Source organism: Periplaneta americana, chromosome 13 (genome assembly GCF_040183065.1).
Source record: "Periplaneta americana isolate PAMFEO1 chromosome 13, P.americana_PAMFEO1_priV1, whole genome shotgun sequence".
In the NCBI taxonomy this organism is placed as follows: domain Eukaryota; kingdom Metazoa; phylum Arthropoda; class Insecta; order Blattodea; family Blattidae; genus Periplaneta; species Periplaneta americana.
The window spans coordinates 121011595-121296007 of record NC_091129.1 but is presented as its reverse complement, the minus strand read 5'-3'; the positions used below and the strand labels follow the sequence as shown (position 1 = coordinate 121296007).

The following is a 284413-nucleotide window of genomic DNA, read 5'->3' as shown; positions in this document are numbered from 1 at the left end:
TGAATTCCAAAAAGCGTCTTAACAAAGGGCAGTCCTGTCTTAAGTCTTTGATTTAGTAGTCTCATGTCTGGAATATGGTTGACCATAATCTACCCAAATTGAAGTTCCTTTGTATAAATTGTTATACATCTTGAATACACAACTTTTAACACTATATCACTTCAGAATATATAATTTATTGCTTTCACGTCTTAAATACTACGTTACTGTAACCTAGTATTTAACACATTAAAGCAATAAACTATAAATTCTTAATTGTAAGGATCAGATATTGAGGATAGTTTTTATTGTGCATAATTTTCCACAGTTCTTGTTTGGAGATCATATTGAATGCTTTGTTATAATTTACAAATATGATATATATGGTTAGACTGTACTGTCGTCTCTTCTAAATTAATTATTTTTATAAGAATACACAGTAGTGGCGAAGCTCAGGTGTAATTACTGGGTAGGCAGAAAAACTCTGCTTGTATTTTTTTATACAGCAGAAAATGTTCTCAGCTTTTCTATAAAAAATTTTCTGACACAGACCTCACAAGAAGCTGATGACCACACATACAGAATACAGGTATAACAATATAACTTGTTTGTCTCAGAGCCAGTGACGGTTCCTCGGGGGAGGGAAGGGAGGAACGTCCTCCTCATATTTTTCTTCTTTTGAAAGTAAATGTCAAATAAAATATGTGTCCTGAAATTCGAGGAAGACTGGACAATTTTTAAGTTTACAGCTATAAGTAAACCTCGGTTGATCGAGTTTTAAACGACGTGCGCTCTTATGCTGCTAGAAAACTATGAGAAAGTTGCGAGATTGTTTGTGTGGAGGAAAGCCAATCCTTTCCTCCTTTACTGCAGCTAACAAACATAGACAACAGCGCACTAGTGGCTAGAGAAAGAAGCAGAGTTTTAAAGCAAGTAAATGAACGGATAGGGAGGAGATCCTCCTCTGAATCAGTTATGAGCGGGAAATAGAAAGCGACTGGTCGTGCAGCAAGCTCACTACCGCTGCCATCTAACTATGTTGCATTCAAGCAGGCTATAACACATCTAGGAGGAGGCACAATAAAAACAGTTTTAACGCAACGCTATGAAGACACCGTATAAACTATGTTTTAATTATAAATCAAAAATATTATTCATTGCATTTTATATAGGCTGCTATTCATGGTTTGAAACTTTCGAGGATATTTGAAAGTTAAAGTCGGGTTTATATAAAACAAAGAGGAAGTAGATTAGATTAGATTAGATCTTTATTAGCCGAATAGAATTACAAGCATTCATGGCGTCGTCAGTACACAAGAAAAATGACATAACATACAATATAATACAAAATAGACTTAATTCTAAATAAATTTAACAGTTTAATATTACGTGACATGCAAAAAAAGAAAAAAAAAATATATATATATATATATATATATATATATGACAAGCTTGATCTTCAGTCTCCACTGTTCTACCTAGTATCTTCTCTTTTTGCTTTTCCCTGTCTTTTCTTCAACTCTGAGTTACCTGAAACATAAATGGTCAAGGGCAGTATCAAGAAACGTTAAATACTAAAATTTTAAATTTAGATATTCATTTGTGCAAAATGGCATATGTGTTAATAAAATGTTCTTTACCTCTTTTTTTAATTTTCTTATGTTAAGTTCTTTGATTTTCTGTGGAAGTTTATTATATAAATTGCTGCCTCTATGTGATATGCTGTTAAGACTTCTGGTAAGCCTGTGGTAATTCAGATGTATGTTTTGGGATGTTCTGGTGTTATACTCATGATAGGTTGAATTTATTTTAAAGGAATCTATGTTTTGATGAATATAGCACACTGTTTCTAAAATATATATGCAGGGTACAGGTAAGATTTTTAGTTCTCTGAAAATTTTTATACTTTCAGTCCGAATAGGAACTTTTTTGATGATTTTGAGTATTCTTTTCTGCAATTTGAGGACTTGTGTCACTTTTGGAGAAGATCCCCAAGTAATAATGCCATAGTTCTATGTTAGTATCGTAGATCTTTTTGGCCCCCCGAAATTCGCTTCCATTCATTGTGTACTAGACAGGGCAACAGCCAAGTTGTCAGTTTTGTACAAATATATTTGAAATTGAAAGTTGGTACTCCAAACTGCATTATTTTTAACATAAAAAATTAATTGGCCACCGGCAGCTTTGAACAAGAATGGTAGTATGAATTTACAAGAACTGACATTCTTCAAAAGCATGTGATATTGAACTTGTAAAATGTACATGTGGCAACATAAACCACGTGGGTGGGTGCAGTATTCTCGCTTTCCTAACAGATTATTTCCCATTTCCGTAAAACGGTTCTGGTTACGTGTTAATAGCTAGTCTCTTCCAACACGTGTGATGCTGTAGTGTACTCGAAAAATGCTGCTTGTAATTGTTATTTGTGCAATTATTCAACAATGAATGGAAGTGAAAACGTAATATATTTTGGAAAATTTAGGAAACTCAGTTTACAAGAATAGAAGGGAAGGCCAACCCCAACACAACCTGGTCCTACATGTATGCATGTAGGCTAATTTGTAACATGTTTCATTCAAGAAGGTGTCATTTCGTGCTGTTAACTTCTTTCCTCCTCTTAAGAAATACGCAGGAGCCGCCACTGCTCAGAGCACCCTGTTAGCCAATGATTTCTTACTATGAAAATTGAAACTTCTATTTTGTCTTCCATCCACTATTTTAATATGTACATGTATTGTCGATCTTCTATCTTCGTAAGCTAATTTTGTTTCATATGGCCAACTTGAAAATGGTTTATCTTTTAATTCTGCAAATAATGACTTCAATGTTCTCTCAATATGAGTCATTTTACACAGAATTAGTATGTAACACACACACGTGTGCACATGCACTGTTGATTAAACCAATACTCAGTAATGCAGCACACTCACAGAAAATCAACATAGCATGGTGTATTATATCCTCGTTGAGTCCAGCCCCACATTCTGTTACTGAGTCGTAGATTCGAACCCATGTATTTTCGTCTGACATTCCATAATTGTTCTGCGGTGGAGACAACTACTATCGAAATCACAGAGCCAGGGCACTTCTTTGTTTAGAAATACACCACTGATAATACCCATATCCAGGAGAAGAAAATAATAAGCAGCAGATAGTAGTGATACTAGTTTTTTTTGTTCTGCGGTGGAGACAACTACTACCGAAATCACAGAGCCAGGGCACTTCTTTGTTTAGAAATACACCACTGATAATACCCATATCCAGGAGAAGAAAATAATAAGCAGCAGATAGTAGTGATACTAGTTTTTTAAGTAACTAAGTCAGTAAAATTTAAATCTGTTCAACAATGTCAACAATAAGTAACAGTGATGAAAAAATTAACAGTGTTAACAAAATATAGCCCATTCGCATATAAATCGCTTCTAAAAATAAAATTACTGTTTGAAACTGTAGATTAAATCTAAAATAACATGTCTGTTAAGTCTGTTCAGGTGAAGAGTACTGTTGTCCAACAAATTCACTGCTAATAAATTTGGATGGTTGTTTAAACGTTTCTGATTGGCGAGACTATAAGTGTAATTTGCTATTTTTTTTTTTTTTTTGTTTGACTGTTGGGATGTGAAAGTCATGGTAAATGTATCTGTTGTGGATGTACCATGTAATGTTGCCAATTTTTATTTATTTATTTATTTATTTATTTATTTATTTATTTATTTATTTATTTAATCAATCTTTGTTCACGTCATGGCGGATTAGATGTATTCCAGTTCTTAATCCGCCATCACTCTCAATACAAATATAACAAAAACTAATACACATTGAACCTATAAGTATCCTCTGTTTACAATAATAATAATAATAATAATAATAATACACAACTAATAATACACAACTAATAATACACAACTAATAATAAGTATAGCTCTTGTATTTAAAACTCCTACCTTAGCAAATGTTGCCAATTATTCATAGTGTTTTTGATTAGAATCACTTTAGTATCTCGATGATAGAGTTGCTTGCAGTATCCCAAAGCTGATTTTCATATGTTCAAATAGGTTTTATAGAATGGCTTTGTAGAGGGTTAGTCCTATGGCGTGACGTCGCGGTCTAAGGCATCCTGCCTAGGACTTGCATTACAGAATGCACGCTGGTTCGAGTCCTCATGGGGGAAGAAATTTTCTCATGAAATTTCGGCCAGTGTATGGGACCGGTGCCCACCCAGCATCGTGATGCACTTGGGGAGCTACGATAGGTAGCGGAAATCCGGTTTTGCAAACCAGCTATAATGGCTGAGAGGATCATCGTGTTAATCACATGATACCTCCACACTGGTTGGATGATCGTCCACCTCTGCTTCGGCATGTGGGCGTGAGGCTAGCAGCTGGCTGGTAGGTTTTGGCCCTTCAGGGCTGTAGCGGCATGGATTTACTTTTACTTTTGTAGAGGGTTAATTTACTTGCTGCTGATAGTTATAATTTACCGGTATGTCCTAATAACCAGTATAATTTGCTGAATTTAAGATTAGTTATTTTAGTTTAGTCTGGATATATTTCTTCCAAGTTAGCCGGCGAAGTAGATGCATTCCTAAATATTTCACTTCTTCATTTTGGGGTATAATTTATTAGTTAGTGATAATAGTGATCCGACATTTTTCAAAACTGCCGCCGTAAAAACTTGACTGGTAGCCGTGATCAGGGCTGGAAGCAACTCAACTTCGCAGAGAAATTTATACCAAATATCCTAAGGTTGGCGAGTGATGTAAGCAGCACTGTGTGCTGTATTCTTTTTGTACTATGATGATAATGTCTACGGATAATTATAAATTATCTTTTAGTGTCATACACATTGTGTTAAATCAATCTTATAAATTTATTATGTATTAACATTTAACAGAAAATGTATCTTCTTAATGTTGGCTTAATTGGTGTTTCATTAATCGAATTTCTGATCACGTATCGTTGTTATTCGTTACAGGTATCGATACAACTATACTTGGCGGGAGTGTGTTGAATGTGTCCCTTAGTACTCTCTACTTTAGAATGTGTCGAACAAGTAGCGAAGGAAGTTTTATATAAACATTACAGATTCAATATCATTAATATGTCAGTGGTCTGATTGTTTTAGTAGTGTGAACTGTGTTATTTCTCATCCTTGGTATCTATCACGTTATCAGTTACGAAAATGAAGATTCGGCGTACTTCTATGAAATTTGTGTCTTCCATGGAAGTTTGATTGTGTACTTTATTTGGTATTTCAACCTTGTGAAATAAATTATTGGCACTGAAAAGTGCCTTTGCATAAATGTGATGGTGCGCATTCGACAAACACAGACAAATCTGCTCTTTTTAGTATTTTAAGATAATTGTTGTCCAATGTGCAGAGTTTGAAGGGAGGGGGAAAATTTCAGTACCGGTATACGCATTCCTCACTGACAGTTACATCATAAAATACTAAAAAGAGCATATTTGTCTGTGTTTATCGAATGCGCATCATCATGCTTACGAAAAGACACTTTTCAGTGTCAGTAATTTATTTTGTGTGCACAAGGTTGGAATTTTGAAGTAATAGGGAGAGGAAGAAATCCGTGTTCTGAAATTTAGCCCCCTAAATTAATGCCACAAAAATGGAAATATAAATTATATATTTACATTTAATCTTGTAATATTTATTATATTTCATTTGGTTTTTGTTCAAGGGTTCATTATGTCTTTGTGGACAAATGTTAGTATTGGCTCCGATTCAGAAGAGGAAACCGTAAATTTTGGAACCACAACATTTCCAGCAAACAATGGATCGCTTTTTCAAAGCTACACACTGGCAAAGATTGAACCAGAGGGAGAGGTATATAGTAATTTTTTAGGCACTAATGTATGATTGAAATGTTTTAAATTATGGATTATGAATGAGAATGTGCACAAGCAAAATATTATAGTAGGCTGTGTAGTAAAATAAAGAGTTCAGTTAGTAGACAGTTCAGGTGTCTGAAATACAGGATTATCAAACTTAGATGTGTTGACTTTTGTGGACTCTAAATGAAACACTATCTAACCTGTTCCACTATAGTGTCAGGAACACATGGACGGGTGATTTTAAATGGTGTACAGTCTGAATAAAATTCTTGTGCTACAGGTAAATTGTAGGCCTACTAGGAAGTTCCTTGTGATACCAATTGTGTTGTATTGTATTGTATTTATTAACATTCCATGGTATTCATACATGCTTACAGCTAGAATATGGAACAAGTCAAAAAACTTAATACTATTATAAAATCTTAATTTATAGTCACAGTCTAGATGAAATATATATAGGCGAGATTTACAATATAGTCTACTAGTACAACACAAAGTTTTTGTATCAATTTCATGAAGTGTTATTGAATGTCATGAATTCACCTACAGAATAGAAGGCGTGAGAAATTAGGTACTTCTTTAATTTGGCCCTAAATAATTTTATGTTTTGAGTTTCATTTTTTATATCAATATGGAGGCTATTAAACATTTTTACTGCCATATAACGCACTCCTTTTTGATAGCACGATAGACTTGCCGATGGAGTATGAAAGTCATTTTTTGACATGTATTTATGCTATGAACTGTTGAATTAGTTACAAAGTTTTCACGATTACATACAAGGAAGATTATTAATGAAGAGATATACTGACAAGCCATGGGCATTATTATACTAATAAAAATAATGTCAATTTGAATACTAGTTAGAACAGAAAATAAATACTGGTAATAGACCTATTTGAACCAAGAGTGTGCTCATGGAATTTGCAAATGACATTTACCACAACAAAAAATATAAGACAGTCAATTTCAGTAGAAATTTCTAGTGAAATGTAAATATCAGAAGATGATGTTAAAAATAAATTGCACATTCTTCGGGTCCAATACAGTAGGCCTAAAGAGTGGCTGGGAGAAAGAAGACCTTGCTAACACTTGCAGAAAGTTCTTATAACATCCCCTTCATTGTAGTTTTCGACGGAAATCTAACTTCATATTGTTCTCAATTTTTATCCACTCTTTGACACAGCACCATCTTTTTTTATAATATAAGAATTGACGATTTCTTAAATGTGATGTTCTAGCGTTAATCTGGATTTGTGATAATATTTCGCTATTAGCCAGTAGACCTTTGAATATTTTATATAATAAAAGTTGCTCAGCAAGTAATCTCCGTCTTCCAAGAAACATTAAATTAAATTCATCAAGTAGATTGGTATGCGGGATTTTGTTACGGAGGGCCGAATAATGATATTTTCTAAAATACAGATATCTTGAAAATCGTTTTTGAATTTTTCAATTTGATTATTATATGATTTGCAAGTGGGCGACCAAATTACATACTCACACTGGCCTCTGGCTAGCTGTACATTATGCACTTGATACACAATGCTGTTCACAGCTGCCAGCTAAATATGCACATTTGCCCTGCTGTGAGATACAGTCTTACTGTATTGTGTTTTCCAGATCAGCGAGGACCCACACATGTTGGCAAGCTCCTTTTCTTCTGGGCAAGTGTGTGTGTCAGCAAACAGTTCTCTGATTGTGTTCACTAATGACACTTGTTCTGAACTGCAGTTCACCCATACATTTGAATCTACCATTAACTGTTTCACTGTATCCAGTGATGGCTTGTTCATCATTGTTGGTGTGGGAAGTGAAATTCACTGTTTACTTCAAGGTCAGCTATTGTTTTCAAGGTAATTGTAAAATGACGATGAACCTCTAATATTTTTTACTTTATCATTGTTCAACGTATAAAAAGAAAGTACCATAACCTTTACCATTACACTGTCAAAAATACAGTAAAATTAATTGTATTTTGAATGTAACTTCATTAGAATGTATATTACGAATGTTTATCATCGTCTTTGAGTAATTTAACTTGGAAAACTAAAGAAACAGTTTCACGATTCACTTCGTTAGTAAAATGTTCACTTTCTGCATTGTTATGCTTTCAGATCGGTTGCTTCTATGGTGGACAGTGACAATTTCATTTTTGTCAAAATATTTATTGAAGTTACTGAGAATGGTGTACCAGATGTGTCACTGGTGGGAAATTCAGGACAAATATTTAGGTAAGGATAATCTTGTCAGAGTCTGTATAGACCAGTTTCTATCTGATGCTTTTCCAATTCACTGTGGGCTAAAGCAGGGAGATGCACTATCACCTTTACTTTTTAACTTCGCTTTAGAATATGCCATTAGGAAAGTTCAGGATAACAGGCAGGGTTTTGAATTGAACGGGTTACATCAGCTTCTTGTCTGTGCGGATGACGTGAATATGTTAGGAGAAAATCCATAAACGATTAGGGAAAACGCGGAAATTCTAGTTGAAGCAAGTAAAGCGATAGGGTTGGAAGTAAATCCCGAAAAGACTAAGTATATGATTATGTCTCGTGACCAGAATATTGTACGAAATGGAACTATAAAAATTGGAGATTTAGCCTTCGAAGAGGTGGAAAAATTCAAATATCTTGGAGCAACAGTAACAAATATAAATGACACTCGGGAGGAAATTAAACGCAGACTAAATATGGGAAATGCCTGTTATTATTCGGTTGAGAAGCTTTTGTCATCTAGTCTTCTGTCAAAAAGTCTGAAAGTTAGAATTTATAAAACTGTTATATTACCGGTTGTTCTGTATGGTTGTGAAACTTGGACTCTCACTTTGAGAGAGGAACAGAGATTAAGGGTGTTTGAGAATAAGGTTCTTAGAAAAATATTTGGGGCTAAGAGGGATAAAGTTACAGGAGAATGGAGAAAGTTACACAACGCAGAGCTGCTCACATTGTATACTTCACCTGACATAATTAGGAACATAAAATCCAGACGTTTGAGATGGGCAGGACATGTAGCATGTATGGGAGAATCCAGAAGTACATATAGACTGTTAGTTGGGAGGCTGGAGGGAAAAAGACCTTAGGGGAGGCCGAGACATAGATGGGAAGATAATATTAAAATGGATTTCGGGGAGGTGGGATATGATGATAGAGACTGGATTAATCTTGCTCAGGATAGGGACCAATGGCGGGCTTATGTGAGGGCGGCAATGAACCTCCGGGTTCCTTAAAAGCCAGTAAGTAAGTAAGGATAATCTTGTATTGCTTATTATCCAACATATTTATTTCATTCATTCGTTTATTTAAATTTCTCGGTACATAAATTTATATTTTTATTTTCCCAGTGTATGTTAAGTATTCTTTAGTTGATATTTTAGAAAGAGTCATCCTCGGTGATGTAGTGTTTTATTGTACTTACCCATTAACCCAATATGCGTGGGATCAATCGCAGCTGAAGGCAATGGATTTTTAGGCGGAAAATTCGTAAGTGCAGTTTCAATCATGCCAGGAAGTAAATTGTTTGTCAGTCAGTACTAAATTTGCTACATGTAAAAGATTTCTTTGTCGATGAAGAGAGGAAAACTTATACATTCGTAAATGCCCCTACCCCGTTTTTAACTTTTCGTAACAGATATTACCATGATAATAAAATGATTACGAAGATCTCTCGTTGACAATAGTAATAATATAATGATTAAAACATCTCATTGATCTACCACAATTCAAGCCACCAGCCTAGCTCAGTCGGCTAAGGCGCTTGCCTGCCAATCCTGGGTTGCACTTGGGTGCAGTTTCATTTCCTGCTTGGTCTGATTATTTGACTGGATTTTTTCAGAGGTTTTCCCCCAACCGTAAGGTGAATGTCAGGTAATCTGTAGCGAATCCTCGGTCTCAACTTGCCAAATACCATCTCACTAGCACCAATCCCATCGATGCTAAATGACCTGATAGTTGATACAGCATCATTAAATAAGCTAATTAAAAGAAAAGAAATCTACCACAATTCAGATGATAAATTTGTGAAATTTTTTCTTGTTGAAGGCTACATCTGTAGAAGCAAATTTGTAGACTTTTTATATTTTTTCCTTCACAATATTATTAAAGGAATCTTGTTTGAGATTCTAAGATTTTTCAAATTTTAAATTCTAGATTTGTCATTATTTTGCTCATGCTAGATCGGAGTCTTGAAAATATTATATATTATAGGGCACACATTAAAGAGCTCTCATTTGTGAACAGTGTTACAAATTTTGTTAATGTTTCATCATGTAATTTGGCAGTTATTTAATTTTACAAAAACATTACATCTCTCTTTACACTAACTAGTCACATATGGTACTTGTGTTCTGGAAAGCATTCTCCATATAATCCTTTGTTGCATTTTGCTAAACATCTACCTCTGTTAGAAAAAGAGACTTCCCTTCATAAATTATGAGATGTACTGACGTCACATGATTGAAACAGAATTTACAAGCACATAAAAATTGCAGCTGATGCATTGGCCAGTGCCAATATTTGCATAACGCCAGCTGGCTGATATATCTGCCTTGTGACATTAAGAGGGTAGAATGGTCTTTTGATTGTGCTCTTGAGTTTAGAGAACTGCATTTGCTTAATTTACTTTCTATATCATTTGCTTTTCTGTAAAAGACATTACATCTGATGTAATTGAATGTGTTCACCTACCATCTTACAGATTTGTAGATACTCTAAGTTTGTATTCCTAATCATACATTTTCTGGATGTGACAAAATTAAATAATAGAAATTGTCTGTGTGGGTTAACTATCTGTCTCATTAATTTTTTTAAACATACTTTGCCATTTTCATATGAAATTAATTTTTTTTCTCCTCAGATTGTCGAATACTAACGCCTTGTCAATGCCTATGAAGGGAGATAGCAATGAGTCACTGAAACAGACTGTAGACTTGATTCAAGTTCAGCTTTTGAAGAAAGATTGCTGCAAAAGTGAGGTAAATATACTATTTTAAGAAATCAGTCTGAAACATAAACCATGCGACAAGAAAAAGTCTTAAACACAATAGGTTTGTTCCAGCATGGTTCAGGATCGATTCTGAACTTCCTGCTCTTGCACAATAGCTCAGTGTGCGTTCTAATAAGACTAGAACTGATACTGAACTCCCAGTTCCCTGTTTCAACATGCTTTAGAACTCGTTCAGAACAAGTGAAATTGGTTCTCGATTAAGAACAGAAATTGGGAATTCTGAATGCTGATGCATGTGCAAATGGTTTAATCTGAAATTACGGTTAAAATGCTTCGAGACTGGGCAGGTTAAAATAAAAAAATAGTCCATCATGAGTGATTTGAAAGGTGATAGCGATATATTTTACGAAAGATTAAGTTCGGAAGATAAATATAATTTTAATATGAGAAGAAACTCTGAAAGAAGAGTTCAAGAAACGTTCCAAAAGCGTAAAATCCCGAACTAGTTCTGACACCGTTCACCATTGGCGCATGCATCAAAGAAGTTCGTTATTAATTCGTAACGTGTTCTGAATTGCTTGCTGGAACAAACCTGTTGTTTCTTGTTGCCACAAGTTCACCTTGCTGGCAGTTTTGTCAAGATCATCACAGTTCCATTTTAATTGGGTCATGCGACATATTTATTCTAAGAATTTAACCATAAAATATGTGAACTTTCTGAATATACTAGTAACCTTAATAGTACATTATGCAGCGAGCCTTTAATGATAGTAATTAAGACGCGAGTATGTTTGTTTCATAATTTTCATACGAGTGTCTTAATTACCATTATAGGCAAGTTTCATATGACTTTTCATGCTCGACCATATTTCTAACTTGAAATTATTCAGAAGTATTCATTTTATTCGTATCTAACTGAAGAGTGGAAGTGACCTTGTGCATCGCTTGTAAATTGTGAGATGTGCGCAGACGCGAAAGTATTGATTTTTTCCGAGGAACAATTGTTATAATCTATAGAATAACATGAACTAATTTTGACATAACCTGGAAATTGATTTAGAATTAAAAACGAGTTGACAAATTGAATTTATTTTAATATTATTTACAATTAACGCTAATTATTATAGTAACAGAACATAACCTTCTGCAACAGTATTGGATTTCCAGCCTCCATGACGTTTCCCTCGACTTTCGATTGCATATCCGAGAATAATCGAAAACCTGAACTTTAATGGATAGGTGTACTTTAATGACATGCATTAAAGGACTCTACCAGGTGTATAATTACTATATTTCGGCATGGTCGAGCATAAAATATATTTTCTGATTGATGTTTACATTGTGGACAGTAAATACCACAAAAAGAAATTATGATTGCCATATTATTCTTAAAAAATACGTGCTGAAGATGGGAATCAAAATGGTAGAAATCCAAAGTGTAGGCTTTGTGAATAGGAGAGACTATCTGGAATGTAATCAATGAAATGTGGTTCATTAAGCTTCAGAAGATAGGAAATGAATTATATGTGTTCATTGTTTGCTTTTATTAGGTGTCTTGTGCAGTGATCTTACATGACTGTAAGAGTGAGAGATTTGTTCTCATGGGAGATGAAATCACAGTCTGGTCAAAAAGCAGAACTGAGTCTTCGTATTTGGAACCTTCAATTACAAGGATTAAAGCTGTTATTCCAATAGAATGTGTCAGGTATGACTTGTTCATTTACAGACACAAACATAAATACCTTGAGTATTTTAAGAATTCCTGGAGTGAGTGCAATGTTAGTATGGGAAATTAGAAATTAGACTAAAGGCATTAATATTCCTTAAAATATAGTTGCACATGTATTTACATTGTTAGTACTATATTCATTTGTTTTTGTATGTGTATGTATTTATTCACACTGCAAATGAGTATATACCCGCTGCCAGTGGTAACTAATTACACTTAATAATGCCAATAATAAACACAATTAATAGTAAATTAATAATAATACTAATAATTAATAATAATAATGATAATAATAATAATAATAATAATAACAGAGAGCATCCTAAATTAAATGAAGCACGATCACTTAAAATAACGTTTAAAGTAAAATATGAATGCCAAAGCCCGGCATTAGATAACAACAACATATTTAAAGTAAATTAATTTGTATCTTAACCCTAAGTTCGAAGTAAAACCCACGAGTATGATATGTTCATATCTGCACAAGTACCTTTCAGCACTACACTTATTTCGCTGTCAACTCACTGCACTGGTACTACGATGCATTTCACTGATTCTATCCTGATTTCACTAACACTTCAAAAACGTTTCACTGTTCAAATACTTTGCACTGCCACTATAAACTATAAAGCTTCACTGACAGAAACTCACTTCACTTACACAACACACTTCACACTTCAAATACACAACACACATCTCCACTGATACAGCACTTCAATAACAAAAATCAATTACACCCTTTAAATAGTGTGTATAATATACTACCGCAGCGTTGTCAAAGCCTAAACGGAGCGGAGCGCTCCACTAGAACTCGTTGCGAGCTCCAGTGCTTCCACAAACATAAGCAAGTTCACGCTCCGACTGGACGTCTCGAGCTCCACAACCGGTTTCGGAGCTTACAACTCTGACACTACTGTACTACCGTCTATTAATGAAGTCCTTAAGCCTATTTTTAAATACATTTTTGGTTATTGGTAAAGCCTTTAGTAAGCCTGTAGGTAAAGCGTTCCAGTCCCTGGTAGTACGATTGAGAAAAGAAAACTTTCCAGTGTCCGTCCTCTGTCTTCTTTCCCTCAATTTATATGAATGGTCATTCCTTGAAGAGTAATTTGGTGGCCGCAACCTATTTTTTATTTCTCTCCAGGCAGGCTCGAGCTATTGCCATTTTAATAAAACCACTCTGGAATTATAGAATAATTAAATATTCCTTCAATGAAACCCTAGTATAGCACAATCGAATACCACTCTTTGTTTGGGAATTGTGATTCAGAAACATTTTATCTCCTTAATCAAGTTTAATGTAAAAACTGTAAAGGTTTGCTGTTTAGGTACTGGATACGAGGGATTTTACTGTATTGTATAATAACGATGTACACATCCTTATGTTTGTACTGTTATGTTTTCTCTTCTGTTGCATGCTGTATTTACTCACAAATAAGACCCCTTTGCATATAAGGTCCTCCCCTCTAATTACCTTGTATAGTGGACGAATCTGTACTCGTGGACAGTAAGTTAAATAATTTTGTGCTATAAAAAGATGCATTTTCTTAAATCTGCTGAAAGCCTGAATGCTGGTCAGTAAAGGTAACTCACCCTTCCCGTTTCTAAGCCTGATTTCTAGTCAATGACCCCTACTATCTCCTTCATTGCTGGTGTGTATTTTTACTACAGTCTATACAAAACTAGAAAGGTATTGACAGTTCAGCGGCTTCTAAGCATCACCATGGCAACCGCTCAAACTAGCCAATCAGATACCATAACAGGCCGATGTTGCCTACTGTTTCGCAGTGAGCACATGCTTTGTTCGAAAGTGTTTATTATTATTATTATTATTATTATTATTATTATTATTATCGTCATCATCATATTAGTCTGGTGAAAGACTACCATATGATACAAATTATGAGTTTATGATTTCAGCTGCTTAGTTCCGACACGGCAGACAGGCGGCGCAAAGAGCCGCACTGCACTACCTCACAACTTCATAACGTCGCTCCCTTTCCACTTGTGCGAGAGAGAACTGTCAATACCTTTCTAGTTTTGTATAGACTGTAGGATAATAAATTAAATGTCCTGCAATATACCATATATAATATATGCAAATATTCCGCGCATATTTTTTCCTGAATTTAGCAAAGAAAAAATGGGGTGCATGCATTATTTGAAACACACATCACAGCCAATTTTTTTTCTTTCTTTCCTAAAATTAGGGTGCATGGATTATTCGATGGCGTGGGATATTCGCGTATATATGATATTTATTATGATGTAGTATGTTTATCGATTATTTTATGTTTTTATTTGCTACTAGTTTTTAGATATGCGTATATAGGACTCTCTTCAATTTTTTTCGGCATTAAGAATCTGGGGAAAGGGGGGGGGGGGTCTTATATGCGAGTAATTACTCCCAACTCCCACTTTAAAAATGGAATTCTTTGCAGTACCAGGTTCGCAAAAGACGTGATTTATGATCTAAGTACAAAATAGCCGAATATTTGTCAATAAAGGAATGTTGTATGCTCAGTGAGGTCTTGCATTGCAGCCTGCTAGTGGCACTCTGTGAAGATGGACAGCTGCTGATGCTGTGCCCTCAGACTCTCCTGCTCCTGTTGCTGTGGAATAAGTTCTCTGTGCAGGACATGGTTCTGTTGGATAGCCCATCTGCTGACGACGAAGGGACATTACTCCTGCTCACTCAGTCCCATGAAGACAAGATAAGCTACATACAAATTGTCACTCTACCTGGTACAGTAATGCAAATTTCTCTTATTTTGTTATGGCAACTGATATCTCATGTCAGGTCACAGTCTCATGTAAATTAAAGTAGGTCGTGCGAGCTCCTCCAAAGCAAAGGTAGCTTTTTCTCTTGGCAATGCAGATCAGTCTAGTTGAAGGCGAGAAGATGCAGTTTTCAGAGCAGTGGTCACTACAAGCTACTGCCTCTCTGTGGGTTGCATATACAGTAAACCTGTATTTACACGTTTTTATGGGGTGTCTGAAAAAAAGCGTGAGAATAACGTGTAACTGAAATGGCATTTAATTACATCTGAAATAGCATTAATAATAATAATAATAATAATAATAATAATATGTGATTATTTTACAAACAAAAAATAAAAAGTCGGTTATAAACACACTTTCTCTGTCTTCCACTCACTGGAATTTAAAAACCAATCAGCAATCTTCTCGTCATATCAGGTTGAGTCTGTCAGTTTGGAGGGGTGTTAGGATAGTTGTATTCAGTGCGGTCACAGCTTTGGACCTGGATTCTCATTGTTTAAAATATTCCATTTCTTACCTCTGCACATACTTCTCTCCCCTCTCTGAATTGATTCTCGTATTTTGTGCACTTTAATTCGTAATCTCTTGTCCATTTTTGACAACTGTTACTAATGAGAGCAATATGTTTAATACTAAAACTGTCCGAAGACAGGTCTGAACCTCATAAGTGATACCAACAAGACACCACTTACGAGGCAACGAGGCCAGGAGATAATGGGGTAGGGTGGCCAGTCCCCTTCCCCCTCCATTGCATACATTGCCGATTAGCTACATGTACACTAATCAAACTCCAGATGTATACAAACAATTGTTCTTCATCTCATACATATCGTCAAGTGAGATGTATTGCTTGATAATAGACGCAATAACCAGAACCTCAAACAGAGGCATAGAATGACTTAATAACATTTTTCTTTTATTGTGAGTGAGATTTTATGAATACAACTCTGAACAATTGCGCGTCTTTAATTAAACCAAAAGAATTTACCAATAAAGAAGAAAGAATAGCATGACGTTAGTCATTGTCAATTAGTGTTCTGATGTCAACCCAAACTTGTTGACCAGAAGTTCCAGTTCTGATACTGCAAGTGAGGATGAATGTGATGTATAGCTAATGGTAAGGGAGTGTCTTTATAATCTGTCTTGATAATATAATTTTAATCTTAAGTGGTTTTTTAGCACAGGTACTACGTATTATATTCGCCAGTTATCTTTTTTTTTGGGGGGGGGGGGGCGGATTTTAGGATACAAAATTGGTGTGTGTATTATATTCAGTGGCGTAAATATGGTATTTTCGCGTTCTTACATTTTCATGGCAAACATAATTTCGAGCAAAATTTAATTAGAATGTATAAATAAAGTTTTGTATCTCTCGGGATTTAAAATAGGATCGTATACATGAGAAAAACATATAAACATAAAATGTATAACTGAAATAAATTAACATGGAAAGTATAGCAGTTTTGCTGGAACTTAAAAAAAAACGTACAAGTGAGAAATGTATAACTGAAGTTTTACTGTATAAGGAATTTGTGGCAATGACAGAGAAGAGACCAACTCTTATCAGTTGAGGGGGACAAACTGAAATTATTATCTATTTGCGCCCAAAATGACGTCATATTACCATGCCAACTGAGGGAGAAAGATGTGAAGTAGTAATATTGCTGTCCCATATGAGAGAGAGAGAGAGAGAGAGAGAGAGATGAAGATATACAAATACAGAGAGGGAGAACGAAATCCATTCCCTTGCTTTGCCACTCAATCATACTCTACAACCTGCATATTTAAAATACAGAGGGAACAGTTTGAGCTAAAAACATGTTCCCCTCCTCCTCCAAGAGTACTTAGAAATTGATTCTGTTTATATCTGGCAAGTTAATGGATTTCAGAACGCCAATTTTCTCCTTTGTTAGTGATACTCCTTGACTAGATATTACTCCTCTCTGATTTGCAGAAGCCGTGAAACCATTGAAGATCGTATGCAGACAGTTTTCTGCAAAGTATAGTAAAGTATTGCCTTATTTTGTTTACAGGGATGGAAATCAAGTATAAGTTCTCTGTGTCTTTTCCAACTTATCTCATGCCGTTATTGTCATCAACACAAGAAGTCCTGTATTTGGAAGGGAATAAAACTTCGAACACAGACTACATAAGCTCTCTTCATATCAAGACCATTGTTGAGAGTCGTCCAATAGACAGGTTTGTTGTATGGACTGTGAAGTCTAGTGTTAGGTTCTTATGAAGACAAGGATTTCATGATAATAAATTGTTGAAATTCTTTAAAATATTATATAATGTTCTTGACTCTGTAGGTACAGGCAATTGTTTGGAGATCTTTCGTGTTTTGTTACTGCAATGTATACATTTTATCTTTCCTCACTAGCAAAAATAGAGTGAAAGTAACAGTGCACAGCTCCTCTGAGCATTCAGCTATAAAGGACAGTTTTTTTTTTTTTTTACAATTTTAAATTGTGAAAGTGCTAAAAGAGTACTTTTTCAAAGATGTTGTAAGTGTTCCGCATTTGCTGCAAGGCAGGTGTTGTAGCCTCTACAGTGAAACCTCTTCTTATGGACACCCCCAAGATATGGACACTCCTCATATACGGACAGATTTTTATGTCCCAAGTGAAATAATGTACAAATAACGATAAATTAAACTCTCGTTTACGGACACTCTCAGACACAGACACGGAAGCTGTTTCACAGTCCTAAAGCTTGCTTTACCACCTGACTGCGGACAGAACTTGGATTTCAAGACCTAATGTGTTACAATAATGGAAAATTTAGTTTTGAGAACTGTACAGAAATTCCTTAACATGAAACATAACATAAGGGTCTCATAGGCTACCACTAGCCCAGCCAGCTATCCCTAGTTAGCTGGAAGCGGAAGGATAAACAAAGTCATAAAATTTAACCTGTCTGATTGGTCCAAGGTTTCCGCGATCGTAAAATTGTATTCGACACATGATAGGGTTAGTTCAATCAGTTGTTCTGTTTCGAGAGACATGAACGTAAAGGTTAAGTTGAAAACTGTAAATTACAGTACTGCATAACTGCAGACCTAGAATAAAATTGCATGGCAGAGTGCTGTATTTTCCTTTTTTGATCTTATCTACTGTAGTTCAAAGTTGCAAAGAATTTACTGTAATACTGTGTACTGTATTTAGAATTAAACTACAGTAATACATTTCATTTAAAGAGTGAAGGGATACATAATGCATATTATAAATTTAATGTTAGATTGGGAAGCCTCCCTCCCAATAAAGGACACCTCCCAGATGCGGACAGATTGTTACATCCCTTCAATGTCCGTAAATGAGAGGTTTCACTGTATATACATTTTCATTCACTCGATATAATCCACTTAATAACATCAAAGTAGACTGCTGCCTTGATCTTGATGAAGTCTTCAACAAAAAAGATATAAATCCAGAAGTAGCAAAAGCCATTGCCCTACACACAATTAATAGAAAATATCCACAAAAGGTCTGGTTGTACATTTACACTGATATTGGAGTGAAAAGATTTATTAAATCTACATACTTAGACTTCAACAAACAAAATTTGATAACACAATCTCAAGGGAAAAAATGGAACTCTCTGCATCATAATCCACAGTTGATTCCCGATTTACCACGCAAATTGTCTGTAGCTGCATTTAGATTGGCAACAGGCCAAGACTGTTTGGCCAAGCATCTGCATAGAATTGGAATATATCAGTCTCCTAACTGTCCATTGTGCAACTCAAATCAAGAAATGGATTCAGAATATCTCAAAATCTGTGCGTCAGTGGCTAACCATGACAATATCTTTGAAAAATATTGGAGTGGAAGAGGTCAAATGACTTTATTGTCAAATGCCTGGCATTAGAAAACAACAACAACATTTACACTGATGGATCTCTCATGGATCAAAATGAAGGAGCTGGAGCAGGAGCTACTTGTCAATACTTTTCTCTTTATAAAAATGTTGGCAAGTACACAACAAATTTTGATGGCGAAGCTGAAGCCATTTATACATCACTTCAAAATGTATTTGTTTGGCTAAACTAGTGCAAAAACATAGTCATCCTGTCTGATTCCAAAGCTGCAATCCAGTCCATCAGCTCAACTACATCCCCTAAAATGGAAAAAGTAAAAGAAATTCATTGCATGGTAAAACAAATTCAAATGCTAAATAAAAAAGTGGTCTTCCAATGGATCCCGGCCTACTGTGGACTGAACGGTAATGAGAAAGCAGATATGTTAGCAAAGAAAGGAACTAAAATCAACTTAAAAACAAATTTCAAGTTCCCATATGAATCAATAAAACGAGTCATAAAAAGAATAAGTAACAGCGAACAGACAAAACATCAAAATTCAAAATGGAAAGAATCACTCAAAGATCCAAAACTAATTCCTGATCTACCTCGAAAATCTGCCGAGGCCATGTTTAGATTGATTATTGGTCATGATTGCCTCAGTAAACACCTCCATCGTATTGGAGTACTGAATTCACCTAAATGCTTACTGTGCACCAGAGAAGAGGACATGGAGATGGAGCACCTGGCTAATTGTGAAACTTTTAGGACATTTGTGGACCTTCCATCAAAATATTGGGAAGCAAGAAGGATGATGACTTCATTGTTAACTCCAGAGCATTAGATACACACACACACACACACACACACACACACATTTTCATTCACATATTGCAGCTCTGCTTTCGAAATGTTGGCTATTTCCTCTCGATGCCTTTGTCTTCTTTTCTTGTCCAATACTGATCCCATAATTCCGAATTTATTCACTATTTTATGAACTATTTCTTTCAGGTGAACCATTCCGAGAAAAACGTCCTTGATATTCTCTATGACAATGAGCAAGTTATTCCCTTCCCTCCCCTTTTAATGACAAATGAAAATTCTTTGTTCTGTATTAAATCTTTGAAACATATCTCAAGCAACAGACACAGACATCAGCGACTATGCGTGTTCTTGAGCGGCAGAGCGCTCAACTACTTATTATCGACTCTGGACTTGAATGTGAGCATGGAAAGATAAAATGTATGCACTGTATAATGTTCCTGACCTGTATAATAATCTTCGCAACTGACATGTGTCATTTTTCCAGTACATATCAACACTCGAGCCCGAATCACACAAGTGAAGTGGGTAGACATTAGATACACACACATATCAACACTCTTCAAATCTCTGATTATAATGCATTCTATTTCCCCTTTTTTGGTAGGTACCAGAAGCTGTTGCGACGATACAAATTTGATGCTGCAGAGTCATTTGCAGTCAGTTTTGGTCTTGATATTGAATTGGTATACAAAGAGAGAGTGAAGTACTGCATGGGACTATTGCAGCCATGGACTGCTAAGGCCGCTACAGACGAATCTGTTAATTTCACCACATTCGTTAGCTACCTGGACAAGATTCAAGACCTCGAGTTCGTGTGTGAAGCTTGTATAAAAACTATAACTGGTGACTTGACTAAAACACAGACACTGCTTGACTATGCCAGTAACAGATTGAAGAACACAAACATGTAGGTAAGAGGATTTTTGTTCAAACTCTGTAAATTACATACAATTACATAAGAGTAGAAAATCACTGTCAGTGGCATCAGTAACTTTGATTTTTATTACGAAAGAAGACCTGACAGTTATGTAGGTAATGGAATAGAGGCAGGATGGGATAGGTATTTTGTGTGTGAATTCAGTAGATGAAAGCCCATACTTGCTGTCAGTTTTTGTTCCATTTCTTTAATTTCCATTTGCTGAAAAATTACAATATACACATACAAGGAAAAGAACTGGCCACACTACTCCATTATCTCCTGGCTTAGTTGTCTCATGAGTGATGTCTTATTGGTGTCACTTATAAAGTTCTAACTGGTCTTCGGACTGCTAACTAAATGTATGTACGTAGACACATACACACAAATATACAAGAATCTGTTCCTTAGAGTAAGTTCGCCATCACTTTTGATAGTGCACTTTCATTATTCTGTTTGCGCATCCTGTCATTTGCCGGTAAACAGCTGTTAATTAATGTACTGTCCTATTTGAAGGCAAGCAGGTATATATAATGTGCATCAACGCAGACAGCTTAAGATATAAACAAAAGAAGGAGCCACGTTGGAAATAATAGCGATGCAGCTATAGTTCTGATCTGTAGAGCAAACAGAAAAAGAAGTCCTATCAGATGATATAGTTATACGAAATAAGATTGTTTTGAAAAATACGAAGTAGAACATTTTTAGATATTTTTCCAAATACATTTTATTGGCACAATTGACTTGATAAACATGCAAATGCATTTACTATTCCCTGTATTACAATAGAATCTCTCTTATCCGGCACCAAAGGGACCAGGCTAGTTCCAGATACGAGATTTTGCCGAATAATTGAATATACAAAAAAAAAAAGTTTGTATTTCATGGTGACAAATGTTGAAACTGCAGTCATGTGAAGTTTATTTCTCTATCACTTGCTCATAACCGAATAAACATAAAAACTGTGTGGATTTTCCTTATTAAAACACATCACACAACATAATACACTAATCCTAAGTTCGAATATTCACTTAAAAACGAAAGTTCATGCGAACCTCCTAATGTGACAACACTGTTGGCCCGAACATAAATAAATAAACAAACAAACATAAAAACTGTGTGGATTTTCTTTATTAAAACACAACACACATAATACACTAATTTTAGGTTCGAATATTCCCTGAAAACGAAAGTTCGTACGAACTTCCTAATTTGGCAAAACTGACAGCCCAGACTGTGGCAATGTGGCAGATTTAAACTTTTTTTTTTTTTTGCCCCAGCCATAAGTGCTGTTGTTTTCGTATTGCCGGTTATTTGGGTGCTGGTTACGAGGGATTTTACTGTACTTCATGTGGACTATATTAGCATTAGTTGTTGCAAATTTCGTTCAGATTTTGTATCTTCCTGATGCTTAACCCAGTCTCCATATTCGATACCGTTGTATTACTGTAAGTGTTGCTGCTATTACTTGATATGCCACTATCAGTGATTAAAATCTGTTCACTGCACTTTCTTATCATTCATAATTCATAAATTAGTTAGATATTTTCGTGTATTTTTTATTAATCTACTAAAGACATTTAGTACGGTGCTGCACATTATTTACAAATTTTTCCACTATTGTACTCTAACTGGTACTCTATTTCTGAAATCTTATTATTTTTGTCAATTTTATGTGTATTATGAACCTTGAATATGATGGTTACAGTGATTAAATGCAACAGGCTCACGTCACTAGATTTAGTGGCATGTAAAAGAACCCCTGGAGGACAAAATTCCAGCACACTGGTGACGCTGATATAATCTCTGCAGTTGCGAGCATCGTTAAATAAAACAATCTAAATGTAATGGTTACAGTTTAACAATCAAAGACGAGGATTAACATAAATGCTAAGTGTTCTGTTTGCAGGGTACGAACACTGCAATGATCTGGAGCATGCAGAAGCATTTGAGTAGCACATCATTACGTCTGGATACGTTCCTGTTGGTCTACCAGTCAGATCCCGAGAATTTAGAGTGGTGTAAATTTTCTGATGTTGATCTTCTCACTATATGCAGGCAGCATTTACAGAAGGTTAGTTAGTTAATTTGTAATATTTAACTAAGAAAGTTTCTTCATAGTGTATTAATAATTTTAATTCTCTAATTTTTTTAAGTATTAACAGAAAGGGAAAAATATTATAATGCTAAGAGAAAATCTTTTTTCGAGATTCTCACAGAAATGCACATTTTTGGTATCCCTGATAACTAGAAAGTAGTATTTGACATATAGTTTGTCTATGTGCAATAATTCTTCAGAGATTGTTGGGCAGATTTTTACTCATATTCATTAATTAAAGCTAAGTCAGTTTATCTGGAAGTGTTGCGTATAGAACATAATCATTTTAATACAAGAACTTGTTGGGTTTTTATTTGAGATGGCAATTTACTTCAAATTAGTTATAACGATTTTTACCTGAATTTATATTGTATAATAGATAACAATGTCTCTGAAAGTCTCTCAGAGGAATGAATTATTTTTATTACGGTAGTACGTCGATAATCCGTATTTTGGACCACGGACTTGTTCAGATTATCGAATATAATATAAAAAAAAAAAAAAATCGCACTACAGCTTAGGAGAAAGTTTGGTTTTTAGCTGAAGAAGAGACACTTTCGTCTTTTCAAAGCATGTTTAAAATCTCACATTTTGTTTCAATTGTGAGGACTTTGTACTTCCTTTTCGAAGATGAAGAGGATGCCATAACTGCAATGTCTTACTTACTTACAAATGAATTTTAAGGAACCCAGAGGTTCATTACCGCCCTCACATAAGCCCACCATCGGTCCCTATCCTGAGCAAGATTAATCCAGTCTCTACCATCATATCCCACCTCCCTCAAATCCATTTTTATATTATTCTCCCATCTACGTCTCGGCCTCCCCAAAGGTCTTTTTCCCTCCGGTCTCCCAACTAACACTCTATATGCATTTCTGGATTTGCCCATACTTACTACATGCCCTGCCCATCTCAAATGTCTGGATTTAATATTCCTAATTATGTCAGGTTCTTTAAAAGTCATTTGTAAGTAAGTAAGTCAGATGAATACAATGCATGCAGTTCTGTGTTGTGTAATTCTCCATTCTCTAGTAACCTCATCCCTCCTAGTCCCAAATATTTTTCTAAGCACCTTATTCTCGAACACCCTTACCTTCTATTTCTCTTTCAAAGTGAGAGTAAAAGTTTCACAACCATACAGAACAACCTGTAATGTAATGTTTTATAAATTCTGACTTTCAGGTTTTTTGAGAGCTGTCTGTATGACAAAAGCTTCTCAACCGAATAATAGTGCTCAGGCATTTCCCATATTTATTCTGCATTTAATTTCCTACCGAATGTATAACTACAATGTCGTATAATAAAATTGATAAAAGCAATTAACATTCGCTCACAACAGCCAAAGCCATCAAAATCGAACTCTTATTTGTCATTTATGCAGACTGAAAACTTTGCTTAAAAATTCAAAGCAACTCGATTGTGAGTTGGTCAGTAAATGACACTGGTAGTACTGTTTGTTTTGTTTACTGTTATTTCCTTGTTGAAAACGTTTTAAAAGAATTATATGCTAAATTCCAACATAAACAAATGTGTTTAAAAACAATGATATTACATTTCTTTAATATCAGTGGGAGAATAAGTAAATTTGATTGTATTTTATCTCCTTGTGACAGGGAGAGTTGAACCACGCTTCGTTAATATGGGCGAGGCACTGGAATGGCTTTAAGTCCCAACTCACAAAGAAGACAGTAAAGGATCTGCTAGGTGTGATTCCTGTTGGAACTCCGATGGCCCAGCTTATCTCATGGATGCGTCATTTCATCCCTTCTGTGCTTCGAGTTACACCCAGCTCAGTGTCAGATATTGTCAGCTGGTCTGTGAAGTCAGTCAAGTATGTACCATGCCATAAAATAATAATTGCTCCATCAGTGTTTCCTTTTCTATCAGCCACTTATGCATACACCTTCTTTCTCTTGTTTTCATAGCTGTTACAAGTATGGTTTCTCATTATCACACTAGCCAATGTGTTTATTCTGTTCATTTTATACTTATTTTACAGCCACCAACTCATCTCGAGATAAACATTTTGATTCTCATTACAGGTTGTTTCATTTCATAAATAAATAAAAGAAATGTGTGTGCGTGCATCATAAAGGAATATTTGTTTAATATATTCTCAGTAAATGAAAATCAAGTTAGTGTACTTCGAGTTTGTCACATGAACTACAGTAATTATTAGTAGGCCTACTGTTTATTTGTGTTTGGGTTTTTACATAATCCTTTTCCATTTATTTCGGGTTAGAGCTGAATTATTCAGCACATAATTGTTTATACACATTTAGTTCCATTATACACGGTGTTCCATTCAAACTGAATTCATTTGTTTGTAAGATGTTAAGAGATCAAACTAGAATGAAACAACAGATGCCATCTGTTGAGAAAACTCGTTGAATTTTGTAATGTTCTCAATTCCTACAAATGGATGGAGTAGCAGTTACATTGGAAGCTTTCTGTCATTTGTGCTATAGCCACAGGAAAGGCGCAGGTGTTTCTATAGTTTGAGTTAAGGTGTTAGATACAGCTTACAGCAGTAAAATTTTGGAAATATTCAACATTTTTTCCTCCATTACTGTATCTTGTACAATAATGAAAATTAGTACTGTCCTGCTATATGAAAAAAATATTTTTACGAATTAAAATTTTTTTAAAATTTTTATTTATTATTATTATTATTATTATTATTATTTCCCCCCCCCCCCTCCCAAAATTCAGTTCACTGTGCAGTGATGAAGCATTTCCCACTTAACTCAAAAACTATCCAACATTCTATGATGAAATTTTTGTGTGTATTTATGCATGTCATATCTACAATATGATGCAAGATCACTTCTCTACCTTTGATAGATTGTCTGATAAAAAATAAATTCTTTTTAAAAAATAGGCAACTATCAGTATTTTCTTCTAACACAAAATAAAACAAAAAAATTATTTATTAAGGAATGTAGTTTAAAGAGCATGATATTGTAATCATGAGTTTCAGCATTAAAATAAAAGAGAGAGAACATGAAAAAGTTAACAGGTTTATGAGTTATGAGGGAAACGCTTCATCACTGCACAGCAAACTGCCATCATTTTGAATTTTGAAAAAGAATGTATAAATAATTTTTTTCATATAGCAGGACAGTGTTTTACACATACCAATTTTCAATATTGTACAAGATACAGTAATTGAGGAAAAAAATGTTGAATATTTCCAAAAAATTTTACTGCTGTAAGCTGTACCTAACCCCTTAAAATCGATTGTAAGGGTGCAACGAAAGTTTAAGCAAGTTTTTAACTGGGATGCATCAACTCATAAAATCATTAAAAAATGGCATGTCAATTGGTAGTGTGTTAACAGAATTGTTGACTTAAACTGCTAAGTTGGTTATGACGATAATGTAATGTATTTATTGAAGTGGTGTGTGCCTGTTTACAGATCTCTGGAAGTGAAAAGAGCTGAATGGCCAGTGTCAGGCTTGGAACTGGCTGAGCAACTGCTGTGTTGCAAGAAGATGCATCAGGTCTCCAGCCTAGACATCTGCTCTGAAACCCCGTTAACTGATGAGCATCTACAAGACCTGATCACTGTTATCCTCATGTTAAGGGAGGTCAAACAGCTCAAAGAACATCACAAAATCAACATCGCATTTGCGGATTATATGCAGGTCTGAAGCCTTATACAGGGTGTTCATAAACTTTGCTCACAAAATGAAGAGTTGACATTGTTTGAATTACCATAATTAAATCTAATTTATTGCTAAGTATTGTTCCCAGTTGCATTTGTTGTTCTGTTACTCAATTGTGTACAGACTGACTTTAAAACGTCTATATAGTAGGACTTAGATTATTTTCGTCTTTGGTATTCGTTGTTTCTACCAACTGTCACTTTTGCTGGATCATGTATTGTCAATGAACAACTCACAGGACTCTTCCCTTTGCAAACCATGGGTAGAACAAAAACTTTCTACATCTCTCACATATATAGCATGAGAGGTGAGACATTGGATGGTCTCTTTCTGATTGGCTGGAACCATTCATCATGACCTCCATTAGTCTACAAAATTATCCAAGATAGTGTTCCTAATTTGCTATTGTAGGTAGAGTCCCAGATGCTTCTACAACAGCCTGTGAAGATTATGATGCGTTTCTTCAAACAAATTTATATTTTATTTAGTTTTGGAGTACATAATTATGTAGGATTAATTTCTTGTCAATAAAACATAAATTACAGCTTTTTTTCCCCCTCTCGTAGAATTAGGGTGTGTGGAGTATTCGCATATATAACGGTACATTTGAAACCATTAATTTGAAGAATTTCACGTTCGTATTTAGTTTTCATTTTATTTGGTTTTACACTGCCATGTAAGAATAAAGAGGTGGAAGATGTGTACCAGGTACTCTTGAGATATTTATATTAAACAGTAGCACCATAACAAATTGGTGAACGATATTTGCGTCAGAAGACAAAAGAAAGTGAGTGCCGAAACATGGATTTTTAGGTAATCGTTAATATATAGGGTTTTATGTTTGTTTTAATGATTGTACTCCTGAGTTGCAGATATGAATAGTTGTGTATTATATTTTTCGATATTTGAAGGAAGTAACAAAATTGATTGAAAAGCAATACACATGTATTTAAACTCATTTGCTCTCATTTAAGTTAAATAATCCAGTACTACATTTCATATCATTTTGGTATGTTGTTTAGAAAGGGGAACATTTAGAAAGAGAGTAATATTAATCTTACCATATCTCTAAATGGATATTTTGGACTGCCTTCTGATTTCTGAGGTGAGAATAGATGATACCATGTATGACCTGTTTTTTTCTTACCTGCATTAAATTCTCGACCGTTGTACAAGAAAACATGTAAGAAAAGCTGTTGGCTAACACTACTGTCTTCTTTGTAATTATTGTTAAGAATTTGTAATTAATTTTGCAGAGTGACAAGAGTGAAGTGGTGAGCATTTTACTGGGTAAGGTGGCACCAATTGATATAAAGTCTCTGATGACGAACTTTCTCAACAACTTCATCATGAATAACGGACTGGAGTGCCACACCGTGTTGTCGCAATATGTTCACAGTGTGCTAAGCCACGCAGGCAGTTGGTGGTACTGTGAGGCAGATGCCCCCTGGGAGGCCACACTTGCTGCCATCATACCATACATCGACAATCTGGAGGTAAACTATATCTAAAGTCTACTAAATAGTGCTAAACTCTACCAAACAAAACTAAAATGGTCGATATCAAACTACTAAGTGAGTAAATTATCTCCCAGCTGGAAAGTGCTAGTTTTGGCTATGTGGGCATGTTCCGACTCACCTGTCACAGAAGTAATGCAATATCAGCGATTCCACAAACTATTAATGTAGAATATTATTGAATATAAGCAGTTAAAGCTTAATACACAAATTAAAAAAGAAGATCCTGAAATTGTCTGTCTTCTTGTTCCAAACATTTTTCTTCTTGTTCCCCCTTGCCCATTGTGCAACTCAAACCAAGAAATGGATTCGGAACACCTCAAAATCTGTGCTTCAGTGGCTGGCCATGATAATATCTTTGAAAAATATTGGAGTGCAAGAGGTCAAATGATTTTATTGTCGAACGCCTGGCATTAGAAAACACAACAACATTTTTGGCACCTAAAATGGAACATTACTTATAATTCCCTTTAATAAATGGAGGTGATTTTCCTGGATATTATTTTTTAGTTCTTCCAGCATATATGACAGCCCTGGGCACAAAGGAGAAGTGAAAGGGGACACAAAAAACCCCTGCCCATGTCCTTTTTTGTTTGTACTGCCTTATAAATAAATTCACACTGAGGCACTATGCTTCAGTGATGGGTAGGAGCTATGATGCCTGCATTATACAGTCAATCACTGAGCAAAGCTTACCTTCCTGTCTACTCGTATCAGGCCAAAACATTACTGTCTCAGCTGGGGAAAATAGAACAGGGAGTGACGAAGGAGTCTGCAGTGACTCAATTGAGATATTAGTTCCCAGGCCTGATATACAGATTATTTTTATACACTTTATCTCTTAAGTTCACTGGGGAAGTGAGATTGGTGGATCGAAGAGGCCCCACATTCCTATTGATAATTCTATCCTCGAACATTGTATGAAGTTCGTCTATAGAATAGTTAACTCTATGTGCTATCACAAAATCCTGTAGGAAAAAGCAGGTCCCGAAAATGTTTAAAACAAAAAACACACTGTTTCAAAATCTCCTTTCTTAATTTGGATGAGTAAAGGCTGGTTCACAATAAACTGGAAACGAGAATCCAAACGAAAACGCTAAAATTGTTAAAATGTGTACAATTAAATGTGAGCATTCACAATTAACGAAAAGCTTGCCAGAGCCCGGGATCAGGAACGGAGAGTTGCCCAAGTTTCAACTTTGGCGTTCATGTTTCCGATCACAGCCCACTAGATTCATTCTGTTGCTATTTTGCTGTCGTATATTTTGTAGTAAGAAGACCGTGACATAACCTATGTATTATTTTGTTCTGTGCTGTGCATCATGGAGCAAGTTTTATTTGATGAGATTCTAATATTGCGTGTTGAGGAAAATCCTCACGTTTACGATAAGCGGCGTGCCTTGTATAAAGATGAGAAAATGAAAGAGAATACATAGCTTTCAATAGCTGCATCTTTGAACACCGATCGTAAGTGAATCATATTTTATTACCGTATTGGTTGTATTACACACTACATATTCATGCTTCAATTCAATAACTACTGTTATGTTCATTTTTGTTCTGTTACAAATGTTTCTTCTCTAATTATTTTACGTTATGGTAGACTTAAAATAGGTTGTGATAATAAAGATGCCTGGGCATATTTATAGTACCACTGCCTTGTACTCATGAGAGAACGCCATTGGTCAATTATACACAAATGACATCAGAATGCGTAATATCGACTTTACATATCGTTATTGACATGCATATCGATATGCATAGTCGCATACGTTCTCGGTTTATTGTGAATCAAAAATGTTCATATTCACGTCCTCTGCTTCTCGTTTTCATTCTGGTTCTCGTTCCCGGTTTATTGTGAACCAGCCTTAAATGTGGCTCTGATTGGTAATATTTAATAATATTTTATACTAGCCGTACCCGTGCACTCTGCTGCACCCGTTAGAAATAAATATAAAGTAATTACATAATTAAAATAGAACATTTGATTCAGTGAACATTCGTGTTTGATAGAAGGATAAATCGTTTAATATGTTACTTAATTTAAATTGCATCCAAATAATTAAAATGCGATCATTTTTGTCCAGAGACCACTCATTTGGTGCAATGACAATTCCTTTAACATGTTTCTTAATTTTTATTACATGCAACCATAGTTTAATGAACATTGACATCATTTAGATTTAATGTGTACACTTTATTTTACTTGTTATATGTTTCCATTTAATTATGGTAATAACTTCATTTTAACCCTTGTTTTCTACGTATTCAGTAATTGGCGCTTGGCCCACTATGGTTCTGAACCCTTCAAATAACTTAAATTATATTATATAATATTACATTACATTATATATTATATTATATTATATCAGAAGTTACTGTAATAACATTATAGCATTATGTCCATCTAGAGAAACTACACTTTCCAATGGTGAAATAATAATTAATTATACAAATCGGTTAATTTAGCTTCCGATATTACTTCATACAAACACAGAAACATTCTCTTTAGGCTATCTTTCATAGCTTTCGATTGTTGCTGTCCAAGGCCCCTTATAGACGAAGTCATTTGTTTTTTAATTCATTACACGGCCTTAGATGGCAGTTATTTTAATTTTAAAACTCATTTATCTCATTAAATATCAGTCCTATCAAAATTTTTCAAGGAATAAAACTTATCGCAAATTATTTTTAAAGAACCTTTTGTTATGTAACATTTTTCACAAAAATCAATAATAAGCGAGATATTTCGATTTATTTAATTCAGGCCCCCTTATAACCCCTCTTTTAAATAATGTATTTTGAATGCCATATAGCCTAAAATCTAAGTTACAACGAAGTTAATTTATATTCCAATTTTCATCGAAATCCGTTCATCCATTATCGCGTGAAAAGGTAACAAACATACAGACAGACAGACATACAAACAAAAATTTCAAAAAAGCGATTTTCGGTTTCAGGGTGGTTAATATATATGTTAGGACCAATTATTTTTGGAAAATCGAAAATTACCAGAAAAATTTCGGCTACAGATTTATTATTAGTATAGATTACTAGTTTGTGATCTGTTAAATCATCATGCTGCATGCCTCTATCATAAGTACAACTTTCTGCATGGGAGATAAATTGTTTACTAGGTATGTCAGACCAAGTAAAACTGAACTAGCTCAAATGCAACATAAGTAATCGAAGTGAAACACAATCTAAAAACCAATTTCTCTGCATACTATAAGGTGGAGGAGGTATCAGTAATTCGCGGGTGCTCGTGTAAAGGGGGTTAATTATGAATTGGATAAACTGGAATAAGTACAGATTTGAACTATCCACAATTACTTTTCTCTGTGTTAAAGGTGTTAAGTAATTCTTCCATCTTTAATGCAGTTACAGTGCTCCATATTTTGTGACAAAGAGGTTTTGTTCAATACCAAAGAAGAGAAGTTTACATACCTTGCAATTTGACTTAACCCCTTTACACGAGCACCCGCGATTGTGAACTGGTGGCTTTATCTTGATTCTGAGTACTGACGTTTGTTTGCACAGACACGGATAAAGTGCATCATATCTGTGCTGACCATGGCTCCAGTTCCATGGAGTTCGACTGTACTCAGCATTGCTAAACAAGGACTGGGTGTGGACCACCCACTGACTGAGCAGATCAGGCACGAGCACAAGATAATGGAAGTGAAGATCGTGCAGAAGAAATATGGCCTAATACGGCTGCCTGTGCAGAACTGCACTGTGAGTAGCTACACATATTGCTGTATTAATAGTAGTGTTGTGGGATCTAATCGATTAATCGATCAATTTCTATTGTAAGATTAGTCAATCAAAAATATTTAATCGAATAACCGAGTCGATTAAAATTAATCGGTTGTACTTGATATTAATTATTATTTTGTTAATGCAAACTCAGAGTAAAAATTTCGACAATTTTGTCTCTCAGAAATTGTTTATTTCAAACACGATAATACCGTTATTTTGTAACTGCAAAGCAGGTAGCAAGTAGCATAGGGTAAATCTTTGCACAAACACTTCAGAAAGAGATTAAGATATGAGGACAGTGACCTGGTCTACCCCTATTGAAAGCTGAAACACAATGCGAAACCCTCATTAAGTTTGTTAGCACGTCTTCCTAGCATATGAAATACATACTTTTCTGGAATTCGCCCCCCTCATCCCTTAGCTATGGCATGGCTACACTGTGTGCAAGTGAGATAGTAACTGTCTTCTTCTCTTTCTAAAATTTTGTAATCCGATTACAATAGGGGCTAGCCTACTGTTCTGTTGCAGTTTCTTTACAGAGTTTCTGGATGAAGCTTGTGTGTTTATTTTGCTAAAGAAAAATTCATATTTCTGTGGTCTGTGAAAAAAGTGAGAACTCCATTATGTCATAGGCCTATGAGAATTTGAGAAGTAAAATTGGTGGATTTAAATTGAACAATTGTGGAGATGTGCTTGACAAAAAAAAAGTTCTTAGAGCAGCACTTAATTTGGAGCATGTGAATGCACTCACTTTATTAATTTTCCGTAGCATAGTTTAAAACAAGAGGGTTGCAACATTGATTACGTGAATATGCTGTTGATTATCATTTAAGTATATAGGCGTTTTTAATAGCTTTATAGTAAAATAATGCCAATTTCTGAATACTAGTTAGGACAGAAAAGCAAATAATAGATAAGTAAGCTATTGCAAGAGTTTCATAATCTGAAACTCTAATGTGAACATAACCACAAAATGTATATTGAAAAGTCAACATGGAGATGGAAAGCTGCATCTAGACTGTGGCTGCAAAAGTACTGCCTTGTATGTGAACAGGCTCACAACCTTCAATTGCAACTTTTGCAGCACATAAAGTAGCGTGCAGCATGCTATTTTTGGCTTACGTGTGAACACGACATGCAACTTTTGCAGCTGCAGTACAAAAATTGCACAGTAAAAGTAGCGACTTGTGGCCATACCTTTAAACATATTTACTTCTTTACCAGTGAAATTTTTGCAAACTTGCTACTTTTTTTTTCGATAAGTAGAGCATAAAATTTAATAAAATATTATCAGAATTCATAAAGTTTCACATTTTATATTTCAAATTAAAACCAGAATGAGATTTCGTATTATAGTATTATAGCATTGTATTCTTCACCTTACATAATTAGGAACATTAAATCCAGACGTTTGAGATGGGCAGGGCATGTAGCACATATGGGCGAATCCAGAAATGCATATAGAGTGTTTGTTGGGAGGTTGGAGGCCAAAAAAGACCTTTGGGGAGGCCGAGACGTAGATGGGAAGATAATATTAAAATGGATTTGAGGGAGGTGGGATACGATGATAGAGACTGGATTAATCTTGCTCAGGATAGGGACCTATGGTGGGCTTATGTGAGGGCAGCAATGAACCTCCGGGTTCCTTAAAAGCCAGTAAGTAAGTAGAATTAACGTTTCTTTCGACTTCTGACAGCTTGCTAGCTGCATGGCTTACAGAATAAGATGGCAACCAAGGTTAACCTTGGAAGTAAGTAATTATTATTATTATTATTATTATTATTATTATTATTATTATTATTATTATTATTATTATTCATCTTCTCTTACTTACATTTTTAACACATCATGATAAAAAGCACTTTATTTCATTTTGTCTTTAAATTCACATAACATCTCAGTAATCACAAATGGAAACTTAGATGTCGAGGACCTTTGAGCAGCAGTTCTTTGATATTTTCTATAGTTACTATAATTTCTGTGTGGATGTTAAGGTGGCCAAAGCATTCTGCCTGTTTTCACACATTGTATTTCTTAGATATGACTTAATTCGACAAGGTATTGAAAAGGAATGTCCTGTGGTGCAACATGTAAAAGATTGTCTACATTGGTAAACGTATGCTATTTACAACAATTTAGGGCTACTGTAGCATTAGTTCGGTTGTGTTTTCCTTTGAAATCATTAATACAAACAACAGTGAGCTCTTCAATAATTATTTTCAAATTCTTATATGAAAGGCTTTAAACTACATTACATCTGTTATTACTGGTTGTACTACAGTGAATATTAACATTTAATTGGAAAAGTAAAATCACTTGCATACAAGGGGCTACTTTAGCCCCATGGTAATGAATCTTATGTCTGAAGTTGAACCTCTCTTCCAGCACTTTGACTTCATCCGTGTGATCCAGCGGATCCTGAAACAAGGCCGGCCAACCATGCTGGAGGATGCTCTCAAGTTCTCTGCAGTAAATGTGAGATTGCCAGAGGAGGCATACATCCTCTGCATTGGGCAGTTTATTACATCTGGTAACCACAAGAAGGCGCTGAACTTGCTCGACAGTCTGAGCCCTGAGTTGACTGTGAATTGCTGCTGCAGACTCATATTTAAGACCAAGGCCTACATGGAGAGTAGGTATTGTGGGGAGGTGTACGACTCATACATGAAGGTCCTGGGCTCGATAGCAGCCCGCCTGGAGACTGCAGCTGCTGCGGTGGGTGACAGGTTCCTCTCAACTGACATGCCAGTCCAGGAGCTCATGAATCTTTATCATCTGCGGATATGGTTTGGAAAAACGTTGTCACTGCAGGAGTACAGCTGTGTGCGATCTCGGCACAGGATACTGGGCAAGTGTGTGGAGGACCTGCTAGAACTAGATGATGCATTCGACGTGTATTGCAAGGTGGAACATGTGGCCCGCCTGCTCCAGTTGTCACATGAAGGAGTGCTAGAGGTGGTAAGACAGGCCATTCGCAAGAAGCGGTTCTCAGTGGTGTATGATGTAATGAGGTGAGTTATCTATTATTTTTGTTATTTTTGCTTTGTATGTAATTTATATTTTTATTGAGTGGTGGATACTAGACTTTATGCCATTCACCCACTTGTCCTCATCTCTGAGCAACATGCCAAAGGTGTAGTTCTTTTTGCCATATAGGGTGAATACCTGAATAGCAAGTATATTTAAAAACCTGGTTTTTATATCCCTAAGTAAAATATAAGGAAATAGTTATGTGAACTAAAGCTTATTTGTCGAAATACAGTAGAACGTCAATCAGGTCTGTCTATTATAATGGATGGGAAGGGATTGATGGTTAACCGAAAATGATGGCTGATCCAATTTACTTAGGAATGCTGCTAGGTATAGTAGTGTACACAGAACTTAAAGTAGCAACAAAAGATATAGGCCTTGAAATTAATAATCAGAAAACACAAGTTATGATACAGAGACGTGTTAAACCAAAGACAGAACAACAACTTAACAGTATTGAAGATGTAGGTTTTAACATTGTGAAAAGTTTTAAGTATCTTGGATCATGTATCACAGAAACAATGATCAACATATAGAAGTACAAAGAGATTGAAACTAGCCAATAAAGCCTACTACTCACTACACAAAATAATGAAGAGCAATAATATACACTCGGCAACTAAAATAAGGTTTTAATAAGAACCGTTTTAAGCTTTGGTAGTGAGACATGGAGCCTCACTAAAAGATCAGAAACAGCCTTAAGTACCTTTGAAAAGAAAATACTTAGGAAAATATACGGACCAATAAAGGTTAATGGCCAGTGGAGGGTACGGTATAATAAGGAAATGCACGACAAATATAATGAATCTGACCATGTTACTTTTATTAAATTAAAGAAACTAGAATGGGCTGGTCATATACAAAGGCTCTCAATAGACCGAGTACCAAAAAAAGTGCTTACAGCAAGTTTTATGGGGAGTAGGCGAATTGGAAGGCCGAAGAAAAGATGGGAGGATGGTATTAAGAAAGATAATGCAAACCTTCTTAGGTGTCGCAACTCGAGGTTTGTTGCGCAAAATAGAAATGACTGGAGGCAGAAAATCAGGGAGGCCAAAGCTCGAACTTGAGCCAGTTAACCATTGGATGGATGGATGGATGGATGGATAGATAATTTAATGTTGAAATTATTCAAATCAGCTTTACAGGGAGCTATACCTGTTTGTTGACAGTAAACCACAATTTAAGTTGCACAGAGATTGTGTGCACTTAATGTTGGATATTTGACAGTTTGTCAGCCCACTTTGAGGATGTGGATATAAAGGGAAAAATTGAGTCGGTGTCTCATAGAGTTCCTGTGTAGATCAGTTGGTAGAGCGTTAGTGTATTTAGCCAAAGGTCCCGGGTTCGATACCTGGTCCCAGAACAATTTTTCCCTTGAAATTATTCAAATCAGCTTCTCAGGGAGCTATATTTGAAAACTAGATTTGCATAATGCATGTCACTGTTTGATAACAGAAAACAACAATTTAAGTCGCACAGAGATTGTGTGCACTCAATGTTGGATGTTTGACTGTTTGTCAGCCCACTTTGAGGTATGTGGATATAAAGGGAAAAACTGAGTCTGTGTCTCATAGAGTTCCTGGGTAGCTCAGTTGGTAGAGCGTTGGTGTGCTTAGCCAAAGATTCTGAGTTCGATACCTGGCCCCAGAACAATTTTTCCCTTGAAATTATTCAAATCAGATACCTGAAAGCTAGATTTGTGTAATTAAGTGGTTTTATTGTTTTCATTCTATGACTTAACATGCCATATATAAGGTATAATTCCTTTATATTACATAATTAACTATTAGTATAAACATTTTCGTCGCTCTTATCACAACATCATCAGATATATTTTTCTATCTTACATTTTCAATATATTAACCTCATTTTTGCGTAACAATGTCAAAGTCAATAAAGTTAAAATTAAGAGTTAAAAGATAAAATTACAAATATTTGGAAATATATTACAAGTCTTCACCTACTTATTTATTTACAATCTTTTAAAATATTTTGTGATTAAAATGCAAATGTAATATATTAATGTACATGAAGACTTGTTTACAAATTATATACATGATACGGTTGTTTTATATCATATAGACTCTGTTGTATATTGTATTTGTTGTTTATGTGAACATTGTGTTATATTATTGTTTTTTGGTTAAGTATGTGTTAGCTCTCATATGTTAGTATTATCAATTTGGTGTTGTTGGCTATAAGTTGATGTTGACGTGCTTACTAAATTGGAAGATTATTATACATTTATTAATCTAAATGACATTTGATTAAATTTATATATTTTGTATTATTTACGTAGTTTTAATGTTGTCTTCTATTTAAGAGCAATGGTGTAGTGTTTATAAGATATCATCAAAGATTTTCAAAGGTAATACTTTATGTATTTGTCTTCGAAGATAGTCTTCTATCTAGAAGAAGAGATGTAGTGTAATAATACATCACCAGAAGTTTTCAATGGTACTACTTTCTATATTTGCCGTTGAAGGTTGTCTTCTGTCATAAAGAAGAGGTGTAGTATATTAATATGTCGCCATTAGTTTTCAACGAGCTTATCTATCAATATGTATGCATGTTTACTGGATGAGAGCTGGGAAGCAACAGTGTGTTCATTTTAAAGAGGTAATTCAGTATGGAATTTTCTATCCCTTTTTCTGTGAACTTTGTAACTTTTTCTGTTATAAAACTAGTTTTCTTTAAAGAGGTATCCATAAAGAGAGATTTCACTGTACCGTGTTTTGTAAGGACATTTTTATTAAGAGTCTGAATATATTACTGTATCATTAGAATGATGAATTGCTGTTTAGCTATGTAGGGATGACAGAGGTCTATTTTTTTAAGGACTGTACAGTCACTTCCTCTAATTTCTTATCGCTTCTACAAGCAGTGGAAGGCACCTGACTAACAGTGCTCTATTTCCCCCCACTCCAGATTTAAAGTTAATAAGGTCAAGTAATACAGAAGATGCTGCATACCTTGTAGGAGACATGTCAACTTTAATATCCTTATATGAAAAACTGAAGCTTTACCTACCACTCATTCCCGAACTCAGATATGAGTGACAGTCTTAAATTTTCTTATCCTCTTCACAGGAATCATGTTGATTGCATTCCAAAACTGATGTGCAAGAAACTGCTTACCGTGATACAAGAGTGTGTGGAGGCGTGCTGTGCAGAAGACACACAGACTAAGGGATTGCCACAACTAGCCTATGAGACTGCCTGTAAGATGTGCACGGAGTGCCCTCTGGGTAAACAAGCCAGATATTCAACATTGCACTTTCATTTCTTACATGATCACTGTGGAAGTCCCATTCTAGTGACTACCATTTATGATTTAAGAGTGTTCTGAAATTCTGCTAGTCTGATATTCTAGGTGACATGAGACTGAATTAGGATTGCCAGGTGTCCTCTATTATATGGGACATCCCATATTTGGGACTGTAAAAGCTTGTCCCTTATTGACCTCATACAAGACGTCCAAAATCCGGTATTTACAGGCTAATAAAAGAATGGATTATTACAGCAGTGTTGTAAATTATTTAGAAAAATCATATAACTACACTGAGAAAATTGTTTTCAAATATCTAAATCCACTTAATTTTAATGTTTAAAATTTGAACAGATTGTGCATTCTTTGAAATTCACACATGTTTGTCCAGATTTCTACATAGACAGTTTTTTATAAGGAATTTAAAAAATTTAAGGAAGGTATACCATGCATATAGAGTGTTAGTTGGGAAGCCGGAGGGCAAAAGACCTTTGGGGAGGCCAAGACGTAGATGGGAAGATAATATTAAAATGGATTTGAGGGAGGTAGGATATGATGGTAGAGACTGGATTAATCTTGCTCAGGATAGGGACCAATGGCGGGCTTATGTGAGGGCGGCAATGAACCTCCGGGTTCCTTAAAAGCCAGTAAGTAAGTATACAGTGTAACCTCGATCCATCATTTTTAGGGGAAGAGAGAATAAAAATTATAAATATGGGAAAACGATAATACCGGAAAACCGTAAAAATTACCGTATTTAGGCATATAATAGACGCAACAGTATTATGAGTGCATCCCACTGTTCCCTAGACAATTTAAGGGAGAAATATCTTAACAACTATCTTAAATAATGTGGTCGTGCCGGAGAATCAGTCCCATGTCTCGTTATCAGAATATTGTACGAAATGGAACTATAAAAGTTGGAGATTTATCCTTCGAAGAGGTGGAAAAATTAAAATATATTGGAGCAATAGTAAATATAAATGACACTCGGGAGGAAATTAAACGCAGAATAAATATGGGAAATGCCTGTTATTATTTGGTTGAGAAGCTTTTGTCATCTAGTCTGCTGCCAAAAATCTGAAAGTTAGAATTTATAAAACAGTTATATTACCGGTTGTTCTGTATGGCTGTGAAACTTGGACTCTCACTTCGAGGGAGGAACAGAGATTGAGGGTTTTTGAGAATAAGGTTCTTAGAAAAATATTTGGGGCTAAGAGGGATGAAGTTACAGGAGAATGGAGAAAGTTACACAACGCAGAACTGCACGCATTGTATCCTTCACCTGACATAATTAGGAACATTAAATCCAGACGTTTGAGATGGGCAGGGCATGTAGAACGTATGGATGGATCCAGAAATGCATATAGAGTGTTAGTTGGGAGCAGTGGCGGCTCGTAGTCAAATGTCCAGGGTAGGCAAAATTTACAGAACATTTTTATGTAATTCCCGCGATTCAATGACATCTCGCTTTCATCATGCCCCCCGAAAACTTAACTCTTGCTTACATAAAAATACTGTTACATCAGTGAGCCGTCTCATAATTTGTCGGTTTTTTCTAGTTTATTGTTATACTGTTGTCTTGCAACCCTTGTTGTTCAGACAACATTTCCGAAATTGGATTCAAATTCTTTTCAAGTCTCTTTAGACTTACCGAGTTACAAATATGATCTGATTCCAAGTACCTTCTTTAGATGACAATAATAAACGTGACCACCTACAGCTTAGCTTTAACTTCACTTCCTGTTAGCCATTTATGTGTTTCATACCATACTTACTTATTTACTTACAAATGGCTTTTAAAGAATCCGCAGGTTCATTGCAGCCCTCACATAAGCCCGCCATCGGTTCCTACCCTGTGTAAGATTAATCCAGTCTCTATCATCATATCCCACCTCCCTAAAATCCATTTTAATATTATCCTCCCATCTACGTCTCGACCTCCCCAAATGTCTTTTTTCCTCCGGCCTCCCAACTAACACACTATATGCATTTCTGGATTCGCCCATACGTGCTACATGCCCTGCCCATTTCAAACGTCTGGATTTAATGTTCCTAATTATGTCAGGTGAAGAATACAATGCGTGCAGTTCTGCGTTATGCAACTTTCTCCATTCTCCTGTAACTTCATCCCTCTTAGCCCCAAATATTTTCCTAAGAACCTTATTCTCAAACACCCTTAACCTATGATCCTCTCTCAAAGTGAGAGTCCAAGTTTCACTACCATACAGAACAACCGGTAATATAACTGTTTTATAAATTCTAACTTTCAGGTTTTTTGACAGCAGACTGGATGATAAAAACTTCTCAACCGAATAATAACAGGCATTTCTCATATTTATTCTGCGTTTAATTTCCTCCCGAGTGTCATTTATATTTGTTACTGTTGCTCCAAGATATTTGAATTTTTCCACCTTTTCGAAAGATAAATCTCCAATTTTTATATTTCCATTTCATAGTGTTTCATACCATGAAGGATTAAATTTTCTTGTACCTTTAGCACCGACTTTATGAACAATAGAGCTTAATGCAGGAGTGGGTCGTCCATTGTCCAAAATACTTCTCTTTTCAATGTCATCACGACGCGAAAACGGACAACGTAACAATTTACTTATTATATCAGTCATAATATAATATTATTGTTATCACTTACATTAACTATAAATCACCAAATATACATAACATTAATATACAGTACGTACTTGCAAAAATCACATTTTCTAAAATACACTGTTAAAAAAAACATCTTTTAAAACACACTGTTTAAAAACTGTTATACTACTCGTAACAATCCACGTTCCAACTCGTGAAACTTTCAAACAGAAATTTCGCAAATCGTAGGTGTTCGATAATGCTCGTGGGTTCTCGTTAGGGCAGGCAGAATTCAAGCGCGCTGGCTTAAGCATAGAACGCATGCGCTAAGAAAGTATTTAGAATAGCGATCTCTTTTAATGCTTACTCCAGGGCCAGCTTTGAAGTTACGTGGAAGGTCGGCTAACTTCGCTTCTGCCTACCTTCTGACGCATCGTGATCTGTCCAGTGTATTCTTGTCGCATAAATCGAACTGCCAGTAGTAAGCAACGTCCAACTAACCCTCAAAAAATGCCATTCATAGTTAATTGAAAAATTTCTAAGAACCTAGACAAGACTATATAATTATATAAGGTTTTGCAAATGTGTTGGGGTAGTTAATAAATATCCACTTTTAGGTTTTTCTAAATGTGTTGAGGTAGGCTTAGCCTACCCTGCCTGCCCTGAGGAGCCGCCTCTGGTTGGGAGGCCAGGAGGGAAAAGACCTTTGGGGAGGCCGAGACGTAGATGGGAGGATAATATTAAAATGGATTTGAGGGAGGTGGATATGATGGTAAAGACTGGATTAATCTTGCTCAGGATAGGGACCAATGGCGGGCTTATGTGAGAGCGGCAATGAACCTCTGGGTTCCTTAAAAGCCAGTAAGTAAGTAAGTATCCTAAATAATGTAAAATGATAAGATAAGATCAACATTAAAGTTTGTATCGTAGTAATATACTGAATTAGATTTGATTAGATTAAATTAAGAGAATTGTGACATTGTTCATTTTCCCCATGTACCTTTCAGTTGTGTGCTATTTTTACTGCATATATTTTTACTACATAATCTGTTTATTACCGAAATCTATATCTTTAAAGCATTATGGTAACTGGCTCATCATTATCATCAAGTCAGTTTGCCTCAGAAGTTAGTGAGATATACTACTTATATCATGTTCAAAATAAATTATATCTTAAAATGAAAGTCCTTTCTGTCAATTGCAGTGCGAAAATGTTGGTAATTGTATCTGTGTTTGTTCAAATTAACATATATGTTTAATTATAAAAGCACAGTATAGTGTAGTGGACTTCATGGTGACACTTACCTTAAATGTCGAATCTGAAGTCATTTTAATTGAAGTGTAGTCATTTTGCTAATGTTACACTCCCTAAAGTTTCTTTGTAACAAATGTTACTATTTTTGTGATTGCAGATGAATTGTCTTCATGTGTGTCTTTCCTTCAATTGGTGTACACTGTGAAATACCTGATGGTGTCATATGAGGGAACTGATGTTTCAAAATTGATGATTTCACAGCCAGAGGGCAATGTTGCAAGGCGATTGTTTCCTTCCCTCTATCGGGATCCTGCACTCTTTAGCAACAAGAAGAATGTTCTAGCTTTCTTGCAAGAAACTTTCCATTTGTGCAATGCTACACATAATGATGCGAACATCGTAAGTTTACAAATACAAAGAAATGTATTGTTATTATTTCCTGTATAGAAAATTATAAGTATTATAACAAAATATTTGTTAAGTTTATGGATTTAGGAATATCCCAGTGAACAGTTCATGAAACTTGATTCTCAAATTTATGAACTGAATGGTAATTTCCTCAGGTCCTAGAAAAGAAACATAGATAGATGTAGAAATTAAAACATGTTCAAAAGATATAATTATATGAAAATTACATTTCGCTGTCAACAATCGAAATAATGTGGAAAAGATAACCTGAAATATTACAATATTTAAAAAATGTAAAAAAGGCACTAAGGCATATGACTCGGTTAAGAGGGAAGTATTATATGATATTCTTATTGAATTTGGTATTCCCAAGAAACTAGTTCGATTAATTAAAATGTAAAATTTACTCTGTCACACGTTAAAAGTGTTAAAATTGTTTAAAAAGGTATTTACCTTCGACAGATGGCCCGTTTCGACGCTATTTGTCGTCGTCTTCAGTGTCTCTTGAACCACTGCTGATTTTGGCTCTGCGATGTGCAGTTGTCGATGGTAGGGGTGGGGGTGTGTTGTTCCTATGGTGGGGGTTGGCTGTCTGTATGCTATGACGTATTATGATGTCAAACAATGTGTGCATATTGAACTGTAGTTGCGTATTAAGTATGTAATGTGGGTGTGCTATTGTATTCTTATATATTTCGTATTGTTCTAGGATATTTAACTGTAAACTTTTTGGTGTGATGTGTAAAATTTCCATATCTGTTTCTATATTATTGTGGTCATGATTATTGTCGATAATGTGATCTGCATAATTTGATGTAATGTAAGGTTTGGTTATAGCTTTAATATGTTCGTTGTATCTTGTATGAAAGGATCTTCCTGTCTGTCCTATGTAAAAATGTGGGCAACTATTGCATTTTAATTTATAAACTCCAGTTGAATTATATATATTTGAATGTTTAGTGTAGTTATTTAAGTATTTCTGTGTTGTATTATTTGTTTTGTATACGAATACCCACAAAATCGCAACTTCATTCAGAAAACTAAAGTACAAAATTGCATACTTTGTGAGCGAGTCCATTTCTATACCTACGGGGATTCCGATGCATACATAACCTACTTGGAAGTACGATGAAAGAGTAGTGGAACGGAGAAAAATTCTCTCCGGCACCGGGATTTGAATCCGGGTTTTCAGCTCTACGTGCTGATGCTTTATCCACTAAGCCACACCGGATTCCCATCCCGGTATCGGTTGAGTTTTTCCGGGGTTTTCCCTCAACCCAATATGAGCAAATGCTGGGTAACTTTCGGTGTTGGATCCCGGACTCATTTCACCGGCATTATCACCTTCATCTCATTCAGACGCTAAATAACCTAAGCTGTTGATAAAGCGTCGTAAAATAACCTACTAAAATAAAAAAAGTCCGAGCATGTATGGGCAATCATCCAATTCAGACATACTTCCCGGAGATAAGTCGGTAGAGACTTACCTCCAAGTAAGTCTGTGCGTGTATGGGGCCCTTTATACGCGTTCGATCAGTCTTGGGACTAGTTGAAGAAAAGATAAGGAAAAGGAATAAAAATACTCAGAGTCAGGTTAAGTTTAAACGTTGTAAAACAAAATATGTTGAAACTGGTAACGATATTCATTCAAATTTCAAGTTTTTATGATTACGCAAAGGTGACCACCAACAACTTGAAAGTTCCCTGCATTTATAGGAATTCTACGAATCCCCTGCCATGCTTTTTTCTAGATTTTTCTTTTTCTTATAACCTGTAGTCATCAAATTTTCTTTATTTAATGCTTCCTTCCTGCTTCCTCCTCTTCATGCTCCTTCTATTCCATTGCCATTTCTCTATGTTCATTATTTCGACTTTTCCTTCTTCAGTCCTGTCTCATTTCATATTTTTTCTTTTCTTTTTCATTCCTTTATATATATACAGAGCGTTCGCCTACGGGTGGGGCCAGGAAAGCGTCATGTATTGATACGCCGCTTTGTGCGCGCAGTTGTTAAGACACGCTCGACAATCAAGGACATCAAGGTCGACAAGTTATCAGTTGTGAGCCAGACGTTGCCGTATTTAACACGTACAATGCAGTTTCTTGACACAGTTGCTTAAATATTCAGCGTTGTGTAAAATTTGTTAACAATGCAAAACGTAAAATTCACGCTTGGACAGAGAGTTTTTATGTATGATGCATATGTGAAAACAGAGTCATGTAGAGAAGTGCATAGGCAAATTGAAGTGAAATATCCGGGTGCTCCAATTCAGGGTAGAGAAACTGTTAGACGTCTTGGTAACAAATTAAGGACAACGGGGTCGATAAATGCTACAATTCCTTAGCGAAAACAAAGAGTATTGACGGGAGAAAAAATTGATGAAATCAGTGCATAATTTACACGCTCTCCTTATAAATCTCTAAGACGTGTTTCACAGGAAGTTATTGTTTCAAAAACATGTCTTTACTGCTGCTAAACTTTTAAAATTAAAACCCTACAGAGTATAGTATAGAAAGCGGAAGCTTACGGATAGACGATTCCCACAAGCGACACTGCAGGCAGGCCGTTTTCCTGGCCCCACCCGTAGGCGAACGCTCTGTATATATATATATATATATATATATACACATTTCATACCTTGTTTCTTAGGACTACCGTTATTTGTCTTTGCATAGGCAAACAATGGCCAGTTTTTCGACTACACATAGTGATAGCAAAATCAAACTCTTAGTTTACAGAAAGGAAAGTTGGATATCTTTGTACACTCCTGATTTGTAAAAGCAAACAGCTAAACAAACCATCCGCCCAGACAGGCGACCGTGATCCTCACTCGGTAGGAATACATAACGCCCTTTGGCAGACGGCTGGCATTTCCGAGAAATGAAGGAGGGCTCTCCTTTATCAGAAGCCAATGAAGAAGACGATTGAACAGAAATACGAATACAAACGCATGTCAACTGACAACGCGTTTCTCATATCACAGATCTGGAGAAAGTAGGCCTAAGAATTGATGAAACTACAAAAATCTCAATATAGCCTATAATATATGTGTGTGTATTATATATCGTTTTAGTTTTCTGCCCAAGGGCAAGTCTTTCACTGCAAACCTCCAGTCTTTCCTATTTTCTGCCTTCCTCTTTCTCTGCATATGATCCATATATAAATTAGTCCACACCTGTGGAGTAACGGTCAGCGCGTCTGGCTGCGAAAACCAGGTGGCCCGGGTTCGATTCCCGGTCGGAGGAAGTTACCTGGTTGAGGTTTTTTTCGGGGTTTTCCCTCAACCCAATATGAGCAAATGCTGGGTAACTTTCGGTGCTGGATCCCGGACTCATTTCACCGGCATTATCACCATCTCATTCAGACGCTAAATAACCTAAGATGTTGATACAGCGTCGCAAAATAACCTACTAATATACATATATATATATATATATATATATATATATATATATATATATATATATATATAAATTATGGTTTATTTAACGACGCTCCCAACTCTGCAGTTTATATCAGCGTCGCCGATGTGCCGGAATTTTGTCCCACAGGAGTTCTTTTACATGCCAGTAAATCTACTGACATGAGCCTGTCGCATTTAAACACATTTAAATGCCATCGACCTGGGCCGGGATCGAACCCGCAACCTCCAGTATAAAGGTCGCGCTATACCAACTACGCTACCGAGGCCGACTTCCATATATACCACCATATGGTAGTACCTGAATGACATGGTTACGTTTCTCTATGCGACATCACAGAAACGTAACCACGTCAATCAGGTACTATCATCGTGTGGTAGATGAAAGAAACTCACTGTCTGATATTACCCGATGTCCGATACTACCCGACTCTCCCCTATATATATATATATATATGTATATGCCCTGAAAATTTATGCTTAATAAATCTGCCTTTATTTTAACCTATGACATGATTAGTAAATGTACACAACGTTTATAAAAAGAATATAATATTGTGAGAGGAGGAAGTATTCTTAAATATAAGGGAAAAAAGTCTAATAAATATGGCTTCTAATATATTTGAAAAAACAAGATCTGTAAAATTGGTATTCTAACAACAGCATATATTTTAATGTGAGCTGTTTGCTCATTTATTTTCGGTTGTGTTATATCTGCCTGTTTACTCTTTTGTTTACAGTACAACAAGAAGAAACGAGCAAGGGTGCACATTAGAAAATAGGCTGCTGTTATAATATCAATTTCACAGGCCTTGTTTCTTCAAACATATTAATTTTAGGACCAATGTTTTTTAGATTTCAAAATATTAAACCCCTTTTTCTTAATTCACATTGGACGATATGCTGTTGTTTTTTTATTTGGTTTATTAACTACGATGGTAGAGTGAAATAAAGGTAATAATACCAGCGAAATGAGTCCAGGGACCAGACCCGAAAATGACCTAGCATTTGCTCTTAATGAGTTTTGGGAACACCCCAGAAAATGTCTCAACCAGATAAGTAATTGATTAACTAGTGGACTTCTTCTTCTTCTTATTTGGTATTACAGCCCAGGTGTGCCTTAACCTCCTCTATGGCTCTCTTCCATCCTTCTCTATCCATCGCCAACTCCCTCCAATTCCTTATTCCTAATCTATTCACATCCACTCGTACACAGTTCCACCATCTTGTTCTCGGTCTTCCTCTTAATCTGGTTCCATCTGGGTTGTTATTGAAGACAATCTTCACTTTCCTTGTTGTTTCCATCCTTGTGACGTGTCCCAACCATCTCAGTCTTTGACATCTTATGTGCGCCTCCAAATCCGATTCCTTGTACAGTTCATATATCTCATTATTATATCTGGCTCTCCATCCATCCACTATTTCAATTGCTCCGAATATCCTTCTTAAGATTTTCCTCTCAAATACTGCTAGTTGTTTGCATGTATTTTTATTCAGAACCCATGTTTCTGTACCATATGTTATAATGGGTCTTATTAGGGTTTTGTAAATCTTGATTTTGATTTCTCTAGATATTATTTTATTTTTAACAATTGGTAAAAGTGAATAATATGCCCTGTTAGCCAGATTTATTCTTCTTTGTACCTCATTCCTTAGGTCATTATTTGCTGTCAATATTGATCTTTTACTTTTTCAAACTTGTATGTTCCCATTTTAACTTCCTTCACTTGATCATTTTGTCTTTTGGTGACTGACATAAATTTAGATTTCTTTGTATTTATTTTAAATCCCAGCTTCTGAGTTTCCTTATCCAATGCTATCAAGGCTTCTTCAACGTCTTGTATCCTTCTTCCGGTGATGATGACATCATCCGCATAGCCTAAAATCTGTTGTGTCTTATTAAAAATAGTTCCATTAATTTGGACATCTAGTGGACTTACTCATGTTAATTATGCAAGTCTGTGCTGCTTATAGCTCTTTCGGTTCGGTGCTTCATCACACCATCCTCAGAGCCTACTAGATCTCGGCGTCATCTCGAACTTCTCTGCCTGTTGTGTGGATGCGTTTGATTGTTGAAAAGTGTTGGAAAGTGGAGTCAAATAGTGTCTGTGTGTACTGAAATTGATCTGTGTGTTGAGAATTTGATCAGGGTGTGTTTTAGTGTGTTTGTATATTTCATATTCTTCTATTGTGTTGAGTTTTTGGTTCTTGGGTTGTATGTGTAGGATTTCCATGTCCGCATTTATGTTATTGTATGTATGGTTAGCATTGGTTATATGATCGGCGTATGTAGATGTATTGTGTCCTCTGGTTATTGCTTTAATGTGTTCTTTGTAGCGTGTTTGGAATGATCTGCCTATCTGTCCAATGTAGAACTTGTCGTAACTATTACATGTGAGTTTGTATACACCTGTGTGGTCGTATTTATTTGTTTGTGTTTTTTGTGTGTTGAGATGTCTTTGTAGTGTGTTTTCTGTTCTGTATGCTATGTTGTATTTCTGCTTTCTGAATGAAGATGCGATCTTATGTGTGCTTTTGTTTTCATATGTTAAGCCCGGTTCAGACGGTGCGTGTTTCTGTGATGGATTCCAAGGTGGCTACGCGGATGGGTCGCCTGCGTGGTCACTCACCGTTAATAATACGCTGTGGTGGCTCCGTGGATGGCTAGCTTGCTGGATTTCGAGGGTAGGTTCCTTGCTATTTTTCCTGCGTGCTTCTGTGCTGGTTCAGTGTTACCAAAATAGTTGTTCTCCAAATAAATCTTTTTTTTTTAATGTATTTCTTAGTTTATAAGGATAGAATAATCAAATATAGAACTTTAGTTGTTTTAAACTTCTTGTTTAATTGCTTTGTTGCAACATCTACTATTGTTAATGTAGAATTTTAGTTGTTTTCCACTTATGGTTAGTTTCTTATTTATCATGAGTGTTATCTAGACTGTTCTGGGACCTTGGGAGAGAGAAAACAACAACAGTGTGTAAGGGTGCAGAAAGTACAATTGTAGCAAGTCGAAAATTTTGATTATGAATTACGGTTGGACGAAAGATCAAGTAAGAACTTTATTTGAGGCGTACAGAGAAGGGCAAAAACGTATTACGGAGAACGCCAGTAGGGGAAGTTATTCCCACCCGCGCCACTCGGCATCTCGCTCGCATGCTCTCTCTCTCTCTCTCTACTGTCTCTCTCTCTACCATAGACAAATAACATTATCTGTCCCGCTTCGATGGATCACTGCCTACCACTATGTAATATGCATTAGACAACTGTCCACAACCACAATGCTATACGCATTAGACAATACGCATTAGACATCTGTCCACAACATGTACTGACACAACACAACACAATGTAATGTGGTTTTCATTAAACAACACTCACCTGTTAACTTTGCACGTCCTCGAAGTAACACAGTAGTCTTTTTTTCCCACAGGTTGGACACTCGTAATGAGTACACGTCTTCAGTACGGATCATTATTACACGTGGTTACGTCTGTACACGAAGTTGGACACGGACACAATGAAGCCACCCCGTAGTCAACCCCTACCAAGCGACATTCACAAGCCCACCAGTTTCTACCCACGCTATTCGGTCATTGTCCCCTTGTACAATACGTTATGGCAGTTCCCTTAAACAAAAATAGATTCATTTTCCCTTCTACCCCCAACTCGCCTCGATAGCCGAGAGGTCTAAAGCGTGAACAAAAAGCGTGCGTTTAGGTTTAGTTACGAACTTTCTCGGATCAAATCTCCCCTCCTGCGAAGTCGTAAGAAAAAAAAAGAGAGAAACATTAAGCAAGGAACAGAGAAGGAGAGGCTGGAGAGAGAGAGGAGGGAGTGTGACAGGACGAAGTTCCTATTTTGCTTCGTAGATGTCGTTATTCTTTTTGTTCCACTTTCCTACACTAGATGTCACCCCACCCTAAATCCCTATTTCCACTCTTTCCCGCTAGGGTGTGTGGTGAGCTTGTAGGGGAAAAGTGGAAAGGGGACGTGGGCGGAGCTTTGCGTTCGCCGTATTACGTTTTTCCCCAGAGAAGAAAGATGTTTATATGCTATACAAAGCCCGAATTACCATAATAGAAGAATTCGAATAGAAGCATTGAAACGTGTTTGTGCTGCAGTGTGCACACAGAGACCGGGAACCACTGAAAAAGATTGTGCAAGCAAATTTCACAATCTGAGAAATCAGTATAATGTTGAAAATAGTAGAGTGTCTGCTTCTATGAAGAGTGGTGTGTGTGCTGGAAATGTAAGTACTAATCACTATCTTCAACATAATAAGCTAACCTCAAAATAGCACGTGGCCATTCAATGCTGAATAGTCCACCAGTGCAAGCGGTTGCTCAAATTAAAAAAAATAATGTAATCATCTTGAAATGTTAGCAGTTCAAAATTATTAGTGGGAAAATTTTAGAACACGGACTGCACCTACCAAATTATGTCTTAAAACACTAAACAGAGCAGATTTGTCTGCGTTTGTCGAATGCGCATCATTATATTTACGAATACGTAACTTTATGCAAGTCACCAGAAACAAAAATTTGAATAGTCTATCGTTTTCTTAAATTAATAAATATGGAGGAATACTAATAAGGATACATTTCAGAACACTGATATCTTTCTTTTCCTCTTACTCCAAAATTTCAGTCTAGTGCACACAAAATATATTATTGGCACAGAAAAGTGTCTTCGTAAGCATGATGATGATGTGTATTCGACAAACACAGACAAATTTGCTCTTCCTAATATTTTAAGATAATTGTCAGTGAGGTATCCGTATACTGAAATTTTTACTTTTAGATCATTTTAAATATAATTTACTCTTCATTTTCTAAGTAAAATTATGTTCATTTCTTTTAAGTCTATGCACCAAGCTTATGGTACTTCCATTTAATGATGTTTTTGGAGGAACACGTCCCAAGAAAAAGTAGAACATCTTTAATTGGACTTACACTGTACGCAGAAGCACAAATGGTAATCCTTGTACATATTTTCTTTAGCTTATATAATCCGGACTTTGATGAAAAAGCGGAGATGGCATAATAGCAAATAGGTACATTCTCCAAGAAACATGTTATATTTATGGGGTTTTTACAGGTACCAGTAGTCAAAATTAATTTTTCCATGTTTACCAGATTAAAATCATTTTTTTTAAATTTAGATGCAGTTGTAGGTTATTTTCTTCACTTTACAGATTTTTATAATCAGTTTCACGTTCTCTATGATTGAATGTTCATTTTTACGTATTTTTAAAATAGTTGAAGTAGTTATCCGTTTAAGTTAGCATTTTTCTTATCCGTTTTTTAAGTTAGCATTTTTCTTATGGATCGTTATTAGGCTAGGTGATATCCCCTGCAGCAGTTTTAACCTTTCTTGGTCCCAACGCATGAAAGAGAGAGAAAAATTATTATATCAACAGCTATGGTGCAGATGAATACCCATTTTATTATTACGTAACATTTGCTCATGCTCAGGGAAGAACTGTGATACGTGGCAGTTTAGATTTATCACATTTCAGTAAGTAATACAGTAATGCCACTAGGAAAGTTTGTCTTACAATACAGGTACTTATAAAGTAATCATTAAAGCATTATTAATTCTATAGTCCAAAATTGATAATTTTCATTAGGGCCTAGGTCATTTTTGTACTGCTTTAGGTAATTTTTTTGGAAATTCTTAGTGGTGTGCAACTTGAAAATGGGTCACAGTTCTGCCATCTATCCATAGTATGCGGAATTCAAATCATGCAAGTGAAGTGAGTAGGCATTAGACACACACACAGGCCATAAACTTCTGATCTCTAGTTATATATGTACTATGACTACTTTGTTTCGAATATAAACATGTATGGCAAACTTAAATATTTGTAATTTATTTTTAGGACTGAAGAAACCCAGATCCATAATGAAAGTGATGTATCGACGGTGTATCATGGTGATGATAATCTAGATGAAACAGCTGAAGTTGGCCACCAATATTCGCAGAGTCTGCTGTCACCAGCAGCAGAGGAATATGCAAATGTACAGGCAACAACTTCGAATGTGAACACTGCTGCTGTGCCAACGAGATCACTGTCATCACCATCGTCATCATCATCAGGATCTGGAGTTTCTTCAGGGAGTGGATCACGTGCAGGACCATCCACAAAGAGAAGGAAAATACATCCTGGACAGGGAGCATATGCTGTGGCTCTGGAATCAATAGCTGACTCACTGAGCCAACCAGTAACTGTAACAGCTCAATCAGCTCCAGCTTGTCCAGTAGATGCCTGTATGGCACTTCTAGGATCAATGCTCAAGGAATTCAGATCCGAACAGCTTAAATTGGATGTCATGAATTCCCTAGTTCAAGCTGTCATTAATGCAAAAAGCATAGATTTAGAGAAATAATTTATAATGTTATTCAGTTATTGTACTCGTCAAAGTTAGGGAACTACAGTCTATACAAAACTAGAAAGGTATTGACAGTTCAGGGGCTTCGAGGTATCACCATGGCAACCGCTCAAACTAGCCAATCGGAGTCTATGGTGACAGGTTGGTGCTGGCGGTTGTTTCACACCGAGCTTTTTTGTTTGGAATAGTTGAAGTTTTATTTCTGTGTCGCAGCTGATATTGGTGTTTGTCGTGGCTATTGTTTTCATAGTTATACTGGCGGCATGTATATTTATGATACCAACTACGTTAAAAAAAGGCTACGAGATGCCGAATCTTGCACAACAATGTTTCTTCTCTGCACACTATCGTGAAGAATTTAGGTTTTAAATGTAAAAAAAAAACAATGGCTGCAAGATGTTAATGGAGAATATATTTGTTGTTTTAATCTTTCTTCAAGGTTCTGTATAAAAAATTGTTAAATTAAATTTGCATATACCTCGGAAAGTCAATAGGCTAATATTGCATACATGAATTTTTGAAATTAATGTCCATATTTTGAGTAATGTAACTTAATTTAATGATACGATTGTAAAGCTATTACTTTCTTATACATGTTGTAGGATTGTCAGAAATAGAATCACTATCACCTTTCGCCCTATTTCAGTGATGAATGAAATAGGCCTAATTGATTCCGCGTCTTTATTGCTGATACTAATATATTATATACTACATGCCTCACTATTTTCTGTACTGTTTGCCACATTATGACACTCAGATTTATGTAGGCCTGACACTTCTCCATGAGACATTATTAGGTGATGTAAGGTAGTCCATGCTGCTAAAATCTCTTTCCTTTATAACTTCAAATTTATAGCATGAAATCTTGATTACGGTTTATACTAAGCTTACATATCGCTTGTACACTATGTACCGGTACCATATTCGCATTCACTTACTCTTTTATTACTTTTATTAATACAATTTATAATATTTGTGTAGTCATACAGTCCATGTGATACAAATTTACGAGTTCGCACCTGCTGTTCAATTCCGACACGTCAGACAGGCGGCTCTATTAGTCGCATCTCATAACTTTACATCGTCGCTCTCTTCCCACGTGTGTGATAGAGGACTGTCAATACCTTTCTAGTTTTGTTAGACTGTAGCGAAAATTTCCGTAATTCATTTCCTGAACATTGACTTGTATTATAACATATAACATTATAAAGAAGTTTTATAATGGTCTAGCCAGTGAAATGATTGCATTGTTCTTGAAATTATTGTTTTGTATTTTCTATAATTTATCAATTGTATCTTGCTGTTATTAATATTTCATCACCATAGGTTATCATGTTGCTAGCCCATTTTTTTCCCTGCCAGGCATTTGAGTATATTGCATTTGTTTTGTGTTTTTATGTGTGTTTCTTTAATGTGTTCCTCCCATGACAAGTTTGTTGTCCAACTGCATTTCTAAATATCAGATGGTCTTCAATTTGCTGTGCATCTATTGTTAGTTGATATTTTTCTTTTGTATGTTTCATATTAAGCTATTTTTATGTGAAACGTTTATGCCCGAGGTACAAATGGAAAAATATTATGGAAGTGTTAAACAGGAAGTAGTGACTACTGTCATTTGAGGTTTCAAACTTCCAGAGCATAAAACTTTTGTAGATGACATGAAATGTTTACATTCCAGCACAACACTAAAATCGTAAAGAAATAGTAGTAATAACATTTATGCCTCTTTTCATGTGACTGCAGCTTTTTGGCCATCCAGAACATAAGGCATCCACGCTAAAGCAAAGTCATAATCACATTCCTCAAAAATTAAATATTATAACACCCAGCCAAGAGTATAAACGTTCCATATATTTAATACACTCAAATGGGAGTAATATAACAGTGGAGATTTTAACTGCTTATCTCATGGATAGATAGACTACAGCAAAAAATTCCAATACATATTAGTCCCAAATGAATACTTTTTTCAGCAAAAATTATTTTCCTCTAAATTGGTGGTTCCCGAACTTCTCCAATTCCCTGCATCCTTAATATGTCAGGATTTTTTCATGGTGCCCAAGTCAGAATGTGGGCCTACCAGCAGTTGCAGTGTGTAGCTAGGTTAGCCAAGTTAAGAAATGAATTAAGCACGTGTTCCAAATTCACAAACAATTTATGTGAAAAGTATGAAATAAGTATATATTATAGAGAGACAATCATATCATTGAATAAATAAATAAATATGTAGTAATTAATAGGATGAGTGAGGATGTTGTTCAGATCTTGGAATCAAACTGGACACAGCTACTCTCATTTCCTGTTCCACATTGAATTTCGTATGATACCTCTTTTGTCTTCAATGTATTGTAGCAAAACAGCTCAATAAGATGTTCGTCTTTTACAGAAGTCAATTCAGACAGACTTTTGGTTCTGAATGGTCTTGAATCCTGTCGATCTTATCTTTTTCGAAGTATTTTTTTCTAACCAGTTGATAAGCTGAGTTACTGCTCTTCAAAAATTATATTTTATGTTGCCAGAGAAGTCAATTTAATTTGAGATCACAAACTGCTGCAACGAGGGCAGTCATTGCCACCATCTTCATTCAGTTTCCGAAAGTTTGTGACCCTATATGCAACCATGTATGATGATAGCAAAGCATTGTTTGGTATGTACACCTAGTAAGAAAAAGTAGACCTACCTTGTTCTTTTAATTTTCTGGTAAAATAGTTGCGATGGATTTATTTCTTTGCAGTCATTTTAAAATGGGTGATTTTCTCGCAAATTAAATAAGATTAAAATGGATTCCTATTTCCTGCTATAATTTATTCATTTATACTGGTGTACAGTATTAGGAAGTCTAGGAAACCTACATCACTAAGGGACTGAATACTGCTATTCAGACCCTGAGTCCGTGTACTCAGCAAGCGATGCAGTGTTGGCGAACTATGCAGACTTTCAGCATGGTTAATGCTCTTAATCACAGGGCACATAATAGTTTTTCATTTATTTTAATGCATTCTATTCTTCCCTTCAATCCACAGTTATATCACTTCCACTTTGTATACTCACATACGAGTACATTCTATTGTTTTCAATATTAAGAAGAAATGATTCATGGATGTTTGTATGTCATAAATGTAATGCAGTTATCACATCAACTTTTGTTATTGTAAAAAAAAAGAATTACATTGCAATAGATTTTGTTTTTCATAATTTAAATGTGTTTTATCTTATCAATCAATGTACTTAGATCAGCGTTCATCAAACTTATTTGAAGTGGGGACTACTTTATAAAGTCAGAACTAGAGCCGGTCAAATACGCATTCAGTCTCGCTCGGATCTCGCTCCCGAAGCTCTCCATTCCCGTTGCTTCCACAACGGCACTGCGGAGGAGTGGGAGGGGAATGCCAAGGACTGCACGGGAGTAGAATGCAAGCGGGAGCGAGCGGGAGTCCCGTAGTCTCGCATTTCACATAAGCAGAGAAGTACAGTACAGTCTTCATAAGTAAAATAATGTGTACAATGGCTGCGGAAGCTAAAGAAAGTGCATTGAATAAACTAGCTGATGGAACTTACATTCTACTATATAAACCGGGTGTAAGTCGGGGTAGCAGTAGCTGGGAGAACTTCAGGGTAAGCATTTTATGAATCCTTTGTGCTTAAATTGTAGCATAGAATTTACGGAAATTAAGTTATGCTGTATTTTACTTTGACTAATTATTTCGAAATAATATTCCTCTTGTAATCATGAAATTTTGTATTATTTTGAACGCTAAAAGCCACGGAGATATTTCACTTATAGAATACATTGTAATTTATATATTTTTTAACGATTTCAGTTGGTAGTTCAAAAGGACACAAATGCTCCTGTTGGCTATGTTCATTGTCAAAGAGAGGGTTGCAACACATTGCTTATTTATAACGGTAGCACTTCGGGAATGTTGAGACATAAATGTAAAGAAAACAGGCATTCAACAAAGAACGAAGTTTCTAAGGCTGCTAGAACGGCGGTTAGAGACAAATGTGTGTCTATGTGTGCAATGGACCTCCGTCCCTTCAATATTGTCAGCGGCGAGGGGTTCATTAATCTGTCTCAAGAATTAATTAATACAGGTGCCAAATATGGACAGATCAGTGCTAAAGATGTTTTGCCTTCCTCGAGGACTGTGTCTCGACATATCCGAGATCTGGCTGACCAAGTCAGAGATGAAATGATTCCTAAAGTAAAGGAAGCTATTAACAGAGATCAATGTGCAATGACATGCGATCTCTGGACTGACAATTATCGGAAGATTCATTACCTGACAATCACATCGTCCTATATAGAGGAGTGTGAGAATAAATGGGAGTTAAGGAACAACGTGCTCCTCACGACAAAATTCCCAGAGGTCACTAAAACTGGTGCAAACATTCTCACGGAAATATATGAGCAAATGGCGGAGCTAGATATTACTCCCACACAGTTACAAAACGTTACCTTTGTGACAGACCAGGGACCCAATATTAAGAAAGCTCTGGAAAATCACAAACGATGTCCCTGTATTATGCATTGCATTAATACAGTATTAAGACACACACTGAATGAGAAGTTCATAAGTGATGAGATTCCTGATGTGTTTAATTCCATCCAGACCGCACGTAAAGTCGTTGGCTTTATGAAACGCTCCGGTTTAGTCACTAGACTAGAAAAATCATTGCTTCCTGACATCGAGACCAGGTGGAATAGTGTTTATATGATGTTAGATTCGTTCCATAACCAGAGAGATCAGATAAAGAATATTTTGAAAGATGTAATGAAGGAGGAAAAGATGACATTTTACCACGGAGAAATAATGGAAAACATAATTAATTTCTTGAAAATTTTCAAAGAGGCCACAGATGACTTGGAAGGCGCAAAAGAACCGACCTTGCCATTTGTTGTACCATGGGTTTTTAAATTGTTAGATTCCTGCGAAATAACTGCTGATGATGATGAGATCATGAGGAAATTAAAGAAACGGACAGAAACGTTCATAAATGTAAAACTTCTGAATGAACTGCATGATAGACATTACTTGGCCACTTTCCTTCATCCATCTTTCAAGGAACTTTTAGTTCTGAGTGAAGATAAAAGAGAGGAAATTCACGAAAATGTCCGAAAGATCTTAAATACAGTAAAAGTAGTGGAAGTGAATGAGGATCCCTTGCCCTCTCCCTCAAAGAAATTTCGAAAATGGCGCTCTGCCACATCAAATCACAGAGACGAGCTGGAAAAGTACATGAGCATGAATACTACAGATGATGATTGCAAAAATCTTCTGTCTTGGTGGAAGTTACATGCAGGCTCTTTCCCGAAACTTGCTAGATTAGGAAAAGAAGTTTTCTGCATTCCCGCAAGCAGTGCTGCAAGTGAAAGGAATTTTAGCAGGGCAGGACTGATCGTATCGGAGAAACGAAGCTCTATTGATCCTGATTGAGTAAATGATATATTAATTATTCATAATAATAAAAGAGCCAACTGAATGGATTTGAACAGTGATTTCGAAGTCTAATTGACTGGTAGCTTCTAAGTTCTCATTAACAAGATTATAATGTAGCAGTAAGTACAAAAGTGAGGAAAGGATACATTTATTTTCAATTTTTATACCCATATGTACAATAATAATATGTATTGAATATTATGCCTACATTTTATTTACTAATTTGCATTGCATTGAATAAACTTTTTTGTTTTATTAGTTTGAATTAGTATTAGTTAATGTGTGAAGTTTTGTTTCAATTGCTGTGACTTGCTATTTATGGATACCTGTAATAATAACATTATTAATATTCATCACAGCCTGTGTAACCATACAACTGTGTGAATGTGATATTGTGCCTTACGTTTTGAATGATATTGTACTGGCCAAACTTAGACGACCCAGCACAGAGGAAGAAGTCACATCATCATGCTTTCGATGTTTATGTTATGCAGTTGGCCGCGTCCGATAACTCAATTGTTTTATAACAGCTTGCCAAAAATAGACGGCCTCAGCAGGAGTAGAGAGGTCAGCTTATCTTGCCGCAAGAGATAACTACTAACTTCTCTGTTAAAAAAAAAACATCTTATTTGCCTCATCCCAGCGGCTGGGCTAATTCAGAGTCATAACGTGACAACGCTGCATAACTAACAGGCATGTACCGTATAATTTATTACGTTTTGGGTAAGGCACGAGTCAGCAGAGTGGTGTGCGTGAGGTCGTCTAAGTTGGCAAGAACAATAAGCCTGTATATTACAAGTAAAAAAATAAATTATGTAGTACTGTAGACCTAAATAAAATCTTGTATTCCGAAAGCACTAAACGTGTGTTTAGAATTTACAGCAATTTATTTATTTAAATGTTTTATACATTTATAATTCAGTAATAATAATAATAATAATAATAATAATAATAATACACAATGTTTATTCGTTAAAGAAGGAATATACTTTCACTATTGAAAAACTTAGTAGTAGTAGTAGTAGTAGTAGTAGTAGTAGTAGTAGTAGTAGTAGTAGTAGTAGTAGTTTTATTTTTAGTTTGCCTGGCAGAGTTAAGGCCATAAGGCCTTCTCTTCCACTCAACCAGGTTTCAATATACATGAAACACAAAATCATGAAATACAAAATTATGTATCGCTGTCACCACACGCTTCAACCTTTCCTATGTGGCACAAACACTGCATAACTTCGTCACCGTATTCGCTGCGGGAATCCCGGGACTTCTCATTGCCGAGCTCTTGTTACCGGTACACGAGACTCCCGTGGCAGCACTCCCTTTCAGCCGCTCTCGCTTGCGAGAGCGAGCACGACGGTGTTTGACCGCCTTTAGTCAGAACCTTACTCTTGTTCCCTTCGAAAGCAAATTTATCATTTTCGTAGCATATTTTGATACCAGTATATTTCTATTTTAACATTGAATTAAGGTTCGGTACTTTGGTCCTCTGTTATGAATTTAGGTGGTCCCTGACTGGGTTACAGGCGTGGCGCCAGATGTCCAGGGAAAAGATTGCAAGAAACACCACTTGTATAGTGCTTTAAATTCCTCTTTTGTTGCTGAGAGTAGAGCAGGACGTCGATAGACAGGTAGGGTAATAAATTTCATAGAATATCAGTACTGGGAGAAAATGTGAAATTTGATTGCCATGTGTCATTTCTAAACTCTGAGATTTTAAGCTATAGTGTGATATGCAATTCGTTTGAATTTTTTTTTTCTATTTATTTTTATTCAATCTTGTTTGAAGGACTACAAGGGCAGACCTCGAGGAGCACAGTGGTCCATTCATATTTGCCCATTTCAGAATATTCACCCATATAATAAATAAAACAATTAAAGCCGTATACAATATGCATCATTGAATATTGTATGCACCAAGAGGAATTATTGGCACACTCACTGGGAAGGGTACAAATTGGAATTACACTGGTTCATCTCTTGCGATGGAAATGATAGCAACAGAAAGACTATGGAGTTCAATAAAACATAGTTTCAGCTATGTAACAATACTTTCAGATGGTCATACTAAAACTTTTAATCATCTGCAACAATTAAGGTGTACAGCAAAGATCTGAGCTGAAAAAGGTAGAGTGGCAAAGCATTTGGGTACTGGACTGAGGCAGGTTGTGAAAGATAGTAGTAAGGAGGCAAAGCATTTGGGTCTCTCACTGTTGGAGCAATAAAAAGGCTCATTATCACAGTACAGCGAAGAATAACTCTTAGGATGTGGTGACAATGAAATCAGCAATCCTTGCTACTTTATATCACTAGTTCAACAGGTGAGAAACTTTATATATAAAGTGCCATGTTGGTTCTGACTCATGGGTTTTTTTTTTTTTTACAGTAATAATGAAAACCTGGCTCACACAAAGTGAAAACTCTCTGTAAAGGTTATCAATGAAATTATTCCTGTCTAGTACTCACCTCACCTAGACTCACTAGACACCCTAATATGAATTTCATTCGTATTTAAGAAAATCTTATTCCTAACCCATCTCCCAAGTTTTATGACATAATCTCAAAAAACCTATGAATAATTAAATTAATGAAATTATTCTTTTCTGACTGTCGAAAATCGCTTGCTATGTGTGGCAATCACAGCGTTCGCGAGACTTCATAACAATGAGTAATCTCAAACATATGTCTCCCTGAACTTGATCGCACAACATTCTGTATGACGGGAGAGCCTATCTGCTGAGCTCCTTTGCTCTGGTGAGTTATTTTTATTAAAAACTGACATGATATTTAAGTCTACATTCTGAAATTTTCACAGTGGAATCAATATACCCTAAAGAATTAAACACATCTTTTTTCGTCTGTAAAAATCATGTGCATTTTGTGTTCTATATTTTTTTTAATTATTTTACGGTGGATAACTATTTAAAAAATTATATATTTTTTTTTTCATTTTAATGGCATTTATAAACAAGGCTCTTCTTTTTCGAAATGCATTGAAATTATTTTTCCATCTTCTTTTACATAGTAAGAATGAAACAATGTTCCTTGTTAAACCAATATTTTAAATGCTGATTGCTGCCAAACTATAAAGAATATAAATATAATATTGCATGAAATTCATATTTAGAACATACAAAATAACCTACTACAATATTTTTAACTTTTGAGACATGGTTCAAAAACATACTTTTTTACATGGAATGACCCAGCACAGTGTTCTCGACTGCAAGAGTTCTTCTCCTTAGCTAAAAATGTTATTGATGCTTTGACCTGTCGAACACAGAATAGCAAAAAAACGTTTCTGAAAAACTTAGTTCAGTGCTTGCAAAAACTTCTGTATACGAATCTATTTGTAATACAGCAAAATTGTTACGTGGTGGGAGGAAACTGCCAAAAGGAATGAGGAAGGTGCAGTTATCAGGCAGAGAGGTTCTAATGAAGATACAAATTCAATATAGCCCATACAAATGGTTATCATATCAGAATGAATATTATATTTCTCAAGTAACTGTACAGCAAATCAATGTTTTTCTTTTTATTAGAAATAAGATATCTCCCTAATGGGTACACCTAGACTAATGAAACTTTCCACACACACACATATTCACAACAGGTCTACATTCACTTATACATATTGATTTTTTTTTTTTACTAGAAATAAGATATCTCCTTAATGGCTACAACTAGACTAATGAAGCTTCGCACACACATTCACAGCAGGCCTGCATTCACTTACACACACAAACACAGATATATATATATATATATATATATATATATATATATATATATATACACAAATGAGGTGCATTGGCCAGGGAAAACTAAGGCACGATTTCATTGTAGGGTATCTTAGCTTCATTTTAAACATTTATGACATTGATTACCTTAATATGCGAGGCCCACATAAATGTTTACAAAAAATAGGAAAAAAATTTTTGATAAACATTTCTTGCTGGGCACATTTTTAAACATAAAAGATTGTAAATTTTCAAGAAGATACAATGAACATTACGAAACTTTATAGCATGTTCCCTTAATAACAGAAATGGGTCATCCTGCACTACTTGCAGATGCCACAAATATCATTAAAAAAAAAAAAAAAGCAATTTTATGAAGTTCAAATATAAAACAAACCAGGACGTATACTCCTTAATAATGAAACTGTAACCAAAGTTTTTTCTGGCTATTTTCGCTTTTAAAAAATAAATGGTGTTGGCATGTACAATTAACTATCTTGAGACCAAAAAACGATTTTTTGTATCTGTCAGCTTTACACACGATAATGGCTGAACCAATTTCTATGAAAATTTGTATATAAATTAGGTTGGGTCCCACTTAGAATTTTAGTTAAATGCTTTCATATCATCTTCATACACAATCCACACTATATTGACATTAGTATGAAACGATTTATTGAAAGATATATTCATATTGTTGCATGGCCTTTGTGCCAGTCTTGTGCTGTCCCGTCGACCAACTTACGTAAGGAAATGCTCAAACACATTTCAGTCATTTTTCCTCAATAACGTCCCTGCTCTACAGAACTGTCTTGCCATGGGACAACACCAACAGTATTGAAATACTCTGAAAATTGATCTCGGATTTCGGATGCTCTGGAAGTGGAACGATTTCCACCCTGCTGAGACACACCCTGCAGTGTGAAAGTTACATTATCGGTACTTGTATTCATGTCTGATGGAATGTACCAGGAAGCATTTTTTTCAAGAAGAAAGTTGTGCAGAACACAGCATGCATATGTAATAAGCTCCACTTTGTCCACTGCCAGCGGTATGACATTCAATAGGACACGGAATCTATTTGCCAAAATGCCAAAGGCATTTTCCACAGTCCTACGGACCCTGCTAAGTCTATAATTAAATATCCTTTTTTGATGGAGAAGATCACGTCCAGGATAAGGCTTCATAATGTTTACCTTTAACGGGAAAGCATCATCTGCCACAAAAACATATGGCACACTAGTATTGGACCCTGGCAAAGGACAAGATTGAGGTAAATTTAATTCTCCGGAAAAGAGTAGTTGAGTTAGAGGGCTCTCTCGAAACACTGATGCATCATGCATACGTCCATTTCTGCCAATGTCCACAAACAAGAATTTATAGTTGGCATCAACAACCCCCAGCAAGATAATGCTGTCTCTACCCTTATAATTCCTATACTTTGAGCCCTCTTTCCGGGATGGCCTGAAGTGCACATGCTTGCCATCTATGGCACCTATGCAATGGGGGTATTGCCACAGGACATGAAATTGTCCTGCTACAGCTTCCCATTCACTCGACTTCGATGGGCAGTGGATCTTCTGCTCAAGAACTGTGACGATGGCCTTCAAAGTGTCAGGCACAAGTATCGACAGAGTATTTTTTGCAATTCTTGTAGAATATGAGAGATCCTGGAATGTATTCCCTGTAGCCAGGTATCGTAAAGTGGCAGCCAATCTTGTACAGGGAGAGATAGCCTGTCTCATATTTGTATCTTTCTTCTCTATTAAAGGAGTAATCAGATGCAGAAGTTCCTCCAGTTCTCGTCTCTGCATTCTAGTATAATTTTTGAAGGATCCTGGGTCTTCAGGACTGTAATGATAATAATAATAATAATAATAATTTATTTTTACTCACAGACTTGTAAAGTACAAGTATTTACCATTGTCAATACATTCTATACAGTAATACCATTTTACATCTCTAATATTGACCACTTATAATCAGGGCCACCGAGAAGGGGGCAGCAAAGGGAACGAGTGCATATGGGCCCGTCAGATTGAGTCTAATTACTTTTTAATACGATGAATTAATTATTCGTCGATACATATGGGTACTATAAAATTTTGTGGGAATATCTGTGACATAAATTTGACATATTAACTCAACAATATTAGAATTAATACAAATTACCACTTCATATGTAAATATTTATATATATATTAGAATATCTGTTTCCCACATTAATGTTCATCGACACAACAACTGAGGGCCCTGGCATTTGCCTGAACTATGTTCCTGTCACTTGTACCGAACACGTTCAATTATTTATTGGCTTGTCCTTTTTAACTACCAATCACCCGCTGAGCCACTGCAATATGCTAGTGGAATCTCCCAAACCGAAGTCGCAGAATACGTTTCCTTTTCAGTACATTGTATGTTTCATGTCAAAACTTTCGTCTTTTCGTTGTCGTTTGTCTAGTATATTCTGTTTATTAGTATTACCGGTTATAGTCAAACTGCACAATTGACAAAATTAGGCATGTCGGGAGCTGAATAGCACAAGGAGAGCCAGAAAAAATTGGAAGATATTAATACGGGTGCTAGACTGCGTGAAAAATATTATGAAGACATTAACAAAGAAGTCAGTGATGAGCCGAAAAATTTAAATTCAATTCATGGCTCTAATTTAGGGCCAACCCCACTGAAACCAATGAATCTCCTAAATACCTGAGAGCTCCTTAGTCTGGAGAGCCATCTTACTAGGTTTTTAAATTTTGATGATATAATTGATGATCTTCCATCAGTGAAGTCAAGGACAGTTGTTAGTTGATGTTGGATTGCAAGTTAGAAATTACAGGTGTTTATGAATAATGTTTTATGAAAATAATATATTGTGCTAATGTAAAGTTTTGCTAAAAGCCAAATTTTAGGATTAACTTAGTGTAAAAGTGGTCTATATGCAACGACGTCTCCAAGTAAATTACCCGTATGTTAAAATTTTGGTTTTTACACGCTGTTTCCATATAAACTCTGAAGATATTTGGGATATTTCATTGAAAGTTGGTATACTTTTGAATAACACAGGCTACACTACTAAAATCTCCATTTTGTTTTAATAATGGCTACATTAGCACACATGGGAAATTCAGGTAATTTTGGAAGTGAAAAGTCTAATTTATAAGGGGATTTTTTGTGAAAATAAATTTAATATTTTCCGAGTCGCGGTTGTATGTTCGTGAAAGACTTGTAGCCTATTTCTCTTGGACCAAAAATACAATAAAATCACCTTCCCGTGCGTTAGCTTCTCCACAATAATTTCGAAAAACTTCTGTTTGCGGTTTCCTTCCTTCCTTTCTACTACAAAATTCCTATAGACCACGTGCACACAAATTTTCGTAAGCGTGACGATGCGTGGTCGACGGACACAGGCAAATCTGCTCTTTTAGAATTTTAGGACAAATGTTGGCAGTGAGGAAACCATACATTGAAGATTTCCCAATAATTTAAACAAAATAATAGTGTAAAACATTTGATATAAAACGCCGAAATAAGCTACATACAGTTCAGTCCTAATATAGGTTATACATACCTCAGTTCTTCAAACAGCATTGTTAAGACATCTTGGCCCGTATTTCTACGCAGTAACCATTTTCGGCTCCACATTCTACTCCTTTTAATTTGATCCGTCTCCTCAGCGTTCAAAGCTAGCAAAACAGCAAAGGCTGCTAAACGTCTTCTTCGTACAACTTCACATACAGCTTCCATATTTGATGTTTACAAATCGTACCGCGCCAGCATCTCCAACTTCCAAACTGGGATCCAGCCAAAGAGTTTATAATACTTGAAACTCTTTGGATCCAGCATGCAAGGCAGCACGCTCCGTGTGAACGAAAACCATCACCGCAGCCACCACGGAACCCAGCACCGTAGCCACCACGGCACCCCAAAGACGTTTTATAGTTTAACCTAGACTCACTACGAGCGCTGTTCCTCGACCAAAAATTAACGGCGATAAATTTATACCATCAATTCACCACAGGCTTTGTTCAGTTCATTTCATAGAATCTTGTTTCTGGAAGACTAATGGTAATAAATTACTGAAACCTGACGCAGTTCCATCAGTTTTTAATTTTCCAGCCCATCTCACAAAGGTAATCACAAAATAAGTTTAAAAGGCCATAGCCTAGTTAGATTTTTGACCTTTAGAATAATGTTTTTTTTATGTTCATTTATTTGTAACTTATATTGAAGTACGGTGCTGAAAGTTACTTATAACATAGATCCATGTCTATATTTTGCAAATCATAATTAAAATGCTCATAAGTTAATGTTTTTTATGTGTTGGAACCCGTATGTCCACATTCAGAATTCTTACCACTTCTAAAATTTATTTCAGATTGAACAAACACCCCGTAGAGTATTAAAGATATCATTAGAATCAGACAAACATGAAACAAATGAAGAAAGTAACAGGTTTCCATTGCAAAAGCCTGAGCTTCTCTGTAAATGGTTATCTGCTGTTAAACGCGATATATTTATACCATCAATTCACCACCAGTATTGCTTTGCATCTCTCTAAATCAATTTTATTTATGAATCAATAAGTGAGTGCAAAATAAATCTGGTTAAGTATTTTCATACTATCTAGATATGGCCTAGTTACAATATTTTGACATTCTTGCACATATTCGATTTAATAATAACAGTTGATGCATTTTCTTGTTTATTGAAATATTTATTATTAGGCCTAAGCAAAATGCACACAGTGTGCAAGATTAAGTTAATGTCCTAACTCTATGAATTAAATATTTCAGGAACTCCATCGGTACAGATTTGATGAATTGTGTAAATATGAATAGGCTCAATCACGAAGACAAGAATTTTAATTGAAAGTTTTAGCAGAACAGCTTAATATTTGTTGTTCACAAAGATGACGATTACTGACTGACAGTTCCAGTTTCTCCAATTATTTGCTGTTGTAGACTACTATAGGTATGCAGGTGATTACGTTTCACTGTTTATATTTGTTTTTATCCTTGTTACTCTTTTAGCTTATATTTGGTTGTATTTTATGGTATAGTAATAAATCTTAGTGTCTTTTGCGTTTGCGTTCTATCAGCATTACTTTTCGTCCGCTATTTTTCACGACTGCAAGATGCACACAATGTGCAAGATTAAGTTAATGCTCTCACTCGGTTATTGAAATACATTTCAGGAAGCCCATCCTACGGATATGATGAATTATGTGAATATAAATACTCCCAAGTCACAAAGACGACGACGATTATTGACTGACAGTTGCAGGATTAATATCTTTGAATATTTGATGTTATACCACAAGAATGCAGGTAATTACGTTTTACTATTTATATTTGTCTTTATCCTTGTTACTCTTAGGCTCATGTTTGGTTGTTTTTATGTTGTATAGCAATAAATCTTAGTTTGTTTTACGATTGCGTTCTATCCATGATCTAGGGTTCTATCAGCATTGCTTTCCGTCCGCTATCGTCACGGCCCCAAGATGGCGGCTAGCGAACGCTTCAATTTGGGTCCAGTCGTATCTTCTGCGCACCCAGCCTGCTAGCCAACTTGGAATCCATCACAGAAACAAGCACCGTCTGAACCAGGCTTTAGTGTGATGTATTTCTTGTGTTCTTGTGTTTGTGTTGTGTTTTTGTGTTTGTTAAGTTTTTGTTTTGTCTTTCTTATGATGATGCCTATTATGTTTGGATTGTAACCGTTTTCTTGTGCTATGTATTTGATTGTGTTCACTTCTTCATTGCAGTGTTCTTGGTTCACGGGTATGTTGAATAATCTGTGTACCATTGTCCTGAATGCAGCATGTTTGTGTTGTATGGGGTGGTTAGATGTGTTGTGTATGTGTGTGGTGGTGATGGTTGGTTTTCTGTATATTTTGAAGTCCGCTAGTTAATCAATTACTTATATTCAAGTGTTAAAAGTAGTGTACGCAAGATTCAAAATGGATCAACCAGATAACTTGTCCTAAACAAGATTTCGAACCAGGGCCCGCTCGTTTCACGGTTAGACATGCTAACCGTTACTTCACAGCGGTGAACTATGCTGTTGTTAGAATACCAATTTCACAGTGCTTGTTTCTTCAAATATATTAATTTTTTACCCATGTTTATTAGACTTTTCTTGTCTTTATGAATACTTCCACCTTTCACAATACAGAGTGCACATAAAATCTCGATCCATTTTAAGAAGGAGGAGGAGGAAAGACCTACTGCACTAAAATCACAGTTCATCATAGGCTAAATGCTTACGAGTCTCTGAAAGAATGTGTGAAATGATTGAACTCTCAGCAGGGCGAATTTGCAGGGCTGGAAGTACCAGACATTTTTCCCAAGTAGCGGAAAAACAAAGATCATCTGGCTTTATAATCCGGCTATGTTTAAATCATCGACACCTGGTTTTGAGTCGAGTAGTAATCTGACTAAATACCGGTACACATAATCGTCATCACCGGCATTCTTACGCCACTCTGTGGAATATATTTTGGAAAATTAATGAAGAGAAACGTACGATGAATTAAGAGTTGGTGGTCTGAAAATTGGAAGGTTGAAAAGGAGTATTATACTAATTAACACTGTCCTCAACTCAATACATCTCGCCAAAAAATTGTAGAAAATTGCAAAATTGTAAAAAGTGTAAAAAAAATTTAAAATTGTAAAAAAATTTGTAAAATTGTAATTGTAATCTTGTAAAATTTTGACTTGTTCCATATCGTAAAGCTTCATTGCTAATGTAAGATTTATGCAATATAATAAATGAAATGAAATGAAAATACCCTTCGCAATTAACAGCAATTTAATCGTAATTAACATTTCAATCATAACAAGCATAACCATAAACAACATGCACATTCGTAATAATCAGTAACATCGGCAGTATCATAATCGTAATCGGCGTCATCACATTCGTAACTAGCGGCATCACATTCGTAATCTGTGGCATTGAATTCTTAATTGGCGTCATCACATTTATAATCTGTCGTCAGATTCGTAATCGGCGGCATCATACTAGTAATCGAAGCCTTTACATTGCTAATCGGGTGAAATTACATTGACAATCGGCGTCATCACACTCATAATCGGAGTCTTCAGCTTCATAATCAGCGTTATCGCAGTCATCATCGGCGTCGTTATTTTCATAATTGACTTCATCACATTTATAATTGGCTTCATAACATTTATAATTGGCTTCATCACATTTATAATTGGCTTCATCACATTTATAATCGACGTCATCACACTCGTAATCGGAGTCATCACATTCGTATTCGGCGTCATCACATTCATAATCGGAGTCATCACATTCATAAACGGAGTCGCCACATTCATAATCGGCGTCATCATGTTCATAATCGGAGTCATCACGTTCAAAATCGGAGTCATCATTTTCATTATCGGGGTCATCACGTTCATAATCTGAGTAATCACGTTCATGATCGGAGTCATCATGTTCATAATCGGAGTCATCACGGTCATAATCGGAGTCATCATTTTCATAATCGTAGTCATCACGTTCATAATCGGGGTAATCACGTTCAAAATAGGAGTCATCACGTTCATAATTGGAGTCATCATGTTCATAATAGGAGTCATCACGTTCATAATCGGCATCATCAGATTCATAATCGACGTCATCATATTCATAATCGGCGTCATCACATTCGTAATCGGTGACATCATATTCATAATCGGCGTCGTCACAGTCGTAATCGGCATCGTCACATTCCATACAGGCGTAGTCACATTAGATATAGGCGACATCATGTTCATAATCGGCGTCATCACGTTCATAATAGGAGTCATCACGTTCATAATCGGAGTCATCATGTTCAAAATCGGAGTCTTCACGTTCATCATCGGAGTCATCACGTTCATAATCGGCGTCATCAGATTCATAAACGGCGTCATCACAATGACAATCGGCTTAATCACATTCGTAATCGCAGTCGTCACATTTGTTATCAGAATCACCACATTCGTGATCGACGTCATTACATTGGTAATCAGCACCATTGTACTGATAATCATCAGCACCTTAACAATGAGCGGAAGTACCATCAGTATCATACTCATAAACGGCGTCATCACAATGATAATCGGCTTCATCACCTTCGTAATCGCAGTCTTCAATTTTTTTATCAGAATCACCACATTCGTGATCGACGTCATCACATTGGTCATCAGCAGCATTCTACTGATATTCATCAGCACCTTTACAATGAGCGGCAGTGCCATCAGTATCATAGTCATAAACGGCGTGATCACAATAATAATCGGCTTCGTCACCTTCGTAATCGCAGTCTTCAATTTTTTTATCATAATCACCACATTCGTGATCGATGTCATCACATTGGTAATCAGCAGCATTCTACTGATATTCATCAGCACCTTTACAATGAGCGGCAGTGCCATCAGTATCATAGTCATAAACGGCTTCATCACCTTCGTAATCGCAGTCTTCAAGTTTTTTATCAGAATCACCACATTCGTGATCGACGTCATCACATTGGTCATCAGCAGCATTCTACTGATATTCATCAGCACCTTTACAATGAGCGGCAGTGCCATCAGTATCATAGTCATAAACGGCGTGATCAGAATAATAATCGGCTTCATCACCTTCGTAATCGCAGCCTTCAAGTTTTTTATCAGAATCACCACATTCGTGATCGACGTCATCACATTGGTCATCAGCAGCATTCTACTGATATTCATCAGCACCTTTACAATGAGCGGCAGTGCCATCAGTATCATAGTCATAAACGGCTTCATCACCTTCGTAATCGCAGTCTTCAAGTTTTTTATCAAAATCACCACATTCGTGACCGACGTCATCACATTGTTCATCAGCAGCATTCTACTGATATTCATCAGCACCTTTACAATGAGCGGCAGTGCCATCAGTATCATAGTCATAAACGGCGTGATCAGAATAATAATCGGCTTCATCACCTTCGTAATCGCAGCCTTCAAGTTTTTTATCAGAATCACCACATTCGTGATCGACGTCATCACATTGGTCATCAGCAGCATTCTACTGATATTCATCAGCACCTTTACAATGAGCGGCAGTGCCATCAGTATCATAGTCATAAACGGCTTCATCACCTTCGTAATCGCAGTCTTCAAGTTTTTTATCAGAATCACCACATTCGTGATCGACGTCATCACATTGGTCATCAGCAGCATTCTACTGATATTCATCAGCACCTTTACAATGAGCGGCAGTGCCATCAGTATCATAGTCATAAACGGCGTGATCAGAATAATAATCGGCTTCATCACCTTCGTAATCGCAGCCTTCAAGTTTTTTATCAGAATCACCACATTCGTGATCGACGTCATCGCATTGGTAATCAGCAGCATTCTACTGATATTCATCAGCACCTTTACAATGAGCGGCAGTGCCATCAGTATCATAGTCATAAACGGCTTCATCACCTTCGTAATCGCAGTCTTCAAGTTTTTTATCAGAATCACCACATTCGTGATCAACGTCATCACATTGGTCATCAGCAGCATTCTACTGATATTCATCAGCACCTTTACAATGAGCGGCAGTGCCATCAGTATCATAGTCATAAACGGCGTGATCAGAATAATAATCGGCTTCATCACCTTCGTAATCGCAGCCTTCAAGTTTTTTATCAGAATCACCACATTCGTGATCGACGTCATCACATTGGTCATCAGCAGCATTCTACTGATATTCATCAGCACCTTTACAATGAGCGGCAGTGCCATCAGTATCATAGTCATAAACGGCTTCATCACCTTCGTAATCGCAGTCTTCAAGTTTTTTATCAGAATCACCACATTCGTGACCGACGTCATCACATTGGTCATCAGCAGCATTCTACTGATATTCATCAGCACCTTTACAATGAGCGGCAGTGCCATCAGTATCATAGTCATAAACGGCGTGATCAGAATAATAATCGGCTTCATCACCTTCGTAATCGCAGCCTTCAAGTTTTTTATCAGAATCACCACATTCGTGATCGACGTCATCACATTGGTCATCAGCAGCATTCTACTGATATTCATCAGCACCTTTACAATGAGCGGCAGTGCCATCAGTATCATAGTCATAAACGGCTTCATCACCTTCGTAATCGCAGTCTTCAAGTTTTTTATCAGAATCACCACATTCGTGACCGACGTCATCACATTGGTCATCAGCAGCATTCTACTGATATTCATCAGCACCTTTACAATGAGCGGCAGTGCCATCAGTATCATAGTCATAAACGGCGTGATCAGAATAATAATCGGCTTCATCACCTTCGTAATCGCAGCCTTCAAGTTTTTTATCAGAATCACCACATTCGTGATCGACGTCATCACATTGGTCATCAGCAGCATTCTACTGATATTCATCAGCACCTTTACAATGAGCGGCAGTGCCATCAGTATCATAGTCATAAACGGCTTCATCACCTTCGTAATCGCAGTCTTCAAGTTTTTTATCAGAATCACCACATTCGTGATCGACGTCATCACATTGGTCATCAGCAGCATTCTACTGATATTCATCAGCACCTTTACAATGAGCGGTAGTGCCATCAGTATCATAGTCATAAACGGCGTGATCAGAATAATAATCGGCTTCATCACCTTCGTAATCGCAGCCTTCAAGTTTTTTATCAGAATCACCACATTCGTGATCGACGTCATCGCATTGGTAATCAGCAGCATTCTACTGATATTCATCAGCACCTTTACAATGAGCGGCAGTGCCATCAGTATCATAGTCATAAACGGCTTCATCACCTTCGTAATCGCAGTCTTGAAGTTTTTTATCAGAATCACCACATTCGTGATCGACGTCATCACATTGGTCATCAGCAGCATTCTACTGATATTCATCAGCACCTTTACAATGAGCGGCAGTGCCATCAGTATCATAGTCATAAACGGCGTGATCAGAATAATAATCGGCTTCATCACCTTCGTAATCGCAGCCTTCAAGTTTTTTATCAGAATCACCACATTCGTGATCGACGTCATCACATTGGTCATCAGCAGCATTCTACTGATATTCATCAGCACCTTTACAATGAGCGGCAGTGCCATCAGTATCATAGTCATAAACGGCTTCATCACCTTCGTAATCGCAGTCTTCAAGTTTTTTATCAGAATCACCACATTCGTGACCGACGTCATCACATTGGTCATCAGCAGCATTCTACTGATATTCATCAGCACCTTTACAATGAGCGGCAGTGCCATCAGTATCATAGTTATAAACGGCGTGATCAGAATAATAATCGGCTTCATCACCTTCGTAATCGCAGCCTTCAAGTTTTTTATCAGAATCACCACATTCGTGATCGACGTCATCACATTGGTCATCAGCAGCATTCTACTGATATTCATCAGCACCTTTACAATGAGCGGCAGTGCCATCAGTATCATAGTCATAAACGGCTTCATCACCTTCGTAATCGCGGTCTTCAAGTTTTTTATCAGAATCACCACATTCGTGACCGACGTCATCACATTGGTCATCAGCAGCATTCTACTGATATTCATCAGCACCTTTACAATGAGCGGCAGTGCCATCAGTATCATAGTCATAAACGGCGTGATCAGAATAATAATCGGCTTCATCACCTTCGTAATCGCAGCCTTCAAGTTTTTTATCAGAATCACCACATTCGTGATCGACGTCATCACATTGGTCATCAGCAGCATTCTACTGATATTCATCAGCACCTTTACAATGAGCGGCAGTGCCATCAGTATCATAGTCATAAACGGCGTGATCACAATAATAATCGGCTTCGTCACCTTCGTAATCGCAGTCTTCAATTTTTTTATCATAATCACCACATTCGTGATCGACGTCATCACATTGGTCATCAGCAGCATTCTACTGATATTCATCAGCACCTTTACAATGAGCGGCAGTGCCATCAGTATCATAGTCATAAACGGCTTCATCACCTTCGTAATCGCAGTCTTCAAGTTTTTTATCAGAATCACCACATTCGTGATCGACGTCATCACATTGGTCATCAGCAGCATTCTACTGATATTCATCAGCACCTTTACAATGAGCGGCAGTGCCATCAGTATCATAGTCATAAACGGCGTGATCAGAATAATAATCGGCTTCATCGCCTTCGTAATCGCAGCCTTCAAGTTTTTTATCAGAATCACCACATTCGTGATCGACGTCATCACATTGGTCATCAGCAGCATTCTACTGATATTCATCAGCACCTTTACAATGAGCGGCAGTGCCATCAGTATCATAGTCATAAACGGCTTCATCACCTTCGTAATCGCGGTCTTCAAGTTTTTTATCAGAATCACCACAATCGTGATCGACGTCATCAGATTGGTAATCAGCAGCATTATACTTATAATCATCAGCATGTTAACAATGAGCGGCACTACCATCAGTATCATATCCATAACTAGCGGTATCGAATTCACACTCTCAATCAACATATTATAATCGCATAATAGATAGTCATAGCACAAACTGACTCTCCATAAAGAACATCGCCATTACCATAGTAATATTCCACATTGTCATTGCCATAGTCACGGTCAACATTGCCGTTGCAGTTACAATTAACCTATTAGTAGAACAATCAGCTCCAGCATCATCTTTAACATAAGAAGCTGCAGCATCATTGTCATGATTATAATAGTCGTGATTATAATCATAGGAATCTATTCAAAATTATCATTAGCATAATCGTAATCATCAGCATCGCCACAGTAGTATTTATTCTCCGTTGTGAGCTGTAATAAAAGTATAATCATTATGATCAATTAATACTGTATGTAGGTGCAACTTGTACTTTCAAATATCGGTCCCTTTGAGCGCATTTAGGCCTACATTCTCATTCCTTTGAGAATAATTGAAGACTTAACATTCTAAAGGTGCTAAGTGCCAAAAACAACTTTGAGATATTGATTAAAATACACTGGAAATGCACCATCTTTTGGGACATGAATGAGTTACAGTTGATCCACGACAAAGACAATTTAGTATGATATGCTCATATGAATGTACTTCCCTTAAATTCAGTGAAATAAAATTTGAAAATTTGGCACTTAACACCTTTAGGAAGTTAGGTCTTCAATTAAGAGCAACATTGCTGTAATAATAAAATTATGGTTTTATGCATCATTTCTTTAAATCTAAATATAAACTTAATGTATATTCTATTCTTTTTATTAAAGTATGACATAAAGTCTTAAGTTAAATTTCAATTGTTTAAGTCCTAAGAGACGGAAAATCTTTCAAATTACTTTTGTCATTCTTTTAAACCGATTATTGTTTTCTAAATTTTTTATATTTTGTATCAGATGTAATAGCGAGCGTGAACTTGTGACTAGGTGATAACATTTTCCGGGCTCTTCCGTGAGTCGGGATTTCAGCCGTGGCTTGGATATCCTCCTGCTAAAGTCAAGACTACATTTATCTTAATGAAATGGAGGAATTTAAAAATCTCGATTAAATTTACGCCCTTAAACGTTGGAATGGAACTAGATTAAAGAGGGATTTCAACTTAAAGGAGACGTGTTGAGTAACAATGAAATAGACGGAACAAATATGTGGGCCTGATCGTATCTTCAGGCCTGAAAAGACCAGTACTCCACTCCGGAGCTCTCTTTTTGAGTCCCATTACAATTTTTCTTCTCTCGTCTCGTAATTAATTCACGACGGCCGCCTTTTCTCTACTTTTCTCTCTTATTCCCATTCTCCTATTCTTTATTTTCCGGTCATTATTACTCTTCTTCCTTAATTTATTCATTTTATATTCCCCCTTATTTTCTCAAGCTTAGTTTTGGCTTCCTCTACCTCGCCTTCAATACAGTACTATCTCTAACCTTTGTTTTTCATGTTCGTATCCCCAGTAGTTTGAAGGCATCGTGTCTGACTTCATCTTCCCATCTCTTCCTGGAGTTTTCAACCTTGAAGTTTCGAGAAAATGGACTTTTACGGTGTGAGGATCTCAACATTCATGCCCAACCCCCCAACCTGGAGGACCAGGTCTCCACACTTATGTCCGCCGGAGACAGTGTGATTCGGTTATACACCCCTGTCACAGGGTACCCATTTTAGTCGCCTTTTACGAAATGAATGGGCTATATTGGGACTGTTCTTCAACCCAGTCACCACACAGAGTATCTCTTTGAGTGGGAAGCCTTAATACTTCGTCAAACTAAAGGCCTTTTGGGATCTCTAATAGAATGAAATTATTATTATTATTATTATTATTATTATTATTATTATTATTATTATTATTATTATTATTATTATACTCTCTATTATTAACTAAGATTTAGTACAGGGACATACTTTTATTTTTACTAACATTTTTAATATTAACCTGGCTATACCGTTGGATCAACGCCGTTTGCTACCCACGACTGGAGTTCGATGATACTGGCGTAATATACAACAAATCACTTTACTAGGTATAGGAGGGAAGAAAAGTAGTTCATCCATTTACGTAAACTAGGAAATATCGCGCTTTTGAGTTTGATCATTTTCATTAAGTTTTTGTTTAATCAAAATGCAGTACAGTATTCACAGTGAGTGTTTTTACTCACGAATTGAGCTGTCCATGTGGACGTATTCATTATGCAGTGTATATTATACTGTCTACAGCACATTAACGTACAATATACAGAATGAAGTTAAATTGAAAAATAATCATAATATGGATATTTAAACACATGTTTGAAAATGGTGGCCGTTCATTTCGATACAGGCTTCAGTTCTAATGTGCATATTATCACACTATAGACTACTGTACCTAATCCCAATTACCAGTTTCGTCCTTCGTACTAGTAACTCATACTGATATAATTCTGTACCTACTCTATAAAAGAGTACCTTACGTACTGTAAATTCAATCTTCACTTCTGTTCGATCCATAAAGATAAAATTACTCAGACATACTATCTACTGTCCGTCCAAGTGGTTATGTCGTAGGGTCGTAGAAAGGGAGAAAATCACGTGACAGTTAAGTTATTTTAAACAGTTGTATAATATTACGTAGACGTCCAATTCCTAACAGAAATTAATGTTCTCAGAAAAGAGCTAAGACGACAGCCCAGCCACTAGCTGGCGAATAAAAGCTGGTGGGGGAAACCGGGATACGACGTAGGCAAATGGACGACAGTACCTGTGCGAAAATGATTCAATATTAAAAGCTCTTTCGTCAGTGGAAAACGCGAATATATTTTTGGAACGTACTGTTTTGCTATGACGGTAAGGCTACTATGATTGTATATGCGGTCTTGGATCTGTGTGGAGGACGGTTGAACTTCGTTAGTAGAAGAGGTGGGAGTGAAGTACATTAAAAAATTCAGGTACAATAAAAATTGAAATAAAAATAAAATGATGTCCCTGTACAACCAGGAGACCACACAGAAGCAACAGAAAATGAATCCTATATAGAAAAGAATTTGAAATTATATACCGGTCTGAATATTTGTAATCAAAAGATGTCATAAAGAATAAAAGTCGTTGATATTCAGACAGGTAAACAGACAGATCCTATTGGCATTGCACCAAATTCTGTTGGATGCACGCAGTCGCCGTTGGAATGTGCATTCCTTTCACCTCTAATCGCAGTTGCATTTCCATTATTGTTTTTCGTGTGTATTTAATGGCCACTAATTCCAAGGCGAGGCTAGATCTCCTGATATTCGCGTTCAAGACATTTGGTATGAGAGGATACCCTTCCCATACAGAACATAAAGAATGTTATTGTGATAATGTATGTATTTATTTACACTGCAAGTGGGCAAGCACCCAGTGGCAGTGGTATATACAATATAAACAATACACAATAAAATGATAAGCAATACACAATAAAATGTACAATACACAATACAATTTTACAACACATATACAATTTTATACACAATACAATAAGAATACACAATACAATTTAACACAATAATAATAAAATATAAATAAAATACCTAATTTTACAATACAACCTACATAATTATGTATAGGCCCTACATAAGTTTCAATAGTCTTTCACTTTACTCTCATCTCATTCCCTGTAGTGGCACTATGACGCATTTCACTGACACTTCAGCACACATTTCACTGACACTGTAACACATTTCACTGACACTATAGAACACATTTCATTGACGCTATAAATTATCACTGATCGGAACTGTTCACTGCACTGTAAAACCATAACTTCACTGACTCACCTTGCTTCACTGATACAACAGTTCAAATAAGTCAAATAATTACATCCTTATGCATACTTATAAACAGAACTACATTTAAAACAGAACTACATTCGTAATAATCGTAGAAACTCTGTCTAATCTATAGCAAGGAGTTGTTTTCTTTCCTTGTGTACGCAGAATCAGATACTGAAAATTGTGCAATTATGTAGGCCTACGCCTACAAAATTTATGAAATAATCACTATGAATATGTAGTTTCAGGGAATAATATAGTCTCCAAAATCAGAGTTTTAATAATCTAAAATGTATTACCGGTAAGAAATTACCTTTGGAATATCAAAATGTAAAAATGGAACTCAGAATTTAATAAACTTGTGTCCTGAAGATGACACATAACGTGTCATTTGTACAGCGCATACATTTTATCTTTCCACGCTCAGCATCGCGTACTTCCGCGAGCATGGAAAAATAAAATGTGTGCTCTGTACTTATTATGCGTTTCGCAACAATTCAGTTCTGTATCATGCAACCAGTGATATAAAATAATGGAACACTTAAAACTATATGATATAAAGAGTGGTACGCATCATAATCCTTAGGCCTACTAATCAAAGAAAGTGGGCCCTTGGCCTGAGCGAAGGTCAAAATTAGCTCATCCAGAAGTCCTCGAAGGCATGCGGATGGCAGGGTACAACTTTTAAATGTTGGAAAATAACTAAACATACAATGGTGGAACAAAGTAGGTCCGTGGCTCATTTCGTTTCGGACTCATCCCGACATAGAGTTTTAGGAAAGCAAATGAAAACCACAAGCAGGATGAGTTGTTTCAATTTAGGAGACCAGTCAAATTACTGAAATCGCCAAAAATGACTATTTTTTATTATTGGTTTAAAAAATTCTACATTTCATTGCGAATAAAAAAATATATAGTTATATATGATTCTGACGTTAGTTACGTCCTTAGTTTGACATTTAAAAATGGTCTGCCACGCCCACTGGATTCGTTTTCGTTTGTATTATTAGATAATTCGTTGAATATCGTGATATAAAAGTGATCTATCAACGTGAGAGAAATTTTACTGGTTAGAGAATATATCAGTTTCTTTGTTGCCAACCCTGTCTTCGATTTATCGAAAGGAAATGGAAAAGAAACTAGTCAACGAGTTCGATCAGTATCGATACAACTATACTTGGCGGGAGTGTGTTGAATGTGTCCCTTAGTACTCTCTACTTTAGAATGTGTCGAAGAACAAGTAGCGAAGGAAGTTTTACATAAACATTACAGATTCAATATCATTAATATGTCAGTGGTCTGATTGTTTTAGTAGTATGAACTGTGTTATTTCTCATCCTTGGTATCTATCACGTTATCAGTTACGAAAATGAAGATACAGCGTACTTCTATGAAATTTGTGTCTTCCATGGAAGTTTGATTGTGTACTTTATTTGGTATTTCAACCTTGTGAAATAAATGATTGGCACTGAAAAGTGCCTTTGCATAAATGTGATGATGCGCATTCGACAAACACAGACAAATCTGCTCTTTTTAGTATTTTAAGATAATTGTTGTTCAATGTGCAGAGTTTGAAGGGAGGGGGAAAATTTCAGTACCGGTATACGCATTCCTCACTGACAGTTATATCATAAAATACTAAAAAGAGCATATTTGTCTGCGTTTATCGAATGCGCATCATCATGCTTACGAAAAGACACTTTTCAGTGTCAGTAATTTATTTTGTGTGCACAAGGTTGGAATTTTGAAGTAATAGGGAAAGGAAGAAATCCGTGTTCTGAAATTTATCCCCCTAAATTAATGCCACAAAAATGGAAATATAAATTATATATTTATATTTAATCATGTAATATTTATTATATTTCATTTGGTCTTTGTTCAAGGGTTCATTATGTCTTTGTGGACAAATGTTAGTATAGGCTTCGATTCAGAAGAGGAAACCGTAAATTTTGGAACCACAACATTTCCAGCAAACAATGGATCGCTTTTTCAAAGCTACACACTGGCGAAGATTGAACCAGAGGGAGAGGTATATAGTAATTTTTTAGGCACTAATGTATGATTGAAATGTTTTAAATTATGGATTATGAATGAGAATGTGCACAAGCAAAATATATTATAGTAGGCTATGTAGTAAAATAAAGAGTTCAGTTAGTAGACAGTTCAGGTGTCTGAAATACAGGATTATCAAACTTAGATGTGTTGACTTTTGTGGATTCTAAATGAAACTCTATCTAACCTGTTCCACTATAGTGTCAGGAACACATGGACGACCAGGTGATTTTAAATTGTATACAGTCTGAATAAAATTCTTGTGCTACAGGTAAATTGTAGGCCTACTAGGAAGTTCCTTGTGGTGCTAATTGTATTGTATTTATTAACATTCCATAGTATTCATACATGCTTACAGCTAGAATATGGAACAAGTCAAAAAATTTAATACTATTATAAAATCTTAATTTATAGTCACAGTCTAGATGAAATATATATAGACGAGATTTACAATATAGTCTACTAGTACAACACAAAGTTTTTGTATCAATTTCATGAAGTGTTATTGAATGTCATGAATTCACCTACAGAATAGAAGGCGTGAGAAATTAGGACTTCTTTAATTTGGCCCTAAATAATTTTATGTTTTGAGTTTCATTTTTTATATCGATAGGGAGGCTTACAAATTTTTTCTGCCATATAACGCACTCCTTTTTGATAGCACAATAGACTTGCCGATGGAGTATGAAAGTCATTTTTTTGACGTGTATTTATGCTGTGAACTGTTGAATTAGTTACAAAGTTTTCACGATTACATACGAGGAAGATTATTAATGAAAAGAAATACTGATAAGCCATGGGCATTATTATACTAATAAAAATAATGTCAATTTGAATACTAGTTAGAACAGAAAATAAATACTGGTAATAGACCTATTTGAACCAAGAGTTTGCTCATGGAATTTGCAAATGGCATTTACCACAACAAAAAATATAAGGCAGTCAATTTTAGTAGAAATTTCTAGTGAAATGTAAATATCAGAAGATGATGTTAAAAATAAATTGCACATTCTTCGGGCCCAATACAGTAGGCCTAAAGAGTGGCTGTGGCTGGGAGAAAGAAGACCTTGCTAACACTTGCAGAAAGTTCTTATAACATCCCCTTCATTGTAGTTTTCGACGGAAATCTAACTTCATATTGTTCTCAATTTTTATCCACTCTTTGACACAGCACCATCTTTTTGTAATTTTCTGTGTTTCGTTCTCCATTATATAATTAAAAGTACTGAGAAATAGAGCTCAAATTTAATTCACCAGAACATTGGAAACAGGTTAGCGTGCTCTCCCTCTTTCTATCCCCCCTTGCTCCCTCCGCGTGCATGCGCACATGTGGGTGTGTGCGTGTGCGTCTTTTTTTTGCAGTATATTCAGGTGGCCCAAATTTTGTTTCTGTGGTACGTGTTACAATTACTGTACACTCATCCCTGTTAAAGGAAGTGTTCAAAATGTCACCTTTGCATCTAGATACAATACTGCCCTCGCCTTCGCATTGAGCTTCAAATACGTTCAAGGGTCCCCAGATCATTTCAGAATTCTTGACAAGACTGTACAGTACTCTGCTCCAGTTCTTCGACTGTATCAACGAGAGTGCTGTACACTTAGAGGTGACTCCCAGATACAAAAATCCAAAGAATTTGTTGTTGTTGTTGTCTAGTGCCTTGCATTTGGCAATGAAGCCATTAGCAGTCGTGCTTTCCAATACTTTTGAACTGTAGTTTCTTCTGATCTTTATGCTTCACAGGTCTTCAAGTGGTCTTCATTCATTTCTGCTGGATCGTTACACAGGACATATATGGGTGAAGCTGAGATACCTATTCTGTAGAGATGACTTGCTAGACAGTCATGATTTGTCAATAGTCTGAAGGCTGCAACTGCTGTTTTCCTTGGTCTCTGGGGGATTATATCTGGGTTGGAAAGTAGTGTAATCCATTTTTTGTCTTTAGCATTTGATTCTATTTCTTGTAGGTATGAATGAGAAAATTTTGTAGTGATCAAGCGTTTTATTGAGGAATATGAGAAATTAAATTTAGGCTTTTGTTTTATTATTGTGCCTTTCTTTGCAAGTGTGTCTGCAGTTTCATTCCCCAGGACTCCACAGTGTGCTGGAATCCATTGGAGATTGACAATCTTATTAACTTTTTGGAGTTGTGTTAACATTTTGTAGCATTCTCTTATTTTTGTTGACTTCTTTGTAGCATTTGAACATAATTTAAATTTTGAAAGAATTTAAATCGGGTGATCTTGGAGATCAAGGTACAGACCTGCCTTGATCTATTCATCTTTGGCCATATAATATGTGTACTGCTCAAAAAAATTAGCGGAATAATGTTTGAAATTAATCTTTTATTGAACAATGAAAACGTAGAATGTTATCCTTAGGACAGCATGAACTTCAGACACTATATTTTATAACAACTTACTCTCCATGGCCATTTACAACCAAGTTGTGATCATCTTACTCGATATTGCACAAAACAAAGTGAAAAATCTTTTACTTTATTCTAAAAAACATGAGTCCTCACGATCTTTATATGAATTTCGTATCTCATGTGGCCTCTAGGAGCATGAATTACTGCTTGGCATCTACAAGATATTCTTCGCACAAGCTCCCGAGTGTTGACTTGCGGCATATTCATCTACTCTTCATTAAATTCCACTGCAAGCTCTTCGAGGTTCTGTGGGCTTTGATGGCGCCTACAGATGCGTCTTTCAAGCATAATCCATACATGTTCAACAGGATTTAAATCTGGACTAATAGCTGGCCAATCCATTACAGGAATTTCATGCTCTTTCAGAAAGTTTATGGGTGGCAATGTGGGCTCTTGCATTGTCATACATCAACACAAATCCAGCACCTATACATTTCATTACTGGCAGAACATGTTGTCGCAATATATTCTCAACATAACCAATTGCATTTAGCCGACCAGGAATGACGACGGTCAGGGCAGTTTTCGTTTCTAAGCTGATGGCGGCTCAGACCATAATTGAGCCCACCCAAACCTGTCAATTTCAAGAATGTTAGGTTCATCGAGACGCTCTCCATGACGTTTCCAGATACGTAATTGTCCATTACAGGAAATCAGGGAGAACATTAGCAACTATCTCACAAACAAGCTGTTTGCGAGCCTATGCTTACTGAGCCTTTTTTGTTTCTATTATCATGTACTTTCAACTGTTTCAGTTTGCAGTATCAATTTTAATATATCCTGTATACAGCTGGTGATGGTTAAATAGAAAACCAATTTCTACATAAGTTATAATAGAAACATTTATTTATATTTATTTATTTATTTATTTATTTATTTATTTAATTAATTAATTAATTAATTAATTTTTTTTCTATAACAGGGTAAAACCCCAATTACAATAGACAGTACAGATATTTGTTTAAAACATAGAATTGCAGATAACATGAAAAAAAAGAGATAAAAATAGATACAAATGCAAGATACAAGTGTAAGTTAAATACAAATTAAAAATGAAAAAAAGAAAACAGACATTAGATACCGTTACTACCTAAATAAAATATACAGATATAGATATAAATGAAAAATACAAAGTAAAATAAATGATACATATATAATATATATCATAGCCAAAAATGTAAAATGTAGCTATAATTGGCAAATTTCAGAGTAACAAATAGATAGCAATTTTATTTAAAATCAACTATCTTCAGTATATTAATAAGAAAATGTTGATATTTCATGTAAGAAATGCTGAATTCTAGATTCCATGTTTTACATACAGTGCCGGAAAAATTAATAGCAACTCGGTTATTTTTACCTTCGGATTAAGTTATATCATGTTTTAATGTGACAGGTGTTTAGAAAATAATACAATCTATATATTTTCTGAAAGCTTGTTTTATTTCCTTTCTAATGGTATGTAACAACTTCATTTTTGTCTGTTTACATGGTAATCTGTGTAGCATTTGTGATTTAAAAGCACAAGACCAAAATTTTGCACTTCATGTATTAGTTTCTTATCTCGGCACTAGTACTTGGTGGGATAACCTTTTGACCTCACAACTTCTTGATACCTTTTTGGCATGCACTCTACTAGTCTTTGGAGAGTTTCCATGGGCATGCATGCTACCAGATGCTCACAATGGTCTCAATCAATTGCACTTTTGTTCAGGGCTTCCTTTCTCTTATTTTATTCTTCAAAATCATCTACTAATATTCAATAGGATTTACATCTGGTGAATTGCCAGGCCAATACAGTGCTGTGACATATTCTTGCTCACGTAGGAACTCTTTAACCATTTTTGCACGATGGCAGGGTGCTGAATCGTCCTGAAAAGTGAATGGTTGACCTGCAAACAAATCCCTTACTGATGGTAACATCTTCTCCAAAATCTTCTTGTACTTCTCTCCATTGACGGTAGATTCCAGGACATCGATATTCCCAACACCATTTTATGAGAAACACTCCCCAAAGCATAACACTAGTAGGAAACTTCACAGTTTTACAGTACATGCTGTGGATTCAGTGTTTCACTTGCCTTCCGAAACACTGTACAACCCCATCACTTCCACCAATGTTGATTTTAGATTCGTCACTGAAGAGAACTGTACGTCATTGCTCAGCTGGCCAGTGCTGATGTTCTTTAGCCCCTGTAAAAGCTTAATACGTTGTTTGGTGAGCATTGGTTTCTTCACTGGCTTCTTGGACACCAAATCAAATTTTCGCAATATTTTCCTTACAGTTCTAGAACAGATATTAACCCCAGAAGTTTCCTTTCAATTTTCCGTAAGCTCTTCCGAGTTAGCAAATCTGTCTTCCAAACATAAACGACGCAAAGCATTGTCGGATCTGGGTGAAGTTTTCAGTTTTCTGCCACATTTTCGCGTTCTACTACTCATAACAGCACCCCTCTCTCGAAACTTAGCCAACTATCTCCCAATTGTACTTTTATTCACCCCTACAATTTGAGCTATCGCACTATTAGTTTTGCCACATTCACTTAATGTCACTATCTGTGTAGCCTTTCTTGGTATTATATCATATTTTTTACGCGTTTTTGAATTAGAATTTGTCAAACAAACTCTTTCAATCGCAAAAACACAACAGGTAATCACGAAAAATTCCTGTGAACATTCATAGGGATTATTAACAGACAAGAAGGAACAGAAGGTAGACATTAGCAACTGTATGCACTACAGAAACATCTGTGGACAATGAATAAAACTAGCAAAAGCATTTCGTGCCATTTACTGCCATCTGGCAGCACAATTCACACTAACCCATAAAATGCAAAATTTTGGTATTTTGCTTTCAATTAACAAACGCTACACAGATTGCCATATAAACAGCCATAAAAGAATTTGTTACATACCATTAGAAAGGAAATAAAACAAGCTTTTAGAAAATATATAGATTGTATTATTTTCTAAACACCTGTTACATTAAAACATGACATAACTTAATCTGGAGGCAAAAATAACGGAGTTGCTATTAATTTTTCCGGCACTGTATTTCATTGAAATTTGAACATATTTTTAACACTAGTGAATTTTTATGTGCTTAAGTGTTTGGTTTTTTGTAATATAATAATTGACGATTTCTTAAATGTGATGTTCTAGCATTAATCTGGATTTGTGATAATATTTCGCTATTAGCCAGTAGACCGTTGAATATTTTATGCAATAAAAGTTGCTCAGCAAGTAATCTACGACTTCCAAGAGACATTAAATTAAATTCATCAAGTAGATTGTTATGCGGAATTTTGTTATGGAGGGCCGAATAATGATATTTTCTAAAATACAGATATCTTGAAAATCGTTTTTGAATTTTTCAGTTTGATTATTATATGATTTGCAAGTGGGTGACCAAATTACATACTCACACTGGCCTCTGGCTAGCTGTACATTATGCACTTGATACACAATGCTGCTCACAGCTGCCAGCTAAATATGCACATTTGCCCTGCTGTGAGATACAGTCTTACTGTATTGTTTTTTCCAGATCAGCGAGGACCCACACGTGTTGGCAAGCTCGTTTTCTTCTGGGCAAGTGTGTGTGTCAGCAAACAGTTCTCTGATTGTGTTCACTAATGACACTTGTTCTGAACTGCAGTTCACCCATACATTTGAATCTACCATTAACTGTTTCACTGTATCCAGTGATGGCTTGTTCATCATTGTTGGTGTGGGAAGTGAAATTCACTGTTTACTTCAAGGTCAGCTATTGTTTTCAAGGTAATTGTAAAATGACGATGAACCTCTAATATTTTTACTTTATCATTGTTCAACGTATAAAAAGAAAGTACCATAACCTTTACCATTACACTGTCAAAAATACAGTAAAATTAATTGTATTTTGAATGTAACTTCATTAGAATGTATATTACGAATGTTTATCATCGTCTTTGAGTAATTTAACTTGGAAAACTAAAGAAACAGTTTCACGATTCACTTCGTTAGTAAAATGTTCACTTTCTGCATTGTTATGCTTTCAGATCGGTTGCTTCTATGGTGGACAGTGACAATTTCATTTTTGTCAAAATATTTATTGAAGTTACTGAGAATGGTGTACCAGACGTGTCACTGGTGGGAAATTCAGGACAAATATTTAGGTAAGGATAATCTTGTCAGAGTCCGTATAGGCCAGTTTCTATCTGATGCTTTTCCAATTCACTGTGGGCTAAAGCAGGGAGATGCACCATCACCTTTACTTTTTAACTTCGCCTTAGAATATGCCATTAGGAAAGTTCAGGATAACAGGCAGGGTTTGGAATTGAACGGGTTACATCAGCTTCTTGTCTATGCGGATGACGTGAATATGTTAGGAGAAAATCCACAAACTATTAGGGAAAACGCGGAAATTCTAGTTGAAGCAAGTAAAGCGATAGGGTTGGAAGTAAATCCCGAAAAGACTTAAGTATATGATTATGTCTCGTGACCAGAATATTGTACGAAATGGAACTATAAAAATTGGAGATTTAGCCTTCGAAGAGGTGGAAAAATTCAAATATCTTGGAGCAACAGTAACAAATATAAATGACACTCAGGAGGAAATTAAGTGCAGACTAAATATGGGAAATGCCTGTTATTATTCGGTTGAGAAGCTTTTGTCATCTAGTCTTCTGTCAAAAAGTCTGAAAGTTAGAATTTATAAAACTGTTATATTACCGGTTGTTCTGTATGGTTGTGAAACTTGGACTCTCACTTTGAGAGGGGAACAGAGATTAAGGGTGTTTGAGAATAAGGTTCTTAGAAAAATATTTGGGGCTAAGAGGGATGAAGTTAAGGGAAAATGGAGAAAGTTACACAACGCAGAGCTGCTCGCATTGTATACTTCACCTGACATAATTAGGAATATAAAATCCAGACGTTTGAGATGGGCAGGACATGTAGCACGTATGGGCGAATCCAGAAATCATATAGAGTGTTAGTTGGGAGGTCAGAGGGAAAAAGACCTTTAGGGAGGCCGAGACGTAGATGGGAAGATAATATTAAAATGGATTTGAGGGAGGTGGGATATGATGGTAGAGACTGGATTAATCTTGTTCAGGATAGGGACCAATGGCGGGCTTATGTGAGGGTGGCAATGAACCTCCGGGTTCCTTAAAAGCCAGTAAGTAAGTAAGGATAATCTTGTATTGCTTATTATCCACCATAATTATTTCATTCATTCGTTTATTTAAATTTCTCGGTACATAAATTTATATTTTTATTTTCCCAGTGTATGTTAAGTATTCTTTAGTTGATATTTTAGAAAGAGTCATCCTCGGTGATGTAGTGTTTTATTGTACTTACCCATTAACCCAATATGCGTGGGATCAATTGCAGCTGAAGGCAATGGATTTTTGGGCGGAAAATTCATAAGTGCAGTTTCAATCATGCCAGGAAGTAAATTGTTTGTCAGTCAGTACTAAATTTGCTACATGTAAAAGATTTCTTTGTCGATGAAGAGAGGAAAACTTATACATTCGTAAATGCCCCTACCTCGTTTTTAACTTTTCGTAACAGATATTACCATGATAATAAAACGATTACGAAGATCTCTCGTAGACAATAGTAATAATATAATGATTAAAACATCTCATTGATCTACCACAATTCAAGCCACCAGCCTAGTTCAGTCGGCTAAGGTGCTTGCCTGCTGATCCTGGGTTGCACTTGGATGCGGTTTCGATTCCTGCTTGGTCTGATTACTTGGTTGGATTTTTTCAGAGGTTTTCCCCCAACTGTAAGGCGAATGTCAGGTAATCTGTAGCGAATCCTCTGCCTCAACTTGCCAAATACCATCTCACTATCACGAATCCCATCTATGCTAAATGACCTAGTAGTTGATACAGCGTCGTTAAATAATTTAATTAAAAGATGAGAAATCTACCACAATTCAGATGATAAATTTGTGAAATTTTTTGTTGTTGAAGGCTATACAGTAGCGTGCAAATTAATCCGAAACGACATATTTTTACATTTTCTGTCATTGTTGGCCACACAGCTTCTCATACCGCTTTAATTGACATCTGTAGTACGTGTAATTCCATTGCTGAAGGTCTGTCATTATTTTTTTTATAATATGTGACATTTTGCCTGTCGTTTTGTACTTATAAGCATTTCAGTTGTGTTGAAGACTTAATACTGCAATCATGTGTACATTCTGTCGTCTTCACAAATGGATACAACTCCACGAAAACGGTCTAAAATTATAACATTAGCAGAGCATTCTTCTATGACACAGAGGCAAATTGCTGCAGAGTGTCACATCGGTTTGGCTACTGTTAATTCGATCATAAAACGATTCAGGAGACTGGATCCATCACACCCCAGAAAAAAGGAAACTGTGGCCGGAAAAGGAAGACTTCACCTGCAGATGATCGTTTAATTGTCAGGAAAAGTAAATTAAATCCTAGACTAACTGCTGTCGACTTAACCCGCGAGTTAATGGCTACCACTGGGGCGAATATTCACGTCACAACAGTGCGGTGTAGGCTTTTGGAAGCTGGACGAAGGGCTCGTAAGCCTATTAAGAAGCAACTGCTAACCCCTGTTATGTGCAAAAAACGCTTAATGTGGGCAAAATTACATCAACACTGGACAGTGAATGACTGGAAGAATGTACTTTTTTCCGATGAGTCTCATTTCGAGGTCCACGGCCACCGTGTTTCTTACGTACGGAAAGGATCTGAAAAAGTAACAGCAGCTCATCTCCAACAAGCATCCAAATACCCCCCCTGAAGTAATGTTTTGGGATTGTTTTACACATGAAGGGCCTGGAGCATTAATACCTATCAAGGGAATGATGAATTCTGACAAATATATTCACTTATTGGAAACCAGAATCATACCCAGCTGCAAAAATCATTTCCGGATGGCAGAGGTGTGTTCCAACAAGACCTGGCATCATGCCATACGTCTCGAAAAACTACAGAATTCTTCAACAAGAAGAATATTCAGGTACTCCCCTGGCCAGGCAACTCACCTGACATCAACCCCATTGAGAACTTGTGGTCAATTTGCAAAAGAAGAATGCAAAAAATGGGTTGTTCTACAAAGGAGAAGATGATTTCTGCCCTCATTGGTGCATGGTTTCGCGATGAAGAAATGAAGAATATTTGTGGGAAATTAGTGGAATCCATGCCAAATCGTCTCGGAGCTGTTATTGGGAACAAGGGAAGCCATATACTCGTAGATTACTGAGGTATGTCTTAGATCCTTTTTTTTTTATCCCGTTTGAGTGTTTTTGCATAAGTAATTACGTTGTTCAGATTAATTTGCACGCTACTGTATCTGTAAAAACAAATTTGTACACTTTTTGTATTTTTCACTTCACAATTATTAAAGGAATCTTGTTTGAGATTCTAAGATTTTTCAAACTTTAAATTTTAGATTTGTCATTATTTTGCTCATGCTAAATCGGAGTCTTGAAAATATTATATATTATAGGGCACACATTAAAGAGCTCTCATTTGTGAACAGTGTTACAAATTTTGTTAATGTTTCATCATGTAATTTGGCAGTTATTTAATTTTACAAAAACATTACATCTCTCTTTACACTAACTAGTCACATATGGTACTTGTGTTCTGGAAAGCATTCTCCATATAATCCTTTGTTGCATTTTGCTAAACATCTACCTCTGTCAGAAAAAGAGACTTCCCTTCATAAATTATGAGATGTACTGACGTCACATGATTGAAACAGAATTTACAAGCACATAAAAATTGCAGCTGATGCATTGGCCAGTGCCAATATTTGCATAACGCCAGCTGGCTGATATATCTGCCTTGTGACATTAAGAGGGTAGAATGGTCTTTTGATTGTGCTCTTGAGTTTAGAGAACTGCATTTGCTTAATTTACTTTCTATATCATTTGCTTTTCTGTAAGAGACATTACATCCGATGTAATTGAATGTGTTCACCTACCATCTTACAGATTTGTAGATACTCTTAAGTTTATATTCCTAATCATTCATTTTCTGGTTGTGACAAAATTAAATAATAGAAATTGTCTGTGTGGGTTAACTATCTGTCTCATTTATTTTTTTAAACATACTCTGTCATTTTCATATGAAATTAAATTTTTTTTCTCCTCAGATTGTCGAATACCAATACCTTGTCAATGCCTATGAAGGGAGATAGCAATGAGTCACTGAAACAGACTGTAGACTTGATTCAAGTTCAGCTTTTAAAGAAAGATTGCTGCAAAAGTGAGGTAAATATACTATTTTAAGAAATCAGTCTGAAACACAAACCATGCGACAAGAAAAAGTCTTAAACACAATAGGTTTGTTCCAGCATGGTTCAGGATCGATTCTGAACGTCCAGCTCTTGCATAATAGCTCAGTGTGCGTTCTAATAAGACTAGAACTGATACTGAACTCCCAGTTCCCTGTTTCAATGTGCTTTAGAACTCGTTCAGAACAAGTGAAATTGGTTCTCGATTAAGAACAGAAATTGGGAATTCTGAATGCTGATGCATGTGCAGATGGTTTAATCTGAAATTACGGTTAAAATGCTTCGAGACTAGGCAGGTTAAAATAAAAAAATAGTCCATCATGAGTGATTTGGAAGGTGATAGTGATATAATACATCAAATATTCATTATGTGAGGTCTCGCCATCCTCATTGAATATTAACACGACTACTATGAAGTAGTCAATGTGTATTATCACCATTAAATCGAAAAAAATTCGTTCTGGCACCGGGAATCGAACCCGGGACCTCTCAGCTCTGCGTGCTGAGCGCTCTTTTCAACTGAGCTATGCCGGGACACGATCCACGAATTTTTCTCGATTTAATGGTGATAATACACATTGACTACTTCATAGTAGTCGTGTTAATGTTCAATGAGGATGGCGAGACCTCATATAATTAATGAATATTTAATGTATTAAAAATGATTACAGTTATCACAAACTGTTGTTGAATATGGCCATAAAAGTCATTTAAATATGCACTCCTGCATATTGACTTACATAGGTTTAAATGCAGGTAGTAGGCCATAAAACAGCACAATGAGGGGAGTTCGACCGGCACCGTGGATTGTGTCCCGGCATAGCTCAGTTGGAAAGAGCCCTCAGCGCGCAGAGCTGAGAGGTCCCGGGTTCGATTCCCGGTGCCGGAACGAATTTTTCTCGATTTAATGGTGATGATAGTGATATATTTTACGAAAGATTAAGTTCGGAAGATAAATATAATTTTAATATGAGAAGAAACTCTGAAAGCTGTGAAAGAAGAGTTCAAGAAATATACCAACAATGTAAAATCCCGAACTATTTCTGACACCATACACCATTGGCGCATGCATCGAAAGAAGTTCGTTATTAATTCGTAACGTGTTTTGAATTGCTTGCTGGAACAAACCTGTTGTTTCTTGTTGCCACAAGTTCACCTTGCTGGCAGTGTTATCAAGATCTCCACATTTTAATTTTAATTGAGTCATGTGACGTTATATTTATTCTAAGAATTTAACCCTAAAATATGTTAACTTTCTGAATATATTAGTATTCTTAAAATATATTATCTGATTGATGTTTACATTGTGGACAGTAAATACCACAAAAAGAAATTATGATTGACATATTATTCTTAAAAAATACGTGCTGAAGATGGGAACCAAAATGGTAGAAATCCAAAGTGTAGGCTTTGTGAATAGGAGAGACTGTCTCAGATGTAATCAATGAAATGTGGTTCATTAAGCTTAAGAAGGTAGGAAATGAATGATATGTGTTCATTGTTTGCTTTTATTAGGTGTCTTGTGCAGTGATCTTACACGACTGTAAGAGTGAGAGGTTTGTTCTCATGGGAGATGAAATCACAGTCTGGTCAGAAAGCAGAACTGAATCTTCGTATTTGGAATCTTCAGTTACAAGGATTAAAGCTGTTATTCCAATAGAACATGTCAGGTATGACTTATTCATTTTCAGACACAAACATAAGTACCCTGAGTATTTTAAGAATTCCTGGAGTGTGTGAAATGTTAGTACGGGAAATTAAAAATTAGGCTAATGGCATTATTGTTCCTGCACATGCAGGGGCGGCCGGTACTTAGGTGCTCATGTGTTACAGCACATAATAAAAATAAGAGAGAAAAATATGTTTTGTTTTAAAAACTTCAAAAATATCTGTTTAATTTAAATACTTACTATATGTTTCTATTCTATATTGTTAATGCATTTGAATCGTCCGCCTTGACACGTTTCATCATTCACCCTCCACTGTAGTGCGAGATGTGCTAAGCATAGGAAAGATGTCGACATTGGAGAAATGCGCGTGCTTCAGTTGCCCTTTTCACTTCCCCGCAAGCACCGATAACCTCATCAAACTGCTGTCCCTTCTGTGCTCATCAAAGAGTAGCCAGAACAGAACAGCCAACTTATGTATTTAGTACCTAAAACTTCATTTATCAAAAATGTATTTAAATGTGAAACATTTATTTTTTCTATTAGAAATGTGGTTTTTAGTCATCGTTTTCAATTCTTCTAGTTCATAAAATTAGACATATATCCAGGTCGATGGCATTTAAGTGCGCTTAAATGCGACAGGCTCATGTTAGTAGATTTACTGGCATGTAAAAGAACTCCTTGCGGGACAAAATTCCGGCACACCTGCGACGCTGATATAACATCGGCAGTTGCGAGCATCGTTAAATGAAACATAAGCTTAACATTTTCAATACTAAGGTGATAGACAAGTTCGCCAACAGGAAGGAGAATGAACTTCAATTTTAGTTATTAGGACGAGTGCTACTACTGCTTCTGCTGCTGCTGCTGCTGCTGCTGCTGCTACTGCTACTGCTACTCCGAACTTGTTTTCTGCCGAACTTAAGAGCATCGACTGTATAGGTAAATTTCTAATCCACCATTTACCTCGGTGACTGAAGGAAACCATTAAAAATCCCAGTCAGATTGGTCAGCCACGAGGTGTGAACCTGGGACCTCCCAAATGCGAGTCTCAAACTCTACCGACTGAGCCAACGCGCTGGATTAAAATGTCTTTTAAGTAAGTTTTCTAAAGGAAAAAATCAAGAAAAATCTATACATAGTGAAATCACATGTAACGAGATGAAGGAAATAAATTTTTCTTAAAGACGTAAAATATATTAGTCACTTCATGACAGACACTCAGGAGGAAATTAAACGCAGAATAAATACGGGAAATGCCTGTTATTATTCGGTTGAGAAGCTTTTATCATCTAGTCTGCTGTCAAAAAATCTGAAAGTTAGAAATTATAAAACAGTTATATTACTGGTTGTTCTGTATGGTTGTGAAACTTGGACTCTCACTCTGAGAGAGGAACATAGGTTAAGGGTGTTTGAGAATTAGGTGCTTAGGAAAATATTTGGGGCTAAGCAGGATGAACTTACAGGAAAATGGAGAAAGTTACACAACGCAGAACTGCACGCATTGTATTCTTCACCTGACATAATTAGGAACATTAAATCCAGACGTTTGAGATGGGCAGGGCATGTAGCACGTATGGGCGAATCCAGAAATGCATATAGAGTGTTAGTAGGGAGACCGGAGGGAAAAAGACCTTTGGGGAGGCCGAGACGTAGATGGGAGGATAATATTAAAATGGATTTGAGGGAGGTGGGATATGATGATAGAGACTGGATTAATCTTGCACAGGATAGGGACCGATGGCGGGCTTATGTGAGGGTGGCAATGAACCTCCGGGTTCCTTAAAAGCCATTTGTAAGTAAGTAAGTATTACTACTACTACTCTTGTTGTTGTTGTTGTAGTAGCACATACGTTTAAAAAGTCACGAGCCGCCACTGTGCACATGTATTTACATTGTTAGTACTGTATTCGTTTGTTTTTCGAGGTATTGCCATTTTAATAAAACCACTCTGGAATTACAGAGTAATTAAATATTCCTTCAATGAAACACTAGCATAGTACAATCGAATACCACTCTTTGTTTGGGAATTGTGATTTAGAAACATTTTATCTCTTTAATCAAGTTTAATGTAAAAACTGTAAAGGTTTGCTGTTTAGGTACTGGATACGAGGGATTTTACTGTATTGTATAATCACCCTGTATACTCCTTATGTTTGTGTACTGTTATGTTTTCTCTTCTGTTGCATGCTGCATTTACTCACAAATAAGACCCCATTGCATATAAGGTCCTCCTCTCTAATTACCTTGTATAGTGGACGAAACTGTACTCCGTGGACAGTAAGTTAAATAATTTTGTGCTATAAAAAGATTTATTTCTTGCATCTGCTGAAAGTCTGAATGTTGGCCAGTAAAGGTAACTCACCCTTCCCGTTTCTAAGCCTGATTTCTAGCCAATGAGCCTTACTATCTCCTTCATTGCTGGTGTGTATTTTTACTACAGTCTATACAAAACTAGAAAGGTATTGACAGTTCAGCGGCTTCTAAGCGTCACCATGGCAACCGCTCAAACTAGCCAATCAGAGACCATGACAACAGGCCGACGTTGCCTGCTGTTTCGCAGTGAGCACGTGCTTTGTTCGGAAGTGTTGATTATTATTATTATTTTCATCATCATCGTCATATTAGTCTGGTGAAAGACTACCGTATGATACAAATTTATGAGTTTACGATTTCAGCTGCTTAGTTCTGACACGGCAGACAGGCGGCGCAAAGAGTCGCACTGCACTACCTCACAACTTCACAATGTCGCTCCCTTTCCGCGTGTGCGAGAGAGAACTTTCAATACCTTTCTAGTTTTGTATAGACTGTAGGATAATAAATTAAATGAGTAGCTTAATATCAAAGACGGACATCTGACTTCAATCGAAATTTAGATAGCTGTGGTTTTTTATACAAATTTTCATGTTGCCAGTTATAGTGAAACCATATGCAAACTCTAACATTATATTTATAAAATAAATTGCCTTAAATATTACAAAGAACACTGCGAATTAAAAAATTGCCTCTAGATCAAAACTATGGGGAAGACAGATGTCCGTCTTTGATATTAAGCTACTCAGATGTCCTGCAATATACCATATATAATATATGCAAATATTCCGCGCATATTTTTTCCTGAATTTAGCAAAGAAAAAATGGGGTGCATGCATTATTTGAAACACATCACAGCTAATTTTTTTTCTTTCTTTCCTAAAATTAGGGTGCGTGGATTATTCGATGGCGTGGAATATTGGCGTATATATATTTTTTATGATGTATGTTTATCGATTATTTTATGTTTTTATTCGCTACTAGTTTTTAGATATGCGTATATATTACTCTCTTCAATTTTTTTCGGCATTAAGAATCTGGGGAAAAGAGGGGGGGGGTGGTATTATATGCGAGTAATTACTCCCAACTCCCACTTTAAAAATGGAATTCTTTGCAGTACCAGGTTCGCAAAAGACGTGATTTATGGTCTTGGTACAAGTATTTGTCAATAAAGGAATGTTGTATGCTCAGTGAGGTCTTGCATTGCAGCCTGCTAGTGGCACTCTGTGAAGATGGACAGCTGCTGGTGCTGTGCTGTCAGACTCTCCTGCTCCTGTTGCTGTGGAATAAGTTTTCTGTGCAGGACATGATCCTGTTGGATAGCCCATCTGCTGACGACGAAGGGACATTCCTCCTGCTCACTCAGTCCCATGAAGACAAGATAAGCTACATACAAATTGTCTCTCTACCTGGTACAGTAATACAAATTTCTCTTATTTTGTTATGGCAACTGATGTCTCATGTCAGGTCACAGTCTCATGTAAATTAAAGTAGGTCGTGCGAGCTCCTCCAAAGCAAAGGTAGCTTTTTCTCTTGGCAATGCAGATCAGTCTAGTTGAAGGCGAGAAGATGCAGTTTTCAGAGCAGTGGTCACTACAAGCTACTGCCTCTCTGTGGGTTGCATATACAGTAAACCTGTATTTACACGTTTTTATGGGGTGTCTGAAAAAAAGCGTGAGAATAACGTGTAACTGAAATGGCATTTAATTACATCTGAAATAGCATTAATAATAATAATAATAATAATAATAATAATAATATGTGATTATTTTACAAACAAAAAATAAAAAGTCGGTTATAAACACACTTTCTCTGTCTTCCACTCACTGGAATTTAAAAACCAATCAGCAATCTTCTCGTCATATCAGGTTGAGTCTGTCAGTTTGGAGGGGTGTTAGGATAGTTGTATTCAGTGCGGTCACAGCTTTGGACCTGGATTCTCATTGTTTAAAATATTCCATTTCTTACCTCTGCACATACTTCTCTCCCCTCTCTGAATTGATTCTCGTATTTTGTGCACTTTAATTCGTAATCTCTTGTCCATTTTTGACAACTGTTACTAATGAGAGCAATATGTTTAATACTAAAACTGTCCGAAGACAGGTCTGAACCTCATAAGTGATACCAACAAGACACCACTTACGAGGCAACGAGGCCAGGAGATAATGGGGTAGGGTGGCCAGTCCCTTTCCCCCTCCATTGCATACATTGCCGATTAGCTACATGTACACTAATCAAACTCCAGATGTATACAAACAATTGTTCTTCATCTCATACATATCGTCAAGTGAGATGTATTGCTTGATAATAGACGCAATAACCAGAACCTCAAACAGAGGCATAGAATGACTTAATAACATTTTTCTTTTATTGTGAGTGAGATTTTATGAATACAACTCTGAACAATTGCGCGTCTTTAATTAAACCAAAAGAATTTACCAATAAAGATGAAAGAATAGCATGACATTAGTCATTGTAATTAGTGTTCTGATGTCAACCCAAACTTGTTGACCAGAAGTTCCAGTTCTGATACTGCAAGTGAGGATGAATGTGATGTATAGCTAGTGGTAAGGGAGTGTCTTTATAATCTGTCTTGATAATATAATTTTAATCATAAGTGGTTTTTTAGCACAGGTACTATGTATTATATTCGCCAGTTTTTTTTGGGGGGGGGGGGGAGCGGATTTTAGGATACAAAATTGGTGTGTGTATTATATTCAGTGGCGTAAATATACTATTTTCGCGTTCTTACATTTTCATGGCAAACATAATTTCGAGCAAAATTTAATTAGAACGTATAAATGAAGTTTTGTATCTCTCGGGATTTAAAATAGGATCGTATACGTGAGAAAAACATATAAACATAAAATGTATAACTGAAATAAATTAACATGGAAAGTATAGCAGTTTTGCTGGAACTTAAAAAAAAACGTACAAGTGAGAAATGTATAAATGAAGTTTTACTGTATAAGGAATTCGTGGCAATGACAGAGAAGAGACCAACTCTATCAGTTGAGGGGGACAAACTGAAATTATTATCTATTTGCGCCCAAAATGACGTCATATTACCATGCCAACTGAGGGAGAAAGAAGATGTGAAGTAGTAATATTGCTGTCCCATATGAGAGAGAGAGAGATGAAGATATACAAATACAGAGAGGGAGAATGAAATCTGTTCCCATGCTTTGCCACTCAAACATGCTCTACAACCTGTATATTTAAAATACAGAGGAAACAGTTTGAGCTAAAAATATGTTCCCTTCCTTCTCCAGGAGTACTTAGAAATTGATTCTGTTTATATCTGGCAAGTTAACGGATTTCAGAATGCCAATTGTCTCCTTTGTTAGTGATACTCCTTGACTAGACATTGCTCTTCTCTGATTTGCAGAAGCCATGAAGCCATTGAAGATCGTATGCAGGCAGTTTTCTGCAAAGTATAGTAGGGTCATTCCATGCCAACTGAGCCTCTGAGTGATTTTTTCATTTATTAATAAAGTGTATGGTACTTTGATATATCAACTGTTAAAAGTATGAATTACACTACCCTTAAAGAAAACTTGGCTTGTATGTAATATTTTTGCAGTTTTGTTTATGTTTGTTGGTAGGTTCTTTGAATAGTAAATATGTTATTTCGCATGCTTAAGTTTAAGATCCTGCTGTTGTCATAAAACAGCATGTTGTTGATCTTGCACTTTTGGAGGGAAATGTATGAAGCTTTCCAAGTTCAAGCATATATTACAATTCAAGGTAAGATCAAATTCAGTAATTAATTACAGCATATTAAAAATTGCTGTAGAATGTAACACCCGTTACACAAAATAATTTTAATTATGATCTTATGAAATATTTGTTCACAATATCCTGCAGTGAAAGTGAGATTATAAGGTTGCTTGTTGAGATCATAACATTTTTTAATTAATATTTAATTTATTTTACCCAGAAACGGTGTAACGGGTGTTACAATTCTTTAAGTAACGGGTGTTACAGTATTGATGTAATACCAGTTACAAAATGTTGTACTTGCCTGCTGTAACCTATTACAATAAAAAATAGCTTGTAACTATCTCTTAAGTAGTTAAAGCTGCAAAGAGTCCATTCTGTATAAATATTTGTTTGCTCTACCACGATCTAATGCACTTGAATGTGCTTATTTCAAGAAATGGCTCCTGTAAACAATCGGATGAAAAAAAACATGTTGCATTTGGGTTCTAATGATACAGTGAAATCCTATGCCATAATAAGTAGTGATTTATCACAGAACAAGTATGCAGTCTGGACTTCCTTTAGCACCATAAGATGATGATTCCACAGGTTTTGGGATTCTGAACATGGGATACTGACAAGTGAAACACAAGTGATTCCCATGCCAGTATACAGCATTGATAGATCTGAAGTTAAGTCTGGCATGTTTGTTTTGGTAGAGTTTTTAAGTGATAACAAGAAACCCGCGTCATCAAAGGGTGAAAAAAAGTTCCGATACATTGGAATATGCCAGAACCAAGCTGACAATGAAGAGGACATTAAAATTATGTTCCTGAAAGTTTCTGGGCAGAGCAAAAAAATCTTCAAATCTGATGAAAATGATATTTATTTTGTAAAATGTAGTCAACTGGTCAGGAAGTTACCAACACCTGATGTCAAGTCTCAAGGAAACAGATTGTATTATGAATTCAGTGACAGTGTAGATGAAAAAAGATGTTTAAAATTAATTACACATGCACTAAAATATCTGTAAAACAACCATAATTTGAATGTTCCTCAATTAATCTATTTGTTCCATTCCAGGCTATTTAATAAATAGACTGTGCTCTGAGAATTTTAAAAAGATAATTTAATTATTTACATAAAATGAAATTGTTGTTATCGTGTAACACCCGTTACAGAAGCTTTTCTTGAAAAAAATTAAATCTTTTAAGCAGAAAGGAAAACTGAGAACATATTTGATTTTGTCAATGTTTAATATATATCCATATAAAAGGATGTTAATTTGTGTGCATTAAACTCACAGAATTTTACATCTTTCAATAACTATGCAAAAGTTCATGTCTAAATTCTGTAACACCCGTTACACCGTGTTTTTTACTTGTTATTCAACTTCGTTAAAATAAACTTAGGATTATATTATATCAAAACGTTCAGAAAATATAGGGGAAATAGTTTTAATAAATAAATTTTGATTCTATTAAGGCTGCATTCAAAGTGTTCAGTTTTTAGCTTTGTGGATGTAACACCCGTTACAATGGAATGACCCAGTAAAATATTGCCTTATTTTGTTTACAGGGATGGAAATCAAGTATAAATTCTCTGTGTCTTTTCCAACTTATCTCATGCCGTTATTGTCATCAACACAAGAAGTCCTGTATTTGGAAGGGAATAAAACTTCGAACACAGACTACATAAGCTCTCTTCATATCAAGACCATTGTTGAGAGTCGTCCAATAGACAGGTTTGTTGTATGGACTGTGAAGTCTAGTGTTAGGTTCTTATGAAGACAAGGATTTCATGATGCTAAATTGTTGAAATTCTGTAAAATATTATATAATGTTCTTGACTCTGTAGGTACAGGCAATTGTTTGGAGATCTTTCGTGTTTTGTTATTGCAGTGTATACATTTTATCTTTCCTCGCTAGCAAAAATAGAGTGAAAGTAACAGTGCACAGCCCCTCTGAGCATTCAGCTATAAAGGACAGTTTTTTTTTTACAATTTTAAATTGTGAAAGTGCTAAAAGAGTACTTTTTCAAAGATGTTGTAAGTGTTCCACATTTGCTGCAAGGCAGGTGTTGTAGCCTCTACAGTGAAACCTCTCCTTATGGACACTCCTCATATATGGACAGATTTTTATGTCCCAAGTGAAATAATGTGGAAATAACGATAAATTAAACTCTCATTTACGGACACTCTCAGACACGGACACGGACAGCTGTTTCACAGTCCTTAAGCTTGCTTTACCTCCTGACTGCGGACAGAACTTGGATTTCAAGACCTAATGTGTTACAATAATGGAAAATTTAGTTTTGAGAACTGTACAGAAATTCCTTAACATGGAACATAACATAAGGGTCTTGTAGGCTACCACTAGCCCAGCCAGCTACCCCTTGTTAACTGGAAGCGGGAGGATAAACAAAGTCATAAAATTTAACGTATCTGATGGGTCCAAGGTTTCTGCGATCGTGAAATCGTATTTGACACATGATAGGATTATTCTCTTCACTTCAATCAGTTCTGTTTCCAGAGACATGGCACCTGAACGTAAAGGTTAAGTTGAAAACTGTAAGTTACAGTACTGCATAACTGTAAACCTAGAATAAAATTGCATGGCAGAGTGCTGTATTTTCCTTTTTTGATCTTTCTACTGTAGTTCAAAGTTGCAAAGAATTTACTGTAATACAGTATACTGTATTTAGAATTAAACTGCAGTAATACATTTCATTTAAAGAGTGAAGGGATACATAATGCATATTATAAATTCGCGGGTGCTCGTGTAAAGGGGGTTAAGTGAAATTGCAAAGTATGTAAACTTCTCTCCTTTGGTACTGAACAAAACCCCTTTGTCACAAAATATGGAGCACTGTAGCTGCATCAAAGATGGAAGAATGACTTAACCCCTTTAACACAAGAGAAAAGTAATTGTGGATAGTTCAAATCTGTACTTATTCCAGTTTAGCCAAATCAACTTAACCCCCTTTACACGAGCACCCGCGAATTTGTTAGATTGGGAAGCCTCCCTTCCGATAAAGGACACCTCCCAGATGCGGACAGATTGTTACGTCCCTTCGATGTCTGTAAATGAGAGGTTTCACTGTATATACATTTCATTCACATATTGCAGCTCTGTTTTCGAAATGTTGGCTATTTCCTCTCGATGCCTTTGTCTTCTTTTCTTGTCCAATACTGATCCCATAGTTCCGAATTTATTCACTATTTTATGAACTATTTCTTTCAGGTGAACCATTCCGAGAAAAACGTCCTTGATATTCTCTATGACAATGAGCAAGTTATTCCCTTCCCTCCCCTTTTAATGACAAATGAAAATTCTTTGTTCTGTATTAAATCTTTGAAACATATCTCAAGCAACAGACACAGACATCAGCGACTATGCGTGTTCTTGAGCGGCAGGGCGCTCAACTACTTATTATCGACTCTGGACTTGAATGTGAGCTTGGAAAGATAAAATGTATGCACTGTATAATGTTCCTGACCTATATAATAATCTTCGCAACTGACATGTGTGAATCTTGTGGTCATTTTTCCAGTACATATCAACACTCGAGCCCGAATCACACAAGTGAAGTGGGTAGACATTAGATACACACATATCAACACTCTTCAAATCTCTGATTATAATGCATTCTATTTCCCCTTTTTCGGTAGGTACCAGAAGCTGTTGCGACGATATAAATTTGATGCTGCAGAGTCATTTGCGCTCAGTTTTGGTCTTGATATTGAATTGGTATACAAAGAGAGAGTGAAGTACTGCATGGGACTGTTGCAGCCATGGACTGCTAAGGCCGCTACAGACGAATCTGTTAATTTCACCACATTCGTTAGCTACCTTGACAAGATTCAAGACCTCGAGTTCGTGTGTGAAGCTTGTATAAAAACTATAACTGGTGACTTGACTAAAACACAGACACTGCTTGACTATGCCAGTAACAGATTGAAGAACACAAACATGGAGGTAAGAGGATTTTTGTTCAAACTCTGTAAATTACATACAATTACATAAGAGTAGAAAATCACTGTCAGTGGCATCAGTAACTTTGATTTTTATTACGAAAGAAGACCTGACAGTTATGTAGGTAATGGAATAGAAGCAGGATGGTACAGGTATTTTGTGTTTGAATTCAGTAGATAAAAGCCCATACTTGGTGTCAGTTTTTGTTCTATTCCTTTAATTTCCTATTTTGCTGAAAAATTACAATATTCACATACAAGGGAAAGAACTGGTCACCCTACCCCATTATCTCCTGGCTTAGTTGTCTCATGTCTTATTGGTGTCACTTATAAAGTTCTAACCAGTCTTTGGACTGCTAACTAAATGTATGTACATAGACGCACATATACAAGAATCTATTCCTTAGAGTAAGTTTGCCAGCACTTGTTGATAGTGCACATTCATTACCCTGTGTGCATGTTTTGTCATTGGCTGCTGATGACGTTATACTCTTCCACTGATGCCACATTTAGTAAACAGCTGTTAATTAATATACTGTCCTGCTCGTTCGCAAGCAGGTAGGCCTATATAGAATGTGCATCAACCCAGCTAGCTTAAGACAAACAAAGAGGAGGAGCCACGCCGGAAATAATAGCTACTTGGCTATAGTTCTAGTCTGCATTAGCAAACAGAAAAAGAAATCATATCAGGTGAGGTGGTTATGCGAAATAAGATTGTTTTAAAAAAAATACGAAGTAGATGGACATTTTTAGATATTTTTCCAAATACATTTTATTGGCACAATTGACTTGACAAACATGCGAATGCATTTATTATTTCCTGTATTACAGTAGAATCCCTCTTATCCGGCACCAAAGGGACCAGGCTAGTTCTGGATATGAGATTTTGCCGGATAATTGAATAAATACCGTTATATACAACAACAAAAAAGTTCGTATTTCATGGTGCCAAATGTTGAAACTGCAGCCATGTGAGGCTAATTTCTCTATCACTTGCTCATAACTGAATAAACATGAAAACTATGTGGATTCTCTTTATTAAAACACATCACACAACACAAATAATACACTAATTTTAGGTTCGAATATTCACTGAAAACGAAAGTTCGTGCGAACTTCCTAATGTGACCGAACATATACTGGGTGTTCAGTTCAAAGTGTGTCATGGCTCGCTGTATGCCGTCATGTGGCTAGCCGATGAGCCTAGAGAATTCAATCTTCCTACACTTCCGCAGAGGTGTATAACCTATGAGGTAGAGAAGTTGCCTAGCAAGTACGGCGTTCATTCTGAAGAGTACCTACCGATACGTACGGTAACGCCATTAGTGTCAGGAATGTGAACTGTTTGGAAATACGTACTGTCGGGATATGTGGAGAGGGTTAAGACGATTACTTATGTATTTGTTGACATTAACTTCAACGGTCAACATGGACACGGAGCATTTGATTTGTGTTGTGGAATGTTACCATACGCAACCAATGATAACAAATACCCTGCGTACGACTTGCCGGCGCAAAACACAGTTCGAAAGAGGTTATGGTAGCACACAGACCGTACAGACCGCCATCTGTTGCTACGACGTTCAAGTTATACCTTACACGTTCTCAAGTTCAGATTGAAGAACGCCTTAAATAATAGGCAACTTCTCTAACATATAAGCTGAAACTCGCTTCAAATCGGTGACCCAACAACAGTGACGTCATGACACACTTTGAAATGAACACCCAGTATAAATAAACATAAAAATTGTGTAGATTTTCTTTATTAAAACACATCACACAACACAAATAATATACTAATTTTAGATTCGAATATTCATTGAAAACGAAAGTTCGTGCGAACTTCCTAATGTGGCAAAACTGACTGCCCAGATTGTGGCAGATTTAAACTTTTTTTTTTTTTTGCCCCAGCCAAAAGTGCTGTTGTTTTTGTATTGCCGGTTATTTGGGTGCCGTTATGAGGGATTTTACTGTACTTCATGTGGACCATATTAGCATTAGTTCTTGTCAATTTCGTTCAGATTTTGTACCTTCCTGATGCTTAGCCCAGTCTCCATATTCGATATCCTTGTATTACTGTAACTGTTGCTGCTATTACTTGATATGCCACTATCGGTGTTTAAAATCTGTTCACTGCACTTTCTTATCATTCATAATTCATAAATTAGTTAGATATTTTCCAGTATTTTTTATTATTGTACTGAAGATATACGGTACTGCACATTATTCACCACATTTAAAAATTTGTCCACTTTTGTACTCTAACTGGTACTCTATTTCTGAAATCTTATTATTTTTGTCACTTTTATGTGTATTGTGAACCTTGAATATGATGTTTAAAGTGCTTAAATGCGACAGGTTCATGTCACTAGATTTAGTGACATGTAAAAGAACTCCTGCAGGACAAAATTCCGGCACACTGGCGACGCTGATATAATCTCTGCAGTTGCGAGCATCGTTAAATAAAACATAATCTAAATGTAATGGTTACAGTTTAACAATCAACGACGAGGATTAAAATAAATGCTAAGTGTCCTGTTTGCAGGGTACGAACACTGCAATGATCTGGAGCATGCAGAAGCATTTGAGTAGCACATCATTACGTCTGGATACGTTCCTGTTGGTCTACCAGTCAGATCCCGAGAATTTAGAGTGGTGTAAATTTTCTGATGTTGATCTTCTCACTATATGCAGGCAGCATTTACAGAAGGTTAGTAATATTTAACTAAGGAAGTTTCGTCATAATGTATTAATAATTTTAATTCTCTAATTTTTTTAAGTATTAACAGAAAGGGAAAATATTATAATGCTAAGAGAAAGTCTTTTTCGAGATTCGCAAAGAAATGCATATTTTTGGTATCCCTGATAACTAGAAAGTAGTATTTGAAATATAGTTTATCTGTGTGCAATAATTCTTCAGAGGTCGTTGGGCAGATTTTTACTCATATTAATTATAGACAAGTCAGTTTATCTGGAAATGTTGCATATAAAACATAATCATTTTAATACAAGAACTTGTTGGGTTTTTATTCGAGATGGCAATTTACTTCAAATTAGCTGTAACGATTTTTACCTGAATTTATATTGTATAATAGATAACAATGTCTCTAAAAATCTCTCAGAGGAATGAATTACTTTTATTATGGTAGTACGTCGATAATCCGTATTTTGGACCATGGACTTGTTCAGATTATCGAATATAATATACAAAAAAAAAAAAATCGCACTACAGCTTAGCTGAAGAAGAGACACTTTCGTCTTTTCAAAGCCTGTTTAAAATCTCACATTTTGTTTGAATTGTCAAGATTTTGTACTTTCTTTTCGAAGACAAAGAGGATGCCATAACTGCAATGTCTTACTTACTTACAAATGAATTTTAAGGAACCCAGAGGTTCATTGCCACTCTCATATAAGCCTGCCATCGATCCCTATCCTGAGCAAGATTAATCCAGTCTCTACCATCATATCCCACCTCCCTCAAATCCATTTTTATATTATCCTCCATCTACGTCTCGACCTCCCCAAAGGTCTTTTTCCCTCTAGTCTCCCAACTAACGCACTATATGCATTTCTGAATTCACCCATATGTACTACATGTCCTTCCCATCTCAAACATCTGGATTTAATGTTCCTAATTATGTCAGGTGAAGAATACAATGTGTGCAGTTCTACATTGTGTAACTTTCTTCATTCTCCTGTAACTTCATCCCTCTTAGCCCCAAATATTTTCCTAAGCACCTTATTCTCGAACACCCATAGACTGTTCCTCTTTCAAAGTGAGAGTACAGGTTTCACAACCATACAGAATCAGTGGTAATGTAACATTTTATAAATTCTAACTTTCAGGTTTTTTGAGAGCAGACTGGATGACAAAAGCTTCTCAACCGAATAATAACAGGCATTTCCCATATTTATTCTGCGTTTAATTTCCTCCTGAGTGTATAACTACAGTGTCATATAATAAAATTGATAAAAACAATTAACATCGAACATTAAAATCGAACTCTTACTTGTCATTTATGCAGACTGAATACTTTGCTTAGAAATTCAAAGCAACTTGACTGTGAATGACACTGGCAGTACTGTTTGTTTTGTTTACTGTTATTTCTTTGTTGAAAACTTTTTAAAAGAATTGTATGCTAAATTCCTACATAAGCAAATGTGTTTACAAACAGTGATATTACATTTCTTAATTATCAATGGGAGAATAAGTAAATTTGATTGTATTTTATCTCCTTGTGACAGGGAGAGTTGAACCACGCTTCGTTAATATGGGCGAGGCACTGGAATGGTTTTAAGTCCCAACTCACAAAGAAGACAGTAAAGGATCTGCTAGGTGTGATTCCTGTTGGAACTCCGATGGCCCAGCTTATCTCATGGATGCGTCATTTCATCCCTTCTGTGCTTCGAGTTACACCCAGCTCAGTGTCAGATATTGTCAGCTGGTCTGTGAAGTCAGTCAAGTATGTACCATGCCGTAAAATAATAATTGCTCCATCAGTGTTTCCTTTTCTATCGGCCACTTATGCGTACACCTTCTTTCTCCTGTTTTCATAGCTATTACAAGTATCGTTTCTCATTATCACTCTAGCCAAGGTTTTTATTCTGTTAATTTTGTACTTGTTTTACAGCCACCATCTCATCTCGAGATAAACATTTTGATTCTCATTACAGGTTGTTTCATTTCATAAATAAATAAAAGAAATGTGTGTGCATGCATCACAAAGGAATATTTTTTTAATATATTCTCAGTAAATGAAAATTAAGTTAGTGTACTTCGAGTTTGTCACATGAACTATAGTAATTATTAGTAGGCCTACTCTTTATTTGTGTTTGGCTTTTTACATAATCCTTTTCCATTTATTTCGGGTTAGAGTTTAATTATTCAGCACATAATTATGTTCATACACATTTAGTTCCATTATACACGGTGTTCCATTCAAACTCAATTCATTTGTTTGTAAGATGTTAAGAGATCAAACTAGAATGAAACAACAGATGCCATCTGTTGAGAAAACTCGTTGAATTTTGTAATGTTCTCAATTTCTACAAATGGATGGAGTAGCAGTTACATTGGAAGCTTTCTGTCATTTGTGCTATAGCCACAGGAAAGGCGCAGGTGTTTCTATAGTTTGAGTTAAGGTGTTAGATACAGCTTACAGCAGTAAAATTTTGGAAATATTCAACATTTTTTCCTCCATTACTGTATCTTGTACAATAATGAAAATTAGTACTGTCCTGCTATAAGAAAAAAATATTTTTACGAATTAAATTTTTTTTTTAATTTTTATTTATTATTATTGTTGTTATTATTATTATTATTATTATTATTATTATTATTATTCCCCCCCCCCCCCTCCCAAAATTCAGTTCACTGTGCAGTGATGAAGCGTTTCCCACTTAACTCAAAAACTATCCAACATTCTATGATGAAATTTTTGTGTGTATTTATGCATGTCATATCTACAATATGATGCAAGATCACTTCTCTACCTTTGATAGATTGTCTGATAAAAAATAAATTTAAAAAAAAATAGGCAAATATCAGTATTTTCTTCTAACACAAAATAAAACAAAAAATTATTTATTAAGGAATGTAGTTTAAAGAGCATGATATTGTAATCATGAGTTTCAGCATTAAAATAAAAGAGAGAGAACATGAAAAAGTTAACAAGTTTATGAGTTATGAGGGAAACGCTTCATCACTGCACAGTAAACTGCCATCATTTTGAATTTTGAAAAAAAAATGTATAAATAATTTTTTTCATATAGCAGAAGGACAGTGTTTTACACATACCAATTTTCAATATTGTACAAGATACAGTAATTGAGGAAGAAAATGTTGAATATTTCCAAAAATTTTTACTGCTGTAAGCTGTACCTAACCCCTTAAAATCGATTGTAAGGGTGCAACGAAAGTTTAAGCAAGTTTTTAACTGGGATGCATCAACTCATAAAATCATAAAAAAAATGGCATGTCAATTGGTAGTGTGTTAACAGAATTGTTGACTTAAACTACTAAGTTGGTTATGACGATAATGTAATTTATTTATTGAGGTGGCGTGTGACTGTTTACAGATCTCTGGAAGTGAAAAGAGCTGAATGGCCAGTGTCAGGCTTGGAGCTGGCTGAGCAACTGCTGTGTTGCATGAAGATGCATCAGGTCTCCAGCCTAGACATCTGCTCTGAAACCCCGTTAACTGATGAGCATCTACAAGACCTGATCACTGTTATCCTCATGTTAAGGGAGGTCAAACAGCTCAAAGAACATCACAAAATCAACATCGCATTTGCGGATTATATGCAGGTCTGAAGCCTTATACAGGGTGTTCATAAACTTTGCTCACAAAATGAAGAGTTGACATTGTTTGAATTACCATAATTAAATCTATGCAAATCAAGATTTCAGGTATAACTCCCTGTAAAGTTGTCGGTTAGAGTTCCCGGGTAGCTCAGTGCTAGAGCGTTGGTACGTTAAACCAAGGGTCCCGGGTTCGATACCCGGCTCCAGAACAATTTTTCTCTCGAAATTATTCAAATCAACTTTACAGGGAGTTATACCTGAAATCTTGATTTGCATAATACACGTCACTGTTCGTTAACAGAAAACCACAATTTAAGTCACACGGAGTTAGTGTGCACTCGAAGTTGGTTGCTTGACGGTTGTCAGCCCACTTTGAGGTCTGTGGATATAGAGGGAAAAATTGGATCGGTGTCGGTTAGAGTTCCCGGGTAGCTCAGTGGTAGAGCGTTGGTACGTTAAACCAAGGGTCCCGGGTTCGATACCCGGCTCCGGAACAATTTTTCTCTCGAAGTTATTCATAATTAAATCTAATTTATTGCTAAGTGTTGTTCCCAGTTGCATTCGTTGTTCTGTTATTCAATTGTGTACAGTCTGACTTTAAAACGTCTATATAGTAGGACTTAGATTATTTTCATCTTTGGTATTCGTTGTTTCTACCAACTCACTTTTGCTGGATCATGTATTGTCAATGAACTCACAGGACCATGGGTAGAACAAAAACTTTCTACATCTTTCACATAGATAGCATGAGAGATGAGACATTGGATGGTCTCTTTCTGATTGGCTGGAACTATTCATCATGACCTCCATTAGTCTACAAAATTATCCAAGATAGTGTTTCCTAATTTTCTATTGTAGGTAGAGTCCTGGATGCTTCTACAACAGCCTGTGAAGATTATGATGCGTTTCTTCAAAAAAATTTATATTTTATTTAGTTTTGGAGTACATAATTATGTAGGATTAATTTCTTGTCAATAAAACATAAATTACAGCTTCCCCCCGCCTCCTAAAATTAGGGTGTGCGGAGTATTCGCATACATAACGGTACATTTGAAACCATTAATTTGAAGAATTTCATGTTCTTATTTATTTTTCACTTTATTTAGTTTTACACTGCCAAGTAATAATAAAGAGGTGGAAGTTGTGTACCAGATACTCTTCAGATATTTTTATAAACAGTAGCACTATAACAAATCGGTGAATGATATTTGTGCTAGAAGACAAAAGAAAGTGAGTGCCAAAACATGGATTTTTAGATAATTGTTAATATATAGGATTTTATGTTTGTTTTGATATTTGTACTCCCTAGTTGCAGAGATGAATAGTTGTGTTGTGTATTATATTTTTCGATATTCGAAGGAAGTGACAAAAACGTTTGAAAAGCAATACACATGTATTTAAACTCATTTGCTGTCATTTAAATTAAATAATACAGTATTACATTTCATATCATTTTGGTATGTTGTTTAGAAAGGGGAACATTTACAAAGAGAGTAATATTAATCTTATCATATCTCAAAATGGAGATTTTGGACTTCCTTCTGGCTTCTGAGGTAAGAATAGGTGATACCTGTTTTTTTCCTTACTTGCATTAAATTCTCGACCACTGTACAAGAAAACATGTAAGAAAAGCTGTTGGCTAACACGACTGTCTTCTTTGTAATTAATTTTGCAGAGTGACAAGAGTGAGGTGGTGAGCATTCTACTGAGTAAGGTGGCTCCAATTGATATTAAGTCTCTGATGACGAACTTTCTCAACATCTTCATCATGAATAACGGGCTGGAGTGCCACACTGTGTTGTCACAATATGTTCACAGTGTGCTAAGCCACGCAGGCAGCTGGTGGTACTGTGAGGCAGATGCCCCCTGGGAGGCCACACTTGCTGCCATCATACCATACATCGACAATCTGGAGGTAAACTAAATCTAAAGTCTGCTAAATAGTGCTAACTCTACCAAACGAAACTAAAATGATCCTCATCAAACTACTAAGTGATCAAATTATCTCCCAGCTGGATAGTGCTAATTTTGGCTATCAGTGGGCATGTTCCCACTCACCTGTTACAGACGTAGTGCAATATCAGCGATTCCACAAACTAGGCCTACTGTATTAATTCTTATTTTATTTTATTTTAAATCCACCACCAACAGAAGCAGGCTTCCAATTACAGGTGGCTTACACAGATATATACACAAAATACATAATAAGAGAAAAAAAACAACAAAACAAACAACACAAACGAAAGAAAGAAAATACGTAATGGTAATAGATGCTAGAATATAATATTACAGTTAATATAGTGCCAAATGTCAATATAATGATGCAAAATTATTTAAAAACTTGAGTAAAAACATTATAATACACTTCTTCATAATTTAAATATCTAAGGAAATACAATGCTTTTTAATATTGTATGAAATGTTTCAATTGTTAAACTGAATTCCAATTGAGAATCACAGTTTAAAGACAGAGAGTTGTAAGTATTACACACAACAAACAATGGAGAGTTCTTGAAGAAAACAGTTCTAGGAATAGGAATAATAAAAGGTTGCCTATGACGTAATTCTGTTCTTTTTACATTGAATTGAAGGAATTAAAGAAAATCACAGTTATAATGTAGAATATTATTGAATATAAGCAGTTAAAACTTAATACACAAACATGTTCCAAACATTTTTGGCACCTAAAATGAAACATTATTTATAGTTCCCTTTGATAAATGGAGGTGATTTTCCTGGATATTATTTTTCAGTTCTCCCAGTGTATGTGGCAGCCCTGGACACAAAGGAGAAGTGAAAGGGGACACAGAAACCCCTGCCCATGTCCTTTTTGCTTATACCGCCTTATAAATAAATTCACACTAAGGCACTGTGCTTCAATGGTGGATTTGAGACTACCAATAGGAACCGAAAGTTCGTAAAAGTTGTGATGCCTACCTTATACAATCAGTCACTGAGCAAAGCTTACCTTCCTGTCTACTCGTATCAGGCCAAAACATTACTGTCTCAGCCGGAGAAAATAGAACAGGGAGTTAAGAAGTAGTCTGCAGTGACTCGATTGAGATATTAGTCCCAGACCTGGTATATGGATTATTTTTATACTCTTTATCTCTTAAGTTCACTGGGGAAGTGAGATTGATGGATCGAAGAGGCCACACATTCCTATTGATAATTCTATCCTCGAACATTGTATCAAGTTCGTCTATAGAATAGTTAACTCTATGTTCTATCACAAAATCCTGTTGAAAAAAGCAGGTCCCGAAAATGTTTAAAACAAAAAACACACTGTTTCAAAATCTCCTTTCTTAATTTGGATGAGTAAAGGCTGGTTCACAATAAAGCGGAAACGAGAATCGAAACGAAAACGGTGAAATTGTTAAAATGTGTACAATTAAATGTGAGCATTTACAATTAACGAAAAGCTTGCCGGAGCCCGGGATCAGGAATGGAGAGTTGGCCAAGTTTCAACTTTGGCGTTCACATTTCCGATCACAGCCCACTAGATTCATTCTATTGCTATTTTGCCGTCATATATTTTGTAGTAAGATGACCGTGACATAACCTATGCATTATTTTGTTCTGTGCTGTGCATCATGGAGCAAGTTTTATCTGATGAGATTCTAATATTGCGTGTTGAGGAAAATCCTCATGTTTACGATAAGCGGCGCGCCTCATATAAAGATGAGAAAATGAAAGAGAATACGTAGCTTTCAATAGCTGCATCTTTGAACACCGATCATAAGTGAATCATATTTTATTACTGTATTGGTTGTATTACACACTACATATTCATGCTTCAATTCAATAACTACTGTTGTGTTCATTTTTGTTCTGTTACAAATGTTTCTTCTCTAATTATTTTACGTTATGGTAGACTTAAAATAGGTTGTGATAATAAAGATGCGTGGGCATATTTATAGTACCGCTGCCTTGTACTCATGAGATAACTCCATTGGTCAATTATACACAAATGACATCAGAATGCGTAATATCGACTTTACATATCATTATTGACATGCATATCGATATGCATAGTCGTCTACGTTCTCTGTTTATTGTGAATCAAAATGTTCATATTCACGTCCTCTGCTTCTCGTTTTCATTCTGGTTCTCGTTCCCGGTTTGTTGTGAACCGGCCTTAAATGTGGCTCTGATTGTAATTTATTTATTATTAGTATAGATTACTAGTTTGTGATCTGTTAAATCATCATGCTGCATGCCTCTATCATAAGTACAACTTTCTGCATGGGAGATAAATTGTTTACTAGGTATGTCAGACCAAGTAAAACTGAACTAGCTCAAATGCAACATAAGTAATCGAAGTGAAACACAATCTGAAAACCAATTTCTCTGCATACTATAAGATGGAGGAGGTATCAGTAATTGTGAACTGGTGGCTTTATCTTGATTCTGAGTACTGATGTTTGTTTGCACAGACACGGATAAAATGCATCATATCTGTGCTGACCATGGCTCCAGTTCCATGGAGCTCGACTGTACTCGGCATTGCTAAACAAGGACTGGGCGTGGACCACCCACTGACTGAGCAGATCAGGCACGAGCACAAGATAATGGAAGTAAAGATCGTGCAGAAGAAATATGGCCTAATACGGCTGCCTGTGCAGAACTGCACTGTGAGTAGCTACACATATTGCTGTATTAATATTAGTGTTGTGGGATCTAATCGATACAATTTCTATTGTAAGATTAATCTATTAAAAATATTTAATCAAATAATCGAGTCGATTAAAATTAATCAGTTGTACTTGATATTAATTATTATTTTGTTAATGCAAACTCAGAGTAAAAATTTCGACAATATTGTCTCTCAGAAATTGCTTACTTCAAACACTATAATACCGTGTATGTCTTGAGGCTTTCCCGGTGTTTGATATAGAATAACTCTTCTTGGGTTCTCAGCCAGGTGAGTTGGAGATTAGCTTTCGACAGCTAGCTCTGCCATCTCCTTCAGGGATGAAGTGATGTGGGACCATGTCTAGCAGGTCTATATGCAAAAGTAGGGCTGCAGGTCAATCAGGAGCTAGTTCCTAGTCCCGACCGCCTGGCGCATTCTGATTGGTGGACGCGGCAGCCAATCAGGAGCTATTTGCTGGTCCCGACTGCCATCAATACGCTTAGACAAGCACCACACGGCAGACAGTCGGGACCAGCAAGTAGCTCCTGATTGGCTGCCGCGTTCACCAACCAGAATGCGCCTGGCGGTTGGGACTAGGAACTAGCTCCTGATTGGCCTGCAGCGGGAAGCCCTACCTTTGCATATATACCGGCTAGACATGGTCCCACATCACTTCATTCCCTGAAGAAGATGGCAGAGCTAGCCGTCGAAAGCTTGGAATCTAATCTCCAACTCACCTGGCTGACAACCCGAGAAGAGTTATTCTACTATAATACCGTTATTTTGTAACTGCAAAGCAGGTAGCAAGTAGCATAGGGTAAATCTTTGCACAAACACTTCAGAAAGAGATTAAGATATGCGGACAGTGACCTGGTCTACCCCTATTGAAAGTTGAAACAAATTCGAAACCCTTATTAAGCTTGTCAGCTCGTCTTCCTAGCATATGAACTACATACTTTTCTGGAATTCGCCCCCCTCATCCCTTAGCCATGGCTGCATTGTATGCAAGTGAGATAGTAACTATCTTTTTCTCTTTATAAAATTATGTAATCCGGTTACAATAGGGACTAGTCTACTGTTCTGTTGCACTTTCTTTACTGTGTTTCTAGATGAAGCTTGTGTGTTTAGTTTACCAAAGAAAAATTCAGATTTCTGTGGTCTGTGAAAAAAGTGAAAACTCCATTATGTCATAGGCCTATGAGAATTTGAGAAGTAAAATTGGTGAAACATTTGGATTTAAATTGAACAATCATGGAGAAGTGCTTGACAAAAAAAAATTCTTAGAGCAGCACTTAATTCGGAGCATGTGAATCCACTCATGTTTAATAGTACATTATGCAACGAGCCTATAATGATAGTAATTAAGACGCGAGGATGTTTATGAAATGAGCGCAAGCGAGTTTCATAATTTTCATACGAGCGTCTTAATTACTATTATAGGCAAGTTTCATACGACTTTTTATGCTCGACCATATTTCTAACTTGAAATTATTCATAAGTATTCATGTTATTCTTATGTGACTGGGGAGCGAACTCACCTTGTGCAATCTCGTAAATTGTGAGATGTGCGCAGACGCGAAAGTATTGATTTTTTCCGGACAACGAATGTTGACGACCTTGGTATAATCTAGAGAGTAAGATAAACGTTAAACTTGATATAACATTGAATTGAATTCGACATTGGAAAACGAGATGACAAATTGAATTTATTTGAATATTATTTACAATTAACGCTAATTATTATAGCAACAGAACATAACCTTCTGCGACAGTATTGGATTTCCAGCCTGCGTGATGTTTTGCTAGTTGTCTTTCGATTGCATATCCGAGAATAATCGAAAACCTGAACTTTAATGAATAGATGTACTTTAATGACGTGCACTGTGCAATGCCAACATTGATTACGTGAATATGCTGTTGATTATCATTTAAGTATAAAGGCGTTTTTAATAGCTTTATAGTAAAATAATGCCAATTTCTGAATACTAGTTAGGACAGAAAAGCAAATAATAGATTAGTAAGCTATTGCATGAGTTTCATAATCTGAAATTCTAATGTGAACATAACCACAAAATGTATATTGAAAAGTCAACATGGAGATGGAAAGCTGCATCTAGACTCTGCCTCCAAAAGTACCGCCTTGTGTGTGAACAGACTCTCAACCTCCAGTTGCAACTTTTGCAGCACGAAAAGTAGCATGCAGCATGCTATTTTTGGCTTATGTGTGAACATGACTTGCAACTTTTGCAGCTGCAGTACAAAAATTGCACAGTAAAAGTAGCGACTTATGACCGTACCTTTAAACATCTTTACTTCTTTACCAGTGAAATTTTTGCAAACTTGCTACTTTTTTTTTTTATAAGTAGAGCATAAAATTTAATAAAATATTATCAGAATTCATTAAGTTTCACATTTTATATTTCAAATTAAAACCAGAATGATATTTCGTATTATAGTAGAATTAACATTTCTTTCGACTTCTGACAGCTCGCTAGCTGCATGGCTTATAGGTTGAGATGGCAACCAAGGTTACCTTGGAAGTAAGTAATCATTATTATTATTATTATTATTATTATTATTATTCATCTTTTCTTATTTACATTTTTAACACATCATGATAAAAAAACACTTTATTTCGTTTTGTCTTTAAATTCACATAACATCTCAGTAATCACAAATGGAAATGTAGATGTCGAGGACCTTTGAGCAGCAGTTTTTTTTATCACTTCTACTGTTACTATAATTTCTGTGTGGATGTTAAGGCGGCCAAAGCATTCCTCCTGTTTTCACACATTGTATTTCTTAGATATGACAATTCGACAAAGTATTGAAAAGGAATGTCCTATGGTGCAACATGTAAAAGATTGTCTACATTGGAAAACGCATGCTATTTACAACAATTTAGGGCTACTATAGCATTATTTGGGTTGTTTTTTTCCTTTGAAATCATTAATACAAACAACAATGAGCTCTTCAATAATAATTTTCAAAATCTTATGTGAAAGTCTTTAAACTACATTGCGTCTGTTATTACTGGTTGTATTACAGTGAATATTAACATTTAATTGGAAAAATAAAATCACTTGCATATAAGGGGCTACTTTAGCCCCATCAGCCCTCCCTTGCCCCATGGCAATGAATCTTATGTCTGACCTCTCTTCCAGCACTTTGACTTCATCCGTGTGATCCAGCGGATCCTGAAACAAGGCCGGGCGACCATGCTGGAGGACGCTCTCAAGTTCTCTGCAGTAAATGTAAGATTGCCAGAGGAGGCATACATCCTCTGCATTGAGCAGTTTATTACATCTGGTAACCACAAGAAGGCGCTGAACTTGCTCGACAGTCTGAGCCCTGAGTTGACTGTGAATTGCTGCTGCAGACTTATATTTAAGACCAAGGCCTACATGGAGAGTAGGTATTGTGGGGAGGTGTACGACTCATACATGAAGGTCCTGGGCTCGATAGCAGCCCGCCTGGAGACTGCAGCTGCTGCGGTGGGTGACAGGTTCCTCTCAACTGACATGCCAATCCAGGAGCTCATGAATCTTTATCATCTGCGGATATGGTTTGGAAAAACGTTGTCACTGCAGGAGTACAGCTGTGTGCGATCTCGGCACAGGATACTGGGCAAGTGTGTGGAGGACCTGCTAGAACTAGACGATGCATTCGACGTGTATTGCAAGGTGGAACATGTGGCCCGACTGCTCCAGTTGTCACATGAAGGAGTGCTAGAGGTGGTAAGACAGGCCATTCGCAAGAAGCGGTTCTCAGTGGCGTATGATGTAATGAGGTGAGTTATCTATTATTATTATTGCTTTATATATATATTAGTCAGTTTACAATGCCTTTTGACATTTTCTGACAGCCAAATATTAATTTACAGTCACTGATAAATGTATCGCATTGCAAGATACCACTCCCCTCTATCTCTCCATAGGTCTTCTCCTAATTGTCTTCTTTCCATAGCTTCCAGAATGCCCATTTTCCATGTTGTCATAGGTCTTCCTCTTTCTCTTCTTCTTGATAGGTTCCAATCATATGCCAATCTTGCTAATCTTCCCGTATTCATTCGCATCATATGTCCATACCATATTAGTTGTTTTGTGAAAATATCCTCTACAATATCATTCTTAACTTGCATTTTCTCTCTGATTATAAGTAGGCTACTTTATGTGTAATTTATATTTTTATTCAGCGGTGGATACTAGACTTTACACCATTCACCCACTTGTCCTCATCTCTGAGCAACATGCCAAAGGTGTAGTTCTTTTTGCCATATAGGGTGAATACCTGAATAGCAAGTATATTTAAAAACCTGGTTTTTATATCCCTAAGTAAAATATAAGGAAATAGTTATGTGAACATAGGGTCACTAAAGCTTATTTGTCAAAATACAGTATTTTTTTAGTAGGTTATTTTACGGCGCTTTATTAACAACTTAAGTTATTTAGCGTCTGAATGAGATGAAAGTGATAATGTCGGTGAAATGAGTCCGGGGTCCAGCACCGAAAGTTACCCAGCATTTGCTCATATTGGGTTGAGGGAAAACCTCAACCAGGTAACTTGCCCTGACTGAGAATCAAACCCAGGCCACCTGGTTTCGCGGCCAGACGCGCTAACCATTATTCCACTCGAAATACAGTAGAATGTCAGTCAGGTCTATCTATTATAATGGACGGGAAGTAATTGATGGTTAACCGAAAATGATGGTTGATCCATTTTACTTAGAAATGCTACTAGGTATAGTTTAATGTTGATTAATTTTAATTTTTTCCTTGAAATTATTCGAATCAGCTTCACGGGGAGCTATATCTGTGAACTAGATTTGCATAATACACGTCACTGTTTAATAACAGAAAACAATTTAAGTCACACAGACATTGTGTACACTCAGTGTCGGATGTTTGACGGTTTGTCAGCCCACTTTGAGGTATGTGGATATAAGGGGAAAAATTGAGTCGGTGTGTCATAGAGTTTCTGGGTAGCTCAGTTGGTAGAGTGTTGGTGCCCTTAGCCAAAGGTTCCGGGTTCGATACCTGGCCCCAGAACAATTTTTCTCTTGAAATTATTCAAATCAGCTTCTCAGGGAGCTATACCTGAAAGCGAGATTTGCGTAATACACGTCACTATTTGTTAACAGAAAACCACAATTTAAGTCGCACAGAGATTGTGCGCATTCAGTGTTGGATGTTTGACAGTTTGTCAGTCCACTTTGAGGTATGTGGATATAAAGGGAAAAATTGAGTCTGTGTCTGGTAGAGTTCCTAGGTAGCTCAGTTGGTAGAGTGTTGGTGCGCTTAGCCAAAGGTCCCGGGTTCGATACCTGGCCCCAGAATAATTTTTCCCTTGAAATTGTTCATATCAGCTACCTGAAAGCTAGATTTGTGTAATTAAGTGGTTTTATTGTTTTCAGTCTGTGACTTAACATACCATATACAAGGTATAATTCCTTTATATTACATAATTAACTATTAGTATAAATATTTTCGTCGCTCTTATCACAATATCATCAGATATATTTTTTATCTTACATTTTCATTATATTAACCTCATTTTTGCGTAACAAACAAATATCAATGTCGATAAAGTTAAAATTAAGAGTTAAAAGATAGAAATACAAATATTTGGAAATATATTACAAGTGTTCATCTTCTTATTTTTGTACAATCTTTTGAAATATTTTGTGATTAAAATGCAAATGTAATATATTAATGTACATGAAGACTTGTTTACAAATCATATACATGATACGGTTGTTTTATATCATATAGAGTCTGTTGTATATTGTATTTGTTGTTTATGTGAATATTGTGTTATATTATTGTTTTTTGGTTAAGTATGTGTTAGCTCTGTATGTTAGCATTATAAATTTGGTGTTATTGGCTAGAAGTTGATGTTGACATGCTTACTAAATTGGAAGATTATTATACATTTATTACTTTAAATGACATTTGATTAAATATATATATATTTTATATTATTTACGTAGTTTTGATGTCTTCTATTTAAGAGCAACAGTGTGTTCATAAGATATTATCAAAAGTTTTCAAAGTAATACTTTATGTATTTGTCTTTGAAGATAGTCTTCTATCTAGAAGAAGAGATGTAGTGTAATAATACGTCACCAGAAGTTGTCAATGGTACTACTTTCTGTATTTGCTGTTGAAGGTTGTCTTCTGTCATAAAGAAGAGGTGTAGTATATTAATATGTCGCCAATAGTTTTAAACGAGCTTATCTATCAATATGTATGCATGTTTACTGGATGAGAGCTGGGAAGCAACAGAGTGTTCATTTTAAAGAGGTAGTTCAGTATGGAACTTTCTATCCCTTTTTCTGGGAACTTTAACTTTTTCTGCTATAAAACGTGTTTTCTTAAAGAGGTATCCATAAAGAGAGGTTTCATTGTACCGTGTTTTGTAAGGACATTTTTATTAATAGTCTGAATATATTACTGTATCATTAGAATGATGAATTGCTATTTAGCTATGTAGGGATGACAGAGTGACTATTTTTTTAAGGACTGTACAGTCACTTACCCTAATTTCTTATCGCTTCTACAAGCAGTGGAAAGCACCTGACTAACAATGCTCTATTTCCCCCCACTCCAGATTTAAAGTTAATAAGGTCAAGTAATACAGAAGATGCTGCGTACCTTGTAGGAGACATATCAACTTTAATACCCTTATATGAAAAACTGAAGCTTTACCACTCATTCCCGAACTCAAATATGAGTGACAGTCTTAAATTTTCTTATTCTCTTCACAGGAATCATATTGATTGCATTCCAAAACTGGTGTGCAAGAAACTGCTTACCGTGATACAAGAGTGTGTGGAGGCGTGCTGTGCAGAAGACACACAGACTAAGGGATTGCCACAACTAGCCTATGAGACTGCCTGTAAGATGTGCACGGAGTGCCCTCTAGGTAAACAAGCCAGATATTCAACATTGCACTTTCATTTCTTACATGATCACTGTGGAAGTCCCATTCTAGTGTCTACCATTTATGATGTAAGAGTGTTCTGAAATTCTGCTAGTCTGATATTCTAGGTGACATGAGGTTGAATTAGGATTGCCAGGGGCCTGTATTATATGGGACATCCCATTTTTGAGATTGTAAAAGCTTGTCCCTTATTGACCTCATATAGGACGTCCAATAAAAGATTGGATTATTACAGCAGTGTTGTAAATTACTTAGAAAAATCATATAACTACACTGAGAAAATTGTTTTCAAACATCTAAAATCCACTTAATTTTAATTTTCAAAATTTGAACAGATTGTGCATTCTTTGAAATTCACTACATGTTTGTCCAGATTTCTACATAGACAGTTTTTATAAAGAATTAAAAAAATTTAAGGAAGGTATACAGTGTATACAAAAGCTGAAGTCCAAGTTACTTTAAAGTGTAATAATAGTTCTCATTCATTTTTTTAAGCAATTAAGATAGCTAATGATAAAAAAGAAACGAAATATCAATAATCATAATACAATTTGCACTGTAATGTGATAAATTCAGTTTCTAAAAATGTGGTACTTTGTTTTTTAAATATAAATTCCAAGTAATAAAATTACAATAAAATAAGCTGCTAATTCACTGTGTGTGTGTTTTCAGAGAGGTACAAAACTGTTGCAATAATATGGCATGGTATGCATATGGGATTCTCTGAAATTATGTGTACTTTCCTTGTGATAAACATTACATCTCAATGCTCGGACCTCATCATGTCTCTTATTGGCAGTCTAAAAACTTGGTAGCTCTAGGTAAAATTAACAACTACTCACTCAAGGTGACAGTTGAATAATAGCAGGTATTGATATGAGAGCAATGTAAATGCTGATAAAAGATTAGTTCTTGTAATCTAAAACCTAACAAAAGGATAAAATGATTTTGATGACTGTACTGTAACCTAATAGACAATTCGTTCAGATGTAAATACAAGAAATTTTGCCATACAGTACTTTGAGAAGATGTTAGTAATTTATTTTTTCTAAAGTTTATAAATAAGATTATAATTAAAGTTTAAGAAAATGTTGTTGTTGTTGTTTTCTAATGCCAGGCGTTTGACAATGAAGTCATTTGACCTCTTGCACTCCAGTGTTTTTCAAAGATATTGTCATGGTTAGCCACTGACGCACATATTTTGAGATTTTCTGAATCCATTTCTTGATTTGAGTTGCACAATGGACAGTTAGGAGACATATATTCCAATTCTATGCAGATGCTTGGCCAAACAGTCATGGCCTGTTGCCAATCTAAATGCAGCTACAGACGATTTGCGTGGTAAATCGGGAATCATCTGTGGATTATGATGCAGAGAGTTCCATTTTTTCCCTTGAGATTGTGTTATCAAATTTGTTTGTTGAAGTCTAAGTACAGTATGTAGATTTAATAAATCTTTTCACAGAGTAATACGTAGATTTAGTAACAGGTCTATAAGTAGCAGTGCTGCCCTTCTTTGCTAGTGCATCCGCATTCTCGTTTCCCAGGATTCCACAATGGGATGTTATCCATTGAAATGTAAAATGTAAATTTTTTATGTATTTATTTATATTGCTAATAATTGTAACATAAAATATACTAAAAACAGATAAAACTTTAGCTCACCCCTGAAAGAGTAGAACGCTTGCTCAGGGGAGGATTCCTGAATTGAAATTAAGAAGTATTTGATACAATTTGTCTTATGTCTACTACTACACAATAAGAATATTTACATTTACAGTTTTTCATTATTTATAAAATCCATACATAACATTTTTAATTTAATACTAGACATAATAGAATTGACAAGATTAAGATATTTAAATATAAATTTGTTATATATTCTTGGGCCTAAATTACTACTGTGATTAAAAATGTGTACTCATTTAATTAAAAAAAAAATTTAATGAATACTTTTCACTTTTCAGTAAAAATGTGAAATTGTAATAATGATGTTTTTGAAGTAAAAAATCTCGTATATAAATTGAAGGATACATGATCTAATTACTGAAAATGAAAGAAAGGATGACTGATAATTCTCCATTACCAGTTTTGATAAAATCAATATTAAAGTTTGTAGTGTAGTAATATACTGAATTTGATAATGACATCACTCTTAAGAGAATAATTGTGACATTGTTCATTTTCCCCGTGTACCTTTCAGTAGTGTGTTATTTTTACTGCATATATTTTTAGTACATAGTCTATTACCGAAGTCTATATCTTTAAAGCATTATATGGTAACTGGGTCATCATTATCATCTAGTCAGTTTGCCTCAGAAGTTAGTGAGATGTATACTTATATCATGTTCAAAATAAATTATATCTTAAAATGAAAGTCCTTTCTGTCAATTGCAGTGCGAAAATTTTGGTAAATGTATCTGTTTGTTCAAATTAACATATATATATATATATATATTTTAATCCAATGCCACCAGGTTGTCTTTTCGACATTTCTGGTCTTCTCTCCTGGCCATGGCTTAGTTGTAACCCACTTCTGAGGTTGGGGCACAGAATTATAAAAGCACAGAGTAGTGTAGTGGACTTCATGGTGACACTTACCTTAAATGTCGAGCCTGAAGTCATTTTAATTTTGAAGTGTAGTCATTTAGCTAAGATTTCTTTGTAACAAATGTTACTATTTTTGTGATTGCAGATGAGTTGTCTTCATGTGTGTCTTTCCTCCAATTGGTGTACACTGTGAAATACCTGATGGTGTCATATGAGGGAACTGATGTTTCAAAATTGATGATTTCACAGCCAGAGGGCAATGTTGCAAGGCGATTGTTTCCTTCCCTCTATCGGGATCCTGCACTCTTTAGCAACAAGAAGAATGTTCTAGCTTTCTTGCAAGAAACTTTCCACTTGTGCAATGCTACATATAATGATGCGAACATCGTAAGTTTACAAATACAAAGAAATGTATTGTTATTATTTCTTGTATAGATAATTATAAGTATTATAACAAAATATTTGTTAAGTTTATGGATTTTGGAATATAATGGAGCCTAGATTGTTTCGGAAATTCTACTAATCGACATTTTTGTTGGACTGCTAATGGCTTCATTGCCAGATGCAAGGCACTAGACAACAACAACATTTTTGTTGGATATTATATTTTTAAATTTCTCCTTGTTGACTAACCATCTCGAGCATCCAGTCACATGCCCATGCATTCACAAATTGAGTGTATGCCAGGGATCAAATCCGAGTTCACACGGTTATGAATCTAGCACTCTAGGCACTGGACTGCCATGACGGCTAAAGTATTGCAATCTATTTCTTTAATTTTCCTTCGATCTTAATATATATACAAAATAATTGATAGCTTCTGAGGCTTAATGGAACACATTCATAAATTTCAGTCTTCCAATTTTCGCCTTCAGTTGTGTAACAATTACAGCGAAATCTCAATATAACGTAAGTGCATCAGAAAATAATGTTAGTTATAGTTTATTTTGAAAAATATACATTATTGTATAATGAAAAGAAGGAAGTTTCATCCACACAAAATTGTTTTCATTCTACAATATTTAGATAATGCAGTTATTCCACAATGTATCTTACATTTCAAATGATGAAATCTGTGCTTCAGTGGCCGACCATGATAATGTCTTTGAAAAATATTGGAGTGCAAGAGGTCAAATGACTTTATTGTCAAATGCCTGGCATTAGAAAACAACATTTCAAATGACTTTGTCAAACGTTGCAGCATATTACATATTTCGGGTTGCCATACGTCCTGAAAAAGCGAGATTTTCCTGAATTTTAGTGCATGAAGAAGTGTCCCGCCCAATTTTCAATAAATCAACAAATGTCCTGAATTTTAAGATTGATTTAAAACTTTCACTGTAGGGTCTTTAGGAAGCCTGCACAAATGAAATTTATTACATTTACTCTGTTAGAAGGCACTGTTAAATACTTATTGAAGCATGGTTACAAAGTTGATGACTTAGTAGCATTCAATCAATCACTGTTTAATAAAGTTTGTGAAAGAAAAACTGAATGAACCTGACTCTGGCAGTAATTTCATGTAAAAACTAGCTAGTGACAAATGGGTGGAATTTTTCAGTTCTTGTAAAAATAGTGAGCAATATTCAGAATTACTAAAGATTGCCCAGTTCTATTTCTGTTTACCTGCCCATAATGCATGTGTGGAAAGAATATTTTCTCTCATGAATGCGCAATGAACAGATGACAGGAATAGGCTAAAAATTGAATCCATTAGAGCAATTCTGATGGTTCAATGAAGAGAATGTCATGCTTGCAATTTCATGAATATGTGTTGCAAAGCAATGTGTTGCTGAAGAAGATTTTACCTTCAGATAAATATGACTGGTTTAAGATTAAGAATGAAGTAATGAACTGAATTATAAATTCAGTTGTATAATTGTGTGGTATTAATGTTATTTGTTGGATATTCTAAAGTTTCTGTGTATTTTTATGATCATACTAAAAAAATTAAGTCGCAATTACAGTTTGTTGCATTGGATGGCTGGAATCCTGAATTCTTGCATCACCCTTTTGCAACCTTATACATACCTGAATTCATTTTCATTGTTTGAAGTTGAATGACTTCGCCTAATTGTACGAGGCGCGTCCATAAAGTAACTTTCCCACTCGTCCCATAGGTAGCAATCCATAATATGTTGTGCGAAGCGACTGCATGTACGTGATAGAGTAGTGTCCTGGCATGGCGCATGCGCTAGCGGAACTTCCCGAGTGCTCTCACTAGCTTCGTTGCATTGGTTGAAGATGGACGTTCCTATTCCAGCTCCCGCTGCGTGTAAAGTGCGATCAGTGATAAAGGTTTTGAATGCACAGGGCATAGCACCGATTGAAATTTATCATCAGCTGTGCCAGGTCTATGGGCCTAACGTCATGAGCAAGCAGATGGTGTGTTGCTGGTGTAGACAATTTTCAGCAGGACGCCAAAATGTGCATGACAAGGAGTGCAGTGGGAGGCCAACTATCATCACAGACAACCTTGTGGAGCAACGCACCATCTGCTTGCCCATAGACCTGGTACATAATAATAATAGTAATAATAATAATAATAATAATAATAATAATAATAATAATCCGTGGCGCTACAGCCCATGAAGGGCCTAGACCGACCAGCCGGCTGCTGGCCTCACGCCCACATGCCGAAGCAGAGGTGGACGATCATCCAACCAGAATGGAGGTATCGTGTGGTTAGCACGATGATCCCCCAGCCGTTATAGCTGGCATTCGCAACCAGATTTCGCTACCAATCGTAGCTCCCCAAGTGCATCACGATGCTGGGTGGGCACTGGTCCCATACACTGGCCGAAATTTCATGAGAAAATTTCTTCCCCCATGAGGAATCGAACCAGCGCGCATTCCGTAACGCGAGCCCTAGGCGGGATGCCTTAGAACGCGACGCCACGGCACGGGACATAGACCTGGCACAGCTGACGATAAATTGCAATCAGCGCTATGCCCTGTGCATTCAAAAACTTTATCACTGATCGCACTTCACATGCCGCGGGAGCTGGAATAGGAGCGTCCACTTTCAACCAATGCAACAAAGCTACTGAGAGCACTTGGGAAGTTCCGCTAGCGCATGCACCATGCCAGGACATTACTGTATCACGTACATGCAGTCACTTTGCGCAGCATATGGTTTGCTAGCTGTGAGACGAGTGGGAAAGTTACTTTATGGACGCGCCTCGTATGAATTTGTATCTGTAAAGGTACGATCACACGTCGCTACTTTTGCAGCGATGCAGTACAAAAAACTGCGCAACTCTTGTACTGCGACGTGTGAACAACAGTGCAACCCGAAAAGTAGCGACTGCCGAACCTGCTGCCCGCTACTTTTCCGTGCTGCGCCCAACTTAAAAGTAGTGACGTGTGAACAGGGTTCTCAGGGTTGCAGCCGCAGCATTTTTGATATCGGTTTTGTTGAAACTTTTGCTGCGGTTGCAACCAGTGTTACCACCCAAATGTGCCAATGATACTTTTATTGCTTGGATATATTTTAATGTTAAATGCGATGAAAATACATTATTTGTAACGGTTATTAAATACACAACACAGTCTGAGCATAATTGGTGACGATATAATTCATTTTTTAAATTTTCCGTAGCGTAGTTCCAAACAGGAGGGTTGCCAACATTGATTACGTGAATATACTGTTGGTTATCATTTAAGTATATAGGCGTTTTAAAAGCTTTATAGTAAAAATAATGTCAATTTCTGCATACTAGATACGACAGAAAAGCAAATAATAGATAAGGAAGCTTTCGCATGAGTTTCTTAATAATGCGAACATAATCACAAAATGCATATTGAGAAGTCAATACGGAGATGGAAACCTGCAGCATGACTGTGGCTGCAAAAGTAGCGCCTTGTGTGTGAACAGACTCGCAACCTCCAGTTGCAACTTTTGCAGCACTCGGGTTGCGCAGCACGAAAAGTAGCATGCAGCGCGCTACTTTTGGCTTACGTGTGAACACGACACACAACTTTTGCAGCTGCAGTATAAAAGTAGCGCTGCAAAAGTAGCGACGTGTGACCGTACCTTAAGATGTTATTTTGTGGTTGGAAGAGCCCAATTGGTATGATGTCCTCATTTTTACGTTTAGAGATGTGATAACCCTATCTTTAGATCATCTTGATCTGAAGTAACTCCACCAGATTAATAAGTAAATAATTTAAAAAAATTATCTTTAAAAATTCTTATGAACAACTGTGGTATATATACGTTAAATTCGGTTTATTTCACAGCAACAGCTGAAAGGAGTCATTAGGCAGCTCCAGGAACACCATCAGGATCTTGGTGCAGTAAGACTGTGGTGCTGTTTGAACGCGCTGGCTCTATCAGGAGCAGGCCATTCACACACTGAAATGAACTCACTGGCTTATGATTCAGTACTCACGTTGCTTTCGAAGGTGGTGACTGCTTCTCACCTAGACGTCAACCTGGGAATTGCATTACTCCTTTTCCTTGGAATCAAGTTTGCTGATCAGTGGTTTAAGGAAGCTATGTCAACATACAGAAACGACTACAAGAAAACGAGCTTCATATCCGAGTTAGGTGTGCTCTTTTGTAATTATTGTAAATTGGACAGTAGCCATCTCATGCCTGTGCGAACCAGATGTGTGTGGGTCAAGAAATTGGCACCTTGTGGCATGTCGTGTGTAGACGTGTTAAAGTTGGAAGCACACGAAATATTACATATGATGATGCTAAAACGAGCAGATGTCTCACTGATATTCGAGTTTTGTACAGATTTCCAACTGGAATCTGAGGACTACATGATCATGTATCTAAGGACAGTTCTCCTTTCTTGGCAGCCAGAGTACGAGATTGAAGAAACAGTAAGTGGGGAAAAGATACTGATCGTCAAAAACAATGAAGCAGAAATTGCTGAAATGTGCAAAAACATAATAGGCATGATTGAAGACAAGGAAACTTTGACTGACGAGTTGAATTCAGTGCTAGCCGACATCAGTTATTACAACTATGAAGTGTATCTTTATATTATAAATCTTTTTGAAAAACTCATACCTGCACATAAACTTACCGACAAGAAAGTCATACTTCTGTTCTTGAAGAAGTATAAGAGAATTCAACATCCTAAGCAAGAAGAGGTGGATGATTGGTTTCAAAAGTTTCACCAATCGACTGCCTTGCCTGTGATTGCAAATTGGCGCCTTCCATTTCTGCCATTTCTCAACCAGAAAACTTGGTCTGTGTTGACTTCCGAGCTAAATCTGAGGACCTACAAACAGTGGTTGGAGCTAAGTGTCACACTTGGTGTAGGTGTAGACAACATCTGCAGTGTTGCGATCAAGGAGACGGTGCTCGGTAGGAAGTCTTCGGACTTGCACAGCAGTTGGAGTGTGTGCTCGCGTGATTCACTGCTCCTGACGCAGCTGGAGGAATGCGTCAACAGGATCAAGAACCTGGAGAGGGCGAGTGCCTGCATGTACTTCGTGATGAACCACATGCCCCCGGGAGCTGACAAACTGCATGCGGCCAGGTTATGTTACGAGCACACACAGAAGTGGGTCGAGCACTCGAAAAGTCAGCGTGCAGAGGAATATCTGACCAAAGTGAGGGCCAACTACATGAGTTTCGCAACTCGTCATGTTCTCTACAAGTTTGGGCTAGGTAGTCCTGAATACCTGCAACTTGTCTCCAAGCCCTTGGAGCTTCTGCCTGCCTTGTACCAAGACGTCAGTATTACTGCCAAGGCTAGAGGAAGCACCATGTATTGTCCAGGTATGCCCTATGGATATGGTGGAATTTTGTGATTCACAGACTTATGTCTTAATAGTGCTTTTCTTTCCATCCCATCTGCCTTTCTCCTCTCTTTTCGTTTCTTTTAGTCTTTACTTCCAGTTTTTCCTTTTCTTCTTTATCCTTTATTTGTAATTTATGTCTTCCTTCCATTCTTTTCTTTTATTTCTTATTTTTTTTAATTTTCGTCGTTTATTCTTTTCTTCCTTCCTTCCTTCCTCACTTCAATTTTCCTTATTCTTTTCTACTTTTTCTTCTTTCGGCTCAAAAAGATATTTGTCGAATACAGGAGGGAGAGCCATTAATCCTTCCCATTGAAGGCTTTAAGAAACCAACCTGGACAAATACCCAATGTCCCATCCCTACCTTCCCGTGGTGCAGCTGTTAGTAAGCATAATTTTACAAGCTGAACTAAAGGGAGGGGCTACTCATCAATTAGCACTGGTCAGCTTGATGAGTTAATGATCGAATTTGGTATAATTTTCCTCTATTCAATATCTAATTCCCTCTTTACCCTTTCCTATCCAGTCTTCTGACTAAACTCTTACTTGCTTCGACCCCGATGGTATTAGAGCATTTAAGGCCTAGGGGTTCATTTCACTTTCCTTTCTACTTTTCTGTTCCTAGTGCTGACCTGTTATGGCACTAAAATCGTCTTCCAGTGGCTTAAGGAGGGAAAGCTGGTGATCAACAAGATCTCCCAACTTGGTCTAGTAGACCAATAGCAGGTGTGGTCCTCCAGACATTCTGGGGGTTGTATGTGGATAAAGTAGCCACCAAAATGTTAAAATATGGTATTCACTTAAATCAGCTACAACTTGCCATTTAACCAGAAATGGATGCGGAACACCTCAAAATCTGTGCTTCAGTGGCTAACCATGACAATATCATTGAAAAATATTGGAGTGCAAGAGGTCAAATGACTTTATTGTCAAACACATGGCATTAGAAAACAACAACTTTTCCTTCTTTCTTCCATTTTCTTCATTTCTTACTTGCTTTCTCCAGTTCTTCCTTTGTTTCTTTAATTCTTTCTTATTTTTTATCTCCCTTCTTTTACTGCTCTTCTTTCTTCCATTCTTTTTTTTTTATTTGGTTATTTAATGACGCTGTATCAACTACGAGGTTATTCAGCGTCGATGGGATTGGTGATGGCAAGATGAGACTGAGAATTTACCATAGATTACCTGACATTTGTCTTACAGTTGGAAAAACCGCGGAAAAAACCAATCCAGGTAATCAGTCCAACCCACACCTGAGCGCAACTCCAGATCGGCAGGCAAGCACCTTAGCCGACTAAGCTATGCCAGTGGCTCCATTCATATTAATCGTTTTTTCTTCTTTTCTCAGTGCCCTTGCTCATGTCTTTCATTTTTCCCCTTTTTATTTCCTCTTTCTGTTCCCTGCTTCTTTCCTTCGTTTCTTACTTTTCCCTTTTTCTCATTCCCATCTGTTGTTTTCTTTCATTAATTTTAACACCATTCCTTCTGTTTGTCTTTTTCTTTTCTTTTTATCTCTTTTTCTTTTTTCCTTCCTTTCATTTTTTCAGACTTGTTTCTTTAATTTACCTCTTCCTCAAAACACAATCTCTACTTCCGTTCTATTTAATTCCTTTAATATCCTACCATCAAACATAGGCTTAATAAACATTGACATCACAATGGAAATGTATATACAGTAAAACCCTGATAAGACGCTGTTCAAGGGGCCGGGTGTAAACCGCGAATTAACCGGGACCACGTATTAGGCAGGTATACTAATTTTGACTTATATACAGTATCTATTACATTTTTCTTTATTGAAATACATGATTCATGAAAAGTAATACAGTATTACTCCATAATGTAATTACTGTACTGTACGTCAAAGATGTTTACATTATGTGCTGTGCTTAATTCTTTCTAAAAAAAAAAAAAAAGTCATTTATAGTTGTTTGCCGTGTGCGTGTTCTCCAAGTCCTCATGTTTACCACACTTCAGTTTCCTGCGATTACATCCTCCCGACATCATAGCTGTAGTGATTGAGCCGCGATTTTTTATCATCATTCTTAATGTCGATGATGGGATTCCTAATGAGTCAGAGAGTTGTTTCTGATTAAGAGTACTGTTCTCATCGTACTTAAGTAAGATTTCCAATTTTTCCGACACGGAAAGGGCTTTTTGTTTAACACTTATTATAAATCACATTCACAGACACTTCAATACACTAAAGACAACAAATTGACCAGCAAAAATTTCCAGAATTTTATTATGGCCAAGTGAGGAATGCTGTTTGAGAGAGAGTGTTAGCAAGAGGGTGAAGTATTGTAACTGTATGTAGGCTTTAAGCACGCAGGTAAAGAGTCGAATAAGAGAGCGTAACAAGAGGGTGGAGTATACTAAGGTATGAAGTATTAAGGTTTAAATTGCAGGTAAAAGTCGAATACCAATACTTTTCTGGTTAATGGCACCAGTGAGTTCAGTGACCAAGGTGTTCCACTGCTGAAAATTACATCGAAAATATTCCACAAAATCAGCGTATTATGCGGGTCTTGAGCGCAACAAATGGGGTATTTTATAAAGGTGTTATATATGAAATGTACAGGGACCGGACAAAAAAAGCATATTACACAGGATAGCGTAATAAGCGGGCGTGTCTTATCGAGGTTTTACTGTAGATGATGCCTGTATGTACAGTAGAAACCCTATTATCCGTCATCCTGTTAATTAGTTGGTGGATAATCTGACTGTCTTTCCTGCCCTCTTTCTTTTTTTCTGCAGAAAAAAAAGTGTAGTCCTGTACATTGTTAGTGCGTATTTTTTCTAGAGAGAGTTATTACAGTCCTTTACCATTACACAGTATGTAGTAGGAATGCTTCGGGTGCCAGCAACAGAAATAGTTACTTGCGGGATGGGGTTTTTTTCCTAATGTGTAAAATAATCACTACCTGCTTTCAAAGAAATGACCCCAAGAACTTCCACACAAGCCGTCCAGTATATTCAGTTGTTCCTACTCCTTACCTCCTATACAAAATGTCTTCTACAAGTGTCAAAAGAAAATGTGCTGTGCTAAGTATGGAAAAAATTAAAACAGTTATTTATTATTTATTTATTTAACCTGGTAGAGATGAGGCCATCAGTCCTTCTCTTCCCCTCTACCAGGGGATTACAACTACAATATTAAGAATACAATTACAATTAATATTAAATTTACAAATACAATAAAAATCAAAGTACTAAAAGATTAACTGATTAATAAAAGCTAGACAGTTTATTGTAAAAGTTAAGAAGAGAGAAGCATTTCTTTTATTGATTAAGTAAAAATTAAACCTACTCTACGCAGCAAGAAAATGCTTAATAAGCTTGCTTTTGAACACTACTAAATTCCGACAGTCTTTGATGTCATTGGGTAGGGTATTCCACAAGCATGAGAGCAAGATTGTGTATGATGATGATGAATACGATGATGTCTTATGTGTTGGTATGGCTAGTATGCGGCTATTTTGTGTGCGGGTAAAAAGATTATGATATAACTGAAACAGGAGGCAAGGTAGGTAGGTGTTTAAGTGTGAAGGACTTGAAAAAGGAGAACAAGAGAATGAAAATTTCTACGTTCATTAAGCCGTAGCCAGTTTAGAGTTTGGAAGGATGGGATAATGTGGTCAGCGCGATGGTTTGGGAAAGAAGAAACTGTTTTTTGCACCATAAGAAAGAAATTTAATTACAAACGTGTATAGGAGGAGAAGAGGAAGAATGAAAACAATATCTCTGCTTGTAGCTGAGGGACACTCCATGTCAAGAAATATAAGTCATCATGACATTGTTTAGTCAACACATAGTGGTTAGTAACGAAACATGTGGAAGAATATGTTTTTAAGATGGAGTGTACCATGGCATGATAAGAAGGAAGTGTTACGACTATGTGGCCTGACCTGTGCGACCCAGCCCGCCAGTAGTGTTGAGTAACTCGCTCGTAGTCTATCTACTTACTTTTTGGAAGGGTCAAAATCCCTGAATCAAGCTGTCAGGGCCAAAATCCCTGAATCAAGCTGTCAGGGCCAAAATCCCTGAATCAAGCTGTCAGAGGTCTGCATCAGACGTTTTCGCTCGAGCGCCAAGTAGTTCATAGCATAATCCAATAGGTAGCGCACATGCATGATGGGTAAAATTGTCGCGAGCGATAAATCCTCGAACGGTATAAGCCGAGCGTTAGGCATTTGTTCTTGTTACAGTGATGAACTGTGTAATAACATCATAGATGTTTGTCATTTCAAAATTTTTCAGTGTTTAACTAACCTCTCCATAGTACAACTATAAAACTTGCTTTAAAATGTACCGGTAATATAAATGTTGTAGGTAAATGTTTTTCCCCCCCAAGCAGACAGGAGTGATTTTGTTTTTGCCACATCTGATAGATGTTATTGGATGTAAATGTAATTATTATAAATGGAGAACACAATCACGATAATGCAAGAACCGCATCAAGTGTTCTAGTAATAATAATAATCTCTAATAATTAGTATATCAATCTTTGAGTCTGTAACAGTTGTGCAGCATGATTATTCGTTTTATTATATTTTCTGTGATGTTATCTCTGTACTAATATTGTTATTAATCTACTGCTATATCAATAATATTTTGTAAAAGTTTCTACATTGTCGCAGTATATAGGCGGAACACTATGTATGGATCTATCATATTATATATGTGGTAAATCAAATATTGAATAATTATTAATTAGCAATAATGACTGTATATCAAAGTTTTTCATACTATCTTATTTATAACTTCATGTTACTGTTTTGGTACATTCCATTAGGCTGTTCCACTAACGTTTGTCATAAATGCAGAAAATAAAGCCTTATTTTTACCGTGTGAGCAAAGCATATGTGTATCTTATCTGTCGCCTTCCATACAAGATAAGGCGTGTCGGTGAGATGACCTTGTACTGTGCTTCTATTTATTACGAGCATATCACGACTGATCTTATCTCGCTCGAGGGTGTGGCATTCGACCGAGTTCAAGCGAGCGATTTAACTCCAATGCAGCACTCTGCAAGCTGTACTTCCTCTTCTTGCCACTAAACCTTCTTTTTTTCCCCTTTCGTCTTTCTTGCGCCCCTTAACCTTGGCCAGCTGTTGACTCGCATTCCTTTTTTCCTCTCACTGACACCACAAATGCCTCCATTATCACTCTCACTCTCTTGACACACTTCACTTCTACTATAACCTTGTGGTAATTTTAAAGTTATTTTGTAAATAAATCGTGATAAATACAAGAATTTTTTCAATAGTAAAAATTGTTTCAAAGAATAAAAGAGAAAAATAATGCTTTGTGCAGACATAAATCGTGCAGTAAGAGAGTTGGCAGACCTGCACAAGTTGGCCTACATCAAGTTCTGCATAGGGCAGCTTCACCAGTGGCTTCAACCAGCTGCTACCACCCAGCCTGGCAACCTAGATGACACCTTTGTCTCAAGTCCAGTTAAACAAGATTATGGTGACGATGATGACAATCTGTACAGGTATTATCTTGACAATTACCAAAATACGCTGTCTCATTTTCATACAAGAAGAGAAATAAAGATGATGCTGTAAAATATGTTTCACAGGGCTTGTTACATCCTGCAGTCTGCTGATGGAGACTTGTTCATCACACACTTGGTGAATCTGGTCTTGAAGCCTCGTCCAGGTGAAGAATGCTTCACAACTGTGCGGCTGAGGGCATTGCAATGTCTGATGACTGTCATACCTATAGATAAACTTGAAAAAATTACTGGAAAATGTGCTGACGACATCAGGTAACACTTCATCCTTCCTTTTCTTCGAAAACTTCTCTTTGCATCCTTTCATTTTCTCTTGTTACTGTTTCTTCTCTTCTTCCTTTTACGTTTTCTTCGTTCTGTATTAGAGTCCAATCACATATTGCGTTTTTGTGGGTACCATTAAAATGCTTCTGCCTAATATAACGTCATTTATGGGTTCAAACATTTCCTCCTAAAATGCCACTCCTATACTGGCAGATAATAAAGCTGAGAACTGTGATAGCTCCGGAAAAAGCGCTGTGACAGATGATGGCGAATTCGGCACAGTGTGATTTTTGTGTTCAGCTGATTCTAGGCAATTGTGAATGTTTTCGAGTTATCCCGAATATAATCGAATTATATAACAACACTTGGTTTGCTACCACAATATGAATGCAATATAATTAAAATAGTTTTTATATTATTAATAGCTGCATTTAGATTGGCAACAGGCCATGATTGTTTGGCCAAACACCTGCATAGAATTGGAATATGTCAGTCCCCTAACTGCCCATTGTGCAACTCAAACCAAGAAATGGATTCGAAACACCTCAAAATCTGTGCTTCAGTGGCTGACCGTGATAATATCTTTGAAAAATATTGGAGTGCAAGAGGTCAAATGACTTTATTGTCAAATGCCTGGCATTAGAAAACAACAACATATTATTAATACACGAAAGAAAATGAGTTTTTTACGTTTCCATATAAAATTGGTTTTGTATGTCAAGTAAATTACGTAAAAAGAACTTAATGAGTAAATTATCTTGCCAGCCCTGGCTACAACTGATCCAGACACAGGTATTTCATAGTACAGTTTGTTTTAATTCCCTGAAATTCTACAAGAGCCAAACAGCAGTTCCTGAGGTATTTACATCTGACATCCTACTGAACACATTGCAGTAGGCTTAGACTTTACAGCATGTGATGATTATGATGATTATTATGATGGTGATGATGATGATGATGATGAAGAATCAATCTTCTTAATGTATCCATCTGTTTGTTGACAACATAAAGTCCACTATAGTCCACTGTAGTCTATTCAGTTGTTTTTCACGAGAAATAAGGTGTATTTTGATCGGTTTACAATTATAGATGCCTGTTGCTAGTAGCCAGAGTTGGGGTGTAGTCAATATATACTGCAGAGCTGTGTCTTCTGCAACTGGTACTGATCATTTTAATTGACTTCTTTTATGGTTTACGGATGGAGAGTATAGAAGATCTTCATCATGATTATTACACCACAGACAAGTAGGATTATCAGAAATGTGAAATTGAGTGACGATGTGACCTGTTCTGGCTCTTGTTAAAAATGTTTGAACATGTCTGAGCAAGTTTTTGTACATTTCCAGGTCATTTGGTTTCTTTTGTACAGACTGTAAAATTTTTCCTTTGTACCCCTCTTGTGGTTACTCACCTTGTCGTGGTGAGGGGGCTTAAACTTGTTGTTTAAGCTAACAAGTAACAAAGAAGTACCCACATAAGCTGCATTAACACCAACGCTGCCCCACTATATTTTTCACTGCTTATGATTCATGGAGTCCCTCAGTGTAAAATTCTCCGGAGGCAAAATAGTCCCTCAAACGGATCTCCGGATAGGGACTGCACTGAGAGATGCGTACTAAAGTAGTTATTTGGAACACCAAAAGTCACACTGTTCAGTCAATCAGAGCCAAGTTTAATATTGAAAAGAACCATATAACGAGACAAAGAGGCAAATATAATACCAAAAGGATTAAAGTATGGTGTCAGTCCAATGCAGATGCAAAATCCATTCTCTGTAATATGATGATGATGATGACGATGACGACGACGACGATGATGTATTGTAATATTATAAATCTAGTGTATAATTACAGCATGTCTTTGGAACATGCAGAGATGCATGTTGGCTGTTTCTCTTCAGTCGTCTTGTATAAATTATCATGTGTCTGATGTCCAGGCAGCTGTGGAGGAGTCTGAGGTACACGAGCACCTTAGAGCAGCTGGGGTTGCCATACTCAGTGGAAATGTTTGAGTCATGCAATAAGGTGGAGCTCATCGGAGGCATCTGGAGGCTGCAGCACAGCAATCCACAGGCTCTTGTGCTTCTAGCCCGTCTCTGTGTGGAGTTTAACATTCAGCAGCAGGACATCTGGGTGTCACTCCTTAAGCAGATGACCAAATATGGCATGGTGAGTCCAAGCTATCAGAAGGTACAATTCCAGAGAGATTCTGGGGAATTATCGAGTTCTTCTAGCAAAAGTAACGCAACTTGGGATTCAGTGAATATGCTGATGATAAGTAGTATCCTAAAGCAGCATTTATTCCTTAGCATCTCCTAGTGTGTTTATTTTTCAGTAATGTTCTCAGGAAGGTCAGTTTTAATTAGTGGTTTTATTGATTCCCTTGAGAGTATGTCATTTACTGAAAGTATCTTTTGAGGTGTATAATTATAATTCTGAGGTAAAATTTAGCTATAATATTGGAATGATATTTTTTGCTTATTAAATTTTGAAGTATTGATAAGTTGATGTGAAGGATGTGGCAATGTAATGTTTTAAATTTAAGTGTAAGTTTTCTGTCCTTTGCTGATGTATGTATCTAGACTAGACTGCATTTCTTAAGGCTGTTAGCTTCTATATGCACCGTAGCATTTCTGGTATGTGACGTCACAAGTTTGTACAATAGAACTAATCAGAATCAGTCTATAACAAGCACTTCCCGAGTTCGTTTGTTCACGTGCGAGTGTTTCAATACATTGAATAAGTAAAACTAACATTTACTGTGTGTGTAAGGTAAATAAATGGAAGAAGAGACTGTAAAAAGATAAGTATTACACAAGCAGGCGCGGAAAATAGTGTTTAAGGTGTATAATTGTTTTAAAAACGTTTACGAGCAGAACTCTGCCGGCCATCTTGATGCTGGCAACAATGTTGCCAACATGCAAGGAACGACTGCAGAAGCATGTGGTGTGGGATTGAGAACCGTGCAAAGAATATTGTTAGTGAATGAAACAGGGTTTGTTTGGTGTCATGCTTACAGTAATCAATGGCTAAGATCATTATTGTCTTTTGATAATTTTAATTCTCTCCGCTATTTGTATTGCACGTGCTTGTGAAGTACGAAGTGGCAATGTTGTACACGCCTTGCTCTATCTGTCTCGACGTAAACACTAGCAGACAACCGCCTTCCGAATTGCCGTCGACTCTAGTGGTTCTTTGTTTAACTCCATCTCCATAGCATGTATTGATATAGTCTGTGGACAACTGAGACTTATGCTGAATATACTGTTTTCTAGCTAGTGTGTATATTTGTCAGTATACCTTGGTATAGTGGAGTTTAATGTACTGGAGGATTTGGCTTTTGCAGACAATATCTGTTTACTTTCGCATAGTTTTGAAGATATCCAAAGAAAAATTAAAAATTTAGCACACATAGAAATAAATATAGAGAAAACTGAGGAAATGAGATTTAATAGTAAACAAGCTGACAAATTCTCAATAAATAACAAATATACTAGTAGTGATGAGGAATTCACATATTTGGGAATTGTGATCAGCAAAGATGATGAAGCCATTGAGGATGTTATAAATAGAATAAATAAAACTAATCTTTGACAAAATTGTATCCAATCTGGAAATCAAGTTCCATATAAAGATGTACTAAATTGAAGATCCTCAATAGTAACATCAAGTCAATTTTGTTATATCGTTGTGAAACCTGGAAGACAAGTAAAATTATTGAAAATAAATTGCAAGTATTCATACGAAGAATACTAAAAATCAGATGGCCAGAAAAAATTACAAAGGTCTATGGGGAAAAAACTATCATAAAAGAAATTAAATTATAAATACCCAGTACTTATGGGTAATAACGAGAAACGAAAATTGAATAGAATAGGACGCACTTTAAGGAAAGGCAATGAATCTGTTGAAAATAATCCTCAAGGGAATGCAGAAAAAGGAAAACCAATTAAAATAAAATGTTTACAAACCCAAATTGATAGTTTATAAAATCAACATAAATAATACTAATATCTAATAAGAAATTATAAAAATAAGGCCAAAACAAATATGGAGACGAACAGTTATTGAGGAAATAACGAAAGAAAAAAACATGGAAGGAGGTGAAGAAACTGGTGCAGAATAAGATCTGTTGGAGACATTTTGTCAATGTCCTGTGTTCCTCCTAGCTCCTAGCAGATAAAGGAGATGATGATGATGATGATGGTGTATTTGCCAGTACTCCTCAAATTTCATACGCATGTATTATATTTGATTGGATGTACATATTATCTCTCTAGTCCAAGAGGACATTAAATAGATAATTACAATAATAATTGTAGTTATCCTATTATCTCAAAAGAGTCTCTTTATTTAAAAAGGTATTAAACAAATGATTACAGTTCCTCTCAAAATGTAGACTTTCACGGCCGGCATCAATGTGGTGAGTGTTTTCCAAGCTAGAGGCTGTGGTCTACTAGCGATGTTACGACCAGACATTTCATCAACAGCTGTGTAACATTGCCAGTAGAATGCTTCTTAGCCCAGAAAAACTCACCCCAATTATAGTCATTGTTATTATTTTGGCATCTCTGCATAACACATTTGTTTGTTAAATGATTGCTATTAGAAGTACAATTATCTTATTGTCTCTTAGAACTGCATGAATGGAAGTAAGATTAAACGAATAATCACCTCTGTCAATGGACAGGGTGTTAAGTATTACCAATCACGCACATATATTTCTTTTCTGCAGGTTCAAGACTTGGAAGCAGTATTGCTGCATCTTGAAGACATTGGCTGCATAATAAGTAGTGCAGAGTATGTTCGTGCTTGGGAAGTGGTGCTGCTCAGTCCCTTCAAGAATGGTATGTTATAAAAACGAAATTCTTTAATCACATAATTCATTCCTTTCGTTATTTCAATGAAGCATCAAATGGAAACATGGTGGCCAGCCAGTGGCAGCTGCTCACTTCAAGAAGTGGTTGTTCGGCACTCTTTGTTTGCATTAATGATAAACGTGACAAAAATATCGTCAGCTTACAAGTAAAACATGTTAAGTAAGAAATATTATGTCTGAGAAAAAAGCGTTTTGAAATCTCTTGAAAAAACTGAATCTTCAAAATATTATTTTTAGTAAGTTGTTCCGCTTTATGTGTATTTAATTGTCAAATTCTAAGTTTAGACATGTACATTATATAGGCCTTTTTCTCAGAAGTAATATTTGCGATTTAATGTATTTTACTTGTAAACCGACGATATATTGAAGTGATTTTGTAGTATCTTGACGAATCATATGATTGTGGTTAATGAAGCACTGATGATATTTTCACGAATTACAGCTACAAGTATTGTTTGAAGCGAAATTCGGAGATTAGATGTTAAAACAAGAGAAGCAAAAAAGTTCCAATATTACAAAAATACAGTTAAACCTCGATAGGATGCACCCGCTTATTATGCTATCCCGTGTAATACGCTTTTTTGTCCGGTCCCTGCACATTTCATATATAACGCCTTTATAAAATACCCCGTTTGTTGTGCTCAAGTCCCGCATAATACACTTTTTTTGTGGAATATTTTCAATGTAATTTTCAGCAGTGTACTGTAACAGCAATGAAACATCTTGGACATTGAGCTCACCGGTGCCATTAACCTGAAAAGTATTACTATTCGACCCTTTACCTGCACATTTAAACCTTCATACTTCATACCTTAGTATACCCCACCCTCTTGTTACGCTCTCTTATTCGACTCTTTACCTGTGCTTAAAGCTTACATACAGTTACAATACCTCACCCTCTTGCTAACCCTCTCTCTCAAACAGCATTCCTCACTCGGCCGTAATAAAATTCTGGAAATTTTTGTTGGGCAGTTTGTTGTCCTTTAGTGTATTGAAGTGTCTGTGAATGTGATTACAATGACAATGAATGTTAAACAAAAAGCGCTTTCTGTGTCGGAAAAATTGGAAATCTTACGAAAGTACGATGAGAACAGTACTCTTACTCAGAAACAACTCTCTGATTCATTAGGAATCCCATCATCAATATTATGAACGATAATAAAAAATCGCGACTCAATCACTACAGTTGCGACGTCATCGGGAGGATACAATCGCAGAAACTGAAGTGTGGTAAATATGAGGACTTGGAGAACACGCACACGGCAAACAACTATAAGTGACTTTTTTCCAAAAGTATTAAGTACAGTACATATTGTAAATGTCTTTGACGTACAGTACAGTAATTACATAATGGAGTAATACTATATTACTTTTCATGAATCATGTATTTCAATAAATAAAAATGCTAATAGATACTGTATATAAGTCAGAATTAGTATACCCGCCTAATACGCGGTCCTGGTTAATACGTGGTTTACACGCGGTACCTTGAACAGCGTCTTACCAGGGTTTTACTGTATTTCAGTTTTCAATCATATGACTTATCATGTATTACAAGTATTAATAACTACTAATACATGTTATTTTGTGAAGAATATTATGAACGTTACATGGTTTACGATATCTAATATAGAATATTCACTCCCATGGTAGATCATTAATTTGTGTGTACAATGTTGATTCTTGATTCATGAGCTTATGCGAAGAGTGCTTTGTACTATGAAGAGAGATTAATTTTGAGTTCATAATGTGTTTTTGAAATACTAATTTATCAAATTCTCTGTGATATGGTTTTATTTGTGCATAAAATTCATGTTACATGCTGTCATTTAGTCAGGCAGGTTTCACTCATGTCTAATCTTCACTCTCATTTTAATTTTTTTGTGGAACTGGTCTTATAAGTGGTTTCGTCCTTATAAGAATTAGATTAAATATTTACCGTGGAGATGTTTTCACCTACATCCTGGTCTCTGTGTTCCAGGTGAGGAAGACGACAAGTGCTTGCACAGTTTGATATTGCTTCAGTCCTGTCCAGTCCTGAGAAGCATTAACTTGAAGAAGCTTGTTGAACGCTGTCTGCAGATGGACAGGCCTCATATGGCAGCTGTGCTCTTGCCATGTTTAAGTGGAGAAGAGTTGAATGTTGTGAAACAGGTGAATAATCTGTCCTTTCAGTTCTATTTCTAACCTGTACTGAGAGATGCAGCGAAATTTGAGGTATTTGGAAAAAAATTTTTGTTTTTTCCATAAAAAGTCAAATTATTTCTCTATCCACACATCACACATTTTAAATCCTCAGTGGACATTTTCAAAAGACATGCACATTCTCCACTACATGCTTTTCTCACTGTTTTCTCAGTTCTTTATTTTTATAGCATTTTGCTATGTATAAAATGCTTTTGCGATTTAGTTTGTATGTGAATCACTTGAAAAGTTTTGAGAATGTTGTAAGAAGTACAAGGATTAAAATTTTGCTCTGGGTTCTTAAGTCCATTGAATTTTAGTATAACTTTTTGATAAAGTGAATTACAATAATGATTTTAATTAATAAAAATTAAAATTTGTGGACTGTAAAATTTACATACTGTACTACAGAATGCAGATAGAGTCTCTTGGATCAGTGGCCAGAGAAGCATGATCGGTATTCAGGTCTTACATCATTTTAAAAGAATGTCAGATATTGGAAAAATTATAATAAACAAAACAGTCATCCAGAATTCACCCATTGTTCCAAGCTTTAAGGTACGGTCACATGTTGCTACTCTTGCTGTCGTGTTCACACTTAAGCCAAAAGTAGCGCGCTGCACACTACTTTTCGTGCTGTGCAACCCGAGCGCTGCAAAAGTTGCAACTGGAGATTGCAAGTCTTTTCACACACAAGGCGCTACTTTTGCAGCCACAGCCTCGCTGCAGCTTTCCATCTCCATGTTGATTCTTCAATATAGATTTTGTGGTTATATTCGCATTAGAGTAACTATTATTTGCTTTTCTGCCCTAACTAGTATCAAATACTCTACAATGATAATACCGGAAAGTTCACGGTAAGAGTGGTGAATGACTCACCAGTGCTATCTAGCGGCAGGGATTGTAGGCAGCGAGGATGACATGACGAATGGCGCGTTGAACTGTGATATGAGCTTTGTTCTTCAACAAACACATGATGTCCTAAGGATTATTCTCATTATAGTTCTAGCCTATCCAATGTCAGTTAAATGTGGAAATGTTTGTTCTATATTTTGTGAAAACTATGCCTAGCAAAATATGTTAGATCTTTCTTCAGATTTCCAAAAGATAGAGATTGGGAGTATTCATGTAAACACTAGTAGAATATTACTTTTCTGTTATATGATGATGATGATGATGATGATGATGATTATGATTATTATTATTATATTATTATTATTATTATTATTATTATTGTTGTTGTTGTTGTTTGAGAATAAGGTGCTTAGGAAAATATTTGGGGCTAAGCGGGATGAAGTTACAGGAGAATGGAGAAAGTTACACAACACAGAACTGCACGCATTGTATAAGCACCTGACATAATTAGGAACATTAAATCCAGACGTTTGAGATGGGCAGGGCATGTAGCACGTATGGGCGAATCCAGAAATGCATATAGAGTGTTAGTTGGGAGACCGGAGGGAAAAAGACCTTTAGGGAGGCCGAGACGTAGGTGGGAGGATAATATTAAAATGGATTTGAGGGGGTGGGGTATGATGATAGAGACTGGATTAATCTTGCACAGGATAGGGACCGCTGGCAGGCTTATGTGAGGGCGGCAATGAACCTTTGGGTTCCTTAAAAGCCATTTGTAAGTAAGTATTATTATTATGATGATTATTATTATTATTATTATTATTATTATTATTATTATTACTGTTTCTACTACCGGTACTACAGTTATTTGCTTTTGTCTTTTAGGTGCGCCAAGCTCATATAGACAGACGGTATTTAATGAGATTTACTAGGGCGTGTCAGCTACTATCACTATTTGCGTCCTTATCTAAACCTCTTTAAAAAACAAAACACAAACAATATCATAAGCAAAATGCGAGCACTAACTAAAAATGCTGTCAACAGTTCTAGACGAAACGTTTAAAATTAGAGAGATAGAATACCGTATGTTATGTACAAAAATCACAGAACATTTTCAGATTACTTTTGATTATCGGACTTCAATAACCATAATTCGAAACATTAGAGTAAATAAAAATAGAGTGTAATAAATTGGAAAAGTATACCGAAGTTTCGAATCAGTCGTAGAGCTGTTAATTTTTAATACTCTGTTTTTAATAAGAGAGTGAAGATAATAGATTTTCCTCCACTGAATTTAACAGCTCCTTCTTCCGAAAATATGAGTCAAAATCAAAGCACAATGAAAGAATCGCGAATGTCCCAAATAAACATATTAGATCTTGCATCGAGAAAGCTATGGGTTTTCTTATATTAGACAGAAACGACAGACCATACTCCTCCATCGTATAATTAGATTATGCATTAGCAATGACATATTCTTTGTGTTAACTGAAACAGTTACTAAACTGCATAAATCTACTTTAAATTGTTCATATAAAATACAATTTCTTTATAGTTTCTCCGTATAAAAAATTGAAAGTCTTTACTTTTTTAAATCCAAATAGTGTGTCTTGAGATGCATAACAAAAATGTGTATTGTTGATTTTGTAAAGAAAGTGGACTCATGTTTTTTCATAATAAGTGATTCAGGTAGTTATTCGGACAAATAATTTGCCTAGTCCTACATTTTAAAGTCATTATTAATATTTCACTAAATTAAGATCATTTTTTTTACGATGCAAGAAATCCTAAAAAATAAAAAATGGCTTAAGTGGAAATGACAGCTCTGAACACAGCATGTCCAAATGCCGATTTAATTAAAAATGTTCAAGATGATGAATTCATTAGTCACAAATGTACTTAAAAAGAAGGAAATGGGGAACCGATATTCCAGTTACGATAAAAGTTTTGCCGCAACATTCCATTAATGTTCACCTCAAGGCTAAAGATTTCTAAGAATTAAATTATGTTTACCAACAGTTAGATCTCTCAAAAATTGACTTCACGAATTTGGTATAGGCCCGGTATAAATCGTACCATTCTACAATTAATTATTAAAAATGAAATCCGATATTCTACCACTGAGTGAAAAAGTTGTAACTATTATTGTTGAAGATAAAAGGTCTTTGAAGGAAAACAACTTATAATGCTAAAACAGACACTTTCAGAGATTCGTTGAATTAGGTATAGATAGGCATAATCAACAAACTTCAACCGACGTAAAAATTTCAGAAGTACCATTTGCAAATCAAGCACTGGTTTTCATTATTCGAGAAATGTGCAAACTTTTAAAGCAAACTACGTATAATTTATTTTCTATCAAAAGGTACCATGCCTGGAGAGATTTTAAAATCACATCTGCTTGATGTAAAAAATACCGGTAAAATACAAAATACAGGCTTTATCCCTAAAGCAGCGACTGTGCCAGTATCTTCACTGACAAACATTTCAGTGTGTTAATAAATTGTTACATCAAAAATAAAATGGATAACCATTAGCCAAGGAACGAAATACGCGATGTATGAAAGTTTCTAATGTCATGCACAACTAAATCATTTGAAAATACGAGAATTGTCTCATTTCATTTCTGTTCCAATAACTTTGTAACTGCTTATTAATTTAAAATATTGTGAACCTTGTGACTCTAAATAAAACTATTGATTTGCATTTTTTATTGACATCAAATGCACACCTCTCCGTTTTTCCTCACGTAACCTAGCACGCCTCAAGGAGAGTGTAAACAATCCAAGCCGCTAGATAGCACCACAGTCACTTTTCGCCGCCGCTTGCAATGCTAAACAGGCAAGCTTTCCAGTATTAGTGTTATAGAGTATTTGCTAGTATTAAAAAATTGGCATTATTTTTACTATAAAGCTATTAAAAAACGCCTATATACTTAAATGATAACCAACAGCATATTCTCGTAATCAATGTTGGCAACCGTCCTGTTTGAAACTACTTTACGGAAAATTATCTGAAATTTGCCTTACGGTTGGGGAAAACCTCGGAAAAAACCAACCAGGTAATCGGCCCAAACAGGAATTGAACCCACTCTCAAATGCAACTCTGGATCGGTAGGCAAGTGCCTTAACCGACAAAGCTACACTGGTGGCTATATTTTAATGTTTGATGTGATGAAAATAAATGATTTGTAACTGTTACTAAATGTACAACACAGTCAGAGTATATTTGCTGATGATATTCTTTTTTTTAATTTTCTCTTCCTCTTTCGCTTTCTCCATGTTTATTTTTCTTCCCTATTTTCTCCACTTACCTTATCCCATTTCTTTCTTTTGTTCTTCTTATACTCTCTCTCTTCTGCCCCTCCTTTCCTCCTTTCCCTCTTCATCATTCTTTTTCTATTAACATATGCGTATAGAACTATCACTACTTGATGTTACCTACCACAGTAGTTTGTAATTTAATTCTTTCTTCTGATTCATTTAATTTATTTCTTGTTTTAGAAAGTTACACAATTAAAAGATGTTGGTGAACTAATGAAAGATTTACAAAGCCTTATGATGAAAGGTGTTTTGATAGCTGCGAAGGTAAGTGTATTGGAGTTTTAGACATCATAATTGTTGTTTTTGTTTACTGTTACTTAACAATTCATATAATATTCAATTTCCTATCCACCTCCCTATCATCCAGTAATAACAACACTGAGTAGAACATAAACTCGATGTTCTGTATAATTGCTTTGTCAGATGCATACCAGTTTACTTGCTTTTTTTTTTTTTCTTCATTGTAGGCCATTCAGCTATTGGAGAGCAGTGTTTGATGCCATGTGGAGCAGTATGGTGCTGTGTTTAGGCTTTAATTATTGTGTAGTAAGCTGATAAAATATAAAATATTTTACTTAACTGTTTGGCTTCTCCTTCTCTCTTACTATGAAATAAGATGTTCTAGTTATATTCGAAGTACTGGTATTTTTATTGTATGTTCTGTAATATATTTACCTATGAAATATAATTACTACACAATGGTAAGAAACTTATTATATTCCTTCTTGGATATGATTTCTAGAGGTATGATGAACAAAAAGGTATACCAGCGAATAGGGATTATAAAGAATGGACACTGAGCGAATTTTCCTGTGTTTTGTTTCTCTGTGTGCCAGTGTTTAGTTCTACTTTCAAGCGCTAGAGGTTAGTGTAATTGAGCATAGGCTAAGATAATAATTGAGAATAGAGTTGAGACACAGGATTCAAACATCGCCTGCCTTATTGCATAATCCAGTAACGCTTTGCTTCAAATAAATTCAAGTTAGCAGCTTTTCCTTATTTCTCAGTGACGAACTAGTTGTAATAATAATTTTTTATATTTCAGGTATAATAAATTATATTATAAAATAATATAATACATTATAAAATTATGTATCAAATTCGTTTAATATTTGTATATAATATAATATAGATATATGATTTTACTTCTCATAAGAGTTTTGTTTTTCCATTTTCAGTGCTATCAAATCATGACATATTTTAAGTGTTGTTGGGGTCAACGTCTCAGCTCTCATTATAAAGGAACTCTAGACATTGCAGTTAATGACGAATTTATTATTTTATGGATCCAATTTATTTTATTTGAATACATAATGTATCTAGATGTATTAATTATATGTGTTATACTGGGTGTTCATTTCAAAGTGTGTCATGACGTCACTGTTGTTGGGTCACCGATTTGAAGCTAGTTTCAGTTTATATGTTAGAGAAGTTGCCTATTATTTAAGGCGTTCTTCAATCTGAACTTGAGAACGTGTACGGTATAACTTGAACGTCGTAGCAACAGATGGCAGTCTGTACGGTCTGTGTGCTACCATAACCTCTTTCGAACTGTGTTTTGCGCCGGCAAGTCGTACGCAGGGTATTTGTTATCATCGGTTGCGTATGGTAACATTCCACAACACAAATCAAATGCTCCGTGTCCATGTTGACCGTCGAAGTTAATGTCAACAAATACGTAAGTAATCGTCTTAACCCTCTCCCCATATCTCGACAGTACGTATTTCCAAACAGTTCACATTCCTGCCACTACCGGCGTTACCGTACATATCGGCACATACTCTTCAGAATGAATGCCGTACTTGCTAGCCAACTTCTCTGCCTCTTAGATTATACACCTGAGCTGCGGAAGTGTAGGAAGATTGAATTCTCTAGGCTCATCAGCTAGCCACATGACGGCATGCAGCAAGCCAAGACACATTTTGAACTGAACACCCAGTATTTCCACTGTGTCGACTGCTAACTGGTGTGATGTCAGCGCCAACTCTAGGGAGAAAGCAGAATCTCACGCTCTAGCTGGCTTGAAGGTCATTGAAATCAGTCCGGCTACATCAAAGGTACCGACGCGAAGTGTCCATTCTTTATAATCCCTATTCACTGGGTATACAGTAACATTTTGTTCCTTCGCAGACAAATTTTGGGGGGAAGAGAACATTTTGTTATGATAGTGGGTTACATAACATTGTTAAAAAATTGTTTTAAGGTAGCATATTTATGATCATGTTTTAATAGTAATTTAGTCATAAAAAGTATGTTTGAATTAATTGTCTGAAAAGGGATTACAAATTTCACACATCAACTGTAGTAATGCAGTGGCGGAAAACAGCAATGCTACAGTTAGTGTACTTTGATAGAATTACGCCCATTTCTCTGCAAGTCAGTAAAGTGAAAGAGTACATATTGCGGTTTATGATCCACAGCTTTGCTACATGGTGCATTTAATTTTCTGGAAAAACTCAGTATTCTCAATCAAGTATCAATCATCATATCAAAAACAACGCCACATCCTAATTAGCAAGCAGGCATGAAATTAAGAGGCTCGCATTTACCCATTTCCAGCTGCAAGTGAATGCCAGTGGGATTTGGTTGGGCTTCAGAATTAGATTTTCAACTTATAACAGTATTATTTTGCTATTTTATTTTTATTTTGTTTAGGTACAGTGCTCTGAGACTCTGACACATTTTCAGCAGCATCACTATATCATCTGTTTAGCAAAACAAATGAAGTAAAAAATATTACTTCTGAGAAAAAGGTGATTGAAAATTCTTGACAAAACTGAATTCTCAAAATATTATATTTAGTTAGTTGTTTTCCTTCATGTGTATTTCATTTTCCAATTTTAAGTTTATACACATACATTATATACACCTTTTCCTCATAAGTAATACTTTTTATACATTTTGATTACACAGCTTTTAACACTGTATCACTTCGGAATATATATGATAAGACTTTCTTGTGTTAAATTCTAACGTACCTTGTTTACATGTTTCGACCTTTTATGGGCCATCCTCAGAACTGGTCGTTGTTGGTCTTGGTGCCTCTTGTTTTGTTTCCTGTGAGGGGGTGTTCGTGTGGTGTAAAGTAGAGTCAAAGATTGTGTGTGTTCTGAAATTGAGTTGTGTTGAGAATTTCGTTGGGGTGTATTTTCGTATGTCTGTATATTTCATATTGTTCTAGTGTGTTTAGTTTCTGGCTTTTTAGTTGGATGTGTAGTATTTCCATGTCTGTGTTGATGTCTCTACATTACACCACACGAACACGCACACACACAGGAAACAAAAAAAGAGGCACCAAGACCAACAACGACCAATTCTGAGGATGACCCATAAAAGGTCGGAACATGTAAACAAGGTGCGTTAGAATTTAACACAAGAAAGTCTTATCATACATATTCCGAAATATTTTTTACTCGATGTGTTTTGCTTGTTAGCTATGTAAGTTAACTTTGTTCACATAACCATATGTGTACTATAATAGAACAGTATATAAGTAACACTCTGTGCTCCAAATTACGGTATTTTACTTTCTAATTTTGAGCTAATGGCTTCATTGCCAGATGCAAGGCACTAGACAACAACTTTCTAATTTTGATTTGTGCTTTCTCCCCTCGCCCCAGAATTATTGCTATAGTGTGCTTAATAGGAATATGTGACAGTATCAGTTGCATACTTATAGTTACATTAAAATATGTTTAATAGGAAGGATAGGGAGGGATGCATTCAGGAGATGAATGCCCATAAATATTAGCAGTAAAATTGAGGACCTAACATTCTAAATGTGCTAAGTGCCAAAAACAACTTTCTGAAATACTGATGAAAAACACACTGCGAAATGCGTGTTGAGTTACCTACAACACCGTCTTTTGATGCACGAATGAGTCGCTTACAGTTGAGCTACGACAAAGACAACTTAGCAGTGGCGGCTCGTGAACTTGTGGATTGGGAGAGCTGCAGTAGATTTCGGTACATACAAATTTCACTTCTTGATACCACTTCTTGATACCATTACTAATAAGTCTAGGACAAAAATAAATGCACTACATATCGAAAAACCAAAACTTCCTGACTTAGTTGGGAGATGTCTGTGGGACCATTTGCTAATCCCTAAGAAAAACTAATACCATCGATTTCAGTCTGAATTTCAGATCGGCAGACACTCAACTTACAATCTACCAGTTCATTCTGAATTGTCTTAGAATAACCTTAAACAGTGGCATATCCAAATGATTTTTGAGAGGCTCGTTTAGATTACTCACGGACTGTAGCAACCCACGAAACACATTAGGGTTCTTCAAATCGTTTTTTCATCATGTCCCCTAAGGGGAAATTCATATTGGCCACAAAATTTGATACAATCAATATTTTTTAAAAAATAATTTCACGGTTTTTTCTCACTTCTTGATTATGTTTGAGAATGTTTGTTCTGTTCATTTCACTTAATTGCACAGCAGTAAGAGTTGTGTAACATAGCCAATGAAACAACATTTTTCAGGTGAGACTGCGAAGATTCGTGCATTTTGCTTTTTAGGGGCAAATGTCCTAAATGTGTTGCACCACTCCTAATCTATGCAGTATCATCACCGAAGAGGAGGCAAGGAAAACAAAATACAGAATTTCCCCCCCCCCCCACATTCACGTAACCACAAATGCTTAGCGTAAATTTCATTGTTATACTTCCTTACATATATGCACTATTTCGGCAGGATGAAGCTTGAGTAAGATTGAAGTCTGGCAACGGACGACCCTGTAATTTCACTTCATTACATCAGTCTTCTCCGCGAGGGAAAGTTGAGAAAATTAAAATTAATATTCTGTAATTCACACACTCTCATGCTTGCACATTTGCACTGGTTAAGTTACGGTATTAAGACGTCACACCAAAGCAACATTCAGATATACTGATGGAAAAGAAGTCTCTTTCGTATTTTACGTGCTATATGAAAAGGATTCTACTCGTGCAATCATTTTGAGTTAAGGCAAATCCTAAGGTTCTACTGGAGACTGGATATATACGTAACAATAAGGAAAAAAAAAGAATATTAATTTCGTTATATTAACTCGATAAGATTCTACAACAATAAGTATGTGAAGAGAAAATAAAAATGTCATTAAGTTTCGAGGGAATAGAGAATCCATTTAACATAGCATTACAATAGCGGTGTGGGAGGAGAGGAAAGATGTTCCCTTACGGCCTGGCTCTACAAGCCACTGCAGCGAAATATGGGTTTTAACAGCGGCAGTTTCCCTCTGCTTCCCTTCACCTCTCTACCCCCTGACCAAGCAAGACACAGTCTCTATGAGCTGCCCACCCTGCAGATCCCAGGACGACTTTGAATGCAGTGTCAACTCCAATACAATCGACGCGCAAAAAGATTATGCATAAGATAATAGTACATATTCCCGGCCAGATGAAATATAAAGCAATTTACTAATAAAAGCTGTAACAATTCTTCTACAAATTAAAACAAATATTATTATTTTCCTGTCAAAGCAGGGAGTGCTGCAGCTCCGCAGCTCTTATGGACGAGCTGCCTCTGGTTAGTTGTTTTCCTTCATGTATATTTCATTTTCCAATTTTAAGTTTATACACATACATTATATACACCTTTTCCTCATAAGTAATATGTTTTGCTCGATGTGTTTTGCTTGTTAGCTATGTAAGCTAACTTGTTCACATAACCATATGTGTACTATAATCGAACAGTATATAAGTAATACTCTGTGCTCCAAATTACGGTATTTTACTTTCTAATTTTGACTTGTGCTTTCTCCCCTCGCCCCAGACTTATTGCTATAGTGTGCTTAACAGGGCCGCCGACAGGATTTATGGGCTCCTGTGCAATATTGTGCTCGGGCCCCATTGAAAAAAGTTCAAAATGACAAGTTACCAATTATTCCGACAACAATAATTATTTTCGAAATAAATAAATGATAACCCCATACACAAATACGAATCTAAAAATATACACTTTTGTTACATTGAAAACTTTTAGCAAAACTTCACATTACCATAATATATTACGCTTCTTTTTCAGTAGTGCCTGCATAGTATGTTTCGTGACGAAACTTTCGTCTTTTCGTTGTCGTTTTTCTAGAAATTCTGTTCATTAGTGTTACCAGTGGACAATGGACAATTAGAAGCATAAGTCGGGAGCTGAGAAGCACAAGGAGAGACAGAAAAATTGGAAGATATTAAGAAAGGAAGTAGAACTTTGTTTCAAGTTGGTGTGAAATTGAGCGACTTTGGAAAACAAATGTATGTATGTAGGCCCTACTGAAAAGGAAACGTGATCCTGCGGCTTGGATTTGAGAGAGTCCATTAGCATATTGTGGTGGGCCGGCGGGGTTGGTAGTTAAGAGGACAAGCCAATTGAATGTGTTCGGTACAAGTGAAGGGAACATATTATAGGCAAATCCCGGAGCTATCAAGTGTCGTGTCAATGATTGTTAACGTGGGAAACTGATATTCTATTATATAAAAGTTAAACATTTACATAATAAAGTGGTAATTTGTATTAGGCCTAATTCTACTATTGCACACCTCTATCCCTCTTATTTATCTGTCCGATTCCACAGTCTTTCTCGGTATCATAACTTAAATACTCAGTCACAATATGATAACACGCTAGAAATGCCACTGTACACATCATCTCTTTATTCTTCATCTTTCACTGTTGCTACTTCTCGTCACTGGAATTCTCTGCCGCCTGAAGTCAAGGGCTGCCGAATTTTAATTTCCTTTAAATGTAAATTAGAAAAATATCTTATGATGAGTTGCCAGACCTAACGCGTTGCAAATATTTAATGGAATGTGTTTCACTGTATTTATTTTTATTTATTTTTTTTTTGTTTCTTATTTTTATTATCTAAATCGTGTTTATTTATCACTTAACGCCAATATGTATCCCACTGTGTTGTTTTTTTTTATTATTAATCTATTTTTGTGTACATTTTATTCAATTGTCGGTTTCTGGTTTAATTATGTAAATCCTACCTAATTGTAATCTAATACTAATATGTATTCCAATGTGTTTATTTTTATTTTTACTGTGTACATTTTTTTATTGAATTATCGGCTTCTGTTTTTATGTGATTCGTATTGATTCTAACAACATTAATATGTATTCCATTATGTTTATTTTTATTTTATGAGGTAAATTTTATGTAACTACCTCTTTTGATCTCATTATGTACCTAAATTGTATCAGTATGTAATTACTTAATTCCGATCCAGTTTTATGTTCAACTGTGTAAGCAAGTTTTAATCCTGGTTGAGTGTAAGAGAAGGCCTTACGGCCTTAACTCTGCCAGGTTAAATAAAGCCATTATTATTATTATTATTATTATTATTATTATTATTATTATTATTATTATTATTATTATTATTGGTTAATATATCAGATTCATGTAACAAATGTTCTTACAAAATTTTATAGTACTGGTATGTATCTGTGAATAATGATTATTCGTGATAATGAAAAGTAATCAGACTCAATCTGACGGGCCCTTACTGCTCACGGGCCCATATGTACTTGCCCCCTTTGCCCCCCCCCCTTGTCGGCGGCTCTGGTGCTTAATAGGAATATGTGACAGTATCAGTTGCATACTTATAGTTACATTAAAATATGTTTAATAGGAAGGATAGGGAGGGATGCATTCAGGAGATGAATGCCCATAAATATTAGCAGTAAAATTGAGGACCTAACATTCTAAATGTGCTAAGTGCCAAAAACAACTTTCTGAAATACTGATGAAAAACACACTGCGAAATGCGTGTTGAGATACCTACAACACCGTCTTTTGACACACGAATCGCTTACAGTTGAGCTACGACAAAGACAACTTAATATGATATTCTCTTATGGATATTTCTCCCTTTGATTGAATAAAATGAAATTTAAAAAATTGGCATGTAGCACATTTAGAATGTTAGGTCTTCAATTGATTCAAACACTCGACATTACTGAATTTATTTCTCAAATGAATAGATACAGTCTAATCAGGATTCCTATATATTTTGTCAGTTCTACAAAACAACTGAAAAGAATCATATATGCTATAAAGTTTGTTACAGTTTTACAGGACAACAAGGATGATCGTTTTTGGCAACTAGCCTTTACTGTTTGCACATGAGAACCTGCATGCAATTCTGATAAATAGATCACTTTAAAGATTATACCACCAAATTCAATCTGTTATGTTCAGCCTCTAGATGTATACTTTTTTCTGTCAGTGTAAAGTTTATTTCAGAAGATTGGTAGACTTTATGAGACTTCGACTAGATCAGAACCAGCAAAAGCTCTATGACAGATGATTCTACATGCATGGCAAGCAGTTGCTATGAAACTGGAGAGAAAGTATCATTCAGAAATGTAACAGATGTTGTGTTTCAATGTGGAATGCTCTAATGCCTATGGAAAGACTCTGATGATAGTGAATGTGTTAACTTTGCAATTGTAACTTGTTCCCATTACACAGTGTGCTATTGTTTTGATTATTTTATTGACATTACACGTCCATACAATTAGGAATATATGGTATGTACTTTTTTGTGTCCATTCAGAACATTCGCAGTTGCATTTCCCTTCAAGACAAACCAAAGATGTCAATAATTTTTTTTTTAATTTAGATGATGCTACAGGCTAAACAGTTGACTTGACATGGGAAGGACTATCACTGCAATACTCAACACCTTTAAATTGATAAGCTGAGCCAGGTTTAATCTGTGTTCGAGTGTTCAGACCCGGAGTTTCTTTAAGATTATAACAAGAAATATTTTTGTGACTAAACATTCTTTACTTTACAGATCGTCCCCATAATTTATTTATTTTATTGCTAATAAGTTTTAAATGAATACAAGTTAATACAATGAAAGATAAACTATCCCACTCCTGAATGAGTAAGATTCGTGCTCAGGAGGGGATTCCAATACAAACAAAAATAAAATTAAAATTGAGAGTGAATACAGATTAAAAAATGTTTAATATGTTTAAACCCAAACTATAAATGCAATACAAAAAATTGTTCAGTAATTTTAAATCAGTTGAATTAATTGTTAATTACATTCCACTAATGAATATATTAATGTAACTTAGTTTATAGTGATCCTGACTATTAAATGCAGAGTTGTTAGGAAATCTGAACATCCACAGTAAGTTTAAGCTGACAAAACTGTCCATTATGCTACTGCATAGCTTCTTTTGCCAGCCAAAAACGACTATCCCTGCCTACTGCACTCACTTTATGTACCTAATTGTGTTGCAACTCCAGGTACCTACATTACAGATACTTCTCTGCATTAAAATCAATATATATTGGTCATCAGTTGCTTACCTATATATTTCTTATAGATCAATAACAAATTTCTAGACATGGTATCAAACCGCAAAAATTTCGTCACATTCTATAACTTTACTCGTATTCATTATAAAGATCATATTGACATAAATGAAAGTGAATAAATATTCTTCACACTGTGCTTAGGAAGACTATATTTTAAAGATTTGCTCTCTCTCTCTTTTTAACTTCTATATGGATGACCAATATTACAGATTTCAACAAGTAATAAAATACTCTACATTATAAGACTGGATGTTAACTAACTAGAAACACATCAGACATATACTACTTTATACTTGTTTAAATTCACACAGAATTGTAGCAAATACACACATTACCATAAATATTATGATTTTCAGTCTTAAATTATATTTGGTGATCATTCTCCCTTTACATTGGATGATTGGATGACAAAAGTCATACAAAATAGGAATATCATTATTAAGAGATATTTGAAGTACAGTAGCTTAGTGACAAAGTGTACTATTTTTATAAATAAAGAGTTTTGTAAAATACAGGTTGGCCGTCATTTTTAAATAAAATAAATACATGGCAGTGTTAGTTAGTTTTAAAGTATTTGTTACAAAGTATGTTCCGATTACATTTTTTCCCATTAATACTTCTTATGAAGAAACATTGAATAATATTGTTCTAATTAATGAAAATGATTGCTACACGAAATAAACATTATAGTAGTCAGCTCTATTCGTATTAATAATGAATAGCAAGAATAATATTGTGACACTATTTAAATATATCCATAATGTTTCTATTCTAAAGGTATTGTATTATATTATAGTGAAAGAAAATTTTGTAACTACGAGGTTTTTTTTTATGAAAGTACATTCAAATCTATAAAGATAAACTGTAATGAAGAGAAATTTGTATCTATTTACGTTTGTTGACAAAGTTTCTCGAAAACCATTGGAATGGTTTGCATTTGAAGAGATTTTTTACGATATTCATTTGTTGTACTAGAATAGCCATATTTATAGGCATGAAATATTTAATGTTTCTGACTTATTATCGAAATGAACTGAACTTACGTTAAATAGTTTTATAATTTATGTAGAGAACACACCCTTCACTTTTTTTTTCCATACATTGTATGCCAAATCAGTATCAAAATAATTATATTTCTGCCATAATATGTTTCATGTATAATAAAATATTTGTAATGACTAGTGACATAACTTGGGTAATATTTTAGACAGAACGTGTTAATTTGGAGAACTCCAGGAACTGTAATCAGACATTATATTGTTACAGTTTTGTTCACATTCGTCAGGGAGATTTTTTTTAGTAATCTGTAGTTTAGAAAAATTATATCAAGCATTCATGAATAAAATTGTTTTGTTAGCCTCATTGTCATGATCTACAATGTCGTTTTATGAAATCTTGGTACAATGTACAAAAAGCAACCAGTCTACACAATACTGGGTGAGGGATGGGAGAGAAACACCCTTTTCATTTTCACAGATTTCATATGTCAGTCCATCCAGTTTTACAAAGAAAGGTAAGGACAGTGACAGACAACATGTATACATTGAAGAATATTCATAGGAACTATTGGCCCAGTTATTCGAAATTTGTGAGTTGATAATTTGTGCCGAATGTCATCCAATTGTGTTAGAGCCATTAGTCTGCCACTAATTTCTCGTTTCAACATGTCATGATGATTAAAATTCGGAACATGATCTTCAGTCACTCTTTCAATTTGCTTTTCTGTATGCAGTCAATGCTTAATTCTTCACAGATATTTATGTATAAAAATAGAGAAGGTAATGGTGCGAGCATGTCGTCACTCAACTGTTAGAGAAACTTAAGTTAATCTTTAAAAGGATTTATAGCTTCATTAAAAACCGCCCCACATTATTACCTGTGAATTTCAGGTGTTATGAAAGAATATCTTCAAAAAGGGATAATTTCTTATGTCGTTTTTTAATTTTAGTTAAGTCATATTTCACATTCCCATATTTATTTTTAGTAATACTTGGATATTATAAATATTGTCAGCATTCTCAATAAAGTTAACTTTCCGACAATATTTAGAATTTTTGTATTTTATATATTGTAATATTTAAATAAATTTGCAGTAGTAATATGTATTAAACTTTTTAAAGCCACCTTTAAAAATTAATAAGTTCATTAATTTTCCGAATCTCTGAACAAATTCCAGAAGAAGGAAACTAGTACTTCAATAAATGCCATTACGTTTAAAGAATTTAACATAACATATGAAGAGTTCACGGGAAAAACGATGAATGTCACAATTTTGTTAAGGTTGATGTCATTATCTAATTCAATGGATCACTACGAAATTTAATGTTCTTATGAAAAATGGTGAAAAGGAGAATTATCACCACGAATACAGTAATCATTTCCTTTATTTTCTGTAGAAACAGCACTACACCTTGCAGTTATAGACTCAATTAGATCATTATCTAATCCTTAACAGAAATGTGACATTCATCGGTTTTCCCGTGAACTCTTCATATTTAAATCATTTTTCTTAAATTTGTTTCCTTTAAACTTCAGTATTATTTTAATCGTCATTTTTAAGTGTTTTTTGTGGATCATCAAATTTCAGGCACTTTTGATAAAACAGGAAACAGCTGACTTCAGAAATATATTATTTTGTAGTTTAGTGAGTATTGTAAAAACATGTTTGAACCTTTGATGTATTTGATATTAAATATAGATAAGTAGTATAAATACTTTAAAAATGGAAAATGCATATGAATTTAATATGCTTAAATGTACTATAGTTAATAAATCTTGTAATGATACAATTTATTTGCTTTTAGGGATGAATTCATTTCCGTTCACATCATTCATTTGTTGTCGACTCTGTTGAGGTTGCCATTGTCACCAGCCACATAGATTTGTCCCTGCAGTCCAACGCAAATGGTGTTCACACAGTAACCTATTTCACATGTGCCGACATTTTGCAATGTGTCCAGATTCCATTGTTTGAGCTTCCCATCATATCCAGCACTGAATAAAGTTGAATCTTCATATCCACACATAGCATTCAATATCATTTCATGAGCCTGTGAACAATGCAGATATTTTGTTGTCAATGATATTAAGATACACAGACCAGGCATGGTATCGATTACAATAAAGGATACGACAAGCTTATTCGTATTTAGGGCTGTGATAAAGGCCCCATTGTGCTACTTCCAAATATTGCCAGGAACCCTCTATCAGGAATTAGGTTCCTTAACATGCTAGATTTATTTTCCTTCCAAAGGTAGCCATGCTAAAGATTTTTTATGTAGAACTATGTATTTGCATTTGCCATAGTAGGTCATCAACCACTCAGTAATGATGTCACAAAAAAAATCGGGAAACCTTTTACTAACAGACTGTTTAAAATTTGTATATGCTTTTTCTTATATAAAAGAATTTCTGATTATCTAAAGATGTATGTTAAAGGTTTAGCTATTAAAACATACAATCAACTTTATTTCACAAGTCCCTATATATTACACCTATTAACAGTACCAGAAGGTTCAGCAACAGTCTCTGATGTTCTTTATTATACAGTAGTTTATTTTTTATTTTATTTATTTTTGCTTTGATATTCATGTTGAAAACTCTTATTACTTACTTGCTTACTTCTGGCTTTTAAGGAACCTGGAGGTTGTTTGGTTTCGTAACAAGCTGTTCTTTTATGGTGATGGGTTGTTAGCCCTTTTGCCCAACCCCCATGCTGAAGGACCACCCCTTATCGGCTGTCCATGACTGCTTATTCAATATATTCGCAGCTACCCTCCATATCTGGAGGCTGTCATTATGTTCTTTAAATTTTATTAAAGAAGAAACATTATTATGTAATTCATATTCTTGAAAAAGTGCCATTCATAATTATAATATATGTATATAGGTATCTCAAAAAATTAGAAATTAAGAAAATAAATCATACTGTAGACGTATTGATCTCATATGACTCGTATAAATAATACAGAGTATATCAAAATAAATCAATTTCTATTGATTTTCCCAATAACCGACACTTTTAATCCTGGAAAGTATTATTGGGGTGTTTCACTTTACATTAAATAGTTTAATAGTGTATTAAATATTGTGAATTTATTGTATAAGTAGTTTTTGTGTACAAGACTTGAGCAGTCTTTGAGGGCTGTCCTTCCTTAAGGAGATTCAAGAATAACTTAAAAAGTTGTGTATAAAGTGCAAATTAAAATTAAGGCGACATTCAACATTTAATTTTTTAAGGTGACATGTATTTATCTAGCCTGACGAGTTACTTCCTTGGTTTGAATTGTAAATTATTTAAAAATAGCGTGTAAGAGGGCCTTAGACTAGAAATGTTTAGTTTAAATGTAGTTCTGTTTATAAGTATGCATAAGGATGTAATTATTTGACTTATTTGAACTGTTGTATCGGTGAAGTGAGGTGAGTCAGTGAAGTTATGGTTTTACAGTGCAGTGAACAGTTCCGATCAGTGATAATTTATAGCGTCAATGAAATGTGTTCTATAGTGTCAGTGAAATGCGTCATAGTGCCACTACAGGGAGTGAGATGAGAGTAAAGTGAAAGACTATTGAAACTTATGTAGGGCCTATACATAAATATGTAGGTTGTATTGTAAAATTAGGTATTTTATTTATGTTTTATTATTATTGTGTTAAATTGAAGGGTTGATAGGAAAAACAACCCATGTCAAAAAAAAAAAAACACTTTTTTCAGGGGAGCGAAAAAACATTATATCTCGTTATGTAAAAGGATAAGAAACTTAAAGTATAGGTATAAATACCCCAATGCTTTATAAATATATTGCTTGTATTTTAAGCATACACAGATGCCACATGATTTTAGCTTTCCATTAGTACCAATTTCTCATTTTCGGCTAAAACTGACATGGGTTGTTTTTCCTATCAACCCTTCAATTGTATTGTGTATTCTTATTTTATTGTGTATTGCTTATCATTTTATTGTGTATTGTTTATATTGTGTATACCACTGCCACCAGGTGCTTGCCCACTTGCAGTGTAAATAAATACATACATACATATAGATTTAACCTCCCAACTGGTTGCTAAACAAGAGGAGACGAGTCTTATAGCTTCTGGACCAGCTCTTAAACATTGCATTTCCACAGTGTTGATAATACCGTCATTCCACTGTTACTGGTCGTTAAATTATTGACCGAGAAGAAAAAGATCCATTGGCAGACCTCAAAAGAGATGGACAGAAAACAAGACCATAACAGGCCACTTGGCCTAATACTTGTCACAATGATGATGATAATAATGATGATTTATTGTAAATATAGTGTTACAGCATCTTTGAGTAAAACTGGACGAGATAACATTGTAAATTACTAGTTACGAAAACTTGTTTATATTTTCCTAGATTATTTGGAAAGAAAAGGAAGGGAAAAAACGAAGGTATGGTGTTCCTACTGTTATGGAAAGTGTGTGCTTTCCACATGTGGAGTTGTAATTTATAAGAAAAAGGCACACAAAGTCATCACAATAATACTCTTGACTATTTTCAGATTTTTTGGGGAAATGAGATCAGTCTTAAAAATTTTGTTGAATGTGACAACATTTATTTAAACATGTTATACTAATCCCTGGAAATCACATAGGCAAATAATTAGTCAACTCTCCTCCCCCCCGCCCCTGATGTTACTAGAGCGTTTATTATTATTATTATTATTATTATTATTATTATTATTATTGCTGCTGTAGCGACATGTATAACCTGTTTGTATGTTAAACATCTAAGGTTAAACGGCTGTTTAACTAACTTTTTAACTGCTGTTGAAGAAAAACTTGTCAATTCACATCATAAACAGACCATTATGTGCAGAACCTGCGAGATTTCATAACATTTACTTCTTTCTCTGTCTCGCCATGCTCTGGTTCATTTAAAACAAGATGGCTGACTTTGTACAGCTGACATTGCTATTAGTCACTTGTTATTTAACAGTATTTTGGGGAGCTACGATAGGTAGCGAAAATCCGGTTCAGCAAACCAGCTATAACAGCTGGGGGGATCATCATGCTAACCACAAGATACCTCCATTCTGGTTGGATAATCGTCCACCTCTGCTTCGGCATGTGAACGTGAGGCCAGCAGCCATCTGGTCGGACTTGGCCCTTAAAGGCTGTAGCGCCATGGATTTACCTTTTTTTTACACCAATATATCAGATGATATACAACATTAAGATACGTGGATCGTATTGGAAGACTAAGAAGGCAAGAAAGGAAAGATTGGAGAATGCTAGGTTTGCATTGAAATATCTGCCCTTTGGCATAACACTATGAATGAATAAATACCTGTATGACGCCGAGCTCTTTGAACCCACTCTTCTTGCTGTTCTCGTGAACACAGATGTTGTTTCCACTTCGGGCTGCAAAGCACAGCTTGTTTCCTACCAGACGCAAGGGGCTGCTCCCTTCTAGGGCAATACGAGTCGTATACTTATTCTTGTCTCCTAGAAAGTGCATACAATTACAATTTGTGTACTCAAAATCTCACTGTCAGGAGCTATGAGGGAAATTTATTCAGCTCATGCTGAAATCTTCCTTCACTACACACAAACCAGCATTAAAAAAAAAAAGTGTGGCTGTGACAAAAGATGTACAAAGAATTTTCTGTAAAATTTCATCTGTTCTTTAGACAATGTTTTTTTTTTTTTTAATGGTGGGTACTTAACTGTTCGTCATTTACCCATATGAAGCCAATTTACCTACAGAGTCATTGCCCAGGGTGCGCCATAGGTGGCTGGTCTACACTACACCTGCGATGAGATGAGATGAGAATTATGGAGATTTATTGGGATGCCACAGGAGAACCGGAGCTTCCGGAAAAAACCCCTGTGTTACCTGGATCATGGGCTTGTCCAACACAAGTTATAAATCAGGGGTACACTGGGGATTGAACCTGGGTCCACAGGATTATAAGTCCCGTACTCTAGCCACTAGACCACCATATGTATAGTTGTACAGTATGTCAGTGGTTTCAACCTTTTGAGTGTCATGGAATCTTTACAATTCATACTTCATTTTGAAGTTCCCCGTAAATATTTTGCATAATATAGACCAGGCGTCTCAAGGCCAACGCATAAAAATTGTTACAGAGAGCAAATGTAGGTAGCGTAGTCAGCTGAAGAGATAAGCGCAATATCCGAAGATAACTGATCACTGATTCATGTCACACGCATGAGCGAGCTAAGTTGCAACTGTTGCGGGAGAAATTCCACAAAGCTGCACTTTTGAGTTGTACTGCCACAATAGATGGTTGTTTTCGGAAGGAATAAAATTTCTTGAGTAGTTTGCAGTATTAATAATAACTTTATTTTCTAATTATATATTAATGAGTAAAAAGAAATCTGAAGCATGAACAACCATACATGTTACGTAATTATTTAAGCACAAGGAACTGGCAACCCTAAGCCATTATCTCCTGGCCTAGTTGCCTCATAAGTGGTGTCTTGTTGGTATCACTTGTGAGGTTCAGACCTTTCTTCGGACAGTTGACTAAACAACAACAATACTTCATTTCTATTAAATGGTTTTTGGTATGTCTTTTTGTTTAAGTTTATACTATATTTAATAAAATTCAATTAACTAGTAATAATAAAATTACAATTAAACATGTTGGTTGTTAAGGTACGTATTCTTACGATACGTCAATATTAATATAATAATTACAATAATAATTGAATAATATGTTTCGTAATGTTTTCAATAATTAACAATAACTAAAACATCTTAGAAATTCACAATTATTTTAAATTAGAACTATTCAAATCTTAAATCTGGTCTCAAATTCTTTTCTCAAGCCCTTCAATACTTCATTATATTTGTTATTGGTCTTGATTCAAATTAGGTAACAATTAGATTAATGAAGTAGTAAATTGACTCCCACAATTTCACTTTCTCTATGAAAGCTTTTATTTCTTCATATATTTGCGGTAATAAAGACATTCTTTCTCGGAGATGGAGATAACATCGTAGCGGTTGCAGATGTCTATTCAAACGTTGTGGTCAATGACGACATCCGAAGATACACGAACTGTTCCACTCTTACATTAAAAAGGAGAGAGAGGAGGAAGTGCTCCGAGAAGGCCCTATTGAGTCGTCTGATATAGACCCATAAACATGTCCTACTCATTAAATATTTGCACAATGTAGTAAATTAAGCATCCTTAATAAATTGGCACCAGTATTAAATTTTTATTCCAGCTTTTGAATATAATCAGAAAATACGTACATACAAAGATATTTTATGTTGTATCACGTTTTTTTCTAAGAAAAATGAAGTTAGTTTTTAATTTATTTTGTGCGTGCTTTTATAAATGCCGGCTCATTGTTCCGTTTTATAATTAGAATGGTACACAATACAGTCTTGAAGTAGGAGTGCACATAATTATGCTATTTACCAGGTAAAAGCTCGTGAACGCACATATCACGGTCCCTCACAGCATAGATGAAGGCACCGTCTACTCCAAAGTCACGTATTTCCTCTACCAAATTATACTGATTGATCATTGCATCGTTTTCCCATATAGTCAACTGAAATTAAAAAATAAGGAACATTAATTGAAAAATCATTCTCCTAGAACTGACAGTGGCATAAATGATAATGCATTAAACCCTTTTGTCAGTTGAGAAATAATGATACATTCATGCTATTTGAAGAGATAATTTGTATAAACAAAAGCCGCCCTAAATAAGGGTTCGATAGATCAGCCTACTAATCAATTCATAAAGAATAATAAGTAAACAAAACAATTTTGTGACACTTGGAAAGAAAAAGAAAAAACATTAAGATAAGAAAACGTAGGAAATCATTTACAATAAAAATTTTGTTGTATTTTCTTCTGCTGTGAAGGCTTTACAGGATACGTGGTGTTGATCATCTATGATATCTTCGTGACAGAGCAGGCAGTTTGGAGAGTTGATAATACGAGGGCTACTTTTTTAATTTTTTTTTTTCAACCTCCAATGGGACATGAAATCAAAACCAGAGTGAATACCAAAATGGTTTTATTGGCAAAAGTTAAAGTACACTTATAAGCTACTGTTCAACATAATTACCATGAAGATTGAGACGTTTGTCACATTAATGCCCCAGCTTTTCAGTGGAAAATATATTCTATAAGTTACACGTTTTGAATTGACACCATAAACTGAATTTATAAATACGTAAGAAATGTTTTTGAATCAAGGGAAAATAGATGACATGTTCCCAAAAACCGAGCTCTGTTGATCATCATAAATTTCACTAAGAAAAGGATTTGAATGAATTCAGATCTCCAAGTGTGAAAAGCCAGCATTCGAGCTGTTCAGATAATGGTGCACCAAATACATGTCTGCATATTTACTAATTCCTTATTAACTGCTTACTTAAATTAGCACACTTGTTTTCGTTTATTGTAACTTACAATGCCTTTGTCATTTCCTGCATATAGCTTCCCGTCAACAATGTATAAGCGTAATACTTCTTCCTCAGTATACTTGATCAAAGTCTTCTTATGTTTGTAAGTGTCGAGAGACCAGGCTTGTATTGTTCCGTCATTAGAACATGAGTACAGAGTGTCTTTCAGTGCAGCAATATGATAGATAGCTGATTCATGTGCTTGGAATTGAGTTTCTAGTTTGAGGTCGGTATTCCATATCTAAAACAGTAAAACCTTATCAGGAATTATATAGACAGATTAAGTTATTATCATTATTATTATTATTATTATTATTATTATTATTATTATTACTACTACTAGGCCTACTACTGTTACTACAGTGTTGGGGAAAAAATGTAAGACCACACCTATAAACTGTTTTATTTGCCTACTGGTCTTATACTTTTTCCTGTATCTGCTTTCTGATCATTAGAGAGCGGAATTTTAGGCGCCTAAAATAGGCTCTTAAACTCCTTTGTTTAAGCTCTATAATTTTTTTTTATTGTCAAAGAATGTCACTAAGAGTGTTTTTCATTCATCAATCACATTTCTATAGTTTGCTTCATAGTAGATGATCAGCATCTATTGTGGCCATTGTGTCGCTCATTGCTGTACTTACAAATGGTGAGAAAAAAGGAAGGGATTGTTATCTGTCTTGGAATGTAAGAGAATGCTTATTCGGGTTCAACACAGTGAGTTTGTGTTAAATTGCTGACAGACAGAGGAAGATATAATAAAAATAATAATAATAATTTGCCCCACAGGAATACTTTTACATGCCAGTAAATCTACTGACATGAGCCTGTCCCATTTAAGCACAATTAAATGGCATTGACCTGGGCTGGGTTTGAACCCACAACCTCGAGCACAGAAGGCCACTACTATACCGACTATGCTAGTCAGGCCGACTGAAAGTTGGAATTTTAGGATTGAAAGATTGTACGAATGAGAAGGGGTGGCCCGGAGGTACTTCTCTATTGTGTTGTTCACTGCTAGGAAGGAGTTGTTATCCATCTTGGAATGTAAACGGTACAGATGTTAAGAAAAACAGTAAACAGTATTTATTTGTCTATGGTAAACAGTTACGAAAAATGCAAAAACTTAAGAATAGGCACTAACGTCGAAATAGGTATTTTAGGTACTATAAAAACTTTATTTATACCTATATTTCCATGACAAATGTAAATATTAAATCTCAAGCCTATATGTATCAGGGAAAAAAATAGGTTTCTGCCTAAATTCCACTCTCTACTAATCATTTTATCGTAATGTACGTTAAAAAAGGAAGATTTTGCCGAAAGAAACGATCCTGTAGCTGAAATGGTTGAACTATATTGATATATATTGTAGTTCAAGTATGGCTGGAAGAGAACTACCAGTATTTTGTAGTCTCCAAAAAGAAGCTGTGAATGGCATTTAAATGCAGTGTGTGAAGAAAATTACAAAAAAAAAAAAAAATAATAATAAAATTGAACTTAAAACATCGGGAGGTTTAACGTTTCTGAAATTTGGACTAAAATTCTTAATTCTAAAGTTTTATTTTTCGTGCCTTTTAAAATTTCCGCCTTCGGTTTTAATCTAGGAATGAGTCCTGTAAATATCACATTCACAGTTTATGCCAACCTAAGTCTGAAGACTGGAATTTTAAAAGGCACTAAAAATAAAATCTTAGAATTAAAGATTTCAGTCGAAATGTCAGAAACATATTAAGCCTCCCGACATTTTATGTTCTTTTTTTTCTCTCTTATACAGCATTTAAATACCCTTTATAACTTCCCTTTGGAGACTAAAAAGGGCTAAAAGTCATTGCTCCATTTCAGCTCATTTTTGTACTGCAGTATTTACTTCGATGAAAGAAATGCAGTTCCTTGTGTACTCAAAAATAATGAACAAAAAAAAAATTATAATCCTTGAGTCGTTCAGCTACAAGATTGATTCTTTCAGCATATTATTATTATTATTATTTTTATTATCATTATCATCATCATCATCATCATTATCGTATGAGAAATTACTATAAAAAAGAAAATAAATTCACAGGCCTAGTTTTAACTTATTGTACTTACACGACACGTAATTTACATGCACTTGCTGTTAATATGACATAGATGAGAATAAATGACTACAATTTCATTAATAAAGAAATTTTTATTGCAATTTACAAAAAAAAAAACTTTTATTTACAATAGTTTAGAACCACTAACGTAGCAAAAGATAATGCCTTATTTGAGCAGTCATTAACTGGCTCATATTTTATTTCATAAGCATTTATAAAATAGGAGTATAAGGGTACAGTACATCAGTTATTCATAGATTTCAAAAAGACATATGACTTGGTTAAGAGAGAAGTTTAATATAATATCCTTATTAAATTTGATATTCCCAAGAAACTAGTTCGATTAATTAAAATGTCTCAGTGAAATGTACAGCAGAGTCCATATAGGCCAGTTTCTGTCAGATGGTTTTCCAATTCACTGCGGGCTAAAGCAAGGAGATGTACTAACACCTTTACTTTCTAACTTTGCTCTAGAATATGCCATTAGAAAAGTCCAGGATAACAGTTTGGAATTGAATCGGCTCTTTGTTTATGCTGATGACATGACTATGTTAGGAGAAAATCCACAAACAATTAGGGAAAACACGGAAATTTTACTAGCAGCAACTAAAGAGATAGGTTTGGGAGTAAATCCCGAAAAGACAAATTATATGATTATATCTCGTGACCATAATATTGTGATAGCTACCTCGGGAATCGATCACGCGTCCCACAGAAGGCAGGGTGCGCGAGAAGACAGGCGGCGTGGCGAAGGGTAAGGAGGCTGCAGCCGCGCGTGTCTGGAGAGGACGGACGTAAGGGGAACGTCTGCATGCCGAGAGGGGAAGGAGGCTGACTGCGGCGGTAGTGGAAAAACTCGAGACGTCTCCAGTAACAGATTATTCCCAAAGACACTGGAAACTATGGTTTAGTGATAAATAGAAGACGCGAATGAGCTGCACAGCCAGGTTTGGTTTGGACAGCAAGCCAATCAGTTTTTGTGAAGCAGCCTTCGAGACCGGAGTTCGACTTGAGTGAGTTTGCAAGGCAGCAGTGAGCATCCAGGCGGAAGCAACGCGGTCGGAAGTCTCGAGTTCGAGTGCAGTGGACTGTCTCCGGAAGTCTCGAGTTCGAAGTTCAGTGGACTGTCTCTGGAAGTCTTGGGTTCGATATACTGTGAACTTGAGTGAATGAGCTAGAAGAACTAGCGAAGGCAAACGAACTGGAAACTGACAGTTTTGTGTTGTAAATAGTGCTTTGCGAACATTAGTTGAGATTAGGAGTACATTGTTGTTCTCAATAATCCGAGTGAATTGTCATTGTCGTCTGTGGAGTGCAATAACGAATACTGTGTTGATGTGTGGAGTGAAATACCCATTGTTGATGGGAGTGTTTAAATTCAGAAATATAGAAAGCCATTATTGTTGTAAATAAAGGTAACATTGTTGTGTGAAATAAAAGTCGCAATATTGTATGAAATAGTAATATATAAAAATTGGAAATTTATCCTTCGAAGAGGTGGAAAAATTCAAATATCTTGGTGTAACAGTAACAAATATAAATGATACTCGGGGGGGGGGGGGGAATTAAATGCAGAATAAATATGGGAAATGCCTGTTATTATTCGGTTTAGAAGCTTTTGTCATCCAGTCTGCTCAAATATGTGTTGTCCATCTTTCACAAGTTACTGAGTTACCAATAGCTATTTAATGATGATACATCCAGAATGACACTACCATATTTACTCGTGTACTTTACGCACATTTTTGCAATTTTTTTTTTTTTTTTACGGAGAAGAGGCCTGAAGGCTTTCATCGCAGCTTGAGGCTAATTATTGTGTTTACCAACCATGATCTGTGAATGATATTTGTAGCCTAACAGATGCACTATTGTACAAATACCAGCATGCTGCACCATGAACTTAACCCAGGCTATGGTAAAGATAATGATATGTGAATAAATTATGGTGAAATGAGTCCGAAATCCAATGCCGAAAGTTATCCTGCAATTCTGCTTCACTTAGTTGAGGAAAAATCTCGGAAGAAATCCCAACATACAATTAAAAGCACATGTTTTCTGTAACAAGTTACAACCGTAGGCCTGCATCATGTATTGGACTGAAGTTTCAAATCAAGTTCTGGGTAGGCCTACTAGTACATTTTGTAGTGCTTAAACAAACTGACATGCCAGAAATAATAATATAGAGTAGGATGCTGAAATTGAGGAATGTAGTTTAAACACTACACAATTTATTTTATTTTTAAATGAACAGAAAATGAAAAATGTTCATGGTTAAAAAATAAATGAAAACAGACATTGTTTCAAATATACCGGTATCTACTTCAAAATTTACAATAAAAATGAAAGTGAAAGAATATATAGGGGTGCCTAGGTATAACAAAACAAATTCATAGTTTTATTTTAAAATATCGGTATATTACAAAAATGAGGTGTAATATCTATTTAACGAGAAAATCTTATAATCGTAGCCTATTTATTAATAACAATTTCATACCTTTATCTTTCCATCTACAGCAGCACTGTAGATTTTGTCATTGTGAAATAATAATGCATATATTTCCCCTAAATGCTTATCTTGGTTGCTGACTGTTGCTGTTACTGACAGGGGCATTTTAAACCGGGTTGCCTGTTCCACACTGTAGAGAAGACTGTAGTCTGTTACAGTGTTATATAATCTTCCTCAAATACTTTAAAAGTGAGGGGGAAGGTCTTAAAATAGACATGGGAGACATCCAAATATTTATGTTGTACAGGGGATGAGCAGTGGCAGATGATCTTGACATTCACTGTTATCTCCATATAGAAACCTTTGTAATTAAATCAGACACCTATGTAAAATAAACTGTGCAGCCATTACAATATTCAATAAAAGTAATAGGTCTATTTTGGTACATTTAATAACCTCAAGGAATAATGTATTTGTTATCATTCGGAATGAAAATTCTAACACATTTATTTAAAAGGTAATTGAAAACGTATAGGTTTTTTATTTGACTTATGTGATTATGTAGTTTTGTTTTGTCTCTGTGAACAATGGCAAATAGGTCCTAATGTGTAACTTCGACCATTGTAGATCCACGTGACGTGGACATCATATAAAGAGAGAGAAAGAAATCCGCCTTGATCGTATCACAGTCTAGTATATACAGTGGCGAAGCTCAATATATATAGTAAATATGCAAACATTAGATAGTTGCTCACCACTAGGATCGCTAATATCGCCTCATTACAGGCAATGCAAAATAGAACCGCCAAAGTCTATTGTTTCTAGCACCCTCAAAACTCAAGCTTCGTGACTGTGATCGTATCTTGAAAATGACTTCAGAAGTAGGAGTGGAAGATTTGTCATGTGTGAATGCAAATCTTATATCGTTAAGTTTAGGATGTCTTACGGAGAATATAGATTCGTATTCAAATTTATTAGATCAATTGCTGAAGGTAAAGTAGTACATTGTATTTGTTAAGTAATTGTTTAGGTAAGTATCGGTAACAAAACTTATTTGTAAGAACCGATGGTACGAATGGCAGCATTACCGCATTGACACTATTTTGGTGTTGAAAAAAATATAGGTTATGTTTGTCTATGAATAAGACTATAAAACATTAATAAATATTTTGAATATTGTACTGTATGGGAAGGTGTCGTGAGTAGCATGTATTTTGTATTAATATGTAGCTTAGTGTTCACAAAATAAGTATAGGTAAGCAGTTGGCATTTTAGTTTATTGAAAGTTACCAAACCGATTCCGTAACCTTGATTGGTTAGTACAAAATGTAGCCTATTTATTAAATATAGATCTTCAAATGAAGGGCAAAAGGAATTATTAAGTTTTGTTTCAGGGTATAATATAATCAAACATAGGGTATTTTGTCTCTTTACAGAACTCCTAGGTAGACTATGCAAAGGTTAGGCTTTTGACATACTTCCATTAACCTATTTTATTTAGGTTATATGAACACATTGCATTACAATTAGTTAAGTGCATAGTCTTTATAGGGAAGCATGGCTTCATTTTACATTTTTCTCATTTTTTTAATAATTTTTGTATTTAGGCTACATTGTCATAATGAATCTGGCTAGCCTTTAGTTGGTAGTTACCGTTACTTATGTCATTCTTTCGTATACCACATAGAGAGTCGCCTATACAATTTGTGCTTTCCCCCCATAAACATTTGTAAGGATCCTCCCTCGCCAATATTTTAATGAATGTCTCCACAAAGAAGCTAAATAACCCTTCAATAGTAGCCTAGCCCTACTTCTTAAAACTTGTTTAAAACATAATTAAGGAATAGGGCCTACTGTTTTTCAGTAACTTAATAAGCGAGTTTTCTTGGGAGTAGAGTCTCAGAGAATTTACTAAAATTTTATACGTATGTCTCAGTATCTTCACCCTATTATCTTTCTTTTACAGGTGTTACTTGAAGAAAAAGACAGCGACAAATTTGTTTTAAAAGAAAATGTTGCCATATTTATTGAACTGGAAGCAGCATCTCTTGTTTCCAGTGTTGCGGACATCGAACTTGTATTTGCAACCTTTAAGGTGAGTTAATAACTCATAAATTTGTTTCCTTAATTGTCCTACTGCGGTTTCCTTAACACAGTAGATAGACAGTTGACAATCATCACAAACAAATTCTGCTTTACTGTCACTGGAGGAAAATTAAGGGAAAAGTGTGTAATGAAACATCTGTTCAACGATCTTTCTGTGTAAATTCCTTCTCTTTAATTGCCAGCAAAAGAGATACTGGTGTGAGAATAATCCACTCTCAGAATTCATAAAGTTAATAATGTGCGTCTGATATTAAGTTATCTATGTAGAAAAATATATTGATTGTCTACATATTTATAGAATAGAATTTACTTTTGTTAGAACTAATTCTGTTGACATTTCAGTAGTAAGTATAACATGATTCTGGTAGAAATAATATTATGTATGTTGTGTGTTCATTTTCAAATGGGAACGTCCAGCACATGTTTTTTGGTGACATTGATTTATTTTCCAAAAACTAACCAAAAGCATTCTAACATAGCATGTGCGTGTGATTTGTTTGTTAACATACAACGAAAACAAATGAGGATTAAATTTACTCCATACTCAAGACCTCATAGACACAAAGAAACAGATTCCATTTGAAATTGAACACAGGGTAAAAAAAAAGCCCATGTAATAGTGTTTTTGAAGTTTACTTTATTAGGGTTCTGTCAATTTTATGTCAACTTTCTTTTTTTTTTTCAAGAATGTTTTTCAAGATTGTGCGAAAGAGAATACTCCATTTCTTCAAGGCCAATGTCTTGTGTCCATGACAACTGTTCTGCTTCAAGCATTTGAGAAGGTACGGTATGTATTTTATGCAGTTATTTTGTAATTGTAAAATTTCATACCCATGAGAGGAGATGAACTTTTAGTTTCCTGCTTTGGACACAGACATTTTTTGTTATCACAAAAGTGAGTCACCTGACTTAATTTATAAATTACTTTGTATGATGAAAGTTTATGCATGTAAAGTGTATTGAAATTTGTGTTAAGTAGTCTAGGAGAGTATTCTTATCAACCAAGGATGAAAAAAACTTAATATAAACATGGATCTAAAAACGCGTAGTTTCTTCCTCACATGTCTCAGTATATCTCCGAAATAAGCATGGTAATAGCACAGTGTACTATATACAGTCACGAAGCTTGAGTTTTGAGGGTGCTAGAAACAATAGACTGTGCCGGCAATATTTTGCATTGTCTGTAATGAGGCGATATTAGTGATCCTAGTGGTGAGCAACTATCTAATGTATGCATATTTACTACGTTTTGAGCTTCGTGACTGTATATACTAGACTGTGGTAATAGTAAAGACTGATATTAACGTTTTACAAGAGTGTATTAAAAGTGTATGTGATCAGATAGCCTATATAACACTTCAAGAGTATTCATCAGAGTAGGTATACTGTACGACATATCATGGAAGACAAGCTTAGAGGATTCATTTGGGCAGGAGGAGACTGTTTTAACACTGTAACAAAATGGTCTGTTTTGTGTTTACATTGTTTTTGTTTGTTTCTGTTAAACTTTATCTTGTTTAATTGCATTACTTGTTCTATTAGTTCGCTTATTGATTGTTTGATATTTGCAAACTTTAATAGAAGCGTTTGAAATGTGGATTTGGAGAAAAATGGAATGTGTGAAGTGAACAGACAGAATAAGAAGTTAAGCTGTGTTGGAAAGAGTGGATGAAGAAAGAATGATACTGAAACTGATAAGGAAGGGGAAAAGGAATTGGTTGGGTCACTGGCTGAGAAGAAACTGCCTACTGAAGGATGCACTGGAAGAAATGATGAGCGGGAGAAGAGTTCGGGGTAGAAGAAGATATCAGATGATAGACGACATTAGGATATGGATCATATGGGGAAACAAAAAGGGAGGCAGAAAATAGGAAAGATTGGAGAAAGCTGAGTTTGCCCTTGAACAGAACACTAAATGAAATGAAACATTAGTGACAGAAGAATGAACTGAAATGAACATAAACAGAATAAAGAACTGAAGATAAGTGAAAAGTGTATGTGACTGGATTCCACAACAACAAAAAAGATCTTTACGAAAGCCGCAGCTACGATTGAAGGATGTTATCATACTCCAGAACAGAAGTGAATGGACTTGCAACAAGCTTACAGCTTTCAGGTACCTGGTGGAAGATAAAAAGAAGATATTTGCAAACATTAAAATCTCTGTCTCAAAAATTAAGTGTTTCTAGACCCATGTTTATATGTACTTTTTAAAGTAGGCCTGTTTGTTCGTTATAAATACACCCCCCCCCCCCCCAATATTGGACACCAATTTAAATACACTCTGTATAATGTGTTTTGCACAAAAAAAAAAGCTATTTTTGTAGTGTAATTACCACTCATTTTGCGGTTCTTTCTTTTTTCCTTCTTTCTTTCTTTTTCCATTTTCAGTTTTTATTTATTTATTTATTATTTCGTACTTTTTTCTTTATTATTTTGTTCTATTATTAATTATTTCTTTTTCCTTACCTTCTTTACTTATATTTATTTATTGTTATCTCGATTTTATTGTAAAATGTTTTCTTATGTAATACAGTTTGTGCATTTGTTCAGCTACATGCTGGAAGATTATACACTTTTTGCACATGTCATAGATGCAGAAACATCCAAAGTTTCGGCGTTACATTAATTATCAGCTTCACCATCATTTTAGAAGACAAGGAAAAGGAAACCTATGTGTTGCATTCCCTGATGTTGGAGCCATTACATAGCTCTGAAAAACTGGATGTTTTTGCATCTGCAGTATGATACTAAATTCTAAAACTCTCATATCATGTTGAACACTATCTAAATTTTAAATCTTACTTATTGTGCTACAGTAAAAACGGGTTTTCCTTGCAGATAAGTGAAGAGGAGCTGACTGTGCTGTTCACAGAACACGTGGAGTTCCTCCTGGGCTTGGTGAAACAGACTAACAACCTGAACAATGTCCATGTTCGCTCCATTGCTGCAAGTTGTCTCACGGAGATAGAACTCTGTTTCCCTGTAAGCTTTGTATTCAGTAGAATTGCATACTTATAGTCATTAGCTGTTGTAGTCTCTGGTTATTTTTGAACGCTCCTGCTCAGTTGATATTGGGAAACATGCATTATATACGAGTATTCTTATTCTTTAAATAAATTTCATGATTCTTAAATTAGTGAAAAGATAGCAGTATATGGTTTGATAAACTTATGTCTTTATTTCAGAAAATAACACATCAGTTGTTCTTTTTGTGAGACATTTGAAAATGGATGTAATATATTAATACAAGATCTCTGTATATTTTGTAGTCAGTCATAGTCTTCAAGTTGGCTGTAGTTTCTTATTGCATTGTTAGCACCACGCAACTGGCTATGTAACATCGGTTCTTCCTACAGCTCCAAAATTTCATTCATAACACGCCACCATTCTTTGCATCGTGATGACTGCTGCAACTTTTTACCCATTTTAACCGTGTCATCTTTATACTCATAAGCTGCACACATGTTTTGCAGACTTCTACTCAAGGCACAGATTCTGTATTTTAACATCTAGACTCTATATGAGGTTTAATTACCACAACTACCACGCCTTTTTCAAGTTATTATCACATTGCTTTCTGTTTGTGCAGTCATTCATAATGTTGTAATTATTTCACATCATGTATTTTATCATATTTTATTATATTGCATTTTACCTACGTCTTTATGCTTAAAGCACTACCATATGCTAATTAGACCTGAAGATGCCATTTAATTGGCGAAAGTGCTAGTCTTATTTTTATTGTGTAATGACCTAATGTAATTTTTTGTACTACTCATTAGGTTAAAATAGACAGTTATTGAAGGATTTATTATACTTATTTAATTTATATGCTAATTTTTCGGACCAATATGCCTCTTAAATTCCATGAAGATTGTTCATTTTTCTCATGTCCAACTTTAAAGCAATGGTTGATGAAGTATTCAAGGGCAAATCTGATAATTTACCACATCTAAATTTATGTATAATACAGAGTGCCAATAAATGTTACTTTACGCTACTAAAGTATTTTAAATCCAAAATACTCACAAGAGAAACGAAAGTAAGACTCTATAAGACGTTAATAAAACCTGTACTGACATATGGAGCAGAGACATGGGTATTGTCTGTGAGCGATATGGCTAAACTTCGGGTGTTTGGAAGGAAGATTCTGAGGAAGATCTATGGAAACGGAGAGTGACGAATAAGATACAACAGAGAACTCTACCAACTATATGATTTCTCAGACATTATTATGGATATTAGAGTGGCAAGACAAAGATGGGCTGGGCATGTGCAGAGGAAGGAGAGAGAGGATATGGTGAGGAGGATAATGGAAAGCAGAGTGGAGAATAGAAGAAATGTTGGGAGATCGAGACTGAGATGGATTTTTTTTTTATTGGGTTATTTTACGACGCTGTATCAACATCTAGGTTATTTAGCATCTGAATGATATGAAGGTGATAATGCCGGTGAAATGGGTCCGGGGTCCAGCACCGAAAGTTACCCAGCATTTGCTCATATTGGGTTGAGGGAAAACCCCGGAAAAAACCTCAACCAGGTAACTTGCCCCGACCGGGATTCGAACCCGGGCCACCTGGTTTCACAGCCAGATGCGTTGACCATTACTCCACAGGTGTGGACGACTGAGATGGCTGGATGAGGTCAAGGAGGATGTGAAATGGTTGGTGATCAGGAATTGGTGATAGGTCGCCAGAGATAGGGACGTCAGGAAATCAGTTTTGAGGGAGGCTGTAGCCTGCTTTGGGTTGTTAAGCAGATGATGATGATGATGATGATGATGAAATTTATGTATGGTGGTAATTACTTTCATAAAATAGAATAACTCTTTCATGTTCACCAAAATTCGATATTGTTACTATAGGGACTGTTCTTGGACCATTAATTTAAGTAATTACTAATATGAGCATTATTTAAATACAGGGTGATTTAAAAGTCCGGCACCATAAACTCCGTTATTAGTACAGAAAGTAAGAGGGGAAAGTTGCTGGAAATGCGTAGTTTTCAAATTGAAACATACTATTGCAACTGTTCTGTGCCATGTGGTACTAAATCATGTGCCTAATAGACATACACGCACGCGCATTGCCAGTCTCAGGTGTCTAATTAATTCAGTGTTTCCAAATTAATGGTTTTTCTGCTATAGTAGATTTCTACACTTTCCTTGGAATCTGTAGAGTGCCAGGCACAAAACAAGACTTCTGCGCAACTAGAGTCATAGCTGGTTGGTCTAATGGGTAGTCAGAGCACGAAAGAAATGGCGTGGAAGAGGAATGCTATGTGAACTCTCGCTCATTTGCTAGCTAGCTTGGGGAAGGGAAGGGAACAGGCTCCACCCTCCCCTGAGTGATGTTATGCTCTCAAGTTTACAGAATTCACGGACAGATTTTAGATACACATTGTTTAGCGGAGAAAAATTACACCTTTTTTATTGTTTATATATATATATATATATATATTTTTATCCAATGCCACCATTTCGGGTCTTCTCTCCTGGCTGTGGCTTAATTGTAACCCACTTCTGAGGTTGGGGCACCTGGAAGGCAGAGTTACATTACCCCGATGATGTGATAGGATGATTACGATAATGTGGTGCCAGGAGAGGTCTTAAATCTAAACTTAACCTAAATTCCAGACCATGGACGAACACAGGAATAATCCTGTTTAAGGAAAAATTCCTGTGCTCTAACCGGGAATCGAACCCAGGACCTCATGAACTATAGCCAGAAGCTCTGACCACTAGACCATGAGGCTGGTCAATTGTTTATATATAGGATTTAGCATTTTTTTTAACTTTCACAATTGAAGAGAAACATTCCTTCACATTGATAGCAAAAGAATTTATAGGAATTTTATTCTTCTCTGGCTGTAATTTTATTCTTCTCTGGCTGTTTTCCCTGAACTTGCACGAGCAACAATGATAATTATCCCTTCCTTTCCCCCCCCCCCTTTTTTTGTTGGAACCATGTCCTGAATGAAGCCAAAACAATTTATTCCCCTTTTTTCTGTCGTATTGTTACTGTTGGACATGTGTTAATGGAGGATTACTAGTTAGGGACATGTTGCAGAAAATCTTGAGGGACTGTGTAGACAACATGTACACGGCAGCTGTGGCAGAGACGTCTGTAGCTCACCAGCAGTACATGTCCCTGCTGGCCCTTGTCATCAAGCATACTGTAGCTGCCAACATGAAGGAGACTTCTCTGTAAGTAAATTAAAAGTTACGTCCATCATCTAACATCTCCGTACAGATTCTGAGTCGTCTCATAATTGGTCATGTAAATTGTTTACTAGTTATTCTTGTACTGATGTCTAAACATTATATATGTGTACCATGTCCTCGTTTTCTTTTCCATATATCCCATCTTCATAAAAGAAATTTGGAGCAGTTTCTCGAGTTTTGAGCGTAACCAAAATGACATTTCCTTTAATTCAGTACAGAGCTTTTTTTTTTTTTTTAGATAATTATGCATGAAAGTAAGGAACATGTGTCGGTGTTTTCTCTAATACAACTTAGAATTAGTAGAATCATGACTAGGGCTCACAAATAGACGTTTCACGAAATAATTGGGATTTTCTTAAATCCCCTGTCAGTTTTTTTCTTTTTCCTTTCCTCCTTCTCCTCGTCTTTCTCTTTCTATGCCTTCATTTTTTCTCTCGTTCGTGTTTTGTTTTGCGATCTTCTTTTCAAGCATTACAGTTCCAATTACCCATATTGATGTACCAGTAGTCATCTTTTGTTCAGACATCCGCACATTTCTCATTCTATTTGATCTGCAACTGATAATCTGTATTAGACATCACTCTGTGTACTTTTTTGTTATACGCAGCCTAACTCATTCTTTCTGTACTGTCTGTTTCAGATGGGGTAAATATCCCAATGCGCAATGGAAAGGGAGTTTCATTCCACAGGAAATTGACTCTCCTGTTATAGGATACCCAGAGTTGAAAGAGGTATCTCTTACATATTCAGAATCATTTTTAATGATAAGATGAGATATGATTTTGTTATGTGCCTGCTCTCTAATACTATAAGCTTATCATTTAATACTTAAAAAATAGGGAAGTTGTAATAGTGAAATCTGCATTAGGAGTTATAATTGAGTAATATAGTGAGGGAGAATATGGTCCCACAACAGAGCCAAAGACCTGTATTTCGATGTCGTAGACAGCTTTGTTTATTTTGCAGTGTAGGCTTTCACGGCCGGAGTCTATAGATGTAGATTCATTTTCCGGGCTGAGAGGCCGTGATCTATTGGTTGGTTTTATACCAGACGTTTCGTCTGCAACTGCGACAGACATCTTCAGTGGAGTGGTATCCGAGGTCGCAAGACTCTTCTCGGCGTACCTGAGGCAACTGATCGTGTGGCTGGTTGTGCGGGCGTATTTATAGTGCGACTCGCGGGCCGAGGCATGTTGTCGCTGCGGTCCGCGCCGCTTTGTTCGTTGCTCCCGTTCTGGGTTCCGTCCTTTTGTTGTAGTGGCTTCTTATCTGTTCTGTTTAGGACCGGGTACCAACACTTGTTTAGCTTTACGCCTTCTTCCTTGCGATTAAAGTTGTTGTTATGTTTATATATTTCAATCGCTTCTCTGTGTAGACGGGGGAAGAAGTGCGTCGTCGTGCTCAAGATGTCCGTGTCATTGAATCTTATGTTGTGATCGCCCTCTTCATAGGCATGTGCTGCCACTGCCGATTTGTCGATCTGTCCCAGGCGGCAATTCCTATTATGTTCTGTCAGTCTCGTCCTGACGCTCCGCTGTGTAGTACCGATGTAGACCTTCCCACACGAACACGGAATCCTGTAAACTCCGGCAGACAGCAGCTTATCTCAAACGAGAATAAATATGGGAAATGCCTGCTATTATTTCGTTGAGAAGCTTTTGTCATCCAGTCTGCTCTCAAAAAAGCTGAAAGTTAGAATATATAAAACAGTAGGCTATATTACAGGTATGGCCGTAAAACTTGAATTCCCACTTTGAGAGAGGAACAGAGGTTAAGGGTGTTAGAGAATAAGGTGCTTAGGAAAATATTTGGAGCTAAGAGGGATGAAGTTACAGGAGAATGGAGAAAGTTACACAGTGCAGAACTGCATACATTATGTTCTTCACCTAATATAATTAGAAACATTAAATCCAGACATTTGAGATGGGCAGAAATGCATATAGAGTGTAAGTTGGAAGACCTGAGGCAAGGTAACTGGGAGGATAATATTAAAATAGATTTGAGAGAGGTGAAATATGATGCTAGGGACTGGATTAATCTTGCTCAGGATAGGGACCAATGGTGAGCTTATGTGAGGGCGGCAATGAACCTCAGGTTCTTTAAAAGCCATTTGTAAGTAAGCAAGTTGTGTTAGCTTGTATTTTTCTTCAGAATTTGAGGTTCTCTTTAAAATAATGACTAGCAAGTGATTTCTTTTTCAGACAAAGTTTTCTGCTCTCAGTATGGACTGTATATAAATGATGACCATTTAGCTTCATGCAAACTCATGTTCTCACTGTCTTGGTAGAAAGAATATGTTGTTGTTTTCTAATGCCAGGCGTTTGACGATAAAGTCATTTGACCTCTTGCACTCCAATATTTTTCAAAGATATTATCATGGTCAGCCATTGAAGCACAGATTTTGAGGTGTTCCGAATCCATTTCTTGGTTTGTGTTGCACAATGGGCAGTTAGGGGACTGATATATTCCAATTTTATGCAGGTGTTTGGCCAAACAATCATGGCCTGTTGCCAATCTAAATGCAGCTACAGATGATTTTCGTGGTAAATCGGGAATTAACTGTGGCTTATGATGCAGACAGTTCCATTTTTTTCCTTGGGATTGTGTTATCAAATGTTGTTTGTTGAAGTCTAAGTCTGTAGATTTTAATAAATCTTTTCACAGAGTAATACGTAGATTTAGTAACAGGTCTGTAAGTAGCAGTGCTGCCCTTCTTTGCTAGTGCATCCGCATTCTCGTTTCCCAGGATTCCACAATGGGATGGTATCCATTGGAATACAATTCTTTTATTGAGTGATATTAATTGAGAGAGCATTTTAGTTATTTCTGTTGTTTGAGATGAAAGTGTGTGTTTAGAGATTATTGATAGAATAGCTGCTTTGGAGTCTGACAGTATAACTGCATTCTTAAATTTATTGATGTGGCATAGAAGATTCCTGAGACATTCACTTATAGCAATGATTTCACCATCAAAACTTGTTGTTCCATATCCAAGAGATCTATAAAATGAGAAGAGACAGCACGTAACACCTGCACCGGCACCTTGTTCTCTGGAGATCAAGGATCCGTCGGTGTATAAATGAAGCCAGTTTTGTGGAGAGTACCTAATATTAATTGTCTCTAAAGACAATTGTTTCAGTATTTCAATGTTTACTTCCGATTTCAGTATTTCTTCTGTTAAATTTAGATTATATTCTTTATTTAATAGAGTTAAAGGATTTGGTTTAATTTGTAAGTTTTCTTTTAAATTCGGGATATTGATTTTCTGTTTTAATTCTTGAACAATGGATATGAAGCTTTTTTGAGTTTTCAATCTACAGAGAGGACTGTATGAATGCCAATTGTTTCCTGGTAGTCTGATAAGTTTTTCATATTGAATCAGTGCTTTTTCTTCTATTGTCATTTTGATGCTGTTAATATTAGTGAGGAATCTCATAGAATCTATTGGAGTTGTTTTGATTCCACCAGTAATGAGTCTGAGAGCTTGGTTTTGAACATATTCTATGTCGTTTATGAAAGGTGAAGTAATTAAAATTTCTCCGCAGTATGTCAGCACTGGCTGTATAAACATTTTGTATGTAGTGTTCAAAGTATTCCTAGAGCATCCCCATTTCTTTCCTGCTAGTCTTTTTAGAAGGGAGAATCTTTTACGAGCTTTTTCAGAAATGTATTTCAAATGGTTGCTCCATGTTAAGCTCTCAATATGTACTGTATATGAATGATGACCATGTCTTCATAAATTTAGCTTCATGCAAAAACATATTTCTCACTGTCCTGGTAGAGAGAATATAAGACTTTGTTTAGACTGTAATTTTATTAACACCAGTATTAATAATGATAATAGTGTGAAGTTCCCTCATATTGCTGCAGATGGTGTCATTTCTGGTGGACCAACTACCTCTGTGCTCTACAGAGGCTGTGGCGTGGATCAGTCTCCAAATCGTGGACATGATGCTGCATAGACCCGATCTGCAGGCCTCTGCCCCCGTGCTCAAGCCTCTGGTGTTGCATTTCTGCAGCACTTACAGCACTCTGGCAGCTCACATCGTGCTCCTGCTTGAGGTGAGCATTACAACTGTAACACAATGTTGTTGTTGTTTTCTAATGCCAGGCATTTGACAATGAAGTCATTTGACCTCTTGCACTCCAATGTTTTTCAAAGATATTATCATGACCAGCCACTGAAGCACAGATTTTGAGATGTTCCGAATCCGTTTCTTGGTTTGAGTTGCACAATGGACAGTTAGGGGACCTGTAACACAATGTCTGTAAGGTTTAATTCATTCGTTTTCCCAATTATCTGGCCTTCTTTTCTCACATCCATTTATTCGTCCATCCATCCCATATATCCAACCATCTATTCATCCATATATCTCTCTAAATTCATTTACCAAAGTAGTCATATTCTGTAATTTATAATTTGCAGTTCGGGTTTTTGTTTCAATAACTTCAGAAGACAGGAGAGTGAGAGAATCTATACCAAAATTTAAATTCTGACAAGTCTAGAACTCGTCATTATTTCTATCATTTGTCTCTTTTGTGTGTGTTTTCACACTGATCTGTATTAGTGCTGCTTATGATTAGGTTTTCTCCAGAGCGGTTGTTTGCGTGCTTTCAATCGGAGACCTCCGGTTACCTCCGATTGATGCCGGGTAGTTTGTATATGTGCTGTGGCGCAGACATACACTTTCCGCTGAGCATTGCTTTAATCGTATCTGCATATCTTTTAAAATAAGTTGTAATTTGTTGTTGTTTGTTATCTCTTTTATATTAATCTCTCTCTCTTTTTTCGGCTCTTTTTTTTGTGTTGCTTAAAGTGCTACGTTAGCTGACAGATTTTTTTTCTAGTTTTGAAATTCACAGTATATGTGGAAAGACATAGTAGTTTTATGTCATTGATCAAATTAATAACATTCAATCTACCTGAAAAACTAACGCAGAAGTAAAGCTTTTCAGTAGGTAATGTAAGCATTTATACTTTAATTCTCCTAGAAACTCTCGTTTAATTGCAAACAGGGTTTGTCAGTTATTATTCTAATCGGTTTAGTTAACATAAAATATATTAAAGGAGCTTCAGAATGGAACAAAAGAAACGTGGGCTATCAATGGGATAAAGTTTACTGTCCAACATAATTTATTTATATTTTTCACCGGACAGAATTGTGATTATTATGTTAAAGGATGTCAGCATTTGAACTGTCTCTTCTAAAACGCGCCACTCTTGCTCTGTAATAAAAATATGAGTGGACATCAACTTAAGGATAACTGTAATTATATTATTACCACATGTTTCTTTAGTTTCATTCAGAAATATTTTAATCCAAACAGTAAAATATAACTCAAGTTGTCTAAACAGCAAAATATAACTCAAGTCGTCTTGTAAATATTTCATGTTTTTTATTCTCTCGAAAGTTAAGTTTTAGAGAAATTTCAAGACTTTTTCCTAGACTGTGAGCCTTTGGGAACAATAGCACTAAAACAATTAAAAAGAAATTGTATCAAATGTTTTGCGTAATTGTTTTCATCAAGTTCGCGATTGTGTGATCGCTTCAAATGGTCTAACAAATTCGAAGTTCCACCACCCTTAGAGTAAATTCGCCCACAAAGTTTACAGTGTGTGGCTTTATTATTACCTTCAACTAAATTAAAGAATTTCCATGCGACGGATATCCGATTTGGTGCCATTTTATTCTACTCACAACTACCGTCAGTCTGTACGCACTGGTCGTCTTGAGCTGTCGCTTCGTTCTGAACCACCGCATCCCTCCGTATGCCCCCTGTTTCACCTATAGTAGTACCAGACATCACCGGTGGAGAGCTTTATTCGTAATCTCCGATTCCTCTGCGGTAGTAGTCACTCTGATGAGCAGCACTGATCTGTATTCTTATGTTAATTGCAGAAACACTTGGGAAGGATACTATTTCAAGAGAAGGACCATATACAGTTTTTGCAGCAATTGCTCCTGAACTCAAGTCATCCTGCTCTGTCCGCCCATATTCGTCTCCTCTACCTAGATTGGCTCAACAACTATCTCGTGAGACAACCAGAGAAAATGGCCAAGATACAGAATGCTCAGCTTCTTCTGCCTAGTACCTTCGATGGTCCAGAAACACACCTAAAGAAATTGAAACTGCTCAGTTCTCTTCTCAGAAGCAAACAAGGTATTTCACTCATTGCAACACATCGTATTTTTCCATCCCGAATTCTGAAGAAACAAACATGACTAATTAATACACATGAGTCATTCCACATCAAATCGCACAGCAATAAAACACGACCTTCTCGTAAATGGTCGAATTTTTTTTCATGAATTCCAGACATCAAATAAGGAGACCCGTATTGTTTTATTTTCACAATTATTAATTATTTGTGTAGTTATGACTATTTGAAATTACGAAAATTATGCGCGCACTGTTACATAAACACACTTGGAACTCTGTGTCTACATATAATTGAGATTTGAGGTTTGACGCATTTGAAAGACTAAGTATATCTTACTTCTCTCTTTGACCATTAGATCTTATGGGTAATGAAAGAGCAGACTAACTTGGAAAATTAACATCAAATTATCAAAGACAATCGTGGATATATAAAGAAAACCTTCTTTCATATATCTGCTAAGCCCAAAAATCACAAGCACAGTGCTCAAGAAGGGGAGTCACAATTCATTTCCACTCTCCCTGACCTCTCCCCCCCTCTCTCTCATCCTCTTCCGTTTTCTCTTACCATCTCCCTCTCTCTCTCTCTTCACGAATCTCTCATTCCCTTCTCTTTCTCCCTTTTCTCTCTCTTTCCCCTCTCACCCAATCTCCCTTTTCCCTTCTCCCCTCTCTTCCTCTCCCTCTCCCTATCATTTCTTCCCCTCTTTCTTTTTTTCTGTTTTATAGACAACTGTAAAGTAAAATGTTTTGATATCCCTATTCTCTTCTGGCAGTGTGGCAATACTTCATTTTAACTCAGAATTGAAATGAAATAACTCTGATTTAAGTCTTTTTTATGCTATTTCATCCGTTTTTTTTCTTTCAGATTCTTCAAAATTACTTGTTCATGCTTTGGCCAGCTTGCAGAAACAGTTGAAGTTTGGATCTTCGATAAAGTTGAAAGCTGTCTTGATAAAAGTTTTGTATACGTTTTTATGTGATCATATGACTCCACACATGAGTACTGAAATACCAAGGTAAGGTCTTACACCTCCAACGAAAATTGAAAGATATATATAGTGAAACCTGTACTTGTCCTTTCCTAAGGAACTAAAAGAAAAAAAAAACAATTCTGAGAAAATAATTGTTTTGGAGAAACATTAAAATGCACACAAAACGTAACAACACAAAAAGTATGAAAGAATTAGCCCCATAAAGCATTTGAGCATAGAAAATAGTATTACAGTATCTATTTCACTTTCTTTTCTAACATATAGACTACTTACTGATGGGTTATTTTTTAACTTTATAATTCAAAAGAAAAAGAAAACCAGCACCATTCCTACTTTCAAAATATTGTTTGTGTTTATCTTGTCAATGTTGTGTGTGTAGAAAAAGACTTTCGTTTTCTCAACAATATTGTAAGCTTCCGCGAAGTTCGACAACGATTTATGTTCAGATTTGTCATATTGATCTTCTGCACTGTTACTAATCCTATGTCATTCATCACAAAAACAGTATAAGATTGTTTATATGAACTGCGTTTGAGACTATGTATATTGAATTACACACTCGAGAAAATAAAACAAATGGAAACAAAGTATGACATTTCACTGTTTGTGAAAGATAAATAAATAAAGAAGGAAAGCCACCCAGAACACTAATTTGTTGCAAGATATGCTGAACAATTTGGTAGGGTAATTTTCCAGCCGAAAACCAGTGTCATTCAAAGTCTCCTCAGCTAATATTTTTCACCCTTGTTTAGATTTTTTCTATCTTCATTTCTCGTCTTCCTAAATTTGTTCACTAAATTGTATACTGTGGAACAGTGTCAAACTTAACATTGGAGAAATGAACTCTGAACCATTTCTGAATTGAATGTACTGACTCCTAGTAGATTCTGCAGTACCAGTTCATAGAAGCAGATGTAAAGATGATATTGTTATTTAGTCAACTGTCCGAAGACAGGTTGGAACATCATAAGGCATCACTCATGAGGTAACTAAACCAGGAGATAATGGGTAGGATGGCCAGTTCCTTTCCCCCTCCATTGCATACATCGCTGACTAGTAACATATTGCACTAATCAGACTTTAGATGTACACAAACAGTTGTTTTTCCTGTGACACATATCGTCAAGTGAGATGTACTGCCTGATAATAGATGTACATATTAGCCAGAACCTCAATCAGAGGTAGATGTAAAGGTTAGATTTTAATTTAAAATTGTATATACTTATTTATATTTGTGTCGTGTTTTATTTAGTGCCTTATGAAATTGTTTTAACTCCACAGAATCCTGGTGGTTGTGACCACAGATGATGTGTCCTTCACCCCATTTGTGCTGAACTTCATCCAGACTGTGCAGGACACGCTGCCCGTGTCCCCTGTGCCGTCACAACTGCTCTCAATGCTTGTGGTGACCTTCACCCAGCCTGACAGCTCAGCCACACTGGCTACATTCCATTACGTGCTTGACGTGTTTCTCTTGGCCATCACTCAGGACTTGAGCATCTGCCAACCAAAGGTGAGAGACCAGGTGGCTCATATCAACACTCACATGATGGCTGTCATGTAAGGAATGTTAAAGAACTCTGTCTCTGTCTGGGTACAGCAATTTCACATACACTATTAAACTAGTTTTGCTCATATTCTGTTTGAGAGTCAATTCAATCAGTCTTTAATGATACACATTAAATATACCGTAATAATATTCACTACAAAATTACAGGTAATGGATTTTTATTTGTAAAAATAACATAGTGAGAGTTCACGCAAAATAAGCTGTAACCACTTTTATATACATGATGTTATGTATTACATAGTATTTAATGAAATTGTGTAGATAGTACTCCTTCAAAATCATTGTCAGAAAAATTATTTTATGCATATATAATTATATTTTGAATTGAAAACTAATTACAACAAAGATTCTAAGGCTTAAAAATAACAGTAAGAATTACTTTGCAAAATTAATGTATCCCTTAGTCATTAACGGAAATAGAGCAAAGAAGATGATTTTTTTTTTTTGCCTAAAATTATTATTTACAGAATTTTGCCTTCAAATTGAATTTTTTTAGGAAAAAAATTTTAGAGTTTGAAGATGCCTGTACAGATAAAATTAGTGTAAAGCTTGTCAAAACAAAAATAGAGCAAAGAAGAGAATAATGTTTTTTTAATGTTAATTTTCTGTACATGTTGGAAATATACAATCATATTTTCTGCCCTCATTACAAATTAAAAGTCAGCAATACTGCAGGATCATCTGCAGTTGCTTTTCATAACAAAATGATTAGCTCTTTTTCAGATCCTTGCAGTCATTTATCAAGACCAGGTTATTTATTGGTAGATGAATGTTCATAATATGTTGTTGTTGTCTAGTGCCTTGCATTTGGCAATGAAGCCATTAGCAGTCGTGCTTTCCAATACTTTTGAACTGTAGTTTCTTCTGATCTTAATGCTTCACAGGTCTTCAAGTGGTCTTCATTCATTTCTGCTGGATCGTTACACAGGACACATATGGGTGAAGCTGAGATACCTATTCTGTAGAGATGACTTGCTAGACAGTCATGATTTGTCAATAGTCTGAAGGCTGCAACTGCTGTTTTCTTTGGTCTCTGGGGGATTATATCTGGGTTGGAAAGTAGTGTAATCCATTTTTTGTCTTTAGCATTTGATTCTATTTCTTGTAGGTATGAATGAGAAAATTTTGTAGTGATCAAGCGTTTTATTGAGAAATATGAGAAATTAAATTTAGACTTTTGTTTTATTGTTGTGCCTTTCTTGGCAAGCGTGTCTGCGGTTTCATTCCCCATGACTCCACAGTGTGCTGGAATGTATTGGAGATGGACAATCTTATTAACTTTTTGGAGTTGTGTCAACATTTTGTAGCATTCCCTTATTTTTGTTGACTTCTTTGTAGCATTTGAACATATTCCCTGAATTGCAGCTTTAGAATCTGAAAGAATTACTGTCTTGTTATATTTATTTAAGGGAAGATTTAATAATTGTCGGAGAGCAATGTGTATAGCCTCTAATTCGCCATCATAATTTGTTGTGTCTCTGCCAACAGAATGATAAAAGGAAAAATGTGTACATGTAACTCCAGCTCCAGTAAGGTTTTCTGTGGTTGATCCATCAGTATATATGTGTAGCCATTCTTCTGTAGGGTATCTAGTATTGATCATTTCCAGTGTTAGAAGTTTTTGTATTTCTTTTGGTGTGTCTGATTTACTTATTTCCTCTGTTAATTCCAAACTGAAGATAGGTTGCAATAATTCCAATGGATTTTCTCTTATAAGTAAATTTTCTCTTGTGTTAGGAATGCTCAATTTAGATTTAATCTGTGTTACCTTTTCTAGGAAACTACTATGAGTTTTAAGGATTGAAATATAAATAATACATAATATATAATAATAATATAAAACAATACAATACAATGTCGATTATCCATTTTAATAGAATGGACATAGTGAATGGTTAATAAAAAAAACTGATAATTCGTATTATTAATATTTATAGGCTTAAATTTGTCTGATGACATTTAAGATGCTTTAAATAATCAGTTATTTTTTTCTGTACTTTCTTAAAACTATTTTGTTTTTTATGTCCATTCTAAATTCAGTAATTACTAAGAAATGTTCTAGCAAGTGGGTGCGAAGTGAAATTTTTTATGATAGTCCAAAGGAAGTGAAAGTGTGACAAAACCGAACGAAAATTACAGTGGCGGCTGAATTACGTGATTATACAGTAAGAGGCACAGTTCAAAAAGTAGACAAGAACTGTTATAAGTCATTGCTGTGCACTGGTTAAAAATCAACTTCCGCTTTTAGATGACAGATAATCTGCAGAACAGTTAATCAAGAGAATAATAATCGAGATTCTACTGTATTATTGTTCGCTTTCGTAGTATTGTCAGTTACTACAAAAGTAAGTAATAAAATTAGAATCTCATTATAAACCTCCAAAGGCACCATTAATTGATGTATGGAGTACACTTACACGATGTGTGACAGGTATTGGAATTAGTGCAACCTATTCCTGGAAACAATCATAATTTCCCACTTTTAGTTCATCTTTATTTTACCTAAAACCAAGGAAATGTAATATATTAATTCTTGTAACTAATTTTCTCCAATGTCTGCAGTAGTACAACAGTTTCTAGAGAAATTTGAAATGCTGTCTTTTGATAATGCATAAACTGTATTGCTTCAAAATACCTTTTTTAATCTAATAAAACTTGCGCTATTGCATGCGCTATATTTCACTATTCATTATAATAGTCCTCAATCTGGAACAACATTAGACATCTCATGTCACGCAAATCCTAGTGTTGGGGTTACCATATTTGCCTTTTTAATTTGTACTGAGAAAGTATGTGTTGTCTTCATGATGCTGTTTCACATGGTGATTTATCTTTGTCCTGATCCTGAGATTTCTGTATTGTAAGTCCTACTTAGAGTTTTGAAATAAAAATGTATTTTAAAATAAGGACTTTGATTTACATTTCTCTGCATATAACTCGTGTGTTTGCAGGCTATCCTGAACTACTTAATGAAGTACGTGGTGTGTGAGGAGGTGTGCGGACTGCTCACATGGTCACTCGGCCACAAGATTCTGTCCCTGTGCTACAAGCTTATGAGCAACTACGACACTGTTGAGTTTTTCCATGGTGGGTATTACATTAAAATTATACTTCAATATGTAATCTTTCTGTAGATTAATGAAATACATTATAACTAGAGTTTAAATCAAAATAACTTGTGGAAAATGGCAGAAACTTTCCATCCCACATTCTTTGCTGTCCGTTGCGTGTATTTATGTATTTGGTTTTATACTTCATAATTGGAATGAATTAAAAGGGAGAGAATAGATTTCTTTTTCCCAACGAACTTCAGATTTTGTTACAGAATTGTGCGAGGTGTTGAAAAACATCATGTCAAATTGTGATGACGTGGATCTTCTGGACCGAGCCCAGATCTACCATTCCCTGTTGGTCTCCTTGTCTAACAGAAAGGTTCGTTGCATTCTTTAATTCCCTTGATTTTCAAAGCTACTTTTGGTGGAGGCACAGCGACAATATATAAAGTTCAAGATTTGTAAGCATTATTATTATTATTATTATTATTATTACTGCTACTATTACTACTACTACTACTACTACTACTACTACTACTATTATTATTATTATTATTATTATTATTACTACTACTACTACTACTACTACTACTACTATTACCATTATTGTAGCTCAAGGAAGTCCTGGTATCACCACAGCAGAGTTTGACAAGTATAATGGCTAATGAAAGCTCGTTCCATTCCTCTTCTTCAATTTGCACACTGAATGAACCCATTCTGCAACTGAAGAAGCAAAGAAATGTCTCTCATTCCATAGACCAGATGGCTGCTGAAATAATCGTGGACATTCCAGAAGGTAAAATATTCTTACATGGAATACAAAGTAAGAGTTACAGCAGAATAGAGTGTAACTTTCTGCATATAATATTTTAGGAAACTGAGGATAGGATTTGCATTATTTTATAACTTTAATATGGAGCAATATTTCAATGTTTATACTACTACTCTCTACAGAGCACTGTTGTATTGTATTGTATTTATTAACATTCCATGGTATTCATACATGCTTACAGCTAGAATATGGAACAAGTCAAAAAACTTAATACTATTATAAAATCTTAATTTATAGTCACAGTCTAGATGAAATATATACAGACGAGATTTACAATATAATCTACTAGTATAACACATAGTTTTAGTATCAATTTCATGAAGTGTTATTAAATGTCATGAATTCACCTACAGAATAGAAGGTGTGAGAAGTTACGTACTTCTTTAATTTGGCCCTAAATAATTTTATGTTTTGAGTTTCATTTTTTATTTCGATAGGGAGGCTATTAAAAAATTTTACTGCCATATATCTCACTCCTTTTTGATAGCACGATAGACTTGCCGATGGAGTATGAAAGTCATTTTTTTAACGTGTATTTATGCTATGAACTGTTGAATTAGTTACGAAGTTTTCACGATTACATACGAGGAAGATTATTAATGAAAAGATATACTGACAAGCCATGGGCATTATTTGTAGTTTTTTGAAAATAGTCCTACACAATTCCCTAGATTTGTCACCTACTATTATTCTAATTACTCTTTTTTGTAGTAGAAATATATTGTTACAATCTGTGGAATTTCCCCAGAATATTATTCCAAAACTCATTACTGAGTGGAAGTATGCAAAGTATATTGTTTTTAAGGTATTGATATTTACTATCTTTTGCATAGATCTAATAGCAAAACAAGCTGAATTTAGTTTGGGGGTAATTTCTTTAATATGATTTTTCCAATTTAACACATTATCGATTTTTAAGCCAAGAAATTTGGTTGTTGTTGTTTCTAATAGGGATCTATTGTTAATTATTGCGCTAGAAATTTGCGACGGTGAATTTGGACAGGATTTAAATTGAATTATGTTAGTTTTGTTACAATTTAATACTAATTTATTGACTGAGAACCAGTCACATATTTTGAAGAGAATTTCCTCTGTTGAAGACTGGAATGTGTTGGAGTTATTGGCTATAGGCCCTAATTGCTATACTTGTGTCATCTGCAAATAATATGGGATGACCTACATGTTTTATTGGGGGGACAAGATCATATAAACACTAGAAAAAGTAGAGGACCTAATATTGATCCTTGAGGAATTCCATTATTAATAGTTCCCCATGTCGATGCAGATTTCATAGTTGTATTGATTTCAACTTTCTGTTTCCTATCTATGAGATATGAGTGAAACCATTGGTGTGCAACACCTTTAATTCCATAATAATCTAATTTATGTAGCAGCATTTTGTTTTGTTTTTCAGTACACACATGCTGTTAGACCATGCCTAGTTGTCGCAAGTGATGAGCTTAATTAGTCATTTGTGGATGCTTGTAGCTCCACTCCTGTGCACCATTAGCAGCTAATATTGCACTTGTGAACCATGTGTTATATGACACTTTCAGTCAATAACATTGTGCTTACCCTACCTCAAAGTTGGATAGGTTCTCTATTAACCTGTAGGTAAATCCACCTCTGGATACATTTAAATCTCAAAGCATACAGCCAGAATTTGTTCGCACTACAAAGAATTTCTGTTGTCCTTTGTAGTCGACATTTGTCTATGTGTTCTTTAAAGGCACTTGTAAACATATTTGTATTAGAGAAGAAATTTTCATAAATTATTTTCAAATGAGTGATTTGTTCACAAGTAGGTGACAGCTATAAAGGACTAATCTTCTTCCTCTTCTTCTTCCCTTCAAGTGTTAGGTCCTATGTCCTGTTATGATCTCACATTTGAGTTTTCAACACAACGTTTCATTGGACGACCTAGTGATCTCTTCCTCTTTGGAAGATAGTGTAACATGACTATTTGTATGCATGCGATACAGAAGATTCATCCATTTGTTCTGATAATGTTGTATGTGATGCATTACAGGCTTTAATTGTAATTCTTCCATTACATCCTCATTACGTTTAAGATTCCATTTGGTATATCCTGCTGTATATCTCATAAATTTAATTTCATTAGCCGTTATTCTTCTTTCGTCTTTCTTCCTTAATGTCCATGCCTCACTACCATAACAATGTACTGGTCCATTGTTTTGGTGTATTTAAAAAATACCGTATTTACTCGCGTAATACACGCCATTGCATATTGTACGCATCCCAATTTTTGACAGTAATATGTAGGGGAAAAAAAATCCCCTCATAGTGTATGCATCACATTTTCAGTTCCTGCCTCTGGTAATAATAATAATACGTTACAATCGTAAGGTGGATGTACTTCTCATGTTTAAATTTTTAAAACAAAGAGTTAATTTATTATGACTGGTTCTTTTTAAAATAAAAAATGGACTGTGATTGGTTCTTTTTAACAGTTTAAAAACTTTTAACGTGCTATGAGCAGCGTTAATGTCGATTGTTGTCTCTTGTATGTTATTGCTTCAGTTGTGTTCTGTGGTTATTAGCAGTGGCGGCTCGTGATAAAATATTATGTGTGTTCACAATTTTGTGGTTCCAAAATCGAAGAGAATTTGAAATTGTACGTTTAGTCTAATATGAAATGTCTTGATTCCAATGTTTCACTATCGAAAAAAAACCGTATATAAATTCAAAACGACATATAATAATAATAATAATAATAATAATAATAATAATAATAATAATAATAATAATAATAATAATAATAATAATAATAAGAGTAATAATAATAGTAATAATAATGAAACTCAGTCTTTCTATTTCCAATTTTTCCTGATAAGCCAGTTTACCCAGTTCTTTACTGTTCAAAATTTCATTGAACAGAGTTCATTGTTTACGTTTGTTAATGAATACATACCACAGTCCCGTTATTTACAAACGCGTGTGTTCAGTAATATATTTTGATTCACAACACACTGATACACTATAGCCTATACCAGTAATGTAATCTCATTCGCATAGATTGATTGCTATAAATACATGCCAGTAAATATTATTCTTAAATATTATACACTGTCATACAGATACTTAAATTCATATCACCACCACAGTCAGCCAGCACGTGTTTGAAAGTCAAACTATGCTATTATGCCGACACTGAAGTATAGTAATTCACAAACTACACTCTCGTAGCAGCACTGTACACGTAAGTAAACGTTCCTACAGTCAGATGCTGACATCTACAGGCTTTTAAATTTCCTCCTCGAGATATAGCACGTGAACGATAGACACCGATGCACCTGACATCTGTAGGAGAGATACTCATCATATTCACTTAACGCTTTGTGCTCTTGACAAGTCATAAGCGGCCAGCTAAAGACAATTTTCTCCCGCGCATGCGTGAAATTCCTGTAACCATCTCGAAAAGAGCACGGCTTGTACCAAGTTTACATAAGAAGTTTATGCAAGATGCGGGAAGTTTAAAATACTCGATTCTGATATTATACATCCCCACTACGTCAATACGGTATCAAATAATAAAACTAGTCGTGCATTCATGGAAACAAGGTGTTCACGTGCTCTTGTCCTCTTATTGACGCACCGCCACTGGTTATTAGTGCTTTATAATGAACCCCAAATATTCAATTATACAAGTTACTCGACATATTTCAAGCTAAAAGTAATAATTAAATTTGCATAAGTCGTACAATCGATTGTTTTCATTATTACTTTAATGTCCTTAATCCTGTTGTGATTATCACCTGAGATGCAGGTAGTTATGATTTTTCCCCTACAATTTTTCCTCGCATATAATACGCACCCTGAATTTTAATAGCACTCTATTTCATTAGATTGATATTTTTGTTTCCCAGACATACTGAAGCTGCATACAAGGCATTTATCGTTTGTGTCTCAGAAGCCACTTGTTATAAAAGGAAGACTGGATACTACGTCTAAATTTGACACAAATCTGAAAACTTTGCAAGGTAAGTGTGAAACACAATTTATGATGGAACATGTTGAAAGGGTTTCTTTCACAATTAGTTGTTCATACTACGAAAACTAACAACAAAATTGTAAACAAGCTACAGTACTGCGCACACAGTATTTTTTTTTTATACAGAGTGATTTGCTTATTAGAGATCCTGTTGGCAAAACTTGAGTACTATGGTGTGAAGGGAAAAGAAATTAAACTGTTTAAATCGTATCTTGAAGAAAGATTTCAAATTGTTTCTGTTAATGGTGTACAATCTGAATAAACACACGTTTTAGCGGGGGTTCCTCAGGGCTCCATTTTGGGTCCTTTACTGTTTATAGTTATGTTAAATGATGTTGGACAATTTGTAAACTGTAATTCTAAAGTTATTTTGTATGCAGATGATACAACTTTCCTAAATGTTAATAGGTCACTTGATATTCTTACAGAACAAACAGAAAGCACATTACATCAGTGTAAAGTTTGGTTTCATAAAAATGGTTTTTTTATCAATGATGAAAAAACACAAATGCTGACATTTACTAAAAAAGATATTAGTGAGGGTAACCAAGAGGATATTAAACTGTTAGGTTTCCTCATAGATAGACATCTATCTTGGAAATCACATATTAGGTATGTATGCATTAAGTTATCTTCTGTAACCTATTTGTTAAAAAAAATTGATGAACATTGTTAGTTTTGAATATGTTCGAAATGCATACTTTGCCTTTTTTTCAAAGTATATTCAGATATGGACTTATTTTGTGGGGAAATTCTAGTGATATTACAGACATTTTATTAATTCAAAAGAAAGTTATTAGAATACTGACAGCTTCAAAAATTAGAACACACTGTAGACCTCTGTTCATACAGACAGGTATTCAGACCGTCATAAATATGTACATATATGATGTTCTAGTGTTTATGAAAGAACATTTGCAAGATTTTAATATGAGAAGTGAGGTACACAATCATACAATGAGGAATAGGCATTTATTAGATTATCCACTTTGTAGACTTAGTGTGACAAAAAAAATACTATAAATTGATTGGAATCAAATTATTTAATAAGCTCCCTATAAACATTGAACTTCTTCCTGTTCAAATTTATAAAACAAAATTGTACAGTTGGTTAATTAAAAACCCACTTTACTCAATAAATGAGTTCTTTGAAATTGACATACATTTTTAAACAATGCAGTTTTAAAAGTTTTAAATGTTATGGTTGTTGTTTCTTATTTTTTTTTAATAATGAGATTTTAAATGAAACCTAGTGGTAAATCAATTTACATTTAAATTTCAATGTATTAATGAACAGAGCAAATTGCACTACCTTATGTTGCGTTTTTAAAGTTTATTATTAGCCTCTGTTTGTAGTATTCTTAATTAGTTATTAAACATATGACAATTAGTACTTGATACTGTCTTTTATCTAGTAAATATAGTACTTTTAACTTTATATTATGTAATTTGATAAATATCTACATTGTTTTTATAATTAAATTTTTATTTTGTATATCTATGAAATGTATTGCAGTAAGATTGTAACATTTGACAATGTCTATAGTGAAGTTTTTCATTCAATGACAATAAAGATTATTATTATTATTATTATTATTATTATTATTATTATTATTATTATCCCCAGAACTATCTTACTGATGAGGTATGCTCTAGACTCCAGGTTCATGGAAATAATATTACAATTTGATGTAGTATAACGATAATAATAGACATATTTTTATTTGTTACAGCCCTTGCTATTTTCTTCACTGCTTCAGAATCCTGGGGAAGAATCGAACCCATTATGATTGGTCATTATTCGAAGTCTGTTTCCCCAGATGATTCAGAACCAGCACACATCGTAGACATAGAGTGCTTCCTGTACAAGCCATATCCAGCTGTTGTGCAAGTGTGGTATGTTTAAATCTCATAATATATATGTAACATTCTGGACGTGTAATGGCTCCTCACAGCATCTGTTCAGAGAAGTTGTTGGAAGTCATTAACACGTCTCTTTTTTGTAAAATTTCCTTATTGAATTTGATCTCTAGATATGTACAGTTCCAGAAAAAAAAAATGGCCCAAGTCTCTATGGGAGTCCACCTGTATTTAGGCAACAAGTTTTGCACGACTGTACACTGCAGTGTAGCATATACAGGATTAACCATAAGTAATGTCATTAATTTTAGGGGATTATTCTTTGAGATATTTCAAACAAAAAAAGTTTAATACAATTTTGCTCGTTTTTGCTTCCTTTTCGAGAAGAAAATTGTCTTATATGAAACATTTTATGGCATGTTTTGGGAAAGCCATTGATTGAATTCCCAATATAATCAATCAGTTTAAAGAGAGCTTTGTATTATGATAATAAATTACTGAAAAAATTTTATTTTTGTCCTTTAAATGTGAAGAAATTTGATTCAAACAAATGTAACATTGTAAAATTCCTTTTCAGAACGAAAAGTTTCATTTGTTCAGATCAAATTTCTGCACATTTGAAGGACAAAACTGAAATTCTTTCAATCATTTATTATCATACAATGAAATGTTTCATATAAAATAATTTTTATCTCGAAAAAGAAGCAAAAAGTAGCAAAATTGTATTAACATTTTCTGTTTGAAATATCTCAAAGAATAACTTCCTGAAATTAATGCTATTACTTACTGTTTAGTCTGTATACAGGTGCTCTTCTTTGTTGCACATGCACATTGCATTGTATCTGGAACTTAGTCAAATTAGGCGGGCCATCTTTTTTCTGGAACTGGTACTCTGGTCATTTTTAATGTTATAAATATATTTAATTAAAGGGGTTCAGAATGCTCTATTCTTGCAAAGCTAAATTTTCCTCACATCATGACCCATTTTCTCTGCATTTACTTACTATGTGAAAGAACCTACAATTTTTATCAGATGTTGTAACAGTAATTTCTAAATTTTAATGTCAGATTTTTATAATTTTATTGAAATGTTTTCAAATCAAACACTACAAATTACAAAGATAAATATTCAGTTTATAATTTTTTATTTCATTATTTTTTTTGGTATAAGAGGAAACTCCTGTGTTAAAATTGAGAACAGCGAAAGGTGTATGTGGTAAGAAATGCATTATTCTGTGTTTCATAAAAGCTTAGAAAATTGGCTGTAATTTAGTATTATAGGGATAGGGCTAATTCTCAGCATGTATGAAAAACAGGCAGTTGCCTCAAACTTAGTAGAAACAGAAGAAGAAGATGGAATTAATAGTGGTCCCTTAGCTCAACTGTTGGAGACCTGGGTTCAAATCTCAGAATAAGTATTCAACCAAGTGAAAGATGTTTAATGGGAAATGTTCTACCTGGAGGTCTGTAATCCTCATAGTCTTTGTAATCGCCATTTTCTTATTTTTGTTCGTCCTCAGTGTTCACATAGTTACCATGCTGGCTGTTGGATTTGAGGTTCACGGGTTGAAACCTGGCTAAGGGCATTAGGATTTTAAAATGTGATAAAAATCTTTAGCATAGCTTCCTGCAGGAAGGTAGTAAAGCTGTGGATCCCGCATCATAGATTTACGGCACATAAAACAAGTTCATCATCCATTTGTAGCTCATATTGACTTCAATGCTAAATTAATGTGCAGTTGAAAGTGGCGTCAAATAAAATAGTACCATATTACTTCTTCGAAATTATATTTATTGATCGTCAAAAATATAAAGAAGAACAACATGTTTATTCTATCAGAAGAAATTTGACATGTCCGTTAGCTGATCCTAAATGTTACACAGCCACTGGACTGAATCATAGCCAGAGTTATGGCCCAAGGTTATACAACTCCATTTTGATAATAAATCCTGACCTAGATAGTTTTGATTTTAATAAAGTTAAAAATAAAATTAAGCGAATTATTTAGTATTCATGTCCCTTTTCCCTTTTTTTCTTTATTTTTCCCTTCTCCTTCGTCTGCTTCTTCTTCTTCTTCTTAATTCCAGTATATTTTTTCAAATTTCAATATACTTATTCATTTCAGCGTATATTCTGTTTCAGACTTGATACTTTTATCTTCATAATTATCCCTGTTTTGTTATAATTGTATTGGTTTTGTACTTCCATTGAATTTCTGTTATGTTCCATTTAGTATAAAATTTTTGTGTCCCTGAACACAAGCTTGCTCAAACAGGTGTGCGCTACATCTATAATATGTAGCCTATTTATTTTTTATTGTATGTAGCAATAAATACTAATATTAATTGAATAATAGTCTGCAGAAATTGTTTCCATAATTTAAATTTTGTGTCATAATTCATAGCTCATAACTTTAATTGTCTTTCAGTGCTGACTTCAGTATCAGGAGTGTGTGCTACGTATGCACCTTGGAGCCTCTGAAGTTGGATTTGCCAGATTTTTTTCAGCCATTACCAGTACATGGTAAGTAAATTACTCAAGCTGTAGGACTCCCTTTATGTGTTGTATATTTCTAGTCTGGATTATTTAAGTGAATGTCCAGATTGCCTTATGACCTGTTGCAACTAACAGATGTCTAATTGACATTTTACTTGTAGACGAATTCATATCTTCCCCGACCGCGTGGAGAAGATCTTTGTTTTCCAGTCTGTGGACTTCGCTAGAGGAGAGATCCCAAACTGTTAACAATGTAGCGTTCACATCTGTTTGTGTGCTGCAACAGAGAAAGGAAGATGTGAGGGAGAAACTCTTCGAGGAAATGGGGCCGTATATTATCCAAGATTTGAAAGGTAAAAGCTCTGTTTTTCTACTGTCTGTCTGTCTGTCTGTCTGTCTCACGCACATACACATTTATATTGGTGTGGTTTGGATGTGAAGGAGTGATTTCAGATCATCTCATTCTCTCGATCTGAGTTGTATGAATTTTTTTCTTGTGGGGACACCTAAAGAAGCACATCAAAGGGATACCTTCTAGGACCTTCGAATGAACAGAGAATCCTTTGTACATCTCTTGTAATCTCATAATGACCAGTGTATTTTTATATGATAGATATACCATTTGATAGCACTTGCTGTTTCGAAATTACTACAGCCTATAGCTAGAATGAGTTGTATAACATTTTGTTCTCGTAACGAGAAATCACACTACAGAGAGCTTGTATGCGAATTTAGTTCACTTTGGTTTTGAATTAAGGATTATCTTTTAAATTTGAAATCAGCATTTTCTTTATAAATATAAATTAATGAATAATTCAAATTTTACGTTACTTAAAGGTAAAGGTATCCTCTTTACACGCAATAAAAGCGCATGGGGGGCCTGGAGGTAGAGCTCCATGCTTCTTAGAATGATGTGGCTTGATTGCCTTTTGCTCCCGGGAAACATCTAGTACTCAGTTTGACAGGAATGGATCCCAGGACTGTACTGGAAGTTTTGTCAACGAATAAAGTCCTGTCACCACCTGGGATTGAACCCATCACCTTCCAGTCCATAGCCAGTTGCTCTACCAACTGAGCCAACTTTGAATCAAGTAGTTTCAAAATAAAGAATTTCTACCGTACTACATACACTTCTTATCTTGATCAACTTTTTATGGATAGACTGAGGTGCAGTTTCAGTTTTCTATACTGTTCAAACTAGAGACCTGAAAATTTGTACATTTATCATACTCCATATAAATAGTCTCTGTACAAAGTTTCCTCTAATTTGGTTATGAAATGTATGAACTGGTAATGGAAATTACGGGAAAACGGCTAGACGGATTTTAATAAATGACCCCTCATTTTGAAGCTTGGAACTCAAAGTTTTTCGGAAAAATAGTAGTTTTCAGTGAAATGTCAATTTTTTAACATAATTTTCCTATTTTCCAAAATCCATTTGTCGTCAGTTTTGAGAACTAGCTACTAGCATTCACGGCCGACTTGATATACCCTTCGCTTTTTTGTAAAGGAGAAGCGAGCATCAAGTCTGCCGTGTTGCATTTCAGAATAAAACAAAACACATACTACAGTAAACAATATTACACGAAGGCCATGCTCTGCAAGAAGAATGCTGACATATTTAGAGCTCAAATTAAATTTGTTATTAAAAACTTAACTTACTAAAAATAATTTACAGGTTCGATTCTGTGGTGTGTAATCTTCTGGGTACAGCTGTGTATTGGATATTAAAAACTACAAAACTTGAGGTGGTTCGATGACATTATTACCATTAGAAATGAAATTCAGTATTATTGTAGTTAATGCCATGATGTGACTATTTTTCATTAATTATACATATTAATGCTATATTGATGATATGAAAGTGAAACGTTTTGGGGTTATATAAGTAGATGTAGAGAACAACTTAAATTAGATTTTGATATCTATATTTTACTGAGTGGCGGCTATATAGTATATGTTACTGAAAGCTATAAAACTTACGTAAGATAATAATATTATTAAAAATCAAATATTTTTATAATTATTAATCAAGTGGGGTTGGGTCTTTTTCATATATTTAATGGTGGTGTGGTGTAGATATTTATATGCGTGATTCTCTTCAGTATTGGCTCGAGAGAATCTTTCATTATTATGGAAGCAAATAACTTTCCGAATGTCTGGTATTCTTCATTGAAAATAAATCTGAAAAATGTTTATTTGAACGTCTAATGAACTTAGTTTGCAGCATTTGCTGCACAAGCCACTAGTATTTGTTTAATTCAATGACACTTTGAAAAATTGCTGCTCTTCCCACAAATTTCAAAATTGTTGTCTGAAATTTTTTCTACACACCAGTCAGATTCTCAAAACAAAACTTGTCAATGATTTCCATTCTATTTACTCAAAAAATAAGACAAAATATTTAATGCAATCGAGTATAAAAATTTCCAAAAAAATTGACAAGTATTTAAAAATATGTACATAAAAATAAAATATGTCTACGGAAAGTTTTGATAGTAAATATATTAAGCACGCATTCAAGAACATTCACAAAAAAAATCATATATCTACTACAACATTTGTAATTAGTAAAGGAAAAGGTAAAAGGTGAAGGTATCCCCGTAACGTGCCATGAAGGCATTTGGGGGCCATGGAGGTAGAGCCCCATGCTTTCCATGACCTCGGCACTAGAATGAGGTGGTGTGGTCGGCACCACGCTCTGACCGCCTTTTACCCCCGGGAAAGACCCGGTATTCAATTTTATAGGAGGCTGAGTGAACCTCGGGGCAGTTCTGAAAGTTTGGCAACGAGAAAAAATCCTGTCACCACCTGGGATCGAACCCCGGACCTTCCAGTCCGTAGCCAGCTGCTCTACCAACTGAGCTACCCGGCCGCCAATTAGTAAAGGAAAATGTACAAAAATCTTAAGCCGAGAAAAATGAGTTTAAAAGTTTTGAACTATATAGATGAAAGTAAACACATGCAGTTTCACCTAACTCTAACAGGTGATTGGACAGCTCTGTGGGCATGAGAATTGGTGGAGGGCTATTTTAGAGCTTAAGCAATTTTTTAATGATAAAAACGAAAAATAGTAATAAATTTCACCTTTATGTACTCTTAAGGTAAATATTCCATTAAAGAGCGGATATGCTTGTTAAAAGAGTCTTACTATACATTATTACGTTCTTGTAATTTGTAGATGATGATATTGTCCACGTGGGTATCTACCTATCTCCTGTAAACCACCTCCTCATGAAGTTCCTGCTGAAGGAGGACTACACTCTGGTGAGGATGGTTACTGACGATGTGCATGTACTGGCACATGTCAACAGCTACTTGAAGTCGTGGCAAGCAGTGTGAGTGTCTTGCAGAGCATTGTTATTGGTCTGAAGGAGATTCGTACATGTGAGTGTTCATTTACGAATTTTTGCCAGAACGAAATTAGTCGGATTGAATAATTGGTTAAATGGCGATCTTACTCGTGTTAATTATGTAAGCATGTGCGGCTTACAGCTGTTTCGGTGCTACTTCACACCATCCTCAGAGCCTTCTGTGTCTCGGCATCAGATCAACTTCGCTGCCTGTTGTGTGGGTGCGTTCGTGTGATGAAGAGTTGTGTCAAATAGTGTGTGTGTTCTGAAATTGATCTGTGTGTTGAGTATTTGATTAGGGTGTGTTTTAGTGTGTCTGTATATTATTGTTCTAGTGTGTTGAGTTTAACCAATTATTTATATTCAAGTGTTAAAAGTAGTGTACGAAAGATTCAACATGGATTATCAAGACAACTCTACAAGTCAACTAGTACACAAATACAGGTCAGTGCACATCAAAACTATCAAAGCCTCACTCAACATCAGATTCAACCACACATGTTTAAACCATTTAACCAATTATTTATATTCAAGTGTTAAAAGTAATGTACGAAAGATTCAACATGGATAATCGGATTGTTTCTGGGGAAAAAAATATTACAAAGAAATTTTAGTGGGACATTTCCAAAGTCCCATTCCTACCAAAAAAGATTACTGAGTGCTTTTCTACGTAGCTTTCCATCACTGTCAGATCTCACCTAACTAGCAGCGATGCATCATTGACGCTGGACAGGTCATCATCAGTTCAAACCATTTTACCAAATCCTTTTACCCAAACAATTATTTTTAATGTACATTTTCGGAAAGGAAATTTTTCTGTTATACTAAAAGCCAGGTTATGAACCGACTAAACCAGAAGCAACGTTCTGTTGGTCTCTTTCTGAGCTCTGTTGCCACATAGTGGGGTGAGATTCAAAGCGTGTTCAGCGTTTGTCACCGATATGTTTAAAATAACTACTGTATATAGTTCTCGATAACACTATACACAATATTAGTAATTAAAATTATTGTTTTTAAGGAAGCACGAGCTAATGACGCTGGTACGAAATGCGACTCGTAAAGCACGTGGTACTGCAAATGAACTGGCTACACTGTCTTCGTGATTCCGTTGCCAGATTTTCGTTAGCAGACGACATTTTCACGCGAGGTCCAATGAAAAGCTCTGTTCTCGTTCTCCCCTCCATCCCCCACATTCAACGTGTCATCACTGCACAGGCTACCCCTCTAACCCGCACTTTCCTCTCGCCGATGCAACTACTTCCTGTTTCGTCGGTTCATAACCTGGCTTTTATTTTTTTTTTATTTTATTTTTTTTTTTTTTGGGTTATTTTACGACGCTGTATCAACATCTAGGCCTGGCTTTTAGTATAACCATTATTTTCATATGAGAATTCATGAAAAGTAATAATACTTTGGCTTTGATAATAATGGTTGCAATATACAGTGAAACCTCTCCTTACGGACACCCCCAAGATATGGACACTCCTCATAAACGGACAGATTTTTATGTCCCAACTGAAATAATATAGAAATAATGATAAATTTAACTCTCGTTTACGGACAGTCTCAGACACGGACACGGACAGCTGTTTCACAGTCCTAAAGCTTGCTTTACCTCCTGACTGTGGACAGAACTTGGATTTCAAGACCTAATGTGTTACAAAAATGGAAAATTTAGTTTTGAGAACTGTACAAAAATTTCTTAACATGAAAGAAGACAATAAGGGTCTCGTAGGCTACCACTAGTCCAGCTGGCTAACCTTGTTAGCTGGAAGTGGGTGGATAAACGAAGTCATAAAATTTAACCTGTCTGATGGGTCCAGGTTTCAGCAATCGTGAAATTGTATTTGACACATGAAAGGGTTAGTAGGATTATTCTCTTCACTTCAATCAGTTATTCGGTTTCGAGAGACATGGCACCTGAACGTAAAAGTTAAATTGAAAACTGTAAATTACAGTACTGTATAACTGGACACCTAGAATAAAATTGCATGGCAGAATACTTTTTTTTTCTTTTTCGGTCTTATCTACTGTAGTTCAGAGTTGCAAAGAATTTACTGTAGTACAGTAGATTGTATTTAGAATTAAACTACAGTAATACATTTCATTTAAAGCATGAAAGGATATATAACGCATATTATAAAATTACTGTTAGATTGGGGAGCCTTCCTCCCAGTAAAGGACACCTCTCAGATACGGACAGTTATGTCCCTTCGATGTCTGTAAATGAGAGGTTTCACTGTATTATATTTTGAGTTTAAAATATTTGTATTTTATTCACTTAAAACAAAAAAATATAGAGAGAATGCTTCTGGAAGGTAAGGCGTAAAGGGACTTGGATTAATCTTGCTCAGGATAGAGACCGATGGCAGGCTTATGTGAGAGTGGCAATAAACCTCCGTCTCTGAAAGTCATTTATATATAATTGTATTACAAAACAAGATCTGGAAGGCAGGGAAAAAATTACTGAGCAAAGACAGAGCAAGTAAAACAAGGTGTGAAGCGTGTAGCCAAGACCGCTCATGAGCCACTAGGCATGCTGTGGTCTGTTACAATTCTGCTACAGAACTTTCCTAGTCAAATAAAACTATATTTCTTTTGTTATATAATCACTCTTACATTAAGATTGATAAGCAATTTGAGGCTGTGTCCGTGGTGTAGTGTTCTCTGTTTGTAACATGGAGGCTAACACATTCAAACACTACACCACATTGTATGATGCTATAGAACTTGAATTTGTATATTTTATACAATTTAACAGTTATGTATATTACAAATAAATGTTCTTTCTTTTGTTATCTTTATTGGTCATATTCTGATTTAAGTATAACTTTATTTAACATTTTCCATCTGTTATACATCGTCCCTCTCCCTTTTCCTGTGTCACCCATTATAAAGCTTTCTTCTCTCATGCAGGAAGAAATAATATTTGGTGAACTCTTTCCTTAATTAAGTATCCCTATCCTCTTCTAATAATACACGCCACCTAAACTCACACTGCTAAGCACTGGCGAGGTGTGACTTCAGCCAATGTGTAAGATGTAAGAACAGACCATAAGTGCCGATTTAGCATCCTTTCCTGTAACTTACCATTATCACCACTCCTACTGACACACACATTTTGTATAGGTTTTATTACAGTGAGAATGGTATCATCTGTAGTCTGACCTACTACTATAGTTAAGAGCTACCAAAATGTTATTGTATATTTCAAGTACAAATGAAAACAAGGTGAAACGTACCTTCTATATTTTATCACTCAAGTTTGTGAACCCAGCATTACTTCTTAATGTTTGTATGATAGGTCATTGCGTCATGGTTTCTTAAAAAAATAACAAATGTAACTTTTTCTTCTGCAAAAGAATTTTATAATGTTACATTTGTACGGATCAAATTTCTGCATATTTAAAGGACAAAACTAAAGTTATTTCAATAATTTATTATAATACATTGTTCTCTTTCTGAAGTCTGATTAGTGTAATATGTAGCTAATCGGCGATGTATGCAATAGAGAGGGAAAGAAACTGGCAAACCTACCCCATTATCTTCTGGACTAGGTGCCTTGTTGCTAGGTTCAGACTTGTTAATGACAAAATTGGACTGACTGTATTTGGAAACTGTTAGTTTTATCTGTTCTTTCAATATTTATGCGGCGAAGGGTGGAGGGGAGGCTGAGACGGAATGATAAGCACGCATTAACATGCTGTTCACAATAGCCTACTGAGAAATACCAGTCAACGTCGTCATACTTTTACAAATTGTGCGGTACCGGTATTTCAGTTAAGAACGCTTTCAACGTCGGCGAAAAATGGTCGACAAATTTTGCCTCAACCCTGTCAAGGACAAAGCTCCCTCCGGGAGAAGCAGTGTAGATGATTTTATTGGCTTAAAATCAATCACTCTCGGCCGAGTTTGAACCCTTGTATCTCGGATCTAGTGGAAAACATAGTAATCATCAACATAGAGCATGAGACTATCTAGGACGACTATCAATAATTATTAATTATTAATTAATATCAAATATAATCTAAGCATGGACTATTAAGGTAGCTACGCCATCTCGTAAGAGAAAGAGAAAGAGAACCTATGAATGTTGAGCAAAGATTATGTTTCAGTTTATTTTCTATGGTGAAAAGGGTTGCAAACCTTTCCGCGTGAAATTCACTTGTCTGAGATCTGTACTAGGATTTTCAATGCAGTGTGTACATTTATGGAATAAGTATAATGGCGACATCTAAAACTACAAATACATATAATAGACAGAACTGGGAGGATGCAGTAAGTTAATAGCCAAATTGTAATGACCCGATATCTTCTGAGAATAGTGTTATACTTAAAACGTTTAAAAAATAATATCGATTTCACAATATTTTAATGTTCTTCGTAGCCTCGCAACCATGTTGTGGCTGTTGGGGTTATGAAGTTTTAATATGGGTATTAAACAAGAAAAGGTAAAATCTAGGCTTTTATATAAATGTAGGTTATTTCATCATAACTTTAAATCTCTTGCAACTATAATGGATTAAGGGAAACATGGAAACGGTTTTTTTTAATATTACTTTGATGGTGATCCATTTGGAGTAAATGTAAAAAATATGGGCCGTACGTGGATATAAATACATTATTCAAAGTTATGTTTATTTTAGCAGGTTTTGGAAATAGGACATGTGTTTGTGAACTGCAGTATCTTAGAAATGAAGTAACCAGCGTTTTGATTCAGATTGTTGATTTTTGTGAAGAGTTTATGTTTCTATTAAAGTAATTTGTTAATATGTCATTAAACAAAATGTATAGCAAAGACATAAAGTGTTCAATTAATGCTTTATGATATAGCCTAGTCTCTCAACTAAGGTTACCGGCACTATTACGATTATTTTCCTTACCATAAAATAATAATGTTTTATGTTACAGTCTACACCATTTTTTTTTGCAGTTCTCTGGAAATACATATATCCTACTCATAATTGATCGGCTATGTCTCTTTCAGGAGTTCCCGATACTTTGCCAGACATGTTTGGGTGACAATCCATATATACGAATGGTAAGTTTTTAGGTTAGCTGACTTGAGGAAAGTTAACATTTTAATCATCGTCTGTTGACGAGTTTACATAAGTGAAGGAGTGAATACTCTAAGAGTCATAATGGAACTCCATATGAGCAATTGCGAATTGGCACGATAAATAGTTATTCAAGTAATTGTAATAAAATACGGTAAATATAGGCTTATCTAAGTTATTACTTCCTCCCCGTAAGTCTTGTACTCGTAAAATTATATGATAAGTTATTCCATGTCAATTCTTTAGTCATACACTCTCCCGATAGTGTACTCTGTGACATTTTAATATGTTAAAACCGTTTGTCATTATGACGGACATCAGTGACATCATCCAGCATCAGTGACAGGTGAGGTTTGGTTTGTTCAGGTTTTAGTATGCCTTGCATATACGTTTTTTGGTGCGCATATATAAAGCATGAATAAACCAAACCTAACCTGTCACTGATCCTCAATGAGGTCGACCATATTGACCAACGTTTTCTGGTAAATGGTTTTTCGTAAAGCCGAGAATCAGTGATAGGTTAGGTTAAGTTAGTTTAAATTTGTTGAGGCTTTTGGCATGCCTTGCATGTATATATATATATATATATATATATATATATATATATATATATATATATATATATATATATATATATATATATACACATATATATACATATATATATATATATATATTACGTATCGTCGCCATCATTAATAGAGTGTATCGTATTCTTCAGTAATCCCATTCCATCTTGGTGAAACTTGAATGGGAGTAAACACTATCACACCACACGATAAATGTCAAATCGTTTAAATATTCTATGAAAACACTGTAAGGAAGACGATGTAAATACTGGATGAGCTGTGTACCTACTCACCTGCCCCAAATATTGTCGATTCTTAATATAGGAATACATCGTTCAGCAGACAGATTGCTATGCCATAACAGTAAAAGTTCAGACATTACACCACGTTTCAAGCAGTGCTGATTCATGCTGAGTATACTCCACTATGCAGTTAAGTATCTATTGAAGGTACGTTTTGAGAAGATGCACTTCGAGGGTTATTTTGCAGAGCACATAGGTATTCGAGACAAATTTCCTTCCATCTTGTGTCATAGACCTATGTGAATTCTTGAAGTCATCTGGTGACTTCGAGCCATCTATTTCAAGAATACTGTTTCACGCAAGAAGGATCTCGTCCTGTTACTTAACTATCCCTCATCAAATACTCTCTAGTCTTGTCACAAACCTCGGCCTACCTGTCTTAAACCTTGGGGCTATCTGTCACATTCCTTGGTCTGTTACTCTCTAACTTTATCACAAACATCGGCATACTGTTATCGTAGGTAAGTCTTATGTTCCTTTTTTATTTGTTTTGTACTCTTTCACTCGCTTCTTTCATTTTTCAAGTGTTGGCATTACATTGGATCTTTGCAGCAAATTTCACGACTCCTTAGCTATTAACATACATAATATATCATACACATGTATTCTATAACGATTCTACTGATTTTGTGTGCAGTTATGTTGGACAACGTAGTCGACAAAGAACAGTGTCTCCTTCATTTGTAGGTTATTTAAGTTTTTAAGTGATTTGTCGTGTGCTGCAAATCTGTGAAATGATGCTTACCCGTATTGAAATTTGGCTTTTATCTCTAATGTAAGCCTAAGTTAATTCAAACTAAGTCAACCTAACCTAACTTGAAGTAGCCGAACCTAGTAAAATTAGTATGATTATGGTAAGAATTATTGAAGATATCTGAATGTTGTCATACATTACTTTCATTCTCTAATTGTGAATGATTTGCATTGTTAACTTGTGAAAACAGATTAGTCTGAAACTGTCATGAAAACCTAAGCCTAATGTTTTGTTCTTGTATTTTGTTACTGTATTTGCTATTCATTCGTTTTCTTATATATTTATTTTTTATGTTTCACACTTCCAGACAAAGGAGAGATATGGCAAGGAGTGCAAGATCTGTTCAAGACCGTTCACAGTGTTCAGGTGGTGCCCTGGATCACGCATGCGCTTCAAGAAGACGGAAGTGTGTCAGACATGCAGTCGCCTCAAGAATGTGTGCCAGACATGTCTGTTGGACCTGGAGTATGGTCTGCCAATCCAAGTGCGAGATGCAGCACTCCGGATCAAGGACGACCTCCCACGTTCAGATGTCAACAAGGAGTTCTATATACAGAACATGGATAAGGAGGTAGAGCCAGATTTGATGTTTTATAAATTATACTTACATTGCATCCAAGTAGAGACATAAACAGTTTCTGTGTTCGTCAGAGTTGTCAACTGCTAAGGCTGGTATTCATAGTCGACACTTTATATCACCACTTTGCAAAGTGACACTTTTGACGAAAGTGGCTCTTTCATAGTTAGGTTTTATACGTTTCTCCTTCATTGATATATCGTGTTATTTCCTTTATTTTCATTTTTGTCTTTTTCGTGAATAGTGAATAGAAGTAAAAAAAGAATGAAATAAACACATTACTACTGCTGCTATTATTATTATTATTATTATTATTATTATTATTATTATTATTATTATTATTTTCTCTCTCTCGTTTCCATTATTGCCTGCTCTTCAGGAATATTTTGAATGCCAAATGTTTCTACAATGCATAACAAAATAGGCCTAGGCCTAATAGTATGAGATCTCTTTTCATGGTGAGGTTATGACTGCACATGAACTAGAGACAGTAGATGTATTGCTTACCGGCGTGAAAATATATATTACCGGTATCAAAACAGTAATGATTATATCAACATCAAGATAAATCTTATCTCAAAATACAGGTAGTCAACAAAAATCAAAATCATTTTAAACCCAATATAATTATGGAATCTGCTTAGAAGGCAGGCACGTGAGGTCTCTCAATGCCAATTTAAGATAGTTATGCCTACATTAGATTGAAGTTAGTTTAATATTATTTAAGTTAAAAAAATCGTTTCAGTAATAAAAAATAGGTTATATGGGCATATCTACCTACATATCACTTCATCGAATTGAGGTTATAAATATACGAATGTTACTACAGAAATATCTGAACTATAATATTATATATATTAATGTATGGTACATATCTATAGCATAGAATTTTAATGCAGTCAATAACTGCATTATTGGAGGCACTGGCATACCTCTATTATTCGTTTTTGTCAACCAGTCATCGAAAAGATTAGCAATCTCAATAAGTTTCTTTATCAGATTGGAACCAGTTTTTTAAATTCTATATCATTATAAAATTCCACGGGATTGCCTTTAGGCTTATCTCTAATGTAGCGCTTTAGTACATTGTGCCATCTCTTCTGCACGTTCTAATAATCGACAACTTCCAAGACGTCCGCCATTTTTCTACAAAGTGTCACTTTCGGCTCAAAGTGTGGTCGGAACTACACTTTCATCCAAAGTGTTCCTTTGCACCAAAGTGTCGACTGTGCAACGGAAAAGTGATACTTTGCGTCTTCCAAAGGACACTTTACTCGAAAGTGTCGACTATGAATACCAGCCTAAGACAAAATTATACTAGGACAAATCGGCCTGTGTGGCGCAGTCGGTAGAGTGCTGGCCTTCTGTGCCTGAAGTTGCGGGTTTGATCCCAGCCCAGATCGATGGCATTTAAGTATGTGACAGGCTCATGTTAATAGATTTACTTGCATGTAAAAGAACTCCTATGGGACAAAACACTGATGATGCTGATATAAGCTTGGAAGTTGCAAGCGTCGTGTCATTAAATAAAATATAATTTTAATCTTTTTCTTTTTACCGGACAAGTTTAAAATTCTGCATGGTTCATGTATTTTATTGTTTTATTATTAGAGTGGGAGTTACCACTTTGCTTGTTCCCCGAAGTTTTCCTAAAGCCAAAGGTTAATTTAAATGTTAGCCACAAGAATGTAAGATTTGAGAAACATGTGAATAGCTCTGTTTATTGATGGTTGGTTCATTTTAATCTGAGGAAGGTTATGGTATTGAACTGGATAGGTATAATCTATTTGTTTAGATGACTATCACTGTTATCATTTATCATGTTAGCAAGCAGCAATAACAATATTTTTAATTCGCATGCCCATTGTAAAATAGTTGTACTATTTATTGTATGACATAGTGGATATGAGTTTTTACTTTTGTATGATTTTGAAATTCTGGTTTTAGTTTCAATGTTTTAACTTTTGTTGTGGATTTGATCTTTTGGTTTTGTTTCGGTGTTTGAACTTCTGATGTTTTGATCTTTTGGTTTTAGTTTCAGTATTTTGTCTTTGTTTTTGATGGGCAGGGCATGTAGCACGTATGGACGAATCCAGAAATGCATATAGAGTGTTAGTTGGAAGGCCGGAGGGAAAAAGACCTTTAGGGAGGCCGAGACGTAGATGGGAAGGTAATATTAAAATGGATTTGAGGGAGGTGGGATATGATGATAGAGAATGGATTAATCTTGCTCAGGATAGGGACCTATGGCGGGCTTATGTGAGGGCGGCAATGAACCTCCTGGTTCCTTAAAAGCCAGTAAGTATTTTGTCTTTATCGTGATTTTGATCTTTTAGTCTTTAGTTGGCCTCTGTTGTAGTTTTGGTCTTTCGGTTTTAGTTTTGGTGTCTTGTTTACTGTTATGATTTTGATCTTTTGATTTTAGTTTCGGTGTTTTGACTTTCGTTGTGGTTTCAATCTTCTGATTTTACTCATAGATTTGTTTTGACTTTTGTTGTGGTTTTTATCTTATGTTTTGTTTCGGTGTTTTGTCTTGTTATGATTTTGAACTTTTGATCTTAGTTTCGGCATTTTCTTTTGTTGTGATTTTGATCTTTTGGTTTTAGTTTCCGCGTTTTTACTTGTGCTATGGTTTTTATCTTATGGTTTTGTTTCGGTGTTTTGACTTCTTTTGTGGTTTTGAGTTTGTGATTTTGATTTCGGTGTTTTGATTTCTGTTGTTTTATCTTTGGTTTTAATCCTATTTTCACTTATGTTGTTCTTATGTTTTTTTGGTTTTAGTTTCGGTGTTTTAACTTCTATTATGACTTTGATCTTTTTGACTTTTGTTTTGATTTTAATCCTTATTTTTTACTTTTGATTATTTGATGTTTGTTGTAATTTTGGTTTTCTTTAGTGGCCTTTGAGATGGAGTGCATAAAAGGCCACATGGTCTAACCCATGCCACTCTTACAGTGATACAGTAAGGTGTTTGTGTTTTGTTTTAGTTTTAAATTTTATTAGTATTTAATTGCAATTTATAGTCACGACGCTGTTATTTCCGGCGTGACTCCGCCTCTTTGCCTACGTCTTAGGAAGTGAAGGCTCTATAAAGTCTAGGTAGGTAGTATCGTTCGCCATTTTTGTTCTTTCGTTGTCGAGCTACAATACGAGGAATCTATTTGCCACATCGTTAAACATTATCATGTCGTAGCTCCTATGATAATAAATCAAATGCACTGTAATTCAGCAAATAATTGAGCAGCAAATAACGTCTTCGTGTGCTTTCTGTGAACGCCAACGAAAGAGCCAAAATGGCGGGCGATTATATTAAGTATTTATCGAGCCTTAAGAAATGAATAACGTCTTCATAAACGAATCACAAGATGCACACGTTTAAATGTAGCCGACCTGCAATGCGATTGGCTGCCGGAAATTAGAGTGACAGGACTATAGTTCTAAGCTAGTTTATGTAAGGTATAGAAATCCATATTGTTGTCATTTGTGATCATATGTCGTGTAGTTTTCTCTTCACCTGATATAGTTTCCCATTTGTTGCACAGCTCCACAGACAGTAGGTAAAACCTGTTTATTGTTTCTAGCTCGGCAAGATAGATGCCACAACCCCTGCAGGAGCTGTTGGCAAGTCACAAGCTGCAAGTGACTTGCTGATGAAGTTGGCGAGGACCAGTCCTTATTATAAGAGGAATAGGCCGCACATATGCTCTTTCTGGGTGAAGGGGGAGTGTAAGCGAGGGGAGGAGTGCCCCTACCGTCATGAGAAGCCCACAGACCCAGATGATCCCCTTGCAGATCAGAACATCAAAGATAGGTGCGTAAAATAAAGTGAGAAAGCTTAACTGATGAGAGAAAATTTTTGGGATTACTGATTTTGATGATATTGTTTCGTATGAAATTCATGTATTGGCTAAAAAAGAAGTGAAACACAGTTTTTTTTCTTAAATACCACCAAATTTCTTTCCCTTGGAATTTTCTTTAAAGTTGTAAAATTCTATAATTTTTGCAAATTTCAAGAAATATAGTATGTTATGAAATTACAGGGATTTTACCACGAGTGTATGTTTTTCTATAAACTTATTATGCTATAACTGCGCAGAACAGTATCTGTCAAAAAATGTTAAAGTGTTGTATGTAATTTGTGGATAAATCGCAATATAGCGAACGCCAGTAGGGGAAGTTATCCCCACCCACATGAAATGTGCATTCGACACAACACTTGCCTATCACGTAGAGTGTCTGATGAGCTAGTAGGGGAAAAGTGGAAGGGGTTGTGGGCGGAGCTTCTATGTTCGCTATATTGCAATTTGCCGTAATTTGTTGCTCAGCAGGCCGTTTTACAATTTTAAAAAAATTATGGAGAATGATATGAATGTGAAATATGTACTGTGTTTTCTTGATGATGTCATTTGAATTATAATTTTTCTCTGGCATATTATTACATATTAAATAGTGATGCAATTGAGGACCATTTTTGCAAAACTTACTAACTGCAAAATTTGCAAAATTGAGATTTTTGTGGATTTGTTAACATAAAGCAGGCCTCTACACGATGTTAAAGGCATCTTAGCAAAATTGAATTATTTCTCTTCAGTGTAGTATGTCAAAGTGTGATCATTGGACCTACTTGTCTCCATTCAGTTTTTTGTATCTCCTGTAAAATTTAGTTTTTTCTGTTAGCAAGTTTTGCAAAAACGGTCCTCAATTGCAGATCGAAGTCTAATTGACTTGTCAGACTCTTCATCTGACAAACCTAACTCAAATTGACTAGGGTGCCAAAATCGATAACTTAAAGATAATTTCTGGTATGGACTGCACTCATGTGATGGTCTTGCAAAACTTGGAGAAACAAGAACATGTTGGCTGTTGTTGATGTAGACCACTTGGCAATGACAAATGCAAACCAAAAGTTGGTCCATTTCTGTTTCAACTTAGCTATCCAAAAGCCCCTTCTTCCTGTTCATCTTCTTCTGATTGATATTTTAATTAATCTTTTGTATATCCTTAAGCTAGCCTGGAGATAAGTAGTGATACTGCAAAGCAACAGTATGTCAATTTTTCTATGAATTTTGCGCAGGTATTATGGCATCAATGATCCTGTGGCAGAGAAGCTCATGCGACGGGCCTCAGCAATGCCAAAGCTTGAACCACCAGAAGACAAAACCATAACGACATTATATGTTGGCAACCTTGGAGACAAGCTGACTGAAAAAGAACTCAGGTATGACAATTTTCTATTTCTGCAAGAAGAGTAAAATACTAGGAATGGCTGATAAGTACTTAGCGTAGATATAAAAGAAGTTCTTTCATTAAAATGGATATTGATCTTATTGTGATGTCTCTGATTAACATATAAGTTAAGTTTTACAGCAGCTTTTATAACTGTGTCTCAAGTGCCTCATTATTTCACTATTATTTTCCTCATTTTAATCACCATTTCACACCCACTAATTATTCTTCCTCACTGTTACTTTTGTGCCTTTGTCTTCTGCGTCATTGTTTTTTGTCTTTCCCTTTATGCTCTCATGATAAACAAGGACTGAAAAGACTACAGTGGACCTTATTTTGTCAGCAAACAGCTGGATATATTAAAAATATTGGCTTATGCTCTCCTTCTTTAAGCATCAGTTTCTTAAACTATAATTCTTCTGTCCTTGATTACTTCTTATCACAACACCGCTAGTTGAAGACTCGCTCCGATCCTCTTTACTTCCCCTCCTTGTCGAGACCCCAACATCTCCTTTGTTTACTGATTAAAAGAAAGGTTGAAGTCACTTCTGGTGTGTGGAGTCGGAATTAATCTGGTCTGAAGGCATATATTCAATGACAGTCCAGACTCATAACCATAGAAGTATCAGACCCTCCATACTTTGTCTTATTATTACTTTTACTTTTTTTTTACCTGGGCATGGCAGCCCATAGAGGGCCAAGACTGACTAGCCAACTGCTGGCCTCACATTCATATGCACCAGCACTGTCAGTCTCTAATCAGTATGGAGGTATTGTGTGGTTAGCATGATGATCCCCCCCCCCCCCCCAAGGCGTTACAGCTGGTTTGCAGAACTGGGTGTTTGCTACCTACAGTAGTTCCCCAAATTCATTACTGAGTGGGCACCAGTCTCATACACTGGCCAAAATTTTATGGCAAGAATTATTCCCTCATAAAGACCTGCATCAGTGTATATTCTGTAATAGACATGCCTTAGACCATGATGGTATGGTGCAGTACATTATTACTTCTATACTAATGTATTTTCTCTTCTTTGTTTTCAGGGATCACTTTTACCAGTATGGTGAGATAAGGTCCATTACTTTAGTTGCACGGCAGCAGTGCGCATTTATCCAATTCACACTTCGTTCAGCTGCGGAACAAGCAGCCGAACGCACATTCAATAAATTGATTCTTGGAGGACGACGTCTCACCATCAAGTGGGGCCGTTCTCAGGCACGACAAGGCACTTCAGCCACCCGAGGAGACGGAGTTGAAGCAATGTTGGAAGAGCTTGAACCTGTCCCTGGACTGCCTGGAACTCTGCCTCTTCCTCCGACAGAACTGCAAAATAACTTCTTCAATCTGGCAGAAACAGACGAGACCGCTGCCCCTCCAGTGCAGACAAACATTCCACCTCCGACAATGCCGCCTCCAATGCCTCCCCCCATGCTGATACCACCCCCTATGCCCCGTCCCCCACCTGGCATTCGTCCACCAGGACCACCCCCGTTCTTCTTCCCACCCCATATGCGTCCACCTATGCGACCTCCTCCTGGCATCAGGCCACCTCCGTTCACTATATCTCAACCCCCTTTATTTCCTCCAGGAACTGCTCCAGCTATCCCTCAACTGCCACCGAACCCAGCGCCACTTGTTCCTCCTGGAACTCTTCCAACACCTCCACTCAAGCAGGGAGCCATTCACTACCCATCACAGGACCCGTCACGGTTGGGTGCTGCTTCAGGTGTCGCCAAGAACAAGGCTTGGTCGGGAGAAGATTAATAAGCGACTCTCACACATTTCTCATGCAGAAAGTGAAGGTGGAAGCTGGTTGTCAGCAAAGATTGGACCGTTTGAGACTTGTTGGAAAGTAACATTACTTTCTGTACATAATTGTCCTTTGAAGGAAGGTGACTATGCTACAAGTCGAATATAGATATTCATCACAGAATACGCAAAACTTTTTACTATACTTCAGAAGTATTGTTTCACAGTGAACCTGTTGTAAACGGACTTGAAACTAGTGACAATATCCTGCATTATTTGTGGGGAATATTGTGATAATATATATATTAGAAATGCTGTCTAATTCAACAATATATTACATCATATCAGAACTAAACACGAAATTCGAGAAAGAGATGAAAACCTATTGATTAATGAATACAGTAGAATCTCTATTTAACAATTTCCTGGGCACACGGAATAATTAACCTTAAATGGAGGTTGACGCTAAATAGGGGTTTGATACTTTGGTTTAAAAATGTTGGAATAGTTTTGCAAAAATGAAATTTATTTGCAAAAAAAAAGTTATTATAAGTAAATTATGGACAGTACTGTTCAAATAATGGAAAAGAAAAGAGGAAGCTAGGTGCCGATCAAGTCTTCTCGTCATCTCGATTTTTTTCCATTTTGCGAATTAAATTAACTTTTTCCGCGAGAGAAAGCATTTTTCTTTTCATTGCCATTATTTTCTAGTGGTATGTACAGTAAATGAAAAATTCCATCTCTTCACTGTAGTAGTACTGACACCACACACCTCAGCAAGCACAACAAAGACAAGAAGTGATTGTCATGGATGGCTGCTACATTCATAATTGAATGTGATTGGTTCTCGCAAAAGATAGAATCAGCAGACTGTTTGTGTCCTGTTCTGCTGTGTGTGTTTTATTCTACTTGTGATTGGTGCTCGCAAAGGGCAGAAATTAGCAAACAAATAGGAACGCAGCTTCATGTAGACGTAGTAAGAGAGGGGGAATCATGTGGTGATGAGGTAGCAACGTTATCAAGTTTATGTTTTATTTAACGATTCTCGCAATTGCAGAGGTTATATCAGCGTCGCTGGATGTGCCAGAATTTTGTCCCACAGGAGTTCTTTTACATGCCAGTAAATCTACTGACATGAGCCTGTTGCATTTAAGCACACTTAAATGCCATCGACCTGGCCCGGGATCGAACCCGCAACCTTGGGCATAGAAGGCCAGCGCTATACCAACTCGCCAGCCAGGTCGACACATTGTCAAATATTTATGTGTTGAATCGAAATGCATTTATTTTTGCAATAGTCGAGATTTAAAAACAATTTTTAATGTGTTAGGTTGGTGCATAATTCCTTAGCGATTTTTCATAGATTTATTAAACACATCAGATATAAATAAGAGAGAAGTTAATCATCAACAATATATTCTCCTTCACTATTTACAACAGTCTGCCAATGCTGGAGTAGTTTTTCGACTCCATGCCTGTAGAAATCTCGTGGTTTTGAGTTAAAGAAGTCTTCAAGCCATGATTAAATTACACAAGTTAGGTCAGATGCAACAGTGTTCATGAGTAGGATAGTTATATACAATAAAAGTGATTTAATACAGTTATATGAACACTTTTTAATGATTGAATAAAATTAATAAAATCGGTTAAAAACCATACATGTTTCGGAAGAATGCTCCTCCATCTTCAGTGGTAGTACCACGTTACGCGGTCGAACATCCGTACCAGCGTCGTGGTACTACCACTGAAGATGGAGGAGCATTCCTCCGAAACATGTATGGTTTTTAACCGATTTTATTAATTTTATTCAATAATTAAAAAGTGTTCATATAACTGTATTAAATCACTTTCATTGTATATAACTATCTTCAAGCCCTGTTTGGATCTCATTTTCATCCGAAAAGGAAGTTCCCTGAAGGTTGTTCGATAGAGTGTGGAAAAGGTGAAAATCTGAGGGCACAAGATGAAGTGAATAAGGTGAGTGTGGAATGACTTCCCAACCCAACTCCTGGATAATGTTTTGTGTCAGGTTAGCAGAGTGCGGATGGATATTATCGTGGAGTAGCATCACTTCACGCAGTCTTGTTGGTCGTTTTTTTTTTTTTGGATTGAGTGTGCAAGACGTCTCAGTTGGCAGCAATAAATGTCGGCAGTGATGGTTACACCTCAGGGAAGCTATTCGTAATACAGTACACCCTCGCAGTTTCAGATGCATAACATTATCTTTTGTGGATGCGCGCTGGCCTTTGTATGTGGAGTTGCTTTTTTGTTCAGGCTCAGCCATCCCTTTCTTTTCCTTACATTAACATACAGACACCATTTTTCGTCACCAGTAACGATATAAGGTAGGAATGTTCGATGTTGTTCATGATCCAGTTGATGACAAGCAAGCAAAGATGCACATATGGCCCCACCTGCTTATCTTTGTGGTTTTGGATCGGAGCATGTGGTACCCATACACCTGATTTTTTTAATGCAAATGTCGCACAATGGTGGAATGGTCACAGTTCATCACATTTGCCAGTTTTCGGGTACACAGACGTGGATCATTGTGGATTAATGTGTTTAAACGGTCTTCATCAAACCCCGAAGGTCTTCCTGTCACTAATGTCAAAATGACCCTCCTTAAAACGAGAAATCCATTTTCTTGCTGTGCTGTCTCCAATAGCATTGTCCTCATACACGGTGCAAATGTTTCTGGCCACCTCCACTGATTTCACCGCTCTATTGAACTTAAAAATAAGAATATGTCGGAAATGTTTCACTTTCTCCCCTTGACACTCCATTTTTTAGCGTCCATGGCTCCACTCACTATCTGCAAAAATGAAAACTTCAATATGTAAACTCAAGCACAAGAATTGAACTTCAAATAAAAAATGACAATCAGTAAATAAACCAATAGCAACCGAAGTACCAACATGCGAAACAAAAACGCTACAAACTTATGCACCAACTTAATAAAATGCGGGTTTTACAGCAAAAAGAATAATATTAGCTCGAATATAAAAATGCATTAATCATATGTACTAATTAATGGAACTGTGAAATTTCAACGTTAAGTGGAGGTCGTCTAAAATCGGGATTCTACTGTAGTTATTTATGATATATGTGTTATAAGTGTAATTTTGTTTTGTGACTATAGATTGTTTGCAAATAGACCCAGTGTAGTAAATCTATGAACAAAATAAAATCACTTTTAACACTTACATGAATACACTATTTAACCAGCCATAGCTAAAAGTTTTCTGAAACACTATTCATTTTTAAAACTTAAAACTTTTTCAATTTTGTGTCATTAACAAACAAATGATGCATGGCCTACAATAACAGATACTGTCAGTATTAATAATTTTTTAAGTGCTTATATATAAGGAGTTACTATAAATAATTCTACCAACTGCAGTATTCATATTAATATTTCTTAAAAATTCGTGACCGATTCTGGGATCTTTTCAACCTCCTATCATGTTCAGTACCAGATCTTTCCCAGGGGTAAAAGGTGGTCAGAATTTGATGCTGCCCACACCACCTCATTCTAGTACGAGGTCATGAAAGTATGGAGTTCTACTTCCATGGCCCCCATGCTCTTTCATGGCATGTAAAGAGAAATCTTTATAAATTTAGTAATTTAATACAGCTGTTAAATGTAGGCCTTGCATTGTTTGTCAAGTTTTTGAACAGCAAACAGTTGAAAGTTGTTTACTTTTAACACTAGTATCCAATATCATTTTTAACACATTTATATGCTGTTGAAAGATTTGCATTTAGCGTTATTATACAAGTCCAGGAATTTGAGTTTTAAGTATATCACACAGTTCACATTGCATTACTAGGATCCCGTAAAATGACTTCATTTGGAGTCTGCAAATGTGGAAAAATTATTAGCAAAACCGACAGTTATTGTAACATACTTCAATTTTACAAATATAAGAATTCATTAAGAAAACAGTTAACATTTTTGTACAATTCTATTATTCCTTCTTGGTAATTATTAGGACATTAATTCTTGCAGATATTCCTCAAATTAATGTTTTACACCATAGAAATTTCTTTATCCTGCCTCAAAATATACATTTTATATTCTATGAGTTTTACCCTAGTTGTGGACTTTCTCTTTTTTCTCCCACACATTCCACAAGGACTCAGTTGGATTCATGTTTCTGGGCTATTTCTTGGCTAGTTAGCATAGAAATGTTGTTGTTTAGTCGCCTGTCCGAAGATAGGCTTGGACCTCATAAGTGACAATGCAGCACTCATGAAGCAACTAAATCAGGAGATAATGGGGTAGGGTGGCCAGTTTCTTTCCCTCTCCATTGCATACATTGCTAACTAGTAATGTATCGGACAGAAATGTCATTAGATTTAAGATTACCACTCAACTTTTTATTGGTGGCATCTTGCGCAATATTCCAACCTTATCTCCAACTGGATACCACTTATTTGTACTTCTACCACCAACAAGCCCCTCTCTGTAAGTTGTACATCTTTAGCTAATCTTCACTCTCATAGCGTAAATTTAAATGATATTGTTATCTGTCAATGCTCACAGTTCTGACCCAACTTATTTCCAACTACAGTTACTTTATAACGCAGTAAAGCTTTGGTATTCGTTAGAATGATTAGAAATACTAGAACAAAGGTCAGAAGAGCAGATAGATTTGTTTTCTTAAGTATAGAACATGTAAAGTTTTATGATGAAAGAGTAATGGAACGGAGAAAAATTTTCTCCGGCGCCGGGATTTGAACCCGGGTTTTCAGCTCTACGTGCTGATGTTTTATCCACTAAGCCACACCGGATACCCATCCCGGCATCGGACAGAATCATCTCAGTTCATAGACATCTATGACGTAGTGCAGAGGGCGGGCACTAGAGGGAACCCAAGAGTTGGAACTTAAACTGAGACGATTCTGTCTGATGCCGGGATGGGTGTCCTGTGTGGCTTAGTGGATAAAGCATCAGGACATAGAGCTGAAAACCCGGGTTCAAATCCCGGTGCCGGAGAGAATTTTTCTCCGTTCCATTCATTACTCTTTCATCATATGATGACGCAGAATATCTGCATGGAAATATCATATGTACTTCGGTACATTAAATAATATATATGTAAAGTTTTGCCGAAATAGAGTACCTATAAACTTATCTCGAATAAATTCCAAAAGTGCATTAAGATGTCTATTAAATTGTGCAGGGAAACTATTTCAGAAAAAATGTAGTAAAGTTCTTATGTACATAAATTAATAATAATTTATAATAAAAGCACTTTTGCTAATAATTTTTCCATGCCCATATACAGTATCGATCTTTCAGGTCAGCACAATTTGCCTGTCATGTTTAGTCTGAAGAGCTGAGTTACACTGTATCATGTCTATTCCTTACTACAGTATTCACATATATTGTAACTAGTTTCAAATTCTTATGCCATTTCACCATAGCCAATGGCTCCACTGTTTACTAGAGTTGTGTATGAGCAGAGTAGGGCAAAGGATCAGGTTGCTGTTAAGGTGACCCCAAAAACTCAATTTCTTAGCATTTAATTTCATTCTCTTTCGAACTGCGATTTTGAAGAAAATTATAAAATCCTTTTTGTGGGTTTAAAGTATGATCAATCAATCAATCAATCTTTTTAATGTATCCGCTGTTTGCTGACAACATAAAGTCCACTATAGTCCACTGTAGTCTATTCAGTCGTTCTTTTTCACGAGAAATGAGGGGTATTTTGATCGGTGTTCATTATAGATGCCTGTTGCTAGTAGCCAGAGTTGGGGTGTAGTAAGCTAACAAGTAACAAAGAGGTACCAACATAAGCTGCATTAACACCAATGCAGTCCCACTATATTTTTCACTGCTTATGTCGATAATATTGCCAAACAGGCAACATATTTGCAACCAGACCTCTTCAAGTGATATCTCTATCCAGTGCTTTTGCTTCAGTAAAGTCTCGTTTTACAAACCTATGAATAAACAATTGGCTCTCTTCTGACAAAGGAAAAATTTTACAGTCTGTACAAAAGAAACCAAATGACCTGGAAATGTACAAAAACTTGCCCAGACATGTTCAAACATTTTTAACAAGAGCCAGAACAGGTCACATTGTCACTCAATTGTACCGACACCGATTTCACATTTCTGATAATCCTACTTGTTTGTGGTGTAATAATCATGATGAAGATCTGAACACATTCTTCTATACTATCCATCCATAAACCACGAAAGAAGTAAACTAAAGTATGATCTATAACACAGTAAATTGTGATATTGCCATCACTGTTGTGAAATAAAGCACGTGAACTTTACAGGAATGCAGTTTCACAAGAGGAGCAAAATGAATTCATAAAATTTGTTTAATGTTGAAATTTTAATATTTGTTTTTTCGTCTAAATGAGAATGATGCATTATTGGTGATGACAGTGTATCTTTACTTAAGTTGGTTGATTGGTTGCTAATGCATGGCTTGTTGGAGAACTTCCATTTGCCATCTTGCATCCCAGTAGCGTGAAGTTACATCTAATGTATTCCCAATGACATTGCACTGTAGGAGGTGACTTCTGTCCATCACAGAATTTGATTCATTGCAGAGCACACAATTTTAAGAACTGTATATATGCAGTTGGTGTAGATGGGCAGCCAAGCAATCATGTCCTGTGTGCAGTCTGAACAGGAGACAGCTTTTATTCGAGGGGCATCAGGAATCAACCATTTACCTTCTAGTATACAGTTCCACTGCTGGGAGTGAAGTAGATCACCTCCACGTAGTACCTCCTGGATTTAAACCAAACATCTACACTGAAAGCATTATGCATCCCATTACAACTAGAAGCAAATGTGACTAATAAATTCAAGCTGAAGAACTATCACATCAATATCTTACCTAAGTCCAGACAGCAAGTGGAATTCTAATTGCAACCCATAAATCATCGACATCTTTGCTTAAGTATATATATATATATATATATATATATATATATATATATATATATATATATATGTATATGTATGAGACAGTTTGTACTGAGTTTTTCTGCTGAATATTATAGTCGCGACGCTGTTATTCCCGGCGTGACTCCTCCTCTTTGCTTATGTCTTAAGAAGTCAAGGCTCTATAAAGTCTAGGTAGGTAGTATCATTTGCCATTTTTGTTCTTTCATTGCTGAGATACCAGACGAGGGATCTATTTGCCACACCGTTAAACATTATCATGTTAAACATTATGCAACCCATAAATCATCGACATCTTTGCTTAAGTATATATATATATATATATATGTATGAGACAGTTTGTACTGAGTTTTTCTGCTGAACATTATAGTCGCGATGCTGTTATTCCCGGCGTGACTCCTCCTCTTTGCTTACGTCTTAAGAAGTCAAGGCTCTATAAAGTCTAGGTAGGTAGTATCATTCGCCATTTTTGTTCTTTCGTTGCTGAGATATCAGACGAGGGATCTATTTGCCACACTGTTAAACATTATCATGTTGTAGCTCCTATGATAATAAATCAAACGCACTGTAATTGAGCAAATAACATCCTAGTGTGCTTTCTGCGAACGCCAATGAAAGAGCCAAAATGGCGGGCGATTATATTAAGTATTTATCCAGCCTTAGGAAATGCATGATGTCTTCATCAGCGAATCACAAGATGCACACGTTTAAATGTAGCTGACCTGCAACGTGATTGGCTGCCGGAAATTAGAGTGATGGGACTATAGCGATTGACCGCTCAGTAGTGCAGTAGTGATTTTGTTTTTGCTGCTGTGTTATAGAAATATTTCACAAATATTTTGGTATGTTAATGATTCTATTGAAAAAGTTGTGACAGCGAAAGTAAAGGGAAAATGCTAATACCATAATAATTATTTTTCAATACAATGTAAATGATACTATCTATAACAAAGCATAGGACACCCGATTTTCACAAATTCCTGTTAATTGAGTCACAGAGTTAAAATTTTTATAGGCATGAACGAGACTCATTCTGTAGACACATTTTACAATCACATTTTGTTGCGAATTTTACTCGTTTTTCCGTTTTTTGCGAATTGACGATTTTTTGCATTAAATTCGATTTTATTTATTTAATTTCTTTCTTTTTTTTTTTTTTTTTACAGATGTTATTGAATAGTACATTTATTGATCACGAAATTCCATTATTTTATTTTCGACAATGAAACTTTCAAAATAAGGACAAAAATGAGTTTCTCTCATGTTTCATCATGTGGAAGTGAAAAATGAAGATCTGTGTATCACACATGCACAGTGCTTAGATTTGTTGCACAATAAGAAGAAATGTGTAAAAGATATTTACCACATTTTCATCAAGAGGACATAACGAAGACTAAGGAATAATGTAGGGAAATGAGTGTTTTATTATCAATTTTTTAAAAGTGATTTCCATGTTTAAATTCAAACTTTTTCTTCAAAATTTTCATGTTTAAATACAGAGTTTTTTTTATTATTTTACATGTTCAAATAACGATTTTTTCACGAATTACTTTAGTTTTATTTACCAACTTTGATGTATTTTATTCACTATTTTATGGTATCCCTAGACTAATACAGCATAGAATTTATATGAAGTAAACCTCTCTTACATTTCACTGAAGCTAATTCACTTTGTGAGAAAGAAAGAAGAGAAATGTGACTGAAATGATATGGTTTATAATAGACTGATAGACAGAGATGATGCATCATTTCTGGACGAGATTGGGTGTGTAAAACGAAATTAGTACTCTGAATCGTTTAAATGCTTCAGACATTGTTTCAAATGATAATCCCAACAGATGTAGAATTTTATATATGTGTTTGTCTAATAAAAAGAAAAAAATATGCCTTAAATATCTAAGAAAAGCAATAAAATATAATTTATCATTCATTAAAAAGTGAAAGAAAGAAAGTATTGTTTTAAGAAATATTCTCCGAAAGTTTATTTCAAAGGATCTTAGAAAACTAGTTTTGAAGTCGTGATTTCAAGCATAAAGTACATCCCACGTGTTCAGAGAAATTCTGTATATAAAATTCTCTCTATAGGGTTGTAGTAATGTAATAAAAGAATAATGTTACTATACTCTGTATATAGTGTAATTGCTTGGGAGAATTAATGTAAATGCTGCAAGAAAATCTGTGATGACAGAATAAAGTTGCACATTGCTGTTTGTAAAAATTTACTTTTAATGCAATTTTTTGGGGGGTGGGGGGTCTTAATATCCTGTAAACAGTTATTCCTTTCTGAATACTGAAACAGACACAGAGTCATTGATTTCGACATGGTGGTCTGCAATATGTGATGAATATCTAGTTCGACAGGGAAGAAATCATAGCATTTGTAAGGAGGAAGCACACAGATGAAATGAAGAAAGAAGGAGTTAATACAGTAAAACTATGACAGAGTGAGCATAGTTAAGAATGAGAACTTCACTACATCGAGAGCAGGAAAAATATGCAAGCATTCAACTCTAGACACACAATCTGAACAACCAAGGAGAATCTGCAGTTGCTGAATTCTGCGTTTTCATGGGCCACGACTGCCTGTCAGAACACCTCCATGGGATAGGACTCAGAAGGCAAAAGCCTAGTCCACTCAACAAGCAAAACCTGCTAACCTTGCCATAAACTGGACAGAAGAAAATGATTTCACCAAGAAGCATCAGGACTGTATTGGGAAGCAAGAGAGGAAGTGTTGTAAGTTAATTAAACTTCATTACCATTGGACAGCATCAGCAATTTATCTATGTAGAGTGAGGCTTATATTAGTGTTATTTATTAATTTCATGAAAGAAGGTGTGAGTGAGTGCTGTTTTCCCCACTTGTAACATTTTTGGAAGCAGTTTTACGTAAAATAAAACCACTAGGTACTACAGCTGCAAACATTCATCAAACTTTATTGTGTTTAACCTTTCAATCAATACGGTATTTAAGATTGTGAATTCCCAAAGTCCAGTTCTGGCTGTGTGATTCACCACATCATGAAACGTTCGAGCACGTGACTGGATGCTTGAGATTCTACAAATGTTAGTTATCGATGAGAAAAATGAACTAGTATGTTATCTGGCAAAGATGACAATATGCTGTATTCATGGTTTTACTTGAACCTCAAATTTTCACTCTTTTTCTATCCATCTTTTCATTTGCGAATTCCATTTTATAATTTGCTATAGGCCTACAATCTTACTATCAAATGACTTTATTGTCAAACGCCTGGCATTAGAAAACAAAAACAATCTTACTATCCTATATTTGTATGAAGTGACCATACCTACCATCTTAATTCATAATAATTATTCTACTTCTGTTTGCTGTAAAATATCTGGATTAATCCTTTTTTTTTAAATCACATTTTTTTATCTTGACCAACTGTGCAGATCATGTTACATAATCTATTTCCATGAAATAATATAGGCCTACATTCAATTCCTGAATCAAATCTCACAACAACAAAATGTTTTTTTGTATCACTCCATATTAGTAGGTACCAAGGGTAAACTTCGTGTCCATTTCTTATGAGAACTGCTGCGAGTGATGTGTCACTTCTTAAACAGATGCGACAAATATTTGAAACAACAAAGCAGAAATTTTCATCACCTTTATTACTTTGGGTGAGTAAACAATGTTTTAACTGCTAGTACTTATTAATATTTTACATTAATTTTTGGGGGTATGTCGAATTACCGACCTCCGATAGCACATTCTGACTATGTGATCAAAAGTTGCTAGCGGATTGGCGAAGAGCCAGAATGCCGCGTTGCGGTTTCCCGTACGATTTAAAGCTACCGCTACTCATCCAGTACTTAGCACTACAATTTCAAATTCAAACAGTGCATATAATTGAGTTGAACTTTTTACTTTACTTTTTATACGAAGTATAAAATATTGCCAGTGATTATTTTTTACAGAAGAAAAAGCAATAAATTTTACAGATTTCATATTATATCTAAAAATAAATTCATTTGAATCCAGAAAAAAAAAACAAATTGTCGATTGCATTATCGATCCACCGTACACAATAATCAACGCCATCTATTGAGTAATTATTGATCTATACTTGAAAACAATTATCATCTCTAGAACATGGCGTCCATTATTTTGACAGAGATATGATTGTATAACTTTAAAGGGATGGAGAAAGTTTTAAAACGGTGAGTTGGGAAACTAATATAGTCACAGCAACCTTACTGTATCCGTTTTATTTTACATGTCGTGAATCTGTTTGATAATTGTGGTAGCGTTGGACTGGCATGCGCGTTGGCTGTGCAGAGGATCTTGTTAAAGGTCTTTATCTGTATTTCCTTTACAGCAGTTTTAGTGTAGCTGAATATGTAAGCTTCAACCATGAATGAAAGCATATGTGGATATCACTAAGCCTGTGCACACCGTAATGACACAAGTAACTGGCTTCACGATAAAAATTATGTTACAAGCATGTGTGTGCATGTGTTAGCTTATCAGTGTATGTAGGTAGGACTGACTATAAATAACCTACTTATTGGAACCTGGTCAAGTGAATATTTGTAGATTAATTTCACCATTTCTCTTCCAGAATGAAGAAGATGTGATATTTTAATATACGTCTAGACTATGACATCCCATAGTTCAATAACTGCAATGGATATTGAATGTGGTGGTTTTACTTTTGTTTCCAACTTCGATTCAGGGAATTTAGCTCGTGTTGAGTTGGTTCCTAAGAAGCAGAATGGTAAGACGCTTTATTATACATAATGTATGTAAAAAAATATGTTGGAACTCTTGAATGTCTTACTGACAAGTGATATGGTAATGGTGACGTAAACATTCAGTCTAAAACACCCACTTCCGAATGTCAAATCGTAAAATGGTGGTTACATGTCATGTGTTTCCTGAATTTAACGTAGATCATAGTTTCATGCAACTTGCTGTAATGTATATGTCGCTTTCTCGTTTATCGAAGTATAAAGAGAAAGTAGATTACATTTTCTTTTTTTTTTATCCGTGGGTAATAATTTATTAGGACTGTGTAGTCAATCATTTGTAAAGATTCTAATATCTAAAATACTACTTCCTCTTTCACAATGAAGACGAAGATAGATTCAACAAACTTCGAAACGTCTCGTGCTCATTAGTTCGTCAATATTCCAATCCAGTCCCCTGTAGGGACTACCGTAAGTCTGTGATGATAATGATGAAAAAGTCTGAGAGCGACACACAGACTTTTTCATCATTATCATCACCATCGGTACGACAGTCCTTTATGGGTCCTGATCTACTATAGAAGCTTTCCATTCTTTTTTCTTCATTAAGGCTTTACTCCTCCACTTCCTTTACCCAAAGATTCCAGCATCGTAGTCCACAGCATCCTTTTACCTCGTTTTCTGTCTTCTGACTCCTCCTTGCCCTCTGGTGGCTTGGTTTCAAAAGATTCTTCAGTGGAACTTCCATCGCATTACACACCACAAACGAGAGGAAAAAAGTATTTAAATCATTGAAAAGAATGTAAAAATTGTAGTACACCATTCTAAAGACACGATGTGATTAGTACGAAAGATATGAATCCACTCAACCCAAGCCAAGTACCGTAATTTCTTATAGGTTGTACCAAGTAATGATTTTATCCGACATTTTCACACACATTGAGTCCACACCTGTGGAGTAACGGTTAGCATGTCTGGCCGCGAAACCAGGTGGCCCGGGTTCGATTCCCAGTCGGGACAAGGTACCTGGTTGAGGTTTTTTCCAGGGTTTTCCCTCAATCCAATATGAGCAAATGCTGGGTAACTTTCGGTGCTGGACTCTGGACTCATTTCACCGGCATTATCACCTTCATCTCATCTAGACGCTAAATAATTAATCTAAGATGTTGATAAAGCGCCTTAAAATAACTTACTAAAATAAAATAAATTCACACACATTGATCTCGGTAAACCAGTGGTATGACTATGATGTTGCAATATGTGGAAAACCATTCCTTTCTTCGGTCCAGTGTAGATCTATCTGTGTACCTGTCTACCAAAAGCTTAACCTCCTGAAGCCTGAAACATTTTTTGTTTTATTTTTAAAGTTCAATAAATTTTACCTTCAAAAAAGTCACTGAAATGAGTAAAAATGCTGAACAAATTCTGCAAGTCCCAAAAGATGTCAAGAGCTTGACAAGCACAGAAAAGAAGTGATCGATAATGATTCCACCTAGTGGCAAATTTGAAACTAAATGTATGTATGAAGTAAAGTATACTATACTCCAGGACCCATCAGGTTAAACAAAGCAAAGCCTACTAGATCTTATGAAAACTCACTTTCTATCTATCTTCATATTATCAATCAAAAAGTGTACATGCAAGGTACGGTATACCGAAAGCCTGAACTAACCAAGCCTAACCTGCCACTGATCCTTACGAAAACTAGCTTAAATTATTTGTTTTTCTAGATTTTGGTAGCATAGAGATGAGCATTTCTAGAGTCATCTCCAGATTGTAGTCATATACTCATAACCTGGGCTATATTATCCATATTACCAAAACAGTGCTTTCCATACTACATTCCTTAAACAGCATTCGAAAATTCCTTCCGCTATCACTCAAGAAAATACTAGTGGAAACACTAGTAATACCCCACTTCGATTATTGTGATTTTCTACTGACTGACCTCAATGTTAACCAGTCGCAAAAATTACAACGTGTTCATAATTCTTGTGTTCGCTTCGTCTGCGATGTCCATCGCGCTGACCACATTACCCTATCCTTCCAAACTCTAAACTGGCTACGGCTTAATGAACGTAGAAATTTTCATTCTCTTGTTCTCTTTTTCCAAGTCCTTCACACTTATACACCTACCTACCTTGCCTCCCGTTTCAGTTACCTGTCATCCTATCATAATCTTTTTACCCGCACGCAAAATAGCCGCATACTAGCCATACCAACACATAAGACATCATCGTATTCATCATCATACACAATCTCGCTCTCGCGCTTGTGGAATACCCTACCCCAGTGACATCAGAGACTGTCGGAATTTAGTAGCATTCAAAAGCAAGCTTATTAAGCATTTTCTTACTGCGTAGAGTAGGTTTAATTTGTACTTAATCAATAAAAGAAATGCTTCTCTCTTCTTAACTTTTACAATAAACTGTCTAGCTTTTGTTAATCAGTTAATCTTTTAGTACTTTGATTTTTATTGTATCTGTAAATTTAATATTAATTGTAATTATAATTGTAATTGTATTCTTAATATTGTAGTTGTAATCCCCTGGTAGAGGGGAAGAGAAGGCCTGATGGCCTTACCTCTACCAGGTTAAATAAATAAATAAATATTTGATGCCTGAGATATCTAACACACAGTTTGAGTGGAATTGTGGAAATACAGTTAACAAATGTTTCCTTTAAGTGTAATTGTGAAAATACAGTATATGAAAACGTAATATAGGCCTATACTATCCGTCCGAGTGATTATGTCACATCCCCATTTTCTCCACCCATTTCTGCTAGCCCCTCACTAAAATGCCAGTGGTTGGCTTTTACGCTTTTTCCTGAAAATACTTGCTGTTCGGAATTGGAAGTCTACATATTATATAACTGTTCAAAATAATTTAAGTGATGTTCCCAAAATGTTGATCCTCTGCCCATCTTAAATTCCTCATTATGCCACTGATCATAGATAGTATTGCTCACATAATTTTAGACTTATATCATAAACTGAGAAAGCTTAAATATTGTTCTGGATGTGACCCTGGATGTGGCCATATTTTCCCTTAGCTTTACTGTTAAGTGAGGGAAAGTAATTTTTTTCCCCTTTATGCATCATGAGAGACAAATAGTATTTTTTTCTAGTGTGAAGCAAAGGTTTTTGGAGAGAATTGTAGAGAAAATCTGAATGTATATTTTTTTTAATAGTCCAAGTGTAACTTCGATGGTTTTGAATGTGATGAGAAAGGTACACATATTACATTTAAATTAAAAAGAAAACATTTAATTAGCATAACTCAGTTGTATTCTTTAGCTGAAGACACATTGGCCTTTCTCTGTTAATAATTCCAGTTCTCTTAAGTTCTGGGTGATCGCTGTCAGACAAAAGATTTACCATATTGTATGTTGAAGCCCAAGGTTTTCCTGATGCTTTCATATATTTTAGTAATACTCGATCATTTAGGCCTACACTATACATATGAAGGATACAGGGAAAGAACTAGCTTTGTCCACTTTTTTAAAAAATGAGTTAATGTGTGTTGTGTGTAGGAGACTTGCATGTAGTTTAATCCCATGATTGAAACAGTGTGATAATTAGGGAGCGGATTTTTATGTGCTAAAAATTTAAATATATTTATTTTTTATGTGCTAAAAAGTACGAAAATATTTGCTAAAAATAAAAAAAAAATATTTTTTTAATATAACAAAAATACCTTACTTAGCTTGAAAAAAAAATGTTACTAGGTACTCACCAATCACACTTGAGTATCAGTTATTAGTAGTTGTCCGAGAATTGCAGTGAACAACAAAGGTCATTTCCAAATTCTCCATCACAAATGCATGTCCATTATCTCTGAACGACTTACACTGTGAAAACGATCTTTCCACATCACAGGACGTCAGACATGCATATTTAAAGAGAGGAATGTCACAAACACCTACACCGTCCATTTCACCTACAGGCACACCCTCCAATACTTGAGCAACATTACACATTTTTTTATATCCACTGTTTTGCCGTGAATGCACACGTGAAGCAGCCGGCAATGTGCTTGTTTCCAGATAAATGTTGGGTTACCTGAGAGGTCTGATCTGCACTTACTGATTTACCACATGGTTGGCAAAATAACACTTTTCCGTCGGTAGTAAAAATGTTTTTAAATTCATCTACATATTGCTGTAGATGCGATCTTAAAGTCGATTTGATTTTAGGCATCTTAAGAGGCTAATACACACACGTCTTAACGTAAAAAAAGTTTCTAGCTACTGACTGACAATGTCAGAGAAAAGCTTCCTATAGCGACGCCACCATGTCTACACTATGCAGCTTATGCTTATGGTCCGATAACGGGGAATCACAACAAGATGTATTTCCTCACTTCTTAGGCATGAACGAGAGGCGAGAGATTTATTTAAATTAAATAATGTTCATACCCGAGCTCTTATCCGTTGTGTTTCACAAACAAAGTGCGGAATGATATCATCTTCAGCAACAATAAACATTCCTAATTATGTGTTGCAAGATCTCTCCTCCTTGTTCATGTTAATTTATTCTCTACTAATAACACTGATATGCTACCTAGCAGTTCTCAGAACTTGAGGCGATACTATTACAAAAATGGATCACGGATACACCACACAGCGCTTAGAAACACGAAGCAACCAAGAATTCTTAAAAAGATAACATACTTCTGAATGATATAATTGATTTAGTTTTAAAATATTTAAAAGTTCTTGTAAAAAAATTATTTAAGTAAAAAAACTCCAAGATTTATGTGTTTATAAAAGATTTCCTGAAAATATGTATTTACATAAATTTTTTGTGAAAATATGTGTTTTTATGTGAAATAAAATTCGGGTTTTAAACTTGAAACTTGACATTCGGAATTTTTAACTTTGTTAATTGTGTTTTATCACACGCAAGAAAAATATTTATTTACATAGGAATCTGCTCCTTAGTGATAATGTGCATACAAGGAAAGTAAATGCTCAAGTCAGACTTTAAACTGTTCTCTTGAAAAATTTGCTGAAGTGGACTAAGCTTGTTCTTTTCGTGTACCCTTCATAATGTTGATGTATTACTCTCAAATAATGTTCAGTGTAGGTGTGCAGTTTATTATTTTCGCGGCTTGAGGGTCACTATACAGTCAAACTTTACATTAAGTAGACAATAAGATTAGAAAAAATGTTTGTTCCAGTAAATCCAGCTCCTGGGAAAAATAGTCCTGCAGAAGAAATTCCAGATTTTGAATTTAACATCTGGACGAAGCCAGATTGTTGTGGGACAGAATTTGAAAATAGTAACAGAACATGGTTTCATTTTGGTATAAAAGGTAAGTTTTTTTTTTATGAGTTCATGATACAGTTCTTTAGAGTCAGCTGACATTTTTGTACAATTCTAAGGTAAATTCCCTTAAGACAGCTATTTTTTTTCTCGAAGTGAATTCATAGGTTTTCGAATACAGTGTGTTGTTGTCACAACAGATAGCATTGCCTTGCCTAAGAGCTTAATGGCATTTTTATCCATCCTTAATATTGTTTGTGGACTACAGAATAACAGAACTATCTTTTCTTTTATTTCATTTTATTTTTAAGTAGGTCTGTGCATGAGGAAATTTTATTTGGTAAACTTGTGTACATAAACACCACTTATCATATGATGACATACACTTAAATGTTGTCTTCAGAATGATACAGTGCATTGTAAATTTTTTTATGAATTACTTGTTTTACAAGGAGCAAGTTTCAGCAAAGTAAACATATTCCTATTTCCACACATACTCAGCACTGAATAAATTCAAGGGAAAAATTGTTCCGGGGCCAGATATTGATCCCGAGATCAATACCCAGCCTTGGAACAATTTTTCCCTTCAATTTATTCAAGTCTATTACTATTATATTCGATCCAGTGCTGTGGATTGAATTCGGCGTAGCTCAGTGGTCAGAGCACTTGGTACATAGAACCAAGGACCCGGGTTCGATCCCCGGTGCTGGAGCGAAATTTTCTCCTCAAATATTAATTGTCAACATTACAGAGATTATTCTGTAGGACAAATTAATAAATCCATAATATTCTCATAGCTAGCAGTGCATCATAACTGTGGAATCCCGGCCAAATAAGTGACTCAACTGAGTGCGCTCCTAGTATAATGGCAGTTGATACTAGACATATATGTCAACATATATACCTAACTTGGAGTCAGGCCACAAAGGGAAACACTGAAGGAGGAAGATTCGATCCGGTGCTGTGGATTGAATTTGGCGTAGCTCAGTGGTCAGAGCACTTGGTATGTAGAACCAAGGACCCGGGTTCAATCCCCGGCGCCTGAGCGAATTTTTCTCCTCAAATATTAATTGTCAACATTCCAGAGATTATTCTGTAGGACAAATTAATAAATCCATAATATTCTCATAGCTAGCAGTGCATCACAACTGCGGAATCCCGGCCAAATAAGTGACTCAACTGAGTGCGCTCCTAGTATAATGGCAGTTGATACTAGACATATATGTCAACATATATACCTAACTTGGAGTCAGGCCACAAAGGGAAACACTGAAGGAGGAAGATTCGATCCGGTGCTGTGGATTGAATTTGGCGTAGCTCAGTGGTCAGAGCGCTTGGTATGTAGAACCAAGGACCCGGGTTCGATCCCCAGCGCCGGAGCGAATTTTTCTCCTCAAATATTAATTATTCAAGTCTGCTTCACAGGGAGCTTTACCTGAAAGCTAGATTTGCTTACTCAGCTCTGTTTGACAACTGCTATTCAGAGAATTCTCAATGCAGAAACGAAAAGCTGTTTTTTTGGCAGAAAACAAGTTTTTTTAAATGAAACTTTTTTTATACATAAAATTTCTCGTTTATTTCGCAAAACAAAATCATATCAGATACTTTTCACATTTTGTCGCAAATTCAGAAGTACTGAATTATCACTCTAGAACTCGTGAAAAATGAAAGTCTTAAACGGCAAATGTATTGGGAACTTCTGGATTTAACGCTAATGTGAAAAAGACAAAAATTATATTGATGATTCAAGAAAGTAAACACAACATGATAAAAGGACAGAATTGTTGCAAAATGAGTAAAATATATGAGGAATTATTCGTCATCTTCATGACATCGATTTTTTTTTAAGGTGGAGCTCCATTTGTCCTCGTGAAGTTGAACATTGTAAATCTGAATCGCCAGTCAAAGATGTACAGCCAGGGCATGGCCCCCGTGTTCCGAATGGTGCCAGGACGCAATCACTGGGATCGCATCAAGGAGAAGCCCTCCTACACTGTATGTACCTACTGGAGAGAGAAGGAGCGAAGGTTTCTGCCGTACAGGGTGATGATTACTTGCACTCTTTTCTTTTATCCTAGATGAACAGTTACCTGTAGTAAGTAACGCAACACTTAAAAGTTGATGTAGTCATTACACAGATAATTGCATTGATAACTGTTTGTATTCCATATAAATCTTGTGCAGGTCTATTCTCTAAAACTGGACGGTGATTTGAATAGGATTGAAGACTTTCATGATATTTAACATGATGTGAAATTTGTTTAGTTTTTGCAACCTGTGATAGATGTAGCAACATGCAATATTTTGCAGCTGTGTAACAGTTTCATCATCAGGGAGGGTTAAGAAAGATAATCTGTCTGTCGGATCTGTTACCAAGAGCTACGTTATTCTGCAGGACTGGACGATGATTTAAATATGATATAAGACTGTTGTTGTTTAATGGCAGACACTGCGTTGTTTATAAACATCAGTCTTCTGGTTTCCCAGTACATTTTGGCCAAAGTCGGTGCTTGCAGGTTGGTGAGGTTTTTTCATTCCATAAGGTTGTCCTCACTCATGACTGCATTGTACATGGTGCATTGTTTGGAGTCGTATACAGAGTATCTCAGAAATCCATGCATTAAATTTAATGTATTTTATTTATTTATTTATTTATTATGGTAGAGTTAAGGTCATGAGGCCTTCTCTTCCACACTACCAGAAGTAAAATACATAATAAAACAATGACAAAATACGAAAGTCATACTTAAAAATAAAAATAATTTCCATGCACATTAACAAGCTTACATGGGCTATAATGAAATATTAACTGAACATGATACATAATTAAGTTATTTACAATTCATATCCTAATTCTAATTTATGATAGACCTAAATGACAATTTATATACACACAGAGTAATCTATAAAAAAACCGGCTAACACTCACAAATCAATTTCATGTAAATGTATGTAATTCTTAATTCTTAATTTAAATTGATTAACCGTTCAGCAATCCCTGACATGACGAGGTAAGGAGTTCCATAGGCGACAAACTGACACTGTGAAAGAGGATGAATAGAAAGAGGTGCGGTGACGAGGAATGGATAATAAGGCCTGATGTTGATTCCGTAACGTTGTAAGATATTTAAAGCGAGTTCTCAGATATTTTGGAGTAGAAGTGAATAATATTCTAAACAGAAGAAATAAAGAATGTGCTATTCTCCGTTCCTTTAGGCGGACCCAAGAAAGAACTTCGAAAGATGGTGATATGTGGTCAAATTTACGAGTATTGCAGATGAAGCGGACACACACATTATGAACAATATATGGAACAATGTATGGTAGAAGGGGCCAAAACAAAATTTTTTTGTTAGACGACTTAGTATGGTACCAACTTTTGATTCCAAAAATATGGGAGACTTGGTCATGATAAATTTTAGCACAATTTTTTTAGAGTGTGCAGGATTCATTGATGGAATGGTTTATATTAAATAATATATCTGTGTGTGCGTGCGTGCGCGCGCGCCCACTTCACTTTCGTGGTTCGGGTTTTGCATACTGCAGATAGAAGGCAGGACTGGGACCATTTTTAATTTGCACACCACTTTGGCGGCCTCGTGTATTAAGGTGAGTGTATGTTAAGTGTTCGTGTAAGTGTAGTGTAGTGAATGGATGATGATGGTGAGAGAGAAGGGGAAACCCGGTGCCAGCACGTAGCCTACTCCTGTCGAATAACACCAAGGAGGCCGCCAGGCTTAATGAATGATATTTCAAGAAAGGAAACTGTAAGCTGGAGTATCATTTATAAAATAGGGAATTATTGTAACGTGTGTATGATGAGAAAGTATGTGTCATCTTCGTGATAGGTACTAAGTTTTTCAAAATGGAAAAGGGGTTACAGAAGGTTTTTTATTCAAGTATCTTGAAACATGCAACAGTTTAGTGGGTACTGTGATCTACACTATAGTCACGATGCTGTTATTCCCGGCGTGACTCCTCCTCTTTGCTTACGTCTTAGAAAGTGAAGGCTCTATAAAGACTAGGTAGGTAGTATCGTTCGCCATTTTTGTTCTTTCGTTGCCGAGCTACCATATGAGGAATCTATTTGCCACACTGTTAAACATTAACATGTCATAGCTCCTATGATAATAAATCAAACGCGCTGTAATTCAGCAAATAATTGAGTGGCAAATAACGTCTTCGTGTGCTTTCTGTGAACGCCAACGAAAGAGCCAAAATGGCGGGCGATTATATTAAGTATTTATCGAGCTTTAAGAAATGAATAACGTCTTCCTGAGCGAATCACAAGACGCACACGTTTAAATGTAGCCGACCTGCAACGTGATTGGCTGCCGGAAATTAGAGCGACGGGACTATAGTTTAAGTTCCAGGGTGCTTGATAACATGATTGAGTAGTCATTGTTTTGCAGGTGGAAGATGATGTCTTCATCTTGAGCTTCAAGTATCGAACCCTGGAAAACATCCGAGCCACAACATACTTTGCCTTCACGTATCCATACTCGTATGTGGAGCTTCAGAACATGCTACATTCAATAGATACCCGCTTCAAGACTCCCGCTGGTAAAGATGACAGCCTCTCTTCTTACCATATCTTATATTTATCTATATTATAAAACTTTATGTTATTGTTGATGTTTCTAGTTGTCTTCAGTGGTCTAGAACAATGGCATATTTGGGACGGGATCCAATACAAAGAAAAATTACAGTAAACAAATGCTTGCCACTTTGGTAGATCAGTTGGAAGAGTTAGCTTATGACGACTATGAACCTGTGTTCGAATTCTGGTGGCAGCAGAGTTTTATCAGTGATAGACAAAGTCAAGATTCCTGAGGGTTTTTCTTGGAGTTCTTCTCTTTCCCCCGATCACTGTCATTCCAGTATTGACTGGCATCCAAATAACATCAACCTGAGTTTATATTTGTGAAGACTAAACAAATCTGTACTGTTTTACAGTCCTGATTTGGATGTTGTTTTAGGTGAGACACGGCTGCCAACTGTGTTGGATGATATTTACTACCACCGGGAGTGTGTGTGCTATTCTTTGGAGGGTCGTTCAGTGGATCTTATCACTGTCACTTCGTACCATGGCATAGAGTCAGAGAGAGAGCCCAGACTGAAACATTTGTTCCCTGTCAGTGATGTGCCCAGACCATTTTGTTTTAATGGAAAAAAAGTGAGTGACAAAGATGTTGTATATATTTATTGTATATTCTCAATGGAAAACATATACTGTATGGGTTTAAATTCCTCTTGAAAGTGGGTGCTGATGTATTTATAAATTCTCTCTTTTATCTTTTCTCTAAAATGCGAAAGTAAAATTTTAAAAAACGTAAGCTACCTTGAAAACATTATTTCATTGTTGTTACACCACACCATACATTACTCCAACATTTATTCAAATCAGATGGAGTGAAATTTTTATGTACTACATACAGGGCCGTAACCAGGAGAGACAGCACTAGGGGTTGCAACTGAACTAGGTCTTGAGCTGAATTTTATTTTTTTGATAATGGACACAATTCAATAAATACCAGATACAAAATTCTTAATTTAATATTCATCTACTAATCATTAGTACAACAATAATGAGACCATGAAACAATAAATATTTTGAAGGTCATTTGAAAAGATTGAAATGAAACTTTATGAACCTATGTATTGACGAGAAGCAAACACACAACTCCACTAATCAAACAGTTACTCCACACTTACGGCTTGCAGAGTGGTGCCAGTTGGAATTTGGATGGAGTAAGGACCCAGGTCAAACATATCTGGTAGGAGGCTGCAGGGTTGCCTCATTAGGTGGAAAAAAATCAGTCTCATTAATTTATTGTATGCCCTTATATATAATATATGAAACGAAACTTGTTATTGATTCACTGATTTAAAAGAAAATACAAAATAAATACAGGGGGGAGAGCCGTTAATCCTTCCCATTGAAGGCTTTAAGGAACCAACCTGGACAAATACCCAATGTCCCATCCCTACCTTCCCGTGGTGCAGCTGTTAGTAAGCATAATTTTACAAGCTGAACTAAAGGGAGGGGCTACTCATCAATTAGCACTGGTCAGCTTGATGAGTTATTGGCCGAATTTGGTATAATTTTTCTCTATTCAATACCTAATTCTTTCTTGACCCTTTCCTATCCAGTCCTCTGACTGAACTCTTACTTTCTTCAACCCTGACAGTATTAGAACATTCGAGGCCTAGGGGTTCATTTCACTTTCCTTCCTACCCTTCCTACTTTTCTGTTCCTAGTGCTGACCTGCTATGGCACTAAAATTGTCCTCCAGTGGCTTAAGGAGGGAAAGTTGGTGATCAAAAAAGATCTCCCAACTAGGTCCAGTGGATCTGTCGACCAACAGCAGGTGTGGTCCTCCAGACATTCTGGGGGTTGTGTGTGAATGAAGTAGCCACCAAAACATTAAAATATGGTGTTCACTTAAATCGGCTACAACTTGCCATATTCATAATATCTTTGAAAAATATTGGAGTGCAAGAGGTCAAATGACTTTATTGTCAAATGCCTGGCATTAGAAAACAACAAACAACATATATAATAAAACTGGTCACTGGTTCGTGGAAAATAAATAATAATATACATTCCGAATAAACGAACTGAGAAGCTTTTGTGACACTCACACAAGCATAATTGTTGCTCTGATATTCTAGTTCAGAATGTCCCTTCAGAGCTCGCAAGGTCAAACTTAAACTATATTCTATATACTGTACTGGTAACCTGTTTTCAGTATTTTGGTGAATGAAATCCAAGGTTGCAGAACTGGGGAAGAGAGGTGTGGAAGCCCAGGGAAAGAGTTCGTTTCCCCATCCACAAGGCCGGAGCAATGACGTTTGTGTGACGTTTGACAAACACACTGTTCTCTCTTCTCTTCTCCCCCTACCGTACAGTGACGTGAGGATTAAAGGAAGGGATCAGTTACTTGTTCCGGCTTATGACGTGTGCTTCAATTGTAGCACAGTTTTGCATCCCTGCTTTAGTTATTATTATTATTGACCTTTGATTCATAATAAAGATGTTTATTTTCTGTTAACATAATACTTAGGCTAAATTAATACACTTATAGTAGAACCTCTATTATTCATTACAATGAAAGGAGTGGAGTGAACGGTTAATCGAAAAACTCTGATGTGTACCATAAAATGAATCAATCTTCTTAATGTATCCAACTGTTTGCTGACAACATAAGGTCCACTATAATCCACTGAAGTCTTTTCAGTTCTTGTTTTTCACGAGAAATGAGGGATATTTTATTTTCCTAAAGTAACTGCATAATAGGCTACTTGCAATTTCGTAATTTCTCCCTGGTACTTAATATGCTACATAGTGGATCAGAATTTGACTAATTTAAGTAAGACTGTCTGTGGAAGTATGGGAGAGGTCTGGTGTTGTAGATTTACATGCTTTATATATTTTACCCTTTTTTTATTAAATCGTGCACAGTCGTAATGCCAATCTGATGCGAGATGAGTCATGGTTTCTCTTTTTCGAAACCTCTCAATTATTTACACTTCTTGTTTGATACATAGTAAGAATACAGTTACTTTTGAAACCCGTGGAAGACTTTTGCATAGAAGTTATACAGTACGGCCACTTGAACAGTAGGACAGTGACTGAATGGTGCACAGGTTTGCTATAAATTGTACGGAAGTTCTTGGAGTCATTTCTTTGAAAGCAGGTAGTGATTATTTTATTTGTACAAGTTGGGGAAAACACCCATAAGTAACTGTTCCTGTTGCCAGCAGCAGTAGTTTGTACCTAATGTTAAAGGCTTGTAATGACAATCTCTAGAAAAAAATATGGTACTCATGTGAGGTACAGTGGTATATATTTTTTTATGCAGCAAAAAAAAATGAGAGAGAGAAAGATGGTCAGATAATTCTCTGAATGATTAATAGGGTAACAGATAAATGGGGTTTTAAGGTAAGCGTTCACTACATCGTATCGCACGCATCGGACGAATCGCACGGATCGGAAAAAGACTATCTTTGCTGTAATTGTTATGTAACCGTGTTCACTACATCATATTGGACGCATCGCCTCTCGGCAAATCCGTCCACATTTCTCGGATGGGCAACTTTTCCAATGCGTGCGATCATGGCCCTTTTTAATAAATCAATTTTAATTGGTCAACTGTTACTATTATGTTGTGCCATGTTCAGTGTCGCGCCAAAATGGCAGACAGAAAACTTATTTCGCGTGTAGAAAATTGCGAAGAATTATATAATTAGAGGCGTTCCCATTACAGTAATCAAGTCGTTTCTTGCAAATATATTATGTAACCAATATTTCTTTCGTTTCTTCCTCTTCAATTAAGATGCATGAAAAAGGTAAAAAAAGGTAAAGGTATCCCCGTAAAATGCCATGAAATGAAGCAATTACAATTTCTTATTCACTAACAGATGTAATTAACAGACCTAACCTCAACTCCTCTGTTTTCAGCAATGTCAATATCGTACGACGTCATGTTTTAAACAGCTGATAGGGGAATCTGATGAGGCGATGAGGTGAAGCCGTTACAGTGAACGCACTGCACTTAAAATATCCGTTGCATGCGATTCGTACGAGGAGTGTGATACGATGTAGTGAACACTTACCTTTACAGTACAGTAATAATGAGAATGAATAAGTCATTGGACCTTTTTTTGCCTTCTTGTTAAATATGTTAAAATATTGTGTATTCGTTGTCATGAATGTAATTGATTTATCGTTCAGGTTGTGTTCGTCAGTGCGCGTGTGCATCCAGGTGAGACACCCTCCAGCTTCGTTCTGAATGGCTTGCTGAACCTGCTCCTGTCCCGTGATGATCCAGTAGCGATTCTCCTTAGGAAGATGTATGTGTTCAAACTCATTCCGATGCTGAACCCAGATGGCGTATCACAGGGCCACTACCGAACAGACACTCGCGGTGTTAACCTGAACCGCATGTACTTGAACCCTGTGTTTGAACTCCACCCCACCGTCTTCGCTGCCCGCTCGCTGATACGCTATTACCACCATGGCTGTGAGTTAGAAGAGCCTGCCTCGAACTCTGATGTGAACTGTGACAACGTCTGTGCCGGTGATAGGGAACTCAATGATGGTATCATTAATGTGTCGTCACTGGAATCTTTGAGTTCCGAGAATCAAGACATGAGGACAACTCCGGAGGACACCAATCAACAATCTGACAGGACACACAGTCTAGAAAACAAAGTGTCGGACCTCAGTTTGGACGAGAAGAAAGTATCCACACCTGATAATCCTATATCTCCATCTCCCACCAACATCATAGAAGTGTCTGTAGAAAATAACAATATCCCTCTTCCACCTGTTGTGTCAGAAGAGAAGAAGGACGTGTTTTCCACAATCCACGAGAGTATATTAAATGTTTTAGGTAATGGCAATGTTTGTAATAACACGATATCTGTTCTTGCAGAGGACTTGCCAGATAAGCCCCTCATTCTCAGTAGCATTCCTTCTGTAATTGAGGTGTCAACATTGCCACTCTATGGCTTTAATGCAAATGAACATCATGCTGAGAATTCAGTGTCTAGCAGTCCTGAAAACTGTCTGCCTGACAACATTCCCAGCATCTGCAAGAAGGCATCCAATGCTGATCACAGCATAGGGTCCAGTTCGGGAGGAGCAAGTGCTGATTTGAACAGTGAGGAGGAGGTACAGGATAAAGAACTCCCTGACCAGGTGGACGAGACCCCATGCTATGATCTGAACCGCAACAAACCTGCAGCTTTGCTGAATCATGCACCTCCTGCAAAGAATGTTGTAACACCTCGCGAAGATTCTGGTCTGTTTCTTTATGTGGACTTGCACGGACATGCATCAAAGAAAGGTAGGTCACAACTTCATGTTTTACTTATATTGTAATCATCATCAGTATTTCAAAAATTCTTTTCTTTGTTGGTCTGTTTTTCTCTTCTTAGTCCTTTATTGCTTCTATTTCCTTTTGTATTCTTGTAATAGAACAGTAGTAGTAAGAGAGTTAATTACACCAACTGACATCTCTCGCATCCTAGCTTCCACGTATATCTATCTCTCCAGTCTTCATTTCTTAATCTTCTCCTATCCATTGCACCCATCGTTATATCACCTTTTGCCTTATTTCTTATATTTTCATCATTCTGCACTCTTCATTATTGTTACACTACAACTTCTTCGCCAGTAATCCATTTCCATCAATTTTTTGTGTTCCTCTCTGTTATTTTCCACACTTGAGAACCATGTAGAGTGATATTTTCCACGGAGTTCTATACAGCTACCTTTTCACGTGTTTTGCTATATTCTTGCATCACACTACTACTACTACTTACTGGCTTTTAAGGAACCCGGAGGTTCATCGCCGCCCACCACAGGTCCCTGTCCTGAGCAAGACCAATCCAGTCTCTATCATCATATCCCACCTCCCACAAATCCATTTTAATATTATCCTCCCATCTATGTCTCGGCCTCCCCAAGGTCTTTTCCCTCTGGCCTCCCAACTAACACACTATATGCATTTCTGGATTCGCCCATACATGCTACATGCCCTGCCCATCTCAAACGTCTGGATTTAATGTTCCTAATTATGTCTTGTGAAGAATACAATGCGTGCAGTTCTGTGTTGTGTAACTTTCTCCATTCTCCTGTAACTTCATCCCTCTTAGCCCCAAATATTTTTCTAAGCACCTTATTCTCAAACACCTTTAACCTATGTTCTTCTCTCAAAGTGAGAGTCCAAGTTTCACAACCATCTAGTCTGCTGTCAAAAAATCTGAAAGTTAGAATTTATAAAACAGTTATATTACCGGTTGTTCTGTATGGATGTGAAACTTGGACTCTCACTTTGAGGGAGGAACAGAGATTAAGGGTATTTGAGAATAAGATTCTTAGGAAAATATTTGGGGCTAAGAGGGATGAAGTTACAGGAGAATGGAGAAAGTTACACAATGCAGAACTGCACGCATTGTATTTTTCACCTGACATTATTAGGAACATTAAATCCAGACGTTTGAGATGGGCAGGGCATGTAGCACTTATGGGCGAATCCAGAAAAGCATATAGAGTGTTAGTTGGGAGACTGGAGGGGAAAAAGACCTTTGGGGAGACTGAGACGTAGATGGGAGGATAATATTAAAACGGATTTGAGGGTGGTGGAATATGATGATAGAGACTGGATTAATCTTGCACAGGATAGAGACCGATGGCGGGCTTATGTGAGGGCGGCAATGAACCTGCGGGTTCCTTAAAAGCCATTTGTAAGTAAGTATAGGACTTTAACATAGTAACTTAATAAAAATGTAACATTCAGTCTCCATGTAGGATGTTTCAGTAGAATCCAGTGCTTGTTTACCAACTTCGAAATTGAAATTACTATATTTTATATCATAATCGTCGTCATTGCATAATGGTCGCACCCTTATTTATAGATAAACTGATCAGGATCTTAAAATTTCACCATATAATCATTGAATGGTTATTTCTGTTTATCACGATCTGGAATTATTTAAAAATAACATGCCGCCACTGCAACACAAAGTACCTTCATGCTCAAGGTTGAATGTACGAGAAACAGTAGTTGCCACGGACGAAAGTGAATGGAGTGAAGGTGCGAGATGTTAGCACTAAGTTAATAAATGCCTTCAGTTCATTACTATTATTGGTTCTGAGTGGTGGTTGGTTACGAGTATTCAAATACTTTTTTAGGCGTAGACCAATCATCTTTCCGCAGACTGGTCCAGTAATCAGATGATATCGACTTCAGTGTTTCAGATGTACAGGTACATGTGATTCAACAATGCTGTGAATGTTTTTAGTCAATAAAAAGTGCTTTTAATTCAATAGCAACATTGCACACTAATACCGATTTCCCTTCTTCCCCCCTCCTTACTCTTCTACTATGAATCACATAACTTGGCTTTGCTTGCTTGTACACTCCCCTGTTGCATGGAAGTTGATCACTGAAAGTTGATGCGACCGGTCATTACCATTTAAATTTATTATTATTATTATTGGATTATTTTACAATGCTGTATCAACATCTCGGGTTATTTAGCGTCTGAATGAAATGAAGGTGATAATGCCAGTGAAATGAGTCCGGGTCCAGCAACGAAAGTTATCCAGCATTTGCTCGTACTGGGTTGAGGGAAAACCCTGGAAAAAACCTCAACCCTTCTTCCCCCCTCCTTACTCTTCTGCTACGAATCACACAACTTGGCTTTGCTTGCTTGTACGCTCCCCTGTTACATGGAAGTTGATCACTGAACGTTTATGCGACCAGTCATTACCATTTTAATTTATTATTATTATTATTATTATTATTATTATTATTATTATTGGGTTATTTTACGATGCTGTATCAACATCTCAGGTTATTTAGCGTCTGAATGAAATGAAGGTGATAATGCCAGTGAAATGAGTCCGGGGTCCAGCAACGAAAGTTATCCAGCATTTGCTTGTACTGGGTTGAGGGAAAACCCTGGAAAAAACCTCAACCCTTCTTCCCCCCTCCTTACTCTTCTGCTACGAATCACACAACTTGGCTTTGCTTGCTTGTACACTCCGATGTTACATGGAAGTTGATCACTGAACGTTGATGCGACCGGTCATTACCATTTTAATTTATTATTATTATTATTATTATTATTATTATTATTATTATTATTATTATTATTATTATTGGGTTATTTTACGATGCTGTATCAACATCTCAGGTTATTTAGCGTCTGAATGAAATGAAGGTGATAATGCCAGTGAAATGAGTCTGGGGTCCAACACCGAAAGTTACTCAGCATTTGCTCCTACTGGTTTGAGGGAAAACCCAGGAAAAAACCTTAACCAGGTAACTTGCCCTGACTGGGATTCGAACCCAGGCCACCTGATTTCGCTGTCAGATGCGCCAACCGTTACTCCACAGGTGTGGACTTTTAATTTATTCTTCACATAATGGTTACACTATATATTTTCACGTCAAAAAATAAGTATAAAAAATGCGACGATTATGCGTTGAAATACAGTAATAGTTAACTCATTCTTACTGTAAATTGTCGCGAGGTGTCCATGATTGGGTTACACTTTATTTTGCGGAAATAAATGAACCCAGGAACACGAAACATATGGATAATGAAAATTGATTGTATTGCTGTTAACATTGTCTAATATTGTAATTTGAATATTTGTTTGTTTGCAGGAATTTTCATGTATGGGAATTACTTCGAAGATCCAGAAGACAGCATAGAGTGCATGCTGCTGCCTAAGATCATGTCTCTGAACTCACAGAATTTCCACTTCACAGCATGCAATTTCACAGAGCGAAATATGTACCTGAGGTACTGTATGTGTAGTGTGGCATCAGCAAGGGGATTACAGAAAGCCACTTGAATATTTCTGTGCAGGTTTTGATCATGGAAAGTCGTATGGCGATTGAGTTAGATGTACTAACAGAACAGATTACTTCTAAAATATTTACAGTGTAACAGTTCCACTTTTGCTGTACTCTTCTTCGTGCTCACTCTTCATTTGTCCAAAGAGTTCGTCTCTTGTATTGCCTTAATACAGCAGGAAGTAATTTCCTTCCTCCCTTTCTTTTTTCCCCTCCTACATCTCTGCTGCCTTGGGTTGAGTTTGGCGAGTTGTGATCCTGGAGGGTAATCTGACTTGAGAATCCATACACGCCACATCATCTCTAGCCCATAGTTCAATCTACTACAAAACAGATACCATAAGTTTTTACTCAATCCTTTTTCGAACTTTAGCAATCATTTCCAAACTCTAGAAAAAGTGCATGTTCTTGTATGATTCCGTTGAGTATGTATAATTGACTTATTTTCTCGAATACTCTGTGTCCTCAAATAAGCCAGGCACCCCAATTTTCAAAGGGGGAGGAGGAAACACAAATTACAAAAATAAAACTTTCAAAAATTTTTTTCAAGACAAATTAAAGACAGTTATACACAAATACAGTTAACAGCAACAGGATCCTCCAGTCTCTGACGCAACTTTCACTTACATCAAATTTATAGGCTGTAATATGATTTCCATATTCCTCAGGATCTTTGATAATTTTAAGTTTTTTGCTGTGAGTAAGGGTCACAATCTCATATTTTTAAGTGATACTCATTTTCAGAATTTATTCACATACTCTTACAGTAACAGTAATAATATTTCATGTTATACATATCTTGATTTATAAATAATAATCCATGGCGCTACGGCCCATGAAGGGCCCAGACGACCACCTGGCTGCTGGCCTCACGCCCACATGCCGAAGCAGAGGTGGACGATCATCCAACCAGAATGGAGGTATCTTGTGGTTAGCACGATGATTCCCCCAGCCGTTATAGGTGGCATTTGCAACCGGATTTCGCTACATATCGTAGCTCCCCAAGTGCATCACGATGCTGGGTGGGCACCGGTCCCATACACTGGCCGAAATTTCATGAGAAAATTTCTTCTCCCATGAGAATTCGAACCAGCACGCATTCTGTAGCACGAGTCCTAGGCAAGATGCCTTAGACCACGATGCCATGGCGCGGGACATCTTGATTTATACTGTATTCAATTATTGAATTGCGTAATATTCTGTACTTAAAATCCATTAAATATTTCGTCAATATCATATCAATGTAATAATTATTTGTTACACTTTATTAGTAATTTATGACACCACTTAGTTTTTAAGATTAAAGAGTTAACCTAGTATTCTTCATTCTATTTCATTGCATATTAAATCTTTTAACTTCATTAATGGGTATGTATTCCATGTCACAATAGAATAGGACTTTATAATAAATGTGCACTTTCTCACCTAGAAGAAGAGACCACCTGAAATGTTTTCTTTGAATGTTTTGTTGTTGCTAGTTTAAAATAATTAGGCATACTTGTGTTGTCACATCATTTGTCATTACTTCATACGTGTCGATGCATGTCTTATTGGAAAATAAATTCGGTGCCTTGTAATTAGACTTTGAACAAGGTTCATTTTATTCCTACAATTATTATACTGTGGTTTTTTGGTGGTATTTTGAACTTTTATTGCCCTATTTTGTTATGATGTTCTTCTCTTCACTTCTGCTTATTTACTTTCCATACGCTGTCTACAGATTTGAACAATTCTGTTGATAATTGAAAGCAGACAGTTTTTTTTTTTTTTAATTCCGGTAATGACTTCATTTTTGTTTGTTTACTAATGGTGTTGAATGGTACATACATCAAAGCACAATCTTCCTGTTTCATTTTTCTACCATTTTGATTGTTAAACTATAGGCACTATAGCTGGACTCCTTAATGTAGCAAAGCATTATAATATGGTAATAGGTCAAGTCATATAATTTAATTGGAATTAATTGATTCCAGGGACAGGCGAGATGGAATGAGTAGGGAAGGTTCAGGTCGTGTTGCGGTTCTCAAGACAACAGGCCTGGTTCGCAGCTATACATTGGAGTGCAATTACAACACAGGCAGGCTGGTGAACCTGCTACCGCCATGCGTGAAGGACAACAAAAACGTTTCTCCCCCTCATTTGATAGTGCCACCCAAGTACACACCACAAGTATTCGAAGAGGTAGGACAATGAAACTACTGGGTGTTCATTTCAAAGTGTGTCATGACGTCACTGTTGTGAGTTGGCGATTTGAAGCGAGTTTCAGCTTTTTATGTCAGAGAAGTTGCCTATTAATCAAGGCGTTCAATCTGAACTTGAGAACGTGTACGGTATAACTTGAACGTCGTAGCAACAGGTGGCGGCCTGTATGGTCTGTGTGCTACCATAACCTCTTTCGAACTGTGTTTTGCATGGGCAAGTCGTACGCAGGGTATTTGTTATCATCGGTTGCATAAGGCAACATTCCACAATACAAATCAAATGCTCCGTGTCCATGCTGACTGTCGAAGTTAATGTCAACAAATACGTAATTGTCTTAACCCTCTCCCCATTTCCCGACAGTAAGGAAAAAAACTCACCTCAGTACGTGTTTCCAAACAGTTCACGTTCCTGTCACTACCAGTGTTACCGTACGTATCGGTAAGTACTCTTCAGAATTAACGCCGTACTTATTAGGCAACTTCTCTGGCACATGGGTAATACGCTTCTGTGGAAGTGTAGGAAGATTGAATTCTCTAGGCTCATCGGCTAGCCACATGACAGCATACAGCGAGCCATGACACACTTTGAACTGAACACGCAGTATATGATTACTTACTTACTTACAAATGGCTTTTAGAGAACCCAGAGGTTCATTGCCGCCCTCACATAAACCCTACCATCGGTCCCTGTCCTGAGCAAGATTAATCCAATCTCTAGCATCATATCCCACCTCCCTCAAATCCATTTTAATATCCTCCCATCTATGTCTCGGCCTCCCCCAGTCTTCGTTAATTTGTTCCTAAAAACTCCAACAATTACCATGTTAGAGCGACAATTTATTCCAAAAATAAAACTTAGGCAAATACTGTGTAAACATCTTTCTCTTAAGTTATAATTATAATTTCGAACGAAGTTATGTATTGCAAGACATTTTACCCACACATTCTACACTGCAGACCAAGGAAAGAGAAGTTTGGGATGACTAATTAAGACTGTAACAAGCACAAGGTGTAAAATGGGAAAGGATGCTGATGGTGATGAACTGATGATGATGAAATATCATCTCTTATCACCATCATACAGATTTAATTTAATAAAGAATTATTGTTACCCTGTGGCATCCCAACAAATCTCCATCATCATCATCATCATCATCATCATCATCATCATCATCAACAACCTCTCTTGACGCACACTGGGCAGTGATTATGTTGGTAAATTGATATACACAACTGATTTCATATGGGTCAATGACGAACAGTCAAGTACCTGCCATTAAAAAAAAAAAACGGAAAAGCTTAATGAGTGTTCTAGAAATCATACATTGAATCAAGTCTTGCGATAAGATTCCATGTTTTTTCACTGACTTTGACATTGAAATTAACAGCTGACATGCTCTTATATGCGTATGTTACCAGGACATTAGATCTACAAAATGAAACACTTGGGATCGTAGTTGGATGCCCAAGATTGTGTAAATGCTAGTCATTGAGAAGAAATGTATTGGTATGTGTTCGGGCAAAAATGAGATGATTAGTAGAATTTCAACTGTACAATCAGTATCAGAGATTCGTGTCTAATGCTGCTGCCATTTTATAATTTATTCTCTAGATAACACTTTAACAGTGACTGAAAGTATGGAATAGCTTATTCAGAAGATATCCTCTAGATAGTGCACTATTCCAAGTTCGTACAACACATTTCTCGCATAACCATGGAGTTAAATTTAACAGGACTTTATTCCGTGTTCGTACAACTGGGCCTAAGAATAATAATAATAATAATAATAATAATCTATCTAAAACTGGTTTAACAATGTGTACACATCTTCCAGTGCCCAATATTCTAGTTTTTGAAAATTAGTTTTAAGCATTCTCTCCAATTAGTTTCATTTTGGAGATGCCGATAAGCTCACTGTATTATAATATCAATTTTTGTTTTCCACCTGTGCTTATCTTAATATTAAGATAAGCACAGGTGGAAAACAAAAATTGATTTTATAATATATTATAATTCTCTCCAATGTTTTCTGTTAACCCTCTGTCTTTCCTCCAATAATAATAATAAAAATAATAATAATAATAATAATAATAATAATTAATATCATGTATATTAATGGGTTATGTACAGCTTACAGCATGTAAAATTTTGGAAATATTCAAAAAATTTTTCCTCCATTACTGTATCTTGTACAATAATGAAAATTAGTGTGTGTAAAACGCTGTCCTTCTGCTAGATGAAAAAAATATTTTTTCGAATTAAAAAAAAATTATTTACTTTTTTTTTTCTTTCAAAATTTAGTTCGCTGTGCAGTGATGAAACATTTCCCACATAACTAAAAAATTATCCAACATTATGTGATGAAATTTTTTGTGTGTATTTATGCATGCCATATCTACAATATGGTGCAAGATCACTTCTCTATCTTTGATAGATTGTCTGATAAAAAATAAATTCATTTAAAAAAAATAGTCAATTATCAGTATTTTCTTCTAACACACAATAAAAAAAATATTTATTAAGGAATGTAGTTGAAAGAGCATGATATTGTAAACATGAGTTTCAACAATAAAATAAAAGAGAGAGAACATGAAAAAATTTACAAGTTTATGAGTTATGGGGGAAACACTTCATCACTGCACAGTAAACTGCCACTATTTTGAATTTTGAAAAAAATATATAAATAATTTTTTTAAATCGTAAAAATATTTTTTTTTCATATAGCAGAAGGACAGTGTTTTACACAGACCAATTTTCATTATTGTCCAAGATACAGTAATGGTGGACAAAAATATTGGATATTTCCAAAAATTTTACTGCTGTAAGCTGTACCTAACCCCTTAAACATTCTATATGGCAGGTACTTGAACTAAGTAATTACATCAGGCTTCACGAGGATTTCGGTCACTGGCCATCACTGGGAGGAGTTCAGGTCATTCTTTACTTTCCCACTCGAGGTTCACTAAGTTACAAGTGCATATCTTACTGCTGTGATGTAATTTGCAGGTTGGACGAGCGCTAGGAGTCTCCATCCTCGATCTCACGGGCTCGAACCCCTGGAGTAGGATTCCGCACTCGGAGTTCCACTCTTTGTCGGGAATCCGTGATTGGCTAAGAATCAATTGCTTGCCTGAGCAGACATACTTTCATAGGATGGTGCAAGGCCCCAAACAAGCCAAACGCCAGACCTGCGCCTCTCAGGTAGGAGATTCAGCCTTCTTCACTTTTATTAGCTTGGATGACGATGACGATGAGACTTGATGTTGCAGTATTAGGACTTCTGCATGGCTCAGTTGTTGTTCCAACAAGTCATTAACTACATTGTGACAACTAAACTTAGCGTCAGTTTTGTATTAATGAACTTGTGTTTAGTTTATTTCTTGTAATTCTTTTTTTAGTCAAATCATGCAGTTTGTGTTCATCTCATAATTTTATTTATTTGTTCAATGAATTATTGGTTTAATTGGACTAATATTTTAGTTCCTTTTATTACATAATGTGTTATAACTTAAATGAATCTAATTTCGTGAATTGATCATGGCATCATTCTGTTTTATTTAGACTCAGGGTATTTGAACACCTTTGCTTGAAGAAGATTCGTTCATAAAACCGAATTTGGTTTGTTTGCATTTTTCTAAACAGCATGTTGTCATTCTATATCATTTATAACCCTTTGCATGTAACTGTGAATTAATGATCTAAATTATTTCCATTTTCTTCCACAAAATATAATCTCAATCTGCATAATACTCTGTACATATCGTAGAATATCAGAGTAATCCTAACAAAACTAACAAACTTAATAACGGGTTTCTCACATAAGATGCAACTCGAGGTCTCCGGCATTGGCAGGAAGGCAGAACTCGCCGATTGCGTAGCTGGCGGCCTCTCCCGTTTCTCGCAACAAGATTGAGTCTTTTTCATATTCACAGATTCATCTGACAACAATGCTCATTAAGTGTAATCATGTACACTAAAAATATAACACAATGTCTGTTTACTCTGAATTAATTTTTTTTTAGTAGGTTATTTTACGACGCTTTATCAACATCTTTGGTTATTTAGCGTCTGAATGAGATGAAGGTGATAATGCCGGTGAAATGAGTCCGGGGTCCAGCACTGAAAGTTACCCAGCATTTGCTCATATTGGGTTGAGGGAAAACCACGGAAAAAACCTCAACCAGTAACTTGCCCTGACCGGGAATCGAACCCGGGCCACCTGATTTCGCAGCCAGACACGCTGACCGTTACTCCACAGGTGTGGACTCTGAATGAATGGTTGAGGAACTTTCATTCATAACTGAGTTCGAAATAGGTTCATACTCTTGTAATAGTCCAACGATATTGGGAAACAAAACCCATTTGAAGTGAATGGAGTTTTTAGCCTGATATAGGGTCCTTATGAGGGTATGAATCAGTTTCAAACTGAACTATAATTGGAGGTTAACTTACTGGGTTTTGTTTTCCATCTTTTCGATTTAGTTTCATAAGATCATGTGACAAATGAAAATGTATAGTATAGTTATTATGTGTACAAAAATCTCTTTCATCAAAGAATTAATTATTTATAGAATTTAAAGATATCTGTACCTATTACTTTGTAAAATTTAATCTTATGCGTTACACATAGATACAAAGAGAAAAAAAGATTTAATTTTTATATTTAAGTAAAGTCACAGATTATTCCTGATCACAATTAAAAAAAAAAAACTAGGCAAGACCACAGAGTCATTCAGTTACTATTATGTGACATGCTTTCGAAAAGACAACCTTAGAACCCATGGATGCAGTGGTGGACCCACAGAGTCTCAATCTCCCCCCCCCCCTCAGAAAAGAAGGGGGAAGTGGAAAGAAAAGGAAAAAAAAAAATATAAAGCTGACGTGTCTGTCTGTTATTGTGGAAAGTGTGTGATCTTTGAAACATTTATTTTTAAATAGCCATCTAAGTGAATGACATGTTACAACATACTTTTATTTTAAAAAGCTCGAACTTTCCATAATGTTCGAAGTTCTGTAATAGTCCCCCAAACCATATTCCTAAACGCCACTGCATGGTTGAATGTCTTTAATAGCATATTGCTTTACAAATTCTTCTGCAATAATTTGATTCCACAGTACTGTTCTTACACGACAAATAAGTGATATATTTAGAACCTCATTTTCAGTTACGCTGTGTTAAAATAGAAAAGAAAAACCAAGATTAGAGTTAATAAAAAGGGACAATCAACGTCCTGTTAATGCTGTATTGAGGCAGCAGGACCAGGACTTGAGAGATAATCATCTTAAAAATTTAGAGGTGTGGTCACCCTAAATTCTGAGTATTTGGGAACATACATATGACTTATACAGCTCTAATGATATCACTGTTTCTTATGTTAGCGAAATGGTTAGACTTGTTGGAATGATGGCACAGTCTACTGGGATATGAACCCTGATCTCCATCATGGAAAGCTAGCAGTGTGCTCGTAATAAGAAAGTAAAAATAAAATAAAAATGAGAATATATTGTGCATGACATGCAGAGGGTTAATTCCTGTCAGGCCTATTTGTACTAGAGCTGTTTGAAAAGTTCGTGGACTCACTTTATTGTTTAGAATCAGAAGTTTCTGCTGGCATAATGTTCTTTGTATTTCGAAGTAGATTCCTTGGGAAGTGATACATTTCTTATAATGCTCTATCTAATCTTGAAACACATGTACACAATTTTCACCGGCTCTAACAGAATAGTGGAGCAGTTGTGGTTTTCACTTCTTGATCACTTCGAAACATGTTTTTTTTTTTTGTAACTTTTTTTAATATAATATTGTACAAATATTCTCAGTTCTGACTAATAATAAATGAGAATTTTGGTGAAAATTAATTTTACCTGTTAAACTATCACAAGTAACTAATTGAATGAATATCGTGCTTTAGCATGGAGGCTGATTTTAAATTATTAGTAATTCTTTTAAGTTTTAAGTCACCAGCTAGTTGTTTCAAGTGGCAGAAGTATTGAGTATCAGATTAAAATCACGTATCAGGATCGAGTATAAAGGAAATTTGGTATCAACTCATCTCTACTTACCATATTTATCCATGTAATAGAGATTTTTTTTGTTTTTTGTTTTTTTTTTTTCGATTTTTATAACAAAAAACTAGGGTGCGTCCTTTATGCGAGGAAAAAATTTTTAGTGAAAAAAAAAAAAAAAAAAACTCATATTAAAGGTATGCCAGCTCGAATTCTGAAATAATCGATAGAATATGTAACAATATATGGGCTGCGAAGAATTTATATCGATGAAAAAATAAACAGTTCTTTGTATAATATATGTAAGTGGTTGTTCTTGCTGTTTTGTAACTTTGTGCATTAAAATGCAATCCTTTCTAATTTGTATAGTGACTATATACATTTTATATGACAGTTCTCTTTCATTCATTGAGATGCGTCTATTATGCGGGTAAATACAGTAATTGTTTTGTCATTATGGAATTGTCATTATTAAAATGGCAACATATAAACCTTAATGATCTGAAAGCAAATAAATACGAAACTGGCAATGTTACTACTTTGTTTTAAGGAACATTGCCATTTCATTTTTTTTATTACTTCTTTTTTCTAAATTTCCCATACTAGCACTGCATCCAGTCCACGAATTTTTCAAATAATTAATGTATTTTTCAAACAGTTCAATCCGATGCTCAGATCTAAATCTAACATTTCTTCAGGCAAAGGTGTGCTTTATTATGCTGTCTCGTTTTTTGTTGTTTGTAGTCTAGGATGGAGCAGCAAAAGCAAGGACAGGTTTGTTCAGTCAACTAGTGCTTTTGGTGAATTTTTAGGAGTTCTTTATAACATGAAGAAGATGAGGTATGCTTTTTTTAAGATGCAATTTTTTAGTTGGTAATTATGTCCGTCGTCATTAAGGACTATGCCACTCTGCAACTGACTGATATTACGCTTTAGTTATGGCTCACAACATGACTACTCCCTAAAGGTCTTATACTCATTAAATTGTTAGCAGTATTTTAATATAATACATTTACATGTAGTTTTGACCAGTATAGTCGAGTAGATTTAGAATTATAATACATTTAGGATGAGGATTAGCCTCAATGTACGTTAGTCTATTTATATTTTATTAGCACTTGGATATCCAAGGTGTTTACCCATGTGTGCGTCTTCGACAATATTTAAGAGTCTTGTCAGGATCTTCTCAAAAATGTTAAGATCTGATTTATATAATTTTTTCAAGAGACTGCTGCGATCTCTCAATTTTACAAAGGCACCTGTCTGAAAAGTGGTGGTAAAGTTTTCCTGGATTCTCCTCATTCAGGGAAATGATACTTTTACATATTATGATAAATCTACAACCTCCCAGTTTCACTTTCCTTTCAAAGGGAGCTTTGATCATGACTTTTGTCACTATTAAAAATTCATTGCCCTTGGCCGAATTTGAACCCTAGATTCTCAGATACAATGCATGCATGATACTGTAAATACTAGGCAAGACAAGATGACAGCTTCATAATTTCACATGGAAAGGTCGTGACCTTGAAATGTGATGTTTTAATGAAATGCGTATTAACTTGTAGGGTTTGATGAAATTACTAAAACACATCTACAGGATATCCGACAAGTCCCACATCATTATAATCCTTTCTAATTTCCAAGTATGTCTGAAGGCGGAATTTCATATTATTTATAATTTATAATCCAGTGTAGCTTGTCGGTTGTGATTTTATGACACTTTTCATCAGTTCACGTTCATAGATGTTGCAGATCACGAATCTTCACTTCATATACTTTTTCCTTACGATAACTTCAGAAAGCAAAGTCAAGTGGATTTAGGACAGGTGACCTGGGAGCCCACTGTTTGGGTAATCTGCGGCCTTTCCACTAATTGGGGAAGTTGTCATCTAGTCAATTCTGCACAAGTATGGCATAATGTGGTGAAATGCAATCCTGTCTGAAACATTGTGGTTTTTCACCTGCCAGATTCAATTCTGGCATAGCTGATCTCTCAGCATCACAAACTTCAGGGGATAGTTCGATGTCCTGATAGTGGCAAGTCATTGACTGATCCCATTGTCTTAATTGTCTCCAACAATCGATAGAATCTCTTTTGATGACCTTGATCTACTTTCTTTTTTCATCTTCGTCAGTAGAGCACTAAAAAGTCAGTACTTTGTTCTGCTAATTGTAATTTCCCTAGCAATTAAGAGTGCTTCATTGTCATAGCTGTAAATTCTATGCATACAGAAATTTACAAAAATTGCATAAATTACTAATGTTTTATATAATTTAGTTACCAACAATAGAAATAGAGTTTACATTACAATGAAACCACATGCAAAGCATTGCCCTTTCTTGTGACCATAACAGTTTATGTCGATAAGCACCGGTGCTTTTTTTCTGGAGAAAAAGTTGGCGGAACTCTATATTTATTATTATAGTAGATGGGGAGATTATTACGGTCTGGTGCACAGGAATTTTTCGCTTTTAACCTCCTTTTCGTCCAACTTTTCAAAGTCTGAACGGAATTCAAAGATAAAAGCTTATTCATTAACTCATCTCGGTTACATGATGAAAAATACAACAAAAAGGTGTCCGATGTACTCAACCTGATAAAAAGCACTGGTAGTCACAGCCAAGGTCTTTTTAGTCCAGGTTGAACCTGGCCTAGGGCAGTTCATTTTTTTTAAGAGTGATAAAATTCATCAGCAATGCGTCCTTCAGATAGGATGTAAAGTTGGGAATACTGTGTCATAGATTTACAATATGTAAAAAAATTAAATGAGAGGGCTCCAAACAAAAGTTATTGATCGTTTTTCGTACAAATCAAAATCATAACTCTGTTATGAAGGTTGCTCTGAAATGAATTCCTCCTATTTATTTCCAAGGAAAAGCAACAGATACAGGGAGCATAATAACACTGATAGATAAAGCATCATGTTAGCTACAAAACATTATTTTTCCACATAGTCACCACCATTGGCTACGTATTTTCGCCAGCAATGAACAAGAGCCTGCATTCTGCATTTGTAAAAATCTCTACCATTGAAAGTGACCCATTTTTTCACATTGTCAGGAAAATGATGTTTGCATGGTCCATCTTTCATCGGCCCAAACAAGTGAAAGTTAAGGTACGGTCACACGTCGCTACTTTTGCAGCGCTGCAGTACAAAAAACTGCGCAACTCTTGTACTGCTATGTGTGAACAACAGTGCAACCCGAAAAGTAGTGGCTGCCGAACCTGCTGCCCTTTACTTTTCCATGCTGCGTGCAGCTTAAAAGTAGTGACGTGTGAACAAGGTTCTCAGGGTTGCAGCCGCAGCATTTTTGTTATCGGTTTTATTGAAACTTTTGCTGCGGTTGCAACCAGTGTTACCACCCAAATGTGCCAATGATACTTTTATTGTTTGGATATATTTTAATGTTAAATGTGATGAAACGTAACAGTTATTAAATACACAACACAGTCTGAGCATAATTGCTGACGATATAATTCATTTTTTAAATTTTCCGTAGCGTAGTTCCAGACACGAGGGTTGCCAACATTGATTACGTGAATATACTGTTGGTTATCATTTAAGTATATAGGCGTTTTTAAAAGCTTTATAGTAAAAATAATGTCAATTTCTGAATACTAGATACGACAGAAAAGCAAATAATAGATAAGGAAGCTTTCGCATTGTATATTGAAAAGTCAACATGGAGATGGGAACCTGCAGCATGACTGCAGCTGCAAAAGTAGCGCCTTGTGTGTGAACAGACTCGCAACCTCCAGTTGCAACTTTTGCAGCACTCGGGTTGCGCAGCACGAAAAGTAGTGTGCAGTGCACTACTTTTGGCTTACGTGTGAACATGACACGCAACTTTTGCAGCTGCAGTACAAAAGTTGCACAGCAAAAGTAGTGATGTGTGACCGTACCTTCAGTCTCGTAGTGGTTCAGCCAGGTCGCAGACATAAACTTTGCAATATCTCAACATTATCAGTGCGTTCAAGCCGATATTCAGTTCCATACATAGTTCCCTTGTCACAATCTGCCATTTCATGCGCAGGGCTGTCTGGAATGTGACTTTTCTGTCAAATCACTGTCTCCACTGGTAAAAAGTGCCACCCACTGCCTTACTCTGCATACATCCACTGGTTAGTCCCCATGAATGTTCTGAAATATCATTGGGTGCAATTTTTTCTGCATGACACACTTCTACTTTGTATGCATAGCAACAAAATTTAATGAAATATTGGTGAGAAGATTTAACATCTACTGCCATACAATTGACATCCACCTCTGACATCGTGGACCAACTTAATAAAATAGAAGGCATTTATTTTCAGAGCAGTCCTCATAGTGATTCTCATCTAGCCCCCTGTCATTAGGGATAATGAACTCCGTCCTCAGCAGTGGAATATTACATTGACAGACTTCAAAAAGAGCTTAGGGACCATATCTACATACACTAGAAACAGAATAGCTGTATCTCTTTTTGTAAATATATAATAATATTTAAACGTTAGTAGTTTTGTGACACTATATGATAAATTTGAAATACACAGACAATATCTTGTGCCTTTCTTACATTTATTATAAGGTGCTAGTGTAAATGCTTTGACAACTATATTTTCCAAAGAAATTTACCTCATTGACTTTTAGGGTTTTTTTACATTATTGTATCCAGTTCCTGTACAGTTTTTTGGGATATAATTATGTACTGTTTATATATTCATGCATATTTCAGTCAAGATGTTAATAGGAAAATTATGACTCCACTAGTCAGATATGTTTGAATGTCTGACTAATTTTATATAAATAAATAGGCTTAAAGTTACGCGTATTTTTTTATTTTGTATTTATTATATTCTCGTATAAGTTTTGCATTGAAGGAGAGTTTTCCTAGAATAGGAGTGTGTGAATAGGAGGCTATGCGGTGAGTGGCTGAAATAGGAGAGTGCTACCGATCCACAGAAGTTATGCACTCACTAACAGGAATGGGAAATGAGAAGGTATGATTAAGATTATTTTTAGTGTAAGGAAGGACTGGCCAGTCCAATTCATGATTTTTGGGACCAATATATATATTTTTAATATTAGCCATGTCAGTTTTTTAAAGTTTGTGACGAAACCTAATGTGCATTCATGACTAGCTGTTAAATTGCTGGAATTTTTACTGAGATGTAAATATGTTGAGAATATTTCACTTAAAAGTTATAGTAAAATATCATAATAACTTAATACTGAACAGTTATAATTTTTACGTAATTTTATATAGCGCAAAATGTTTGTTGAGAACTATATATTATTATAAATAAATATTATTCTTTTATTTTATTTTTCTGTGAAACAAAACTTAAAAATGGAATTTAATATTTTATAGTCTGGGTAAAGAATTATTTGTTTTGGTACATTGAGAAACTCAATATACGAGGAGAAGTCAGAATGTAATGCCTCCTATTTTTTTTTTCTCTTTTAATTTACAAGAAAATCAAATGAAATTTACATAGAGAACAGCCACAACATTCAATATAATCTCCATCTTTTTCCACAGTTTTTGTCCACCTTGAAACAAGAGCATGTATTCCAGTGCGGTAAAAATCACTGTCCTTCTTCTTCGCCTATTGGTGCACAGAATTTTTCAGTGTCTTCTCATCTTACAAAGTGATGTCCATGATGAGCTTCCTTTAGTGGAGTGAACAGGTGAAAATCTGATGCTGCTATGCCAGGGCATATGGTCAATGGGGCAAGACTTCCCAGCCAATATTCGCAATTTCTCCAGTGGTGTATTGGCTGGTGTTTAATCTTGCATTGTCATACAAAAGAAGAATATCTGCCATAGCTTTTGATGGACCAACTCGCTGAAGATGTGCTTTAAGCTTCTTAAGGGTTTCGACATATTGGACAGAATTTATTGTGAGCCTCTGCTCCAAAAAATCAAACAATCACATCCTCCACATCCCAAATTACTGTTGCCATAATTTTCCTTACGGATCACACAGTTTTGAATTTTTTCTTCTTTGGCGAGGTTAGGTGATGCCATTTCATCAACTATAATCCCGTCGCTCTAATTTCCGGCAGCCAATCGCGTTGCAGGTCGGCTGTATTTAAACATGTGCGTCTTGTGATTCGCTGAGGAAGACGTTATTCATTTCTTAAGCCTCGATAAATACTTAATATAATCGCCCGCCATTTTGGCTCTTTCGTTGGCGTTTGCAGAAAGCACATGAAGACGTTATTTGCCACTCAATTATTTGCTGAATTACAGTGTGTTTGATTTATTATCATAGGAGCTACGACATGATAATGTTTAACGGTGTGGCAAATAGATTCCTCGTATGGTAGCTCGGCAACGAAAGAACAAAAATGGCGAACGATACTACCTACCTAGACTTTATAGAGCCTTCACTTCCTAAGACGTAAGCAAAGAGGAGGAGTCACGCTGGGAATAACAGCGTCGTGACTATACCTCTTTGACTCAGGTTAAAAAATATTGAACCCAAGTCTCATCTCGAGTCACAATTTTAGCCAAGAACTTCTCCCCTCCCCACCCCCCACACTGAAGCTCTGCAACAGATCGGAGGCTATTGTTTTCCTTGCCTCTTTATTCTGGTCGGTCAACATTTTTGGTACCCAGCGTGCACAAACTTTAGTGTAGCCCAGTTTATCAATAATGGCCATCACACTGCCTTTACTGATGAAGAGAATGTGACACAATTCATCTGTTGTTACCTGACGGTCATCATGAGTGATCTCATTGACTCGCTGGATGTTGCATGGATTCTCTGCAGTCATCGGCCAGCCGCTTCGCTTTTCATCAGCCAACGGTGTTTCCCCTTCAGCTTCTGTACAGCGACGAACCCATCGTCTAACAGTGCTGACATCCACTGTTGCATCTCCATAAACCTTCTTCAGCCTTTCGTGACTGCGAATGGGCCTTTCACCTTCCACATTCAGTAATTCTATCACAGCATGCATACGTCGATGTCAGCTATTTTCTAAACTGATGCAGTGCTGTCATTTGTTGACTTAGGAAGCTGTTAACTGCAGTGGACTGTAGAAAAAAGTTTGAGGAATTGCGTCAAATTCAAATTTTTTACATTACCAACTTATTTAAGGAGGAAAAAAAAGGAGGCATTACTTTCTGACCGACCCTCGTATGAGTGTTAACATGTTCAGTTTCATATTTGAGACTCACTTGGAAAAGCTTATGAAAATATTTTATTGATTTTTCTTTATTATGAAAAGCTTATGAACATTTTTATTGATTTTTCTTTATTATGATCTTTTTTAAAGTATTATTAGTATTGCAAACATGTTTGTGAATTTTATTGCATAATAAATTTATAAATTGGAAGGAAAATTTTGTATTTACCCAAATAATATTTTTATATGAAGTAATAAAAATGTTTAATTAATGGCCTATCAGTCTGACAACATTGAAAAACAAAAACAGAAAACTTGCGTCGTTATGTGATGAACTTTCTTATAGACATATGAATTATGTAATATATAAGAGTTAAAATAAAAAACGAAGTTCTTAGTCTTTGTATTGTATTGTTTTTTCTTGAATTATTACTGGAGTTTATAGAATTCTCCTATTTATAATGTTTTTAATTAGTAATTTTTATAAACATTATTTAGTTTCACATTCTACAAATTAAATGAAATACTTTGTGGTAATCATACATATTTTTAATGTTCATAAATAAAATACCGGTAATTCTTTTTTTGGATTATTGTTGTAATTATTGTTGGTGAGGACATTTATATTTGTGTTTTCTTTTGCAATCTGTAATCACAGCAATAGAATTAATTATTTACCAGTGACATATTTCTTTATACCCAGATAATGAACCCATTTACGTAAGTTGTTTATAGTTGTTCCAAACTTAATTTTAAGATCTTAAAAACTTGAATATCTTACTATGAGCTCATTTATTAGATACGATCGTATGTGTAAATGATGAAACCTAATTATAGCTTAGAATAATAAGGGTCTTAATTCGTTTTTAATCTTACACAGACACATATTAAGCGTCAGTGGAAATATTAATTTCAAACAAATAGAGGAAGAGAAATAAGATGTATAAATATAAGGTGTCAGAGAAAAGCAACAAAATTCTATTTTTTGAGATGTACTTTAACTTCGCAAGTTCTTGCTGAGTTATTGGTAAGTAAAGAATTTTTATTTATTTTTTTTTCACGTTCCAGTTACACATTCTTCAATGTCTGCAATCCAGTTAATGTTATACCAGTGTTTTTCTCCTCGTATTCCAGATATAATCATTTTGTAGTTTGTGATGTTGATATTTACTTCCACAGAGAGAAATTCCTAGCATTGTATTGTTTCACTACAAATTTATATTTTAATTTAATATTGTCTTTTAATTTATTGATATGAATTCACAACCCTATACTCTCTCTGTTTCCTGTCCTCATAAATATGCAATTTATAAGAATAATGAAGTTTTGCAAGTAAATTATTTCATAATTAATGCTCCTTCTAAATTGTTGGAAATAGAAACTGGATTCCAGATCTCCTTTGCACTTTAGAAGCTTAAATATTTGTACAAATCCAGAAACAAAATTTGAGCCACCGAAATTTTCTAAGTTTCAGTTATAACATACTGCGCATACTCAGTAAGCACTGAACATACTCAGATACTCAGTAAGCACTGAGTATGCATAGTATGTTATGACTGGAACTTGGAAAATTCAGGTGGCCCAAATTTTGTTTTTGAGTCTGTACATCTTTGGTTTGTAATGTAACATGAAAAGTTCTGGAGTCTATATATCCTCTTTACGAATCATATATTAGTTTCTAGTAAAAATACACATTTAAAATACTTTACATTTGAGGAATCTAACTGTCCACGGTAAACAATTTTGTTGACTAATTTTCTTTATAAAATTATGAACAGTATTTGAACTGTACTGTCAATAGGATTTTAGATCTCATTAATCCCATTGATTGTGTGACTACTTCTTTATTCCTCTCATATGAGATGGACTCATCCTATGCTTTCATTTGTTTTGGATGATATTCTTTACTCCCCTTGTATGAGATCAACTCGTTCTATGCATTCATTTGTTTTGTATGTACTCTTCCTATACTTTTATTTGTTTATTCAGTACATTTTTATTGTATTTAATTCCTACAAATGGATTACACATCACTTGACAGATGGCAGCACGCATACCCTTTGGCATGTGCAGCATCTAGCTGAGATATGTTGATCTTCCTGTTACACAATATGTGACTTTTTTCCGTTTGTATCTCCAGTAAAGACGTCATGTCAATGTGACATTTTTCCTGTTTGTACCTCAAATAAAGGTATAGTCGTGTTAAAAACTTCTGCAATAATGCAAGGCTGTTAAATGGATTTGCTGTAATAATCCTATAGGCCTATATTCATTCCACTTGTCAATCCAGATTTTTCTTTTTTTTTCTCACAAAATTAATAGTAGAAAATACATTTTACATGGTTTAATAATTTCAGGATAAGTCGATAGTGGTCAATATCCTTTAACTGATTACTTTTCAAATTTTACGATATTATGTTTGTTACAGAATTCACACATTATTCATAAAATAATTCATATATGAGAGGAAATAAAGGGTACTAATTGGCTTAATTGTTTTAATGCCAAAGATACTACATCTTTGTACTAAACACAATTTATAACTAACTTAATAATACTAAATTACTTATTTAGTGTACATATGAGCTTTCTATTTCATGCATGTTGAATAATATTGGTGTTTTACACAAATAAATTTGTTTTGGTGCAGAAATTGGGTTATAATTAATTCATGTTCATCTTCAAGTTAGTTGTATATATCTTGATATTTGTGTGTCCTATTTCAGCAGATTTAAAATCCAAGGTCTGTTGCTCGTTTCTTAGTTTTTCTTGGGTTGGTAACTGTGCAGTTTAACTTTAGAGATGTTGAAGTGAATTTTTCATAAAAGGAATATTAGTAAAATGCACAATGAATGAAATTTATGCGAGTACGTGAAACACTAATAGAAACTCAAAACATGCATGTTCATGGATGTATCAGTATCGTCAGATATAAATATCATACAAAAAGAGGCAGAAAATAAATTAAAATATTGAATTTTAAGCATAGCATTTCAGCAAATATCGACCATGAAATGTTTTCTGTCATCACCAGTGCAGGTAAATTGTAATTAATAAAATGAAAATTCATTTGAAATCAGTACCTGGATACAATTATCCCACATCCCCAAATAACAGCCATACTGGAAACATCACACCTAAAGAGTGATGTATCTCTCATTCAGAACGACAAGTTCTATGAAAGTATTGCATATGATTATCACTAATAATATTTATAATAATAATGAGTGATTTGTCGTAATTTAAGTAGATATATGTGACTTTTATGATCATCATGGAATAGGACATAGATCCCAACGATCCCTTGTGTGATATTTAGCGTTGAAATTTAAAGTAGTGGCAGCCGTGATTGTATTAGTTGCATCTCTACTTTATGTTTCTTGACCATTTTATTTTATGTTCCCTTAACCCAGAACTCCTGCTTGATTAGTTGTATAGAGATTACATTGAGTATTTTAAGAAAGTCTGCTTTCACATACTCGTATCTTTAATCAGAAGTATGCAACTTTACTCTTGGCCTCCTAGAATGGAGTTCGCAGTAAATTTGTACTTACTTTAATCTGTATAAATGTGGTAATATTCAAATTACCTTAGTATTGACAATCAAGCGATTTAGTAAAAAAATGAAATATGTGGAGTTCTCCTTGCCAGTGTAATATTCAGTTATGCACTTTTCATGACGACTGTCTGGCAGTTGGTGTTTCTTCTGTGTATGTAGTTGATATAATCCTACTTTACTCTGTTTCATCTCCATATCATCAGATCAATTGTCAGTGTACCTAATGTATATATTTTTATTTAAGTTACAACCATTTCTTTGAACACTTCGTTCTCCCAGGTTACTCTTTAAAATCCCCTTTTGGCGTTATACTAATTAGATTGGTACAAGTTTACTTTTGTCTTCTACTTCTAACATATCATAAAAACGTCAATACTAGAGTAATTTTATTGCTAGTATGCCAGTTTAACTTGGTGAAATATTTGTGATCTATTAACATACATTCCTTAAAGCAGGGGTGGGGAAACGTTTTCTTTACAGGCTACAAAAAAAAAACATAGACATTGAGGGGACCATATTGTAAGATCTTTTGAAACCGTATATTATATTCATAACTAAGGGAATTAATAATAATAATGATGATATTACTGTATTTGCTTTAATATAAGACTCCCTTTTTTATCTAATTTCTATTGCTGATAAAGTGCGAGAGGGCTTGATTACAATAAATTAATGAATACCTAGAAGCAAGGGATTGAATAAAGGATAATATTGCAAATAACATTATAGTACATTATGCAACGAGCCTATAATGAAGGTAATTAAGAAGCGAGTATGGATATTTATGAAATGAGCGCAAGCGATTTTCATAATTTTCATACGAGCTTCTTAATTACCATTATAGGCGAGTTTCATACGACTTTTTATGCTCGACCATATTTCTAACTTGATATTATTAATTTTCTTTGTATCTGACCTTGACCAATGTCCCGTATGTTGTGAGATGTTGGCAGACGCGAAAGTATTGATTTTTTCCGAGGAACAGATGTTCACATTGACCTTGCTAGGCCATAAGAACCTACAGAGATAACATTGAAATTAAATTAGACATTGAAAAACGAGATGACAAATTGAATTTATTTGAATATTATTTACAATTAACGCTAATTATTATAGTAACAGAACATAACCTTCTGCGACAGTATTCGATTTCCAGCCTCCGTGACTTTTTGCTAATTCTCTTTCGATTGCATATCCGAGAATAATCGATACTTGCGGTTTTATAACGGTAGAAAGCTGACCTGTCAGCTGAAAGACCTGACCTTTAATGAGTAGGTGTACTTTAATGACATGCATTAAAGGTCTGCTACCAGGTGTATAATTACTACATTTCGGCATGGTCGAGCATAAAAATATTTAAAGCAATTTGTTATTTTATTATGTTCTACAATTGAAGGGTTCAGAGCCATAATGGGCCAAGTGCCATTCATTAAAAACAGAGAAAGCAAGGGTTAAAATTAAGTGAATACCACAGTTTAATGGAGATTGACATATCATTTAGTTTTAATGTGGATACTTTATATTACTTGCTATATGTTTCATTGAATTACGATATTCACTTAATTTTAACCCTTGTTTTCTCCGTTTTTAATATATGGCTCTGAACCCTTCAATTAATATCACAGAATAAAAGATACTTGAGTCATTCGAAAATTGGTTGCACTTTAATTAAGAACAAAAACTTACTTATTTACAATTGACGCATACAGTTCTTAAAAGTAATCTCCTCAAGTATCACATGCCCTAGCTGTACATCTAGAAGGCAATAGATGCCATCCATAGTGTCACTCACAGTTGCAGGAATTCGTATCCGGAGAATGTGGAGGATGCTGTAGACTTTCCCAGTTCCATCTGTGAATTATATTAACCTCTTGGGCAGCCACATGACAGTGAGCACCATTGTGAAACACAATAGAATGGGTATTCCAATTGGAATAGAATGAGTGAATAATATACCATCATAATCATAAACGACAATAAACATGACTTTGAGTGGGTCCTGTTCTTTTCTACATTTTTTTTGGCTTTGGTATCCTGAGTGCTGCCACTTGCTGGAATGTCCCTTCTACTTAGGTTGTTTGCAACAGACCCGAGTTTCATCTAAATTATGATGCGTCTAAGGAAGCATTCCCCTTCAGGTTCATAGTGTTGTAAATGTTCTATTCCTGTTTCATTCTTCGCCACATCTGTTGCTCAAAAAGGTTGTGTGGAATCCACTGAGCATAGATTTTTCTCCTGTATTTTTAAAGAATATAGGCCTATACTATCGCTAAATATCACTATACATGAGTTGCTTATTAAAAATGTGTCATAAAAATAATAAATCACATTTGTTTAAAACAGACAAAACCCGTATTGCTTCATGACTGTTGCTAGTGTTGGAATTGAAGAGGGAGAGGAGAAGCCAGGAAATTTCTCTTCTGAATTTTTTTCCCCCAACTTCTTCATTACTGTTTTCATTTCCAACTGGGGAAAGAGAATTCTCCTCTCTGAATATATGTTAATATTATTATTACCACATCAGTCTGAATAGTGGTATTTTTCCTGTAATTGCATTTCCAAAATCTTACTTTTATTTTTTGTTCTATGGTAAAAACATGTTTTCTTCTAGAATGCATTTGCTATAGTGAACTTATTCTGAATGCCGTTTGTAAATATCACCTAGATTTCAACATTTAAAAAATATTCTTTAACATAATAGTATGAAAATAGCATATTAAAACATGTTAGACTGCCTTCTTTAGAATTATGCCAGAAATACCATATGTTTGTTGTTTTCGTAAATGTTTGTTGCAATAATTGTTTTCATAATACGATTTTGTAATTACTCGTAATTTATGAATTATGTAGTTATCTTGGTACCAGATATTGAAAATACCGTGTCAGGTGCCACAGTAATTAAAATGGTTAATGATGATGATGATGATAATAATAATAATAATAATAATAATAATAATAATAGAATTCCACGCCAAATTTTAAATTACCATCCTGTGGGCAAGAGATCCTTGGGCAGACCGTTCAAGCATTGGCAAGAGACCATAACGGGCCACTAGGCCCAATACATGCAAGGATGATGATGATGATGATGATGAAAAAACTAGTATGTCAACGAGAAATTTCTTTCCCTCTACATTTTTATCAATTTGAACACAGATTGTCACTGTAGCCAAGGTGTCGCACTGTCTGTTGTCGCTGTAATTGAGTTTGACTTTATAAGGTAAATATATTTTCTCTTTGACCATAAGTTGCAGCATGTGATACAAAATACAATTAATTTTTAATGCTGAAAATTACGGCAAATCTTAGATGTTATTGAGTCTTATATTCAAGTAAATACAGTATATTGGGTCTATCTTAAATGCTGCTTATTAAATATTACAGAGCCAGACTGCCCTGTTGTTAGACCAACAGAGTACAGACTGCAATGACCTAGGTTCAACCCTAGGTGCAGAGACAGTATTTATCTTCTCATAACTTCCAGAATATCTTTGGGCTTGTCTAGGATTGAGTGCAGCTGGAGCACGATGCTCATTATGTCAATTCTTCCTAATTCTGAAGTCAAGAAATCATGGGAGCTCTACCTCCTTGCCTCTATGCTTGCACCTCATTGGCATGTGTGGGCATACCTTTACCTATTAAACATTGTTAAAACATTGCGTTTGAAATACATAATTAAACTTATGTTTTAACAAGATGGGCGCAAATGAATTTCTTTAACAATTGTCCTTTCCTTTCCAAAGGGCCACAAAATATCTCGCATTTCGGAGTTTCCCCATCCCTGCCTCAAAGTATACATTGGCAGATATGTTTTATGTTACATGCCCTTCCTTTTTAACATATTGCTGCCTTAAGTTAAAGGCAGCAGGCAGGAAGAGTTGAATGTATTCTGACAGGAGACACAACCCGTTGGGTTCCTCTTTGTCAGGTTGGTGGGATGGCCGGAATGCCTGTGGGGGTGCCTCCACGCTCCATGCGCCCTTCGAGCAGTAAGAACCGGAACAAACGTGACTCAAACCTTGCACGGAGCCGACGCCTTGCTCCTCTCATTTCAAAGTCTTCCGAGTCTAAGGTTTCTTCTGTCAAGGTATCTAGCAACATCCTGTCTTCAAACTCTGCTGAGGACTCCGAGCGCAAGGAGAACCTGTCGAGTTTCCAGGTTGGTTCTTCTTCCTGTGTTAAAGTTGATAAAGTTTTCACAGAGCCAAAGGAAAACATCGGACCTTGCTCTTCCCAGAGATGTCCAGGCACATCCAAGAAACTTAAAAGTGTTCAGAGTTGTAACAGTGGCGTCTTGAAGCAAGTTCTAGCCGTCAGAAGTAAATGTGCAGCTATTGGTGCCTTGGCCGGGAGTTCTAAGGTTTCTAAAGGTGGCATTGCTCCTGGAAGAATGCAGAAGATCACCACCACTTTGGGCAATGTGGCGGTGCCGAAGAAAGGCAGTCAAGTTACCTCTCCGGCCAATATCAGGATCACTAAGTTCCGAAGACCAAGCATCACAAGACTGCCCTCCGGGCCGGAGCAAGAAGACTGCCTCTGTATGGGAACGAAGGGTGCGACAGAGTGCAGTCTTAGCAAGCTTGCAAGGAAGGGATCCAGCCAAGTTGATATAGCTACCGGCAAGTCTAGTTCATCTCTGGATAAAGCCAAGTGTGTCAAGGAAGAGCAAAAGGTTATATCAGATCAAACTGTAGTCAGACAAGGTCCAAAACGCTTAAAAATATCTTCTTTTAAAGCTGAACATCCCCCTCTTTCAGAAGTTCCTTATAAAAATGAAGGAGTTTTAAGGAAAGTTAAACTTAAAGATATTTATACAATGAAAATAGTGAAGGATAAGAAATTGCTGAACTATGATACTGATTTGAAAGCTATAAACTTGGGGAATAAACCAGTGTCCCCTATTTTGAACCAAGAGGATGATATTCTCTGGGATTCGATCCAGAACCCACAGGACATACAGTTGGGTCCAGCATATCAGAATTCTCAGAAACTGGGTGGGAAATGCACAAAAAAGAAGCAGTCATTGCAGAATCCCAAATCAGTAACTCCTATTACAAGATCTTCCATGTCCGAGAATTCTCAGGGTACAGGCAGTAAAGTCAAGTCTAGTACAAAGTCCGAGAAACAGGGTAAGGGCAAAGTCCCACATTTATCACCTATCAAGACACTACAGAAAAAGAAGAGTACAGATTCAGGTAGGAAACGAGGCAAGGTGTCCTTAAGGAATCTGGCCACAACTGTTGGAAGGTTACGATCTCCTTCAAGTGAACCGAACTCATCTGTACAACTAGAAAAGAAGCGTAAAAAATTAAAATCTAAATATCCTTGACATTATCAGTCATTACTAGAAAACAAAACAGCATCCTGTGATATCTTGCAAGCTTGTCGATATAGCATTTAAAAACAAAAGATGTATAGTTTAAAAGATGAAAATTGTTTAAAGAAAGTATTATGTTTATATTACATGTATTTATATATTAATTATATAACGAGAAATCTTAAATTATAATTTACATTTTAATACAGGCAGTCTTTCTTCTTTAGAAAAGAAACTTTAAGCAAAATGTCGGGTTGGGATTGCCTGTGTTTGCCAGTGGACAGAAGCCTTGTAAACTGAATGTGGTTATTATTTTTTGAAGAGCATAAATATTCATTAACTGAATTAGCTCGCTGATGTTATTTTTAAATCTCTTTCAATTGCTATAATTTTAAAATTTGAGGTAAATTCATATAAATATTTGATACTTTCAGTGCCAACAGTGTAACAATTAATGTAGCTCACTGAAAAGTATAACATTTTGTTTATCTTAATGTTGCAGCCTTACATGACAAATGACAGATGTGTCAGTCTTTTGTCTTGTCTCTTGTAAAAGGGCTCGAAAATCATACTCTTTTTATTACAGCTTCTGTTTTGAAGATCCTATGTTTCAATCTGCATTTATTCTGTTAAACACGAAAAAGGTAAATTTGATTACTTTATTTCTAATGTTATTTTGAAATATAACTCAATAAGCTCATGTATCTATGACGTATAAGAATATTTAGCAGCAGCAAGAGCACAGACAATATTAAATTGCATCTCACCATAGTTAAAGAAATGGCTGCTGAGCTATAGTACATTTGGAGTAGATTCGAACCATCAAGTTCATAATTTATGAAAATACCACATTGATAGCATTGCTGCAAAATATATAAATAAAAATTACACATTTCACAATTAATTAGTCTATTAAATTTCACATTGGCATAATGTTTGTTTTACAAACAAATAATTAATTAGAGAGGTAATAGTTACCATGAAAATGTATATTTAAAACAAAATAATACTTCAATATCTTGGTAAAGAGGTTACTGAAAACAATATCTATAGTACCCTCTCTTTTCAATGTCAAAAGCATGACCATGGGCAAGAGAAAAAAAAAAGAAAAGTATGCGACAACAATATCTTTGCATTTTATTCAAGTAGTTGTTCTTTTATGGATGTTTCAGTGTATACAAAAAGGGAATAACATTGAAGATGTACAGTTCACATAAAAATGGTTTTAAGTATTAAGTATTTGTTTGTCACATGTCAGCTTTTGACGGGATGGCTTGTAAAATTTTATGTGAATACTAATCAAATGATAAGCCAGAGGGGTCGATAGTTTTGTGACAGTTTGATTTGTCTCATAATTTGATTTAAAAACTTGTATTCTTGCTTGTTTAATTTAGTACAGGAAGTATATCTTATTTATGTAAGATGCATGGAAATTACGAAATTGTAAATAATAATATAATAATAATAATAATAATAATAATAATAATAATAATGATGATGATGATAATAATATACAAGGGTTAATTTTATTCAGAAGTAAAAAAAAAAAGTTAAATATGGTTTATCTCAGTACTCTTAGTGATGTAAATCAAGTAAGTATTTTTACTCTGGAGAAGAAATATTGGATTGTTTTGAAGCTTTACTCACCACTATATCAAAACAACTTACTTCATTACCCAACTGAGAAGATAGTGCAAATATATGTACAAGCTGCTTCACATAATATGAACTTGTGTTTGTAATAAGAGACATGAAATGATAATAGTACATTCTCAGTTTTAATTGATATTTTACAGCAGTGGTTCTTGATCTTGAATGCATGCATTCCCAGGAGAGCGAGATATTGGTTTAGAGAACTTGGAAAGTCATTTAATTAGAAGCAAATTTTAAAGTGTTCAGCGAAATTTTTTTTAACTGCCATTTGTCTCCTTACAGCTCTCAATCCCATTGTTATTTATGTTTATCATAGGACAATAATTATTATATTCTTTATAAATTGTAAATTGTCTTGTAACCTAAATCGTTTGTTGCATTTCCAATAAATTTCTCAGTGGTAGCCTACCTAACTAGGGTTTCTATTAAAGAAAAAAATTGAATTAAATATAAATATTCATTTAGAATTGATTAGGAGGCCGATTATATTAAACCCTGGCTGGGACGGCTATCAACTATCTATTGCACTGAAATTTATAAAGAATGCTACGAAAATTATCATAATTGAAACTAAACAAAAACAGATCAGTTACTAAAAGAACTTTATATTGTGTGAATATTCAGAATCCATTTTTTTTTTTTTTTTTTGTAAATCCGTAGCCTAGTACCTAAGTATTCTAACTTCATGAATGGGCGAGCAAATAGAATTTTCTCTCGTAATAAATTAAACATTAAACATTAAATCCAGACTTTGAGATGGGCAGCGCATGTAGCACATATGGACGAATCCAGAAATGTATATAGAGTGTTTGTTGGGAGGCCGGAGGGAAAAAGACCTTTGGGGAGGATAATATTAAAATTGATTTGAGTGAGATGGGATATGATGATAGAGAGTGGATTAATCTTGCACAGGATAGGGACCGATGGGGACTTATGTGAGGGCGGCAATGAACCTTCGGGTTCCTTAAAAGCCATTTGTAAGTAAGTAATAAATCAATTATGCCTTAATTAAGTCACAACACTAATTGTATAAAACTGGAACCATTTGCTTAGGACGAGTAAAGGCACATTTAGGTAATTATTGAAAAGGATGCAGAAAATGATAAGAACTACTGTTCTACGTATATTAAAAGTAAAAGAATGAAGAATATGTGTGCTGATTTTATATGATATATTTTAAGAAATATTCTACAATAAAATAATTTTGTATTTTTCCTGCTTTTGAACTAGAAGTAAGAGATGTTTGTCTCATTGATTGGTGGTTGGCTGCATTATGAGTTCAAGAAGAGATGTGCTCAAATGTTGTCAGTATTACAATAATGTATCAGTGTTTCCTACACGTGTGAATTGTGTTCATAAATGACGTCACTATATGTCATTGTTGTCATCTTCCATTTGTAAGGATCTGGATTGCACTTATTCTGATGAATCAGAAACAATGTGGCACCTATTTCGTGGTCTTCCTGTACTAAAACAATCAGTAGATTGGTATTTGTAAAAGTATATTTCTTCTTGTTGAGTAATCAGCCAAACACGAGAAATTTTATCATACAATATTTCTTTTATCCAGAACTTAATTGTAACAATGTACATTACCTACCACATAAAGTGCAGTATTTCTTTGATTTCTTTCATGGTTTCTCACAGGATTAAAACAATTTTGAAAGCTTTTATTGTTCACTTCGGTTGAAGGTAAATTTCACAAATAATATGCGAAACAGTGTATCTTAGTGGAACTCAAAATTATTTAACTTACAAAAATTTTAATTCATTTATTTCACCTTTTACATTTACAAATATTGCTGAGAATATTTAACAGTATGTGTTGTAATATCCAAGGATATTTTCAAGTACCTAAGTGCATTGCAAAATTGTATTTTTTTTTTCTCTAAAATTAGGAGTTTATGTAATGTTCATGTGACCAAGCTTTGATTTCTTCTGGTTTCCAAGATGTTGGCCCTCCCCCTCCTCCAATCAGTTATATAATTATATGTTTTAATTTACGGAAAATGCTCAAAATGACTTCTCTAGATATTAATTAAACCTGCCAACTTCTCATCATAAATGCCAAGTGTCTGCTGGATTTGTTTAAAAATTTGTTCGTAATGTTGCCAGAGCAATTCAGTGCCATTGATTCATATCCTTTCTGAAAAGTTTTGCTGTTTGACAAACATATATTTCTATTTTGCATTCTGCATGTCTACACATGAGGTGCATTGTCTGCCAACTTTCGACACTTTCATCAAGAAAATCAACAGAAATAACTCTTGTTTAAACTATCAGCAAGCTCCTCTGAAATAACATGTAAACATTTGAATGATACAGTAGCATGCAAATTAATCCGAACAACGTAATTACTGATGCAAAAACACTCAAACGGGATAAAAAAAGGATCTAAGACATACCTCAGTAATCTATGTGGCCTCCCTTGTTCCTAATAACAGCTCTGAGACGATTTGGCATGGATTCCACTAATTTCCCACAAATATTCTTCATTTCTTCATCGCGAAACCTTACACCAATGAGGGCAGAAATCATTTTCTCCTTTGTAGAATAATCCATTTTTTGCATTCTTCTTTTGCAAATTGACCACAAGTTCTCAATGGGGTTGATGTCGGGTGAGTTGCCTGGCCAGGGGAGTACCTGAATATTCTTCTTGTTGAAGAATTCTGTAGTTTTTCGAGACGTATGGCATGGTGCCAGGTCTTGTTGGAACACACCTCTGCCATCCGGAAATGATTTTTGCAGCTGGGGTACGATTCTGGTTTCCAATAAGTGAATATATTTGTCAGAATTCATCATTCCGTTGATAGGTATTAATGCTCCAGGCCCTTCATGTGTAAAACAACCCCAAAACATTACTTTAGGGGGGTATTTGGGTGCTTGTTGGAGATGAGCTGCTGTTACTTTTTCGGATCCTTTCCGTACGTAAGAAACACGGTGGCCATGGACCTCGAAATGAGACTCATTGGAAAAAAGTACATTCTTCCAGTCATTCACTGTCCAGTGTTGATGTAATTTTGCCCACATTAAGCGTTTTTTGCACATAACAGGGTTTAGCAGTTGCTTCTTAATAGGCTTATGAGCCCTTCGTCCAGCTTCCAAAAGCCTACGCCGCACTGTTGTGACGTGAATATTCGCCCCAGTGGTAGCCATTAACTCGCGGGTTAAGTCGACAGCAGTTAGTCTAGGATTTAATTTACTTTTCCTGACAATTAAATGATCATCTGCAGGTGAAGTCTTCCTTTTCCGCCCACAGTTTCCTTTTTTCTGGGGTGTGATGGATCCAGTCTCCCTGTATCGTTTTATGATCGAATTAACAGTAGCCAAACCGATGTGACATTCTGCAGCAATTTGTCTCTGTGTCATAGATGAATGCTCTGCTAATGTTATAATTTTAGACCGTTTTCATGGAATTGTATCCATTTGTGAAGACAACAGAATGTACACAGGATTGCAGTATTAAGTCTTCAACACAACTGAAATGCTTATAAGTACAAAACGACAGGCAAAATGTCACATATTATAAAAAGAAATGACACCTTCAACAATGGAATTACACGTACTACAGATGTCAATTAAAGTGGTATGAGCAGCTGTGAGGCCAACAATGACAGAAAATGTAAAAATATGTCGTGTTCGGATTAATTTGCACGCTACTGTAGATCCATTAATTAAAGAACTGCTGGAACAAAAAAAAAATCATCTCTACATTTACGTGAACTTTTTTTTATTGTTTTCAGGTACTGAGTCCATTTTTTTTATTATTTTTGACATATAATACCTACATTCTTTTTACAAGATAAAATCGATAAATATAAACATGCCTATTTATTGAATAATGTTAAAGTGGAAAATTGTTCTGGGACTGGGTATTGAACCTGGGACCTGGGACCTTTGGCTAAGCATGTCAGTGCTCTACCACTGAGCTATCCAGGAACAATACACAATCTCCAGCTGTATCATTCCTGGATAGGTCAGTGGTAGAGCATTGGTGTGCTTAGCCAAAGGTCCTGGAGTTCGATACCTGGTCCCGGAACAATTTTTCCCTTTAATATTATTCAAACCAGCTTTACAAGAAGCTAACCTGGAAACCTAGACCAGCATGTCTATTTATTATTTAGAAATTCAGCCAACATGGTCTTTGTTGAAAATTAATATATAGTGGTACACATTTATTTATCTTTTCATTAAATCAGTAAATATATTTTTTTCAAAGTTTATATTTTAATTTACGTCTTCTCGTATTTCTAATCCAAATATTTACCATAAAAAAAGCAGTGTTGTTACAGAACTTTTAAACTTTGACTTTCATTTGAGAAATAAATGTAATGTCAAAATTTTGAATTATGATATTAAAACTTGCAACATTAAATTAATTATTAACTTAAAACGTACATTTCATAAGTGATATTTCGGTGTCACTGATATTCGTGTGGTTTTTTTATGTAATTGATACCAATAGTAATTAGACACATGTACCAAGACGGAAGGAGGAATCTAGTTTAAACATAAAAATGAGGTTCCAGTAATTCCAGAATTCTTACCATTATGTCAAGATTTTTGTCATAACTCTATTTTTGATATTATTTTTTTTTATTTATATCTAACAAAAATGTATGTAGTCTTAAACGATAAACTGCTGTGAAAGAAGAACGTGGTTTGTATATTGCACTTTATGAGAACAGATTTTTTTTATCTCCTGAGAGTACTGAGATTGTAAAGACGTAACAAAATATAAAACTGTTAAATTTTCCAGTAACAGTTGTGTTTGATGCTTATCACAAAATGTTCTGCATTTAATATCTGTGTAATCTCATTATTTCTCTCTCTTTCTCTGATTTTAGTACTCAGTAAGTCAATTGGACGTGTAGTTCATATTCTGACCCATTATAAAACTTTGATATTATTGTTATTGTTGCATTTTAAAGGTATATGAAAGTGTCGTATATGTCTCAGTTGTGTTGATTTATATATTTTATTGCTATTTGTAGTAAGAAAAGGAGAGAAAGAAATTTGCAACACTTTCTACTGGGTTTAATTCACAAAGCTTACTTGTTCCTAAAGTTTCAATACGTCAGTTTAATTTTATATAGAATTTTCTCATGATATGTGTTGTGTGGCGCTAGTGTTCCTATGTGTTGCTGCTACAAAAAAGGCACTTGGGTGTAGTGATGATTTCATGTTGTGTAACCCGTTTACTTAAATTAATCTCGGTGAAATGTAATGAAAGTTCACGGAATGCTGATGACGATGGAGGCACAAAAATGCCAATCAATTAATTTAATTTGTCGGAAAAATTTATAGATTTGTTTACTAAATGTGTTCTGTGTATATTTTATTAATGTTCTCGTTAAATGTCATACTTCACATTTCATTGTATACTCAGTTTTCGTATATATATTAAGTATAGTTCTTGACAATAATAAAGAAAAAAATAGATTTTGAGTTAAATACTTTATAATCAGTACAATTTCTGTTGTAAAAGGATAAGATAAGTTCCTGTGTGGAGAATTGTTTACTTTCTTTGAAGAACCAAAAACCTGCTGATTGATGTATGGAAAAAATCATATTTGTCTCATTTCTTCACGAAAATTTTATTCTGTCAAAACTGATGATTAAGGCAAAAAGTGAACAAATTGATTTAATGAATTTGCGTTTACAAAAATGTTTGGAGACACATATTGCCTTATTACGAGGTGAATGAAAAGTATGGAACACTGCTGGTAGTTTTTCTGTTTTTAATTGCATGATGAAACACTATATACCAAAGTTATAAGGGAGTGAAAAAGGGATATTTTGAACATGTTTTTAAAAACTGTATTTCGTTTATAAAGGAGTCTGCTTTTGCAAATGGTACCAGGTACTTATTTTTCCATTTTTGGATTCTTCATGTCTTAAAATTTACAAAAAAATAATTACGACTTACGAGTATAAACTATTATTTTGTAAAAATTGTCTCAAAATTATGATCCCAATGTATGTGTACATAACAAAGAAAAATAATTCATTTCATCACTATGAAGAATGAGGAGGCCATGAATTAAATAATCATAGACAAAAACTGGTATCAGATGATAGACAACATTAAGATGCATGCATCATATGCGGAGACTAAAAGGATGGTGGAAAATAGGAAAGATTGGAGAATGCTGGGTTTGGAGTGAAAGACTTGCCCTTCGGCAGAACACTATGAATGAAATGAAAGGCAAAAGAACTAATAAAAAACATTGGCTTTTGAATGACCCCTAAGATCCTCTGATCTTAACCTATTAGATTTTTTCTTGTGGGGCTATTTGAAGTGAAGGGTCTATCTGAACTGAGTACGAGACTTGGAAGAGTTAAAACGAAGAATTAGGGATGAGATACAACAGATCAACCTGAACAGTATTGCTGAAAGCATTAAACAATTTACAAGACTAACTTTTACATTGTTTCGTAGTGAATGGGAGCCTTTTTGAACACCTTCTGTGAACTGATACCAACACATGACACAATGTGAACATGGTCAGATTGTGTTTAATAATTTTTCTTCTTTAAATTCTGTGGCATATATAGTATTATAGTTAAATTTCAATTGTGCATATATCTTTTCATGCTATCAAAGTGTTTTTTATTTTATACATTTTGAGCTGAAGAATCCAAGAATGCAGAAATAAATACCTGGTGTCATTAAAAAATATTACTCTTTGGCACACCTTTAAATGAAAAACATAGCTTTAAAAACATGTTCAAAATGTTCCTCTTTTACCTCCTGTAACTTTCATGTATAGAATTTCTTCATAAAATTAAAAATGGGAAAGCTGCAAGTAATGTTCCACACTTCTTACTCACTTTGTATATGATGATACTAGAAGTATAACTTAGAAGTATGTTTAGTCTTCTACTTCCATTGTAATTTCTTTTTCCAAAATGTTGTCAATTATTCTCTTAATACTTTTCTACTTCTCGACGCGAGAAGTGATTGACAATAGAAGATATACTATCATGTAGTGCATTACGTGAATGTTCTGGATAATGTACGAGGGCATGTCAAAAATGAATGAGAATGAATTTTTTACTCACGAAATATATTAAGGCAGGATACAGGTTGATATGATGTTTTTTTTTTTTCAAAGTAGTCCCTATCAAGTTGTATGCACTTAGGCCAATGTGTCTGCCAGTCCTGGAAGACATGTTAGAATCTATCTTTTTTACATTGTCTTCAAAGTCACCTTCTGCCTTCTTCAGAACTACCATAGATGAGCCAAAATGCTTGCCCAACAACTCCATTTTTAGATATGGGAAGAAGAAAAAAAAGGTAACACAGAGTAAGCTCTGGGCTGTATGGAGGATGCAGCACACATTCGATGTTTTGTGGGCCAAGTATTGGGAAACAACGTTGCTAATGAGAGGGCATGCATTATCATGGTGTAGGCACAATAGGCTCTAACCAGAGGATGCAGCTCTGAGAGTTTTCTTCTGATGTGTTCTGCCAGGGTCTTCAAAATTGTCATGTAATACTGCCCAGTAATAATGGTATGCGGAGGCACTTCATGTTGATAGACCAGTTGAAGAAGAAGACTACCATTATCTTTGCTGCTGATGGAACGACCTTGGCCTTCTATGATGTCAGAGAACTGGATGATTTCCAGACTGTGCTCGCCTGTTTCTTTTTGGATCGAGCTGGTGAAACCAATTCTCATGACCAGTGATGATGAAATTCAGGTAAGTTTCGTTGTGCTCCGCTACCAGATGCTGAAGCTCCCGACACATCTTCACTTGCGAAGGCAGTTCTGAAGGTGATGTCAAAAGACTGGTTCTGGCATGTCTCCCAGGACTGGCTGACACGTAGGCCCAAGTGTGTGGAACTCGATGAGAACTACTTCAAAAAACACCATATTAACCTGGACTCTACCGTAATGTATTTCGTGAGTAAAAAAAATTCGTTATCATTCTTTTTTGACTTGCCCTTGTATTAAAAAAAGGAAAAATAATAAAAAAAGAGATAAAATATTTCTGAATAAATATAACACTATTTCTTCATTACATTACTGAGGAGACTTACGTATAACTTCCATTAATTGGGATTTATAAGTAATTGACATGTCAAATAAATGTTGAAAAGAAATCATGTCTTAATCTTAATGATGTCATTGTACAAGAATTATCATTAATGCAACACGACACATCATTGACTGTTAGTGTTACTATTCTAAATTCATTATTATTGCGACACAAATCGATTCATACTGTAATCACAAAAAGAAATGCCACATCACAACATACTTAATTTTTGCTGCAATGGAATATTAATTGAAGATATGTTTTTTGAAAAATATTACTTACAGACGTATGAATATTATCCATTATAATTGATGGCAGTTGTATAAAATTATCCATTTACAATGCTTGTTTTACTCCTTCCGTCTGTTCTTCAACAAGGGACCATAAATAGTTTTATGTAATGAAATACATGTGGTGAAATCGTCATTGCCCATGGTCTCAGTAACAATATTTCTGAATTTAAAGAAGGGGAAGGAGGTCAGTGTATAGAAAAGTTTAATAACACACATTTTTATAGTCGTTTAGTTTCTATGTTGTCAGTAAATTATATTTCATGACTTGAAATCGTGCAAGTGCAAAAATCTAATATAGAGTTTTGTCCGGTGTCAGTCAGAGCTTGGATTTTATTGTGCTTTTGAAGAGATAAGTAGAATTGTTTGAATAACTACAAATGCTGTGCCTCTTTCTGTTAATTAACACATTTTTGTATTTTATTTTTAACATCTATTAAAAAGAGTTTTTAAACTGGAGAAAAAATCAGAATACAGTTTACTACAATTATTTTTCCATGTTTCAGCGAAATAAAAAATGAAGTACAATAATACAGCTATATTTAATAATACTACAATAAGTTGAAGATAAAGAATGATTATACATTGTTATCTTTTTCATGCTATTAATTTTTCTAAAGTTGGTATACAAAAAAAATCATCTTGCATTTGTAACAAATTTTAATTAAGAATCTTATTGTAATTTATCTGTTGTAGGCTTTCTTATGATCAGATCTTACCAGCCTGTAGATATTGTAATTATATTTTGAAGTTATTTGATAGAAGACAATATCTAGATGTAAATGTTGTGTTGATGTAACTACATTGTTTCATTATATATATGTATTGTACACCCAGTTATACTGTGATTTAAAGACTTACTTTAATATACAAAAATAACGAGATTATTTTTCGTTTTCTTTCTTTCATTCCAAAAAAAAATGTTATGGAGAATATGTATGCTTCAATACGAATTTCTGTTTCAAAGTTGTGCAACATCTAGTAGCTGCATGATTGTGGAGACGTTTCCTTTGCCTGGCATACCTTTCAGCAATAATAATATTTCCTCTAAGGCCAGTTTATGTTGGATCAATGATAAGCGATACCAGCTAGTGTCATGCATTACAGGCGCTATGTTTGGTTCAAGTTTGTCGAATGTGGCAAAGTTCGATATTCGCCGATGTTCACTTTGCAGAAGGAGGCCTGTCATGTTTTTCCACCTTGTTACAAAAATATTCGCTGTTCTCCACTCCCACCTCTTCACTTTTTAACTGCTTAAGAATTTTATAAGATCTGACGAACAGAAAAAAAAAAGAGAGAAAAATGGAAAGGAGAGTTAATAATAGTAAGAAGGAGAAAACATAACATATATTAAAACAATGGTAGCCCAGATCTTGGGATTAGTTTTTCATATGAAATAAGACTAAATTTGTAATGTCTTGATTACTTCTCTCATGTTCGAACATTGCAGAACACTAATACCAGCAACGGTTGAAGACATGATACTAGCAATACAATACTTCAATAGTTGGGTGTGTTTAAGTTGGAACAACGCGAGGAGGAGTATAGAACAGCACTAAACTGATGGCACTCACTTGCACGAAACAAGTAAACTGGCAGGAAGGGATGGTTAGGGGTGGGGGAAGTCCTCTTTTCCTAGCAGAATACAGTCAGAAGGAAGTGGGGTGGGTTGGGTGCTTTGTAAAGTTATGACAGAGAACGTAGTTCCCTAAACCTGATGTATAGTTGCAAATTGTAAGATTTATTTTGTTTCACGTAAGTGAATTAGGTGCTTAGGAAAATATTTGGGACTAAGAGGGATGAAGTTACAGGAGAATGGAGAAAGTTATACAACGCAGAACTGCACGCATTGTGTTCTTCACCTGACATAATTAGGAACATTAAATCTAGACGTTTGAGATGGGCAGGGCATATAGCACGTATCGGCGAATTCAGAAATGCATATAGAGTGTTAGTTGGGAGGCAGGAGGGAAAAAGACCTTTGGTGAGGCCGAAACGTAGGTGGGAGGATGATATTAAAATGGATTTGAGGGAGGTGGGATATGATTATAGAGAGACTAGATTAATCTTGCTCAGGATAGGGACCAATGGCGGGCAGACCTCTATCAGCTGTAGTTCATGTAAGAGATATATTTAACAATTATTTCACCAAGCATCCTCTTATATAACATGTTATGAAGTTCGATGTAGTAATACATAATAGTTTTGTTATTAAATTGATATTACATTACTCTTATTCTGCACAACGTAACAATGAAGATTTTGATTGTTGACATCACAGTTTGTTAATGTGTGTTGTATAAAACAATTAAAATTAAATTATTTTTTAAAAATAGCAACTAGTTATTAAATTAATGTAGACCTATCATTATTATAAAATAAATATCAGCATTCATTAAAAAATAAACATATCTTCTATTTGTAACATAACCATATATTTTTCATTTATTCACGTGTAAAATTCAGTACTAATGCCACTTCATCCCACAATTTGTCCAAAATAAATCTGTTATGATTTTTATCTTTCTGGTCCCATAATGGGCCACAAACGAAAGCTGAGGAAATTAACTTGTCGACATTTCTTTACCAACTTGAACCAGAGAACCGAGCGAAGAAAACCTAGTCCTGAGTTTCTGTTGCTGATATCATTGGTAGCAGCGGGACTCCATAGTGCTATGCTTGCCCAACATAAATGCATTCCTTTATTTAAAGAGAGAGACTTATTTCGAGACCAGTACCATTGCTGGTATCGTTTATCGTTGCTCCAACATGAATACAGCCACTGTTTGGTGCCATCTATCGATTCAGCTACACAACATCCAGGTCCGATGTAGTCCATGATGAAGCCTTAAATGTGTATATATATATCAAAACTAGGAACTTATAACTCTCAATACTACACAAGACATCGTACACCTTTGTTCCTCTTCTCATAGTTATCTGTCAAATTTGTTTTCACGCTGCTCATCCTGGTTATGACGGGAGTGCAGTATCATGCACGAACTACCTCTCAGCACAAAGTAAATAATTAGGAACAGTAAGGAGATCACCCTAATGATTTCGATTTTGTATCCAGAAGTTGATGAATTTAAAAAAAAAAAATGAATCCTGTGAATGTCTTTTTTTTCCTCTGAAAGTTCTGCAGCCTTCTCAAATCGATGCCATCTGTATGCAAGTCGTGGTACTATATCCTGCTGTATCCTATATTGACCTAAAGACTGCTTTCCTGTAGGTATCATGATTCACTATTTAGTCAGTTCAGTTACACATCACCCATCATCCGACAGAGTCCACTACAAAAGTCCTGTCTGCTTGGGACTTACGCAGTTTCTTGGATAAATGCCATCTGTATGCAAGTCATGGTACTACATCCTGCTGCATCCTCTGTCTATCTGAAACTACTGAAAGATGATAGATGACATTGAAATGAATGACGGCGAAATGAGTCTGAGGTCCAATGCAGAAAACCAGCAATTCTGTTTTAAGTGGTTTAGGGGAGGAAACCTCGGAGAAAAACCCCACCAGGTAGTAGAGGGGTTACATATACACTGTTAAAAAACACATAATATTGGTACTTACATTATTTGAAGAACAAATTCACTTGATGATCCTCCTTTTTCTTCATAAAATGATAAATAGTTTGCACACCAATATTGAGAGTTGTTCTTGAGTCGATGATCCCCTCAGCTGTTATAGCTGGCTTTTGCAACTGGATTTCACTACCTATCGGAGTTCCCCAAGTGCATCACGATGCTGGATGGACACCGGTCCCATACACTGACCGAAATTTAATGAGAAAATTTCTTCCCTAAATAAGTGAGATTTTCCAGATTGTACAATTTCAAACACGTTCTTTCAGAAAATGTGAAAAAAAATCATATATGCTAATTAAAAAATTTATTCGATTAACGTGTTTCTTATGACACCTTCGCCTTTAACGCAAATCAGATGTCAATTCCGTGTGTGGTGTATGAAATACTGTATTTATCGCGTGTGTGAGTAATATGTGCCACATTATAGCCTTTATTGTGAATTTATTTCATCTTTGAGATTAATCTGATCATTAAATAATTTAATATGCCCTTGTTTCCCTATATGCTTAGACCCTTATTCCGGGTGGAGGGGTGTATCCAATTAACGAAACGCAAATCAGACGTCAGTCCCTTGTATGGTGTGGGGGGGGGGATATCGAAGTTTAAGTTATTCATTTTACAATAATAATAGTAACGTTTAGCATATTTCTGTCTTTGTAATTGAGACACGCCAGCCATTATTTTTAATTTGGGGCAGTATTTTGGTGAGTATAACGTGATCAAGATGGGCACTTTCCTTCCTTGTCTCACTGTCAAAATTGTCGAAAAATGTTATTCCTGGTAAAAGCGAACGTTTCGTATAATAAAATTATTAGCAGTGCTTTTCTTCTGGAGAAAAAGGTGGCAGAACTCTATGTAGAATATATTGTAAGGTACGGGGAGATGATTACTGAC

The 284413-nt window shown here is 35.6% G+C and overlaps 8 protein-coding genes across 14 annotated transcripts; 6 read left to right on the top strand and 2 right to left on the bottom strand.

Annotated features, from left to right (window-relative positions):
- Window positions 1-4986: 4986 nt before the first annotated feature.
- LOC138712328 (kinetochore-associated protein 1-like) lies at window positions 4987-22849 on the top strand. Its single transcript, XM_069843971.1, has 9 exons — window positions 4987-5820; window positions 7452-7684; window positions 7946-8062; window positions 10683-10800; window positions 12323-12477; window positions 15044-15246; window positions 17316-17481; window positions 20511-20817; window positions 22732-22849. The coding sequence occupies exons 1-8, from the start codon at window positions 5683-5685 to the stop codon at window positions 20815-20817; spliced, it is 1437 nt and encodes a 478-aa protein (XP_069700072.1). The 5' UTR covers window positions 4987-5682; the 3' UTR covers window positions 22732-22849.
- On the top strand, window positions 22747-55426 carry LOC138712327 (kinetochore-associated protein 1-like). Its single transcript, XM_069843970.1, has 10 exons — window positions 22747-22896; window positions 24534-24751; window positions 26339-26567; window positions 27845-28084; window positions 31646-31843; window positions 34253-34878; window positions 37987-38144; window positions 42169-42410; window positions 48393-48524; window positions 51721-55426. The coding sequence occupies exons 1-10, from the start codon at window positions 22747-22749 to the stop codon at window positions 51724-51726; spliced, it is 2199 nt and encodes a 732-aa protein (XP_069700071.1). The 3' UTR covers window positions 51727-55426.
- A 5712-nt stretch (window positions 55427-61138) lies between these two features.
- LOC138712323 (putative nuclease HARBI1) lies at window positions 61139-65208 on the bottom strand. Its single transcript, XM_069843959.1, has 2 exons — window positions 64978-65208; window positions 61139-63257 (listed from the first exon to the last, which is right to left on the bottom strand). The coding sequence occupies exons 1-2, from the start codon at window positions 65151-65153 to the stop codon at window positions 62189-62191; spliced, it is 1245 nt and encodes a 414-aa protein (XP_069700060.1). The 5' UTR covers window positions 65154-65208; the 3' UTR covers window positions 61139-62188.
- A 13570-nt stretch (window positions 65209-78778) lies between these two features.
- On the top strand, window positions 78779-155238 carry LOC138712324 (kinetochore-associated protein 1-like). 5 transcript variants are annotated; one of them, XM_069843960.1, is made up of 25 exons: window positions 78779-78968; window positions 79510-79655; window positions 85652-85884; window positions 86145-86261; window positions 90235-90352; window positions 91891-92045; window positions 95565-95767; window positions 99636-99801; window positions 101728-102034; window positions 104576-104740; window positions 106276-106493; window positions 108109-108337; window positions 110010-110249; window positions 112771-112968; window positions 116135-116760; window positions 119737-119894; window positions 122608-122849; window positions 126705-128205; window positions 133542-133725; window positions 133813-134001; window positions 135947-136178; window positions 138745-138856; window positions 140870-141042; window positions 145431-145514; window positions 145718-155238. In XM_069843960.1, the coding sequence occupies exons 2-25, from the start codon at window positions 79518-79520 to the stop codon at window positions 145745-145747; spliced, it is 6018 nt and encodes a 2005-aa protein (XP_069700061.1). In that variant the 5' UTR covers window positions 78779-78968; window positions 79510-79517; the 3' UTR covers window positions 145748-155238. The 5 variants fall into 5 exon arrangements, with proteins under 5 accessions (XP_069700061.1, XP_069700062.1, XP_069700063.1 ...); XM_069843961.1 differs by having other exon boundaries at window positions 78779-79062; XM_069843962.1 differs by having other exon boundaries at window positions 78780-78916.
- On the bottom strand, window positions 153205-168912 carry LOC138712326 (myosin heavy chain kinase D). The gene is made up of 5 exons (XM_069843969.1): window positions 168586-168912; window positions 164021-164254; window positions 163016-163148; window positions 160908-161065; window positions 153205-157645 (listed from the first exon to the last, which is right to left on the bottom strand). Exons 1-5 carry the CDS (start codon window positions 168700-168702, stop codon window positions 157427-157429), a joined length of 861 nt encoding a protein of 286 aa, XP_069700070.1. The 5' UTR covers window positions 168703-168912; the 3' UTR covers window positions 153205-157426.
- A 372-nt stretch (window positions 168913-169284) lies between these two features.
- LOC138712325 (AP-5 complex subunit beta-1-like) lies at window positions 169285-204013 on the top strand. 3 transcript variants are annotated; one of them, XM_069843965.1, is made up of 18 exons: window positions 169296-169529; window positions 170504-170632; window positions 171330-171425; window positions 173485-173628; window positions 176715-176851; window positions 177510-177600; window positions 180740-180931; window positions 182770-183031; window positions 183897-184047; window positions 185305-185536; window positions 188545-188680; window positions 188907-189025; window positions 189259-189442; window positions 193366-193479; window positions 195224-195386; window positions 197780-197874; window positions 198009-198200; window positions 201029-204013. In XM_069843965.1, the coding sequence occupies exons 1-18, from the start codon at window positions 169407-169409 to the stop codon at window positions 201187-201189; spliced, it is 2721 nt and encodes a 906-aa protein (XP_069700066.1). In that variant the 5' UTR covers window positions 169296-169406; the 3' UTR covers window positions 201190-204013. The 3 variants fall into 3 exon arrangements, with proteins under 3 accessions (XP_069700068.1, XP_069700066.1, XP_069700067.1); XM_069843966.1 differs by having other exon boundaries at window positions 169302-169529; window positions 188919-189025; XM_069843967.1 differs by lacking the exon at window positions 193366-193479 and having other exon boundaries at window positions 169285-169529.
- Window positions 204014-205340: 1327 nt separating this feature from the next.
- LOC138712329 (pre-mRNA-splicing factor RBM22) lies at window positions 205341-215596 on the top strand. Its single transcript, XM_069843972.1, has 6 exons — window positions 205341-205478; window positions 206188-206241; window positions 208190-208453; window positions 212041-212270; window positions 213534-213677; window positions 214730-215596. The coding sequence occupies exons 1-6, from the start codon at window positions 205425-205427 to the stop codon at window positions 215448-215450; spliced, it is 1467 nt and encodes a 488-aa protein (XP_069700073.1). The 5' UTR covers window positions 205341-205424; the 3' UTR covers window positions 215451-215596.
- Window positions 215597-226468: 10872 nt separating this feature from the next.
- LOC138712322 (cytosolic carboxypeptidase-like protein 5) lies at window positions 226469-280813 on the top strand. Its single transcript, XM_069843957.1, has 11 exons — window positions 226469-226562; window positions 226964-227119; window positions 232274-232408; window positions 234209-234354; window positions 236772-236922; window positions 237339-237535; window positions 241097-242213; window positions 245547-245685; window positions 247712-247919; window positions 250947-251141; window positions 268549-280813. Exons 2-11 carry the CDS (start codon window positions 227002-227004, stop codon window positions 269947-269949), a joined length of 3807 nt encoding a protein of 1268 aa, XP_069700058.1. The 5' UTR covers window positions 226469-226562; window positions 226964-227001; the 3' UTR covers window positions 269950-280813.
- The last annotated feature ends 3600 nt before the right edge of the window (window positions 280814-284413 follow it).

Bases quoted from the DNA above. Each gene is read 5' to 3' on its own strand.
- LOC138712325 (XM_069843965.1), top strand. From the start codon at position 169,407: ATGACTTCAGAAGTAGGAGTGGAAGATTTGTCATGTGTGAATGCAAAT. The intron at 184,048-185,304 runs GTAAGGTCTTAC...TTAACTCCACAG, and splicing joins ATGAGTACTGAAATACCAAG to AATCCTGGTGGTTGTGACCA. The intron at 189,443-193,365 runs GTAAAATATTCT...TTTGTTTCCCAG, and splicing joins AATCGTGGACATTCCAGAAG to ACATACTGAAGCTGCATACA.
- LOC138712324 (XM_069843960.1), top strand. From the start codon at position 79,518: ATGTCTTTGTGGACAAATGTTAGTATAGGCTTCGATTCAGAAGAGGAA. The intron at 90,353-91,890 runs GTAAATATACTA...TGCTTTTATTAG, and splicing joins AAGATTGCTGCAAAAGTGAG to GTGTCTTGTGCAGTGATCTT. The intron at 134,002-135,946 runs GTAACACTTCAT...TCTGATGTCCAG, and splicing joins AAATGTGCTGACGACATCAG to GCAGCTGTGGAGGAGTCTGA.
- LOC138712323 (XM_069843959.1), bottom strand. From the start codon at position 65,153: ATGGAAGCTGTATGTGAAGTTGTACGAAGAAGACGTTTAGCAGCCTTT. The intron at 63,258-64,977 runs GTATGTATAACC...TTATCATTACAG, and splicing joins ATGCTGTTTGAAGAACTGAG to TCCTGAAGACCCAGGATCCT.
- LOC138712327 (XM_069843970.1), top strand. From the start codon at position 22,747: ATGATCTGGAGCATGCAGAAGCATTTGAGTAGCACATCATTACGTCTG. The intron at 22,897-24,533 runs GTTAGTTAGTTA...TCCTTGTGACAG, and splicing joins GCAGGCAGCATTTACAGAAG to GGAGAGTTGAACCACGCTTC. The intron at 26,568-27,844 runs GTCTGAAGCCTT...TTAATTTTGCAG, and splicing joins CATTTGCGGATTATATGCAG to AGTGACAAGAGTGAAGTGGT.
- LOC138712326 (XM_069843969.1), bottom strand. From the start codon at position 168,702: ATGCCCCTGTCAGTAACAGCAACAGTCAGCAACCAAGATAAGCATTTA. The intron at 164,255-168,585 runs GTATGAAATTGT...TTACTGTTTTAG, and splicing joins CTGTAGATGGAAAGATAAAG to ATATGGAATACCGACCTCAA. The intron at 161,066-163,015 runs GTAAATAGCATA...TGCACTTTCTAG, and splicing joins CGTTCACGAGCTTTTACCTG to GAGACAAGAATAAGTATACG.
- LOC138712328 (XM_069843971.1), top strand. From the start codon at position 5,683: ATGTCTTTGTGGACAAATGTTAGTATTGGCTCCGATTCAGAAGAGGAA. The intron at 5,821-7,451 runs GTATATAGTAAT...TGTGTTTTCCAG, and splicing joins AGATTGAACCAGAGGGAGAG to ATCAGCGAGGACCCACACAT. The intron at 10,801-12,322 runs GTAAATATACTA...TGCTTTTATTAG, and splicing joins AAGATTGCTGCAAAAGTGAG to GTGTCTTGTGCAGTGATCTT.
- LOC138712322 (XM_069843957.1), top strand. From the start codon at position 227,002: ATGACATCCCATAGTTCAATAACTGCAATGGATATTGAATGTGGTGGT. The intron at 234,355-236,771 runs GTATGTACCTAC...ATTGTTTTGCAG, and splicing joins AGGAGAAGCCCTCCTACACT to GTGGAAGATGATGTCTTCAT. The intron at 236,923-237,338 runs GTAAAGATGACA...ATGTTGTTTTAG, and splicing joins CCGCTTCAAGACTCCCGCTG to GTGAGACACGGCTGCCAACT.
- LOC138712329 (XM_069843972.1), top strand. From the start codon at position 205,425: ATGGCGACATCTAAAACTACAAATACATATAATAGACAGAACTGGGAG. The intron at 206,242-208,189 runs GTAAGTTTTTAG...TCACACTTCCAG, and splicing joins ACAATCCATATATACGAATG to ACAAAGGAGAGATATGGCAA. The intron at 212,271-213,533 runs GTGCGTAAAATA...AATTTTGCGCAG, and splicing joins GATCAGAACATCAAAGATAG to GTATTATGGCATCAATGATC.